The following is a 276,990-nucleotide window of genomic DNA, read 5'->3' as shown; positions in this document are numbered from 1 at the left end:
TACTCCCAGGCCCCCATGATTCAGCTCCCCTTTTGAAAATGCGCCTCAGTAACTAAATCAGGCAGTTTGGGCCGGCAGCTCCCACCACATTCCTCCAGGTGCTGCCGGCACCCCCACCTGCCCCCAGTTTCTCTCTGCTGACAGCCTGGCCTGCTGACAGCAACAGCCGCAGCCTGGACACACACACACACACACACACACACACACACACACACACACACTCCAGGCCAACAACTGTGCCTCTCAGCAAGGGGCCTGAGGCGGTGTCCTCCAGAGGGCAGGGCACAGAGCTGCAGAAGGTGCCCTCAAAGGTCAGCGCCACTATCCCCTCCTCGTCACTCTCCTTGGGCATGCCTGACACACCTCGGCCTGGCTGCCTCTGTCCTGGACACAGCTCCCCAAGTGCATGCACACACATAGACACACACACACACACGCACCAGCTCTCTACCCCCAGTCCAAGGAAACCGTATTGGACCACAGATTCTGTGTGTGTGTGTGTGTGTGTACAGACAGCAAGGTCCTCCCCTGCACACAGCCCTCTGTGCACACACACCCCTCCCCACGTGCATATACCATCCTGCCAGCCAACACGCCCACCTCCTTGCCCCCCTTCTGCCAGTTGCTGGAGCCCAACATGGAAACACACATATACACATACACACACATACACACATGGCCCAGCAGTGGCCCTGGCCTTGCCAGCAGTCTGTCGATTTCTGCTGCTTGCCTGGGCTGCCTCCCTGCTTGCCCCACACCAGCACCACGGAGAAAGGGGCAAAGCCTTTGCAAGGGTCCTCATGCCCAAATCTGGTCCTGCTACCAAACCCACTGCCCTCCTGCAGGCTAGGGGATAAAGCCCCACCCTGGCCCCCTCCACTGAAGCTGTCATCCAGCACCAATCAAACCCCCCTTACCAGCTACGAAGATGAATTCCTTGACCCTGGCAGCACTCCGCAGAAGACGGGGGCTAGGGTCCTCGATTCGCAAAGATGGGCGAAGAAGAGGTGCGGTGTGGCACTGGCTCGCAACCGTCCACCATCAAGCCTCTGCACCACCCCCAAAAAATGATCACCTCGCCGACTGTCCTCCGCGTCCTCCCACCCTGCCTCCGCCCCGCACCACCACCACCACCCCATCCCCGCACAGGGAGGTCCCCCGGGGGTCTCACGGGATCCCCAAGCCCGAAGCCCCTGGGGGTGGCTCTCCCGGTCTCATCCTCCCGGTGCCGTGTCCCCCTCCTAGCCCCACCCCCACTGGAGGAGGCGGGTGTCCTCCGGTTCCAGGCCCCACTCCCACCGTCTCCTGGCCGCGGATGCTCAGATCCGGAGGAATTCACTCACCTCCAGCCCCAGCCGGGAATCCGGGCCGGGCGCCGCTTCCGGCAGCGCTGCTGCGGGACCTGCGCGTGAGTGTGAGTGCGAGTGCGAGCGCGGGGACGAGTGTGCGCGGTGCCCGGCGGGCTCGGCGCGCCCGGCTGTGGCTCGGTGCCTGTCGTGTGTCTGTGGCGTGGCCCGTGCGTGTCTGTGAGCGAGCGTGTGCGCGCGGACACGGCCACCGCGCCTCCCTCCGCCGCGCCTCTGCCTCGGCGGGGCCCGCCACCTGGGAGGGGGCCGGGGCGCAGCGTGCGTCAGGGGCCGCGACCGGGGGGCTGCCGTCCTCCCTCGCCGGCCCGGCGCGCGGCTCCCTCCGCAGGCCTTTCCGCAGCGAGACCCCTCCCGCCCCCTCTCCCGGCTGGATCCTTCCACGGACACACGCACGCTCACGGCGGACACAGCCGCGGGGCGGGCGCCGCCACGGGCTTTGCCGCTGCAGTTGCGGCGCCCGGAGAGGCGGCGGCGGCGGCACCGCGGACCGCCGAGCTCCGGGCACCCGCCGGGCGCGTCCCCGGCCCCGCCCCGCCCCGCAGCCCGGCTCACCTCGCGTGGTAGGGTCCCGCGACGGCGGCCGCGCATTCAACAGCTGGAGGGAAACTTGCCGCGGGGCGGGCCGCCCAAGGGGCGCAGCGCTCCCCAGCGCCCGCCCGAGGACGCCCTCATCCTCCGAATACACCTAGATCGTGGACGCCCTCCTCACCTCATCAGACGTGGAGTCGGCTGCTGTGTTCCCATTCCACAGGCGAAACAACTGAGGCTCGTTGAGAGGGGTGACTCCCCAAGGTCACATAGTGAACTTGATATCAGAGACAGTATTAGACTCCAGGTCTCTACCCTTGTGCCAAAACTCTTGGCCCACCTCTCTGGGAGAATGCCCAGAGGGGATACCGGTTCCGAGGCAGCCTGAGACACTTCCTAAGGCCTAGGAGCCCTAGCCCCTCCCTGGCCAATGTCCCCACACACAATGCCCTACTTGCAGAGGTAGACACTATGGGAAGGAGAGAAGGTAGGAGATGCAAAAAGAATTTCTGGCACCCCGGGTCTGTACCCCTGCACTTGGGCACAAAAGCACCTAATGGGGAGATTCGGCTTGGGTCACATGTAGAATCAGGCACCTTCTCTGTCCCTGGGACCTGCAATCCACAGGCTAAAGCCCTGCCTGGAGCCAGGCCTGCGCATCTCAGTCTCTTTTATAGGGCCGCATGCGCCAGTGCCTGTCCTCAGGTAATGCACGGCAGAACATGATGTCTGGCCGGCAGGAGCTCCCAGCAGGACCGTCTCATCCAGGCCAGAAATGGCAGATACTCCCTAGAAGAAGCCACTGCCTGAGCTGAATCTTGACGGATGAGTAGGAGTTGGTCAGCTGAAGAAGGCGGAGAAGGATGTCTTAGGCTGCAGGAACAGCATGTGCAAAGGCCCGGAGGTATGAAACCACCTGAGGTGTGTAAGCAGGGAACTCCACAGAGTTGGGTATTACTAGAGCAGAAAGAACGTCTGTTCAGAAATTCCTCCTTGTAAATTAAGAAAGTAGGATAGCAGGAAAACAGGTCCAGTATGGGACTGGACGGGCAGACAAGTACTGGGATGCGGGCCACAGTTATCCCAAGGAGGAGACAGACTGCTAGGTGTTCCACCTCTACCTTCCACAACTATACTTCAGGCTCCCTGGCACACTCCTATGCAACCTTCAACACCCCTCACTGCAGACCCCAACAAGTCATTGTGCTCTCTCTGCCCTCTAAGCTGAGCCCTCCTAGAGGTCAGGGGCCGTCCTGAACACATTGCGTGTTCTTCGCGCAGGCCTGGTCATGAAGCCGGGTCCCAGCCGGAAGTCCTTGCTGGTGGAGCCCCCCACCGCCCCGCCCACATCACACCGAGACTCAGCGGCCCCAGCGCCCTCTGGCGGATATCGCGCGAAACTGCAGAGAGCTCCCTCATGCACCCAGGGACTGCGACTCTCACACGCAGACCCTTTTCAGAGGTGGACACTGGCGGAGGTCCCCCGACCCGGTCCGGCCTAAGAAACTGAGCGGTGATCCCAGGCAATATCAGGGAGCGGGCGGCAAGACGGCTTCTTCTGGCTCCATTGGCATGACTTTCCCAGTCATCTGCCAAAGGGCAAGTCACACCGTCTGAATCCGCTTCCTCTTTGGTGAAATGAGAATAGCGAAGGCAGCCCTGTCGCCAGCACAAACAATGCTGGGCTCACCTGCGGGACTCCCGACCCCTCACGACATCCAAACATACCTGGATTAGCTCTGAGGGGGGTTTGAGCTCTAAAATGTTCTAAGAATCTCCTTTTGGAGAATTTGCCCTTACCAGACAGACTAAAATTGGCAAGTTGGGAAAACTTTCAAATCCTTAACTGCCACCAGGTAGAAGATGGAGTTGGCCTGGGTTAACAGAGGGTCATGGTGGACCGTGGTGCCTGAACACCCAGTCGGGCTTTTTCTAGAGACTATCACTGTCCCATAGAACTTTCTGCAATGGTGGGAATGTTATATATCTGGACTGTCCAGTACCAGTCACTATCCACATGTAGCTATGGAGTGCTTGAAATTGTGGCTCGCGTGGCTGACGAACTGAATATTTAATTTTTGTTTTGCTAATTTACATTTAAATAGCCGTATGTGGCTAGTGGCTACCATGTTGGATAGTGAAGGTCCCGAAAGACAGCAACTGCCTCACTAAAATAGAGCCCAGAGAGACCTAACACACACACACACACACACACACACACACACACACACACACACACACACACACACACACACACACACACACGGCACTCTGAACACAGTGGCCAGGCCCCAAGGTGGGGATAAGGAGACTGCTTGGAATCTTGAGGTAGGCAAGTAAGACTGAGACAAATACGAGGACAGTATGTCCATCTCCATTGCCTCTGTCCTCCATTACTTTGCCATCTTTCACCTGGACACCTGCAACCACCTCTCCCATCACCCACCTATTGAAACCCTCCAGTAGCTCCCCAGAGCCAGTGCAGGGACGCAGTATGTTTCATTTCTCATGGCAATGCCAAATGATTGGCAGCAGCTGCCTGGTTACTCCCTCTGCAGAAAGTGTCGTGATCAATTGGTGATGTCTGCCGTAGGTGCAGGCAGAGATGAATGGTATGCCCTCTCTGCTAGGGAATAAAATCCAAGCTCCTTAATTTTCCAAATAAGGCCTTTGTACTCTGGCCCTTATTTACCCTTCCAGCATCATCTTGTATCACCCCACACATACTCTGGGTCCCACTGACACCAACATCTGCCCTTTCCAGAACATGCCATGAATCTCTCACCCCATTACCTTCACACCTTTGTGCTTTTGATCTGCTGTTACCTCAGCGTGGAAGCCTTTCCTCCTCTCATATTCCTTCTCCACCTGTCTACTTAGAGTCAATCATTAGGTACTGTTCAAAGGCTGCCTCCTCAGAGAAGTCTCCCCTGACCACCCCTAAGCAGAGGTGATCAGGCTGCCTCTGCCACTGGCTCCTGGGTCACCGTGTATAGGCCTTAATGACAGCATGCATCCCATATTGATTCATTTACACGTATCCTCCCGTGATTTATTCCTCCCTCCTCTAGCACCTCCATCACAGTAAATACAGTGTAGGAGGGCTCCTCAGGCCAGGCACAGTGCAGACCCTTCCTCATACATTGTTCTCCTTTTTAAGTCACCAAAAGTGGACAGTAAGGGGTTTTGTTCTGGGCACCCTGCATCTAGCTCCTTTCCCACCAACACCCCAGCTTCCTCTTTCCCCATTGCCATGTACAGCCTTGGTGAAATGTGAGTCAAGCAGCATCCCCCTGACCCCCGCTTGGCTAGTTGAGTCATGGGTGGAGTGATGAGAGGACAAGAAAGACAGCCAAAGCAGAACCGTCCCAGAAGCCTCAGCGCCACATGACGGGGGTATTTCCAGCTGCCTGGACCCCTGTCCTAAATCCCAGAACTCTGTCTGCTCTGGGGTCTCCCAGTGGTATGTGGGAGCTGCCTTTAATAGCCCACCAAGGGCCTTTTTCCTTTGAGTTACCCATCAAACTGGCTCCAATCCGAATGACCCCGCAGCCCTGGCCACATCATCACAGAACATTTTTCCAGGAGATCTGCTTTTCTGCAGGGCTCAGAACAGAGCAGTGAGGACGAGAGGGACCACGGATGCTACAAGCCTCCTGCACAGTTCAAGGTGAACAACAATGTCTGCCTTTTCTGCTTAGCTGAATCGTTTTTCACTTGGTCCAAATGGCATTTCAAGCCGATGCTAAGAAAATTAGCCGAAGCAATTCTTTTAGAGAAACACACACACACACACACACACACACACACACACACACACACACACACAGAGTGTGGATAGGGCATCTCATTCATGTTTTAGATCCAGACCAAAAATCAGATTTTCTGCTGTGCCTCCAATCCTAGAACCAAGAGCCACAATACCTGGAGACAGGAACCAATAACGAGACACAGAACCCAGAAGGGGGAAAAAAATGAAGACTTGCCCCCAAAACCTCTGTCCCTTGCCTACCATGGAACCATCCCAAATGGAATATGAAGACATGAGACTGAGCTGCCCTCTCAGGAAACCGGGTCCTCTTATTTTGTTTTACTGAGCACTGTGGCAGGTCAGGACACGCAAGGGCAAAGACAGAGGTTAGGGAACAAATAACTCCTGGGCCTAATAAGGAGGCGAGGACGGGAGCTGGGGGGTTAGGAAAGGTGGGCGGGAGGCAGGAGAGGCTGCAGGTCAGGAGGAAGGTGGGGGGGCCCCCAGGGGAGACCTCGCAAAGGGATTTTGGAGAACACACGTACATTTCTAAAGGGGATTTTACGTTATTTTGCTGTGGAATGTGCAGTGTGAACCCCCACCCCCACCTCAGCTTCCCCTGCCCCCTCCCAGCCCTCACTCCCGTTAGAAAAGCCTACATGTGTTCATGGGAGTCATCGATTGCTGTATAACAAATCACCTCACAACTCAGTGGCTTAAGTCAGGGGAAAAAAAATTATTATTTCACAGTTTCTATGGTCAGGGATTTAGGAAAAGGTGATTCTGGCTTGAGATGTCTCCTAACATTGAGTCGAGCTGTTGGCTGGGGCTGCACTCATCCGAAGGCTGGACTGTGGTGGAGGATCTGCTTCCAAGGTGGTTCGTTCACGTGGCTGGCAGGTTGGCACTGGCTGTTTGAGAAGGCCTCGGTTCCTGTCACATGGATCTCTCAACAGATGGCTTGAGTGTCCTCGCAGCACGGTGACTGCTTTGCCCAGAGCAAGGATACCAAGGAAGCCATGATGTCTTGTACAGCCCATCCTATTTACAATGTCAGTTTTGCAATATCCTATTGGCTACAGAGATCCACCTTGTTCACTGTGAGAGGGGACTACACAGGGTGTGGATTCTAGAGGAAGGTATCATCAGGGGCCATCCTGGGGGCCAGGGGGCTTGAGATCAATCAGTTATGTTGGGGGAAATCGAGGAAGTTCTGTGTTCTGCATCTAGACTTGCAAAGGCAGAAACAGAACTAGAGGTATGGATACCAAACTGGAAGATCTAATTCCATAAAGATTCTATGACTCTAAGAGTCTATAGTCCTCGTAGCCCATGAATCAAGGGCAGCTCAAGGCTAATGGGACATGAAGAATGTACCTAGAGGTCATGCTGAGGCTAGACAAAAGTAAGGGGTGGCTGGTCATGTGGCCCTCATGAGAAGGTGCCTTGAGGGCCAGAGACCAAAGTCACACTCTCTGTGGGATATTTTGAAGTGTCTGGGTGGATACTCTTTGACCCAGAGATACAGTGATGAGAGGGACCCCAGAGAGACTCATTAGGGATGCTGATGGCACCCTGTTTGCCCAGCTTGGAGCTGAGATTCCTGGATGGTGAGGTTGGCCAGCCTGCCTCCCCACCAGTCTCAGTAGAGGAGGCCTGGAGCACACCCTGGGACAGGGACAGAATGAGAGTGCCCTGTGGATACACCCGGTGCTTCCACTAGAATGTCAGCCACGTCTGAACCCCCTGGTCTGTGGCCTGGATGCCCAGCCCCTTGCCAGGTACAGAAGGGGTGCTTGGGGAGGGCCCCGTGAACTGTCCCATCCAATGATGCAAGAGTCAGACTGCGAACGGGTCTGTAGGCATGGACAGCCCAGTGACAGACCACCTCCCCACAGCCTTCTGAGCAGGGAGGGCTGGAGGGGGTGCAGGAGGCTCAGGGCTCTGCGCATCTACCTGACTTATGCTGTCCACTAGCCAGAGGCTGCTGAGCCCTTACTCTCAGGGTGTCAGCCATTTGCATCTAAGTACCTTACAGGGTGCTCCAAAATTCTGCATCCAGGAATTCTTCTGGAGCCTCAGGCGTGGGCCCTGCAGCCACAGTAGTGGGGAGGCATGCATCTCAGCTGGCTCAGCAGCCATGAGGTCAACCAGGCAGCCTGCATTATTAAACCATCTATCTGGCTTGCCCAGAGGGATGCTGGGGGTGGGAGGCAGATTTGCCTCTACTGCCTGAGTCCAGAACTGGGGCAGCCAAAGGCCTCCGGGAGCTGGAGGTCACTGGCCTCACAGCCAGGCCTGTCACAGCTAACCTGCTGCCAGGTCCAGGGCTCCAGATGCTTCAGGGACCGGAGCGGCGCTGACTGGCTGGTCTCCTCATGTTCTTCCCCAGCTCAAAAACTTCCAGGCTCTGACTCCACGGGGTAACACGCCAACTCCTTACACTGGCAGCTGGAGTCTTCTGCAACCTGGCCATATTTTACCTAGAATCACAACAATAGCTCAGAATGGGGGCGTTTACTATCTCTTTCAGGCTTGCTGCCAAGTGTTCCCCATGAATTAAAGCCTCTGAATAATGACAACAATCCTACAAGTACTTATCATCATTATTCCCATTTTACTGATGAGGCTCAGAGATGCTAAGCAATTTGACCAAGACGGCACAGAGAGGAAGAGACTGTGTCGCAATTCACCCAGGTTCTCCGGCTGAGGGTGCCGAGCTGTGGTCGCAGGATTCTTGGGCTATTTTAGGCTGATAGTCCCTTCTTAGCCTTTATACCTAACGTTTTCACAGGCTAGAATCTGGGTGACTGAAGGTCCCTGTCGGAGGGCGAATAGTTGTGTGTCCCCGAGGCTCTGTGGGGAATGGAGAGTGTGTGCGCGTGTGGCTGCTATCGAGTCACTCAGGCCTAGAACCCAGCTGCCTCCTTGACATCACCTGGACTCCCCGCCCATCTGATCCACCAACTTCTGTCAGCTCTGTCTCCAAAATGTACCCTGAACCCAGCCCCTTCTGCCCCCTCCCTGCCACAAAGGCGAGGGCTGAGTCCATTCTGTTCACCTCCAGCTGCTCAGAGTCTGGCATGCAGTGGGCACTCCAAAATACGTATTGAATAAAACAATCAAGCTCATTCCGAGTGAACAAATGAAAACAGGAGGAGTAACCAGATGAGGAAAGAAATACACAGGAGAGCAGAAAGGCAGGTGGATTCTGCCCCAGAGGCAGCAGTGGGGCACCTCGTGCCCACAGAAGGGTGCTCCAGCCACCTGCCCGCCTGGCAGGCAGGGAAGGGCACACAGGCAAGACACCTGGGAGGAACAGGCCAGGGGCGTGAAATGGCCGGGGTGACATGGGGAACTGGGACCCAGGAGAGCAACCCAGGACCCCCGCCTTGTCTCTCCTCAGGTCAGGCAAGGTCCTTCCCAGAACGGGTCCAGGTGCCCCTTCCCCTCCCCTCAGGCAGGGCGGCTGCATGCCCTCAGCATCCACCCAGGATTCCCCTGGTGGTGTCTCTCTCCTCCTGGCCCACAGCCCAGACCTGAGATAAAAAGAGACTTCTGCTCTTTCTCACTCAGATCTTTCTGGTGGTTCTGCCTGTGGCTCCTCCGAAACCACCTGTCCCATCTCCTGCTCCCCCCGACCTCACACTCGGGGCTCCTGGCCTGCTCCCCACAGTCACTTCTTTCTCAGAACGAGTGCTAGACCAACCTGGGCATCCCACACCCCCAGCTACACCTTAACTTGGCTCAGTTGGACCAGGCCAGTGTTAAGCTTCTGAGGAGGGAATTTTCTGCCAGAGGCCGAGTTCCAGTCCCTCCTCCTGAAACCTGTCCCAGAGCAGAGCCCAGTCTCGGCTGCAACACAGCTCAGGCACCAGCAGGAGGAGGCCGGAACAGAGGGCCGGGCGGGGGAGGGAGTGTGAAGTCGGGTAGGCTCAGTTGAGGCAGGATGCCCCCGGGACGTCGTGGGAGCCAGGAGGCGAGCCAGGCAGGCATCAGGGCCATGGCCAAGCAGGCCTGGAGTTCAGGGCAAGCGACAGGCTCCTGGGGGAAGAGAACAATCCCCTCACCGTTTACAGGGGCCTGCCTGTGCCAGGTTACGGACAATACATCCAACTGAAGTTATCAGTCAGGACTTGTCGGTTGCCAGTGACAGAAACCCAACTCGAGCCTAGTATGAACTGGAAGAGGAAATACTGGCTCCCATAACTGGGCAGGGTGGGGAGGCTGTGCCTGAAGAAGACTGGGAAGGAGGAAGAGGCCATCTTGAATGGCATCAACATTCTCTCTCTCTCTCTGGCTTAGTTCTTTTGGGCCACAGTCTCCACTGTGGTGCAGCCAGGAGCGCCCACAGCCTCGCAGATTCATGGCAGCAGGAGAAGAGCTTTTCTTCCAATTCCAAGCTGAACGATTTAGGGAAGGACTCTGATTGGCCCAGCTTGGGTCACTTGCTTACCCGTTGAGCCAATCACTGTGAGCAGGGTGATGAGGGCCGTGGCCCAGCCTGGGTGGGGTACCCCCAGCCTTGTCACCAGGGGAGGGCCTGTCAGCAGAAGAATGGGGGAGGGACACTGGGCAGACAAACACAGTAGCAGTGCTGTGTAGGGTTGTTAGGTTTGGTTTTAATAAATGTCTTATTGTGGAATAGTTTTAGATTTAGAGAAGGAATGCGAGGATAGTACTGGAGTTGCTGGAGTCCCTTCACCCAGCTTCCCTGATGGACATCTCACATAACCAGGGCACGTTTGTCAAAATTAAAATTAGCACTGGTACATTACTATTAACTAAACTACAGACTTTTTTTGGATTCATCTGTTTTTCTACTAATACCTGCTTGCTGTTCCTGGATGCCATCTAGAATCCCACGTTGCAGTGACAGCCTCTCATTCTTCCTGCGCTGCTCATGACATTGGCAGCTCTGAAGGGTACGGGGATTTTGTAGCAAGTCACTTAATTTGGGTTTGAGGTTTTCTCACAATTAGTCTGGGTCACGGGTGGAGTCAAGAGCACAGAAGTGTGACGCCCTTGTCATTGCTGTGTATCGGGGGTACGTGACATCTACTTGGTTAAAGCAGGATCTTCCCTCACTCAACAGATAGGGAAACTGAGGCTTGGAGAGGCTGAGCTCCTTGCTCTAGAGTGCATGGTGGGCCAGAATGTGAACCAGGCCTGTCCAACTCCCATTATCCCACAGTTCCTTGGAGTATTAGACAGGAAAACTGAAGCAGAAGCCCAGCTGCATGGGAAGTGAGAAAGGCTGTGCCAGAGAATTCGCAAGAGCTTTGCGGTGAGAGGACTGAGCCTTAGAATCCTTTGTGGGGGTGGGCGACACCTGATCAGGATTGGCCTGGGGGACCGGAAGCCATGGTAGACTCTACCCAGGAGGGGTGGGGAAAGGAGACGAGCTGGCACAAGGTGGCTCAGGCAGGTAGGAAGGATGAAGGAAGGAGGGAATGGCAAGCATGACTTGGCCAGGAAGCGATCCAGGAAGGCTCTCTGGAAGAGAAGGCTGCAATTGTAGGAAGTGAGGGAGGCAGCTCAGGTGAGAGGTCCATCATAGGAGGCGGGGGAGCAAAGTATTTAAGACAGTGACCCTTGGAGTCCAGCAAGACTAGGTTCCATTCCTTGTGTTACCACTTCCTAACTAGTGGGCAAGGGACTGCTTCCCTAGCTGATTTGGGGCTTTCTAGTCACCAGGCTTTACCAGCCCGGCTCACCCACCTGAAATGCTTGTTCCTGGGCCAGCTCTCAGACTTTCCCAGCCAGGACCAGCTACATCCTCAGCAAGACCCAGTGGAAAATAAGAATGTGGGACCCCTCGTTCAAAAAGTATTAAGAATTTCGAGACAGCAATGCAGCGCATTAAACCAAGTGTGGGGTCCTTCAAGGGCAGGGCACCCCGGGTGACAGCACAGGTTACATGCCCATGAAGCAGACCCAGTCCCCAGCCCTCAGTGACCACCCCGCTCCTGTGACCTAACGGCCACATTTCCTCCACAGTTCCTTGGCCATTAATCACACGCCGCCTACAGACACTGCCCGGGGCTCTGCATCAAGTGGTTGCTTTGCTCTCACGTGGTTTTCTCCTGTCTTGCCCTGGGTGGAAAGGCGGATGAGATGAACTCCAAGGTGATTCCAACAGTTAAATTTTGATGGCCTTTAATTTTATGGTTCTCATATTTTTTGCCAGGAAGCGTCTGAGCTCCCATGCCTAAGACACTAGGAGCCAAAGGTTCACGGCTTCCTGTGTGTGGCCTCAAAACCCTGGTGTCCCTGAGCAATTTGGAGGTTTCAGATGAAAAAAGGGTTGGAAAAAAATCTCACCCCCTTACATCTCATAAACTTGAGATGTGAAATTAATTGTGATTTTTGCAGGAATCACCCATTCTTAAAGGTGGTGTGTACTCCAAAGTCTATCCATCTGCAATGGCGGGTCCAAAGGTACTAACCTTCTCTCCACAGCGTGCTGTTTGCCTGGCTGGCATATTTTACATTTTGTGCATTATCATTTGTTAATTTTTTTTTTCCCCTCGTTGTCAAGAGGCAGACTATTAGAATCAGTCTACCTGCACGCACCTCTTATCTCTGCCCTGAAAACATGTGCAAGTTGCTTAATCTCTCTGGGGCTCAATTTCCTTATCTGAGCAGTCGAGACTAAATGAGTTGTGTGTCTTCTGCTTGCTATTCTGGCTTAAAAATTCTAGTGTTAAGGGAAAAAAAAAACACCCCCAACCATTTTATTCTATGCACAGTTTTGTGGATCAGGAATTCTGGAAGGGCTCAGCTGGGCAGTTCTTGCTTGGCATTCTTTCAAATGCCAGCTGGGGTTGCAATCATCTGGTGGCTCAGCTGGGCTGTGCGGGATGTCCAGGGTGGCTCGGACACACAGCTGGCGTCTGGTGCCCACCCTAGGGTGGCAGCTCTGCTGGAGCTAGTGACGTGCTTACCACCAGCATGGCAGAGCCACTGGGGTGGGGCTTTTTACGTGGCGGCTGGCTTCCCCACAGGTCCCAGGAGAACCACATTGCAGAAACTACACGGTCTTTTTGTACTTGGCCTTAGGAATCACAAAACATCACGTCTGTTGCCTTCCACTGGTGATAAGTGAGTCACTAAGTCCAGCCCGAATTAAAGGTGGAGGGACATAGATGCCACCTCTTAATAGGAATATCAAAAAATTGTGAGCATGTTTGAAAATTGCCACAATATATCTAAAGCACCTAGAACAGTGCCTCGCACTTAGAAAGCCCTCAAATGTGTTTGCTGTTGTGTTATAGCCCCAGATAACAAAATCAGATTGATAATGCAAAATGTTTTGTTGAAACATTAAAGTAGGGATGAAAATATTAACAAAAATTCTATAATTCAGAATACAGCATAACCGTAAATAATGAACAAGATTTTGATATGCCTGTGGAATGTGGAAAGGTATGATTTTGCACAAGCTAAGAAGAAAAGTAAAAATGGAAAGTTCAGCCCTAAATTCCTGCAAGTGGAGTGGCATCATACCCCTGACCAAGGTGGGACCTCTTACATCAAGTTGGCTGCTGATGGCCAGGAGCCTTTGAAGTTTTCACATCATCTTTTCCCCGACAAAACAATAAAGACACCGCTCTGGGAAACCACTGGAGTGTTTCTAGAACAAGCACAAAATAAAGCTTTCCAGTACAAAATTGATGACTTCTGTCACTAAAGGCAGAGAAAGCACCAAAGCACAAAGGCATTGTTCAAAGATGCTGGCCTCATAGAAAAGCCAGGTATAAACCATTTATTGCCAGGACACTTAGAAAGCCAGCCACACAGTGAGGGACAAGTCAGAGGAAACAGGTTACGCTATTGACAAAATTGTTTTATCTTTTATGAAATAACACTATTGGGAGTATGGGGATGGCCCGTGAAAGTAATGGCCAATGATGTGGAAGATGGGCAATTATCACACATGTACTGGCAGATATTTCCCTGCACAGATGCACAAAACTGCTGCTCAGGCTTTGGCACGTGTGTGGGAGGGTGTGGCAAGCAAGCCCTTTCTTGCTCCTAGCTGAACCCTGGCTGAATTTGATGAGGCCATGTGCCCTGCTCTCAGCCAATCTTGAGAATCCTGTTCCTGATTTCCCAGCCTCCCCTGCAGCTAGAGGTAGCCGTGCAACCCCATTCTGACCAATAAGATCTAAGCAAAAGCAACAGATGGGTTTCTAAGCTGGCCTTTCCTTTCCTTTAAAGAAGAAGTCAGGCACAGCTGGTGGAGCCCCACCTTTTTCCCACCCAGAATGCTGCCATAATGCTAGAGCCAACTGCGGCAGCCATCAGTCCACCTCGCGGCTTCCTGCCCTGTAAGGAAAACAACCACATCGGACACAGCTGACCGTTCCCTCTTCCTTGAAACCCTCTCCTCTTGACCTCCTCCCCTGAGTGCAAACTCTCAAAAACAGGCTATTTGTCCACTGCTCCACCCTCACCACCATGGGGGCTCACCACTATCCACTGAATGAATAAAGAGACTTCTGGTTGTCCCCCAATATCTACTCTTTCCATCTTCTACAGAAAAAAGTTTTGTTAAATAGATGGCTGCTCAAAGACTGTATTTTCCAACTTATCATGCAGATATGACAGGATTCTGGCCAATGAAATGAGAACAGAGAGGAATTATGCCATTTCCTATTCATGCCCTCAGAAGGAAAGGTGTTTATCCTTCCCCCCTTTTTTTTTGTCCTTCCCATAGGCTGGAATATGATGAAATGGCAGGAGCTACAGCAGCCATCTTAAACCAGACAGTGTAGCTACCTGTGGCTGAGGAGAGCCAATAATAAAATAAAAAACTGCACCCTAATAGCACTGGTTACATTATGCTCAGACTGTTACACAAGAGACAAGTAAACATCTATCTTACTTAAATCAGTTATTTTGGCTTTTGTTATAACAGACAGACCTATACTCTCAGGAATGCACCTTTACTTTTTAAAGCATTTGTAATTAGATTTTTTCCCATCATCTGCAGCCTGATCTGCACATACATAAGGAAGTGTCCTCCACGGTTACATGGGCACTGTTCATCATTCAACACTGGTGCCACAGGGAAGGACATTTTTTTATTAAGTTGATGATTACTCTGGAAGCCCCAGTGTAGCCTGGAAAGGGACCCTGGGATTAGGGCTGACTCTCAGCCACCATCGGGGCTAAAAGGAAGGTCGCAGCTTCGCTGATGAAAGCGCTTGCTCAGGAATGCCAGAACTCAGCACTCACCGTGAGCAGCTGGCAGCAGCGCTGTGCCTCCCGATCTTCATTTGGGGCTGAAAGAAGCTTAGAAAATTACAAGTGCAATCAAGCCAAGGCCACTGAGTGGATGTCTTTTAAGCCAGCTGTCAGAAGAGATGGGTCAAACAAAAATCTGCTTTTCCAACCTGACCAACGGTTGCTGTGTACATCAAGTTTTTTTTTTAAACGCGAGACAAAGTTAAAGTCTTTCTCTGTGAAACAATAATGCCAGTGAATACCATTCCTTTGATTTTAAGGAACCTGAGTGACTATACAGTCAGCACCTTCAATAATCTGACTCTGTCGCCTTGGGGTTAAGTTACAATGTTCTCATTTCAAAAGGATACCAGGGTTTTGTAAGACCAAACTGTGGGGCAAATTTCTTGATCCCCAAGAGTCTGACTCCATCCTAGCACTTGACAATTTTCTCCACTGCTCAGGGGGAGAAATCAATGACACAGTAATGAGTACATTAAAAGCCAAGAAGGAACCCTCTCCCAGTGTGAAATGCAACCAAAGCTGGGTCCAAACTGGACCTTTCTGGTTCTCAAGTATGCTGTGTGTGGCAATTCTGACGGGCACTAGAAAGAGGCTTCCAAGTGAAACCTAGTCTTTGTCACCTCAGAGCTGTGTCCGATCCTCAAAGCCCAGAAGCACCTGATCACTACCAGGCACTTGGCCCCATCCCTGACAACCTGCGCTGTGGCTGAGTAATGGGTTGTCTGCTCAGGTGAAATCAAGAGTGAAAGGAAAGCAGCTGCCTGGATGGGAACCATGAGCTGCTGGTCAAGCAAGATTGTCATCGGGCCAGAGGGGGAGGCCTGGCTCATTCGTCCACTTAGCGAGTATGACTGAGGGCCTGCTATGTGCCAAGAACACAGGGGCCTAGAGGGTCAATGGTGAACACATAAAAATAAAAAAGACAGAAAGATCACAAACAAAATCATCCCTTGCAATGAAATGAAATGACATTTTTTCATTGTGGTAAACTATACATAACAAAATTTACCATTTTTCAGTGTCCAGTTCAGTGGCACTAAGTATACTCACATTGTTATGAAACCATCACCACCATTCACCTCCAGAACATTTTCATCTTCCCAATCTGAAGCTCTGTCACCATTAAACACTAACTCCCCTGTCTCCCCAAGCTCCTGATAGCCTCTAATTCTACTTTTTCTGTCTCTATGAACTTGACTCTTCCGGGTGCCTCATATAAGTGGAATCATACAGAATTTGCCATTTTATGTCTGTTTCTTAGCATGATGTCTCCAAATTTCATCCATGTAGAAGCATGTATCAGAATTTTATTCCTTTTTTAAAGCTGAATAATATTCCATGGTGTGGATTTGTTTTCTATTTTTTATATGTTTATATGTTTTGTATTTTGTTTATCGATTCCCCTGTTGATGGACATTGGGGTTGTTTCTACCTTTCGGCTGTTGTGAATGATGCTTCTGTGAACATTGGGTACAAGTTGTCTGAGTCTGCTTTCCGAGTACTTTCAAACTCCTTTGGGTACAAACCTAGGAGCGGAATTGCTGGATCATATGGTAATTCTATATTTAACTTTTTGAGGAACTGTCAAACTGTATTCCCCAATGGCTGCACCATCTTACATTCTATCATTAATTTTAATCATATTTTTAGATTTTTTAATTTAAATTATGACAAATCTTTTAATTTACCTAAGATGGGCAGTTCACATGGGTACCCTGTGCCATATATAGCTGAAGATGTCAGAGGTCAAAGCAAGGCTGCTCTGGGGTTCACAGCTCTGGGGTTCTGGGTGAAAGAACTGAGGTTCTAAGGTCTGGTCTTGCTGGGACTAAGAAGTGTGGCGCCGTGGGGCAGGGTCTGTGAGAGCACTTCCAAGCCACAGCGCTGGACGCTGGGTCTGTCAGCTATGTCTTCCCCAAACTGCTTCAGAGGAAGGTGGGCTGAGGGAGGGGGCCGCGGAGGGGCAGGAATTCCCACTGAGCAGTAGGGCAGAGCTGTGGGAATAGAGAGGAAAGGACAGAGATGGGCACGGATGGAGCAGGAGAGAGCAAGGTCTGCGGACTCCCCTAAGAGAAAGCCAGGTGTTCTGGTCTAAACCAGCTGAGGGCAGCTGAGGCTGGCACTGTGTTTGAGAAGAGCCGAGAGAAGAGAAAAATCATTCATTCATTTAACAAACATCCACTGAGCACTGGGATGCCCCACTGGGAGCTGGCCTGAAAAGACAGGAAGACCCAGCCCTCCTGTGTGCAGAGATCCCTGCCCTCCCATAGTCTCTGCTTTTACCCAGTCTAACCAGCCTGCCAAAAGTCCCCCCAAAAGGCCCATCCCTCACAATAGCCACCATTCATTAGGGGGTCACTGAGTGCTGACTGAACACTAAGCATTTACACAGATTAACATTTAATCCTCATAACAGCACCCATGTCACAGGTGAGAGGTAACTGCAGCTCAGAGAGGCTACTAGCTTCCCCAAGACCACACAGCTGAAAAGTAGAATTGCCCAGACTCATCACCCCACACTGCCTCTCCAAATCGAGAAGCTTTTCTGAGGACCCTGAAGGTGACACGGGCAAGGGGTTGACACCACACACTCCACAGAACCCAGTATTTACTGAAGACCCACTGAAGGCGGCCACCAAGGATTTCTCCCTGCAGCCCTGGGGGCAGTGCCCCTGGGTCCTCCTGCCTCCTGCTCTGCTTTCTGCAGTGTCCCCCCGCCCCATGCAGCCCTCTACAGTGACAAATTTCTCCCCCTTCTGTAAAGCAGTGACCTCCCAACCCCCCACGATGGCCTCCATGGAAAGCCGGGTCCCCCTCCTCGAGAGTAGGCAAGATTGCTGAGAGCAAACATTTTGTCCCCTTTGTCACACAAAGTAATAGACTCTTGAAAAATCACATACTCAGAGGATCACAGCTGAATCTTGTAATCTGAGACTCTCCATCAAAGAATTTTAGAACCGTCGGCTAATAGAATCTTAGAGTCAGTGACTCGAGAATCCCAAAACAGTACAATCTCTCCATCACAGAGCCAGCAGGGGCCGATGTCATGGAGCAGCCCGGACCAGTAGGCGGACACAGGGCAGGCCAGGAGAGCGCTGGGGTCAGGGAGGCCAGGAGGCCTTGGAGCACAGAGGACAGGGAGGGGTGAAGGAGGGTGAGGAGGGAGGCTCAGCCTGTTGTCATGCTAGACGAGGCAGTTGGCAGGTGAGGCCTGGCTCTGTTACTGATGGTTTTTAATTATGTAAATCATCCCAGGGCCTGCGCCTGGCACAGGCTTGGCATCCATCAGCTGGCAGCAGAATTAATCAATAAATAACAAGCTGGATGGGGCCTGGGCATGAGCACACAGCCACAACCCCAGCACCACCCCAAAGGGGTCCTCCCAGGCTGGCAGGGGCGGAGGGGCTACATGAAAAGCTGCAGCTCAGATTGTCGGTGCACACATGCCCATGTGCACACACACACACGCCCATGTGCACATGTATGCACACATGCCCTTGTGCACCATGCATGCAGCTGCACCTTCGGACACATCACGTACACACAGGTGGACACACCTGCACACGCGGCCCTGCACACAGTCCCCCACCCAGAGCCCAGCACATGCCCAGGAAGAGCAGCAGGAGGCCAGTTCCTCATTCCAGCCTCATACTTGTCACCTCTCCGGTAAGACAGAGCTGTGCAACTCATGGCCACACCACTTCACCACTACAAATGCCCTGTGAGGCTGGCCCAGCTGGGCTGGGGCCCTAGTTTCACAGATGAGGAAACCGAGGCTTAGAGAGGGGGCTTGTCCAAGCTTTTATCCAGGAGTCCTTCCTCCCTCCCCCTCCACTTGTCTTAAAAAGGCTGTAGATCCAGAAAAATGGCAGAAGGGAAGCTGGGGTGGGGAGGAATGCTAGGGGCCCCAAAGCTACCCAGACGATGCCCCCGCCCCCAGGAGCAGGGCAGGCCAGGCGGCCCAGGCCACTGCGGGTCTGGGTAGTGGAGCTGGGCTCCACGGCTGTCTCTGCGCTCCTAGGGAGCCACGATGAATTGCTCTCTCCTGCCAAGGGAATGCTCACTCCGGCTCCCCAGCGCTGCCCCCATAAATCAGCCTCCCCATCTCGGCCACGGCTGTTACTTGATCACTTTCCAGCATTGGAGGTTGGGGTTTTCATCCATCCCTAGTGGCAGGAGGGGCCTCAAATGGAGAATCATAAAATTAATGGGCACATCTCCCCCTCTCTTCGCCTTCTCTCTGCCTCTGGCTCCTGCCGGCTTCTGCTTCTCTCTGGTTGGGATCACTAAATACTGAATGAGGAAATGATTGGAGACATGAATGAGCTCCTGAGGCATCGAGCGCTGTGGGTTTCTGTCTCTGGGTCTGGCTGCCTGCGCGGCTGGCTCGGCTCTCAACCACAGCTTCCCTCAGTCTCAGCCCAGGGGTTTCCCAGCAGCCACCCCCCTGGCAGGCGGGAAGTGGGAAGGGGCACTGTGTGGTCAGGGCAGACTCAGAGGCCTAGAGGGAGGCCAGAAAAGGACCTCGAGAGCCTAGGACCCCCGGGGCAGTCAGCCTTTTGGAGCTGCCGCTGCTTGGAGCAGCTGGTAAAAGCTGTGGGCATCCGAAAAGGTCCGGGGTGCACAGTACTGGCATTCAAAACAGTATAGAGCAGTGGTTAATAGTTCAGCCTCTGGAGCCAGCCTCCCTGAGTACAAATCCAGGACCAGCCACTTTGTGGCTGTGTGACCCTGGGCAAGCTGCTTTGCCACTCTGTGCCTCAGTTTCCTCATGTGTAAGTGGGGTGAGTAATAGTACCTGCACCAAAAGTGAGAGGGTACACACTCTTTAGAAGAGTCACTGGTGAGCATGGTTAAATGCCCTAAAAATTAACCACTGCTATCATAATTAGAGGCCCTGGTGAGCAGACCCTCGTGTGCATCAAAATCCCCTGGAGGGTTTTTAAAACCCAGATTGCTGCCCCCTCTACCTGCCCCTCAAAGTTTCTGCCTCAACATGTCTCGGGTTTGCATTTCTAACACTACCAGCTGAGCTGACACAGGGATGGATGGTCTGGGGGCCACACTTTGAGAACCCACTAAAGCCCATGTTGGTGCTAACTATCCAGTCCGGCTTGCTCACCCACCCTATAACTTGGGAACTGACCAGAGAGGTGAGCTTGTGCCCAAGGCCACACCCAGCGGGTGACCCAGGCCGTCCTCCGCGGGGGAGGGGCTCTCAGCTGAGAGGGGAGAGCCCTGGGGGCAGAGGTGGTTCCATTACTACCACTAGCCTCTCTTCCCAGCCCTTCCTGAGGCAGAATTTGCCTTCCAGGCCAGAGGTAATCTTTTAATCTCTTTGTCTTTAATCCTGCATTTAGCATAAACCAAATCTGCTTGGGGGCGGGGCCCGGAAACAGGACACAGCTCTCCTGTCCTGAGGAGGCTGGTGATCTAAGCTCTGACCCCACACTTCACCGCAGATCTCTCATCCCACATGTGCCTTCCTCACACAGGGCTCCTGGAAGGCAATTCTAATAGGGGATGAGGAGGCAGAGAGGGCAGCCTGATGGGGTGAGGCCCGGTGGGATCGCGCGTTAAAAAGACTCCATTTTGTGCAGTAAAGCTTTCTTAAACAGGACACACACACACACACACACACACACACACACACACACACAAAAGATAAATAGGACTTCATTACAACTAAGAACTTCTATTCTTCAAAAGATAATACTAAGAAAAAGAAAAGCCAATCCACAGATGCAGAAAACATGTTTTAGTACATATATCTGACAAAGGACTAGTATCCAGCACATATAAAGAAGTCTTACAAATCAATAAGAAAAAAATAAACACACTTTTTAAAATAGGTAAAAGATGAATTGGCACCTCACAAAAGAGATCAAAATGGCCAATATGTACATGAGAAGACACTCAACCTTAGCAACTATTAGAGATATGCAAATTGAAACTATAACAAGCTACCATTCACACCCACAGGAATGGCCAAAATTAAAAATGATTAAAAATAATCAAATACTGGAAGGATGAGGATCAACTCTCTTACACAGCTAGTGGGAGTGGCAGTGGTTCACCCTGTTTGAAGGACTGAGAGTTTCTTACAAAGCTAAGCATACACCCATTCAAGGACCCAGCCATTCCACTCCTAGGTATGAATCCAAGAGAAGTGAAAGCGTATGTCATGAATGCTCACTGCAGCTTTACTCATTAGGGCTCCAAACAGAAAACAACCCAAATGTCCATCAACAGGTGAATGCATAAACAAATGGTGGTCTATCCCCTCGGTGGAATATTACTCAGCAATAAAAAAGAATCAGACACCGATATACATGCCACGACCTGGATGAATCTCACAGGCACTATGCTAAATCCAAGAGGCCAAAAGCAAGAGAACAGACCTGTTGATAGGAAGTGCAAGAACAGGCAGAACAAATCTTGAGTGATAAAGGTCAGGATAGTGGTTTGGGGGAGCAGAGATTAGTGAGTTGGGAGAGACATGAGGGAGCCTTCTGGGGTGCTGGGAATGGTCAGCAAACATGTAAAATTCAGCAAACTGTACATTTAAAATCTGTACACTTCCTTCCCTTCTCTGTATGTAAAGTATACCTCAATTTTTTTAAGTTAAAGTGAAAAAGAAATGAAAAGACACTACATTGGAATATCCCCCTCCCCCTTGGGACTCTAAGGACCTGGGACCCAGCACAGCTCTGCCACAGTGTGACTTTGAACTCATCATGTACCCTTTCTCAGCCTCAGTTTTCTCATCTGTAAAAGGGGGTGTGTGAATCTCTGCCAACTTCACCAGTCTGTGGGGAAGACCAGTGAAAAGATGGAGGTGGATGTGCCTTGAGCATTTAAATGTTCCCTCAGATTGTCTCAGCCCTGTGACCACCTCTTGGGGCTCTGCAGAAATAGGAGTGGAGCACGGAGTGGTCACTGGACCTGGGTGGCATGGGTCTGACCTGCAGGAGATTGTCGAGGGTTCTGCCCAGACATGCTGCCATCTGCTGGCCACCCACATCCTCAAGACTCCAGGCTACCACCACCCTGCTCTCCCTGGTGGACCACCTGGACCTCCTAGCTCAGTGCCAAGCTGTACCATCACTGCAGTCATCACAATTCCTTCTGGAAAATACCTGCAAGGCACAGAACCCCATGCTTCTCCTCTCTACCCCCAGCCCCTCCAGGGTTGTTCAGCAGAACCCCTTTCCCAAGTCCAGAACTGCTACAGGACCCCAAGGGGGAAATAAAAGCCCAATCTAGCAAGGCCCAGGTCCTGGCGCTCACTGCTGGGGCTCCTTCCTCTCATCCTCTCTGGCTGGTGGTCTGAAACAGTCACGTCACCTCAAAAAAGCAAAGCCTTCATCTTGGGATGCACAGGACCCTACTGTACTCTGTGGCAGGGACTGCACAGCACCCTTATAATATCTTGTCTCCCATTTATCTTAGTAGCAAACATTTGCACAGCAATGTGCCCAGCCAAAAGTTTCCATTTCCCAGCCTCCTTTCCAGCTAGGAGAGGCCAAGGAGGGGTGAGTTTAAGTCATTAGGTGGGACAGAGAGGAACATTCAACCAGTCTGTACTTACCACCCAGGAAAGTAGATGTGATGATGGCGATCCAGCAGCCATCCTGGAGTATGAAGTGACTTTGAGGTTGGAAAACACATGCTAAAGTTAGTGGGGCTGAAAAAAAAGCAGATGCCTGGATCCCTGATGACACTGCTGAGCCCCCACCATGCCTGGCTGCCTACCTCCTGGCATCCTCTATGTGAAAGAGATAAGCCTCGATCTGGTTTAAGCCACCGTTATTTCCAGTCTCTGTTAACAGCAACCGGGAGCAATCCCTAACCAATACACAAAAGCCTTGTGAGGGAGCTACCCTATGCAGTCCCCACCTCCTGCACCCCTGTTTTGCAGATGCACTCCCAGCCACACTACCTTCCCTCTCAGATATCCCTGATGCACAAAAGACCAGCATGCAAATCCCAGCTCCCAAACACCGAGAATCAGCCTTGGCCTGATGCGGACTGGGCCCCACAGCCCGTCAGTGGTGCTCCAAGTGGATCAGTGCATCCAGAGCTGTTGACACAAGTGCTGTTGGGGCCTCAAAGGCTGGCCTGGACCACATACCTGTTGTAGAGATAAAGGGGAAGCCAGAGAGTATTTACAAATCACAAAGAGCAAACAAACAAACTAGCTAGGTGGGGGTAGAGTCTCCTTTAAACTACTCCATCTTTGCCAGGTGAAAATGAGTGGTTGGGCTGAAGCTCTCCGCTGAAACTATGGTTTGTGCTTTTCCTGCAAGAAGGCGCACAGATAAGCCCACACTGTGGCCACCCTACAGGACTGTTCTATGACTCACGGCGCAGTGGCCGGTGTAGGTACTTGGCAAGGGCACTTGACAGCCTGAGTTCAAATCCCTGCTCCATGAACTGTGTAATCTCTGGGCAAATTCCTTACTTCTTTGTGTCTTAGTTTTTTTGTCTGTAAACTGGGCACCATGGGGTGGCTGTGAGGATCACACAGGCTGAGCTGGACAGAGCTGGAGCAGCGCCTGGCACACAGGAGGGGCTGTTAGCAGCCACGGCCTCATGTTCATGGTGAGAACTTTACTTCTTTACTGCATGTTTGTTATAGGAAACTGAATTCACTCATTTAAATTTAGTTTTGCAGCATTTCATCCACTGACTCTCCACTCACTGCTCTTATTACAGCTAACCCTCTGTAGAGTCTCCTGGCACCAGGAGGAGCGACCCAAAGCTTTTCTTCCTGCTTAGGTTTATGCAAGTAAAAGTAAGTGGTGATTACAAGCAATTCATTAGTCAAACTCAAGGTCAAAAATCACAATTTGTCCCTGTCGCTAAGGCAGGATTCGGAAGCTCCCGACATCCCAAATTATCTCCCCTCTGACACCGACTGACATTCCACCATTAGATCCACAGAACCCCAGGAGGAGAAGCACTTTAGGAGCCAAGCGCCTGGGAGTAAATGCATGTATCCGCGTCAGCCAAGGGGGAGTGAATCCCAGCATGGAAAGGAAAGGAAACGCCACAAGCAAATGTTTGGACCTGCTGGGGCAGTTGAGAATTCTGTAGCCACTAAAGACCGTGAGATCAGTCTCCCCCACCTACACATGCACACACACACACACACACACACACACACACTGATAATCGCTTTACCCCAGCAGCAGGGGCTTAAGCCGCTATCTAGGCTAGCCCTACCCCCACCCTGGCTGCCCCAGCCTCCTCTGTCCCAAGGCAGGGTTCCCAGGGGCTCAGCACAGAAACCCTCAGGATGGGAAGCCGAATCCAACAGAGCTAGCAGCTACCAACAGCAACTCACAACCGTCTCTCTCTCTCTCTCAAGCACACACACGCACTCACGCACTTGTGAAAAGACTCACAGCAGAGGAAACATGCTAGACAGACACACTGAACTGTCCTCCCAAAGGCATGACAAATCCAGACACTACACGGAGTCCTCGGACTAGGGAAACCACAGCTGTGCACTCCCAGAAGCCAGGGAGACACGCACAGGGAAACACTCACACACAGACCTTCTTCCTCAAGGCCTCTCTGCCCTGTTCCCGCCATTCCTGCCCCTAGCTAGGCATTCTGCCCCCAGAGGCTCTCAGCTCCCTGCCCCATGGGAGCCCCTTTCGGTCAGCATCTCTCGGAGCCAGACCCAGTCAGGGTCCCCTCCCTCCCCACCCCCGTTCCCAGTTCTTGGGCCCCTGGAATCTCTTTACTCTCCCTCCCATCCTCCATTACCGGCCCTCCAGTCCTGGGAACTGTGGGAGTCAGGAGCAAGGGCCGCGGCTGCCCTCTGTGTCCCCACACCCACCCCAGGAGCTGCTCACAGTAGGTGCTGCTGGGCCCCAAGCCTCGCCATCCCCTCCCTGGGGCCCACTCCTCATCTCCCCCGCTCCTTGGAGATGCGGGCTCTTCCCATTTTCTAGCAAGGGCATGAGAACACGGATTAGAGCAATTAGAGAAAAGCCATTGAAGGGCAAGGCAGGCGCCACCGGCACACCTGATTACCATCTCCAGCAATGGTGAAGCGCAGCCTCAGCGCAGATTACAGATTCACACCAATTCCAAAGCAGGGCAGGGCAGAGAGAGCGCAGACAAGTTCGTCTTAGATTCTCCTGCTTGTGTTTAAAGCTGCTCTCTGCTCTTTGCAGCCGGTTTCACGGTCACGCTCCCAGGAGAGGCAGGCAGCGCAGAAATGATTTCAGTCCCATTTTGCAGAAGGGAAACTGATTCCCAGGGGATTGGGGAAGAGCAGTTGCAGAAGTCACAGGCCACTGGTCTTCCTGGCTGGAGGTGGGGGTCAGGGTGGCCCGAGAACCCCACTGGCCTTCGATCCTGCTCTCTGTGCATCAAGGGCTGAGGTAGAGGGTGGATTCAGGACCAGGCCACAGGCACTCTGCTGCTCAGGGTGGGCTCAGGGTGGGCTCAGCATCTGCATGTGGGTGACCTTGCCTTTCACCAAGTGGCAGGATTATTTAATTGATGGCTGCTCTCCCAGCCGGTCATGTTTTGTTAAGCCTGCTAAAGAGGACTCCTTACATGCTGGCCCAGTATTTTTTTCCTCTGGCAATGAGGAGTGGAGGTTTTCTCAGAACCTGAGGCCAGGGAGCCCATTTTCATGCCTCCTTATCCCATAAGGCCTTTCCCAAGCCTGCCTGGTCCCTCTCCAGAAGCCCCCAGGCACCCTAACCTTCCAGCTAGGCCCACCTTGCCCTGGCCCTGTCCTGGGCGAGGAGCCAGCAGTGAGGCGGGAGTGCCCCCTGGTGGTGATAGCCTGCACTGCCCTCCAGGCCTCTAATCAAGGGTCTAGGTAACTGTAAAGGGACGTACACACCTCCAGGAGAGTCTGGCTAGGCAAAGGGAAGGGTAGGCGTCTGTGGAAGGAGCAAAGTCCCGAGAAGGAGCTTCATCAGAGCCTGAAGAAGTTGAGAAGGGCTCCATCCCTGTAACAGTAGTAGGGAGCATGGGGGGATCCCTGGTGGCAGGTAGGCACAGGCATGATCAATCAAGAGGCAGGGAGGATGGGCAGTCAAGCATGGCCCATCAGAGGAGCTCAGGAAATGTGGGACGGATGAATGAAGGAATGAGTGAGTGAATGAATGAATGAATGAGTTCATTGTTTGGTATGAATACCACTAGTGATTCACAAGGTAATTTTTAGATAATGGCAATTAACTTGTTTATTTTAAGAATTATGTACTTATTTTTGATGTGTGCTAGATGTGTCTGGCCCATCAAATCCATGACATAAAGTATCTTTTTAAAATAAATGTCTTTAGGTACAAATGGATCAATGTAAAGAAACACAGTGGGTAAGTAATGTGGGTATCTTAGGACCCAACATAGAAGGTGTTCAATAAATGTTAGTGTGATAAATGAATGAATGAAGAGATGACCAGGTGCATTGTGCATGAACTTTATAAAGCAGTAGGTCCCAACCGTGGTTGTACAATGGAACCACCTGGGGAGCTTTAAAAATATCTAGAGGCAGGTATGTATCTCTGATTGTCAGGGAGCTGAGAAGGGATGTCCTGGACAGCTCCCCGAGGAAGGGAAACCCATAAGCACCCACTCTGGGTGCCATATAAGAGGCAGCCTGTCTTCACTGATAATGGAGATAGTGAAACTGCCATCATTGGAGGAAGCAAGCTGTGCCTGGGTGACCCAGGATTCCTATGCTGAGTGTAAGTTTGGACTGCATGGACTCAAAGGTATCAGGCAAGAGAACCGAGCTGATATTTATGTAAACTAGCTTCATATGGACAAAGTATTAAGTTGATGAGTACTTACTATGGTTTTAACATATTGATTAAGCATTTCTTATTTATTCACCCTGCACATCATGTTTTATTTGGCATATGTCTTTATCATTGGTTAACATAAATATTACATTAGTTGCTGTGCAGAACATATAGAATTTTCCATCCTGGGATTATTTACAAGTTAGTTCATTTATGGGAATTTCCTCCCGTTAAAAAAAATTTCCCTTCTTGAAAACTGTGACTAGTTAATTATGAACATATATTAATATAATGTAGTTAATGTGGTTATAATCGGTTTCTCTGTTTTAATTGGGTGCTGGTTTGCTCATAACAATTTTCAGTTACTTTTTTGATTAGAAGTTGGAGGAATGGTTTGGTGTGGACTTTTTAAAGGGGTGCTGTTTGCTTCTAAATCCACACAGTCTAGCATGTGTAGGTTGAGTTAATATTTGGTGTGTGAGTTGTTCTGTTATCTTGTTACATACTATTTACATACTATTGATAAAAGAATTTCCAGTCATGAGTCTTCATGGCTATATCTCTGGGAAGTAATTGATGAAAATATATTTTGTACTATTTGAAAAAATTGGCATACACCTTGAGATATGAGTCTGATTTTTTTATATCAGTTTAATGGTATTCAAGCAGCAGCTTTTTTAAAACTTTGAGTGGATTTTTAAAACAGGAATAGATTTGTCAAAGCACAGGGTCAAAACTTAGTTCTGTTGATGGCAAGTTATTCGATATTAATTCTGTTTTATGAACAAATGCAATTAAGTTGCAAATCCCTGAACACAGTGCAATGTTCAGCCAATGTTTTAATCAGTATTAGCAAATGTCAGATTAGCATCCCCAAGGAAGAAAAATCTTTGGCATAATACTGGAAACCTACTTGTTAGTTTTAAAGCTGTGCCTTGCTCTCTTACATGGCTACAGGTAATATAAATCAGTACATTCTCTCTCAGTGGAAATTGGACAGTATCTACCTAAACAATAAATGTGCATTCTCTTTAATCCACCAGTCCTACTTCTAGGACTTTATTCTCTAATATACTCACATGTGAGCATAATAACATGTCTATGAGAAAATTCATTGTAGTGTCATTTGAACAACACATGATTGGAAACAACCTGAACATCCTCCAGTAGAGACCTGGCTAATAAAAACTGTATAACTATTCTTTGGAATACTACATGGCTGTAAAAAGAAGAGTAAGGACTCATCAACAACAAAAATCAACCCCCTTAGAAACTGGGCAAAAGATTTGAAAAGACACATAGAAGATATACAGATGGCCAATAAAGACATTTACTACCACTCATCATTAGGGCAAGCAAATCCAACCACAATGAGATACCACTTCACATCCACTAGGATGGCTATCACTTTTGTAAGCAATAGAAAGTAGTAATTGTTGGCAAGGATGCGGAGATACCAGAACATTTGTGCCTGACTGGTGGGAATCAGAAATGGTGTAGCTGCTGTGGAAAACGATATGGCAGTTCTTCAAAAAATAAGTAAACATAGAATTATCATATGACCCAGCCATTCCACTCCTGGGCATATTCCCAAAAGAATTGAAGGCAGAGACTCGAACAGATATTTGTATACCTGTGTTCATGGCAGTATTATTCACAACAGCCAAAATGTGGAAGTGACTCAAGTGTCCATCAAAGGATGAATGGATATACAACCTGTGACATGTACATCCAGTAGAATAGTATGCAGCCATAAAAGGGGAGTTCTGTTCCGTGCTAACTGTGAAAACATTATGCTTAAATATTATTAAAAAGTTTTGGTTATGGTCGCACAACATTTGTATGTAATTAATGTCACTGAATTGTACACTTAAAATGGTTAAAATGGAAAATTTTATGTGACATATATTTCAACACGATTTTTAAAAAATTCATGATGTGATTTTTACAGGGGATGGGAAGCACCCTCTCTTTGATTACGGGCTGGCCTTGTTGCTGGTTCTGGTGAACTGATGCTGCCTGACTCTTCCTAGGCTGGTTCATAAGAAGTGATCCAGCTCTCGACTGGGAGCCCTGGGCCAGCATGTAAGGAGTCCAGCTACCCTACAATGTCATAACAAAGAGATCTCGTGGAGAGAAAGAATGACATCAGCAATTTGAGTCTGCCCCACCCTGGCATCAGAACTTGAAAAAGCCTTCAGATGGTCCCAGAGCCTCGCCAGTTGACACCAAGTGGAGCAGAGACAAGCTGTCCCTCCAAACCCTGCCCAAATTGCAGATTCATGAGCAAAATAAGTGGTGTCACTCTTAAGCCACTAAGCTTCAGGTAGTTTGTTATGCAGCGATGGGTAAATGGAACAGTAAACATATTATTTATGTATTAGAATTTATTTCAATTTAATTTAGAAATAATCAGATATAAATAAAACAGATTTGGACTACATAAATGTCTCTTGCAAACCAACAGGTAAATTGGGTGTTTGCACTCTCATGGTCTGTGTCCTGCCTCTATAAAGTCATTAAAGGTGCAAAGATCCTTTCACCTGAATACCAAACAAAGCTAAGGGGTCAGTGGGCTGGAGAGATGGGAACACAGATCCATCTGGAGGGCTCATGGCCCAGAAGACAAGGATATGGGTGGGAAAGAAAGGTCACAAGAGCTACAGAGCATGAAGGGACAGGTTTCCAACCCAGAGGGGCCAACTTCAATATAAACCTGGTCAGCAGGTCCTTGAAATAAAATCCAGAAGCTGGAGGAGTTACGTGAGTGACTCATATCACTCAAGATGGGTTTCAAGGGGCTTGAGAAGGAAGTTATATTGCCAAAGCAAGAGAATTTCAGACCCGGACCATTGAGAGACTAAACGTTTATTAACTAAGCTCAGAAGAATTTAAAAACAAAGCCATCGTTTTCTGGAATGCCTGCTTGTTTGTTCACCTGTGTGTTGTATCTCCCTGTATTAGTCAGGGTAGGCTAAATGCTGCAACAAACACCCCCAAACCCAGGGGCTCCATCAAGTTCATTTCTGGTTCTTCTAACAGTTCAGTGCCACTGTTTGGGGGGCCGACTTCCATGGCTGGTTTCCGGGACCTGGGCTCCTCCCATCTCCGGGATCTGCCCTCCTCTAACCTGGAGTCCTCTCCATCCAGCCAGTTATGAGGTCACAGAGAGATCATCTCATATGGGAGGGTTTTATGGGCCCCTCCAAATGGGGCACATCCTTCAGCCAGAACTCAGTCACATAGCCACCCTCGCTGCAAGGAAGGCTGGAAATGTAGTCTCGTGGGGAGCCAGGTAAGAGCCACGTCTACACTACTCTCCCATTACAAGGTCCCTGAATGACAGCTCTCACCCATCTTTTCCTGGTGTCAGGCACCATACCTAGCATAAATATAGAGTCTGTAAGTGAAAGAACACTTTGCACATGTTGTGTCCCGGCTGAGTAGGCACTTTCCTCACAAATGCCCAGGGGTGGGGGGATGTCACCACTCCCATTTCTCAGACTGGGAAACTGAGGTTCTGAGACCTAAGCAGCATGCACAAAGCCACAGCCACACAACTGCCAGGTTGCAAACCCAGGAAGCCTCTGCTACCAAATGTCTGCTCTCTCTACTCCCCTGGCTACCTCTCCAGTATATACACTTGCTGATTTGGGGTCTGATTATCCTCAAGGCTGCTCTCCTTTCTAACAATCAATGAACCATGTTTGACAAGCTGTGGGTTCCCCAGGGTGGCAGCTGTATCTCACTCATCCCTATGTGCCCCTTGGCTACCATCACAGCCCTTGAACACAGTAGGTGTTCAAACCATGTTTGGGAGATTAATTTGTTCACACTGGCTCAGGCTTCATGCTTTGCCGCTTGCACAGTATGGGGGTTGCCTACAATTTACAAAAGAAACGGAAAGAATATTTCTTTTATGGCCTCTCCCTGGGCACAGTCAGAGCTGTCTCCCACAGCAGAACCTATGCTACCCCAAAATTCACTCCTGAAGCACAGATGAGGGCCAAGGCCACAGGTGTCACCTGGACCGCATCAGGTCAGACCATGAACCCCGCCCACCCACCCCCGACCTCACCCAAACACACACGTAAAATGCCCCGCCCCAGCTGGTCCAAAGAAGAGTGGATGGAGGGTTCTGTCCGTGGTGCTGAACTCACCTCAACCCCACCTCGTTCTCTAACCCAGCAACAATTTTAGAGCCTCTTGGGGAATCAGGAGAAAATACAGATTCCCGGGCCCCTCCTTTGGAGACTTGGGTTCTGAGGATCTAAGATAGGGCCCTGGAATCTGTTTTTGCCAATCACCTATATTTTAATACAGCCTGCTTGGTACTAGTCTGATCTTGACTCACTCACCTAAGTAGTCATTGGTCTTCATGAAATGCCTACTATGTGACCAGCTAATGTGCCAGACACTGTGAGACCCAGAGATGCCTCATCAGACAAGGTCTCGGCTCTGGGAGGAATTATGAAGTCATTCAGGAGGAGATGTAGGGAGGAAAGCTCTGTTTTATGTGGATACTGTGCCAGGTTCTTATTTCCCCTTCATCCTACAAGATGAGATAGGTAGGCACCTGGAAACAGCAGTACTCATAACCAGAATAACTAGCCTTTGTATCTCTCCTTGGGTCTCCCCAGCCCAATCTGCAAGGCAATATGTGATACATTCTGCTCCTTCTGACCTCATGGCTCAAGACCCAGATCCAACATCACCTCACACATCAAGGTTTCCTGATCCCTGATGCCCACAGAACCCCAAGGTTTCAGTCCTCCCTCTGTGTGCCCCATAGACATGTTTTGTCATCTACTCCGTGATACACCATGTTTTCAATACTGTCCCAACTGGGATTTGAGTTCCCTATTGAGGGTAGGACTTTCACTCGATTCCTTGTAGCCTCTAACACAGCAACATGCCCCACCCCCTACCCCCATCCCAAAGGAGGTGAGCAGTAAATTCTTATTGGATGGATGACCAGGGGCAGTGGTGACAGAGGAACGTGCCCAATGACTATGCACAAGGGAAGTGCTGCTGGGTTACAAAGCAGCAGGAACAAGGGCTCAGAACCAAAAGAAATCAGGGTGGGCCTCAGGGAAACCAGGCAGGGGCCAGCTTCCAGTCAAGGTCTGCCTCTCCTTTCTCTGGGTGTTTGGGGAGAACAGGAAGTGGAGTCAGGACAGCTGTGTCTGATGAGAACAGATGTTCTCTGGGCCTGAATGTGGGACATGAAGGACGGGCAGGGGAGGGAAAAAGGAATGGGGAAGGGCCATACCCAGAAAAATAGAATGTTGGGACCTTCTTTATTTATTTAATTTTACTTTTATTACAGAAATTTTCAAACACCTTCTAAAGTAAAGGGAATAATAATGTGGGGGGGGGGCACAGGGAAGGCAGTATCGCACAGAGAAGACAAGTAATGATTCTGTAACATCTTACTACGCTGATGGACAGTGACTGTAATGGGGTATGTGGTGGGGACTTGATAATGGGGGTTATCTAGTAACCACAATGTTGCTCATGTAATTCTATATTAATGATACAAAAAGAAAATAGTAAAGAGAATAGCATAATGAACCCCCATGTGCCCATCACCCAGCTTCAACAACCACCCCCATGTTCCTGTTCTTTTACCTCAAGTACCTATTTAAAGAAAATTCTGGACATTATATCTGTTCATCCATAAATACCTCAGAATGTATATCTCACATATGAGAACATTTCTCTAAAAAAAAAAAAGGACCTCAATATCATTATCACACGTAATAAAATTAACAATTTCTTAATACCATCTATATAAAGTCCATATTTGAATCTCCTCATTTTTCTCAAAAATGTGTTTTCGGGTCCATTTGTTTGAACTGGATCTAAACAAGGTCATGTGCTGCATTTTGTTGCCGTGTCTCTTAAACCTCTTTTCATCTTTAACAGCCCTTCCTCCCTTCCTTTTTTATATCATTTTACTTGTTGAAGAAGCCAGGTCCTTTGTCCCTCAGAATTGTCCTCATTGTTGATTTAGTGGGTTGAACCCTCATGGTGTCATTTAATGTGTTCCACTGTACCTGTTTCCTAGAATCTGGTATTTAAAGTCAGGAGGTTGATCTGCAAAGGGTCAGTCATTTTGACGAGCAGATCTCCTGGGTGGTACTGCGTTCTTCCTACTGCATCATATCAGGAGCACTTAAGGCCAGAATGTCCCTTTTGGGTGATACTGAAAATGATCAGTGTCACCAGCCAGATCCCCCCATTATAAAGCTCCCCCGTCACCTGGCCCCCACTGCTTTTCGCACCTTCCACAGAAGTTTAAAACTGACAGAGGTGAAGATATCTGAAAAACCCCATTCACTCATTTTTCTACTCATTTCACAGGTATCTGTTGAACATGTACTATGTGAGCTTTGGTGAACAGAACTGATAGGATCCCTGGGATTGTGGAGCTGACAGTCAGATGGAGGCAGACGACAAGTAAATACACGAGAAGCAGATGCACCAACAAGAGCCATGTCCGTGAGGGTTTGGGCCTTGCAGAAGGCCACAGAGTGAGGTGACTGATGGACTGCCATCAGGGGGCTGCTTTGCAGTGGGTCATCAGAAGGGGAGAGGACATTGGAGCTTGACAAGAACGATCCAGACATGCGGAGATGCAGGTGCATTCCAAGGAGTGGGAAGAGTTGGTGCACCACGGAGGCCAGCATGTCCACTGCCAGGGAGCTAGGGGAGGAGGGAGGCCAGCAAGGAGGCTGCTGTGTTAACACAGGGTGAGACTGGTGATGGCCCAGACCTGGATGGTGGGGCGAAGGGACAGCCAGTCCAGCACCTCTTCACCCCCTGTGCAGCCAAGAACACTGAGCTCAGAAAGGACAGGGTGATGCATATTGGGCAATGACCTGCGCCAGGAGCTTTCTGTGCAGCATCTCAAGACCACACAGCGTGCTAGATAAACGGCATTGTGCCGATTGGACGGGTGAGGCTGGTGAATGGTGCCCAGTGGGGCTGTCTGACCCCCCAGAATCATCCCACCCTGAGACAACCTCTGCCGAGCCAGGTTGCCTCAAACCTTGGTTCTGGCACCCATCAGCCCTGTGACCGGGACTAAGGCCCTTCTCCCCCTCTGTGCCTCAGTTTCCTAATCAGTACAATGGAAATAATACTTGCCCAAGGGGCGCAGCAAGGCCGAGACAGGATGGGCCAACCTGGCCCCCCCACTGCCAGCCCCTGCCTATGGAGCCCACATCGGTCCCTTAGCACAGAGTACAGGGAGCTTCATACACTCCCACCAGACACACAAGGGGTTAAACCCACACTCCCTCCTTCTCCCATCCCAATTTTGATCCTTGCTGACTCTGCTCCCCCTCTGTACCACAGCTATTCTGGGACAATGGAGGCAGCAGATGGCCCGAGTCCTGTTCCCTCCACCCGACCCTCAGGATCTGGGAACAACCCGCAAATCTGCTGCCGCTTCTAAAAACAGGCTGGCCGGCAGCCTTCACACACAGCGTGGACAGGACAGCTGCTGTGGAGCATGCCGTCCCAGCCCCCACCAGGGCCACGGGGCCAGAGCCGCCCCCATTCGGCTCACACCCCACCAGTCTGGCATCAGGTCAGCCCAGAAAGAAAGGAGGCTTTGGGAGAGCCTAAGCAGCCGACTCTACACCTGACCTGCTGTGTGACCACAAGAACATGGCAGGGCCTCTCTGGGCCTCAGGCTCCTCCCTGGAAAATAGACTGAGGCTCTGGTGCTTGGGGGCCCAGACGTCCCCAGAAGAGTAGCAGTGGGAACAAGGTGCTTCAAGGGCTGGAGGCCATGCTGCAAAGGGTTCCCAGCCCTGGCTGTCTGGATCACAGCCTCTCCCCCCTCCTCCCCTAGCCCAGAGCCCCACTGTGACCCCAAGCTCCAAGAGCACTGGGCATGATGCAGGTCGGGGGAGAGACCACCTATCCCTAACCCTCCCCCACCTACACACCACCATGCCTGAAATCTCACTTTCATTCATTCATCCAACCTTTTCAGGACCTGAAATTCCATGGGCACTTGCATTTATTCAGCTCCTAATGTGGCTGTCAAGTTGCCCCTTTATCTGACACCAGAGGCTGAATTCCTCAGCTCCGAGTCTCCATTCTGCCTCTCCTGATTCTCTAGCCACCCCCAGTGCAGACCCTGAGGGCAGAGAAGATGGGGAAGAGCTCCCAGCACAGCAGCACCACTGGCACATATTCACACACGTGTGCCTTACACACACACACGCAGGGCATGGGCACAAGCACATACACACACCATACATATGTCTTTATGCACATACATGGGTAGAAGGGTATACGTCACACACAGACACACACACCCGCACGCCTTGGCACACCATCACTCAAGTACACACTAACAGTCCTGTTAACTGAGCCCTTCCTTTCCCGTGCCAGGCTCTATACTGTGTCCTTTAAAACACTATATAATTTCACCCAGATATTAACCTGTGAAGGAGATATTCCTTTTCTCATCTATAAAATGGACAAACAGCCCAAAGACACCAAGTGGACCATCCAAGGTCACGCAGCCAGCAAGGGCAGAACAGAACTGTCTAGATCAGGACTCAAATCAACACCGCCATCACCCTGTGACAGACATGTAAAGACCCTGCCCCAGTCAGGAACACTTGGGCTCCATCTAAAAGAAAATTGGACCATGAGAGGCTTAAAGAAATCAGGGTTTAATTTTCTTACAGAACTAGATGCTGGGTGATTGTCTTCACCTTTCCTTCATGGCAGCAAGGTGGCTGCCCCAGATCCAGACATCACACCCACACTCTTAGCAGGAACATGAGGTATGGGGCTGCAAAACCTCCCCTGGAACCTTCTCCATTGGCTTTGCTTAGTTCATACTAACAGACAGAGCTCTGGCTCCAGACAGAGCTGGGTCACATGGTAGATCTCAACAGCAACGGAGGATGGGAAAGTGAGCAGAAGAATCCTCATGACTGGCTGGGACTCTTTATGGTCCATCATCTGATCTGGGCATGCTAATGCTCCAAACCAAACCAGGTTGGGTCAGCAAGGGGTGGGGAGCAAGGAACTGGAGTCTGGTCAGCAACTACAGTATCTGCCACAGGCCCTGGATCCTGCCATTATCCCATCTGGGGCCCCTTGGGGTTGGGGATCCAGCCAAGGGAGCCAGAGTGGGTGGCCCAATGCTGGACCCCAAGGGGATAACTGAGAGACCAGAGCTGGGGATGGAGGTTAAACTCCCCAGGGGCTCATATAATTCTCTGCAGGGTTAGAACCCCTAAGCCCCAGTCCAGCTCAAGGGCCTCCCACCCATGTTCAGTACAGCCATCCAAGGCCCATAGAAGCCCGGCCCCTGCGCCTCTCTGGATGTCGCCTGGTGCACCTGTCCCTGGGCTGTCCGATCCACCTCCCAGGGGCCTGGCATGACGTCACTGCTCGCCACCATCCAATGCCTGGGCTTGCCCACCACTCCGAGGCCCTGGGTACGACCACAGACCTCAGCCCAACCTTTGTCCCCATAGTTCAGGGGTCATCGGGCCACCAGTTGTGGACACCAGGGAGTATCAGGGTAGAGGAGACAGTGTAGGGAGCGAAACCTGTGGAGAGATCAGAAGTGGACGGTCACCCCCATTCCTATCCTCTCCCCCATGGGCCCCAAGGGCAGTGCATGTCACAGAGCAGAGCTTCTCCGCCTCAGCACATTTGGGGCCAGATAATTCTTTGTTTGGGGGCTGCCCTGTGTGTCCTAGGAGGTATAGCAGCCCCCCTGGAGTCTCCCTACTAGATGCCAGTAGCACACCCCACACACCGAGTTGTAATAATCAAAGATGTCTCTAGACATTGCCCGATGTCTGGTGGGGGTGGGGGGTCACACTTTAAATGGTCCCTGGTTGAGAACCTGTGGTTTAGAGAGACTTCAAAGGTCAAGAAGCCATGAAGAGGCCCCCACTGAGGCCAGACCATCTGACCACACTGACCTGGTTCCCAGTTAGCTCCTTCCCATTTCACACGAATCTAGAATGCTAGAATCTTCAGACTTTGAGAGAATTTAACATCTATTCTTAAACCACTTGGCAGGAGAGCCATAGCTTGCACACTTCTATTGATGGGGAGCTCACCCCATTATAAAGCAGCTCCTTTCATCTTAGAAATTTGATTTTTTTTTTCCTTATATTGAGCCTAACTCTGTCTCCTTGTCATGTCCAACTTGTTCAGTACAGCCCTGCTCCAGGGCCCTCAAATTAGTTGTAAGCCCTCTGTCCCAGGCAGCTCTGCAGAACTTCAGAACCAGGAGCCCTGGTTCCCCTAGGGTTACATACTCCAGATAAATCCAAAGTTCCAAACGAGCCTCCAAGGCCTTAGGTGGGGCCCTGCCACGGCTCCCACTGGATTCGATGCCACTCTCCTCTTCTGCACTTGAGTCACCCTGGTTTCCCATATTCCTTGGACAGGTCTTGTCCCCTCCCGCCACAGCATGTCACAGGCTGCGCTCAAAGCTGCCCTACAGCAATCGGGGGCTACGCCAGATGGCTCCAGTCTCCCCGTGGCCTGTTTGGGGGCAGAACTGGAAAGTGCCTGGGTGGCATTTTAGCCCCCTTTCCAGCCCTCTAACCCCTGAAATGAGCCATTAAAGAGCGCCAAAGAAACAAAGTTGCTACAAAAGACCAAATACAAATTCCCCATCAGTGCCTGAAGCTCCATTAGATCATCAGGCAGTTTGCTCAGCAAAGACATTTCAGTCTTCCAGGAGCTCCTGAAGAATCCCACAGGATCAGGATCCCCAGCCTCCATCTGTTACAAATGGGGAGAGAGAGGCCCAGAGAGGGCGAGGCACTTGCCTAAGATCACACAGCAAGCCCGTGGCAGAACGGGTACTGAAAGCCACTCCCTCAACTCTCAGCTCCGTGCTGTCAGCCACCAGGGCCTCCCTTCTCTCTCAGCTCCCATCTTTGGAGGCCTGGACTCAGCACCCCACTCCTCCCGTCCTACAGTGTCAGCCCCCAGACCCACCTGGAGGGGTCCTCCTCAGGAGAGAAGGGACCCTGCAGCTTAATGACGTTGAGTTTCCCTTCAAAGACACCATAGCTGAGGGTGACCTGGGCAGGGAGAAGTAGAGAAAAGGGTGAAGGTTGGGGGGTGTCCCACTGCAGACCCCACAAGAGGACAGTATTTGGGCACAAGCAAGGACAGCAATAAGATATTATGTGGGGCACAAAAAGCCTACCTCTACCCCTGAAACGCCCCCCTTGGCAATGCGTGCTCTGCTAGGGAGCTCACCGCCTCCCCAGAGTATGTCAGGCCTACAGAGCGCTGTCATGCCAAGCCCCATCGGTACCCCCAGTAGTCCAGCTTACCTGGGAGGCTCTGATAATCCCCTCATCTACAGATTAGGGAACTGAGACTCAAGAGGAGAGGCACCTTTCCAGTAAATTCCAGGCCTGGATGAAGGTTCCCTGACACTCCCGGCAGGACCTCAGCAATTTCTGTCCACCTGGAGCCTTGAGTTACTCCCCACATGCAATGAGGATGTGGGATAATGACCCCAGGCGGCAGGCAGTCAAGCACAGCAGTTAAAGACAGTGGGCTTAGGAGCCAGCCAGCCAAGGTTCAAACCTCCCTCTGCCCTGCACTAGTGCCGTGGCTCAGCTCTCTGGGCCTCAGTTTCCCCATCTGTAGGATGAGAATGTCAGTACCACCCTCATGTGAATGTTGTGAGGAACCAGAGTTAAAAAATAAAGCCCCCAGCTTGGTGCCTGGCACAGTGGGTGCTCTGGAAATCCCAACCATTAGGGTGTCATTTTGGCTACTGCAAATCTCCCCCACTTCCCTGGCTTCAGGCCCGCAGTCCTAATGGGACCAACCCCACACCCCAGTTCCAGGACTTCCCAATCAACGCTAACTAGGCGCTGGTAGGAGACAAGTCATGTGACCCACGTGGGCCATCTGATCAATGAGCCCCGGTGCTGGGATCTGGCGGGAGGAGCTCTCTTCCCATAGCCAGGGTGGAGACCCGGGGCTGCCATCGGGCCAGCAGGAGGGGTCAGCTGGCCTGAGCATGAGGCAATGTCAAGGAGGGCAGGGCAGAGCAGGGACTGAGTCTGAGCACCCAGACTCTGCAGACCCAGCAAGCCGGCCCCCAGGTTCTCAGGCACACCAGCCCATAAATGTCCTTTTTCATTTAACCACTCTATGTTGCTTTTCTGTCACTTGCAGGTGAAAGGGTTCTGCCTCCCTGTTGGGCAGAAGATTTCAGAGGCCTTCCCAGCCAGGACCATCTGCGGGGCTGGAAGCCCATGAGTCAGAGAGCAGTGTCTGCAAGGCAGTGCCCGTTGGACCTGGGCAGAGGCATTACCTGCCAGGAGGCGGGATGGGGCCCGCCCCACCCCCAGCCAGACACCAAGCCTGGGTGCTCCCACTGGAAACCTGGTCTTTCGCAGTAACATCTGGGTTAGAAGCAAAAGCAGGGAGCAGTGGACAGGCAGGTGTTGGTGAAGGAGGGGGCTACCGACAGCCAAAGTTGGAAAGGGCAGACACCGCCCCTTCAGAGGGAGGTGGGGAGGATGGACAACTGAAGAGAGGAGAGAAGGGCAAGAGTTGGCAGGGAGGCAGCAGGGCCGCCTGAACCTGGAGACAAGCTTCATCTTGTCTATTCAGGTCCTTCCCGCTGTCCTGGGGACCAGACCAAAGAATTTCAGCGTCACAAACACTGACCCTGGAGGGCCGGAGATGGAGAGGGCTGAGTCACTGTGCGTCCTTAAGGTGATCCTTCACCGCCAACAAGGGAGAGCCCCCCACCACCACATCCCCCACCACCACATCCCCCACCACCACACCCCACACACAGCCCTGCCCTGAAGCTGGCTCACCTGCTCTGGGAGCCGGGCGGCTCCCAGCAGCTGCAGGGTCTCCAGGTGGGAGTGGAAGAGGGGGCTGGGCTGCAGGTGGCCGCCCAGCTTGCACCCGACAATGTAGCCCACAGTGCAGTCGTCAGGCAGCCGGATGAGGGCAGACGTGTCCACGAATCGGGGTCCACTGTGGGATGGAACCGTGACACCGAGAGCCCTGCCTGCCTCCCGGGAGGGCCCCCCTCTGCCGGGGCTGGCTGGCAAAGCAGAGCCCAGCTCTGGCACCTGCCTCCCACGTACTGCGTGACCTCCTTCAAGTCACAAACCTCAGGGAGCCTCAGTTTCCCCTCCTGTGAAATGAGCATGATACTGGCCCTGCCCTCACAGGGCTGTTGTGAGGACCGAGTGAAGGAATGGTGAGATGAAGCCCTTCATAGATGTACCCTTTCCTTCTCTCCCTTTCTCTTCATTCATTCACTCACTCACTCACTGAACTTGAGCTTCTACCTGGTCCCAGATACCGCGATGGGGCTGTGGACTCGGAGGTGAGAAAGAATGTCTCCTGCCCTCAACAGCAGCCCCCATTCTGCAGGGAGACAGATGAGCAGGCCATTTCAGAGCAGGACTGGCGCTAAGTCAGAGGGAAGCACAAGGCCTGGGGAACAGAGAAGGCAGGCTTCCCAGAAGAGGTGACAGTCTTTTGTTCTCCTTTTCATTTAAGTGTGACAGTGGCAGTCTTTACACAGTCTTACAGGATGAGCTAGAGTCGGCCGGGTGTCCAGGGAGGGAGGAGCAGTGTCCCAGACAAGGACATCACCTGACTCATAATGTCCCCAGAGGCTTCACAGGATGCCTGACCAAGAGGTCAAGTGGGTGCAGAAACCCAGCCTTCACTCCGCTCCCCAGGCTGTGCCCAAGGGCTGCACCTGCTCAGAGCGGGGGTACCTTTTTCTAATTCACAAAAAGGCATCATAGAGCTGGGCAGGAGCCCTAATGGGCACCCCGGGCACAGAGATGATCCGGTCACGTGTAGACACCTGCTGCTGACATGCCCCAGGAAAGCACTCGTGCTCCCACTTGCACATGAATCCCCTCGGGAGGACCCCTCCCATCCAGGGCCAAACAGGCTGGTGAGGTGGCAAAGCACACAGTCCTTGGGGCCAAACCCAGCCACTGAGTGACACTGGACCTGGTGACCTCAGACGAGTCACTTGCTTAACCTGTCGGTGCCTCAGTCTCCTCAGCTGTGGATACAAGGCTAACACCTTTTCTGCCTCAAGTGATATGATAATCTGCATGAGGCACAGAGCTGGCTCTGAGTCAACCATCAATAAAAGGTGGTGACGCTGGTGTTAATGTTAATAACAACCTGTCCAGGCCTTTGCCACTTCCTCTCTAGAATACCAGTACCCCTTCCCCATTCTGAGGGTCCCCCTCAATCTCAGACCCTCTAGGGCCATCCCAGCTCAAACACCACCTCTTCCAGGAAGCCTTCCCTCCTGTCCCCAAGCAGACGGCCCTACTCTCTCCTCTGAGTGCCCCTACACTTGGCCTTCACCTCCCCTGTGACAATGAGCCGTTGGAAGTGGGCTGCAAATGGGACCTAATGTTTGCCTGGCTCTGACCAGGTGCCAGGCCAGACATTTTCTCATTTAACTCTTACAATAACCATTGGCCATTGTATCATCAGGTCCATTTCATAGATGGGGCACTGAGGCTCCCAGAGATTACACAACTTGCTGAGCGCAGCAGAGCGCATCAGGCAGCGTAGCCGAGGGCAGGAGGGCAGGCTGCTCACTCACCACTTAGTGTGTAGCTGTGACGCAGCATAAATGAGAGGCAGTTTCTCCTGAGCTTGCTCTCAAGTCCTTCCTGCTGCAAAGGTCTCACACACACTCCAGCCACCACCCTGGCCCGTGCCCCACCCATGGGTCTCTGCTTACCTGGCCCATGGGGCCATCCTCAAAGCCAGTTTGCGGTTGATGCAGAAGCCAGCACCCCCTGTGGCAAACCAGAACTGCACCAGCCTCTGAGGGGAGAAGAGGGGGCCCAGGGTGCTGGGTGAGCCCGGGAGTGGGGACAGCAGCCAGGCCCCCTCCCCACAGCCAGCGTGGCGCAAAAGCTTTTCATTTCACATCACTGGAGTCTTGCCACAGCCTGACATTATTATGCCCATTTTACAGATAAGGAAACCAAGGCCCAAAGTCACATAGCTAAGAGTGATAGGGTCACTAATTAGACTCCAATCTGGCTGGATTTCAGTGAAAGAGAACATGTGTCATATTGAGGGCATGATGACATGTGTGTCACCCAGCACACCTTATTCCTTTCCCCAGAAAAATGTCTCTACCTCACCCCGTGTGGTTCAGGAAGGGCTGCCAAACACAGCAGCTGCTCCCCTAGGCCACAGAGTGGGCAGGTGCCCCCGGAAGGATGGTCACAGGGCCACACCTCTTGACCCGGTGACTGGCTCAATGACAGGCACATGACTTAGTCCAGCTAATCAGATCCTTCGCTGAGTTACTTATGTTAACTAAGAGGAAGAGATGCTTTCTACAGAGTCACCAGACCAGGCCGTCTATACTGGCCTCACCACGCCCAGCCCCTAGCAGAGAACGCATCTCTGGAAAGCGAGAGAGAATCTGCCCTCTCATGAAGTAAAAAGCAGACAGACAGGCTTGTGAGGCCCTGAGGCCAGCAAACTGCTTGACATCTGTCTCAGGAATCAATTGCATCCCTCTGGACCTTCTGCATCCACCCAACATCACCAGAGCCCAAGACCTATTCTGCCTACTCCATGAGGACCTATGAGTTCACCCATAAATTTCTTTAAGGCTTTTGGGAAACACTGTACCTCTTCTTGGCCTAACAAGTTCCCTAAAGTTACCTTCTCCCAAGTACATGTTGGTGCTTAATTGATGTGTGTTTGGTTGAGTATCTCCCTTTGCAGCAATAAGAAGAGCCCTGGGCAGGGAGGGAGTTGGGAAGCCTGACTCTGGAGCCTCTGCTTCCTCCACTGCACAGCTGTGTAACCCTGAGGAAGTCACTGGGCCTCAGATTTGTCACCTGTGAGTGCAATATTGGCTCCAGTTCTGAAATCCGATGGTCCTCCTGGCCCAGAGGTGTCCTCCTCCTAAAGACCTCTATGAGTTTACTTGTGGAAACACTGCCTTCTTAGATAGAGGCTAGGGCTCAACAAAGCAGAATGAATGGGTTCTTGAGGGCCTCACACATAGGAGGTGCCCAATCAATGCTCGTGTCATGAATTAAGGGTGTACAGCCTCCTCCCAGGTAAGTATAATAATAGCAGTCACAGTACCAGTGCTCAACCCCAAGCACTCACTGGGCCAAGTCCTGCACTAAGGGCCATGCCACAGGTGAGGCGACCAGGGACAAATAAGTGATGTTACTCGCCTGACATCCCAGAGCTGGGACTGACCCCAGCCCAGAGCTCTTGCCCCCTTTGCTGTCCCCCCCCAGGGATCTGAACAGGCTGGGACACTTCACAGTACATTCCAGGGATGCCACTGGTGGGGGGGATGCCAAGGAGGGCATCTGCACACTGTGGGGCCGGGGCCTGGGTGTGCCCGGCAGGGTGCTGAACTGCACAGGAAGAACACGGCCCAACAAGCTGAGTTGGACACCGATAGGTAACACTTACTAGTGTCTGTCACCGGCCAAGTCCCATTCCAAGCACTTGGAAAGATGACCTCATTTAATTATTTTATGTCTCATATCGACCCTATGAGGTAGGGACTGTTATCACCTAGTTCACAGATGAGGAAACTGAGGCACAGAGAAGTAGGGTGACTTCAATCAAGGTCATGAAGCCAGGGGGTGGCAGGGCTGGTGTGTGAACCCAGGGAGTCAGCCTCCAGAGCAGAGTTCTCACTCCCTAAGGCCACGGGTGATGTGGCGTGGGAGGCTGGGGGACTCCGCACCTGGAATCCACACACACACACACCCAGGGCCCAGGAGGGTTTAATTAGGGCTCAGAGCCTGATTAGCTGCTGATAATTAAGGTTTTGTGTTCCCTGCTGTTGGTTTCCCTAATGAAGCAGATGGCGACCTAGGGAGGGAGACAGCCCCAGAGCGTGCCCAGCTCCGGCTCCGGGCACTGCCTCTAGAGAGGGGGTATCCATGCCTTGTCCCGTCCCTGGAACCAAGGGAGCCCTCACGGTCGGGGGGCACCCCAATACCAGAAGCCTGGCGGGCCCTGGGGAGTAGGAGAATACCATGCAACATACTTATATTTTCCAAGTCTTCATTATTTATCTAAAAATCAAACTTTGGATCCTGGTTTCCTGGTTTTTTGTTCATTTTCTAAATCTGGCAATGCTAACCAGTGTCCCTCCAGGTCTGGAGCTGAGGCTGGTGTTGGGAACCCTGTCGCTCCGGACGTCAGCTCCTCAGTTGCTGGCTTGGGAAGTCTGGAGAGCGAAGGGGAGCCTGGGGGAGGGGAGTGTTCAAGGGCTGGGGCTGCGGCAGTCAACACCTCGCCCCGCAGCGCTGTACAACCACAGGGCGGTACCAGGTAGCGAGGAGCCCTGCCTGGGAGTCAGGAGGCTGACTCAGCTCAGTCCCACCGTGCGCTGCTCTTACCCGCATTCTGTCAGATTCCCATCCCACCGAGGAAACTGAGGATCAGAGACCAGGCAACCAGCCCAGACACACAGCAGTGACGCCCAATCCGAAAGTCAGAAAACGCACCCGACTCCTGCCCAGCTGGCCCTGGCCCCGCCCCCCCGGGCCCCGCCCCCGGCAGGCCTCGCCCCCTCCTACCGTGCGGTTGTGGGGCTGCGGCTCAGACGCGTGGATAGGCCGGTTCAGGCTGGGCCGTCCCACGTAGACGTCGCGGGTCCGCGGGAAGGTTTTTAGCAGCTTCAGCAGCGCAGGCGGATTCACATAGTTGTCGTCATCCACGTGGCAGAACCACCTGTGAGGACGGAAGGGGAGAGGATGAGACTAGGAGGACGAGTTCCCAAGGGCTGCCAGTCAGCCAGACTCCCCCTGCACCCCATAATCAGTCAGCAACAGTGATGGGATGGGGTGGCTCACAAGGCAACTGCTCTGTGCCAGGCAGCGTCTCGTGGGAGTTGAGGAAGGTGTGCTCACTTAACAGGTGGCAACCAGGACTCAGCAAGGTTAAGACACTTTGCCAAGGTCACACAGCCAGTGAGTGACATTTGAACACAGTCTGCCCAGAGACAGACGCCAAGAGGCCCTACAAGATTAAATTCACAGGGCCCAGATGACCTCACTTTTTTGACACAACACCCCATTCAGGAACTGGCCTGAGGCAGAAGTCAGGCCTGTCCCTGGAGACCCAAGTGCACTCACCTCAGCCCACTGGCCAGGAAGGCATCGAACTCAGCAGCCATCTTGCAGGACAGGGCAGGGTGGCTGTGCTCTGCAGAGCAGTTGGTGACCACGAGGTGGGACCCTGGAGAAGCAAGGAAAGGTCAGGGGGTGCTGCCCAGCTCATCTCCACAGCCCTGCACACGGAATGCAAAGCAGGGCCTCAGAGAGCCCAGAGCAGTCCACCCACTCCCATTTCACACATGGGGAAACTGAGGCAAGGGAGGGCTGCCCTGCCCAGGAGACAGTAGGCTGGGCTGGGACCTGGGTATACAGGGCCTTGTCCAGCACAGCCCCTCCGCACACCTATACCTATTCCCAGGCAAGAAGCTGTTTCCCTCCTGGGCAAAGGGGAAATCCGCACATGCCAAGGGTGGGCAGCCCTGTTTCCTAGGGACACCCCGGCCAAGGGACAGCCACCCAAGCTTTCCCTGGCCATAGTGGAGGGGCCCCCACCCAACCCAGAGTTACCCAGTCTCTCCTGGAGGCCTTTATCGGGGCTGTCAGTGAAGATGAAGGTCTAGGAAGGAGAAGACGGGTCAGGGCTGGGGTTGGCCAAGAGCAGCCCCTGGGCCAGCCCGCAGGCTCACCACCAAGCCCCCAGCGATGCCCCATCCAGACTTCCGTGCTCCCTCAGCGACCGACACACACCGCTCTCGGCAGCACACACTCCTTTAGGACAACAGGACTTTCTCCGCTACGTCCCCCCTCATGCCACACACACAGCCCAGCTCTTGTGGGCACTTGGCTTCATGGTGCAAACCAGCCCATCAGCCTCCCACTCAGCGCCCCACAGACCAGCTCCCACGGGGCCCTAGCAGTCCCATGCCCTTGGCAGAATCACACCCTCTTCTCTCTCTTACACACACACATATGGCACCTCCACCATCACACGTACACAGTCTTAGACACCCGGTCAGGGGACAGACTCTGGAGGGACCCACACGCCTGGTGGGGAGACAGTCACAGTCTTCACAGTCACACAAACTCCCTGGGCAAGTGCAGGGGCCCTTAGACATCTCGGAAATGTTACGTTGTGACCCAATCCAGCTCTTCCAGACTGGAGAGGCAGCCCACCACCAACTGTCACACTCGTGGTCCCTGACGACCTCACTGAGCCTCAAGACAGGACGCGTTCCTCTCACAGATGGCAAAGGTGAGGCTAAGTGATGGGTAAAGTCGGTGCAGCTAGCAAGTGCTGAGCTGGGATTCAGACCGCTCCTTGCCACCTCCCGGGCAGGAGGAAGCCACACAGCCCCTAAATAAACTGAATGAGGGGCAGAGACAGGCTCTCCAGAGGCAGCAGGTGGACATTCTTCTGAGCCACTGTTATCTCTCAATGGATTATTCCAAGACCTTGCCTCATTCCCAAGTTCTGTTTTCCTGTTGTGACCAGAACTAGATAATACCCATACCCACCACCCCTACTAGCACCTTCTCTGGCTCCCTACTGCCCTCGGGATAAAAACCAGTCCCTTAACTGTGACCAATGAGGGGCCGCCGGCCCCTGTGCCTGAGGCAGCCTATCTCACCACTTCCACAGTTTCCCTTAAACCTGAAGGGCTTTCAGTTCCTCAGACATGCCACACACACACCCTCTGAGCCTTTGCACCTGCTGTGCCCTCTCCTTGGCCCCTAGTTCCCAGCCCATTCATTACCTCCTCCGGGAGGCTTTCCCTCATAACCCTCCATGTGCCCCTCATCCTCCTTTTCTCCCAATGTTAACAGCAGCCCCTCTGATATGGAAATCCATCCCTTCGTATCTCCCACCAGACAGTGACATCCCGGAGGGTCTGATTCATCACCCTGTCCCGGCACCCAGCTTCCCTTCGGGAGGCCTGGACAGTGTCCACCTTCTGAGCCCCTCCCCCTGGGGTCTTTCTCCCACCATCAGGTCCAACTAAGCCTGGGAGTCCCTGAATTTCCCTGGGGAAAGTGTGGGTGGTCCAAGCCCAGGCCCTGCCCCTCTCCCCTATGTCCCCCTCCCTCGGCAATGCCATCCAGCCTCTGGGCTTTAAACGCCATCAGGAAGGCAGGGAGTCTCTCGTTCACACCTCCAGCCCAGGCCTCACCCTAGCTCTCAAATCCCACTGCAGCCATGACCTCTCCCTGGAGTGAGAAGTGCGTGCCTCAGACTCAGCGGTCAAGACTGAGTGCCCAAGTGCCCCCGAGCCCATTCTCCTGTCTTGCTGGGACCCAGCATCTTGGGCTCACTGCCTCCCCTCTCTCACAGCTCACATCCATTCTGTCAGCAAACTGTCCACCAAACCTCTAAGCAGCCAGAATGCGACCTCACCCCATCAGCCTCCGCGACCACTCTGTGGTCCAGCCCGCCTCTGTCACCTCCTGCCTGCTTTGTTGTGGCCACCTTTCCCCTGGTCTCCCTGCTCAGTCCTGCTCCCACCCCATGTCTGTTTTCAACACAGTCCCCAAGGGAGCCAGTAATATAAGCCAGGCCTTTCTTGTCCTGTTCCCTGGCAAACTTTTGCCACCAAACAGCCACCAGATAGTGGAACTCTGGAGTTTGGAGCATGGGCCAAATGGGCCAGGGAATGTTTGTTGATGGATGAGTAGGCCCTAATGAATCAGAGGGGGAAGGGGGCGCAGGGTCCTGCAGCAGGGCCTGGGGGCTAGTGTTTCAGTCCCTGGGAATCCTGAGGTTGGCACAGAGCAGTGGGCAGAGTTCCCTCTGAGCGGAGGGTTGAATTTGATTTGTTTAAGGAGGGAACCCTGACAATGGTTAAAACCTCACAGGAAAACAAAGGGACAGGCAGCCTGCTGGGGTGAAGGGAGGGAGGGGCCAAGGGCCATCTGCCGCAGAGGAGGGAGGTGTGGGCCCTCACTCCTGCCCCCCAAACTCCACCCTCGAGGGGCCTGTGGGGAAGAGAAAGCCCCCCCACCCCGCCCCACCCCAGATCACAAAGTGTGCCTCCCCAAGCCCACCCTCTCAGCCTAGGACAAAGGCAGGCACCCGAGCCCAGCCCCGGAGCCGCCACAAAGGCCCACCTGCCACCCGGCCATCCTTAACCAGCTGGGACCAGCACGCAGCCCCGGAGTTAACCAGCTCAGGCCCACAGCTGAAGGCAGAGCTGAGAGAGGCTCTGAGGCCCTCCCATCTTGTGCAGATGGGGAAACTGAGGGCTGAAAGGGGGAAGGCCTTAGCTAAGGTCACGAAGAGAGGCGAGCCAAAGGGAGAAGACGGAGGAGGCGTAGATGCAGGGGTAGAGAGGGTCTCCCTGTCTCCTCTCGTCCTCTGCTTGGGCATTCTTCTTTCTTTAAACTCTTCAAAGTCAAGATTTCTGGGCTCCGCCCCTTGTTCTGGGAGTGGGGCTAGGGGTGGGAAGGGAGGGCTGACCAATTGAGTGACTTCATCTCTTACCTCTATTTCACGGTGCTCATATGAAGTGGGAATACCAATACCCACCACTCGAGGTTGCTGTGATGGTTAAACAGAGCGGCACATCGGATATGCAGCCCCTTAGCTGCTGAGCAGCTGGCAGGTGCTCCCCCTGGCTGCCTGGTTGGCATTTGAGATTGAGTTTAAGGCACAGTGCATGTGGCTGCTTGTCTCTCCTCTGCCAGGCCCAGCCTCCCAGGCTGGAGGCCCAAGTACCCTCTCCTGTAGCCCAGTGACCAGGCAGCCCTGGGAAGCAGAAAGGGAAGGGCCCCAGCTGGGAAGTGGGGGCTAGGTCTCACTGGGCACTGTCCCCCCAGACCTTCGGGGTGATGCTAGCAAGCATTTCCTCCCCTCTGGCCTCAGTTTCCTCATCTGGGGCAAGGGCACCATGATGGTGCTCAAGACAAGACAGGAAACGGCTTCAGACCACGTGAGGCCATGCTCCCAGGCGCACACAGAACACAGCACTATAAACAGGAAGGTCTGTGGGGAGGGCCAGGCTCAGCGGCTTCCGCAGGCGGCACAGAATCCCCAAGATGAGAAACGGTGCTGGGCCCCAGGGAAAGCCTGCAGTACCGGAGCTGGTAGGACGAGGGGCAATCCAGGGTGCTAGGACCTCAGGGACAGGAAACCAGAGCAACGGTAACCCCCCAGGGGCCCCTGGCCACTTCCAGATACCACCTCCCTTGTCTCCAGGAACCCTCAACCCCCTCCAAAGTCTCAGTCACTTCCTCCCACTGAACCAGCCACCAAAGTGGGGCAGAGTATGTATGTGGGCAAATCTGCCCTGCCCTCCCCAAAGAAGGGCTCCCAACACCCCTAAAGCCCTGACTTTGAGGGGGCACTGCGTGTGTGGAGGGGAAGGGCAGAAAGGACTCAGCTTGTCAGAGATGCCAACCTGGAAAGACACACCGCACACCCCTGTCACCCACACACCTCATCATAGCATGTCTAACACTGACTCCACGAGTGACACGCACACAGTCCCACATGCCGGGTGGGCCGCTGCCCAACCTCTTGCCCACCACTGCCTCAGCCACCGCCATCAGAGCATACAGCACTCCTGCCCCCTCAGAAAGCGCCCACAGGAGGAAGGCCCAGGAGCCCTGGGCAGCAGAGGCACGAGGACAGGGCCACCAAGAATTCTGAAAGGATGTCCCCACCCCAGCCCCTCTCCCCGAGCAGGCCCACCTGGAGGTTCCCCTCCCAAGAGGCTCAGCCCCTGTTCTCCACCCTCAGGGACAGGACTGGGGGCAGCTTGGCCTGGTGTAGGTCAGAGTCAGGACCTCTCAGAGGCCTCTACTCCAGCTGCCCAACGCCCTCCATTCCCCCAGTGCCAGGCTGAGCCAGGATGGGCAGGAACCAACAGCCAGGGAATAGAAGGACCCCCCTGAGGGACCCAGGGGTCTGGGGCAGGGGCCCAGCCTGGCCCCTGAAAGAAATGGAGCAGTGGGCCTGCGGAGCCCCTGGCTCCAGGGCCAGCATGGGCACAGGCAGGGTGGCACGAGCCTTCCATCCTGGAGGAAGGAGGAGCGGAAAGACCAGCCCACACTGGGCAGGTGGGTGGGCAGCATCTCCCTCGAGGTCACCAGGGACCCCAGCCCAACAGCAAGACTTCCTTGAGTCCCTTAGGCCAGGGGACCACTCCTGTCTCCCACTTGTCACCTGTTCCCTGGTCCTGGAGACCCACGTGTCGAGCAGCAGCTCCAGGCGGGAGTGGTGGAAGGCCCGGGTCGTCTTGACTGCAATGAAGACATCGTGCAGCTGCAGTTCAGGGGGCCGAGGGCTTGGTGGGCTCAGCCCGGGGGTCTCCTGCATGCCCTGTGGGGACAGGTTGGAGTGATACCATAGAGAGAGGAGCCCCATGCACAGAAGGGTGACAAGGGCCCCAGCCAGGCCCCGGAGGATCCGGCACTGCATTGGTCCTGGGACCCCAGACAGCTTAGCCCCCAAATCCCGCCCAGACGGAGCAGGGAGGCTGGTCAGGAGGGGGCCCAGGCAAAAGCAAAAGTCTGGCAGGCATTGGGGGCAGGAAAGAAAGGGAGGGCTGGTAGCTGGTGCTCCCAACCCAGAGGCCCAGCCGTGCAAGCCCAGCACCGCCAGGCCTCCACCTGCCCCACTGGGCTCCCGCCGCCAGCTCTGGGGAGCCTGGCCCCGCCCCTGCCGGCAGCACAGCCCAAGGGGCGGGGCTGGCCCAAGGGAGCCCAGAGGTGGCTGAAAAGGAGGCACCCGCTGAAGGGGTGCCAGCTGCCACAGTGGGGGTGGGGGCGACAGCAAGCCGTCCTTGCCCGGACGGAATGAAGGGGCCTGCCAGCCTTCCCCCTCCCCAGAGACTGTCAGCTTAGCTCTTTTAATACCCAGTACTTTATGGTGTCCTGCTATCCAGCCTCCCAGCTTTGGCTCCAACTGTTCCTCCTCCTGGGTACTCTTCCCAACCCCTGCCATCCTTATCCATGTGCCCTCCACCAGGCTTAGTTCTATTTGGACTTGATGGCTCAGTGCAAGGCTACCCTCCTACAGGAAGGCTTCCCTGATGCCCCCTCCCAACTGGGGCACCCTCAGGAGTTTGCTCCGTTCCTTTGGTCTTCATCATAACACTGGGCTTGTTTTTCCCAATTTATAGCTGAACACAGGGGGCACAGAATGATCTGAGGTGACCCAGCAGCTCAGCCACAGAGCCAGGCATAACCAGGTCTGTGACCCTCATCTAGCCCACAGCAAGCCCCCTCCGGTGCCTGTCCTGCTGTGGCTGTGCATGGACCCCATCTCATTCAGTGGTCTACTGCTGCCTCTCTCCCAGCCAGGCCAATGAACAGACAAGAAGGCCTTCTCAGGCCACCACCTCTGTCTTGTTCTGCACAAGGTCTCTCACATCCCATCCCTCCTCTGCTACAGCCGTGTACTGCCTCCCATCTCTCAGAACAAAAGCAAAAGATCACCAGCCCACAGGGCCTGTGTGAATTGGCCCTCCATTACTTCCAACCCTGCCTCCTACTACTCTCCCCTTGCTCCCTGCACTCCATACCCACTGGGCTTCTGGCTAGTCTGGCTAATCCTGACACCCACCTCAGGACTTTTGCACACGCTGTTCCTGCTCAGGCCTCTCCCTAGAGGTCTGCACATCTCACTCCCTCACCCCCTTCAGGTCTTTACACAAATGTCATCTTCTCCAGGAGGCCTTCAGACTGCTTTAAGCTGCAATCCTTACTCCCCCTCCTATGCAGTCCCCAGGCCTGTCCTTCCCAGGCCCCCTTCTCAGCTATGTTCTCTCCATAGCACTTTTCATCTTCCAAAATCCTATATACTTCACTGATCTATTGTCTGTTTTCCTCATGAGAGTATTAGCGCAGGGATTCTTCTCTTTTATTCACTGAATTCCCCAGTGCCTAGAACAGTGCCTGGCACATAGTGGGAGCTCAATAAATATTTGTTAATTAAATACAAGAAAGTACCAGATGGCTGGTGAACTGAACAGGGCCTGCTGTAACTCAAGCCCGCATTAAGACTGTGGAGGGAGAGGAAAGGAAAATGAACTCTTTTGAATCACCCTCCTGTGGACCAGCCCCTGCCAGGCCCCTTCGCAGCCCATCTTCCCAGGACGGGATCACCAAGGCATGATCACAGGCGTCATACCACAGACTGGGGTTCAAATCCTAACTGGGCCACTCACTAGCTGTGTGACTCTGGGCAAGTTTCCTCACTTCTCTGAACTTTACTTTCATCATTTGAAAATGGGGACAAAAGGACACCAAGCTGGGATCAGAGAAAGGCAGCCGAGCTGCTGGGCTCCCACAGCTTTGCCCACTCATATGGCCATGGACCAAGCACTGGGCCAGGCACACAGCAAAGGGGGGCAGTTTGTGCACCCAAATGAGCATGACCCACTCTCCACGCCCAGGGAATCTATAGCCACCCACAGAGACCCACCATCCTGCCACGAGGTGGAGCATAGCATGGCCGAGACGTCCTGAGGGCCAGGAGAATCAAACAGGCTTTGCAGATACGGTGTCTGAGCCAGTCTCAAAGGACAGAGATTTAGATAGCCCCCACGCCTAGACTTGGACTTCCCAGCTTCATTTCCTGCCACTCCCCAAGTAGCTAAACTCATTTTCTACCTCTGAGCCTGTGCTCTTGAGGTTCCCTCTACCTAGTAACCCACTTCCCCAAAATCCTGCACAGGCCTGCCCAAATTCATCACTATGGCCAAGGACAGTCATAGGAGGACCAAGACCAGCACATAGGTACATAGGTCCAATAAATGCTCCTTAAAGAAAGGAATCCCAAACCCCAAGCTCAAGCAGCACCCCCCCCAGTAAGCCTGCCTGGATTTCTGCCACTGGAGGGGAACTTTCCCTCCCTAGTGGAGCTGTCTCAGGGATAAAATTGCACACTGAGGCTTGCTCGTGGTCTCCTGGACTCAGCAGCCAGGCCCCTTAAGCCTAAGACCATGTCCTGCTGGCCTCAGTGTCCCCTCTCGAAGAGACAGTCCTTTAATGATCAGACACAGACAGGGCTGCTGAGCACAGGGGTGGCCTGTCTGTAGGGCCCTCCTCCAGTCATTCAGGGGCAGGTAAGGTGATGCCAGCACAGATGGTGGGCAGCTCTGGGATGAGTCAGGAATGAAATCTGACCTGACAGGTGGTATCAGCCTGAACGGGGGGTGGGGAGGGAGCAGAAGGGGCCCCAGGCCAGGGATGCAAGCAAAGGCCACCAACTTCTATGACAAAGTGTTTAATGTTCCATAATGTGCAGTTTCTAAGTGAAAAAGGCCCGTTAGAAATCCACGAGCTATACATTCTGGTCCCGGAGCAGCAGGCCCCATCCGCACCCATCCCTCTGAGAGGTGAGTGACAGCAGGGAGCAGGCGCTGTGAGAACATGGTCCTGAGTGTGCTCGTCAGGAACACACAAGTGTTAGTGCCCAAGTGTCACGGAGGTGGGGCATGACGTGTACATAGGACAGAACCACAGACACATGGGGCTGAAGACACAAACACAAATGACAATGGACTGGGGAAGCCACGATCCCCACATGCGGCTGTTTACACGAAAATGTGAACTGGACCAGTAGGAGTCACGCAGGACAGGCTTGGGGCTCCAGTGGCAGATCAGGCTGAGGACCCGGGAGACCCCACATGCCCAGGGGAGGAACAGAACGTGGGCCTGCTATGTGAGAACTTGGGCATGTAAACCTGTGCAAAGGAATGAGAACTCAGATGCTCGGGGTGAGCAATGACAGAGAAGACAGACATGTGCATGAGACCCAGGGTGGGAACACAGAGACATGGGCACACGGAAGGCCCAGAGCAGCATGGACGGGGCAAGTGGAAGCTCCGCGCCAAGGGCTCCCACAGGCTCCCTCCGGGACAGGGCCCAGAGCCGAGGCCCCATGTCCCAGAGGCCAGGGGTCCAGGAAGGCTCAGGCTGGGCAGGACCCAGCTCCACAGACACCAGGGTCCCGCTGGCAGCTTCTGAAGTGCATGAGGAAGTCCTGGGCATCGGACGGGCCCCTCAGGCCTCGCTGCTGCCGCTGGCACCACCGCCCCGGACACTGCCACGCTCCACCCACACGAGGCGGGCCTGCTCCTGCAGGATGCGGCTGCGCACCACCTTGGCCAGCTCCTCCGAGTGGCCCCACACGTGGGCGGGCACCTGCACCCAGGAGCAGGGCAGCCCCCAGAGCACCTGCTCGGAGCTGCGGCACTGCCGCAGCAGCTCCGAGTCCCGCCAGCCCGGCCGGCCCAGCAGACCCCTGCCGAGAGAGGGGAGGGACGGCGGTCACGGTGGGGACAAGACACACACAGATACGGAGGCAGAGGAGAGGACTGACAGATGGAGAGAGACAGAGACAGACAGCAAACAAAGGGCTGGAGAAGAGAGACAGACAGACAGAGACAGAGAGACACTGACAGAGAAAGACAAAGACATCCACAGAGAGAAGGGAACACTGGGGTCCTGTCCATCCCCCCACCCGCCTCACCTGACCTCGCGGACATTCTTCTCAGTCACTTCCACGTGGATGACGATGGGGTAGATCTCGTTCTGGACCAGCGCCCGCACACCCCGGGCACCCAGCTCCAGCAGACAGTGTTTCTTCTCAAGAATTAAGGCTACATTTTACTCCTGGCCCAGAGACACTGACCTCCCTGTTCCCACAGCCCCCACCCCGACTGGCCCCATAGCACAGCCCCTACAGCGCCCTGCTTCCCGATCTGGAAGGTCCTCGGGAGTGAGGAAAGAGCCAGAAGGGAAGATGGGGCCTCTGGGGAAATAAGTCACTTTCCCACTCTGGGCCTCACCCTCCCCATCTGTAGGATGGAGCCAACGTCAGCCCCCACCCCCACCCCCCACTGCCAGTTCCCAAGGTCGTGGCGAGTTTGAGGACAAGGGCAAATCGGTGAGATGTATCAGCCAAATACCTCATGTGGGCCACCCCTCAGCCACCCCCCAGTTCACAGGTGAGGAAACAGGCCCAAAAGCAGGGGACTTGCTCAGAGTCACTCTGCAAAGGAGCAGCACAGGCCTGCACCCAGACCCCAGCTCTCAGACCCGGAACGGCAGCCCCACCCCCGTACCCACCTTCCCAACAGACTCCTGGATGGCTCGGATCCTGCTGCCCAGCCCAAGGGTGGCAGGCCGGGCCTTGGGGGCTCCAGGTGCTGAGGATGTGCACTGTTCCTCCCCAGAGAGGCTTTCTTCAGAGCAGGGAGAGGCAGGAACAGGATCGAAGGGCCAGTGGGCCTGGCTGCCCAGGGTGCCACCCAGCCCACCCCTCCCTGGGTACACGGGCTCACCTGCTGGGCAAACTTGGAAGTCCAGCCGGGAGCTGGGCAGGTCTAGCAGGTTGCGGATGAGCCGGGGTGCCAGGCACTCAGGCAAGAGCACCACGGGCCGCAGGGCAGACACCAGCAATGGCCGCACGAGGCTGTAGGGTTTGAGGCTCTGCTCTGGCTCTGTGGCAAGGAGGGGTGCAGAAGAGATGGGGGTGCGAGCAGGGCCCCAGCTCCTCCTTCCTAGGGCAGCCAGTCCCCTCAATACTCAAAACCCATCATGTCCTCTTAAGCCCATCATTTCCCTTCTGAAGTCCTGCTGCTCACCCCACCCCATTCACCCACCCAACACACAACAGCAGACCTGCCCACACCTCGCTGGGACGGCAGCAGTAGACTCCAAACCCCTGCCCCCTACAGGCCATTCTCTACTCAGAAAGAGGCTTTAAAACCAAAGTCAGATCCTGCAACTACCCTGCTTTCAACATGCCAGTGACTTCCCACGACTCTCAGGAAAGAAGCCACATGCTCCACACGGGTGACCCAGCCCTGTCACAGCCTGGGGAGGCAGCGAGCCTTGTGTCCTACCACAGACTCTACTCTGTCTCACAGGCCTCCCGTCAGCTGCCTCCAATCCCAGGTCCTTCTCATGCCCTGGGGAGCTGCTGCCCCACCCCAGCACCTCTTGGCCCAGTTAACCCTCACTATTCCTCTAGAGCCCAGGCCACACCTTCTCTGGTCCCCAGACAAGTGGGCCTCCAGCGTGCTCCGCAGCACCCAGTTCTCCTCCACCTCGTGTCACACTGTAATTATGTGCATGAGTGTGATTACCTGCCTGGCAGGCATCTGCCTCCCTCAACCCCCCAGTTAGGTAGTAAATTCCAAGGTGGCAACTACTGTGTCCCCTGGACCAAGAGCAATGAATGACAGAGCTGGCACTTGATAGCCACTTGCTGTACTCTATGTCCTCCAAAATATCACACACAGCCACACCTCTGCCCATCTGCACAAGCTATGCCTTCTGTCTTGCAGCAAACTCCTCTTCATCCCTGAGGGCCCCAGTTCAATCGCCCCTCAAGAAGTCTTTGCTAACCACCCTCTCCACCTTGCCCCTCAGAATTGCTTCTCCCTCATCAGGATTTCTCAACCCCTTCTCCCTGACCTTGCCCAAGGCCTCACTCTACTGCACCCTACAGGTCCCCTTTCTGGGGTCCTCACAGCACCTGCCACCACACCTATCAAGAACAGACCCAGCTGTGTGTGCCCCAAACTCAAACGGACCCACAATCACCCTGTACACATCTGCCTCCTGCAACCAGTTCCCTCACCCTGGCTGCTGATCTCCCACCAGGGAGACCACCAAGGCCAAAAGACACCCAGATGTGGACATTCCTGGGCACCAGAAGCAGCTCAGATGCACCTTCACCCTGTGCACTCACCTGAGCAGGGCTCTAGCAGTAGCTGCTCCAGGGAGTCCCCTGCAGGGCTCCCCACATGCTTGGGCTTCACCAGCCGAAGTTGGTCCAGGGCTCGCTTCTTCAGCTGGGGTGGGGGTAGGGGAAGAGGGGCACCTGAAAGTCCAGCTCCATCCCACGCTCAGGGAGAGAGAATAAACGGACCCCAGGCACAGGGGCTCTGCTGCCAGGCTCCACGGAAAAGCTTGCATCACAGACAGCCCCGACCTACCGGGCCTTCTCCTGCCCCCACCTGGCCCAGCACAGCCCCCCAGGCAGGTGAGGGCAGCCATCACTACAGGCTCAAGGAAGCAAGCCTGTCAAGACCAGTCAGAGCTAGAGAAGCCTATCCCCCACTTTACAGATGGGGAAACTGAGGCCCAGAGGCCAGAGGAACCTACTGTCTTATAAGAGACAAACTTTGGGATTTCTTCCAGTGTCCTAGCACGGGTCCTTGGGTAGGAAGATCAATAAAACCAGTAAAGACAGCACCAGGAATCAAACGCCTCCATGTGACAGACGTCCACTAGGCTCCGGATGTCATGAGCTCACTGAAGCCTCTAGGCCCACAAGGCAGGCAGAGCAATTCCCCCAGCTTACAGATGAAGAAACAGCCTCAAGGGAGGGCCCAGTGATTGCAGCTGGTAGGCGGCAGGGCTGGGGTTCAAATGCAGGCAGTCTGGCCCCAGAGCCCATGCTCCCAAGCCCCCTCTAGCACCACGGCCTCTTGAGTCATTTCACTTCTCTGAACCTTACTTTGCCCACGTGTACTGTGAGGAGCATCACCAGGTCCGTGTCCGGGGAGTGGAAAAGGGCACGTGACTGCTGCTTGTCAAGTACTTCCCCTGTGCCAGGCCTCCTCCTGAGCACAGGGCACTCTTATCTCACTTAATCCTCTCAACTACCTGGGATAGTGAGCCCTGTGGTTCTTCAGCCAAGTCCCAGTGAAGGAGTACAGTGGGCAACCCCCTCCCCTCCTCCCCCAGGGCTGCCAGAGAATGGAGCCTGGCCTCCCCCTTTGGAACCCCACCCTTGCAGGCCTCTCACCCAGCTCTGCTTACATTACTGCGGGGCCCTCGGTGCCGGCTGGAGGGCAGGCATTTCTCCTGAACTTCCAAGAGCTGCTGGGCTCTGTGCGGGGGTGGGGAGGGGTTGTCATACATTTGTAGGGAAAAGGACAGCCCCTCACCCCTCTCCTCCAGACCCCACCCTGCCCCAGAAGATGGTGAGGGATTATAGGAGGAGAGAAAAAGAGACCCCCAACCCTGTCTCAGCTCCCAGTGGGACCCTGTGCCCAGGCTCCTGGCTCTGTGTCACCTCTGATAATTAGGCACAGTGCCCCGGTCCAGGTCCCGCAGGGTGAGGGGATCGACCCGTGTGCAGAACCACTCCTGCCGCCTCTTGTACGCCGGGTCCACCAGCCGTAGGATCTCTTGGGCCTTCACGCACAGGGCATGGGGGTCTGCCCGCTCAGGCAGGGTGAAGTTGGCTCGAATGTAGAAGGGCTCAGAGCTCAGCCCCTTTGTCCAGGAGTCCAGGGCCTCATGGAAGGACTGACAGGCTGGGCATGGACAGGGCAGGGCACAGCAGGCAGGACAGAGGAGGAGTAAGTCAGACAGGGCCCTCTCGAGGCCTGAGCTGCCAGGACAATACTTTCGCCTTCTTAAAGTGGGAATCTGAGGTCCAGAGAGGGGACAACTTGCCCAAAGCCACCAAGCCCACCAGGGACAAAACCAAGACTCTAACCCAGGTCTTTGAACTCCTGTCCAGTGCTCCTTTCACTGTAAGCTGCTTATTGAAGAGAAGCCAGAGGACGGACACCAGAACAGACAACCGCAAGGAGGCAGCCGCCCCGGGGAAAAGCACTCTCAACGGGAGGCAGCCAAGCATCTCCCTCTTGGCCTCGGCTGGTCCACCTGCACCACGGGCTGGACGAGCCTTCTCTTGTGCTCTCAGCTCTGACCTTCTAGGACTCATGCAGTTCCCAGGCCCTCCCCCAGGCTAGACTTACCCTTGAAGTCCATCAGGAAGTGGAGGGTGGACATGTGGTTCAAGAGCAAGTTTCTCTGCTGGGCCTCGCTTTCCAGGCCTGCCCCATCCAAGCCAGCAGCCTCCACCGTTGACTGGAGAAAACCCAGGCAGGGAGAGGAAGTAAGCTTGGGAAGGCAGGGCAGCCCTGGGGCCGGAGGAAGACCGGGGTGGGAGACCACGTCTCGTAATTCAGATGCCCCCACCTCAGAGGGTGCACGAGCAGTCGGGCTCTGCTCCCATCAGCAGGGCTCCCCACCCAGCTTGGCTCACCCAGGTCTTTCCCAGGTTTAGGGCAGGGATCTGTCCAGGTGTTGTCAGTGGGCCCCCACTGGTGGGGGCAATTAGAGACGAATCACTGAAGCTGCCTCTGCTTTGGCCCATCCCCAGAAACTCCACCCAGTGACCTAGATCCACCAATCAGAGGGTGTCCAGCCCCAGCTGAAGCACTGGCCCGGCCCCCAGCTCAAGGGGCGGGGCCTCACCTCCCTTGGTTCTGCCCTGGCAGACCCGGGCCCGGAGAGCACCCTCCGCACCATGGCCCCAGACCAGCTGTCCCCAAGGAATGACAGGCCATCTGGGCCCTTGTCCTGAGGCTCGGGCCCCCCCGGGGGGCTGCGGCCAGACACTCGGATGGCCAGAGACCTGAGAAGATAGAAGGGAGATGGAAATTAGAATTAGTCGGCATTTGATTCAGATCAACATTCTTGGAGAACCACTGCGATTCCCCAAGTATGCCATGACCCCCACCTCCAGGCCATTGCACCTGCTGTGTCTGCTGCCTGGAATGCCCTTCTGCACTCTTCTCTGCTTGGCAAATTCTGCTCACCTTTCAAAGCTTGGGTCAAAAGTAGCCTCTCACCCCCAGGCCCCTGCACACGATGAGGCAGAGCTCCATGCAGGCAGCAGCGCACCACCTACACCTTGCCATCTTTTCCCTTCCAGGTTTCCCTTCTGGTTTTGCATTTTCCCTCTCTTTCCCTCCATCAGAAAGGAAATCCTCAGGAACAGCCTGCTATCAAGTTCAGCTCTGGACCCCGTGCACCAAACACAGCAGCTGGCACATAGCAGATGACTAATAAAAGCTTGTTATGCTCAGTCAAGAAGGGAGGTCATCATCAGAGCACAACACAGAGATGGTTACCGCCAGTAGTGGGAGCACAAACAGGAGCGGCTTCCCAGGGGAGGAAACAGCTGGGCCACACTGAGGTGAGGAAGAGGAGCACTTCGGAAACAGAAGAGAGGAGACGGTGTTCTGGGCTGGCGGGTGTGAGGGGTGGAGGGCAGAAGGCAGGATGTGTGGAAGAGTTTAATAACAACGATATTACTAGTAGCTGCACTTACTGGGTACTGCCCACGCACCAGACACCATGCCAAGCTCCTTGCGCTCATTAACTAAGCTGACATCCTGGGAAGCAGCTCCCAGAAAAGGCAAGCTGGAGCCAGCCTGTGGAGGGCACAGAATGAAGGCATCTGGGCAGTGTCACCAAGATGGCATCATTAGACAGAGTCACCAAGATGCCATCACGGCAGGGCTCTGCCTGCCGCTGCGTGAGCACTGATGGGGCTGTGGCCAGGCTGAGACAGCCAAACTGTCTTCCATGCCCCATGGTCATGGAATTAGGGAAGGAAGCAGGCCAGACTCAGCAGGTGTGTCCCGGCTGGAGAGGGAGCTCAGGCGGAGCCTGGGGCTCCACTCCCCTCCCCAACCACCCAGGCAGCTGCAGCCCTCACAGCCACGCTGCCCGCTGCTGCCAGCCTGCAGTGGACGAGGCTGCAAGGACCTGAACCCAATTAGCACCCCACACGGAGGGGGGATGGCCCCAGGGAGCTTGTCTCAGCTCCTGTCCCCTCAGTCAAAACAGAGCTGGGCACGAGAGGCTGTGGCTGGACATGCGTGCAGGAGGCATCGGCACCACCTTCACAGGCTCCTTTGGCACCGGGCCTGTCCTGGCTGCACCAGTGTGGCACAGAAAGGCCTGGACAGAGATGCGAGGCCTGAGCCCAGGCCTGGCCATGCTGCCCAATGGCCATGTGGCCAGGGCAACACAGTCCAGCTCTGAACCCCAGTATCAGCTGGGCCCCAGACCCGGGCGAGTGAGCTGGCTGCCTTATTCTCTCACCACACTCATAAAGCCAGGACAATAATGGCACCCACCTCCCACCGTGAGGGTCAGAAAAACGGAAAGCTAATACAGGTAGAGGTGGAAATGAGAGACTTCCAGGGGCCTTCCAACTGCAGGCCAGTCCCAAGTTCGCTGTGAAATTCACTGGATCACAACCAGCACTGTTTTTTAGTGGAATGGAATAGAAAATATGTGCCTCCCTGCAAGTAAATGCAACTATCGTCTTGTGATCCTTTTGTTTCAGGCATGTGTACTGGACTTCTCTCACTGTGGGTGGTGGTGAGAGGAGTCTGAGGAAAGCGGCAGTGGAGGGCGCCAGCAGGAACTCAGGGGACGCGGCCTGGCTGCTTAGCTGCCATCCCCGGCAGCCCTTCACCTTGGGCACCTCAGTGGGTTAAAACATGGGGCTAGCTTAGAACAGTGCCAGGTAAACCTAAGTGCTCGATAAAAATTAGGTATTCACTGTTATCAGGTGTGATTCAGAACAAGTCACCTTTCTGTGGCCCAGATTCCTCACCTTTCAAACCCACAGACTAGTGATCATCATGGCTTCCGTAGTCAAGGACCCAGCAAGCACCCAGGCCCTCCACACCTGCTCACCCCCAACCCTGGCCTCAGCATGCCCCTCCCTGAAATTCCTCGGGCCAACCCAGGTTTATAGGCTCTTCCTGCCAACTCCTGCTGCTCCCTGAAACTCAGCCCAGGCCTCCCCTCCTTCAGGATGCCCTTTGCCTGCCTTCTCAAAGGACCAAGTGACTTCTCTGAACCTCCATGGCCCTGGGCTACCAGCTCTCAATACTCCCCAGAGTCCCCCTGGGAGCTCACTAGGAGCAGGGTCCGGCTCCAGCCCCTCTCCACCCCAGGCCTTGGAGGAGAAGTGGGAGGGGGAAGACAAAGGAACATGGTGGGTGGACCAGGCTGCCTGCTCCGACCTTCCAGGACTCCTGCGTTTCCAGCAACACAATCTGATCGACCCCAACCCTGCCTGAGGCTCCCAGCCCCCTCCCCCAGTGTCAGGTCGGAAGTCAGGTGGCAGGGGGACGGAGGGGAAGAGGGCCAGTCCTTCACTCTGCCAGCTCTGAGCACTCTTGGGCCAGCTGGCCGGGATGAGTGCTTCCCACCCCAGGGCACTATGGGAAGATGGTAACGCAGTGTACGTGGCTGCTGTGTCCCAGGTCAGGGACCAAGGAAGTTGGGCCGAGGAAGCCTGTCACACCGATTACCTCATTTAATGCTCCTGACAACACTATGGAAGCCATCTGTCATTCCCCCTTTGTTAGAGAAAAGGTTAAACTGAGGGAAATCATAACTTGACACGGGGTACACAGCTGGTAGGTGGTGGAGTCAGGCAATGACCTAATAAAGCCCTCTCTGTGAGAGGAGGGGCAGTGCCAGAGATTCTGTGTCTACATGACAAGTACGGGCAGGGGCCCGACCAGGGACACAGCACCCCAACCCTCTCCCGGTGCTCTCCCCACCTGCCCTTCCCCACTCAGCACCACACTTCCAAATTTACTCTTTGCCTCTTCCTCCCTGTCTCCCCACCCATCCATCTGTCCATCCATCCCTTGGCTGGCCCCAGCTTGCCCACAGACCCTCATCCTCTGCCCTGCCCTACAGCCCTAGGAGCCGAGAAAGGCAGGGGAGTCCAAAGGGCTGGAAAGGCCCAGCAGAGTGAGCAGAGTGAGTTTAAGTCACTTAGGATGAAGGTACAACAAATTCCCAGCCCCACCACAAAGTCGCCTCATGACAAATTCCTGACTCTCGACGGGCCTTTTTCCTCAGCTGTGTAAGGGGCTAAAAGCGGCAGCCTTGCAGGGCCAGTCTGAGACTGAAGCCATGACGGCTACGCACGACCACTCACTGTGTGCCAGGCACTGTTCTAAGCGCTCTAACAGGAACCCAGGAGCCGCCACAACAACCCTAGGGGACTGGCACTACCGTCACCTCATTTTACAGAGCAGGAAACTGAGGCAGGAGAAACTGTCTTGCCCAAGGCCCCAAAGAAGGAAGTGCCAGAGCAGAGATTTCAGCTGGTTCCAAGGTCTGCTCTCCCCGCTGTGCTCCGAGCTGTAACACTGCCCCAGGAGTCGTGCAGACCACGCCCCCAGCCCAGCACTGTCAGGCTCTTGCCAACCTCACCTCCCTCTCCACCGCACTGCCCACCTCTTTTTCCTTTTAGTTCACCACCCCTCCCCCACTCAAATCTGTGTTCTTCCCCATCTCTCCCCTCCCCAGAAACAGTGGGCAGCAGAGGTGGCCCCCGTAATCGCGCGGCCCCGGCAGGGGCTGGGTCAGGCCCTCCTACTCCCTCTGCCACATCCCAGTGCCCCCTGGACAGCGGCCAGGACCCCTGCTGCAGGCCAGAGCTGGAGGGAGGAAGGGCCAGGCAGGCAGGAAGGGAGGAGCCTCCACCCCTTCCCCCAGAACACGTCCTGGACAGAGAGAAACAATGTCACACTGGGCCTGCTGCCGGAGGGTGAGAGTGGGGGCAGGGGCCAGACCTGGGCCTGGCCAAGCAGCCTCCAGGAGGCCCCTGCCCTGCCTGCTTGTGTGATCTGTGCCCTGGATGCAGCGTTCCCACATTCCAGCTCTGACATTCAGTGTTTCCTATGCTCTTCCCAAAACCCACATATGATCAGGCCACTGTGGACCTTGGTCTTGGCACCTCCCATATGTGTGACCTCGGGCAAGTCACAGAACCTCCCTGAGCCTCAGTTTCCTCCTCTATTAAATAGCAATAAGCACAATACGGCTGCCTCCCAGGACAAAGAAAATTAAATGTCTCAAGGCAGCCGTCAGCTGGCCTTGAATTTAGTAACACCTGAACCCTCCCAGGGTGCACAAGCCCAAGTCCACACTTCCCCGCCAACTCAGAGCCCACGGGTGGCTCAGCTCGGCCCTCGGCTTTCACCCTTCCCCGCCCCACCTCGTGCTCCAGTTTCACCAAACTCCTGGCCCTTCCTGGACAGCCTCTGCTCTCCTCTTCCCAGTCCCAGCTCCTCCGACCTGCTCTCTCTCCATGGCTGAGTTCAAAGGCCACATGTGCAGCACGGCCTCCTCTCTCACCCACCCTCCTGAGATCCACGGCCAGCTCCACCAAGGAGGCCACTTGCAGGCCACCACCGACAGGGCACATCGCCCTCTGTGCACGCTGAGCCAGTATGCTTCCTGACTCCTGTCATGAGCCTGTGGCCGGCCCAGCTGCAGGGGCCCCCGTGATGCTCTTACCCCACCCACAGCACGAAGCTTTGCTGGGCACTCAGTTCTGCCGTGCGCTCAGAGCCAGGTCGGGCAGGCAGGGTGTCAGTACAAGTAACAGCTATGATTTACTGAGCCCCTGGCAGGGCGGGTGCTCTCCTGGCCCTAGTCCTGAACCTCCACATTGGCATGCAGAACAGATCACCGTCCTCTTTAGCCAATGAGGAAACTGAGGCCCAGAGACGTGAAATACCAGCCAAGCCACCTAGGCAATAAGCAGTGGTGACAGGTTTTGAAGCCAAGGTCAGCCTCTGTCTAAAAACCTTAACATTCTGACTGTTGCACAAAGCAAAGGCTCAACTGCTACCCCCACCGCCTCAGCCCTGCTCACCCTTCTCCAGGCAGCTGAACGCAGCCGCCCTGCCCCACCCAGTCCCGGGCAGCTGGGTACCTGCTGAGGAGATCCAGGCCACAGCCTCGGGCCAGGAAGCCCTCCGGCTTTCCCAAAGGCCACACGCTGTCAGAGGACGAGGATGAGGAGAGGCCAGGGGACCAGGGCTTGAGCGTCACACTCCCTGGAGAGGAAGAGGGAGGTTTAGGGGTGCCAGACTGAGAAACAGGGGCAAAGAAGGGGAGCCAGGGGTCCATGAAAAAGGGTTGAGCCCCTCAAGCAAAGGGATGGCCCAGGGCCCAGAGGTCTGAGGCCGCAGGAACACAAGGGACCCAACTAGGCTCAGAGCTGGGCCAGGGCTGGCCAGGGTGACCTTCAGTCTCCTAGAAGAAGGTGGAGGGCAGGCTGGAACTGAGGGTACAGCCCAGCCAGGAATGGGAGAGGGGACCAGGTCTGGACTCGGGGTCCCAAGTCCCCCCAGCCTCCCTGCCTGGCCAGGGCATAGTGGGGCCTCAGGACAGGGATGCAGGCCAAGGGCAGAGCAGAGCACAAGTCTTGAGTGGGCTGAACAGCCACCCCGGAGACGAGCCCTCCCCAGGAGTCCCCAAGGGCCGTTACCTGTGATGTCCGACATGCTGCTGAAGGACCTGGGCAGAGAGAGTGAAAGGCGCACGAGCTGAGGGGCACAGGCATCCCCCACCCACTCTCCCCTCCAGCCCCCAGGCCACCAAAAGGTCCTGTAGCGCCAAGCATGTGCAGGCTTGACCCGGGGCACCTGGGCCACCCAGCGCTCCAAACTTGCAGGGCAAGAGGCTAACATCCTGATCTCTGCCCACGTCCTTCCACCTAGAATGCCCTGGACTCTTCTTGAATGCCATGGGCTCCTGGGAACCTCTCACTGCCACTCTCTACCTTTGTCACTCGTGGCTTCTGGCTCTGCCTCCCACACTCGACCATGACCTCCTCTGCACACACCGGAACAAGCCCACACTTATCACAGCCTCCCCATGCCCAGCATCTTGCGAGGGAGCAAATCAAGGGCAGTTTACAGGGAAAGCCATGAAGGGGACACACCAGGGAGCAGGACATCCCCTGCCCTTGGCCTTGCCACCAACAGATATGCTTGGCTTTTCTAGACTCCGTGTGTGGCTGATGTCCGAGCCTGGGGCCCGGCTTCTTGCCTGAGGCCTCTGACCCCTTGAGACATTCTCCGTGTTCCCTAGTACTGCAGCTCCAGGCTTCCCCCAGCAACAGGATCTTTAAGGCTCAACCTCTAGGGACTCTCCTATGAGGATGCCTGGCAGGGACTGAGCCCACTCTGCCCTCTGTCTTTATCTTAACCCTTGACCTCAGTCATGTCTATGACTCCTGGGACCTGGGTTCCCAGAGCTCCAGTCATTTAAGGGCAGTAAGGGAGGTGCCAACCCAGCCCCGACTCTGGCATCAGGGATTCTGGTAGATGGCTGTTTCAGGAAATAGTAGCACCACCCGCCGGGCCTCCACGCCCGCTCCCCAGCTGTTTACCTCTTAGGGGGCGCAGGGTCCTCCTCGCGCTGCCGGCGGAGGATGGAGCCCGCGCTGGGGGGGAAGGGCAGGATGGAGAGCCGGTTGATCTCCTTCTCACTGTCTGTGGCCTCCTCCTACAGTGCCACAACAGGGTCCGGGTCACCTCTACTGCACCCTCCCACACTTCAGGACACCCTGTTTGTACCCATTCCACAGAGGAGAACCAGGGCCCAGGGCAGAGGAATGTGCTCTGCAAGGTTACAGCGTGTGAGTGGCTCCCCAGGTGGCCTGGCCTGGGCCCAACACCGAGCTGGCTCGGGATGAGCTTAACCAAGGCACTCAGGCTCTGGGAGCTCAGTTTCCTCACATGTGAAATAGAGCTGTCAGCAAACTGGACAGCACTCTCCATGTTAGTAATTACACAACAACAATCACTATCAGCTGCCCCGCCGTGGTCAGGGTAGGGCAGGTATCTTACCGAAGTGTGGGGCTCAGATCCCCCCAAGGCAGCCACATCCCCAGCTGCCTCCGGGCCTCCCAGCGGGGGGGGGACCTCGCTCAGGCTCCAGGTGCTGCTGAGGTTGGAGCACAGGGAATGGGAGGAGGCACAGGCCTGGGAGAGGAGAGGGAGGGAGGAGGTCAGAGGTGCTGAGCAAGGGCCAGACACAGCCATTTACTGAATCCCAGGCATGTGCCAGAAGCAGGAACACAGCCAAGGATGAGCCAGCTGGACCCCTGCCCTCATGGAGCTCACAGCCTAGAGGAGAGGAAAGACTGTAAACAAGCAGGCAGATGACGGAAATAAACCCAAGCTGCCAGGAGAGCAGAGGAGGAAGGTGCCCGGGCGGGGAAGGCCCTTGAGGGCCCCACCCACCCTGGGGGCATCACAGTGCTTTCCAGAGAAAGTGTGGTTTGAACTGAGAATTCAAGGACAAGTAGGCGTCAAGCACATAAGGTTGGAGAGGACGGTCTAGGCAGATGGAATAGTATGTGCAAAGGCCCTGAGTCAGAGCTATGACACATTCCAGGAAATAAAAGGCTGAGACACAGAAAACCCAGCTAGAATGAGGAAGGGGCCCTCCCTTCAGAACCTCTTGGGCCTGATTACCAGCTTTGCCTTTACCTAAAAGCAGAAAAACCACTGACTTCAAAGTGAGAAGTCACAGATTCATGCTTCCCTTGTCCTATTCCTCCAGGCTCTAACACGTCAAACACCTGGCAAACACTCACTGGGTGTTATCTCCAAACGAACCCAAGACAGGAAAAGGCGGAGCTCCTGGTGGAGGTCCAAGGCCTGGTACCTGGCTTACAAGGAGTCTGGGGGCCCAGCACTAGTGCTGGCTGGCCATGTAACCTGGGCAAGCCCCTGACATTCTCTGGGACCTGTGCAATAGGGGCATTGGACTAGCTGGGCTCTGAGGGGCTTTCAGGGTCCACGTTTTGCATTCCAAGATGCTCGCAGGCCCTCGGGCAGCCAGGCTTCTCCAAGTGTATGCCAAGACAGGCTTCAAGCTCTTCTTAGTGCCCCAGGAGCAACCCCACTTGCTCCCGCCTGTTCCCTGATGCACAACCCAGGCCCCGACCCCAGCTGAAGGCTTCCACCAGACCTGCATATCCTCCATCCTGGCCAAGAGCTCCCTCAGAAACCAGCACATCCCCCACCCAGAGTGAGGGCTCCAGCCCACACACTCCCTCCCAGGACCTGCGTCTTCCCAAGCCCACCTAAGGGTTCCCAAAGGGTCCACGTATCCCACCGCCAGCTAGAGGCTCCCATCCGGTCCTGCGTGTTCCCTCTCCCAGCAGAGAGCTCCTGCCAGATCCCCCACGTTCCCACCCCCAGGCCAGGTGTCCCACCAGGTCCTGCATGTTCCCAACCCCAGTCCAGAGCTCTTCCCAGGACCCTGGCATTCCCACCAGGACGCTGGTACTCTTGACCCTGCTCACCTTGAGACAGGAGCCGCCCTGGACCCGCTGCAGCTGCGCCTCCAGCAGGGCCTTGGAGCCCTCCAGGCTGGTGAGTGTGGTCAGCAGCTCATCCCGCTCGGCCTCCAGGCCCCGCACCTGCTTGCGGTACTGGTCCTTCTCAATGAGGCTCTGCGAGTACTGCAGCTGGATCCTGTCGCGGCTCTGGATGGCCTGGGGAGAGCAGGCAGAGGGCGAAAGAGCCACACTGGCTCAGCTGTCCTGGCCTCCAACCTCTCGGATGCAGGTGGCCACAGGAACAGCAGCTAACATTTACTAAGCACTTCCTGTGTGCTGAGTGCCAAGCCCTGGGCTAAATATCAGCTCATTTAATCTTTACACTAATTTTCCAAATTAGAGATTCTCATGATTCCTACTTTACAAATAGGAAAACCAAGCCAGCAGGGATAGAGCTGGAATGGAAACCCAGGCGGTCCAGTTGCAGAGTCCAGGCTCTTAACATTTCTCAAGAACAACTTAAAACTCTTCTGTGGGACCTACCGTGTGCCACAGGCTCTATTTACCGCAGCCAGGCTGGCAGAGGAGCCTGGATTCAAACCTAGCCCGCTGTACCCACAATGCTTTTCCCCACAATGAAGACCAGGGCCCCAAGGGCTGTGATGGTGGCCAGGCCCTGCTACCCAATGCCTCAGAGAAAGCAGGGCCAAAGGCCCAAGGGCTGGGAGCAGCCAGGTGAAGTGCAGATTCCTGGGCCCACCCCAGACACCTGGACCATCTGCTCTTTCTCCAAGCCCACCAGGGGATCCTGAGGCCCATTCATATGTGTGGGATTTAACTCCTCCAGTGGGATTCAAACTTGGTCCAAGGCCAAAATGTCCTGCCTTCCCCTCTGCGTGGGGAGCCTCACACAAGGAGGGCTGGGGACCTGGAGAAATTGGTCCAGAGTCCTCAGCCCACCCTATGGCCTCAGGAGATTAGAGCAGTGGTACTCAGGGCCTAAGAGCCAGAACTTTTGAGAATTTCATCAGCAGCAAACATTTGCAAGCACTGCCCCTATGTAGGCCTTGTCCGAGATTTGCAGGGAACAAGGGATTCAGATCTGATGCATACCAAGACCAACTTTCATAACTGTCCCAGGAGCTCAGCGTGGGCACGTGTGTTCAGGGCCAAGGCTGGCCTGCCTGGAGCACCCATGGCTCCATGTCTGTGCTCCTCCTGGACTACTTGCTGCCTTCCAAACCCATCAGGGCACTGGTGGTCTCCGCCAGAAGCATGGTCCCATCTGCTCCTCCTTGCCTTCCCTAGCACAAGGACCAGCAGCCAGCCCAAGGCTGCACACACAGCAGGCCAGGCTCACCTGGTCCCGCTCCTTCTCGATCTCTTCCAGCTGCGTCAGGATGGTAGCCATGCGGTGCTTGTACAGGTCGCAGTCCTTCTGTAGCGTGCGGTGCTTCAGCCGCAGGTCCTCCATCTCCTGCAGGTACTGTGGGGACAGGGTGGAGCAGTGTGGGCCGTGCCCAGGGCAGGCCACAGGCCTGGGGACCAGGGGAAGCTAACCAGAAGTACCCAGCAGGCCCAGAGAGAGAGGCCTGAGCCCCAGTGACAAGAACCCACCTCCCTAGCTGGATGGCCTGGGCCACTGACTGACCTCACCCCACTTGTCCTCAGCTGCCTAATCTGTCAAATGGGGATAACCATAACAATGACACCTTCCCAGCCAACCCTGGCCTCCCAGTTTAAATTGCAAGCTGTCCTCTTGCGTCATTCTGCCTCTTCCACAGCACGTACCACTTCTGTTACCTGCAGTAATTGACCTAGGATTACATGTATGGTGTCCTGTTTGCCTCCCCTGCTAGAATTTACTCTCCACAGGAGGAAGGAGGATGTTTTGTTCACTGATAAATCTCAATAAATACTGGAGAACAAATGACTGCAGTTCCTAGCACAGTGCCTGGCACCGCGCAGATGCTCAGGGAAGGTCAGCTAAAGTGAACTAGTGAGGCCCACCCTCCTCTCCCCGGGAGCCAGGCTGTTAGCAAGAAGGAAGGTGGGGGCAGGGCAGGGAGCACAGGGCGCAGGCCGACATTACCTTGTCTCGCAGCTCCTCGGCCCACTGCAGCTCCCCCTGCACAGCATGCAGCTTCTGGCACAGCTCCTGCCTGCTGTCCTGTGCCTCCCGCCAGTCATGCTCCAGGATGTCCAGGAGGATGCGCTCCGAACCTGGGGCCCCCAGCCGGTTTGCCTCCTGGGGGTCAGAGTTCAAGGCTACCTCAACCTCTGGCCCAGGGCCCACCTTGAGTGTGTCATAGCCCTCAGCACTGGGACCCACCCCACTGGCTCTGACCAAGGGCCTTGACCTCTCTGGACTGGACCTCCGTTTCAGTTTGTAGAGTGGGCGTGGCCCCACCAGCCCGGCCCACCCTCCAGGGAGCATCTGGGGTGCAAATGAAGTAAGTGGAAGAGGGCAGATTCAGACACGTTTGGCCAGGATCTGATTCCTAAACAAGAACCAGACCCACTGTTCTTTCTTGCTCTGGCCCCCACCCCCCACCCCCCAGGGCAGCAGACGGGTGCTATTCCCAAGGCCCATGCCTGCCCCTCTGACAAGGGGTCTTCACAGGGGCTGAGCCTGGCCCAGGCACATAGATCTGGGCCCAAAATGCAGCCCTGGGCCCCACACCCCTGCCAGGCACCCCCAACCCTATAAAATACACCAGAGCCTTGGCTCCTGTCCCCCACTCCCTGTAGGAGCAATGGCCAGGTGGCAGGCCCACACTGCCACTGACCTACCACAGCACACGGAACGAGCCCAAGGCTACCCAGACCTCAGGGTAGCTTTTCCAGGGTCACAGGCTCCTCCACAAATCTGAGGAAAGCTGGGGCTCTCTCCCCAGAAAAATGCTCACACACAAAATCAGGTGCACCATTTCAGGGAGTTCAGACACCTCCTCGGGCTGCCCACAGGCCCCAGGGAGAGCCAAGCACTAAGGTTCCTCTGCTCAGAGCTTAAGACAGGAGGCCAGCAAGGATTCCAGCCAGACCTAGAGAGCCGGTTCCAGAATCCTCCTTCTCCAGGCCTCAGGAGGATGAGTGAGTAGCAGGAGGGTCTGACGCCTGCAGTGCCACCCCTCCTACCTGCTGCAGGCCTTCCTGCAGCTCCTGCAGTGATGCCGTCAGCCGCTGGTTCTCGGCGCGCAGCTCGGAGACGAGGTCTGCACTGTCCGGCTCTTTCTCCTTCTCCTCAGCCCCGGGCAGGGGCCCCCTGGCCCTGCGCAGCAGCGTGCACTCCTCCTCCAGCCGGCTCACCTTGAGCTTGAGCTGATCCACCTAGGGCCCAAGAGAAGGGTCAGCCCAGGCGGAACCGCCACCTAGGCCGACGTGGAGGGGTCCTGCTCCTGTACTCCTGAGCAGGAGTCCTCCCTGGACTTGCTACAAAGATGAGACAAACTGGGCAGATATGAGGAGGAAGGGGGCCAGTGAGGCCAGGCCACGCGCCCAGGAGAATCTGCTGCAAGGACTTGTGGGCAGACATGGTGCATGGTGACGTTCTTGTCTGCCCACAATTCCAACACTGAGCACAGGCAATCTAGGCCAGTACCAGCATGACAGAGGACAAGAAGGGCTACACCAAGGATGGGGAGCCAGGGCCCGGGCCCAGCTCCACCTCAAACTCAGTGTGGCCTTAGGCAAGTCATGGCCCCTCTCTGTGCCTCACTGTCTTCATCAGTAAAATGAGCCCATTCAATACCCTTGCTCCATCCCTGCCTCCCAAATTCGTGGCTATAAGACTCAAACAAGACAGCAGGTGGGCAGAGGCTTTAAAATTGTCAGAGGCTGGCTGCAGAGCTACCAGGGGTGCAACAGTGGCTTTATTCATAGCTTTAAATAAAGCCCCAGAACCTGACCTGTCACCACTTCAGTGTGTGCAGCCAGTAGCTGGCCCAGGGCGGTGTGTGGGTGACTGTGTGGTGGGCTCCTGGCTGAGTGCAGAGATTCATGAACGGCTTGCTGGACTATGTGTGCCCTCAGCCAGAACTATTTTCCAAACTAATGTGGGGTCTCAAGTGGCTAGACAGTGGGTGACAAGGGTAGCAGCAGGTGGCAAACCACAGAATGGAATCATTGTTGGGAAAGGGCACAGTGACCTCGGTCTGTACTCAGGCATGCCACTGTCTGGTGCCCTAGGAGTGCCCTCACCTCCCCTTACAGCCCCCCACCCCTCAGAGCCTAGGAAGCACCACCGCCCCCACCACACACACACACACACACACACACGCAGCAGGCAGTTCCACAAATTAACAGTCCACTCCTCCTCCACAAAGGAGTCAGGAAGAAATTCATGACTCACATTCCTTTCCCCTCACAAAACACGCTCTGTGAACCGCCAGAGAAAGACAGCTAGTTACAAGGGCGAGCGCGGTCACACCCTCTCTGGCAAACCACAGCCACACACCATGGCCTCCAGCCTGACTGGCGGCCAGCAGGCCCCCCCGATGAGCTCAGGGGACAGGACACCTGGGAGTCTCCACTGAGCTCCAGGGAATATGGACGCATTTCACCCTGGCACACAAACTCACTTAGCACAAAATTACAGTGTTCCTTCCTTAAGTTTATGTTGCTTAGAAATAACAGCTCATTAAATTTGCACCTTATAAAACACAGTATTAAATCACAGCTACCACACACCTGTTTCTGGGGGGAGGAGACCCAAGCAGCCAAGACAGGCACCACCAGCTGTTTATTCATTTCTATCTGCAACGCCTTTGTTAATTTTGTGGTAGAAAAGCTCCAAAAAGTTAAGACAAATTTATGGTAGCTATATTTAAAGAAAATCTTATCTGTTAATTGAATTTCACCCTTTACCCTCTTCCCCCTAAACTGGGAAAAAGCAGTCACTATCTGCCTGGAGGCAGATTACCTTACTCCCAGCCAAGATACAGACACACAGAGGCCCCTCCAATGCCTCTTTTTCATCCCACTTCCCCACCCAGGAGACTCCCGATGGCCGTGCATGCACACAGGACGTCCCTCCAGTCACAAGCACAGATCTGCCACACTTCAGGGGACCCAACTCACAGTCACACCCAACCCAAAGTGAGACAAGCCATGCAGGTCACAGCCCCTCCCAACAGCCCTGGGCTGGTGGCCATCAGGCTGCCCTCTCTGAGCAGCAGAACCCTCTCAACCAAGAAAACCTCACAGCAAGTCCCGTGTCCACTGCAGAGAAAAGGACATGGGGGAAGAGGAGGCCCCAGTTCTCCCTGCCGCCACCCCCCAACCAGCGGTGCCAAGAGCAAAGTCGGAAAGTCTTCGATCTCAGGGCCTGGGGCAAGCGCTCTAACCAACTTCTCTGTGCCTTAGTTGCCTTGTCCATAAATGGCGATGCTAACAGTGTGCCCCCCACCCCCACCCCATCCCAATGGGGTAGCTGGGAAATCAAAGACACTGGTGCATGGCAAGCACTGAGAATAAGCCTGACACACAGAAGGTGCTACACCATGGCCCCATCATCCTCACCCAGGACCTCCTGCTCCAGGAATGAGGGGGAAACTGAGGCACAGAGAGGGAATCTTTGCCCGTGCTGCCCTTTGCCTCAGATGGCCCTTTCATCAGTGGCCTCAAAGCCCCTATCAGGACTCATTTCCCCAAACATCAATCCACCAGCACACCAGCATCAGGCACACAGATGCTCCCATACCCACAGCCTCTCACATGCCCCCCATCATCCACGGGGACCTGCAACGCCGCAGCTAGGGCGGAGGCTAACAGGGTCGGGGGCCTTTAAATCACATGGCCAGAACCCCCCGTGGAACTGCAGGAGCTACTGTAGGAGATAGCCTACTGCGTGCTGCTGGCACTGTTAAATCCTTGACAAGCATTAGCTCATTAAAACCCTGGGACATCTTCCAGGGCAGCAGAATACCAGTTTTATCACCACACTAAGTCTCAGTGAGAAACCAAGGACATAAGATCAGTTTCTCCGCCTGTAAGAGGCACAGCCTCACTCACTCACTGCCAGAGAGGACTAGGTGGGAATTCACCTGGAGAGCAGGCAGAACAGCACCATAGGACAGAGGCCAGCACTGGTGCAGGCACCCCTGGTTCAAATCCACGCTGTGCTGCTTCCTGGCTCTGTGACCTTGAGCAGGCCCCTTCACAACCTAAGCCTCAGTGTCTAAAAGAGAATCTGGTGCACGTGCCTCAGTGGCATTATATAACATAATGCATGTAACCTGCATGGCACAGTAGCATTTAATAATAATGATATAGGTTTTGAGCCACAACCCTGTGCCAGGCTCTGAACATGGCTTAAACGCTGCATCTTAAGCTCAACGAATCCTCATAACCCAAGGTTTCTACACCTTGGCATTTAATGACATTTTAGGCCAGATCATTCTTTGTTGAGGATGCTGTCCTGTGCCCTGTAGGAAGCTTAGCAGCACCCCTGGCCCCTACCCACGAGATGCCAATAGCATGCTCCTAGCTGTGACAGCCAAAAATGTTTCCAGACATGACCAGATGTTTCCTGGGGCAAAATCACCCCCTGGTTGAGAATCACCATCATAACTCCATGAAATAAGTGCTAGCGACATCCCCATATTACAGATTAGAAAATTGAGGCACGGGATTTGCCTATGGTTCCCAGCCAGCAGATGGTGGCTCTCGGACACAAGCTAACCACCATATCACTGTCATGTTTTGCAAAGGTTGTCCCTTCCCTATGCCACTGCACCCATCTCCTCAGAGCCTACCGCCAGCTGCAAGTCCCGGCTGCGCAGCACGGCCGAGTTCTTCTCCTCGCTAAGCTGGGCCAGGCGCATGGCGATCATGTAGTTCTCATCCTTGAGCCGCAGCAGCTCCAGGCTGCCCGCCTCCCAGTCCTCCCGCAGCCGCTGGCAGCGCTCCTGGGCCTGCTGCTGCTCTCGCAGGCGCTGCTCCAGGCCTGCCCGCTCCTCCTCCAGGACCCGGCCCCGAGCCTGCAGTTGCTGCTCCCGCTGGAGCTGGCTCTTGCGAGCCTCCCGCAGCCGCCGCACCTCTGTCATCAGGAACTGGGTTAGGCCCTCTGGCCCCTCTTCATCTATGGGGCAGAGGAGAGAAAAGTCAGGTCAGGCAAATAAAATCCAGGGGGAGAGTAAACTACATAGAAAAACCCAAGCCGTAAAAACAGTAGAAGGAAATTCTGGAATATAGGTTTTTAATTTGGGGGCAGGGTAGGTCTTCTTAAACAAGACACAGAATCTGGGAGGTATGAGAGAAAAGATGGACAAACCCATAAAAAAATTTTTACACTTTTGGATGATGAAGGATGTAACAAAGTTAAAAGACAAGCCACAGAGTGGGAGAAAAATATAGCAAATAAAAACAAAGGATTCAGAGCCAAAGGGTTCCTACAAGTCAATAAGAGAAGGCAAACAAATAAAAATATAGGCAAAAACTATCAACAGGCAACTCCTAAAATAAAAATGTTTCATAAACAAAGGAAAACATGCTCCAACTCACCAGCAATAATAATAATGATGTTAATAGCCACTAACATTTGACTTCATTTTTTGTGCTAGATACATGTATTGTTTAAGATGACAACACTCTATGGTAGGTACTATTATTGTACCCATTTTAAAGACAAAAATCTCAGGAACAGATAGGGCAAAGTCATTTGCTCAAGGTATATTCACTAGTAAGCTGTGAACAACATCTCTCAATGAAGTACAAACTTAAAATAATAGCATTATTTTTGAAAAATCAGACTGGCAAAAATGTTTTTAAGATGATCCCCAGTATTCATGAGGGTATAACAAAATGGGCACTCATACACTACTGGTGGGATGAACACTGATTTAACATTTAAAGTACAGTCTTCAAGAAATTTTACTTCTTAGAACCTCTCCTCCTGAGACACACATTTGAACAGAGATGCACATAGAAAGTTCCCAATGTGATTTATAATGTTTCAAAACTGGAAACAACTTATGTGTCCATCAATAGGGGACCAGTTAAATGACTTATGGCACAAGAACACTAATGAACACTAAACAGTCATTTAAAATAGGCATAACAGATGTGGAAGAATCACTAAAATTTGTTGTTCTGAGAAAGAGCAAAATACAGAGCAACTTATGTGGGATGAGTCCACATGTGTGTGTGTACGTGTGTGCATGTGTACAAATGCAAAGAAAAAGACTAGCTAAACTGTTAGCAGCAGAGCAGAGCTGAAGGAAGAAGTAAAGATCTTTCCTTTTTATTCTAAAGCCACCTAGAGTATTTGCACATTTTACATAGGAAACTGTAAACCTATGTATGCCTGACACATACATGCCTGAAACAATTTGAGAGGAAAGAGCCATGTTTGTGGCTAAGTGTGTGGGCTCTGAACTTGAACTGACGGGATTAGAATACCAGCCCCACACTCAGCTTACTGTGAAGCCTTGGGTAAATCATCTCAGGTGTCTCTGTGCCTCAGTTTCCCTGTCTGCTCAAGAGGGATAATGGGAGTGCCTCCCTAACAGGGACAGAGTAAGGAACCTCTGCACCAGTGTCTGAGGTACTGACACCCACTGTGGACCCACTCACCAAGGATCATGGAGCAGCGCTGGGCAGGTTCTTGGCCTGTGAGCAGCGTGAAGTGCTCGGGGTAATAGAACTCCAGGGCTTCCAGGAAGGCCTCATAGCCCCTCTTGCCACGGCAGCGTAGGATGTCCATCAGGCGCCCTGGGTTGTGGCAGGGGGTGGGAGTCCAGGGGTCAAGGTGAGGGCTTCCCCCAGGGCCTAGCTGCTTCCTCCCTCTCCCCCTGATACTCCAGGGCCCACATTCCCCAGATTTTTGAGCCGGTGACACACACAGGAGCCTGTCCCAACACATCAGTGGGGAGAGCCCGTCTGCCACAGCCAACAAAGCCAGGATGCCCCCACGGCACCTGTGCTTCCACGGCTCCCCAGCCCCCTGCCTGTCCACCACACACACACAGATGCAGGCCAGCAAAGGCAGCCTGCGTTTTCAAGGCAGAGAAGCCCCCTCAGTCCCCAAACACAAAGTAAAATATTTCTCCCATTGACCAGTGCCTGAAATTCCACAATTAGACCCTCATCAGCTCTGGCTCAAAACCATGCCCTGTGGGAGAGGGCACCCCCATAAAACTGAGATGCGTCTTGAGCACTCAAAAAATGACTCTCCAAGGAGCCTGTGGCACACTGAGCGAGAGGGCACAGGCAGCCAAAGAGATCAAAGGGCAGGGGAGAGACACCAAGTAGCGACCAGCTGTGACCCAGAGGTCCCGCCTCCAGCCTGCCCTGGCAACCACATACAACCCCCTACTCTCATGTGGGCCCTGGAAGTGGGAGGAAATCCCCAGACAGACAAAATCCGGACGCCGGTATGGGCGCCGCGGACCCTCGGGGCCGTAATGGTGGCTCAGGAGGCGACAGGATGGAGGGCACACTGACCACCCCACTCCACCGATGAGGCCCGGAGGACCGGAGCCCTTGGCCTCGCGCTCCAGGGCTCTGTGCGTGGCAGCCGGGGACGCGGTGGGCCCCGGGGAAGGCTGGGGCACCGCCCGCCCAGGCCCGACCCCGCGCCCCTCGACTCACCGGTGCGGTTGACGCGGCACGGGAAGCGGTAGGTGCTCAGCACCTCCTCCTCGTCCTGCTCGTCGATGACCCGGCATTGGCGCAGATACGGCGTGAGCTTGGCCGGGTTGAGGGCGCGCGTCAGCCGGTGCCGGACGCCCTCGATCCGCTCCCACAGCGCGTCCTCCTCGGCCTCAGACCCCGAGCCGGCCCCGGCCTCCTCCTCAGCTTCCCCGGCCTCGGCCCCGCCCGGCATGGCCGCGTCCTCGGGGTCTGCGGGCCGGAGGCGCGCCGGGTCAGCAAGGGCGCCCCGGGGCGGAGGCGCCGGCCGGTCCCCCCTCGGGGCGCCGCCGGAGTCCACTGGCCCCCGCTCCGTCGGCCCGCCGGGTGCCCGGCCCCGCGCCCCCGGGACTCACCCCTCACGCCGCCGCCGCCTCGGGCTCCCGGGTCAGCGCTGGGGCGGCGGCTCCGCCGGCGCAGGGGGGCGGTGTCCGCGGCGCCCCCGGCTCCGCCCCCGTCCGCGCGGCCGCCGGGGCTACCCGGGCCTCCCCACATCGCCGCCCCGGCCGGGGCCAGGCGTCCAGCCGGCCAGCCACCCGCACGCCCGCCCGCACGCCCTGCGTCCCGCCGCCCGGCCGCGCCTCCCCCCGCTTCCTGTTTCCCGCCGGCTCCGGGTCCCGGCCGGCGGGGTCCGCGGCCCGCCCACACCTGCGCGGCCTCCGGGCGGGGCGAGGCGGGACCTGCCCGCTCGCACCCTCCGCACGGCGCCGCCGCTACCCTCCCGGCCCGCGGCGTCGGCTGCCCGGCTCGCAGCCTGCCCGTGGCCACCGGCGCACGCGTCCCCCCAGCAGTGTCCCGCCGGCGCCCGGCGCCCCGACACAAAACTCCCCCTGCACAAGGGTCCCACACAGCCTGCACGGCACGCCAACCCAGTGCATATGTCACACACCCGGTCACGGCCCTATCTGCTCTATTTCCCAGGAAATGACCGAGAAGTGTGGGGCGAGGGCTCCGTGCTTCAGAGAGCTCCCACACGTCTCTCCCCCAGAACGCCCCTGCGCCCAAAGCACTTGTACAGCCCTGCTCAGCTGTGGGCCACTGGGACCCTCAGTGTGGGAGCACTGCCTGGGAGCACCAGGGCCTTGACCTGCTCCTGACCTGGGCAAGTGTGCGCCCTCTCAGCCCTCAGTGTCCTTCCCAGAGCAGACTGCCATCTCTGGCACCTTCCCTTAAGCTTCAGGGCGGCCACCTCGGGGGCAGCAAAGGACAGAGGTCATGGCCACCTTCTCAGAGATGGAAGTCTGAACTCTCAGAGCACCATTGCTAACTCCCCTCCTACATAAAGTGTCACTGAAGAGCCTGGGGACCAGGGACCCCACATTTCCCAAGGGTGTTCCTCCAGATGCTGGGTCCAGAAATGCTTGGGAGTGGCCCTGTGGTCAAAGTCCAGCAAGTCTGAGAAATGCTGTATCCATACTCTATCCCCGCCTCGGGAAACACGTGGTCATTTATCATGATAAAGTCTGTGCCCATATCTGCTGGTACATGGATACCATCTACACATTAGAAACTGCCAGTGGGGCCTGCTGAGAGCCAGGAGCAGGAGCGGTGGGGGCAAATCCCAGCCCTGCTGCTTCAGGGAGGTGGCAACGCTGGGCAGGACTGGAAAGCGGAGGCAGTAGCAGTTGTGTGCCATTAAAAGGACTTTATGTACAGTGCTTAGTACAAACTTGGCACTCAATGACAACAAGAGGAAACAGTTAGAACATGTATTATGTATAAGACATGTTATGTACAAGTGTTTTCCAGAATCAGTTCCTTAAATCTTAACAACCCTGAAGTAGGTCTGTTATCCCCATTTTTCAGATGAGAAAACAGCTGGAACATGGGGAGCCACAGGGCAATACTGTTGGTGTTGTGCTAGCATGCCCTGCCCCGTGTGACCTCCCCCTCTCAAGAGCTGCCAGCACAGTTCCTCGCCCAGAGTCTGGGAGCAGCCCCGTTTGGTGCCCTGGGCCAATCACTTCAGGTTAAGTTGCTTGCAGTGGTAAGAAGAGGGAATCCTCAACTCCATCCAGGGCCACCAAAAGCCAAAGCTGGGGAAGAGGCCAGACAGGGAAGGGCTGTCTGGGCAGAATGACCTGCAAAGAAGGAACAGTGCAAAGGCCCAGGGGTAAGGAAATCTCGTGTTTGGTTCTCAAAGAGCCCCTCATTCCTCTCACTTGCTGTAACATGCACCATTCCAAGCCATAGTCCTGCTCACCCAAGTCCCCATGACTCAGACCCACCCCCCAGGGGAACAGATGAGGTGAATGGGCGGACCTGCCCGGAAGGCTGGTGAATAATCATCCCACTGGCTTCTCTGAGGGCTTTCTGACCTGGTGTGCTGGATATTGAACTCATTCCATCTCACGCAACCCCAGGGGGTGGGCTGTTGCTCTCCTAGGACAAGTAAGGAAGCCAAGGCTTAGGTGAGACCACGGGCAGGTCTACCTGTCCCAACCAGGAACCTGTTGACCTCAACATGCTCTTGGGAGAACGAGCAGCCTTGGTGTGCACTGAAGAAACCAGGTTGAAATCCCTCCTCTGCCCCTCATTTGTTACTGGACTTTGGGGAGCTGGAACCTCCTTTCTTGACCTCATTTTCCCCATTGGCACAATGGGTATGGCATAAGCGAGAAACCTGCAGCATGGCACAGACTCTGGAGCCACAGAGCCTGCATTCAAACCCCCCCTTGGGGTGCCTCAGTCTCTTTATCAGTAAAGTGGGGAGGACAATTGTACCTATCAGATAGGGCAGTTCTGAGGATGAAGTGAGTTAATATACATAGAGCCCTGCACACAGTGGGTGTTCGGTATTGTGTCGGCTATTGCAATCCACAGAAGCCCCTGGACTGGTCCCACCACTCTGTCTGGAATGCTTTTCCCTCCCGTTCTCATGATCAGCTCCTGCATACCCTTCAATTCTCTGCCCACACAGGCCCTCCCCAGAGCAGTTTCCCCAACCACCTCAGGAAAGGATGTCGCCAATTATTTTTTAGTCTCCACCTTTTATTTTTTGCCTTTTGGAGCTCTCAGGAAAATCTGTCAGCTCTTTGATGTATTTGTCCACTTCCATCCCCATAGAAGGTAAGCCCCTGAGGGCAAAGGTGGTCCACCACCTTCATTGTAGCATCCTTAGCTCAGTGCCTGGTGCACAGCTGGTACTCCAGAAATTGAATGAATGAATGAATGATACATACATATTAGGTTTCAGATGAATCTCACACGCTGAGTAAGCTCCTGGAGCTCAGAGAAGATAGGAACACAGGGCCTGGGGCAATAATAATAATTGTCAACATTGGGGAGTGCCAGGGTCATTCTGAGTGCTTTTCATAGATTTAATCCCTTTAATCCTCACATCAGACCTGCAAAGTAGCCACTATTACTATCCCATTTTATGGACAAGGAAACTGAGGTTCCAAGCTAAATAACTTGCCCAAGGGCACCCAGCTAGTAAGTGGAAGGTTTGCAATCTGAACACAGACATAGTCTGATTTTGGAGTCTGCTTACTTTTTTCTTTCATAGACTATTTTGTAGAGCCGTTTTAGGTTCACAACAGAAACAAGCAGAAAATACAGAGATTTTCTGTATGCCTCGGGCCCCTGAAAATGCACAGCCTCCCCTGCTATCACCAGCCCCCACTATCAGCATGCCCAACACTGTGAACTGGAAGGCTTCCTGGAGGAGGCAGGGCAGAAGCTGGGCCTGGCAGAGTGGAGCAGACTCCTACACTACAGTCAAGGGAGCTCATGCCTGCAGTGGGGAACTGCATGCACCCAGTGCAGCTGGCAGGAGTGAAGGAGGGAGGGCCCTGAGGAAGCTGGGAGGTTAACTGGTGTTCTGGTCACCTACTGGTCCATGTCATTCCACCCTGAAGCAGAGTAGCATAAAACAACCGCCACCATGAACTTAGCCCATGAATCTGCTGTTGGGTAGCTTGTCTCTGCTTGGTTGGCATCTGTTAGGCACTTCAAAGGGCGACAAGAGCTGAACAGCTGGGGCCCCTCAGGCACCTTTCTGCCCTTCACTGGTCTCACTACATGGTCTCTACGGCATGGTGACATCAGGACAGCCAGCTTCCTACATGGCGGTTTCAAAGCCGTATGTCAAAAGTGAGCCAGAGGAAGACCTTTATGACCTAGCCTTGGAAGTCACCCAGTGTCACTTCCATCACACTCTATTCATCAAAGCTGGCCCAGGTTGGGGGTGGCGAGGAGGGGACAGAGCAGAGACTTCACCTCTTGGTGGTGGAATGGCAAGGTTCGGGAAGAGCACTTGTGGAATGGAAAACACTGGGCCAGACGTTTTTGGAAACTTTGTTCTATCACAGTGGGTGACTGGGGCTGGGTCCGTCATGTGTCTGTGCATGGCAGATGCAGTCTCCAAGCCCTGGGTGGAGGTGACCTTATACCTGAAACCCTTTTTTCCACTTAGGTATAAAACACAGTTAGGTGTGCAGATTGTAAGTGGGAGTTCAGTGGATTGGTACCTACGTACACACCCAGATGGCCACCACCCAGATCAAGATTCCTAACGTGTCCAGCACCCAATTAAGACCTCCTCCAGAGGCAACCACTTTTCTGTCCTCTATTGCCATGGGGTAGTAGCACCTGTTTTTGTTCTTCACATAAATGGAATCAGACAGCATGTGCTCTTTTGTTTCTGGAATCTTTTATCACAAAAGTCAGTGAGATTCTTCCACATAGGTATGTATGTTTGCAGATTGTCTGTTCTCGTTACTGAAGCGTGTTCAGCTGTGTGAGTATACTGTTTAACAAGCATTTGAGTAGCTTCTGTCTAGAGGCTATCACAAATGCTGCTGCTATGAGCATTCATGTACATGTCTTCTGATAAACTTACATGTGTCTTTCTGTTGGATTCATACTCAGGCGTGGGCTTGCTTGGTCATAGGGTTGGCATATGTTCAGCCTCGGTGGAACTGCCAAGCAGTCTTGTCACATGCCTGTACCATTTTGTACTCCCACCGGGGGTGCATGAGCATTCTGTATCCTCACCCACACGCAAGGTGGTCGGTTTAATTTTAGCCAATCTACTGGAAATAAAGTGGAAACCAGTTGTTTGAATGAAATCTCACTAAGAGCCACCATTTCTAAGACAGATCATAGAAGAGATGAAGTAAAGACAAATGGTATGGACAATGGGGAACCTACAGGAGCCTCCTGCTATTGTTTTATTTGGTTTTGCTTTATTTTATATGTTTATATTTTATGAGGGGATTCTGTGTGGTTAAATTAAAAGTCATAACAGAAAGCATATCTGAGCCCTTCTTGAAAAGCTACTTGATGACGACAAGCAATTGAATAAGACATGACTAAATAACTTGGAAATGGAAAAGCCGTGGGGAACAGACTGAGAGGAGCACTGAATCCCCTTCAATTTAGAATTAAAACTAAACAAGTGAAGAAGTTCTGGTTAAAAAAAAAAACCCACAGAATTCAAGTGTTATAAACTTCAACAAAGCAAAAACTATATAAACAATAATAACTAGGAAGCACGTAGGAGGGGAAGGGGGAGAAAGTGTAAAAGAGCTAAGTCATCTTTTAGTTCAAAGAGTCAGTTCATGCTGATTAAAGTGAACCATGTAGTTTTTTTTTAATTACTGCAAATATTCCAAGTGAAAGTTAAGATTGTCAGACTAGATAAAAATAGCAAACCCAACTATCCACTCTATTTACAAGAGACATTTAAATATAAGAGCACAGAAAGGTGGAAAACGAAAGGCTAGAAAGAGATACAACACATAAACAATAACCAAACAAAACTTGCTGTGGCTGTCCAGATGTTTCAGAGTAGAGGAGAAGCATGACTAGAATGAAAAGGGACATTTCAATCAGGAAGATACATAATCCCGAGTTTGTACACACCCAACAGCAGAGTGTCAAAATACAAGCAAACTTAATGGAACTAACATGAGGTACAGGCAAATCTATAGTCATGGTAACAGACTTTAACACACATCCCTCAGCAGATGTACGTGAATTTAGTAAAGTCTCTAGATATGGGGTCAATATTACAAAATCAACTTTATTTCTATCCACTCGCCACAATATAAAATGACATTTTAAAACTGAAACCATTAAATGTCTAGAAGATAAAAGAGAAAATCTAGATGACCTTTGGTTGGGTGATGACTTTTTAGATACAACACCAAAGGCATAATCTATGGAAGAAATAATTGATAAGCTGGTCTTCTTTAAAATTTAAAACTTGTGCTCTGCAAAAGACACTGTCAAGAGAATGAGAAGACAAGCCCCAGACTAGGAAAAAATACTCCAAAAGACATATCTGATAAAGGTCTATTATCCAAAAAAAATCAACAACAGGAAAATAAACAACCTGACTAAAAAAGGGGCAAAATATCTGAACAGACACCTCACCTCATGGCCAATGAGCACATGAAATATTATGACATGTAATGCTCTACATAATAAGTCATCAGGGAAATTCGAATTAAAGCAACGAGATACCACTATAGACCTATTAGAGGAACCAAAATCCAACATACTGACACCGCCAAATGCTGACAAGGATGTAGAGGAACAGGAATGCTCATTCATGCCTGGTGGGAATGTAAAATGATAGAGCCACTTGGAAAGACAGCTTGGCAGTTTCTTACAAATTAAACACACTCTTACCATCCAGCAATCACACTCCTTGGTATTTACCCAAAGGAGCTGAAAACTTAAGTCCACACAAAAACCTGCACATGGATGTTTATGGCAGCTTTATTTATAATTGCCCAAAACCTGGAAGACACCAAGATGTCCTTCAATAGGTGAACAGGTAAACAAACTGGTTCATCCAGACAAAGGAATATTATTCAGCACTTAAAAGAAATGAGCAATCAAGCCATGAAAAGACAGAGAGGAGCCTCAAATGTACATTACTAAGTGAAAGAAGCTGATATGAAAAGGCTGATTATTGTATGATTCCAACAATAAGACATTCTGGAAGAGGCAAAACTATGGAGACAGTAAAAGAATCAGTGGTTGCCAGAGGCTGAGGAGAAGGAGGGATAAATAGGTGGAGCACACAGGAGTTTTTAGGACAGTGAGACTATTCTGTATGTTACTATAATAGTGGATACATGTCATTAGACATTGTCAAAACCTATAGAATGTACAACATCAGAAGTGAAAATTAATATAAACTATGAACTTTGAGTGATAAAGTGTCAAAGCAATTTCACTGATTGAATCAGCAGGATAGTGTTAATGGGGAGGCTCTGCATGTGTGGGGACAGGGACTATATGGGAACTCCCTTTACATTCTTTTCACTCAATTTTGCTGGTCTAAAATATAAAACCTATTTTAACAATGAAACCATCTATAGGAGCATCAAAAACATTAAATTCCTAGGAACACCATTTGAAAGTTGAGCATTTCTATGGAAATTTTTGTAAGCTGTAACTAGCACAAAGCAAAAAAGCAGTATCATTAATTTATACAGAAAAAATATTTTGAGCATTCCCAGACACAAAAACAAGCACTCTTAGGCTTTTCCAATACTATATAAGACATCTTGCTAACAGATGCACAAAATAAACCAAGCTAAAACACAGATGCTCACAGACACAATTCAAAGCTCTAGTGGCTGGATGCTAAGACACTGGGTGTAGTTCTCCATGAAGGAGCTTAGCGGCACCGTTCTCACACTGTTCGGGTTGTGCCCTGCCTCTATAAAGGCTTGGTGCAAAACAAATGCTGAATGCTATTTTCTTTTATCCTTTTCCCTTGAAACAAAAATCCTCTTCAAATTTCTTTCAGTTAATGAGACAAGGTGCTAATGTAGGTCTTTCATAAAGTGGTGTAATGAAAACTTTCGAAAAGTGGGGGATACCTGAAAATCAAACAAAAGGTGTGCAAGACCTCTACACTGAAAACTACAAATTACTACTTTGTACTAGCAATTAGGACAATGCAAATAAAAAACACAGTGTGATCCATTTCACACCCAGTAGCATGGCTATAGTTGAAATGACAACAATAACTAGTGTTGGACAGAATGTGGAGAAATTAGAACCCTCTCATCTGGCCAGCAGGAATGTAAAGTAGTGCAGCCACTGTGGAAATGAGTTTAGCTGATCCTCAGAAGGTTAAATATAGAGTTACCATATGACCCAGAAATTCTACTCCTAGGTATAAAATACCCAAGAGAATTGAAAATACATATCCACACAAAAACTTACACATGATGCTCATAGCAGCATTATTCATAATATCCCAAAAGGAAAAACAACCCAAATGTCCATCAAGTGATTCATGGATAAACAAATGTGGTAGATCCCTACGATGGAATATTACTCAGCCATGAAAAGGAATAGAGGTCTGACTCACACTAAAACATGGATGAACCTTGAAAACATTATGCTAAGTGAAAGAAGCTAGACACAAAGGCCATATGTTGTATGATTCCATTTATATGAAAAGTTCAGAATAAGCAAATCCATAGAGACAGAAAATAACTAGTGGTTTCCAAGGGCTAGGGGAAGGGACAGTAGGGAATGAATGCTGATGTGTATGGAGTTTCCTTTAGTAGTGATAAAAATATCCTGGAATTAGTGGTAATGGTTGTACAACTTTGTTTATATACTAAAAAAACACTAAATTATACACTTTAAATGAGTCAATTTTATGGTATGTGAATTATATCTCAATTTTTTAAAGTTTTAATCACATTATTGTGTGGAATTAAATGAGATCTAAATAAACTGAGCAATATATCATTGTCACAGACTAGAAGACTCAATGTCATAAACTTATCAGTACTTTTCAAATTGCTCTACAGATTCAATGTAATCCCAGTCAAAATCCCAGTATCTTTTTCCCCAAAATGAACAAGCTAATTCTAAAATGTACATGAAAATGCAAAGGAAAACCCATTTATATAAAATATCAAAATAAAGAACAAAACGAGAGATCTTACTGTGCAGATATCAAGAGCTACTCTAAGTGTAGGAATTTAGACAGTGTGGTGTTGGCACAAGAACAGGCAAACGGACTAGTGGAGCAAAATAGAGCCCAGAGACAAACCCCACCTAATCTAGGACACAGCGACACTGCCTTGCGGTGGGAGGAAGATGAGCTTTTCAGTAAAAAGTGCTGGGCCAACTGGATAGCACGGGAGGAAGGGGGGCAATTGTATGTTGACCCCTATAATAGCTTCCTGTGGCTGCTGTAAAAAATTACCACAACTTGTGGCATAAAACAATAGCACTTTCTACCTGCACAGCTCTGGAAGTCAGAAGTTCAAAATCGGTATCACTAGGCCAAAACCAAAGCATTAGCAGCGTCAGCTCCCTCTGGAGGCTCTAGGTGAGAATCTGTTGCTTGCCTCTTCTGATTTCTGGTCCTGCTGGCATTCCTTGGTTTATGGCTACATCAGTCAATTTAATCACAAGGCCAGAAACTCCAAATCTCTATCTCTCTCTCTACTTCAGTCTCATAGGAGCTTCCATGTGTAAAATCTCCCACTGCCTTATACACACATGTGGTTGTATTTAAGGCCCAGCTAGAGAATCCAGGATTATCTCCCTATCTCAAGACCTTAATTTAATCACATCTGCAAAGAGTTAGCCATATAAAGGTAACAAGCTCCAGGGATTAGGATGTGCACATCTTTGGGAGACTGTTTTTTAGCCTACTACAACCCTTACCTCACACCATAAACAGAAATACATTCCAGGCTTAAATGTGAAAGATTAAAACAATAAAGCCTTAGAAGAAAGCACAAGAGAACATCTTCATGAATTTGGAACAGGCAAACGTTTCTTAAACACAAAAAACAAACACAAAAACAAAAAAGCACTAACCATTAAAAGAGAAAGAGGAAAAAATAGATAAATTGGACAATATTAAAATTAAGAACTATGTTCAACAAAAAAATATATTTAGAAGAGTTAAAAGATAACCCACAAAGTGGGAGAGGATATTTGCAACACATATATACAGCATAAAATTTCTACTCAGAATATATAAAGAACTCCAATAAGTCAATATGAAAAGAGCAAATACACCCATAGGAAAATGAACAACAAACTTGAACAGATAAAAGAGAACACCCAAATGACCAATTAACACCTGAAAAGGGGCTCAACTCCATTAGTGATCAGAGAAATTAAAATTAAAACAGCCTACCAGAATGGCTAAAATGAAAAAGGCAGAAAATGCCAAGTGTGGGTGAGGATGTGGAGTAAACAGAACTGGTGGAAATGTACCTTATTACCATCACTTTGGACAACTTTTTGGCAGCATCTGCTAAAACAGACTATATGCAAACCTTTGACCTGGCGATTCTACTTCTAGGTATACAGCCAGCATGTTCACCAAAAGACACATCCCACACTAGAATATTCACAACAACAACATTTGTAGTAGGCAAAACCTGCAAACTATCCTAATGCCCACCCCTGGTAGACTGGATAAAATGAAGTGCAGCATATTAGCACAGTGGCGTATCACCTAGCAACGTGCAGGACAGGGGACAACATGGAGAATCTCGCAAACACTAAGCCGAAGAAGCTGTAGACAAAAGACAACGCGATTCCATTTACACAGAGAACAGAAACCAATCAAAATCTGAGAGGTCAGGACAGTGGTTCCCTTTGCCAGGAATTGGAAGGGGCACAAAGGGGAACCATGGAAGGCTGGGGGTGTTCCATGTCTTTATCTGCGTGCTGACTACACGTCCTGTTCACTCTGTGTACACGAACGGTTTGTGTACAGGTCCGCCCCAGTCCGCGTACAGTTTGGGTTCTTGCTCATGATAGCGCAGGGCTGCTTTGGCGTCAGACAAGAGTGGAGGGTTTATGACCTTGGCAAATCACAGTCACTCTGGGGCTAGGTGACCCCGTCTGGAAAAGGGGGGTGATAACCCCCACTTAGTACTGAGGCCGGCAGAACCGACGCGCGTGGAGTGGTTGGCCGACGGCAGGGGCTCTGTACAGGGCTGCAGCTCGCAGTCAGCAGGGCAGGGACCCAGAGGAGCCGCGTCCGCACCGCTCCGAAAGGGACACACGGTGGCGCCCGCTCCCCGCGGGTCCGCGAGCCCAGCCTGGAGGGAGGGTGAGGAAGGCGGGCGGCTACTTCTGACGCACATACTTCTGGGCCTGGGGGGGTGGAAGCGCGGAAAGAGCGGGCGCCCTCCGTGCTCTTGGAGGCATGACTGGAGGGGCTGGAGACCCAAAAATGAGGGGAAAGGGGTAACGCGCTCCACCTGGGATGGCGCACCAGAAATAGTTTAGGATCTTGTCCGGTGTGGAACGGTGCCGCTTCCCACCGTACCTCCCCCTGCAAAAGGTAAGGTCCACCTGGAACCTGTGAATGTGACCTAATTTGCAAAAGGAGTCCTTGCAGCAGTGTTTTAAGATCGGGCTCCCGTTATGAGGTCATGCCGGGCTATCTAGGTGCGCCCTAACGCAATGACGAGTGCCCTTAGAAGAGGCACACGGGAGAGAGAGAGAAAAGGCCACGTGGGGAGAGCAGAGATTGCAGTGATGCAGCCACCAGCCGAGGAGCACCTGGAGCCGCGGGGAAGGTGGAAGAAGCCGGGAAAGATCCTCCCGAGAGCCTCCCAGGGAGCCCCGCCCACACACCTTGATTTCAGACTTCCGGCCTCCGGAATGGTGAGAGTAAGTTGCTGGTTTAAGCCACCCGGTTTGTAGAATTTGGTCCAGTAGCCACAGGAAAGTAACACAGATGTTTAATTTCTCTTCTTCTGCTGAGCCTGCTTACCCCCACCCCCAACAGCCTACAGAACGGCCCGCGAGACTCCCAACTCCTCACCCCACCATCTCCTCCCCACACCCGAACTCGCCCACAGCCACTCCTTTCCAAACATGGGCTCTTTCCCACCTCTACACTGTTGCTTTTGGAGGCCCCTTTCTGGGCTGCTCTTCCCTCCTGGGTCCCTGGGCAACGCCTGTACACACTTCGAGGCCCTCCTTAATATCCTCCTGAGTATACTGGTATGTTGTGGATCAATGGCTCCCAGCACACTGGGCTTTACCATTCCCCACAACTCACTGTGTCTACTCACTCATGTCTCATCACTGTTGGTTCAGCTGTGTGCCCCCCACTAGTCCTCATTTCCCGACCTTTCCATCCCCACAGTTCCTGCCCTAGTTCAGGCCTCCCCATCTCTAACCAGGACCCTTGTGCCACCCCCTCACTGGTCTCCCTGATCTGGTCTGGCCCTGCAGTCGGTCACCACTCTGTAGCCTGGTGCTCAGATCTACGACATCACTCCTCTGCTCAAAAGCCTTCCATAGCTCCCCACTGCCCTAAAGAGACTGTGCAAAGGAAATGTCAGTACTCCAAATGCCCCTTCCCACCTCTCACCCTACCCCACCGACGTCAAAAACACCCATGTGCTGCACCTCCAGGCCTTTGCATAGGCAGTGCCCTTTACCTCAACAGCCCTCTCTGTGTCTGTCAGGCATGCTCACTGCCATGTCTCAGGCAGCCCTTGCTTCAGTCCCCACCATTCAATAGTGTCAGCAGGTAAACCATTACAGCCTGGCCATACTCCAGGTGTGTGCTCTAAGTGCTTTACCATGTTAACCCTTTAATTTCTCATAGCAACCCCAGGAGAAAGGCACCATTACTGTGCCCAGTTCACAGGTGGGAAAACTGGGCGCAGATGGGAGAAGAAATGCTCAGAGTGGCCAAAGGTTCTGAACCCAGGCTGCACTGCATTCCTGCTGGTTGGGACCTCGGAATCCTCCCCCTATCCATGCTGCCACCCCTCACCTCAAATTCATCACTCTCTCCTCCATGGATTTTGGATTTTATAAACACACCCCTCATGGCCCTGTGCAGGAATTACCCAATTACACTGTGGTCTCCCCACCAGAAAACTCCTGGAAAACTTCACTTTACTTCTCAAGGTACATGGTAAATGGCGCAGTGTAAGGGGCTCAGTAAACTAGAATGAGTGAGTGAGTGAGTGGTTTCTAGGGCTGTCAGGTCTCCGGAATTTCTCACCCTCCTCAAAGAAAATAATAAATTACGCAAATTCTCTGGAGTCAGAACTTTAACCTTCTCCCTCCCACCCTCCCGCCTCCTGGCCCTCCCCTGCAGGTTTCTGGGAGGGCACTCACTGATCTCTCCAGAACATGCCCCAGGCTCTGTGGTGGCCTGTTTCCTGATTACAGATGAAACTAAGCCTTAAAGCTGGTGAATCACTAGCAGTGGCCAGCCAGGGCCTGTTGGGGTGTCAGGCAGGAAGAGAGAAGCCAAGCTCCCAGTCACCCTTCCCTACTCCCGCCACCCCCAGCCGCGCCATCACAGCGTGACCTCCTCAGCCTTTGGAGTCTGCTTGACACTGGCTGGAAAGGGTTCTAACCCTGGGTGCAAGTGAGTTTGAGCAACTCTTAGAGACTGTGCCCCTACCCTCCTCCCTACCCCCACCCCCGCCACTCCCTGGTCTCAAAGAATCCATCCTATAGTTCAGGTACCCTCCTCCCACCCCTGGGCTGGCAACTCACTGATGACATGCAGGGAGGGACTGCATCGCCATTTTAGAGGCAGGGAAACCAGCTCAGGGGGAAGGAACAGGAGACCCAGAGAAGGTAAGTAGGGTGCAGGAGGCTAAATCCCTGTTTTCTGCCTCCCAGAGGGATTTAAAGCAGGACGGGCCATTTCTTGATCTTAGGTCACCATCTTAGAGGACAAAGGAGTGAAAAGGATGATTTCCCAGCTCCTATCCAAAGACATCTGGAAGCATCTTATCAAGTGTCCCAAGGCTCGAGGCACATGCGCACACTACCACCCGAAGGCCAAGGTCCCATGTCCACAATCAAATCCCAAGTCAACTCCTGAGAAGTCACAGGGCTCTTGGCCAAGTTGCTGCTGTAGGCCTCGGTTTCCCAGTAGGTACCTACACATCATAAGGTTGTTACGAGGGTCATGTGAGTTAACACAGAAAGGGCTTACAACAGGTGGCATGTACTCAGGGAACAGCAGCTTTTTTTCAAACAGTATTTTGAAGGGATGGCTTCCCAAGGAGGAAGCATTTAGAGTGAATCCTTGCTGTCATCAGAGAAGAATGTGCCTCATACCTGCCTGGCAGAAAGCTCAGGCCTGGGGCCTTCTTAAAAATCCCAAGGCCTGTCCCACCCCAGACCTGCCAGGTCAGAGTCTGGGGATGGAAAGCTGGTATTTTTTAATAAAATCCCCAGGGAGTTCCTTGGCTCAAGCAAGTCTGGGAATCCCAGGGGCAAAGTATCAAGTCTTTTTTTGAAGGCTCTTCTGATAACTCACCCTTCCACCCACCTGTCAGCATGTCCTTGGGGGAAAACCAACTTTCTCTTTTTCCCAAGTAATAATAGTACTTGTTAACTGGTATAAGTGCCCACTAGTGCCAGATGCTTACAAAATTAATTCCATCCACCAATAGCCCCTGGGGCAGGTTCTCTCTTTAGCCCCATTTTACAGAGGCGGGACTGAGGCCAGAGAAGTTAATAACTTGCCCAAAGTCGCATAGCCAGAACATGGCGGGGCCAGGACTTCTCCCCCATGGTATGGCCATGCAAGCAGCCCCAGAACCTTGGGGAAGTATCCAGATGCTCCAGCAGGCCTCTCAGGAGCGAGAATGCCAACAGTCTTCTCCAGGAAGCTTTGCAGAGTGAAAGGCTAGGGTCCCAAGCCCAGTCCCCAGGGCCTTCCCCTCACCATGTCTAGTCTGCCTCATCGAATCAAATCACAGTGGTTCCTTTACCTAACTCCCCTCTGCCTCCTGGCCTGAGGCAGAGAAGGGTACTCCAGAGCCCTAGGAAACCCAGGCTCTGAGACCCAGAGAAACGAGCTCCTTCCCCATGCCTACCCCATCCCTCCACTCCCACAAATCTCCCCTCGTTCTATCACCTGCTCCTTTCTCCAGTACTACCATATCACTAACATTTCTCTGGAAATGCCATATTTTTGACCAGGCTGTTTCCTGGCCAGGCACATCCTTTCCTGGTGTTAGTTTTCCATGTTGAGAGGGTAGCCTCCTCCAGGAAGCCTTCCCTGATTGCCCCCTCTGGGTTAGCCGGCTCCTTTGTGCCCCTACGGCCTTCTAGGGAATGACTATGTCAAGCACTGATGATGCTGTGTCCTAAGGGTCTATCTCCCAGTACTCTGAGCTGGAGATGTGGGGCCGGGAGGGGAGAGAGAACACAGGTGTCACTCCGCTCACCTCCTTCTGGGTTAGAGGTAGGGGAAGAGGTAAAGGGCAGTCTCCCTCTGCCTGGCCTCTTCGCGCTGGCCATGACCCTCAGGCCCAGTCAACACCTGTTGGGCAACCATGGGGTGGACTGACCAGGGCTGCCTGGTGGGGGGGGAGGGCAGGGTTACTTGCTTTCCCAGGCACCTTTGGATGGCCAGCCCCACCCCTCCATTTATGCTCCCCTGCTTGCATCTGGGGCTCCGAACTGGGAGGGATTCTTTGAGCTGTGAAATGGCATCTTGGTCTGAGGTCTCTCCTGCTGGACCCAAGCCTCCTGGCGGCCCCGCCCAGTCCTCCAGGACATGGAGGCCGCAGGGAAACGGTGCAGAACGACGCCGACACAGTTGCTGGCCCATTGCCCCAGCCCAGAAATGAGAGACTGAGGCTGCCAGAGCCCGGTCAGTCAGAGCCGAAGCCTGTGGCCCCAGCAGGCAGAATTGGGGTCTGGCCTCCTCCTCCCAGGCTCCCTCAGCCCATCCCCCATCAAAGCAGGAGGGGCAGGAGGAAAGTGGGGCGGGACACCCAGACTTGTGGGGGGCTGGGCCCTGGAGCCGGAGATGCTTCCTGCGGACATTCTGGACGTTCAACTCCCACATTCCTGGCCGTTCCGAAGACTCCCCACTCCTCCTCCTTTCTCGCCCCCCCCAGCAGCGCAGAGGGAGGGAAGTGCCTGGATCCCGTAGCTGCTTGGGACCTGTACAGATATGTGGGGGCCTCCCGAGGGGGGACTGAGGTCCAGGCTAAAGGGGCTGCTCCAGAGGCCTGTCCAAGGCACCGCCCCTGGGGGTCCTGTGGTTCTCATAAACAGGAAGTGCCCCCCCTTCCACAGCCAGGCCCCCGTGTGTGCAGACGCTGGGCTCTGGAGGCCTGGCGGCCCCTGACCTCTCCGGCTGCTTCCTGTTAGCTGGGCCAAAGGAGAGAGAGGGAGACAGAAATGGCCTGAGGTGGGGGAGAGGCCCAAGGGAGCATAAGAGCAGAGGAAAAAGCACAGGGAGGCGATAGGAGGGAGGCCAGAGCAAGCCTGACACATAGTAGGCACTCGAATAACCCAGCCTGGGGTTGGGTAAAGAGAAGGCCCACTCTGGAGAGCGCAGCACAGCTCAGGGGGGAAAAAGAGGCTGGAGAATCCCACCCTGCTCTCACTGAAACCTAGCGCACAGAAGGTGTTCAATAAATATTTGAGACCCATGTTTAGGATAGGCAGGGAGGGAGTGTTCTTGGGGAGCAGCACTATGGGGGATGGGGAGACTGGGGCTCCCCTGGCCTGACTCCTCCCTGTGGGTGGACAGCCCCCAAGACTCAGCATCGCATTGTCCTTGTCTGGCCCCCAACCCTCCCCATAGCTTGCTGGGCCAGGCCACTGGCTCAAGGCCCTTTATTTTTAAAATCCCTGTGGTATTCCCACCCCAAGCCAAAGGAGCAGTGCCAGCCGCAGATCCGCCTGCGGCCTGGGCTCCGGGCCCAGAGGCGCCGGGGGTGGGGCATCCGGCCATCCCACAGCTGCCTCTGCAATTCTGGGAGGGCTACTAGGCCAGCCAGCCTGCCTGAGCAGGATAAGGGGGCCCCTGGGGTGCCCCCACACTGGGCCCAAGGTATTAGTCTGGGGCACTAGGGGAGTAACCAGATTTGTATGTTGAATCCAGGGGCTTCTTCTATAAAGCGAATCTTTGTCTTCGCACGTTCTACCAAACAAATCTGCCCACAGCACCTCCTATGTGTAAGGAAGGAGGCACAGGCTAGACCTTCTGGGGGGTCCTAGGTGGGGCCTGCAGAGGATGCAGAGGTACAGTTGTGGGCTGTTCTGGAAAGAGCCCCCAACTGGCTCCAGTTCTGGGCTGTGTGGCTTTGGCCTCTGAGCCCCAGGCTCCTCCCCTTTAAGATGGGACAATAATAACTACTGTGGAAGGCTGTGGTCCATCTCCAGACGCAGCAACGAAAAGGGCAGCCATGGTCCCTGCCTTCACAGAGCTTACTCTCCTGGGGAAATCGTCCTCTGTATAAACAAGATCATGGTGGTCACAAAAGACAGAGCACGGGGTCAAAGGAAGGGTGCTGGTGGGGCAAGGGTAGGGGGAGAAGTTAATTTAGATGGGTGGTCTGGTAGGTTTCTGAGGAGGTGACATTTGAGCTGAGGAGGCCTTTCACTCATCTGGGGGAAGAGTGTTCTGGGTAGAAGGAACAGCAGTGCAAAGGCCCTGAGGCAATAGGTGGGGGGTGGCCACAGACAATAAGAATGGAAGGACTTGGTAAACTCTCAAAGACTGCATTTGGAAGGAGGTGCTATCATTGCTGTTGACACTATGTCAAGTCTGGGGAGGAGACAGGGATGTTAGGCAGACTCACTGTCAGTCAGCCACCACTGAGACCAGCCCCTGCTTCCCTTCCCCTCGTCTTCCTCCACCTAGAGAATGCCAGGCTCACTGGCCAGCCAATGTGCTGGGCCCCACAAACTATAAAGGGCGTTCACTCCTGCCTGACTTGTTTTCTCCTTTGATCCTCCCAAAAGCTATGAGGTAGGGTGGGCAGGGTTAATTACTGCGCCCATTTGATGGATGGGGAAACTGAGGTGGGGTGGGCACAGGATGGTGGTGGTGGCTTACTGAGATCACCTAGCTCATTAATGGCAAAGGTGAGCCATGTGCCCAAGTAGTCCAGTTCCCAAACTAGTCCATTCACCCTGCAGTGGCCCCTTGGGCCCCCCACCTTGACCCCCAAAAATATTTCCCTGCCTCACCCCAGCATCTGTCCCAGCACCCACAAGCCAGCATACAGACTCCACCAGGAGGTGCCAGCCACCCCCCAAGGCTCCAGTGAGAGAAGAATGTGGCCTCACCCGCCCCGTGGGTGCCCTGGCCAGCAGGCCTTGGCAGAAGACAGGCCGGCTGAGTCAACAAGAGGCTGGCGGGGGCTCAAGCTGCCCACTGAGGTGGAGCCAGGGACCTAGAGGGGACTGTCCCCTCCCCACCCTTCACTCTCTGTGAGACCCTCCCTCCTACTCCAGCAGCAGCCAGCCCAGTTAACCCCTGCAGGCCTGACAGGGAATGGCCTGGTGAGAATCCACTGGTCAACGCCCTGCATCAAGGTGCTGTGGGACCTCAGGTAGGTCGCTTCACCTCTCTGGGATAATTTTCTCATCTGTGAGGTCCTCTACTGACCCGTGAGGATGTTGTCAGAGTCTTTATGAATTAATAAAGACTACTCTGTGCATAAAACTGTGCAAGCCATCGCATCTCCCCTCTGTGAGCTGAAGTGTGAATTCTTGAGTTCAAAGACTCAGCCCTATCGCCCTTCTGCCAGGTGCCAGGTAGGTGCTCTAATGCATGTTTGCTGTGATGTGATGGTAAAGTTCCTGAAACAACTCTGAAAATTGCAAGGAGCCTCATCATCCATCTGCAATAATTATGACACACGCCCCCAACGTGTACTTTTAAAGCTCTTTTCCCAGTCATCTGCTTTGATCACAGGCATTGTTATTATTTCCATTTTGCAGGTGAGAAAACGGAGGTACAGGGATGCTGAGGAACTTAATCAAGATTGACGACTGGGACTACCTGGACCCAGGTCCCCTGACTCCTGGGCAGACGTTTGGAAAGAGGGACCATTTGTGGTGTCTGTGTACAGCCCCAGAAGGTGAGAGGAGCTGTGAGCAGAGGTCCTGGGGAGTTGATTTCTGCTCCATTTCAGGAAGGAATTCTTGACTGGAGTGCTGCCTTCTTGGAGCAAACTCCAGGTCACCAAAGAGGTATAAGGAGAGGTAATAGCCATTCCAAGCAATACCGGCCCCTCAGGATGGTGTGCAGCACGTGAGGTTGCTTTCCACCTTCTGAAACTGAGAACAGGGACCCTCGAGGCCTCACAGCCATTGTCTTCAAGGCGGCAAGGCACTGTGGACACCACAGATCTAGGCTCCAAGCCAGTGGGGCTGCTTCTGAGCTGTGAGAGGCTGAGGAAGTAGCTTTGCCTCCTTGGCCTCAGTGTGCTCATCTGTACAGTGGTGCTGCGAGGGTCAGAGCACATGCAAGTAAAGCCCGGAGCCCAGAGCTCCAGCTTGCATCCGGCACTTAGGAAGTGTTTGATAATGCTCCCTTCATTTCTGATAACCTTCTTCTTAACATCAGCCCAGGACAGCAGGAGGAAACCAGTTGCTGAGAAGCAGCGGCAGGGATGGGGGTCACTGGCCAGGAGCTGGGTTCAGTTCCCAGCTCTGTAATGAACAGCAGGTGCTGCCGTGAGCAAGTGGCCTGCCCTCTTCTGTTTCTGTGTCCACCATAAAGAGGAGATTGTGTATGTGAAAGCCATCAGCCCAAGTGGGCCGGCTCTAGTTAGAAAGCAACAGGCAGACCCATGCATCCAGGAATGAGCCCATGGTTGTAGGGCTGAGGAAGGAGCCCCCAACCCCAGCCAGGCAGGGCCATGCAAAGCCCCGAGGGCTGGGCGAGGCTGGGGGAGGCGACACTGGAGATGCTCAGAGCAAGGCAGGACTGGCCTCCAGCCCACCAGCCTATCTCTCAGGCCAGGCTGGACCTCAGAGAATAAGCCATTGTTCCTGCTCCTCAAATACTTTTCCTGTCCCCCCTGGCCCCTCCTCTCTCCACACCCCCTCCCCTCCTCACATGGAGAACAAAGATCTCCTGGAGGACCCCTCCCAGCTGCTCTTCCATCCAGGCTGCTAGAGACCAGGTCTAGGTCGGAGAACACAGCCCCCTCACCCCTGGGACAACAGGTCACCTGGCCCTGACCTGTCTCCTGTCTCTTCCCATCCCCTGTAGCTACAGGGGCCTCAGACCCCCATGACCCCCTCCATCCATCCATCCGATTGTCCTCCTCATGGGTGGGGCTGGAGGAACTGACCCTACATCCTTCCTCAGCCCCCGTCCAATTCCTTGTCCAGTTCTCCGGGAGAAAGGGGGCCCGGCTGGGTGGGGGTGGTGGGCCCTTCCCCACCCCCATTTCCCTATGGAGCCGTGAACATGGAGCCGGAGCTGAGTTGGCCTAGAAGGCTCCAGCTGAGAAAACTCTTGCACATGGCCAGCGCTTTTCCCAGAGCCTGGAATTCCAGAGGCGTTTCCGGCCCTGACAGCTGCCAGCCTCTGGGAGCCATGCTCTCCCTGTGGGCCTCCAGGCCACGCCCTCTAAAATACTCTTGGGATTAACTCCCATCCTGACCTTACTGCTCCCAAGAACCCACTCACTGCCAGGCATCACCTCGAGAAACAGCCAGGCAGGACAGCCAGGGACTAATCTGCTGTCACCTGGCCCTCAGACCACCCGCTAGCCCAGGCAGGGCCCTGATTCCTACCTCCCCACCTCCCCCACCCCCATCTCAGTCATCACTTCAGCTGACATGCCAGACACACACACTTAGTGTACCCAGCCTGGGTCTCACACCTGCTGGTTTGCACAGCTCCACATCTGTGTAGAGCCTTATCCCACCTCCTCCAGGCAGCCTTCCTGGAAGCCCTGCCAAGCCTGTACTGTGTCTGAACCTTAACTGTCTTAGCCTGCCTGTTTCATCATGTTAGGCTGGGAGCTAGCACACAGTAGGCACTAGCAGATGCTCACCCACACTGAAGGCAGCCATGGGGCATGTGAGCCAAGGACTCCCAGCCCCACTACAGACTCACTGGGCAGTCCTAGCAAGTCCTCCCCCCTCTGGGCCTCAGTGTCCCCAGAAGCCCTCTGAGGCCCTGAAACTCCCCATCAAGTACTGCCTCTTGGGACTCTGGAGTAGAGGAAGGAACTAAAGGGCCGAAGGTGCCTTCCTGGAAGCTCTCCATCCCCCAGCTCTCATTCCTAGGAGCACATTCTTATCCTCAAGGTTAGCCAAGGAAATAACCTATGGGCCAGGTTGCTGTCTGGCCTCTGCTAATGTGGAAATCCCAACAAGGATCCTGAGTCACCCCAGTGTCCATGACCCCTGACGGCAGCCATTGCTGGGGGCAGGGCAGTGGCCCAGCCTAGCCCACGCCACAGACACCCTCCCACGCCCCTCCCTAAAAATGACATTCCAGCCTCTCTCCCACTTTCCACAGTAGACCCTTCCCAGCTCATCTACTCTCCGGAGGCCTGCTCTCTCCCCAGCTCCACCTATTGGCAATCTTACCCCAAGATACAAAGCCCAGCTCAAAAGCCGCCTCCTCCAGGAAGGACTTCCCCAGTCAGTCTTCTGCCTCCCTGGTCCATTTTACCACTGTTTTGGCCCTTCATCCGCACCAGTATCCTGGCTTGTGTTTTCCCCACTAGGCTACTAGTCTCTTGGGAACAGGGACTACGTTCCTTATTCACCCACCACTGCCCCTAACAAAGTGCCCAGCCCAGAATTTAACAGACATTATTGTGCCGTAAATGAAATCATCTCTTGAGAAAAAGAAAATGGTAGCAATAGTAATAATAATAACTACCCTTCCTTGTCCATTAACTACAGGTCAGGCAGTGAACTTTATGGCTCATCACAGACCAGGCAAAGAAACCACTTGTCCAAGGTGACTCTGCTAGTAAGAGGCAAAGCTGGGATTTGAACTCAGGTTTGTCTGACTTGGAAATGCATCCTGAGTCATGGAGGTGAGAACATGGGGGATGGTCTCCTTGGCCCCACTGCCAGTCTCCCCTAGCTGAGAACGAGTCTGCAAGTTCAAACCTCTTTGGAAAACCCAATGCTGCCCCCTTCTCCTGCAATGCCCAGCTGTGCCTGAGTCTAGCCCAGGGAGAGTGTGCCTGGAGTGGTCCCAGGATGAGGGCACCTGCCCGTATGGTGGCTGCAGTCCAGCTGGGAAGACCAGAACCCGCTTCCTAGGCTATCCATGACCATCCATTCCCCAAGTGTGCCTTGAGCACAGACATCACCATCTCATGGGCGACCTCACAGGGCAGCAGACAGTAATACAGAGGATGGACCAGGTGCAGGGGAGAGGCTCACTCTGAAGGAAGACCTCCACGAGGAGGTGGCATTTTAAAGCAGGCTTCAAGGATGTTTTGTCCTGGAGTGACCTGCTAATAAAGGTGAATGAGGTGAGTGAGTGTGAGAAAGATGAGGATATGCTCAGAGACTCATGTTGGTCAGCAGAGGCTGCATGTGGGTCCATGTAATAGCATCATATGATGGACAGGGAAATGAGTGGGTGAACACACAGAGAGATGGTGGGTGGGCAGATGGGTGCAGTGTGGGCAGTAGGTCAAGGGATGCTGGATGGATAGAGTGGGTGGGTAGGTGGGGAGATGGATGGGGATGGAAGGATGCATGGATGGGTGGGGGGTGAGTGGATGAATGGACAGGGGTGTACACAGTGGGTTGACTGAGGGGTGGGTAAGTGGTTAGTGATTTCAAGGGTGTGGTAGTAGGTCAATAGATGGATGGATAAGTAAGTAGCTGAATGGATGGGTGGAGGGGTGGGGAAATGGAGAGATATAGGGGGTGAGTAGATGAATGGGCCAGTGGATATTCGAGATACAGGACTGGAAAGACCAATCAGTGAGTCAGTAAGCAGATGCAGAAACTGACCAAAAGCCCAGCGAGACTTTGGGATGGAAAGGGTGCATGCTCCCTAAGGAGGGGCTGACATAGGGGCTGAGATGTGGCCAAGTCAACTCACTCAGCTCAAGGCTCCCACTCCAAACCTCACTGGAGCCTGGTGGGCAGCCGCTGGCATTCCTTGGTCCCCAAGGCAGAACTACCCCTTGCTAGCTATGCCCTGCCCCCTTCACCCTAGCTCCATAGAGGACTCCCTGCCCAGAACTGCCTCCTTCCCATAAGCTCCATGCCTCCGCCCACCCAGTCTGCAAGGGTGAGTTGAGGGAGCAGCTGAGCTCTGTGATTATGGCCTAGGGGCAATATGGCCATTATGGCCCGTGGTTCCTCCAGGACAGGGGAGGAGACAGGGGCTCCTGAACTCTAGGCAGCCAGTCCCACCAAGCAGCAACCAGTCCCTAGCTGGGAGGCATTTGTTCTGCATTCTGCACGGTGATTACAGCTCCACTAGGGTTAACCCCTGCACTCCTGGGCACAGCTTCTTGTCAGGGGAAGGAAGGGGACCACAGAAAATTGGGGGAGGAGAAAAGAATGGGGAATGGGGACTGCCCATCCCTGCATCCTTCACAGCAATGCCGATTCCTCTCTTTCTCCCATTTTCCACAGGGAAAAACTGAGTTGGATCCTTAAATCAGTAGTGGAGCCAGGAACAGGAATGCAGCCTACATGGAGGGATACTTCTATTCAGAGAGAGGCTTCAAATGAGAGGAGAGAGCTTCTCTCAGCCTCAGTTTACCCATCAGTAAAGTGGGGCAAAGAATTCCTGATTCAGAGGTTGCCTCACCATAAGCTAGCAGAGACAAGTGCCTGGCACTTGGTGGGGAGGTTTCCAGCCACTGACTATTCCCTTCTCCCCAGCTCAGAGCTAAAGAGGATGGAGCAAGTATTAGCAGACTGTAGCCGTTACCATTAAGACTGACTTAATCAGCCGTCTCTCTGGGACTTGAAACAAGTAGTAAACACCCCCAAGTAGCAAATATCCTCACTGGTATTATACCTACTTCACAGACAAGAAATTTGAGGCTCAGAGAGGCCATGTGCCTTACCCACAGTCACGCAATGTCTGGGAAGCTGATGGGCCGAGATCTGAGTTCAGGGTGTTTGGCACACACAGTCTCTGGCTCCATCACTGTCCTTCCAGTCCAGTCCAGGCTCAGAGCAAGAGTTTCCAGATGCACCCTTGATCATAACCCCTGCTGGCTGCTCACCTCTGCCTCTTTAGCTCCCAGCCCTTGACTGTGCCTGCCTCCCATCCCTGCCTCTCAGGGGCAGTCTCCCTTCCCCCTTACCCATGCTCTTCAGCACCTCTGAGATTGTCCCCAAGGCTCCTCAGGACAAAGAACTTGCAAGTCTGACCCCAGGGAAAGAGCTCTGACTGACAGAGTCTCAGTCCTACTGCCCTGCCACCGAGCAAGTGCTGGAATTCTTTGTGCCTCTGTTTCCCCATCTGTCCAGCTGGAGAAATAACCCCACTGCTGGTGGCCAGCACAAGGATCCAGGGCGCCAGTGAGAGAGGCACGGTACTTGGTGGACAGCAAAGACCCTGGCTCCTCCACCTGCGTGTAAATACAACCTCCCCAGCCAGGCCAGCCCGCAAACAACTTCCTCCAGCCACCCCTGCCTCCTCCATGCAGATCCTTAGCTCCCACATTGTCCGTGCTGTCTCCTGCCGGGTGTGTGTGCACTTCTACTGCTCTACCCTCTGTCTACATGTCCTTTGCAATTTAGGTATCACCTCCTCCAGAAACCTTGCAGAGCCTCTCAGCTCTGTAGGCTATGTTAGGGGTCTGTGCAAGGACAGTCCCCAGGACTTCCTGCCTGCTCACAGTCCTGGGAAAGTATCAGAGGAGGGAAAAACAACAGTAGGCAGGGATTAGAGACCCATCTCCCTCCTTGAGAATAGCACAGGGTCCGGTGCCTGGCTATTCCCTTGCCCCTTGTGGTTGTGTTTGGGGGTACTCAATAAAGCTTTTTAAATCCACCCATCTGAGGTCTGATCTCATTTACCTGTTCAGCAAGCCTCCTGGCAGAGAACACTTAACGTCATCTGATGTCTGCTATTATCCTATTTTATATATAGGGAAACTGAAGCACAGAAAGGCTAAGTAGGGGCTCTTATCCTGGGCAGGATAGAAAGCCAGGCTGTTGGGGTCCAGGGCCCCCCCGTCCTTGACCACCACAACACTCAAATGGCCTGCTGTGGCCTGCCGCCCAGTCTGGCCCAAGCCTGTGGCCTGGCACCCGTGGGGCCTGCACTGGGTTGCAAGGAATAGGCTGGGAGAAAGGAAATAGGTATCCCAGTTTGTAGAAGAACTCAAGGTCTAAATGAGCCTTTCCAATCCGACTTCCCGGTTCCCCAAACTCCCCTAGGAGGGGCTGGAGCGCCCAGGAAGGGGAGTTACCGGGTCAGGGCGCCCCGAAGCCACGCGCGAGCCGGTGGGGGACGGAGAGGCTGCAGATGACCCGAGTCGCCTCGCCAAGGCAAACCGCACATTCCCGCTCCCCCCTTCCCGGGGCGACCGGCAAGGGGCTGGCCTGGCGCCCCCGTCGCTCCCCGTCCAGCGTTCGCCGCCGCTCGGGGCGCGAGATCGGTGCCCGGGCCCCGCCCGCGAGCAGGAGGGGCGAGGCGGGAGGAGGCAACGCGCCCACACCCCGCCCCCGCCCCGGGAGCCAGTCCGCGGAGCCCGCGGCCAGGGAGGCGCAGACCGGCCCAGCGACTCGCCCGGGCTGCGCGCAGGGACGCGCTGCCGCCGCCACCGACGACGCGTCGGCCCTTCAACGCCCCGGTCCCCGCGGCTTGCGGAGAGAAGGTAACAGCCAGCTGGCCCGCGAGCCCGGCGAGGGTGTAGACGCCGGCTGGGACCCTGCACCCTCCAAGGCTCCCGCGGGCTGGGACGGTGCCTAGGAAGACCCCGAGCGCTGGCCGCGGGAGCGGCGCGGGGACGCTGCAAGTTTTGGGGTTTTGTCCTGTTCTCCGCGGACGGAGGGGAGCAAAGCGGTAAACCGGTCGCGGGAGGAGGGGGCGAGCAGAGGGACGTCTGCGCCCCTTCCTGCCCTGGGAAAGGAAGGGAAGGAACGGGGAGGGGGCGATGCGTCGAAATGTTGGGCCCCTTGGCGAGGCCAGAGCCGAGGGCGGGAAGTGGGGGTGGGGGGGTCGCCGGGGATATGGAGCAGGCGCCCTGCCCCCTCCCCAACCTCCGCATTCCTGGCCGGAGCAGCGGGTGAGGTCATCCCGTCCGGTTCCCCTCGGGCCGAGACAGCCGGCTGCCCCTTCCTCCGCGGAACGACCCTCCGCATTGTAGCCCCCTGCCTCCCAGAGAGAATGTTTTATGGCTAAAGTCATTCCTGGACTTCCGGTCCCGACTGCCCTCAAAATTGTTTTATCCTTGCCCCAACCATGCAAGATCCACGAAGTTTGAAGCCCATTTTCTAGGCCGGGAAACTGAGGCTTAGGGAGGCCCCACTGCGCCAATCGCCGCGCCGGGGTGAGAACCCAGGACTAAGGGAGACGGCGAGCGGAGGGCTGATTTGACTCTAACTCCGGGTGATGGGGCAAGAAAGGTCTCTCCCCCTTCCTCTTCCTCCCCTGTGGCCTATGGTGCTCCCATCTCCTAACCCCGTGGGAGCCAGGGTCCGGGAACCAGTCCCGCTGAGACTGCAGACAGCTTTGTTACCCCTTTCAGGCCTCTGTTTGCCCATCTTTCCACCTGTGGAGTGGAAAGTTGCCCGACCTTTGAGGAGCATGAGAAGTGAGCCCCCTGGGAGTTAACCCCTCCCTCCTGAGGCCGGAGCAGCCCTAACCCAGCCAGGGTCCCGCTGTCAGTGGTAGGGGTGGTGTTACCCAGCGGGACACCCTCAGGGAGGGTTCTGTGTACAAGTGAGTGGCCTCCAGGATGGCAGGTGGTGTCACTGGAAGACACCGTGGCCTGTAGGTGCCCCCCAGGTGAGCACCAGGATGCAGCCACCCAGCTTTTACTCTCCCCCAATGTCAGACAGCCCCTGGCTTCCCCCCACCCACATGTGCCTGCACAGCGGCCCTGCCTCGGGCCTCAGTCAGACCTGCCCTTGCGGTCATTACCACCACTGAGCAAGCTCCTCCCAAGGGCGCCAGCCTTACTAACCTCTGTAGGGTAAATATGAGGACTGCTGGGACACTGAGGCTGCCCAATGGCCACTCTTGCCCAGGTTTCAGGCACTGAATCCACGGAGCAGTCACCTGCCTCCCAGGCCTGCTCTCTGTGCTCAGCGGCTGGGCATCGCCTGCTCAAACTCCCCCATGCCTCTGTCATCTAACCCCCTCCCCTGGCATTTACTACTAATGTTGGTAGAAGCCTGTGGAGGTTCCCAGCCACACACCACTTTTTTTGCTCTGTGACCTGGGCAAGTCAGTCCTCTTTCTGCGCCTTGTTTTTTTCATCTGCAAAATGGGTGATGTTAACATTAGCAAGTAGTAATCTGGGCTGGTGAGGGGGGAGGTAGGCCTGGCCCCAGGACGCCCAGAGCCCTGCTTACTCAGGGGCCAGGGAGGACACACCTGATCGCCAGCAATACACTGTGGTCAGCATCAGGTGCCAAATAGCTGCCACCAAGGGTGCCCAGAATGAGAGGTAGTAGTGTTAGGATGTTGGACCAGTACCCAGGGCTGCCCTGCTCCAGGATCTGGGAGGCGACCAGCCTTACATGCTGTTCTCATTTTCCACATGGGAAAACAAGTCCCCAATGACAGTGCCCTGCCCTCAGCCCTACAACTCAGCCATGGACACAGGTTGAGGGGTAGGAAGAGACCTTTCAGAGGTGTCCAGAGGCATTTGAGAAGTGGGATCATCACAAGATTGGGATGGAAGCTGGTCTCCCAAGTCAAAGTAGCCATGGCTATTGGGTGAGGGCCTGCACCCCTTTTGCTGACAGAACAGGGGCTGCTTTGAGGTGCAGGCTGGAAGAGAGTGGGTATAACCATATGGCAGACACAGTGACCCCTCCGCATGACATTTCAGAGACTCCAGCTCCCTAGTTCCTTCCCCTAGAGATTCATCCACTGTCATCTCTGCAGAACAGGGAAACCTGGCCAGCACCATGTACCTGCCACATGACCTTGGCCAAGTCCCTTCCTACTGGACCTTGGCTCTCCCAACCCCCCAGCTCTGTGGGGCTGCTGGAGATTCACATGACATCATGTAATGGTTGGCCAACTGCAGAAAGCCTCATAACTTCAGCAAACATTCCACGAGGACTTCTTGGTGCGGGTTGGGGGGGGTTATGGGGTGCCAGGGAGAGGGAGGATTCAGAAACCATACCCCCTAGTGGGGAGGAGTTAGGGCGGGGTGGGGGTGCTGGGGGGAAGATCAGATGGTGGGAAGGGAAGAGAATAGTCAGAAAATAAAGCAAGCTTTGTTTTATTGCTTTCTTTGTATCTTGTTATTTAACCCATTTTGAATTTCAAATAGCATTCAAAGGGCAGTAGTGAGAATTTTATGCTTGGAGATGGCAGCAAAGTTTAAAATACAAAGCTGAGACTCAGATCTAGGTGTTCTTGTTAAGGATCATTATCAATTAATCAGCTGAGGTCTCAGGCCCATGGAGGTAAGTGACTTGCTCAAAGTCACACTGTGAGCCCCTGAATCCCCCACCTGCCCTTACTGGGAAGGTGGCAAGGGGTGATCCTTTGGCATGGACAAAGATCTTTTGGGATTAATCCACTATTGATTTGGCATTTGCCCTGTGCAGAGGCCAAGCTGGGTGCTGGGAGGGAGGGAGGCAGGAAAACCCAGGCTGCTGCTCCGTTCTCAGGGTGTGTGCTGATTTGGGGAGACAAGACTGGGCCCCAGCAGCCAGTCAAAGGCTGTATGAATCAGAGACTCTGAGTTCAAGGCTCAACTAACTTTCTTAATGTGACCTTGAATAAGGTACAGGCCGCAGGAAAACCAGAGATTGGACCATAGGCTCATAGGTGTCCACCAGCTTGTACTTTCTATGATATTGGAAGGGATGGGGTCAGACCAAGAGAAACTTTGAGAAGATTTGGGCTGGGAAGGACGTGGAGAGGTGATCAGGAGGGGAGAAAGTGGGCAAGGAATAGCTTTTGGCACCAGCTAAGCTTTTTCCAAAACTTGTTCCTTAATGACCACTCTCACATCAATTAGAAAAGCTGTGACAAAGTTCTTTCCTGCAGGCCTTCTCAGTGCCTTGAATATGCTCAGGCATGCAGGAGGCAGCTGGAAAAAGCTACTTTTGACCACAGGATTCTTTTTCCAGGAAGCACCTTGAAGGCGGAGGGTTCTGAGGAACCTCTGGGCAGACTGTTTACATAGTAGTTCACAAAGCCTTCCTCAGGGCACCACCTCCCTCCTGGCCTCTCTGAGTGGAGGACAATTTAACCCACAGAGGAAGGCTTGCTCAACTAGCCAGCAGGAGGCAGTGTACCTTGGGGTTCACTGGATTTGGGGGACCAGTTTCACTGTTTGCTACCTTCAGCCTCAGACAAGTCACTCCACCTCTTTGTGCCTTAGTTTCTCCTCTAATATAGTGCATCCCCTGGGGCTCATGTGGGCTAAATGAGTCATTGGCATTTAGGTGCTTCATAAGTGGACACCGTACAATGCCCACTCATACTTTTTCTGATATACATCGTAAGTGGACAGTTCGATGAATTTTTGTGCCCCCTCCCAGTTGATACCTGCTTAGAGGCAACCACAATTCTGACTTCTATCACTACTGTTTAGTTTTGCCCATTCTTAAATCTTCTATGCCTGGAATCACACAGTGTGTCCTTTGTGCACCCGCTCAGCCTTGTTTTATGGTCCAGGCCCCTGCTGTTGGGCGTAACCTTTCTCTTTGACTGTGATTATTTGGCTCCTCCAGGTCTACCATTACTTTTCTTTTGTCTTTCTTTCAGGTCTCCACTCCTGGACAGGAGAGGGGCTATCCACATTTGAGACGCATCTTGTGCCTTCTCTGTTCTTAAACGGAGCATCTCCAGTTGCTTTCACAGGGCCAGGAGCCAGGCCTCAGGAAGACAAGTCATGGACCCCCTACAGCCTCAGCATTTGGGGGCAGCACCTTAGGACAGCAGAGGGGCAGCCTCCATCTGACCCCTTCCACTAGGAATAAGGGAGCTGAGAAGTGGACCCTGAGCCCATCTCACTGCCCTCCCCAGGCCGCAGGTGGGAATGGACCAGCAGCTTTGAAAAAGCAGAGCTAATGCCGGGCCCCCAGGGAGCCGGAGGAGCCCCCACCATGAGCCTGGGCAAGCTGTCACCTGTGGGCTGGCTGTCCAGCTCGCAGGGGAAGAGGCGGCTGACTGCAGATATGATCAGCCCCCCTCTTGGGGACTTCCGCCACACTATGCACGTGGGCCGTGGTGGTGATGTCTTCGGTGACACCTCCTTCCTCAGCAACCACGGTGGCAGCTCCAGGAGCACCCACCGCTCCCCCCGCAGCTTCCTGGCCAAGAAGCTACAGCAGGTGCGGAGGGCGGGGGCACCACCCCGGCGGATGGCTTCCCCGCCGGCACCCTCGCCCGCCCCACCCGCCGTCTCCCCCATCATCAAGAACGCCATCTCTCTGCCCCAGCTCAACCAGGCCACCTATGACAGCCTCGTGGTGGGCAAGCTCAGCTTTGACCGCAGCCCTGCCAGCTCCACGGACGGCCACTCCAGTTACGGTGAGGGCCTGGGCTGTTTGCCCGTTTTTTCAGATGTTGAGGCCCAGAGGGTTCTGTGGTTCAGCCCAGCCTCCAAGTGAGCTCTTTTCCTCCAAAGTAGTTTGGTCTCACCATGGAGGTCAGGCCCAAACCCCAGACTATGAATGGGAAGGGGTCATGGGGTAGGAACCTGCCCATTACCCAAAACACACTGAGGTTGGTAGGTGAAGAAGAGATGGGGTTTGAGTTCTACCTGCCTCTAACTTGCCTCACCCTCTCTGGGCCTTCGCCTTCGCCTGGGCCAACCCGCCCTCTCCTGCCACCTTCAACCAAGGCAGCCCCTTGTGTCAGAATGACATAGTGGAGAGACTAAGAGCCGGGACTCTGGATTCAAATTCTGGTTCTGCATGATTTCCAGCAAGCTAATTAACCTCTGTTAGGTCAAGTCCTGGCCTGTAGAATGAGTCTCTTAGAGTCATAACTCAGATTCAGTGAGGTGATAACATGTATCAGGTGTGGCCCAGTGTCTGGCACACGATAGGTTCTCAGGACATGGAGCTGTTGCTGTGTGGTTCTTTGAACAGAGGTCACTTGACAAATTTGGAAAAAGTGGACAGTTCGATTAATTTTTGTGCCCCTTCCCAGTTGATACCTGCTTAGAGGCAACCACAATTCTGACTTCTATCACTACTGTTTAGTTTTGCCCATTCTTAAATCCCAAAAGGCCCTCCCTTCCTGCCCTGGTGGGGAGTGGCAGGTGCCTCCTTGACTGCTGGACAGCTCACCTAGGAATGAAGGCCCCTGCTGCCACCCGGTGGTCATTCCCTGCCCTGTGGTTTTGCTGTACTGCCGGAGGCTTCTTCCCGTGCTCCAGCTCCAGGGACGCCACTCAGAATGCCCCACCCCCCCACCCCTGAGGGCTGGTCCACTGTAACCTCACTGTGTCTTAGGCCTGGTAGTCCTAGAGCCAAGAGCTCGACCAGAGGACATCTGGGGGGCATCTGCCTGTCCTTTGAATCTGATTTCTATGCAGTCAGAACCTGGCTGCTAGTTCAATCCCTGAGCCCTCAAACCAGCCCCATATGGTGCAGGTTCACCGGCAGCCATCAGCCACTGTCATGGCAGGGAACCAGGGGCTGTGGCCAAGTTCACAGTTGGGACCGAGGGTCAAGAGACTTGAGCTTCAGGTTTGGTTCCACCGCATCAGACTCTGACCCTAGGCAAGCCCTTTCCCTTGTCCCAAACTGAACCTCACTTTCTTCATCTGCAAGATGGGAATGAGGATTATATCAGTTTTCAGCTTCCAGAGTTAACAGGAGGATCCTATGAAAACTACAGGGTTCACTATATTGGAAGGATGGGAGAAACCGAGGCTGGATAGGGAGTGACTTGCTAGAAGCCATATAGCAAGCTGGGGTTGGGCCTGGCTCTCCCCTTCCCAATTCCTGGTTAGAGACCCCAGCTGTGAGACCCTGCTTCCCATTTCTCTTCCAGGCCTGGACTCGGGGTTCTGCACCATTTCCCGCCTGCCTCGCTCAGAAAAACCTCGTGACCAAGACCGTGATAGTACCTTCCCCTCTGAGCCTGAGCTTCGCCGCTCTGACTCCCTCTTGTCCTTCCGCCTGGACCTCGACCTTGGGCCCTCTCTCCTCAGTGAGCTACTTGGAGTCATGAGCCTCTCAGAAGCCCCTGCAGCTGAGACCCCAGCCCCTGCTGCAAATCCCTCAGCCCCTGCCACGAGCCCCCGAGCCCCTGCTGCGAGTCCCCCAGCCCCTGCCATAAGACCCTCAATCCCTGCCTCCAACCCCCCACCCCGTGGACACTGCCCCAATGGGGTAACAGCTGGTTGGGGCCCAGTGACTGAGGTAAGGGCCAGTCCTGTAGGAGAGTGTCCCCGCATACCTGCCGACAGGGCCTCTGGCAGGCACTGGGGAGCAGCCGTGCGTGGCAGCGGGGGCGTCCGCCACTACACTGACATGGATGCTTGGCGAGAGCTAGTGGAGGTGACGCCCCAGGCTGGGGCTTCTTGGGAAAGCCTGGATGGAGAGCAGGGGACAACCCAGACAGGCAGCAGGGCCTCTGTGCCCAGCACGGTGCAAGCAAACACCTTTGGGCTTATTGATGTTGACGAGGACGATGAGGTCAAGGTGTAAATGGCTGGGCATGGGCTCTGGACCCTGCCTAGCCTCTAGCACCACCCATGAACAGCCCCGGTGCAGAGCCAGCACCTCACCTGACAAGAGCTGGGTCCTGCCGATGACATGAGAGAACCTAAGTTGCCCCCAAATCCCTCCCCACCTCTGCAGGACAGATTGGGAGGGAGGCCAGAGGAAACTAGGCTTGGTCTGGCACCTGGGTGTTCCCATGGGCCCTGCTGGGCTGACCTGCCTCCCCCCACTGCCACTCTGGACCCAGGGCCATCCCTGAGGCCCACCCCCTACCCCAACTCCATGCCACCCCCACTGACTGGAGGGCCCAGTCTCACAGTGCAGCTTTTGTGCTGGGAGAGCTGTCCTTGCTGGGTGGGGGGGTGGGGAGCATTTCACACAGGGCCTTTGTTTCCTCTCCTAAAGGCACCGCCTGCTCCAAGCCACAACTTCCCAGAGCTGCCCCCAGCTGGGTTCCCACCACTTCCCTGAGAGCCCCAGCCCTTGCTAAGGCTGCTTTCCCAACATTCCCACTCTATCCCCCATTTGTCCCAGATGCCTCAGAAAGTCAGGTGTGACCTCCAGGGGAGGAATCCCGCCCCCCCCCCCACTCCCTCCACACACCCCTATGCATCCCAGACCTGCCTCTGGGTCCTGAATGAAAAAAGCTTTTTTAATAAAAGGTGTCCTGCAAGATGCTTGGGGACCTGAGAGAACTGCATCGGATCCACCGTCAGCACTGGGTTTAGAAAGCCAAGGACCTCCCTCAGGGCCCCACTGAGGAGAGGGACCCAGGTAGGGGGTAATGAGTAACCAGACTGGAATGAATGGTCCTCTGATAAGAGGCGCAGGTGGGAGCCCTTATCAGCAGTTCCGGGAGCTGCCCCTGGCCAAGGTGCCAGGAACCAGCCACTGCCCGTAATCCCACAGGATGGCTTGGCACTTGCCCTGGTTATAATAGGAGACGGGTAGACAGGAGCAGGTGCTTAAAAGTATTTGGGAGCCTGTTCCAACCCCCTTCCTTGGTAGGCTATGACCTTGTGCCTCAGTTTCCTCTGTCATAAACTGAGGGCATTCAAATGCCTGGAACACAACTGCAGTTTCTGCCACAGAAAGACTAGACGAAAGTGGATTCTTTGGTTTGTTCTTAGCCTTGGGAGAGGAAAATGGGGTCAGAGGGCCGGGAAGAGCAGGTGGGAAGCCAGGACCGAGCGGCTGCTGACCCTATGTGACTAGGTAGCAGTGTAGGACAGGGACTCCATACTGCGGATCCTTCAGGGTCCTCATCCGGCGATGTGCTGCCCACTCAGTCAAACTTGAAGGAGGAGATGTTGAACCCGCCTTCCACACACAGGTAGCTCAGGTGGCTGTAACCCAGTCTGTTGGGAAAGGTCAACTGGTGCCCGTCTGGCAGTGTCATCTTGAACTTGTCACTCTCAAAGGTCACGGTGAACTGCAGAGGGAGGGAGAGTGGGTGTCAGGGATGTAAGAGGCCCTGGAAATGGGCCAAGACAGAGCCCAGTGGCTCACAGTACCAGCACATGTCTAGGCCAGGGTGCCCTACCATCTGGGCTCTCCCCTTGACCACTTCCTTAGGCCTCATTCCCCTTTGACCTCACCTTGACCTCTGACCCTGGACTGAAGCACATGTGATTGTCCCGTTGCTCCTGTCCCCAGTTGCCATCCCGTGAGTTGCAGACAATGACGGATTCACGGATGCGAGGGTTGAAATGCAGAGCCAGTTTATCTGCCTGCTGGCCCAGATTAATCATAAAGCTGCAGGAAAAGGGGTACCAGGTGAAGATTTAGAGGCCAGTTCCAGGTAAAATAGCTGGGGCCACAGGGTTTTGGCTGACCACAAGCTAGAAGAATCATCAAAGAAATGTGTTCCTTGAGGTCTGTGCCTTAAAACACAGGAGCTGGCAACCTGGTCAGAGCCGGCAGTGTAGTATCACATTCCATCGGAGCGTGGCTCTCAACAAAAGGGTAACTGATACTGACACCTTCACGAATTGGGTGTGTCTATTCTCAGGGAGGGAATGGCTGTGCTTAGCTATCTGAAGACTTACTAAGTTTGGCCATAAGCAATTGTCAATCTAGGTGGTGAGCTCCTTGTCACTGAAGGTTTGTGACCAGGGGTTGTGTGATCTCCTGGCAGGATCACTTCAGGAGCCTGGTTTAGACCTTCAGGGTGAAAGTAGGACATTCTGAGTCATGGGGTGCGTTCACTGGGGGTCTGAGACCAGAGAGAGCCCACATTGCTGCAACCTTGGGGGACCCAAGTAAGAGCAAGGGATGATTTCCCTTGGCTCCTACCCTATGAGGGTGCCTGCCCCTCCCCAACCAAGAGCTAATGGAGATGAGTTCCAAGAAATGCTGAAATTATTCTTCACCCAGGAGAGCGTAATGCGGAGCCGGAATGCCTGGGGGGTTAGACTTGTCTTGATCTAATGGAGAGGATGCAAATGAGGCCGCTTGGCACCCCCTGGTGACTGTCCCTGGTTTAACAAGCGTGAAAGGCAGCCTGGGGCCGTTGTGCGGGCTGAAGAGGGTGATGTGCCGGGTTTGGGCCTCAGTAGAGGCACCCGACCCACAGGACTGGGCAGAGATCCAAGGGATTCTCCACTCACTCTTTCAGTGTCTGTGGGGCCAAGAAATAGAGCATGTGGCCTGCGCTGTGAAATTCTGAGGGTCCCCAAACCTAGCCTCAGAGGTGTGGGCCAGCCCTATGGGAGAGGAGCCAGAGGTGTGGGCCAGCCCTACAGGAGACAAGTCCGCAGGGGTGTGGGAGGGGTGTGAGAGTGAGCAGAGACATCCAAACAGCCCCCTTGGCCTGAGGTCACTCTCACCCACGGTCCCACAGGGCTGCCCTGCCTGCCCCCACCTCCCCGGCCTGTACCAGGGCTGCGGCCAGTGCCCTTCCTTCCCACCCTACCCTGCCTCCCACCTGGCTTACCCACTAGCATCACTGGCAATCTTGCCCTTCAACTTCAGGGTTGTCCCCAGCTTCATGTCCATGTTCGTAATCTCAAATTTCCCCTGCACGAACAGAGAAATGGTCCCACACATCAGTCCCACACATACCCAGCACCCTTCTGTGGGTGAGGCCCACATGGCACAGGCCTCACTCTTCCTCTGGGCACCTGAGGGCTCTCAGCTGAGAAGGTGAAGAGCCAGAGTGCTCTGAGCAAAACTTTGCAGAGCCCCACTTGCCCATTTTGCTTCATTCTCATCCACACAGCCTGATTAGAAGAGCTGGATCTGGAGACAGGGCCCAGCTGGGGGAACCTCGGGGTACCCATCTATAAAATGGGTAGAGTAGTCTCTGCTGACCTCACAGCTCCAAAATATGTTCAAGTGATGAAGCACATTACCCTCAGAATCCTCCAAACAAGGATACGTTAAGTTCCTGCCCACAGTTGGAAATTTTACTAACAGAAAATGACTGTCAGAGGCACTCAGGTCTTGGTCCATCCAAAACCAAGAATCTGTAAAACTCCATAAGTCACATGAATTAACATGTCCATCAAAGTCCCTCTCCAAACCTTACTTTCCTCATCTGTAAAATGGGCTGACTGATTCATTCAAAACTTGTTGCTGAGGACCCACTCTCTAAAAGACACCACGGAGAGCCCTGAGGTTAATAGCACCCATCTTGAAGCTGGTTGGGAGAAGCAAGATCACGTTTGCAAAGCCCCTCATATAGGGCCTGGCACAGACTAAATGCAAATCCAGGGGTGGCCATCATTATGATTACTTATTGTTATTATTCGTTTACTCCTTATTTTTCCATAAGACCTCAGCTGCACCTAAATTTCTATAAAGCAAGCATTCCTGCAGCCACACCATGGCTAAAAGGAAGGGTCTCAAAGCTGAGTTTTCAAAGCTCATTATCCAAGACCAAGAAAATGTTCACTTTCACATCCATGATTGGAGGGTGCAGGTTGGGGCCTGACGGGATGCAGCAGGCAGCGAAGATTTAGAATACTTTATGGGAGAACAGTTTGACATTGTGGGATTTCTGCTCACTGATATTTTTGGTTTTTGATTTTTGGTACCTCCTGGGAGCTGCCTGCCTGAAACAGAAGTTCTCAAGCCACCAAGGATGAGGCAGGGGCAGCTCCAGGGCAGGGGCATCAGAGGCCAGGGTAAGGGGTGCGTCTGCATCCGAGTCCGAGGCCTGGAGACAGGAGGCTGGGGTGGGGGTCGGGGGAGCCTGTGGTCAGCGGTCAGGGATCTGGCTCTGGCCCTGACCCTAACTGGCTGAGTGACCTGGGCCAGGTGTGCCCCTTTCTGGACTTCAGTTCCCCCATCTTTAATATAAGGGATTTGGACTAGATGGTCTCTAGAGAAGGAGGAAAGAAAGAGTGGGGGGCTGGGGAGTGCCAGGGGAAGGAGGGAGGAAGAAAGTCCCTGGGCCACAGAGGTCCTCCCCGAGTGTCAGAGGAGGAAGAGCAGCCTCCCCTCCACCCTGCCCCCCTGCTAGTCAGTTCCCATCCTGCCTCCCATCTGTACCCGCTTGAAGAGTGTCTCCCAAAAAGTCATGTCCACCTTGAACCTGTAAATGTGACCTATTTGGAAATAGGGTCTTTGCAGGATATATTCAAGTTAAGGTGAGGTTGTACTGGCTTAGGGCAGGCCCTGAATCCAATATGACTGGTGTCCTTATAAGAAGGAGGAAGATGGGACCCAGAAACACAGACACACAGATGAGAGGCCAGGTGAAGACAGAGACAGAGATTGGACTGGTGCAGCTGCAAGCCAAGGAATGCTATAGATTGCCTGCAGCACCGGAAGCTGGAAGAGATTTGAAAGGACCCTCCCAGGGCCTTTGGAGAGAGTGGGCCCTACTGACACCTTGATTTCAGACCTCCAGCCTCCAAAACTGTGAAAGAATAAATCTGTTAGGGCAGCCACAGGAAATTAATACACCATCTAATCCTCAGGAGACTCCATCAGTGATTCCAGTTCCACAAATGAGGGAAATTGAGGCTCAGAGAGGGGCAGTGACTTATCCAAGGCCACACAGCAAGCTATGGTAGAGCCCAGTTTGGAACCAAAGAATCAGGGACCTCAAAGGGGATCCATTCACACCCCTGCAACTTCCAGACTGTGATCTTGGGCAATTTAATCTCCAAACCTGTTTCTTCATCTTCATAAAGCTCAATAGATGTTAGCAGTTATTATTACTGCTCCTATTACCAGTGATGAGAAAACTGAGTGTAGAGCAGGGAAGAGACAGGCTCAGGCTCCCAGTAATGGAGGAAGCAGAGAGCCTCCATGCTGATGGACATGGAGACGTCTGTCCAACTTCCTAGCTCTACAGGTGGGGAAACCCAGGCCCCAGTGCTTTTCCCTCAGCAACCCCACCCTAGCCCGGCTCAGGCTAAGACCAGATGAATGGAGCAGGTGGCAGTGCGGGCACCACATCCTCACCGACATGGCAGCAGCTCCTCGCAGCAGCACCCGTAGCTTCTGGGGGTGTGAGCTCAGGATCTCACTTCAGGGTCCAGCTTATATCCTGGAATATTACACATTAACTTCCCCAAGGCTGTAAATGGGGACTTTGGACCCTTCTGCTCAGGTGTCTCTTCCCCACCACATCCTGGTACCCAGAACAAAGAGGCGGCAGGCTCCTCACCCGAGCTGCCCAGCCCAGCCCAGCCCAGAGAATCCTCCCAGGTTCCCTCCCACCCAGCCTCCCACCTCCTCCCAGAGCCCCAGGGAGGCGGCCCAGGAGGAGCACAGGACTGGTGTGTGAGCTTGGCAGGCTACCCAACGTCCCTGAGCCTTTTTCCTGGCCCTTAAACAGAGAGACTTGCTTTGTATAAATGTTCTAAGCTTTTTGCTTTCTCTGATATCAAGATTCATTGTGAGAGAATCTTTTGTATGTTTCATCAACCTATGATGTTTGTTCATGTGAGTTTTAAAAGCAATACATGGTGGATTCAAAGAAAACACCTAGAAGTATCTAACAAACTGTTAAAGTGGAGAAGTGAGGGCGCTGAGGTAAAGGATGTACTGGTGATTTAAATGCTTGGCCCTTCACTTAGGTAATTGCTAATTTACCATAGGCAATTTAAGGTACCAAATAAGAAGAAAAACAATCACTCATAATCCCACCACCAGTAGGGAATCGGTTAACTCTACTGGCACCTTTCCTGCCATGCAGATTTCTAGGGATTGTCTATCATACACACCCCTCTGTCTATGCAATTGTTTGTCCCACTTCATTCAGTAAACGTTAAAGCCTACAAATCCATATTTCAAAAGTATATTTTAGTGGCAGTGAAATACATCACCTTTCAGTGACTCAATTTATTCAACCAACTTACAGGAACTCTTTAAGGTTTGCTGTTAAAAGTACTGCTGCATTAAATCTATTTGCCCACAAAGTCTGGCTGCATCATGGCTGCTTATTTAGGGTGGATTCCCAAAGTGGGAGTCTTCTAGAGTCCTGGTTTGGTGAGCCAGCGTGGTTTCCCTCGGAGCTGGCAGTGGCTGCTCTGGGTGGGGTGCTGGGAGGCTAGGCCTGCTGAGTGCCCTCCAGTGCCAGCAGCTGACGGGTGGCTCGCTGCCCATCACTCACATAGGACACCACCTTCAGGCCCCGGCCTGCTGGAGAGGAGAGCAATTTCCTCATTTTAACCCATAAGGAAATCAACCCTTTTGGCCTTTCTCCCAGGGCCATGGTGAAGCCCAAACAAGATAAGAAGTTTTTAAGTGCTTTATAAGCAGGACCTCTCCGAACAACAGAAACTACACCCTGTAAAGGTGGTATTTTTCTGATTATGGTAGTAATTCTAGCTCAGTGTAGGTTTTGGAAAGTGCACAAAGTAAGAACTTAACACGTTCAGTTGCTTTAGAAGAATGTTGAGAGACGGGAACACTACCACACTCTGCATTTGCACTTCTCTGGGCGTATAGTTTACATCCATGACAGATTTGAAGAAAAGAAAAAAACCCAGAATCACCAACTCTCACATCTCCAGCCTTGTTCTCTTAATAACATCTACCTACTGAAGGGTTTTACACTTTACAAAGCACAGTTTCTCCTCATCACCATAAATTCAATAAATTCTCAAGGCGATCTTTATTAGGACCCCACTTTTCAGATAGGGAAGGGGTCGCAGGTCTTATACAACTGGTAAGTAGCAGAGCTTGCCTTGTCAACCAACCCGTTGCTCAGGTGACTACCAAGACATGTAGCATGGCTCTCACTTAGCAAAAAGAGCATTTGACCTCCAGTTGTGTGACCTTGAACCTGTGTGCGGTGGCAGCTGTGAGATGGCCCCCAAAGATCCCCACATCCTAGTATTCACACCCTTGTTTAATTGGCTCCCTTTCAGTGTGGTTGAATTCTACCTAACAGAACGCTGGAATAGGACAAAAATGATGGCTCCCACTTTCAAGATGAAGTCATAAAATGACTGATTACAAAAGAAAGATGAAAGAATTGTAGCCCCCCCCCCCCGTCTCTCTCTGTCTCTCTCTCCCGCACCCTTAAGCCTTGGGATGGCTGGTGGAACCAACACCTTGAGAGAGACAGTCCTGCAGTCTTGGGAGAGACCCCGACCCAGAGGCCCCCAGCTAAGTGCTGCCTGGATTCCTGACCCAGAGAAACTATGAGGAAGGTGTTTCTTGTTTTAAGTCCCTAAGTGTTGGTTGATTTGTTCCCAGCCATAGATAACCAGTGTGCCTTGCTAAACAATTGTTATCAAAACCTTGGTGGGAGAAGTGACATCCATGAAGGCCTCCTGACCAAAGAATCTATAGTCCGTGCATGTCCCTAGACATTCATCTTCTTAAAGAACCAGCTCTTGGTTGTGTTTCCTTCCTTATTTCCTTCCTTTATGCTTATGAATTGTTTCTTTGAGTGTTTTTTCACTTTATTGCTCTTTTTCTAGCTTCTCAAGTTGAATGTTTAGTTCATTAGTTTTCATCTTTTTTTTTACTAGTAAATGCATTTAAGGCTATAAATTGTCCTCATGACCACTTTGGCCACATCTCATAGGTTTTGAGATGTTCTGTTCAATATTCCGAATGTTACCCTTGAATCAAGCCAGATAATCAGGCAGTTATTCTCAGCACTTAGTACATGCTTAATAAATATTTGTTGATGACTTCTTACTGAATAGCAAAATCATCATCATCATCATCATTGGGGAAGAGATGGAAAGTGTGACATCCATAATACAAGACTGGCTAAGCTGATGATGCTACAAAAATATACATGAACTATTGTGCAGCCCTCGAAAATCACATTTCTCGGAGATCAATTATATCTACAATTCCTTGCTCATGGTGCAATATTAAGTGAATAAAACAGTGACAGAAGTGGGTTCCCAGGGCTTTGTATGGGCCCTTAAAGAACTGCCCTCACTGAACTGTGCATGGAGCCACCAGGCTGCACTCAGAGGTCATGGTGAGGAGCAGCCATAACAAAGGAACTTGTGTGTGTACCTCTGGGATTCCAAGAGGGACGTTGCTTAGCTGGCCACACAGGGTCTCCCTAATATAACACAAGCATGTGAGACTTTATCTAAATACATGGGATTGAGAGTATGAAATACAGCCAGGCCTTAAGCAGACCAAGTCTAGGTGGGGAGACTAGCTTGGATACAGGAAACAACCAGAAAACAATTAATTAAGCCCCCCAGTGGAAAGCTTCGGAAGGTTCCAGACTCCTGGGGTAGGAGCGGTCCTGGAATGTAATTTGGAGGACAGTTCAAGATTGGAACCCAGTTCTGCCTCTTGCCAGCTGCGTGACCTCAGGCCCAGGTCCTTAACCTCTCTCAGCTCCATCTCCTCTATAAAAAGAGAACCATGAGTTTTATGAGGATTACAGGAGATAAAGCCTGGCGCTTCTTTAATAGTTAGCAGATATTATTCATCATTATTATTATTACCAGGAGCCCAGTGCCCCACCTGTGTTGGCTGTGAGGGAGGCAGTTCACCCAAACCCATAATGGGGCCGGCTGCATTATAACTTCCATGAGCCTGAGGCACTTGTGCCCTCATGGGCCCCTTCCTCCACTAAAAGATATTTATACATATACTTGTATATATGCACACATACATAAACACGCACACATATAATTATATTTTACAAGTGCATTCAATGAGTATATCAAAGTTATATATAAAAACATTTTTTTCTTGGGGGTTGGCGAAATGGGTGAAGGGGGTCAAAAGGTGCAAACTCCAGTTACAAAATAAGTAAGACCTGGGAATGGAATGCGACCATGGTGACTGTAACACAATAATACTGTGTTGCATACTTGTAGGCTACCAAAAGAGTCGATCTTAGAAGTCCTCATCACAAGAAAACAAAAGTATAATTATGTGTGGTGATGGATGGTAAGTAGATTTAGTATGATGATTATTTTGCAATGTATACAAATATCAGATCATTATGTCATACACTTGCAACTAATATAATGTTCTATGTCAACTGTACCTTAATTTAAAAAAAAGAAAAAACATTTTCTTCCACCCAAAAGTTCATTTTTTTCTGCCAATTTTACAAGAAATTAAAACATGTCAGTACGTCTCTAAGATGTCCTGGGCCCAAGGCACCCTGCCTGCTGCACCCAGTGGAGAAGTCGGCCTGTGGGTCCCAGTAACTTCGCCCACTGGCCTCCTGCCGTTGGGGGACTTTGGTCCTGAGGTCCGTGAGATCCCTGCTTATCTCCTCTCCTGTCCTCCTCCTCCCCGTGGACAAACAGCTCCACACGTCAGTGATACCGCCCCTGCTCACCCCTCCCCAGCATCCTCTGGGGTGACAGAAGGAGCAGGTTGGGGGCATGGAAAGCACCAGGCTTTTGGGATCGAACGGGTCAATGTCAGGCCTGGCTTTGTCACCTACAAGTAGCCACGGTGAGTCACTTCAAGCCTGTCTCTTCATCTGTGAAGGGGAGCTGATAGCACCTTCTTCATGGGGTGATTGTGAGAATTTTTTAATTTTTTAAAATTAATTTTAAATTATGATCCTGTGCCTGTGGTGCACATAATGGTGCTAAAATTAATAAAATAAATAAATAAATGTCTTTCTCTCCTCCATTGGAAAAAAATTCCTGAATGAGTAAAGTCTCACCCAAGACAGTGGGCCAGGTGTCCAGGATGACAGTGGAGAGAGCAGAAGCACAGGTGACTTTGCAATGAGCAGCGTCCAGCAGTCCGGGCTCTGGTTGGCCGGCACCTTCGTTCCCCTGCCCCTCTCCTTGGGAATCCAGTGTCCCCCTTCCCAGAGATGGGGAGGCCTGGGACGGGAGCATGGGGTGGGAAGAAAGATGCTGGTGTCAGCCTCATGTATGTTCCAAGGGGCCAGATGAGCCTATCAGTAAGTTAGGGGCCCCATCTTTCCTGGACAGAGCTGGGGCTCATGGTCCAGGCCTTCCAGCCCCCATGGACTATTCCTATTCCCAGTCTTCCTACAAGGGTGTTAGCCTCAGGCACAGGGAGGCCTTTCTATAGCTGTGTGATCTTGGGCAAGTCACATAATCTCTTTGGGCTTCAGTTTATCCGTCTGTAAAATGGGAATTGTCACACCTCACGGGGTATATAGGAGCCTTAAGGGGGAAGTTATGTGAACTGCTAAGCACAGTGCTGACCCATGTTGTGTTGACTAAATGTTCACTGTTGTTAATTATTATTACGAGGTCTGCTTGGAACTCCAGGCTGCCTGAGAGGATGTCCAGCCCTGCTTCTCCAGCTCTGCCCAGCTGACTGTCCTTCAAGGGCCTCCACAGAGCCCTTGCCATCTCCTGCCCAGGGATCTTCAATATTTAACCCAGTCACCAGGCTCTGTGCCCCCACCCTGAGCCCCAGCTGCTGCTCGCACCTGGCTGCACTCCAGGCTGGCATCCCTGCAGGACTGCCCAGGCCCATGGAGTTCTTGGGTCATTCTCACCCAGCTGGAATTGGGGAGGAACCCTGGGGAAGAAGGAATTTGGAGAAGCAAGAGGAGGGGGTGAATGCGGCCATTTCCCTGTCTCCCCTTTTCCACTCCTTCCCCCATAATCCTTCCCCAACCTATTGGTCTTTGTTAAATATAAATGACAACACCCCTGTCCTGCTCTAAACCCTCCAATGGCTTCTTCTGGCACTTGGAACAAAATCCAGACTCCCCTCTTGGCTGCCAAGGGCACTGGTCTTGGCCCGTCCACCGTGCAGCCTCAGCTCCCCCACGTGCTCCCTGGCCAGGCTGGCCCTTGAATTCACCAAGCTCATTCGAGCCTCCAGCCTTCGTCCTTGCTGTTGCCTCCACCCAGAGCTCTTCCCCAGCTCTTGGCTGGACATTATCACATTGGTCTTAATTCCAAGGTGGGTGGGTGGCTGGGTGGCAGGTGGCTGGGTGCAGGGGAGGATGAGAAAGTGAATGGTGCGTGGACACATGGGTGAAGAGTCGGCTGGGTGGACGGGTGATTGGACGGTGGATCAGGGGCTGGAAGCATTCATCACAGGGCCATGGAAAGGTGGATATTTTCAGAGACTCCAATTTAGTGAGACACCACCTACCACTAGACCTACCAGATCCTCCCCACTTCCTCCAGCACGTTCCCTGGGCCCTTTGGACCAGGGACTCTCCTTCTCAGGGTCACACCTACCTATGCACATACAATGCTGGGCGGATTTACAAAAGAGACCATAACATTCTGTGTTCTGCTGCTTCAATGCTGCAAGAGGAACACTTTCCACAGAGAATCTCTCTCTGGCTATTAAACAAGTAAAGCAAGCTGTTCTGTTTCTTGGGTGGTCCTGGAGTGCTCTTCCTGGAGAAGGGGAGACCCCAGCCCTGAGCCCGGTTCCTCCTCCTGGGCCACCCCATCCTCTTTTGCATGATGGAGTCTGGTATGCCTTGATGGCCTGGCCACAGCTGGTGGAGTGGGTCCGTGGGGGGGCAGAAGCAACATCTGGATTATAATTCTCACCCTGCTCCCAGCTCTTGACAACCCTAAGGGCTGGACGGTATCATCCTCCGTGCAGGCGGGTAATCTGTCTGCAAGCAAGCCAGGGAGGAGAGGGGCATTTATCCGCCCTGCTGTGGTAAATGGCCAGAGGAGGTCCACAGCCACAGGAAGCTCACTGCCTCCTAAGGTCTTTGGTCCACCCTAAGCCCCTAAGGCCCCTGGAAAGACCTCCTTGTTCATCCAACATCTGTCCCTGGAGACAATCTCATCTCCTCCCCCGATTCCTGGCTGGCCTCAGCGCAGTCCCCGGGCCACATGAAGAGGCTGCACAGTTACCCTAACAGTGTCTGCAGCGGGAGGCTCGCCCCAGCCACCCTGACCTTTTTTTCTCCAGAAGGAGCTGCGGTCACTTCAACCATTGTTCTTACTTGAAGGTTTATAAGAAAATATGGCTTCAGATCTCCCTTTTCCAGCTATTCTATTCAAATTAGTAACTCATTCAACAATAGTATTCAGTAAGCTCTTATTGATTATTGTGTGTAAAACCTGGGAGGTACATTGGTTAATAAACTCAATGTGACACACACCCCTGTCCTGCCAATGGGTTTCAGACCCAGGCAAGTTTAGTTCACTATGGATTCAATGAGACCAAAAAATGACAATGGAACATTCTTGGGGTGAAAAGGTTTATACCCAACTTTATTCCCACGGTGGTAGGTCAGTCTCTAGAATCCCATCCACTTGAAGCAAGTCTGCATATAACAAGCCATTCTCTACCTCTGGGCCTCTCTGCCCCCTCAGCCATGTCAGTTTCTGTCCTCTGTGCTGCCACCACTCCAGTCTCTGCTCTCCTGCAGCTGTTCAGCCTTGTGGCCATGCCACTGTGTTGCCCAGAGCACTGGACGGAGCTCTTTTTATGTAGAGTCAATAATAATGTATTGCCCACATGTGTGTAATAAGCAAGCCAACCAGGGCCAGGTGAAAATCCTGGCCATAGGAACCTTCACTTTATCCACATTCTCCTTAAATCATGAAAACCAGAGAGGAAAAGAACAAGGGAACAGCTATTTATTTGGTGTTGGCTAGATGCCAGGTGCTTTGCATACCATTCCATTTGATCTTCACCTACTACCTGAGTATTATTATGCCCACTGAATGGATGAGGAAACTGAGGCTCATGGAGGTAAAGGCACCTGCTGGGTTAATACAGTGGTGGAAGCAGGGCAGAGCCAGCTGTCTCCTAAACCCCAACAGCCCCAGAGGCTGATCACAGGCCTCTAGAAAGAGCATCCTGACCAGTGGGTAATGGAGAGGTGCTATCCCCTTTCCCCAAATCAGGCTTCCAACAATTCTAATGGGCTGGAGAAGGGCAGGCCAGATCCATGTGCTTGGCATTGTGCCCATGCATTAGTCAGCATTTATCAAGACCCTTTGGCATGCAAGGCACTCTGCTGTGCATAGCAGGGGGACCAGATGGGGCTGACAGCTCCCCCTTTAGCTCCAGGCTGTGCCCATCACCACCAAGCAGCCTCCAGGGCCTGCTCCCCGGAAGGAGCCGATGCTGTAGGATTCCAGGGGCTCATAAGGTCATGGGGAATATCCATTTCAGAGGCTAAACCTCCCTTTATAGGGTGGGGACAGCCCCTGAGCCCCATAATACTCCTGCAGATCAACTTCATGACCACAGAAACCCACTAACCAGAGCAGTAAGAGACCTTCCTCCAACTCCCAGGGGCCATAGGCTGTCAGCACAGTGCCGGAGGAGACCAGATAGAATGGTGGCCCCATGTCCAAAACTGCCACCTGTGCTGGGGCCTTGGTGGAATGACATTGTCCTCAAGTCCTGACTGCCTCTTCCTGGCTCTTGGGCAGGCCAGATGTCCTTGATTTCCTCACCTGGAAAATGGATGATTTTAAAGATGTCTACTTCACAGGACTGCCACAGGGTTAAATGAGAGAATGGGCTTGGCATATAGAATCTGGCACATAGGAGGTGCTCTACTACTATTATTCTGTAGTTAATAGCGAATGGCTGGCATTTACTGAATATTTCCCATGCTTTGGGCCACTGCAAGCCCCCACCCCTGCACCATTAGATTTACTGTAAGGTGCTCAGGGGCCTGCACAGGGCTGGCTCTCAGTAGACAGTCGTCCTCTCCTCTGGACACATGAGGTTCCCAACCCTCGGTCTCCCCAGCTATAGCAGGAGGGGTTGGGAATGATTACCTTCCAGCTCAATGCATACAGACCTCTGGGTCTTGGTTTCTCTCTCTGCCATGTCCCCCTGCCCCTACCGCCTACCTCATGGCTGGAGGTTTCACTGCTCCACTCGAAGACTCATGTGCCCTCTCCCTTGCAGAATTCTAGGCCACTCCCTCTCTGGTCTTCCTGCCTTGTGTCTCCTCCCCGCTCACAGGAGTTGATTTTCAAAGAGGGTAAGAGATCTCGCCATCAGTTCCCCAGAGTCTGTCCACTTCCTGGCAAGCAGTGGACACCTGTTTGGTTTTAAAAATCAAAAGATTTATCTCTCATACAATGCTGGGGGGAATGTAAAGGGGTGCAGCCCTTATGGAAAAGAGTTCGACGGTTCCTCAAAAAGCTAAAAGTAGCATTGCCATATGATGCAGCAGTTTCACTCCTAGGTGGAGCTGAAAGGAATTGAAAACAGGGCCTCAAAGAGATACTTGTGCACCGATGTTCATAGCAACAGTATTCACAACAGATTCAAGATGGAAAAAACTGAAGCATCTGTCAACAGGAATGCCTAAAACAAAATGTGGCATAGCCACACAACGGGCTATGACTTGGCCTTAAAAAGGAAGGAGTGCTGACACATGCCATGACATGATGAGCCCTCAAAACACCACGCCCAGTAAAAGAAGGAAGACAAAAGCCACATATGGTATGACTCCACTTTTCTGAATATCTATAATTCATAGGGACAGAAATTATGAATTTATGCGGTTACCAGGGGGCTGGGGGCAGGAGGGGGAGATGGGGAGTCACTGCCTAATGATTGCAGAATTTCTGTTGGGGGAGTGAAAAAGTTTTGGAAATAGATGGTGATGGTTTCACAACATTGTGAATGCAATTAATACCACTAAATTATACACTTGGAAATGGTTAAAATGGAAAACGATGTGATATATATTTTGTTACAATTTTTTAAGATTAATAATGTAAATATACCAAAACATTGACTTGCATACTTTAAATGGGTGAATCATATGGTATGTGAATTATATCTCAATAAATTATCTTAAAAATCAGAGCTTCCCTGGAGTTCATAATGGCAACTTAGTTCACTTATTTTCCTTTTAAGGCTGCATCTGGACTCTGGGTTCCAGCCACAGGGCACAGCCCAGGTGTTTTTCAGGAGGAAGCAGAAGAGGTAACCTCTCTCTTGGAGAGAAAAGGTGTTTGTCTCCTCCTGCTGGCCACTACGAGAACAATCTAAATTAGGAATAATAGCTTGTTAGTTGCTACGCATCTATCTCAAAAAAATGAAAAATTAAGATGTGCATGTGATTTAAAAAACATTTCACAAAGCACATGAAGGTTTTACGGGAAAAAGGTTCCCTTCTACCCCAATCCCCACAGCCACTTAGAGGCAAATACACTTCTCATGCTTCCTTCCGTTCTATGCATCACCCTGGGGAGAGCATGCCATACACATCGTCCCAGATCTTGGTTTTATTCCCTTAACAATATATCTTGGAGATGGTTCCATATCAGTAAAACACCTTTCTCTTTCTAAAGGTTGTGTCCAACTAATTTGAGATCTAACTGACGGAAAGTTGAGTTACACATACATTTAGTTTGAGTTTAGTGGGTTATAGTTTTAAGGTTCACAGTCACTTCTACAAATAGGTGATTGCTTGCATCCTAGAGTAGGGAGTGGTTTGCAGATATACTCCCATAATCCATACCCACTCTGCTGAATCAGCTGGTGTTCTGACATAAAGGTGCAGGAAGAGGTCACATCACCGTTTCACCATGATGTAAGTCCTAGGCACCCAACACGGGAAGAATATGGGCAGCGAAGGAGAACCAAGGTCTGCATTGTATGGAGCCAGGAGCCCATCTGTGGAAAACTTCCAATTCCCATACATAAATTACAAGTGGAAGATTTAGTTGCCATTGACCCCTAGTGACAATAGAACTCTGCGCCACTGGGAAGACAGTCAACACAGCATATATAATTATAAATGTACACCACGCTATTTTCTTTTTTGTTGGGAATGATGTGCAATAGAATTGAGTGGAACATCTCCATGGTAGGATACAAACCTGTAGCAGTACCACAAAGAGCAACTACATCTGTGCGTGGTGTCGAACATATTACGTGTCATGACACACGGGTTGTGTCTCAGCATATAACACATTTTGTTCTGACAAAATCTGCAGCTCCTGATGAAATAACAGTAAATCTGGCTTTCCCAAATTCGACAATATTAAAAGTTTAAGATTTACAGGGCATTTACCAATGACAGATTAAGAAGCTGAAAAAACTTTTCTAAAATGAAAAAATAAAAAACATTTTTGATCAGGTGCTAAGCTGACTTTTCTTTCTCCTTACAGTAAATATAATAAAATCACTGCTATATGAAGAGCATGTGCCCAAAATTGTAGGGGAAAAAAAGTAGAGGGACATGTCAGGTAGTTATGCAGAAATGTCTTAATTGTTCTGATTTTATGATTATGGTGTTTGTAACAGCTTTTTAAAGTTTGTAACTTACAGGAGTTTATTTTCTCACTCTAAATAAATACGTATTTTGCATGCATAATTTAAGATTCTTTGATTTTAACGGGGTCTCCAAATTTGTACAAGGTTGAGGATCTGTAAGACTTGAGTCCAGCTGGTCCTGATGTAAAGTGCACTGAGTACCTGTCCCCAAAAGAGCGAAAAGCTCTGGACTAGAAAGGATCTCAGAGATGTCTTCCCGCTCCAGAATTCTCTAACTATGGGAATCGTGCCCTGTCCCCCACCCCCATCCATCCCCCAGCAGCTGCGACTCCGACCAAAAGACAAGGAAGTCTTTTCTTGGAGCTTATCCAAGTCCTTCCTGCTGTACTTGAAGTCCTTGTCCTGGGAGTTGGGAGGGAGACAAAGTGCCAGTGTGCAGAGTTGGGGGTGCAGGAGAGGGTGAAGACGGCCGCTCTGAAGGTATAAGCTTTGGGGGAAAGGAAAGAGAAAGGGGTAGGGCCAAAGCCCTAAACCTAGGGAACAAAATCGAGGACCTCTCCGAATATAAAAAATAAGAGTCACCATTTGGAACTTTATCATTTGTTGGGCGCCTACTGTATGCTAGGTGCTCTGCATGTTCTCTAATCCTTCACCACCCGGAATTAAGAGGCGAAGTGATTTACCCAAAATCACAAGCTCCACCCTCAAGCCCTGCACACCCTTTTCTCCAGATAGGCCGTACTGCCCACATACTGTCCGCTCGTCTTGGGGAGGAAATTCCTTGTCCTCCTTTAGTTCCCTGCTCAGAGGCGCTTCCTCTCTGCCCCCTCACTTCACCGCCAGGAGAGTTGGTCTCGCCCTCCGCTGCAGCGCTGAGAACACGCCGCTCAGGACTTGATCCTGTGCTGCTGCTTCACAGCGAGCCTCCGGGTGCACTGTCTACGTGGACTCACCCCGACCTGAAATTACATCGTTTACTTATGTGTTTATTAGTTTACCAGAATGTACGTTCCACGAAAGCGGTGCCTTGCTTCTCTCATACACCCCTGGGTTCCCTGACGAGGGCCTGGCACAGGGTGAGCTCATTTGCCCCCACCGGTTACCTCTGCCCGGGAGTTACGCTCCCTGCTCCAAGTCCCACAACACTTGAAAGAGCGCCACGCATCTGTCTATTAGCCAATTAACGAAGGGCATATTTGCATATTACTTTCCTATTGGCGAAACCCCTCCCAGAAGGAATTCCTTTCAACAGGTGGGATGAGGGTCACCTAGCGTCTGTGCCCACACCCCTTGTAAGCCGGATCTTCCCAGCCCCTGGGAAGGGACCCGGAAGGAAAGACGGTCCCCAAATCTGAGATGGCACACAATTCAGCCACCAGAAAGTGTGACCACCTCCCCGTACACCTGAGAACCCGAGATGAGAGAGGCTGATGGTAGAAGAGTTGGGGCAGGGAAGGGCCGGGAAGCAGTGTTCCGCGGCGCGGCAGCGGTCTTCCACGCCGTGCAGTCAGACCTTGGCGGTGGGTCTGCCTATCTGCACGGGCCCATCTCCATCTAAGGCCTTTGGGAACCAGAGCACGCAGGCTCAGGCGGCTGCAGGGGGCAGGGTGTGGACTGAGCCCAGGGTAAGCCTAACCTTGGACTTGTCCCCAGAGGGTACAGCCTGTACTAGTGGTTGTCCAGGAGCCTCTATTCTTAATTATCTCCCCAGGGGATTTTGACTGGTAGTCACCTCTGAGAAAACCAGCAGAGTAAACCCAGTGCAGCCTTATAAATCAAACAGAACTTGGTCCCAGCTTCCCTCTAACTTGTGGCCTCAGTCAAGGTTTTCTTTACCCTCTCTGGACCTCATTTTCCTCTTCTGTAAAATGCTGGGCTAATCCCTACCTCAAAGGTATGATATATATGTAAATGTCACGGCACCCAGCAGGTGAATCAATAACTGTTACCAAATTATCTTAATCATGGAATCAGAGCAAAGGCAGTGAGACAAACGGTCACAGGAGAGATCCCCACCCCCAAACCCCCAGGACATGGAAAACCCCAATGAACAAGCTTCCTTCTCTAGCAGCTTTAATCCTGTCCCTCCACACACATGAAATGACCCAGTCTCCCTTAAACCAAATCTTATTTTTGCTGCCCCATTATTTCAGGCAATCCAGATTTTCTGGGACAGCCTTAATTGCAAACAACCGATTAGATTATCTTCTATAATATAGGCATTAATATGTGCACCAAATTTATATCTTTCCACCTAAAAGTCATTCTTTTCAATTAAGATAATTTATTAAATGTGCAGGGAAATGGAACTGAATTTTAGTACTTTGTGAGCCTTTCGTTTATGTAAATTCATAAGTCAGGGCAATTACCTTCCTTACACCACATGGCCGAGTTCTGATTCAGAAAATAAGAGCCCCCTCCCCTGTTCCTGCACACATACATAAGGGGTTGAATACATATATTCCATGCACCTTACCATCTTTCTGATGCCTGCTTTCTTCTCGGTCAGCAGTGGAACCTGGAATTGTATCTCCTGAGACTAACATGGACTTCAGGTGCAGAGACTCAAGCTTGAGTTCAAATTCTGGCTCTGGTCTTCTTGACTGTGTGACCTCAAAACATTTGCACTTGCTATTATCTTTTCTTAGACATCCTTCCTACAGATAATGCCCTCCCAGCTTAAATGTCAACTTCTCAAAACAGCCTGCCAGCTAGCTACTCCACACACAGCCCCTAGTTCTCACACCAGCCCTTTTGGAGACCTTTATAATGATCTCAGTGTGGTTTGTTTGCTTTTGTGTTTTCTGCCCTTTGAAGGCAGGGACTTGGTCTTATGGGGCTCTTGTGATGGAAGCTGTGTGAGGCACTGGCCAACTACAACTTCATGCAGGGCCTGATCTGTGTTCTCATCTGTAGAATTCTCATCCTGAAAACAGAATAATACCCAACTCTGAGGTCTGTGTGAGGATTACAGGGGCAATAATAGCCATAGTCCTTTGTGTCCCACCCCCAGGGGTCTGCCTAGGAAGGAGATGTGAGCCAAGATGTGGCTGGGGTCACAGGGGCTGGAGTTGAGGTTGTATCTCAGCTTCTTCCCTCAACCTTCTACAGCTCCCCAGGAAAGGACTGGGTGCCCTCCCACTCGCCCTCCAAGTTCTCTCTCTGTCTCCTCTTTCCTCCTTCCCTCCCAGCCTCACCCGCCTTTCCAGTGTTGGAGGTGTTTCCTGGGAAGGGTCTGAGGTCTTACCCTCGGAAGGCAGCGAGGGTTGGTTCATTAGAGCTGCTTCAAGGGTGCTCAGCTTCACTCCTCCTACCCCAAGTCACTCAGAGCAACACACTGGCAGAGGGAAGAGATGGGAACAGCTGCCAAAGGCCAAATTCCCACATTTCCTGATTCCTGTGTCAGTCCTCTGGTCCTCTTTCCTCTCACCATCCTCACCATCCCAGGTTCCTCCTTTCACACCACCTATCCTGAACCCCAGTCTGGGCCATTACCTGAATAAGCCACAGCTCCTGAATCTCCCTCCAAGCCCTGCTCTCCAGGACTCACTGAGGCACAGCCTAGAGCCTTGACTCTCCCCCAGCTCCCTACATACACACTCACTTTGCAATACTGGGCACATTCCTGCACCCTTCCATCCATAAAACTTATAATAGTTTTCATTTATTCAATGCATATTTATGAAACATCTACTGTGTGCCAGTTACTCTTTTAAGCCTTGGAGATACATCAGTGAATCCAAGAAATGAAATCCCTTGTCCTCAGGGACCTTACATTCTGGTGGCAGAAAGAGATAAAAAACATGGCAAAAAAGGGAAACACATGATGGAGTTAAGTGTGAAGGAGAAAAGTTCAGCAGGAAAAATGGGTACGGAGCATGTGTTAAGGGATTCACTTTGCAGACACCCTTTCATTGAATTCTCACAACCATGTTTCAGAAGAGAAGCCTGAGATCTAGAAAGGCCAAGTGACTTGCCCAAGGTCATATTGCTTAGAAAACAATTAAGTCAGAATTTGAACCCAAGTTAAATCTATGTGGTCTTTAAAAAGTAACTCCTGACAGTGTGTAAATGCCCCTAAATCAATTCGGTAAATGTGGATGCCTTTTATTTCTGTAATAATTCATTTCAGTAATAAAAGAAATAAACAAAAAGAGCTCTAAGTACATATTATGTTACAGCTTTTACTGAGGAATGCAATAAACATACATATCACTTTATAGTTTTAATGACCTGTGGGGGAGAATTAGAAAAGCGTCTCAGTCGGCTAAATGGTTGAGTTTAGGGGGAAAACTGACCCAGCACAACCCCCTCATCTCCCAGATGAGGTCACTGCGGTTCTGCATGGTGAATCGAGGTCACTCACCAAGGCGACGGCCCAGCAGAACCGGATTCGCCAGATTGCCTAGTCTCTGTCTCTTTAACCTTCCTGGGTTAAACAGGGAAGACTATAGAAGCGCAACGGGCCGGCTCCCCGGCGGTTCGCCAGGGGGCGACAGGCTGCAACGGACCCAGGAGAGGGGGGGACCTGGCTGCCCTCAGGCGTGATGGCACCCGGAGGTCCCGGGCCGCGGGTGGGAAAGGCAGATAAGGGAGATCTTTGACGGAGGGAGTGACGTCAGGAGAAAAGGCGCCGAGACCAGGAAGTGTGTTCATTCTGCCAGCCCTGATGTCAGTCTGGCCCCCACCAGTGTCTTCCCAGTGTTGTCACCTGGACTGCTGTAAAACAAAAGCCTGACTCACTACCCATAAAACACATAGCTTATATCCAAACACATAGCTACTCATCCAAAATAGCTTACAGAAAAAAAGGTAAACACAGAACCTGCGTGACTAATTCCGGGCCAACATCCTCTGGAGCCTTATTGAAACTTTCAATTCACTGAACTCATCATAGTCTTTCTCCCCTGTGAGCCCTGAAACGTTTGGTTCTCTCCACCGGGAATAACTTTTCACACCAGGTTTACCCCGAGAAATCCGTCTGTTCTTTCAATTAAATGTTATCTCTGTTAACTTTCCCTGACAAGACACCCCATCATCCCTCACCCCACTCCCACCCCATTTGGTGTAAAGGGCCCCTCCTGTGTTGTGACTACCCCCACGGGCTTCCATCACACTGTGTAATAAATTATCTTTGTCTTTTTTCTCCAGCGCCTGTCATGGAGCAAAGCAAATGCAAAGTTCATTAAATGACTGCAGAATGAATGCAGGAGATAGTATAGGGTTCAGGATCTGCCCCTCTGGGATCTCAGACCAACAATCTGGCTCATGTGCTTGTTGTAAGGAGTAAATGGATTAATGTATAAAATGTGCTTAGAACAAGTGCCTAGAACTCTGTAAGCACTCAACAAACTTTGACGTCATTTTCACAGCGGGCAGCGTAAGTCGTTGCCCTTTTAAGGGTCCTCCCACTTTGGCCTCTAAGCGGAAGTACTCCGACGGTTCCGGAAGTGACCTTAGGACCCCTCAGAAACATGGCTGCGGAGTGTTCCTCCGGAAGTAGTCACCTGCATCTCCGTGACGCGGAACGAGTTAGAGTCCAGTGAGGTTTCCATGGTGCCACCCTCAGCCCCCAAGTCCTCCGCTCCCTCTCCAGTCTCAGCGCCGTAAACGGGAAAGCAAGCGGCCGGTCCCGCTCGGAGATAAACTTATCTTGGGGGGGAATTTGGGAGAAGGGTGCCGCTCTGGGCGAGCTTGTTCGCGTCTCTATGGTGCCAAGCGCTCGTGGACGCCGCTCCCGCGCGTCGGGGCGGACGTTGCCCCTTTAATCGGCGGAGGGCGGTGCGGAGGAGGTCCCGCGAGAGCGACGGGGGACGGGGGGCGGTGCCGAGGCTGGGGGCCTGTGGCAGATGGAGCCCGAGATGGAGCCGGAGACTCTGGAGGCGCGAATCAGTGAGTGTCCGGGGGGGCGCGGGCCGGGCCGGAACCGGAACCGGCGGCACGAGGCGGGCCCCTTCCCGGCGGAGGCGGGGTACGGAGCGCCCCCTCCCCACGCCCCGCCCCCGGCCCAGGAGGGGCGGTGCCCCGAGTCCGTCCTCAGACCCGGGGGTGAAGGAAGACCCCACCCGAAGCGCGGACCCGCGGTGGGAGCTGTCGCTGCCCACCCGTGCGTTCCCTGGTCTGTGACCCCTGGGAGCGAGCGAACTGCGCCCTGCTCTGCGCCCAGAACCCCCGGGACGATAGCAGTCTCCAACCCTCAGGCCCAGACCTCTTCATGGAGGAGCAGACCCCAAGTCATTCCTTTGGGCCCCGGGAGGAAGCAAGCGAGCAGCCCCCGGGGCTGCACTTTATACCCGGGCGGGAACCAAGGGCCCTATTCCCCTTAAGCGCCCGATTCCTCCACTCTCAGGCCCTGCATGGCTTGACGTTCTCCTGTCCGTTCCTTGAGCTTGCAACTACTATGACTGGTTCCCCTGCCCAGGAAAGGAGGACCCCTTGGTCTGTCTGATACCCAAGTCCTGGCCACACAGTTAGAAACCCCCAAATACCACGGGCTTGGGAGGGTCTGGTCCTAGACTCCGCAAGTCAATCCACGTTTCCTATTACTACCTTTGCCAGCCTCTCAGATTCTGCACCTCCAGACAAGACTCCTTTTTTAGCGCTTGCTGAACTTCCTCCACAGGCCCCTGCACCCGTTTTGCTGTGTTTCCTTAGACACAGCTTCCTGCTACTCAGGGCTCCAAGCACCTAAACCATTCACCTGACCTCCCTATCCCGGGTTGTTTACTATCCTTGGCTCCCATAATCCCTACTGGACTGTCTCTGAGAGCCATGTCTTGCTTTTCCCTGGGCTAAAGACAGCTGCCTCTCAAGTCTTTCCTCCCATTAGGCTCACTTCTGTGCCAGGGCCACTGGGAGACCTCTGGGTCTACCTGCAGCTCAGCCTCTTGGTTCCAGGCACACCAGAGAGCTGCGCAGGGTGATGATTTCGGGTAATGACCAGCCCTTTTCAAGCCAGTCTTGAGCAGAGTTAAACCCTGAGGTTGAACCCAAAACCACACCATTTCCAGGGATGTTTCAGCGTCAGTCTAGCCAGGGGAGGTGGAGGGCACCGAAAGGAGGCACTCACTGGCCGTCAAGACTGTGCCACAAGTGTCCAGATCTCAGCAGCAATTTGGGGGGATGGGCAGAGCTGACAGTCAGTTGGCAGGACTTGAAATGTGGATGATAAAAAACACTCAGTGAGGATTTTTCCCAGAGGCCAGAGTCTGATCAGAGAAATAGGCGTCAGGACACCTGGGTTTGGCAGTTGGCTGGACTCTGGTGAGTGGGGCCGAGATTGTTTTCTCTTTTACTTCCCATTTGTGTCCTAGCAATATTGTAAGCTTTTCCCTTGCAGTGGTGGGAAGTAAAGAATAGTTTCTGGTGGGTAAATGATGACATTGTCACCACTGTGGAGTGACAGGGTGGAGTCGTGTCCTGTTGTGAAACACCTCCCTCCCTGGGTGTTCTCACCTGCTACCTGTGAGGGATAGTGCTCCCCCAGGTAGAGAAAAGAGGGTTGGGGATTGGGGACCAGGGTCAGAGAGGTCTGACATATCTTGGACCCAGAGGCCTTCACTCTGAGCCAGATAGACGAGAGAAAGCTGATGTCTCACGATGCCCTGCTTCTTCCTCTCTGGCTTCTGAGTCAGGACCTGTCTCTTGGACCAGCTTCTCTGTCCTTACTCAGACTCACATGTCTTTGACACTTTAAAGGACTTCCCATTTTAGTGTCCCCCAGCCAAGTGTAACTGAATGGGCAATATCCAGCCCCATTCTGTCTTCTAACTCCAGACTGGTGTTCCCCAGCCTCTGGCCATGTTGGGTGGCTGGAAGGCAGAGTAGATGGCCTTATTTACCCTAGGTGGTCAGCAGGGGCTTCATTTCTCTTGAGAGACTGGAGGGCTCTGCAGGGCTCCTGGAACAGAGATTAGTACCCAGAGAAAATGCTTCATTCATATCTGCTCAGCTCTGTCTCCTCTGAGAGCCCACCCAGAGCCCAGGCACCCCAACACTTTGCATACCTTCTTCCTGCTTGGTTTTCCTTGATAGCACTTTGCAATAGGATACAGGATTTTTGGTTTATTTGCTCATCTGAGTAGTCAGTGTTTCTCTCACTGGGCTCTGAGAAGGGCAGGGATTCTCATCTTGTTCACTGCTATGGCCTCAACACTCAGAATATTTACTGAACAAATATGAATTGAGTGAATGGCTGCCAGGCACTAGGAGCCCAGAGCTTTAGGCCTTCTGCCACAGCATAGGCCCCAAGTAGGCAGGGTCCCCAGCCTCCTTCCGTCCACGGGTCCTTCTCTGTCCCATTCTGGGCTCTGTTCCCTCCACTCCTCAGGCTTGGGCAGAACTGGCCGGGACAGGGTGAAGCCTGGAGACAGGCTGTGGGGAGGTGGTGAAATCTCTAGCTCTGGCTGCCCCTACCACCTTACCATGGAGAAAGTATTTTGTCATCTGAAATCAGTCCATATTTCACTCCAACTTTACAAGTGGGGAAACAGAGGTCAAGGGAAGTTATGTGACCTATTTGGTTGTCATTTAACCAATGCCGGGGTCAGGGAGGTGACTGTCTGGCCATGTTTTCCACCCCCTCTTGTAGACCTGCTCGCCCTTCCTGGCTATTACCATTCCCGGGTTCAGATTCCCCCAGAACTCATGCCTGCCTGCCTGAAGCAGAGCCCTCATGCATTTGCCAGGGGAGAACTCCATGTGCACAGTGGATGGGATGTGGTACAGTAGCAGGCTTGGGCCCATGGTGAAGGTCAGGGCTGGGGGCACAGAAGAGATAGCTGACCCGGCAGTGCTACCCTGGGCAGGAGCAGGGTTAGGGAAGGCTTTCTGGAAGTGACGCCTGAACCTCACTCCTTACCAAGGCCTTTCATGCTCTGCCCTGTGCTCAGTTACCCTCGCCTGTTTTCCTCACATCTAGCCTTGAGCTGTTCAGAGACATGCCATCCCCAGCCGGTTAACTCCTTCAGAGCAGCCTCCCCTGGCCCCAGGCTCCACTAAGTCCCCTCCTTCTGTTCCTGTGGCTCCTTTGCCTCCCTCTGTCACATTGTATTGAGAACCTTTTTCCCTTGGCCTACTTCCCAACCTCACAATTCCTTGAGGATGGAACTATGTTGTTTTTTTTCTTAGTCTGGATTGTCTCTGAGTGTAAATGCCATGAGAATTGTGGGGACACAGTTTTCAGGGGCAGAATTAGAGGCACTGTGGTCAGGTGGGCAGACAGGTGTACAGATAAAGGGGTGGGAGCAATAGGGAGTGAGGGTACAGTACCTGATCATGATCTCTAAAAAAGTAGGACCTTCTGCAGGGAAGCTGACCAAACTCTGCTGCCAGGGTAGGGCGTAGGAGAGGGAGGGACCCCTCACCAGGCCACACTGGCCCTCTCTCCTGCTGCAGACAGAGCCACAAACCCCCTGAACAAGGAGCTGAATTGGGCCAGCATCAACGGTTTCTGCGAGCAGCTTAATGAGGACTTCGAGGGGTAGGTAGCTTCCCCCTTTTTTGCTTACAAACCGAACAGAATCTGCTGTGTACCTGCAGTGCACACTCCAGATCCTGGCCTCAGGCAGAGACATGAATGGGTTGAGACCCAGTTTTCATTCCTAATGTGCCCACAGGTTAATGATGGTTGTGGGCACTTTGTATTGAGTGCTGCTTGTGTGCTGGACCCATTTTACAGGTGAAGAAACTGAAGCTCAGGGGACTCAGTGGTTGCCCCACAGTCTCAGAAAGAAAAGGGTTGTCCTTGTTTGACCAAGCCTGCCTGAGCCTCCACCAGTGCTTTGGCAGAGAGGGCGTCCTTGGGGAAGAATTGCATTCTCCCCATCTGGGAAGAGCCAAGAGGCCCTCTGCTCAAGGAAGAACCAGAACCACCTGTGTTAGAATCACCCAGCATGCTTGTCCAAAATGCACATTCTTGGGCTGCACCCAGTAGACTGTCTGGCAGGGGGCTGGCTGGAGTAGACCTTGTTAGCAGACTCCCCAGGTGGTGCTGAAGTCGGCACTGCAGCTCAGTGAGCTCTGCCTCCCCCATACTCCACCCGGGCAGCCGGGCAGGTGCGCTGCCTGCAGTGAGGGACGCTCCCGGGTCCACCTGCTTAGGCGCGCGTCCAGCCCTTAGTTAGCTGAATCACCTGGGCAAATACTTGAACACTCGAGAGCTTCAACTTCAGCTGTAAAACCTCAGACGGCTTGTCTAAGGCTAGGCAGGCAGGTGCCCATGAGGCACCTCACAAGTCAAGCGCTCGGTCCATGTTCACTGTTACTCTCCCTAGTAACAGGTCTTTTACGATCTGGTAGGCAGCATCCCCACGTCCACCAAGAAGCTGCTCTGATAGTCTGCAGCAGAATGTCCCGTGCCCCCTCGAGTCCCCAGGGAGCACTGGCTGCCCATCTTTCACACTGTGTTGTCGTGTTCTGCTCCTGGACTGGGCCCTTGAAGGCAGTGGTTTTCTCTCTGAACTTGTCCCTGCAGTGAGCTGAGGACACAGCATGTCATAGTCTTCGGTAAAGCCAGCAGAGGGACTGGGCTCACCCCTTTTGATGGTTCCTGGCTTGCACTCCCTGCCTGGCCCTGCCCTGTCGTGCCACAGTCTCCAGCCCTATCCAGAGAGGGAGCAGGGCCTTTATCTGCCCTGCAGAAGCCACCGCGGGCTGCAGTCCTGGCACAGTGGTATGGTGGCCCTGCCCTGGGCTGCCACAGGCTCTCTGACTATTTTGACTTTGTGCTGTTCCTCTCCTCCAGGCCTCCACTTGCCACCCGGCTGTTGGCCCACAAGATCCAGTCACCACAGGAATGGGAGGCAATCCAGGCCCTGACGGTAAGAAGGGAAGAGGGGGTACCCTCTGTCCCCAACCATGTGCATGGCACAGGGGAGGCAAAGACAGGTTTTGGGGTCCCATAAGGCTCCTCTTTAGAGCCCAAAGGCGATGAACCAAGATGGCCTAGAATGGGAGTCTGGGCCAGCCCCCGAGGGACCCAAGGGAACCAATGGTCTGGCCTCCCACCCCAGACCCTGCATGGTTAGGCCTTGTGGGCAGGTGGCCCCTAGGATTAGCTGCTCCAGGGGTGCATCAGATTTGCAGGAGGCTGGTTAAACCACTGAGTCAGGGCTGCAGCCCAGACCTGCCAATCAGAACTTCTTCAGTTTCTGCATCCAGGAAACTGCATGTTTCTCAAGCTCCCCAGGTGCATCACAGAGCCAGCCAGCCCATCAGTGGTCTGCAGACACAGGGGGACAGGTGCGAGGGATGACGCACCCTGTGGCTCAGACCAGAGGTTTCTCGTAGAAGAGTTGGTGGGTGTAGGTCTGTGGCCTCCAGGCCTGGACGCTAGAGAAACCCACCGAAGAAGCTTTGGATGGTGGTAGATAAACAGTTCTTCCTTTAATGATTGTGTATGTATTTTAACATTAGTTTTGTGGGGCTTTTTGTCCAATACACACTAGTCCTGTTTTCACAGATCCATAGCTTAGGATAAGGCTAAGGTAGGTGTTGCCTATTGAAGTTCACAAAAAGTCAAAGAAGAATAGTAGGAAAATAATTTACAGGTGGTCCTCAAATGTGGCTAAGCCTTGGAGGGGCTGCTGTGGCCTGTTAGGCATTGCTGGACACTTGAAGTCACCCCGCCCTGTCCCCCAGGGGCCTCTGATCTGTCTCAGTGAGCCTCTGAACCTCAGACTCCTCTTGTCTTCACGAGTTAGTCCCTCCCTTCTAATTGCCTGCCCCTGAGCTTCCGGGTCCTGGCAGGTGTGGGAGGGAGGCCGCCTGCTCTAAGCCTCCCTGGGGCCCCCACCCCTGCCCACCCAGGTGCTGGAAACGTGCATGAAGAACTGCGGCAAGAGGTTCCACGATGAGGTGGGCAAGTTCCGCTTCCTCAACGAGCTCATCAAGGTCGTGTCTCCCAAGGTGGGTGCTGCCAGATGGGTTGAGGAGAGGCTCCCCAGGCCTGGTGACTGCCCTCCCTAGGGGGCCTCCCTTAGGGGTTCCCACTTCTGCTGCCCAGCCAACACACAGACCCCTTCTAACATCCGCCGCACACGGCCAAGGCCGGGACAGCTGGGTCTCTCGGAGGAGGGCTTCCGAGCTGGTGGCGGCCGGCTAAAGGAGGACTGGCTGGAGATTGCCTATGGCTGCAGAGTGGCTGTCCAGCGTGGGCTGCTCTGGCTCTGGGGCCTCTTCCTGCAGACCTGACAGCCCACCTGGGTCTCTAGGGGAGGGTCTCTGGTGAGGTGCATTCTATCCCCACCTCACAGGAGTGGCCTCCTTGAGGGCTTGGGTTCTGAGGCCCCAAACCTGGGTGACACAGCCTGCTGATGGGCCACATTCCCAGGCTTGGCCTGGGAATCCTCCCATAGGGAATGTGTGTCTGGTGCCCCTTGAGTGAGAACCCACCCTCTTTGCCCTCCCTCAGACCCCTCCCTTGACCAGAGCACTGAATGGCCCAGCTTGCCCCCATTCTCTGCCCAGGAGGTGACTGGTGTGAGAGCCAGTTCCCTCAGCCTAGTTTGCAGCTGCGAAACGCGGAGTAGGGCCCAGGGCTGAGCGCTTCCACACCTGCCCCTTCCCTCATCAGCCCAGAGCCCTGTGACTCCCCCTTCCTGAGGTCACAGAGTGAGGCCTGACATGAGCCGGCTTGAGCGGGCTCTGGGCTCTGTGTCAACCCTGTATCCCCACCAAAGTGCCACTGCTGTCATCCCCACCTAACAGGTGGGGAAACTGAGACAGGGTGGCACAACTGAGCGGAGAGAGGAGGTGAGCTCCATGTGCACCAGGCTGGTTAGGTGGGATGTGAGGGCCCTGTAGGCCGAGGTTTGTGAGGGAGTGCTGGGGACACAGCGGGTTTGGGCTGGGGTTGGGGCTGTAGCGAGTAGGGCCAGACAATGTCAAAGGCCTCCCCTCCCTTTGGTCCCTGAAGTACCTGGGCTCTCGGACATCGGAGAAGGTGAAGAACAAAATCTTGGAGCTCCTCTACAGTTGGACAGTCGGCCTGCCTGAGGAGGTGAAGATTGCAGAGGCCTACCAGATGCTAAAGAAACAGGGTATGGCACCAGAGGTGGGGTGTGACCAGTGCCCCCTCCCCTCCTCCCTCCGCTGGGGCTCCAGCAGCTTCAGGGGCTTTTGACAGCAAGGTCCCGGGCCCACTCTTTAACTTCTCAAGCACATAGAGCTGCTGGGTTCTTTTTGTGGCTGTGCCTGAGGCTAGCTTGGGTGGCAAGAAGGTGAATTCGGGTCAGGCTTCCCTCCGAGCAGCCCCCATGGAGTGGCCTCCAAATATGGGCGCCTGAACTTCCCATACACAGTTTGACATGGTAGCAGAGGAGCTGGCCCTGGCCCACCAAAGCCCAGAGCCGGCATGCTGGAGAAAGAGTGCCCTCGGCCTTCCATCCTATCCTCACCTGCCCCGTTCCCACCTCACCCCCCACCCCCGGGCCCTCTAACAGCCTTTCCACCACCGTCTACTCCAGGGATTGTGAAGTCAGACCCCAAGCTTCCAGATGACGCCGCCTTTCCCCTTCCTCCTCCACGGCCCAAGAATGTGATCTTTGAAGATGAGGAGAAATCCAAGGTGAGGCTCCAAGGAGGGTGGATGAGGCCTCCAGGGCCCACTTAGGGGCCATGGAATTCCAGCCCCCGGCTGCTCTGCCTGGGAGCGGAGGCTCACACAGAGTATGGCCCCTGTAGTGAGTGACAGGCGTCGGTTATTGGGTACCGACTGCATGCTGAGCACTCCCTGCTCAGTGCCCTGCGTCTCAGACAGAGAGTGTGTCCCTGGGGTTTGTTTGAGGGCATTTCATGGGTCAATCAGGAGTTTATGTATCTTTCAACAATAACTTTATTAGCTTTTTATTAAAGAAGCATGTGCTCATGGGCAAGAAATTAAACAGCACAGAAGGTGGTAAGATAAAAGTAAAAGCTCTCTGCCCAGTCCCAGCCCTAGAGGGTAACCACTGTTAAGTTTCTTATATAGCCCTCCAGAAATGTTCTCTATCAATAGCAATACATTTTGCACATTCCCCAGTAACTTATTTCACTGGCACTGTGGGGAGCAGTTAAGTGGCAGTGCCTCAGTTTCTCTGGGGCCACCCCTCGGGTGTCAGTAGCTTCTCATCATTGCACGGGCAGCTCAAGTAATTCATGTCCCATAGCCAGGAAATGGGGAGTCAGATGTCACCTCAGGCGTCTGAGCCCCAGGTCCAGGTACTGCCACCGCGGTCATGCCTCTGTCTCTGCAGATGCTGGCCCGCCTGCTGAAGAGCTCCCACCCTGAGGACCTCCGAGCAGCCAACAAACTCATCAAGGAGATGGTGCAGGAGGTGATGGCTGAGCCTGGAGCGCTGGCACGAGGCAGGGAGGGGCTGCCGAGGTGGGCCGCGGAGTGGGGTTGTGTGTACACATAGGAGGAGTCCCACAGCGACCCAGCTAAAGGGCTGTCACAGCAAAGGAAGGGCTGGCTGACTTTGGGAGACCCTAGTGGGCAGAGCCAGGACCAGCGTTTGGAGGGAAGAATTTCCCAGCAGCCAAGCTAACCTGCTCTGGATGGTCTTCTGTTAGGCTGACTACTTTTTCCATAAAAAGTAGAAACAAGTTAGGCCTTACTATATTCACAGGTATATACGGGTGTGTGCATATATGTGTATATATACATGTGTGTGTGTGTATATTACATGGGCATACATGTGTGTGCATGTATGTTTATATATAAAGAAAATAGAATTTGTTTAATTCATAATTATATGTAAGTTGTGGGTACATGCCAAAACTTTTTTTATTGGTAAGGATAAGTCATCAAGAAAGTGTGCAGTCCAGAGACCTGGAGGGCAAGAGTTCTGGTTGTCTTCTGAGGGCAAGCTGCACACTCTGACCTCCAAGTTAGGGGTGGACCCTCTGATACAACGGCACCAAGGAGGCTGATCGAATTAAGAGGGCACAGCACAAGCCCACCTCTCATTCTGCAGGGAAGGACCATGTGCAATAAACAGAGTGGGCAAGGAATAGCAGGGTCACTGCCTGCAGCTGCCTTTCAAAGCCATAAGCTACCATTTGCCAGACACTGACAGACACTGGGGTGGGGGGGGTCACTGCATCAGTTTCTAGGTTGGACTTGGTGACCACTAAGGCCCCCTTTCACTCAGGTATGGGAACCTTCTTTCAAGGGACAGACACAGGAGGCATGGGTCGTGTAAAACTACTGTTATCAGTCTGGGACCCTGGTCCGCCAGCATCACCTGACAAGCATGTTGGAAACCCAGATTCCTCAGCCATCCCTGGAGTTCGTGGCTGAGGGCCCAGGAGATTCCAACAGGCTCGTGCAGAGGCCTGGGTCCCAGGGTCATTGGCAGGAGGAGAGGAGTGAGCAGAGGGTTGGCAGAGGGCTTCTGTGACCTGTCCTGGCACAAGGGGCTCATAGCAGGGTCTGATCTCACACCAGCCAGCAGAGACTCTCCAGAATAGTATGGGCAGTGCCTGGCTCAGGGCTGGGCGTAACCTAGGCTCTTGGGGGCATTTGCTGATGCCACCCTAGGACCAGAAGCGGATGGAAAAGATCTCGAAGCGGGTCAGTGCCATTGAAGAGGTGAACAACAATGTGAAGCTGCTGACGGAGATGGTGATGAGCCACAGCCAGGGCGGCGCCACGGCCTGCAGCAGCGAGGACCTCATGAAGGTGCACCACCTTCCACCCAGCCCCACCCACTCTGGGGCCCCTGTTGGCCCTGACCTGCCCACCCTGCTGCCCCCAGGAACTCTACCAGCGCTGCGAACGGATGCGGCCCACACTCTTCCGACTGGCCAGTGACACAGAGGACAATGACGAGGCCTTAGGTGAGCCCGGGCACAGTCGGCCCCATCCCTCCACCTCCTCCCCAGCCTCTCCCAGGCCTCTGAGTAGCCACAGTTGGAAGGAGCCTCCACCAGGGGGCCCCCTTCTCCAGCACTGTCCTTGGGTTTCTCCACGTGGTGGACCAAGGAAACAGAGCAGGGGCTGCATGGTTGAGAGGTCATACGGGCCAAGCACCTTCGCAGGCACCCCATCCGCTGTCCACAGCTGCACAGGAGGGAGAATTGTCCTCATTTCCAGATGGGTCTCAGGGAGGGAAGGGACTTGCCCAGATCACAGATCACAGGGCACAGTGCAGAGCCAGGGCAGACTGGGGGCTCTGTCCCTCCACATACTGCCTCCCCAGTAAAGGCTAGAGACCAAGGGCCAGTCCCACAGGCCTGAGCAATTCCAGAGCTGGGCCCCGTGGCTTCTGCCGGGGCCGCATGTCAGGTTCTCGTCCTTGTTCTCTGCCACCACGTCAGCCAGGGCTTCTTGGGCAGCAGTCTGGATACCATCTCAGCCCCTCACTCAGCGGGAGTTCACTGAGCGCCTCCCATGTGCCAGGTACCTGGGCCCTGCCCAAAGGCTCGCTGCCAGATCCCTCTAAGCCCCGGTCCCCGAGGAGGTATGTCGGTGAGGGTCTAGTTTGTGCCACACGCCATTCTAGGCCCTCAGGGATATGGCAGTGATCAAAACGGACAAAAGCCATATCCTCGTGGAGCTTGTAGCCTAAGGAGAGGAGACAGACAATAAACCAAGGACATGGGCAGTGGCATTTGTCAGGTGGTGGTAAGTGGCATGGAGAAAAGCAGGCAGGGGCCTGGGTAGTGTGGGGTGGGGATTAGGGAAGGCCTCCCCAAGATGACTTTGGGTAAAGACCTTTTGGGTAGAGACAGGAAGAGATGAAGCCATGCAGAGATCTGGGGGACATCTAGACAGCGGCCCCAGTGTGAAGGCCCGGAGGCCACAGCATGCCACTGTGTTTAGGGCCAGCAAAGGGCAGTGTGTGGTGATGTGGGCGAGAGGAGGGAGCGGAGAGCCTGAGTCTGAGTAGGTGAGATGGGGATGCCCCCCGGCCCCGCCCCATCACTCGGGCTGGATGGATGTGGGGTGCTCATCTGCCCCAGAGGACCCCACACTTCTTCAGCCTGGCCTCTCCCTTCCTGCCCATTCCAGCGGAGATCCTGCAGGCTAACGACAACCTCACCCAGGTCATCAACCTGTACAAGCAGCTGGTGAGGGGCGAGGAGGTCAACGGTGATGCCGCATCTGGCTCCATCCCCGGTGAGGAGGTGGCCAGGGAGCCGGGGAGGGCCCGCCAGCCTGGAAGGGCACAGAGTCCAGGCTGGTATTGCCTCCAGAGCTGGTAGCTGTGACTGCCAGGGTTACCCTGGCCCCTTAAGATGGGGAAAGCCCCCAGGGAGAGAGCCGGGGGGGCGTTTGTGCCAAGCCCGCAGCTGTTGGGGAAGGAAGTCTGGATGTGGACCGGAGGTGGGGGGAGCTGAGGGTTCGCCGAGGACAGGCGGCAGAAGGAAAGCCTTTCTTTGACTTGGCAAATCCAGCACCTGTTGTGTGGGGCTACATGACACCCGCAAGGCTTAGTTTAGTTATCAGAAGGCAGCAGGGAGAGCCTGACACATAAACATCACAAGCTCAGCTCCAATAAGAGCAAAGTGACAGATGTGGGGGACCACTGTAGAGGTTAGAATCAGTCCTGTTTGGGGCAGCAGGCATGGAGCACTACACAGAAGAGCAGAATTCAAGCCAGGCCTTGAAGGATGGGAGGCAACTCACCCAGTAGAAGGAGGAAAAATATGTCCCAGATGGAAGGAATCCCATGTGCTAAAGAAAGGGCCTGGTGGGCGATCTCGGGTCAAGGACAGTGTGCAAGTGGGGGAAGCAGGAGGGTTGTGAAGGGTAGACACAGCTTGCTGTTCCCAACCCCTGTGGACTCCCAGGAGCCTGAGTGACCTCCAGCCAGGACTTGCCTGACTCCCCTTTCCAACCCCAGGGAGCACCTCGGCCCTCTTGGACCTCTCAGGCCTGGATCTCCCTCCTACCAGCACCACCTACCCAGCCATGCCCACCCACCCTGGTGACCAGGCCAGCCCTGAGCAGCCCAGCGCCTCGGTTTCCCTGCTTGATGATGAGCTCATGTCTCTGGGTGAGGAAGGGGGCGGGCCTGGAGGAGGGCGGGCTTGGCTACAGGTAGGGGATGACGCTGCAGCACACGAGGCAGCTTGCAGAGCATGGTCTGCTCAGAGTATCAGTCCTCCTGCGAGTCCTGCAGAGGATGAGGGATGGTCACTAGGCCCGTTTCATAGCCGAGGAAGCTGAGGCTCCAAGCAGTAAAGGAGGTCATACAGGTTATACAGTGAAAGGGTGAGGCTAGCCAGCGGCTGAACTGACCTCTGATAAGCTAGCTGCACCCAGGCTCCTGTGGCCTGAGGGAAAAACAGGGATTTACCTGCAGCAGGTAAAAGCCTAGAACTGGGAGCTGCCCGGGCAAAATCAGTGACTTCCCCACCCACCGAAAGGAAGAGGGAGAGCTCCGGGCTTCACAGCACCAGAAGCACCAGGGAAGCTGCTTCAGAGCACAAGGCTCTGTGTCTCAAGCTGGTCCCAGGCCAGGCCTGCCATCCTGCAGGGCGGGGACAGGCTCCAGCCCACAGGGAACCAGGCTCGCCCCTGGCGAAGAAGGCACCCAGGCAGCCAAGCAGCTTTTGGGTTTCTAGCTTTGGGGCACAGCAGCCCCATCTGAGCTTAGAAGCCACAGGGCATATTAACAACCTTCTCATAATAGCCCTGAAGTTTTAAAAACAGGTGATCAGGCTCTGTCAAAGCAATCTTGAAGGTTATGTTGGAAAACTAACTTGGAAGCCAAGAGTCAGACTCTCTGCTCCTGAGCCAGTTCTGAGGTTAAAAACCAAAGCTGGCAGAGCAGCGGGTGTGCGGAGCCCCAGGCCAGCGGCTTCCCCGGCTGTTCCTCCACCCGCCACGTGAGATGCTGTCAACATCCCCACTTTGCAGATGCAGAAGCAAGGCCCAGAAAGGCTGGGTGACTTGCCCAAAGAGGCCACTAGGGTTTGGACAAGGTGATTAGATTCTAAAGCTGAGCCCATCTGCTGCCCTGACTCAGCTCATCAGCCAGGAGAGGGAAATGAGGACTGGAGTGGGGACCAGCCGGCACCCTACCTAGGAGGGTTTGACCCCAGGGTGTCTGTGGGCCTGCTCAAGAGTCCCACCTACCTGCCCCCTTCTCACTCAGAGCCAGGGGTGACTCTGGGAGAGCCACTGACCCTGTTTGACAGAGAGGTATGGGATGGTCCAGTGACAACAGGGTGCCCACAGGCTCATCTTCCCCAGCAGAACCAGGGCCCAATGGCGGCTCTCTGACTCGGCAGCTGGTGTGTATGGCCTGGTCCCCAGCGAGTGACAGTGGCAAAGCCACATCCTCATGCGAAGCAAGGTGTGCTTTGCACTTCCTGTCCCCAAGTCGCCTCAGCAGAGCCCTGAGCCTCCAACTTCCTCTGGTTTCTACTCAAAGGCAAAGAAAATGTGGGAACAGGAACCAGAAGTGACAGGCAGCACCCACCAGCTCGGGGGAATAGAGGAAGCTTTGGGACCACAAAGAGAGCTTGTCCTAAACGGTTCCCTGTGGCAGGAAGGCTGAGGGGTGAGGGTCAGAGTGGGCAGTGTGGACTTCCGGTCTGTTGGAGAGGGGGTTCTGGCACCTCATCGGATGTTCCTGATTTATTACGACAGTTCTGCGACATAGGTGCCGCTCTTGCCTCCATGTCACAGAGGAGGCTTGTGGGGGTTGTCACACAGTTAAGCGCAGGGCTTCATACTCCAGTAATTAGGCCACGCTCTGTCCAAGTCCAATTCTGCCACTTTCCAGCTGTGTGACCTTGGGTAGATTTATTAACCCCTTTAAGCATCCACTTCCTCATCCTTAGAAGAGGATTAAGAACTCCACACCTGCTTTTTAAAGTTGAGGATTAAATGAGACCCACGCCTGAAGTGCCTGACAAATTGGGGTGTAAATGTCAGCCTTCCCTCTGAGTCATCCCTGCTCTCGGGTGTGTCCCAAGGAAGAGACCTAAGAGTCCCCACTTCTGTGCCCTGCCTCTGTCAGGTAGCACTTTGAGCTGGGCCTCACTTGCTCAGCATTTCCTAGGAGCAGAATAATTTGTCTTCTCCGGTAAAGTGAACTGAGCTGAGGCTGTGCTTCAGGGCAGGCAGAGATCAGGCTGGTTGGTGACCTGCTGCCTTCTACCGACCGGTAGGCCTAGTGAGCAGGCCATCCCGAGGGCCCACAGCTCTCCTGACATTAGTCAGCCAGCCCTGGTCCACACCCCGGGGTGGACTGGGCCTCAGAGCCTGCCCCCACCCACCCGTCACTGTGCATATGGAGACACTACAGCCCAGCTAGCACCTTGCTCACAGGTGCTCAGCTTCTGGGGCAGGCCTGGGCCCAGGGCCCTGTTCACTGTCCCGCAGTGCCCTGACCTTGAGGTCAGTCATTGGGCAGGCTCAGAATGCTGACCCCTGGCCGTCTGGGTGTGTGGGGTGAGGAACCTCACTTTCCCACTCCCTGCTCCCTTCTCCTACCCTGAACAAAGACCAAAGTTCTGATGTCCATAGTTGAGTTGGCTTCTGAGTGGCAGGGGAGGAAGTGTGTGTGGGCCTGGGGAATGGGTCATCAGGGTCTTTGGTTTCTATTTCTGCTCTGCTTCTGGTTCCTCTGAAAGTGAGGGTTTTTCCCTTTTGAGCTGAGCATCTCAAAGGGGGGACATTGGGGAGCAGATGGGAGCCAGCGAACCCCAAGCCAGCATGTCGCTCACACCCCCCAGCTCTTGCCTCTGCTCAGGAATGCAGCCCCTTACCTCTGTCTGGCTTCCCCTCAGGCCTAAGTGACCCTGCACCCCCTTCAGGCCCAAGTTTGGACGGTGCTGGATGGAACAGTTTCCAGGTAGGAGGGGCCAGGAACTAGCCTGACCTGTCCCCCAGGGCCAGGACAACTCTGACAGGCAGCCTGAGGGGCTGGAGAAGGGAGAGGAGGTGAGAGGGCCTTGGGGCACCCATCCCAGGGTGGGGGATGCAGGTGGCTGTCTGTCCTCCATGTGCGTCTCCCTGGGGTTGAGATGGGGTTCCCTATTCCTTTACTCTTGAGTGACTTTGAGGTCCCTGGAAAGTGATAGATTCTAGAGTAGAATCCCAAACGGGGCCCAGCCAACCGATGGCCCTGGAATGAGGGGCATGGCTGGGCAGGAATGTTGTCGCCATTGCTGCTGCTTCCCCAGATGTTCCCGCAGGGAGGGGAAGGGCTGCAGGGCAGGGCAGCCCCACCACCTGCATCATTTGTATGCCCAACAGTCCTCCGACAGCACAGAACACCCAGCCTCTGCTCCGGCCCCTAGCGTGGACAGTCAGCCCCCAACGCAGACGTCCCTGCCAGCAAGCAGTGGTCTGGATGACCTGGACCTCCTGGGGAAGACCCTCCTGCAGCAGTCGCTGCCCCCCGAGTCCCAACAAGTGCGGTGGTAAGAACATAACCTGGCTGGCATGGAGTGGGGGCCCTCCCTGTCCCCACAGGCAGCAGGGAGAGGCCCAGAGCAGCTTTGTCCCTGTGAGCCACGCTGCTGGAGTGCCAGGTGCTTCAGGGACGCAGCAGTGACCAAGGCCCGACCCCCAGAGCACAGAGTAAAAATGGGCCTGTACCCCACTGGGCAGGGGTGGGGGAGCTGCCTGGCCAAGTTGAAGAGACCGAGGCCAGAAAGACAGGGAGGCGTCTGAGCCAGCCGTCAGGGACAGCCAGGAAGCCCAGCCTTTCCTGTGCCCCTGATCTCTTGGGCACTGAAGATACACCTCTCAATGAACTGTCCCCCAATAAAGGGAGAAGCAACAGCCAGCTCCCCGGCTTACACTCCGGGACCTGCAGAATAAAAGCAGCTTGTCCAGCTCCAGCGCCACCAGCCTCCTCCACCCCGTGTCCCCTGAGCCTCCGGGACCTCCGCGGCAGCCCACACCACCTGAGCTCTCACTGGCCAACATCACTGTGCCCCTGGAGTCCATCAAACCTAGTGAGCGGGCTGGGGTGCGGGCAGGTGCAGATTGGGCCCGGCCGGCTCACTGTTCTGGTGGGAGCTCTGTCTGGTGGAGCAGGTGGGAGGGTGAGGCTCTGCTCCCAGTCCTGCCATCGCCTGAGTCACAGGGAGCTCTAGGAAAGACCTCCATCCTTCCCAGGACTCAGTTTCCTCGTCCATCCCAGGTGATCACAAAACAGGCAAGAGGGCTTTTATAGACGGCCCCGGGGTCCTCCCCAACCTGGGAAGGCAGGGCCACGATACAGAGGTTTGGGGTCTCCCCAGGATCACGAAACCAAAGCAGAATAAAGACCCAGGTCCCAGCCTGGGCTTCTCCTGCCTCGCAGCAGTGGAGAGAGGCACCTGGAGCACCAGGCCCTGGTAAAGGCTGCCTGGTCTTAGCCTTGTCCGTCTCGTGAACTCACTGTGACCAAGGGCACAACATCTTTGCTGTCCCGGGACATGAGTAGTGGTGTCCCTGTCCTACCAGTAGGGAGGACCCTGAACTCCAAGAAGTGGAGTGACCCCACCTCACCCAGAGCCTTCACTCCAGCAAGCCAGGAAGTAGCCACATGGCGCTGGGGGCGGCCCCAGCTGTAACCAAGTCCTGGGTGACAGCCTTGCTTCAACCATCGCAGTAGTCCTGCCCCACCTGGGTACCAGTCTGTACCCCTGACTGCACTACTGCCCAGGTTCAAGGCAAGGACCTAAGTCTGTGGGTTCGTTTGCTTGTTCCAGCAGAGCGTTGAGCCCCAGAAGGGAGCCAGGGCTGGGGAGCTGGTTGGATGTGCCTGGGTCTGGCACCACCCATCGCCCTCTCCCCTTCTCCCCACCAGGCAGCATCTTGCCGGTGACGGTGTATGACCAGCATGGCTTCCGGGTCCTCTTCCACTTTGCCCGGGACCCGCTGCCCGGGCGCTACGATGTGCTGGTGGTGGTGGTTTCCATGCTGAGCACTGCCCCCCAACCCATTCGCAACATCGTTTTCCAGTCAGCTGTCCCCAAGGTGACATGGGCATGCCTCCCTTCTCTCAAGGCAGGGTGACTTAGCGTTGAATGGGGAGCCAGCTATCTGGGGGCAGGGGGCAGGGCGCAGGGCCTCCGCCTGTCTTCCTGGGGAGTTGGGTTGGGGGCAGGTAGAAGGCAACCAGAGGACAGAGCCCCAGGACCCCCCGAGGCAGAGCTGGCAGGGAGGCTGGGCCTGGCCCCCTAGGGGAAGGGGACAAGCTGCTGGAGTTAGCTGTGCGCCTGGTGTCCTGCCCGCAGGTCATGAAAGTGAAGCTGCAGCCACCCTCGGGCACCGAGCTGCCAGCCTTCAGCCCCATCGTCCACCCCACAGCTATCACCCAGGTCCTGCTCCTTGCCAACCCCCAGAAGGTGAGGGTCCTGGCTGTGACAGGTGCCGCTCTGGGGTGGGGGCAGCCTCTTCTCACCATCTGACCCTTCTCCCTTCACATCTGTGCCCCAGGAGAAGGTTCGCCTCCGCTACAAGCTCCTCTTCACCATGGGCGACCAGACCTACAACGAGATGGGGGATGTGGACCAGTTCCCCCCACCTGAGACCTGGGGGAGCCTCTAGAACAGAGAGGGGCTGGGGAGAGGAGGAGGCTATGGGACTGGCCACTGTCTGGCCTGGGAGGGAGGCTGTGGTGGCCCAGGATACCCGTTGTGCCCATGCCCATGTCCCCTGGGCCTGGTGCTTCTCCCCTCACCCCTGCGGCCCCTCTTTCCTTGCCCGCACCCCTGCTGCGCCAAACCCAAAGAGGCTGGGCCTGGGTCTGCACTGCTGGGACCCTCACCAAGGTGGGAGCCTGGAGCCGGGACGGGTTGCAAGGCCCTGAAAGGACTTGGGGTCATGGGAAAGAAGCATGGTTATCAGGCAAGGGCCAAGATCTCAGGCCCAGCCCTGACCCCAGCCTGGGGTGGGGTCATCCCCACCTGTCTCTTATGCCTTATGGGAAGGCCCAGCCATAACTTGGGGGCCATGCTGGAGCTGGGGACCAGCTCAGGCCTCTGCCATAGGAACTGGGTGACGGAGTGGGGGTGACATCTGCACCCCCAACTGTTTGCACTCTCTGGTGTGTGGTTTGACTCTTCATTTTTATTTCTGAGTGGCCCTGTGGTCACCATCTCACGAGGCCCAGTTGAGGGAGCCCTGCCTGCCTCTACTCCTCCTGGGGGTCTCACTCCACCCTCCTGGCCCCTTCACTGTCAGGCCTCCTGAGGGGCCCTGGGGGCCATGTGGCTGCTGGCTGAGGATCATACCAGAGGCTGGGGACCCCAACTGGGGGCTCCGGGGCCTCTGGCCAAGGGAGGACGTGCACTGGACTCTCAGTGTTTCTCCTTCCTTCATTGGCCTTTGCTGGGGCCTCCTGTGGGTGTCTCACCTGTCTGTCCACCTGTTGTCCATGGGTAGAAGTGGGGTCAGTGTGTGAATGAGAGCAGGAGTATTTATGGAAATAAAACATCCTTTTTCCTGGACCAGCTGCTCGTGTGGCCCTTCAGAGGTGGAGGGGGACGGGAGGCGCCGAGGAGCTGGAGGTCCTGCAGACCTTTCTACCCATCTTTAGGGGTCAGGCCCTAAGTCCCTCTCCCACCACCCCTGGGCCCTGCACTGGTGGAGGCCCAGCTTAGGGGCCTGTGGCCGGTGATGAGTCACCAGAGAGGGTTCAGGGCTGTGTTGGGCCCAGAGCCGTCCAGCTGGAAGTGAGTGACCACTCGGGCCTGCCAGGAACCCCAGCTATTGCCTTTGCTGAGGGGAAGGCCCTGGGCTGCTCACAACTTCCTCCTGCTGTGCTCAGCCCTCAAACAGCTACAAGGCAGCCCCTCCCAAGGTCCATGCCTCAGCCTCCTTCCTCAGAGGCTGCTCCCTGGAAGCAGGGTGTCAGCTGCCACTTGTTTCTGGAGCGGCACAGGGACCCTGCCCTCCCAGCTATAGCAGCAGTGCCTTACCTGGGAGGCTGTGGTCCAGGCTGGGCTGGGGAGTGGCTTAGAAGCCACACAGCAGAGAGCCAACCGGTGCAGCGCCCAGGACGGGGTGTTAGTCCAGGGCCTTGCCCGTGGTGTGGGCCAGTCCTGCAGGCTGCTCTGCAGGAGCAGGTTCCTGTTCAGATGAGTCTGGGGAAGGCTGCCCGCCATTTCTCCTCCCTAGTAAATGACAGGAAGTGCATTTGAGAAACCATTTTCACTTTGCCTAACCTAGAGTTTCCCACTCTGAACTTGGCCACACATCCTCTTTCCATAGATATCATTGAGAGGTGCTGGAGCCCGGCCCAGCCCGCTGGTTTTCCCAGAGCCCAGCACACCTGACTTCCCAGCCTACACCTTTCCAGTCAGCAAGTGAGGGGCGACACTGGAAGCGCAGCGTGAGGCCCCTCAGCCATGCTGCCTGCTGCGTGGAAGGGAGTAGCTGCAGGGCCTCTCTGAGGCAGCACTGCCGGCTCCTCCCCAACTGGAGCCTCCTAGCGGGTGCCTACGGTGCTACCCACCCCTGGTGGCAGCCCTCCTGCAGCGGGGCTTCCAGACACGCTGCCCTCTCAGCCACAGGGCCTGGCTCCTGCTCCTGCCCTGCCAGGCAGGTCTCTGCCTGAACACTGTGATGTGTCCGAGACAGTCTCTAGTTGAAAGGTTCTAAATAAAACCCTATTTCCCATAAGGTCCCTGGGGTCCCAGCAGCACCACCTGGAGCACAGTCTCATGCTGGCCCTTGAAGGGCTGCAGGTTGTAAGGGGGATGCATGAGATTTGGAACTAAGTCTGGGCCTATTCCCATGGGGTCCCTCGCTTGTTGTGTGGCTTTGAGCAAGGTACTTCCTTCTCTGGCCTTTGGGTTCCTTGCTTGAAAAGGTGAGAGGGACCCAGTGAGCTGTAAGGCCCCTCTGAGGCCTTCTGAAGAGACCTTGGGCAAAAGGGTCCCCAGGCTGTTGGCTTGGAGTGATGTAGATGTACAGGAACAAGGAGAGCCCTTCTGTCTTTGGACTGCCCACCTTCCTTTGTTCCTAGTCCATCTAACTGTCTTTCCCACAAGTGCTTCTTGAGCAGCCCCTGTGCCAGGCAGCCCCTGTGCCAGGCAGACAAGGGCATGGAACTTGGGAGCCAGAAGCTCAGCAGGACATGCCAGCAGCTGGGAGTGGGGTGAACATGAGGTGCCACAGAGGTGTCTGAGGGGCTGGGTGTCTGATCAAAGCAGGGGACCCTTGGCCTCCACTACCTGGAGGAGTATTACTCCTGTCAATTGAGACAGAGGTCCGGAACATCGCACAGGAGACCTAGTACCTCCAGAGTCCTTGGGCTGAATGGGGTACACAGAGAAAGAGTGTTCCCTGTCTCTGACCCCCACCCCTACCCTAGGAGCAGTGGGAATTCCCAGAGCTTGAAGCCACACTTGCACTTGTATTCATGTAGCTAGAGGCAGCAGCTCCCTTTTTTCTTTTTAGCAAGCACAGCGCACTGCTCATCAGTTCATGGCAGCCAGGGGAAACAGAGAGGCCTCTGCTCGCCTGGGGAGCCCACCTCTGCTGTTCTCTTCACTCCTCTGCCCCCAGTCTCTGTAGGCCTCCCGGCCAGGGCACAGGCATAGCCAGGCAGAGAACAGAGAAGCCGGCCCTAGGCCTAGCACGGTGCTAGACTCTGTCTTGATCCTCCTACTGCCCTGTGGCAACGGGAAACTGAGTCTGAGGGCTCGTAAAGTGCCTCAGGGCACACATTAGGGCCCAAATCTGACCGGCAACTCTTGAGGTGTCACCATGAAGGCACATTACCCCGCTTCCAGAGCCCTCCCAGCCCTCTATCAGCTGCTGGCCTTGGGGCCGGGGTTATGGATACACGCTCTCCAGGGCTATTGGGGTCATGGTGAGGTCCTCATGCCTCAGCCCCAGGCCCAGTCCCAGCCTGGGGATTTGCAGCAAGTCTTTTGGCCCGAGGAGGAGACAAGGAAGTTTTCAGAGTCCCAGAAGTCACACCGCAGGCCTAGATACTCTGGGCAGGCCTCAGCTTGGAGGGCAGCACTGATATGGCCACAAACAAGCAATTTGTCAAAGTGTCCCAAATGGGATGTTCTTGCTCAGTCCTGTGGCCCCACAGCTGACCCCTTCCACCACCACTTCAGCACCCAGCCACTGGCCTCCCTGCCCACATCCTGTTCAAGCTTCACCAGCAGACACTTCCCAGACTGTTAGAGGTTTTCACAGACAATCTACTTTGAGCCTCTGGGCTCCTCAAAGCAGCCATGTGGGTAAAGTAGGGGAGGGAAGGAGGGACCAGCATTTCTGTAGTCCAGACAGCGCCATATGACACGGCAGGAGAGCACATGGGGGCTTTGGACACCTGTCATACTTGCATTCTAACTTGACCTTAACCACTTAGCCAGCTAGGGACCTTGGGCCAGGAGCCTTAGTCTGCTCACCCATAAGATGGGACTGATACCAACTTCATTGGAGGGTGTGCTGACGTACATGACAGGAAGTGCCATTGTCCCAAGAAGGCAGCAGGACACGTTTAGGGAGCAACTGAGGCAGGACTGGGGGTAAAGAGTCCTCCTATCCCCAATTTCGCAGGCTAAATAATAAAAAGACAAGGCTAAGCACTGTTCTAAACATTTTACGTATTAACTCTAATCCTTACCATGACCTGTCAGGTAGATGGTATTACCATTATTCCTGTTTTACTGAGGATACTGAGACTCTGAGAGATTAACTACCTTGCCCAAGGTCACCCACCTAGTGAGAGAAAGCCTGGCAAGCTGGCTCCCTCAGCACCCTTAAGCTCTGTTCTTGCTGTCTTTTGAGCTGGAAATAGTGTCCATTGATGGAGTGTCTTCACTTGCCATTCAAGTCAGCTGTGTTTATTAAGCTCCTGCAACTGTGGCACATTGCTAGGCCCTGATGATTCAGCATGAGCCAAACAAGACCCAGGCCCCCCTGGGCAGAGACCCAGCCAAGAGAACAAGCCCTCCCAAGGCACTCTGAAAAGTTCTTGTGATTGGAGAAGGGGTTGGCTGGTGACCTCTGAGGTCCCCTTCTGCATCTGCAGTTCTAAAACTATGATCTCAGCATTGACTGATCAGAACTTCTGAGTCCAAAAGTCTCTTGATTACAACATCCTTTGAAGGAACAGCCTTTGATCCAACCGTTGGGGCTTCCAAACTTTCAGAGTACCACATCTAAGCGTGTTCACACCAAAATATACACTAAAATATACTCCTCACTCAGGTAAAAGGCACAGCAGCCCCACCCCAGCTGGACAGAGAAGAGCTCTCTGGTCAGACTCAAGGGGAGCCTGAAGCCCTGGTGCGAGGTCCAGAGCTCCAGGGGCCTGATTATATGACTCAGGTTGTTCCAACAGCAGCTCCTGCCCCAGCCCACATGCACTGACCCCTCCCAGGGCTGAACCTGGCACTCAGGTCTGGGCAAGCCTAGGAAGGACAGAGGCAGAAGCTAGGCCTTGCCTCAGGGACCTCCAGAACGGCTGGGGAAGTGGACAAGCCCAGGCCCAGCATGGTCAGGGCTGGAGGCAGGGCTGGAACAGGGTGGGGATACCATGCAGAGATTTCCCAGATGGCAGGACGGTGGCACCTGGTATCAAGTTGCTGGCTTGGGAGTCTTCAGTTTCCTGACTCTGCACACAGTAGGTTGTGCCTTTTGCAGAGACGGGAAAAACCAAGTCACAAGGAAGTTCTGGGATCTGGCCAGTGAGAGAGGTGGAGAGGCAAGGATGAGAACCAAGGTGCGCAAACCCTAGCCCCACATTTTAAAAAGTCAGGGGGACTCTGGTGTCTCCCTCCAATGAGGCATTCCTCATTGGAGTCAGCTGTGTTTATTAAGCTCCTGCAACTTTGCCCCCTTTCCAGAATTCCCTGCACGGGCCTTCCAGTTGGGAGAAGGGAGGTGGGTGAAGGAACCTTGCTTGGAATCTCATCAAAGCTTGAGCCTTATATCCAGGAGAATGCTAATTTTTGACCAGGATTCTACACTCAGGTGGGATGCCAGCTGGGAGGCTCTGGCTCAAGCAGCAGCGGCTGGGAGGGTCCCCTTCCCAGACCCTTCCCCACCCTGTGGGGGCCTTTCCAGCTACCCCTTTGGGGAGTGAAGGGGCAGCCTGTGTCCCCTGAGTGCCCACTCTGCACCAAGTCCCATGCCGGGCACGGAACACAGATGTCTGAGGCCAAGGTCCTCTAGAAGTGCCCAATCTGCCCACCCACACACAGTAGGTGCTCGGGTAATCCTCAAAGTGCAGTGGGTGTGGTAGGCCTCTACCCCATGCTCCTCCTCCCCAAGCCCCACTCCCTGGGGCTCCCAATGCCCAAGAAGCACAGGGGCAGAGTAAGGAGAGCCTACTATTTCCCGAAGCCTCTCATCTTGTATTAACTAGCAGCTATGGAGTACCTGCTGTATGCCCAACTCCATCTGGGGTAGAGGTCAAAGGGATAACTACTCCTGAGCTTGGGGGATCAGAACAGCACCCCTGTCACTGCCTTCCAAGAAGGAAGAACAGGGACTGAGGAAGTTTGCCAGAAGAGGCTTACAAATGGAGGAATGTTGGTGCTGAGGCTGGGAGAGAGCAGGGTGTCAGGGAACTGCTAAGTGGGGCACCCCCTTATAGGACCACAGGAACAGGATTATGGGTGTTGGGGAGCAGGTAGAGGTATCTTGTCCACTCTGCAACGGGCAAGGCCAAGACAGCTGACCCATCAGGCCATTAGAGACAGCAAGTCCAGAGTTCCAGGGACTTGTCCAAAGGCACGCAGCAGCAGGGTGGCCCCAGGAAGCCAAAGTGCCCAGCCAGTCGTCCAGCAGGGGAGCAGCAATGACCTTTGGTTCATGGTGGCCAGGAGGCCCTTCGGAGAGGGGGTCCAGGGCAGCATGCTTCGGCAGGCCCACGGGCCGGCTCGAGTCAGGGGGGCCTGTCTCGGTCTCTACCTCCTAAGCGTGGAATTCTCGTTCTCCTTTAAGAGGGGTGCAAAGGTTATTTATAGCCAGGGCTTGCAGGAACCGGGAGGCCGGGGTGGCGCGGTGGCAAGGAGGCTTACCTGCTTCCCGCCACCCGGGCTGGGCGGGGCGGAGCCGGGAGGAGGAGCTGGGGGCGCAACCTGTGGACGGCCGGGCGTCCGGCCGCCCGACACACTCTGGGACCGGCCGGGGGCCTTAGGGGGCTTTGTGGGGGGCCCGGAAGGTGCGGGAGAGCGAGAAAACAAACTTGGAGAGACGAGTGACCGGGAGCCCGGGGGCGGAGCCGCGAGCGGAGGAGGAGAGAGCGAGCAGCGAGCGAGAGCGCGGCCGGCCCAGGAAGCGGAGAGCGCCGCCCACCCATCCGGGGCGAGAGCCGCGCTGCGGGCAGAAGCAGGCTGGGCCGGGGGCTGCCGGGCCCTCGACCCCCACCGTGACCCCGCAGCCCCCAGCCCGCCCCCAAGATGATGAGGCAGCTGCATCGCATGCGGCAGCTGGCCCAGACCGGCAGCCTGGGACGGTGAGTGTCGGTCCTCTCCCTCCCGGCCGGACGCTCCCTCCCGCCGGACCCTAGGGGACGCAGAGGGGTGGAGGAGGCTGGGCACAGCCGGAGTCCTGCCTTCCCCCTCTGAAGGCCGCCCCACCTCCCAGCCGGAGCCGGAGGGTCTTCGCGGGGAGGGGAACCCCCGTCCCTGACAGGAGCGGCGCACAGGGCCGATCAAGGATGCTGACTCTTCCCTGCTCCATGAGCTCGCTGGCCTCATCTGTCCCCTCTGTGCAATGGGGACAATTACCCACTTGCGGCTGCCTGCAGCGGGGGTAGGGGCCGTCGGGGCCCCGGACCCTGGGGAGGGGGAGGAGGGGCCCGCCTGTCCGGCCGTGTGCCTCCCCACCCCCACGCCCTGCGGCCTCCAGCTTCTCTATCTTGCTTCTGCTTTTCCTAGCTTCAGGTGGTTAAAAAACATCCCCAGGTCTCCCCGTTCCCACCCCCGCCCCTCGAGCTGGTGGAGTGGAGGCCGGAAGTTTAGGGAGCTCCCAGGCCTGTCTTCTTTCTTCCCCCTGCGTTGGGAGTTTCCTATTCTGGGCCCAGGGGAGGAGACTGGGTGTCCAGGGACCTAGTTCTGGTCTCCCACTGGCACAGAGGCCTGTGTGAGCTTGGGCAGCCAGGCCATCTTGCTCGGGGCCTCAGTGCCCCCATACATTGCTGGGCAGGGACCCAGGGCCTGCCTACTACCGCCGTAGTCCAGGGTCCTGCATGACTGACAGCCCAGGAGTCTGAGCTCGCACACTTCCCGTTCTTGGGGCCAACGCAGGCCTCCTCTCCCCAGGGTCAGCAGAACAGAGGCTGGACCCTGGGGGAGGGTCTCCCTCAGGCGCCCTCCCAATGCAGTTCCGTCTGCGCTCTCTGAGGACACAGCCCTGGGTGAACGAGGAAGAATGTGTTCTATCTCCGCCTCCATGATGGAGGGGTGGATCACTGCAGGGAGCGGCCCTGGGGGCAACTGGGGTCCAGGTGCCCTGTTTGGGGGTGGGGGAGGTAGGGGGTTTCCTAGCCGGGGCTGGCTCAGCAGAAGCGCTCTCCCTCCACAGCACCCCAGAGACTGCCGAGTTCCTGGGTGAGGACCTGCAGCAGGTACATGCCTGGGCTGGCGGCCAGTGGCAAGGCAGGCCTGTTCAGGCTGTCGGCAGAGGGCCGGGTGGGGACGCCAGCTGGGGACCCAGGTTGAGTCATTCCCCAAGCCATTGTCCACAGGGTCCCCAGGAGGAGGGAAGGGAGAGGTGGGTCCTGCTCTGGGAAAGAACAGGTTGGTGGGGGGTAGGGGGACAACCCCCCATGATCTGTAACCCCGCGCCCCTCCAGGTGGAGCAGCGGCTGGAGCCAGCCAAGCGAGCAGCCCACAATATCCACAAACGGCTGCAGGCCTGTCTGCAGGGTCAGAGTGGGGCAGACATGGACAAGCGGGTGGTGAGTGTGGCCCCAGGGAGGAGGAACCGGACAGGATACCTCTGTCCAGTGGCGGAGCAAGGTCAAGGCTAGAGTCTCCCTGCCAGACTGAGCCCCTGGCACCAACAGGGCAGAAAGGGCTCTGTCCTAAGGCCCCTCAGGCACCAGGAGTACAAGGCTCTATCTCTTACTCACCTTCTTCTTGACTCCCCACTCTGCACCAGTCCCCAAAGCCAAGGCCAGGCCTCTGACACACCTGAACTTCTCTGTCCAGTCAGCACCCAGAGCAGAGCAGGCCCTCTCAACTAGGACAATCTGTGAGGACTTCCTGAAGGAAGTGGCATTTGAGCTGAATTTTGAGTAACAACTCACTGGTATTAATCAACAGTCAACATTTATGGACTGATTATTGCTAGTCTGTTGCTAAGATATGTCCAAGCGTTGCCTCACTTACTGCTGACAACAACTCTACGAGGAGGAAGCCTTTATTAACAATGTACAGTGGAGTAAATGGAGACGGAGAGGTAAAGTGACTCACTCAAGGTCACACAACTAGTAAGTGACAAAGCTGAGATTTGAACCCTCGTCCCTCTGACCAAAGTTGGTGTTCATTTTGAGCTCAGCAGGGACTAGGTCAACTACATACACCCTGGGGCAAGGGAAAGACTCCCATTCCCAGCGGAAGTTTCCTAGCTCCTCCATTCTTCCAACTGTGTGACCTTGGACAAGCTCCAGGCTCTCTGTTGCTAATTTTTCAGTCTGTAATAGTACTTGGTCCTTCTGTCCAATCATATGGCTTCTGGGAGGGGTAAATGGAACTCCAGATGGGGTGGAATGGAGGTACATGGTCACGGGGAAATGTCACCCCCACCATGCTGGTCATCATCCTATTTCCACTTGCACCTGTTTTTGTGGCCCTCCTGGGTTCCCTCCTCCCATGTCCACGCCCAATGCCTCGGTGCCCCCAAGGGACTTACCTGGTGCTCAGGCAGGGTGAAACGGGGCCCAGGAGGTGAGCACAGGCCGTCATCGCACTCACAGCTGGTCCCCCCTACTTCCTGCAGAAGAAGCTTCCCCTCATGGCTCTGTCCAGCACAATGGCTGAGAGCTTCAAGGAGTTGGACCCCGATTCCAGCATAGGGTGAGCATCGACAGCGCCTCAGCCCTCACCTGCTGAGGAGGGATTTGGGCAGGAAAGGGCCAGGTCAAAGAGGGCATCCTCCGAGGAAGGATGGCCAGGCTGGGGACAGTGTCCAGGTCAGTGAGGGCAGCCAGGCCTGGAATAGTGTTGGGCTCAGCAAAGATGAAAGAGAGACAGCAGAGGCAGGAGGCAGTGAGGAGGGAGAGGCCCATCAGGTGTTCCCAGATTGGGGGAAGGGCCATGGGTGCCTGGCCACCAGGTGCTTTATCCGCAGGAAGGCCTTGGAGATGAGCTGTGCCATTCAGAACCAGCTGGCCCGCATCCTGGCTGAGTTTGAGATGACCCTGGAGAGGGATGTCCTGCAGCCACTCAGCAAGCTGAGTGAGGTGACCCTCCTTCCCAGCCCACTGCCCCCGGCTTCCCCAGCTTCTAGTTCCCACCTCCCCAGCCCACTGATCCCTCCCTCCCTGTGCCTGCCCCAAGGAGGAGCTGCCAGCCATCCTCAAGCACAAGAAAACCCTGCAGAAGCTGGTGTCCGACTGGAACAACCTCAAAAACAGGTGCCATGCATAGTCAGCTTGTGGAGGTGGTCACAGAACTTTGAGGCCCTTCTCATGCTAGGAAGATACCACAGGGCCCACTGGGTACAGTGTGGGTACTTGTGCACACATTTGGCTCTTAGGGCACACGTGGTAAGGATACATGTGAGCATGCCTCTGTACATGTGTGTGTACACATGCGTGTACCAGCTGGAGGTTACCCCAAAGCCTAGGACAGCCATAAACAATCCTCCCAAGATCCCTAGATTGGTGGGAGGGCCCCCACCCCAACCCTCCACTCTACAGCTGGGTGGCTGTGATCACCAATTCCACCAGCAGGGGGCGCACCCGAGCACTCATGGCCCAACTCAGGCAGAGGCCCACGACCAGGGGAACTCTGAGATTTACATCCATAAATCCCACAGCCCTGTGTGGTCAGACCTGTGGAGGGGACACTTGGCTCTGGACATGCAGTGGGGACAGTGACCTCCCCACCTTGGGATTGTCCCCAGGCTCAGTCAGGCAGCTAAGAACTCAGGCAGCGGTCAGGGCCTGGGCAGTGGCCCAGGCAGTTACAGCCACACCACCACCGCCAACAAGGTGGAGATGCTGAAGGAGGAGGAGGAGGAGCTGAAGAGGAAGGTGGAGCAGTGCAAGGTGAGGGGCACTTGGGGTTCCCTGGATGTGCAGGGGTGGCAGGGGTTGGTACTATCCCCATTTCACAGATGAGGAAACTGAGGCTCAGGTGTGCTATGACTTATCAGAGACCACATGGCTGGGAAGTAGCAGAGCTAGGATTTGAACCCAAGGTCTGTGTACTCAGCCACTACCTTGTAGCCTCTTCTGTCTACACCATACACATAATACCTGGGAGGCAGAGACACGGTCTGTTCACCCAGGCCTTGGTGTGTTTGCTGAGTGAGCGAGTGAATTAAGGGTGAATGCATGGACAGTGAGTAACACAAGGCACGGTGCTAAGGGCATGGGGACACAGAGATGAGGACTAGAAGCTGCAAGAGCCACTCGAGAATTTGAAGGAGTTCCTGTGGGCCATCCCCAAGTGCAAACCTTGGCAGAGAGAGGAGAGCTTGCCGAGACCCTCCATGTACAGCTTGGGCAAGTCACCAACTGTGTAGACTGATGTGCTATTCAAGCCTCTGCTCCTGCTCTGGGTCCCTGCCTCACTGGAGTAAGCCCTCCTCTCTCTGTCCCCAAGGACGGGTACTTGGCCGACCTGTACCACTTTGCCACCAAGGAGGACACATATGCCAACTACTTCATCCACGTGAGTCCAAGACCAGGCTCAGAGGTGGACACCAAACCAGGGACCAGTGGGACACCCTGCAAGATGGTGGGGAGGACAGACCTGTTCTCACAGCCCTGGGGGAGGCCCAGCTTCTCTCACTTGTCCTCACAGCTTATGGAGATTCAGGCTGAGTACCACCGCAAGTCTCTGAGCTCCCTCGACACAGCCCTGGCTGAGCTGAAGGAGAACCACGGCCAAGCAGGTGGGAACACAGGCAGGGCCTGACCCCACACTCCGACCTCCACCCTGCTCGGGGCATGTTAAGAAGCTTACACTCCATCCTGAAAGGCAATAGGGAACCAAGGATGAGTTCTGAGCAGGGGAGGACTCGATTACATTTGTAATAGGTTGCTCTTCTGGTTGCTGCATGGAGGATGGCATGAAGGGGCAGGTCTGGAGCCAGAAGACCTGTTAGGGGGTAAAGAGGTGGGGACGGTGGCCTGGACTCGGGTAGAGGCAGTAGAGGGGGCCGGATTCAAGAGATATGTTGGATGATTTCAGGATGTGTGGCATGGATAGTCAGGTGGGAGGTGGCACTGTTGGCCAAAGCAGTAGGCCCATTGAGAACATCTGAGGGTGCCCCTGGCTGCCCAGGAGTGGGAGGACCCTGGGCCACTGATCTGTCTTGTCCCTGCAGACCCCTCCCCCTCGACGATGGCCGCCCCCTTCCCCAGGGTGTATGGGGTGTCACTGGGAACACACCTGCAAGAACTGGGCCGAGACATCGCCCTGCCCATCGAGGCCTGTGTCATGATGCTGCTCTCTGAGGGCATGAAGGAAGAGGTGGGGCCCACTGGGGCAGGTCGGGAAGGAGCATCGGGTCCCTCAGTCTGTTCCAAACCTCCCCTGCTGGCGCCTCTAATCCCACCATTAGAGCACAGGGCCCTGGGAGAAGGCTCAGCCTCCTGTTGCTGGATTGACAGCACCTCCCACTTAGTGATGCTCCTGTGGACCAGGCACTGCCGTAAGCCCTTTACATTCCCTGTTCCATTTAATTATCCTAGTAACCCTTGGAGGGAACCTCATTGGCTCCTTTGCAAGGGAAAGACAAAGGCCAAGAGGTAAACACGCCCAGCATCTCAGGAGCAGGTGGCAGTGGAACCAGGGACTCCACGTGCAGTCTCTGCTGCACGCCGTCCTCATCTGTCTATTGCACCTTAGCTGTTGCTAGTACATGGGCTCCATTCCTGAGGATAGAGCCTTAGGAAGCAAAGCAGACTTAGGCTGCTCAGTCCTGCTGGGCCTCCTCTTTCCCTTCCACTCCTAACCAGATGCCTCTCTCCCCTCAACTTTTCCCAGCTCCTCCCAGACTTCCCACTTTGCTCAGAATCTTAGGCCTTGAGAATTGGAAGGATCCATGGACATTGTGGTGTCCACTCTGCCCACCAGACCAGTGGGGACACTGAGGCTGAGTGAGTTAGGGCCTCCTGGCCAGGGTTTCCTGCCCCGCCCACACCCCTGTGACCCCAACCTGCTCTCTCCTATGTTCCAGGGCCTCTTCCGTCTGGCCGCTGGGGCCTCAGTGCTGAAGCGCCTCAAGCAGACAATGGCCTCGGACCCCTACAGCCTGCAGGACTTCTGCTCTGACCCCCATGCCGTGGCAGGTGCCTGCTCCGGGGAGCTCTGGGTGGGGGGCCCTTACCCCCAAATCCCTTCCCCAAAACTGCCTGAAATGATAGTTCAGCCTAAGGCCTGATAGTCTGCTGTAGAGACACCTGAGGAGACATGGGGGGGCCTTAAAGTGGGGTCCGTTATTAACCCTCTGGGCTGTATATACGTTCTTCTGGGGACAAGATCACTCGCCTTCCTCATGTTCTCAGCAAGGCCTGTGGCCCAGAGAAATGGTCATACCTAGACACATTAGTGTAAACAAGGGCCAGAGGCTGCTAACAGATGGAGAGTGCTGGCTACTGGTGGAGGTGGGGGCTGCGTCTGAGCCCCCACCGCCACTTCAGGTGCCCTCAAGTCCTATCTGCGGGAGCTGCCGGAGCCCCTGATGACCTTTGACCTCTATGATGATTGGATGAGGGCAGCCAGGTGAGGCGGGGTGGGGGTTGCTGCGGATGAAGAGGCTATAGACGTATGCCCTGGGATGGCTCACCAGGTCTCTCCCCCTCCTCAGCCTGAAGGAGCTGGGGGCCCGGCTGAATGCCCTCCAAGAGGTGTGCAGCCGCCTGCCGCAGGAGAACCTCAACAACCTCAGGTGAGCCCCGAGGCCCCTCCCTGGCCTCCCCAAAACCAGAGTCCAGCTGGGACTCGGGCCTGGGTTTGCGTCCTGCCTCCTTGTCCTAAGCAATATTTCTGAAAACACAGCTTCGGTTTATTCCTCATATTTTTCTATATGAAACATTGAACTAGACATACTTTGAACCTTTGAAGCCACACCACTTGGCTTCAAATCCCACTTCTGCCTGTGTGGCCCTGGGCAGGGGACTTGACCTCCCTGTGCCTCAGAGCCCTCATCTGAAAAGCACAAAGCATGACAGTCCCTACTCTGCAGGGAAGCTGAGATCTCTGCTTAGCTCAGTGCCTGATGCATAGGTGGTGCTCAGTAAGTCAGCTAATGTAACTTTTAAAACATTTTAAACCATCCCATGGGGTATCTTTGCCACACCGTGGAAATCCCAGGCTGTGAAACTTTCAGGCCTCGGGGGCATCAGTGGGTGTTCATGGCCCAAGATGCCCTGCTCTTGGCCGTACCCCGACTCCTGCCTCCCAGATACCTGATGAAGTTCCTGGCACAGCTGGCCGATGAGCAGGAGGTGAACAAGATGACACCCAGCAACATCGCCATCGTCCTGGGACCCAACCTGCTATGGCCCCCTGAGAAAGAAGGGTGAGGGGCTATAGGTTGGGGGAAGGTGGCAGCCCCACCTCAACCATCCACTGCTTATTTTTCCTTGGGCCTCAGTTTCCCCATCCTCAGAGGGAGTGGAGCAGCTCCTATCCTCAAGGCTGCAGGGAGGAGCATCCAGAGAGGTTAGGGACCCCACAGGGCGTTGGTAATAGGTACTCTTATAATGACAGTAATGGGGTACTTGAGGGGCTAGGAGCCCAGAGATCCGATCCTAGCCCCATCCCTCCACCTGCCAGAGGTGGGCCTTAGGAAATCACTCTCTGGACCTCCATTTTCCTCCTCTGTAAATTGGAGAGAAATTATACAAGGTTTGAGGATTTTTGCTTTGGGAATTAAATGAGATAATGAGTGGTGAAATATTTTATAAAGTGTAAAGGGCAGTGCTAGCCGAGGGATTGGCATTAGTCACCTGGTCCCAGATGGCTGAAAGATTTCATTTGCCAAGTGCAAGTACATGGTGGAGGCCACCCAGCTCCAAGAGCAGAGAGGAAGGCGCCCTCGCTGCCTGGTGCTGCCTCTTGTGTGCCAAGGAGGGGACAGCTGGGCGTGCGAGTGATACATCTGCCACCTACTGGTGGTCGGTGAGCTTCTGGAGAACAGGGACTTGACGTGACTGAGCCACACAGCCGGGGTCCCGAAGACTGTGAAATGGATGACTCACAGCTGCTCGCTTCTGTCCCAGGGACCAGGCCCAGCTGGATGCCGCCTCAGTGTCCTCCATCCAGGTGGTGGGTGTGGTCGAGGCCCTGATACAGAACGCAGACGCCCTCTTCCCTGGAGGTGAAGCTCCTGCACTTGGGAATGTGCCCCTCCATGCCCTCCTCTGCCCAGCTCCATGCCCTCCTGACTCAGCTTCAGGCCCTGGCAGCCCCACAAACCCACCGTGAGGCCTGGAGGAAATTGCCTCTCCCCTCTGAGCCTCAGTTTCTCATCTGTAGAATGGGGATGGTCCTGCCTGCTTTGTGGGATTGGTGTGAGGCTGACGTGGGAGTGGGAAGACGAAACACAATCCAGATGGTGTCAGGGCAGAGTAGAGGTGGTCTGGAGACCCCAGGGGTTGGGGGGTGGCTGGTGGAGGCTCTGAAAGTTAAGACCTACTCCCCTCTATCTGCAGACATCAACTTCAGCATGTCAGGCCTGTTCTTGGCCCCTGTCCCCCAGGACAAGGTCAGCAACAGGCCAGCCTCTGAAGAGCTTCCAACGATGGCTCCGGCTCCAGCTGCTACCCCAGCTTTAGTGGCTACCAAGGAAAGGTGAGGACTAATGGCCGTGACTGGAGCCTGTCCGGGCCCAAGTGCCCACCCCGAGGCACCACCTCTCAGGGCTTCCAACAGCATTTTAGGAAATGTACTTACTGTATTGTCATCCCAAATACCAGGCTTCCCAGATTGGAGTGGGTGGGGTGGAGACTCGGAGGCTGTATTCCTCTCAGTCTCTGATGTGTTCTCTCGTTCATCGTATGGCTATTTACTGAGCACCTACTATGTGCCAGGTGCTGTTTTAGGCCCTGGGGATTTAGGATGTAGGGAGCTAATCATTTTGGAATTTGTAAATACCTTCCAGTCTTCTCTTTGATCCTTTAAATCTGGAAGGGCTGCGTGGTAACGGCGTTACCTCCATACCAAGCAGGTATTGTTCAGTTATCAGATGGCTGGGGCCCAAACCATGAGTTTCCTCAGGTGAGCAAGGCTGACAAATGCTGCCCTTAGAGCTGCCAGGGGCTGGGGAGAGAGAGTCAACAATCACACTGCTAAACGGGTAATATGATGTCAGGCAGTGGTGCATGCTATAAAGGAGAATAGGGCAGGCTGGGGGTAGGGCAGGGAGCTGCTTTGGCTCTGGGGTCGGGAAAGGCCTCCTTGAGGAGGAGCCTGGAGTGAGCCTGGCCTCTCCCTCTGCTGCTTGTCCACTCTGGCTTCTAGTGCCTGGAATATCTCATTGGGATCACACAGGGGCCGAGAGCTGAGGCAGAGCGGAGGTCCTGCTTCCTACTCCTCATCTTGGTCCCATGGGGACTGTGGTCATTGTCACAGTGTCACACAGCAGCCAGGGCTTCAGTGTACTCAAACCCTGGCCAATGCCAGAAGCATCTTTCCAGGGGGTGCCCAGCCTGGGGACAGACCCCAGGCACAACCACAGGGGGTGGGCAACAAGTGCTGGGAGGGCCCAAATGGAACCTGTTGTCCAGGAGTCTCCCCAGGATTCCAGGAGACTTCTGCGAGATGGCCAACGTTGACCCTTATCCTCTCCTTCCCTTGCAGAACAGAGGCTGAGGCACCCCGCAGACCAGCCTCCCCCAAGGTCAGTAGGAGTTCCCCAGAGGCAGCCACCCCAGTGGAGGATATGGCTCGGAGGAGTAAGTTGGCCACGGGAGGGAGAAGGTGGACAGAGGGTGGGAAGGGAATCGGGGTGGGCAATCCAGACCAACCCATTTTTTCAGACAGCTGGGGAGGCCAGGAATCCAGGTGGCTAAGAGCCCAGGTTTGCTGCCTGACACTCTGGGTTCAGATTCCAGCTCTGTGACTTTGACCTATCTGCTCCTTCTCTGTGTAACGGAACAATAACCGCTCCTACCTTGTAGAGCTGTTTGGAGAATTAAATGGTGCTGGCTGGCTCATACCCAGCATGCAGTAAATGCTCACTAAAGGTCAGCCATTGTAAGTGGGGGGGCCAGAAGAGTCCAGTCCCTCAAGAAGCCCAGAGGTCACAGAGAGAAGAGGGAGTGTGGAGTCTTCAAAGGGCAGGAGAGAGGAGGTGGAGGTGGTGGTGGAGATGCCTCCTCTAGGCCCTTGGGTGCACTCACCTGCTGACTTGCCCTAAAGCCAGGCAGGTGAGAAGACCAAGGGTTCAGATGGGGAGTCATTGCCCCTGGTTGGCCCCACCCAGCCCGGGACGCACTGGAGTTTTAACATCTGGGCGTGCTTTGTAGAGCCAGGGTAGCTGGAGCAGCTGCAGGAGCCCCTGGACCAGCAGGAGCTGACAGGTCCCCTAGGGACCTTCCTATAGGAGGGGTCATCTCGCCACCTTTCCTGGGTGGGAGCAAGGGGATACTTGCTCACTAGAGCACACCTGAAATGCTCAAAGGACTATCACAGCATCACCTGAACTGGTCCTCGTGTCAAGGGATGCCAAGACTTCCATCCCATCCTACCCACGAGAAAACTGAGGCCCGAGGGACAAGTGATGTGCCCACATCCCCCGGTGGGTGGAGGCAGAGCTAGGACCAGAGTCCAGGCCTCCTGGCCCCCCAGTCCCTTGGCTGCCTCAGGAGGTTGGGAGTGCACTGGGATCTCTGAAGGCTGGGCTGGGGTAGTTCTGCGGGGGCTTGTGAGAGGAAGGAAGCAAGACCCAAGGGTCGGGAACAGGCAGCATTTTCTGTAGTCAACAAATATGTATTCAACGCCTGCTTCATGCCCAGCACTGTGCTAGCCAACCACACATAAGATGGCCTCGCTTAGTTTACATTCTAGCTGGGGAGTCAAACAAAGTAAAAACTGATGAGAGCACCAAGTTTTGTGAAGAAAATGCAACAGTAACCGGCATGGGGTGGGCAAAGGGTATGACAGGAAGCGGTAGGGGACGTGGACAGGGCCCTGGATGATGAGAAGCCAGGCATGGAAACTGTTCCTGGCAGAAGGAATAGCAGATAAACAGGCCCTGAGGTGGCATTGAGCTTGGTGGATTTGCCACAGGTGGTTGGACATCTAACCACCCCTTTCCTTCCTCCACAGCCAAGCGCCCGGCTCCTGCCCGGCCCAACATGCCACGCCCCCAGGCCTCCAGCACCCGCTCCTCCCCTCCAGCCCCATCCCTGCCCCCTGGTTCTGGCAGCCCTGCGACCCCCCAGGCTCTGCCCCGCCGTCTAGTAGGCAGCAGCCTCCGGGCCCCCACAGTGCCACCCCCATTACCCCCCAACCCCCCACAGCCTGTGCGGCGCCCGAGCCGACATTCGCCAGCCTCCCCCCACCTGGCGTCCCCGAGTCCGGCCTCGCCCAGCCCGGTCCCTCTGAGCATGCCTGCACAGGTGGACCTGGGGGCCACCGAGGAGGGAGGGGTACCTGAGGCTGTAGGAAGGGCCTCCAGTCCCCCAGCGATCCCCCCTCAGCCGCAGTCCAGGAGCCTTGACCCAGAGACCAACTGAGCTCCCGTCAGACAGCCCTCAGTGTCCCTCCCCTCCTACCTCATCCTCCCAGGACACACCCTCTCTGTCCCAAGGGGTGGGGGCCTCCAGCCTTTGTCTGTAAGTGCCTCGGCGCCCGCTGGGTTGGCCCCCATGGTAAGGGGGACTCCGGACGGTCCTCCACTTCCAGACCTTTTCCTCGTGGATCTATCCTGGGCTGGGGGACCATCACCTAGCTCCCCACTTTCTGTAGTGTCCCAAAGCAGCCGCCAGAAGGAAGGAGAGAGGCTTGCCTGCTCCTATAGGACTTTTATTTTTCTCTTGCCAACATATTTTTTTTGTAAGGCTGGTAAATAAATTATTTTGGACAAAACTGGAGCAGCTGCCCAAATGAGTTTTATTTTCATCCTTGAAATATAGAAGCCGCATTCGTAAAGGAAAAAAATTACCTATTCTTTGTCTCCTTTCTTCTGTCTGAAATAATAACAGCCAACATTTTTTGCAGTTTTTTACCCTTACTTTGTGCTAAACTGTGTGCTTTTCTACTCATGATTTCCACTTAGCCCTCTCCCAGTGAAGTAAATCCCGTTACCTCTTACAGGTTAGGAAACTGAGGCTCAGAAAGTGACCTGTCAAGACCCCATAGCAGGGAAGTGTTAGGCCAGAGATTAGGACCCAGGTTTGACTGATTCCAGCACCTGGGCCTCTCCCTCACATCCTGAGCAATTTAGTTAACTGCTTGGTGTTTAGGTTACCTTATCTGAGAAGTTGTACAGCAATTTCCACCCCAGAAGTGTTCTGGGGGTTAAATGAGACACTCCTTTAAAGATCAAAGGACACCCTTACAAATGTCTTATAAGAGTTGGTTGCTATTATCACAATTTAGGTAGGTTATGGGGAAGGCAGTACAGCAGAGAGAAGACAATAACTCTATAATCTTACTACGTTGATAGATAGTAACCGCAATGGAGGGGGTGAGGACTTGATAATGTGGGTGAATGTTGAAACCACTGTGGTGTTTATATGAAACCATCATAAGATTGTTTATCAATGATATTTTAAAAAGAAAAAGCGTTGGCTGCTCTTTATGCTGGTTTCCTCATCATGCATACACACTTCTCTGGATTTCGCTCAGGACTGTAGTGTCCACGGTTCAAAGGGCAATGAGATTTCATCCAAAGACCGCAGCTCTCTTAGCATCTGTTTTCCTCCTAGCAACTAGCTCTCCTAACCTTCTGGTTGGCTAGGGAACGCAGGGCGACTATTCGCGCTATTGTGTTCGTAACTCCTTATTGGCCAAGAAGAGCGTCAGTCTCCCGGCCTCACGCCCCTCTACTAGGCTACTCGGGGTTGAAACTCGGCGGCGACCGGCCCAGCAGAGCTAGGGGGCGGGGCGAATGACCAGGTTAGGTCTTCATTGGTCCTCTCCCTCAGTAGCAGCGGTGATTCCGCCCCTTTTCTCCAGACTCCGTTAGCTCCCGGCCTCGCACTTCTCCAAGACTCTCTCTCCCATTGGCCGCTGGCAGACCTCGACCCCGCCCCCTTGCCATTCGGCATGCTGATTGGCACTGGCGGGGGACCGGCCTGCCGCGCGCGATCGCGGGTGCGGGCAGAGTGAGAAAGGCGCGGTGCGGCGTGCAGGCGGCCAGGCGGCTGCATGGCGCGCTGCGAGCGGCTGCGCGGCGTGGCCCTGCGCGACGTGCTGGGCCGGGCCCAGGGGGTTCTGTTCGACTGTGACGGGGTGCTGTGGAACGGTGAGCGTGTGGTGCCGGGCGCCCCGGAGCTGGTGGAGCTGCTGGCGCGGGCCGGCAAGGCGGCGCTGTTCGTGAGCAACAACAGTCGGCGCGCGCGGCCCGACCTGGCTCTCCGCTTCGCGCGCCTCGGCTTCGGGGAGCTGCGCGCTGAGCAGCTCTTCAGCTCCGCACTCTGCGCCGCGCGCTTGCTACGCCATCGCCTGCTGGGGCCGCGGGACGCGCCCGGCGTCGTGTTTGTGCTGGGAGGCGAGGGGCTGCGCGCCGAACTGCGCGCCGCGGGGCTGCGCCTGGCGGGAGACCCTGGAGAGGACCCGGGCGCGGTCCCGCGCGTGCGCGCCGTGCTCGTGGGCTACGACGAGCACTTCTCCTTCGCCAAGCTGAGTGAGGCGTGCGCGCACCTGCGCGACCCCGACTGCCTGCTCGTGGCCACCGACCGGGACCCGTGGCACCCGCTCAGCGACGGCAGCCGGACACCCGGTGAGCACGGGGCTGGCGGGGAAGAGAAACCGAGGTGGGGTAGAGACCTGCGCTTCCACCTCCACACTTTGTGGGAAGGAGTGTCTCCAGGTGACAAGTGAGGAACAGGAGAGATGCGAAAGAGGCTCTTGCCCCACAAGAGCCCAGGGTGCTTTCGTGTCCACGTCTGGTAATTCTTGTAGCTGCCACCCTGTGAGAGGTAGCAGTGGAGTCCCCGTTTGACAGATGGGGAAACTGAGGCCCATTGTGACTCAGAGGGTTGCAGGCGTAACCTAAGCCCCCAACTCCCAGCCTTAGCCTTCCTGAACCAGCCTCAGTGATCCCTATCATTCTGCCCCACTCACCCTGGGGGTGAGGTTGGAGAGTAGGAGACAGAGCCTGGAAGGATTGTCCCTGTGCTGGAGGGCTGGGACACCATTACCAGCGGAGGTTGTAGGCAAGTGTGCAGGGAACACAGAAAAAGGATGGAGTTTGACCTTAGTTCCAATTCCAGCTCCAGGCCTCTGTTATCTTAAGTTATGTAATCTGGGAGCATCTCTGTCCTGGGTGTAAAATGGGAATGCTAACCGTGCCAGTTTCCTCTGAGGGGAGAGTGATCAGGGTGAGTGCTTGGCACATAGTAGGTGCTCAAATGATGTAAGTTGTGTCCGGTGCCCTCTCATGTTACAGAACTTTATGAAACACCTTGGTGTCTGTTCTTATTTAGTCTCCAAACTACTCTGGATATGGGAGTTATTGTCCCATTTCTCAGTTAAAGAAACTGAGGCTGAGAGAGGGGAAGTGAGCTGCTTAAGAGCAAGAGCACCTGAGCTTGGCTCTTGTGGCCACCCCACCCTCAGCCCCTGCTCCCTCCATCTAAGGCAGTCTTCACTGCTGTCATCTGGGTATTCAGACCTGCAGGGGAGACAGGAGCAGGTGGAGGCTGCTACACCAGCAGGTTTCAAGTTAGACAAGAGCAGGTGGTAGCAGAAGATGACAGTATAAATGTGTGTGGACAGGTCAGTACCCCAGCCAGTAAGCTGAGGATAGGGACAGATCTCCATCACTCCCTCTCTGCTGGCCACTGACTCAGATAGTCATTGATACCAAGTCCTGGGGGTGGGGGTGGGGGTCCAGGGTGGTATTGATTGACAAGTAGACAGTGTTCTGATGGTGTAGAAGACAGGGCCTAAAGCTGAGGGATCTGGGAAAGCTTCCTGGAGGTGGCATCTTGCAAGACTGGGCGCCAGGGGATGAAATAGGGAACAGAGCTTGGGCCATGGCAGAACCAGTTCCAGGTTGGGATTCTGTAGTCCTAGGCCTGTCCTAGCTTTGTTGCACACCTACTTGTAGCATGACTGCAGTCTCAGTTTCCCTAGAAATCTAAGGTGAGGGCTCTGCTCAGGGGCTCCCAGTTGCAGCAGCTCCTACCTGCCCTAGGCCATGCGATGAAAAGTGAGTCTCTCCCTGGAGGCCTCAAAGTTCGGGCTAAGGCTGTGGGTTAAGAGCCGCCCAGCCAGAGTTCAGGCAGGGTGGGTGGAGGAGCCAAGGAGAAACCAGGCCCCGCCCACCTGCCTCTTTCCTCTCAGCAACCAGCAGGCTGTGCCCAGCACTCCTGCTGGTCACTCCCACAGCCTAGAGGGGGAGGCAGAGGCTTAACAAACAGCGCTGCTGTCGTGTTTGTACACACGAATGATGCAGCTTTGAAACAGTGGTATAAAAATACTAATAAAGTCCCCCGTTATGCATCAAACCTGAAATAATGCAAATCTCTCTCACCCTATTTCCCTCTGCCCCTGTGGGTCTCCTAAATTGTGCATTTACCTTGTCCCCACATGGCAGCCACTTGAGCTGACAAATAGAAATAAATGCCTGCTGTCTTAGGAATATGTCACCACCAAAACATATGACAGCATTAGATTACAGGATGTTATGAAAAGTGGGCTATTGGTGGTCTGAGGACTCAGTTACGTTCCTAGACTTCCCTGATAGGATGGATGCTCATTCCCCCAGGGTAGGGGCCTTTACTGCCTTCACTGATCTATCCCCGGTGCCTGGCATATATATACTTGGGCCTCAGTAAATGTTAGCTGAGTGGGGGGAAATGGGACATGGGAGTCCAAGGGTGAGCACCTCTGTCCAGGTGGGAAAATTGCTGGCAGCTGAGACCATTCTAAACTGTGAGCTGTGAAAAACACCGGGGCAACAGGCGAGCCATTCCCATCCTGGTAGGCATTTCTGTGTAACAGGCCAAATGGCTTTTCTTCCCTACTCAGTTCCCTAGAAAATAAGCAAGTTCTAGGTCAGATGTGAGGGAGAACCTCCCAGCAGTGTTCCTCTGCACAACTCTGCCCTGATCCTGTGACACTGGAGAAGTTCCTCCTCATATGGGGGCTGCAGGGCTGAGATTCCTTGCCATCTGTGCCCACTTTAATCTTCTGGGCTCTGGCTTATCTACACAAAGTTTTGTCTGAGGAGACAGGAGGCCCAGAGCATTTGGGGTCAGACCAGTGGTGTCCTACTGATGAATGTTTAATATTGGAAGAGCCTTGATTGAGACCACCTGCCTGTTTCTGTGGTGTAAATACTCCCACCATGGCTGACTTCAAGCTACCAACAGGAAGTCACTGAATATGGAGGTGGGAAGATCTGTGCTCATCATATAGCTGACCCTTGAACAACGGGGCAGTTAGGGGCGCTCCCTTATCCTGAACAGTCAAAAATCTGCATGTAACTTTTGACTCCCCCAAAACTTAACTACTAACAGCCTACTGTTGACCAGAAGCCTTACCAATAATATAAACAGTTGATTAACATGATTAACACATACTTTTGTATGTTTTATGTATTATATACTGTATTCTTACAATGAGTAAGCTAGCTGAAAAAGTTTTCTCAAATTGTAAATATCAAAAAATTTGACCAATAAATTAATTGAAAAAAATCCACATCTAAGTGGACCCACACAGTTCAAGCCCATATTGTTCAAGGGTCAACTGTATGATATTTCTATCATTGAAGATGTAAATAATCCCAGGAGTATAGATAATGGTAAAATAAGTAGGAAGTGATAAGTTTTGAGAATATATTACCTTTGATTTAAACATAATGCATTTGATTATAACTTTAAGTTAACTTCTAGTAGTGACTTTGTTTAACACCCAGCTTACACAATTCCTGAAAATGAAACATTCAGCTCTCCCACGCCAGTACAACTGGCCCAGCAAAAGACTGTACCCCAGCCACTTGAACATATATCCTTTACCTGCCACCTATTAAGCTGTACGACTCTGGACAAACTACTTGTCCCTGAGCATCAGCTTTCTAATCTGTAAAATGGGCTTCCGTAAGCACCCAGCACAGTTCCTGGTACTAGAGAATGTGCTTATTAACTTGTGATTATCATCATCATTTGTCCAGAGTCGTTACTGTGAAAGCAGAACATGCTGGCACAAAGATGTGACTGTGGGATGGGCACAGTGGACTCATTGTGTGGGGCAGGATGGTACTGGGCTGGGAGTCAGAACTGTCCTTTTCTAAACAGTCCTTTTACTGTTAAGCACTTGGGTGGGCTCCACAATTTTGCTTATTAATAGTTACTGAGGCCTTGGACATCTTCAAGCATGTAGCTTTTGGTCAACAGTTTAAATTCTCCCCTTGTGAAAACTTTCTCGGCGGAGGCTGGCTGGGTCAGAGGTGTGAACATTTCTGTGCCCTGCTGTGTTCCAAAAGGGCTGCGTCAGTTCCTGATGCCAGGAACACACATTCTTTTAGCAATACTACAACTGCTGTTTGTTAAGTGCTTTTCTGTTTCAAAAGCACTTGATTCTGTGGTGCCCACAACACCTCCTTGAAGGTGAATTTTACTTGGACCTCCCTTCCCCAGAGAGTCCAGGAAAATTCAGAGAAGTTAATTGGCTTGCCAGAAGACACATAGCTGCCAGGGTAAAATAGCGGGCCAGGTGTTACATGCAGTAGCTCATTCAGTCCTTATAATACCCACATGAAAATAAGTGCCATTAAAGTCCCCGTGTTAGAGATGGGAGAGCTGAGGCACAGTGAGGTGAAATTGCCTGCCTAAGAAAGGTGGAGACGCGGTATGCGTGCAGGCATCTGGTTGCAGAGTCTGTACTCTTCATCACTAAGACTTGGAAGCAGGCCTTTTGACTCATTTCAGTGCCTGATTTAACCCCCGTGCCGCATTGCCTCCCTGAAATTCCAGAGTCAGAGCCTGGATGCCTTCCCAGCTGCTGTGCCGCACTGACCTGGTCTCCATCTCACTGCAGGCACCGGGAGCCTGGCCGCTGCAGTGGAGACAGCGTCAGGACGCCAGGCCCTGGTGGTGGGCAAACCCAGCCCTTACATGTTCGAGTGCATCGCAGAGGACTTCAATGTGGACCCCACCCGCATACTCATGGTGGGTGACCGCCTGGAGACCGACATCCTCTTCGGCCACCGCTGTGGCATGACCACCGTGCTCACGCTCACAGGTGTCTCCAGCCTGGAGGAGGCCCAGGCCTACCTGGCGGCTGGCCAGCATGACCTCGTGCCCCACTACTACGTGGAGAGCATTGCAGACTTGATAGAGGGGTTAGAGGACTGAGCCCCCCTGACCTGAAGCCCCACCCCTCCCCCCACCCTGATCCTGTAGATGGAGGCAATGGGCCGAGAGCCAAATTAAGCTCCCTGGCCCTAGTTTCTGTACCCTGATGGGGCTGGGACCCAGGGAAGGATTTAGGGCCCTAGCACCCCCACCCCCAGCAGTGGCTGGGTACCCTTTGTTGTCCCAGAATCTGACCCCCTCCTCCCACCTGTTCACCCTGGCCTGACCCAGCCACATAACCTTATTTCCTGCCCTGTGACCTCTCTTTGAAATCTGGGCCCTGATGCCCACTGAAGGTTTTCCCCAATCCTTAATTCCCTAACCCCTCCCTGAGGCCACCAGCTGCTGGAGTCCTGGCCTTGGGTTCCTGTTGACCAATCTGAGGTCTGGGTAACCACCAACCAGTATTGTCCTGAACCCTGAATGCACCAATCAAAAGGCTAAGTGATAGTGACTCATTGATGCTGAGTAGACAGTTGGGAACCTAAGTGGCCCTGTCCTAGTTCCTGGGAAGACCAATCTGAACACCAGGTAATAACGACTCATTCGTCTTTTAGAAACTGAATAGAACAGTCCAGAAGTCTGAGAGACAGTAGCTTCTTGACAATCTGGGTCTGACAAGACCTGCCAGGAGCCCAGATTTCTATCTATAAATAAGGGTCCAAGTGCTGAAAACACCTCCTCCACAAAGAATACAATTCAGGGGGCCACCCGATGGCTTTGGGGGCTTGTACAGCCTGGAGCCCTGCTCTTGCCTGATCATGGCACTGGTCCAGTATTAATGGTGGTCGCAGCTCAGATGGGGCTTTTGGGTCCCTCCCTGTGCTGCCAGTGTTGGCTCTGCCACCTCTCTCCTGTGCCCACCCACTATTTATTTATTATTGTGTGCCCGTGATGGTGGGGCTTGGGGCTGGGCCTTGCCCGCCACTGCCGCCTCCACCTCTGTTGTAACCAGTCCTCTCATAATAAAATGTGAGGGGGAGTGTCTGTGGCTGTGTGCCTTCCAGTCTGTGTGGGGTGGGTGGGAGGAGGACCCCTGCCTGAGCCTGGTCTCCCCAGAACTGGCCACCTCAACTTCCCCTGCATGAAGTGAGCCATCCCAGTTCCAGAGTATTCTCTGTGTGCAGTAGTACCTTAACTGAATAATACTATGCCTCTCTGAGTCTCTGTACCAGTTTGTTTTGGTCCTTCAGAAAACCCAGGAAGCTTGTATTAGTGATCCCATTTACTACTTGGGAAATGAGGACCAGAAATAGGACATTAACTTACACAGGGGTGCATGCCGGAAAGCATGATCACCTAAGGCAGGATTTGGACCTACGGGGGCTGACTCCAGGGGGCTGCGGTTCCCTCTCTGTAGAGACTGAGGTGGAGATAGGTCTCCACCCTCCTGGAGCTTAGGTGAGATGCCTTCAGGCATCCTGCACACCTGGGACGCTGCTGTGACTGTCCACCCTGCTGGCCCACTCTCCTCGCTGCATCCCCAGTGCCTCCTGAAAAGCAGGCGCTCAGCTACAAGCTGCTGAGGCACAGCCCGGAAAGGCCAACAAAAGCTGTGTGGTGAGATGCTCCCCTGTATGGGGAGACTTCCAGGCCTGAGTGTCACTGGCTTACTTGTCACTTGAGTTTGCACAAGCCCCTTTCTGCTCAGCCTGTTTCCTCATTTGTAAGGTGAGAGGTGGGGTTTTGAGGTCTGGGAGGTTCTCTCCAGTGTGATTCTTCCTGGGGAGAGTGCCTGGCCGAGCCTGGCTGCATCATGAAATCAGACAAGATGTGCGCTGGCTTGTCTGGAGATGTCTGGCTGTGACAGAAACAGCTCAACCTGGCTAAGTCATAAGGAGTTTACTGGCTGCCCCATGAGGCGGTCCAGCACTCTCCAGGTTTCTCCCTCTCAACTCTGCTGCCGCCCAGACAACTGGTGCTTCTCACCAGACCAACATCTCAGGGCTGACTCTCACTGGCCTGGCTGGGCTCACATGCCCATCTCTGAACCTGGTCTCAAGAGGACAGTTGGAGCACAGCTGTTGGCCAGCCTGAGTCACGTGCCTCCCCAGAAGCGGCGAGTGAGTGCTTCCCAGGTCCCACTCGACCTAGCAGCCACTCCTCACCTTTGCTGACAGAATCCTGCTCTTCAGGGCATCATAGGTGTACTTGAATCAGATGGGGGAGGCATCCCAGGCCCAGGTGGTGAGTCTTGATTGGTTTAACGGCCTAAATCTAAAGCAGATACGGTTGTTTCCTTCTAGCCAGTTTTTGGTTTAGCCATGGACTTGTGATGCACTTCTAACTAATAAGACATGAGGGAATGTCTGCTGGAAGATCATGGAAATCTTTAAATTTTTAAAGAAAGTCATGTAGGGGGTCTCATTCTTCTGGGCTTCAGGTGTGGAATCTGGTGCAGCCATTTTTAATAATGAGATGTGACCCAACATATTTTCCCACTCTGACTGCTTCATATGGCAGAGCATCGAGATTGGAAAAACTTGTTGAGGTTGCTTCACCCCAACTTTTAATTTAGAAAAGTTTAGAACTGGCAGAAAAAGTGTAAGAATGGCACAGTGAACACCCATATGCCCTTCACCTGGATTTCCAGTTAATAATATTCCAGAAAGCTGATGACATCAATCCACAAAAATGAAACAACTTCACACTGTACCCCCTGGTTTCAATAATTTCCTGGTTTTGCCTTTCCCCATATTGACTTTTTTCTTAGTACCAGAGGCCTTAGAGGAACATTCTGTTGTCCCTGAATAATTTTTCCCTTTAGGGGCAGCTTTGAGGCTAGTGACTGAACCTCAGACTCACTGAAATTTGAGCTTGGCCTAGCAGTAGGCTCTCACAAAGCATTCTCTTTTGATTTCATTTTAGCTCTTACAGATAACCACCAACAGACTGTATATTTCACTTTTTTCAAAGTACCTTATGCATCCAGTAAACGAATTCCCTTAAAGTTGGAGCCTCCTCCAAATTCAACTGGTAACTTCCTTAGTGACCGTACAGTGCAGCTGCTGCTCCATAGCGTGGGTGACCATGTGGCCACCCAGGAATCAAAGGTTCTTCAACCCTGGCTTTCTTCTTTTCTCTTCCTAAATCACGTTTCCACACGTCAGGGCCATTCTAGCAAATCCCACGTCTCTGCCATCAACTGAAAGGAAAAACTGTTTCCTTTACCCACAGAATACACTTCTAAGGACAAATGTGTGGATTTCCAACACCAAGCAATTCCTAGATTTCTGTGGACGCTTGGTGTCCTACAATTTAGTTGAATTCTGGCACTACCTGGAGTTAATGCAGACCCCGGAGGTTAAGAGCTCAGTCTCCCAAGATGCCAGTTCAGATGCCAGTTACAAATCCCAGGCATCACCTGTGCTGCTAACCAGCTGGCTACAAATTGGAGGCTCCCACAACCCCCTTCTCAGTCAGGCTGGATAATTTGCCATAACAGCGCACAAAACTCAGGGAAACATTTGTTTATCACCTTATATAGTAAATGATACAGATGAACAGCTAGATGAAGAGAGATATAAGAAGAGAGATACAAGGCAAGGTCCAGAAGGGTCCCAAGTGTAGGAACTTATGTCCTTATGGAGTATGTGTGCACCACCCTCCTAGCGTGTAGATGTGTTCACCAACCAGAAGCTCTCCAAACCCTGTAGTTTAGGGATTTCTATAGAGGCTTCATCACCTAGGTATGATCGATAATTAACTCTCTCCAGGCCCTCTCCCCTCACCGGAGGATGGGGGTGGGGCTGAAAGTACCAAGCTTCTAATCATGGCTCGGTCTTCCTGGTGAGCAGCCCCCATCTGGAAGCTATCCAGGAACCTGCCAATAGTCATCTCATTAGAACAAAAGATGCTCGTATCACCCAGGTAATTCCAAGGGATTTTGGAACTCTATATATCAAGAACTGGGGTCAAACACCAAGTATTAGAACAAGAGGTGCTCCTAGCCCCTCTATCACTTAGGAAATGACAAGGGTTTTAGGAGCTCTGTGTCGGGAACTGGGGTCAGACACCAAGTAAACGTTTTTTATTATCTCACACTCCCCAACTTTTAATTCAGAAAAGTTTCAACTCAACAGAAAAGGTACCAGAACAGCACAATGAACACCCATAAGCCCATCCCTGGGTTCCCAGTTGTTGATATTTAACAATTTGCTTACTTGCTCTTTATACTGTTTTACATTTTTTATTTCTCAATGGAATCATTTGAGAGTACATTGTGGATATTTAGACAGTTCACCCCAAATCCTTTGTCTCTCCTCAGAGCAAGGACTAATTGTGGGTTATGGCCCTGGGGAAGAGCAAGGACTGTCTACCAGTCCGTAAGCCATGATCACTCAAGAACCCAGGTCATTGATGATTTCATTGAGCCACTGAATTAACCTGCCATGGAAATCTAGCGCCAGATGTCTGATCTGAAAGTTTTCCTTAATTTAAAGCAATTTTCTTTGAGTTTTCTGTTGCTTGCAACCCAAAACTCTCCTGATACACAGGCCCCAGGCACATCATAGAAAACATTAAAATGCACCCACATCCCACACTATATGTGTATGTATTTGTTATACATTTTTGAAAGTACTTTTATGCTTTTGCTTTACACATTATTTGGCAAAAGAAATCTAACTTAGACCAACCCTGAAGAAGACTTGGACATGCTTTTGAAGTAAGAAAGCTCAACCCCTCCAACTTTTTTCAAGTGTAATGCAATGTTTATGACTACCAAGTTTTTAAGTTTGAGCACAGTAAACATTTATTATTTTCAGCTTTGTAGTTTTAGTATTTTGGAGCCATACATTTTTCAGCTCTCAAATATTTTCTAAGCTTTTAAAGAGCTCTTAGCTTTTTGTGAATCTATAATTATGTTAAAAGAAACATTGAAAAAATAAAAAGATTCATGCCTGAGCCCTGGAGAACTAATGAATGACAGGCTCTGGACCCAGACCCCATGAGAGGAGGGGCAGTTCCCCACAGGCACGTCAGGACCTGTACTCAGAAGGGGGACAGACACCAGGTGGAAAGGCAGAAGTGACAGAAGTCCACTGTGTTTGGGGAGGTGGCTGGCTGGGCAGGTGGAACAACACTAGCAAAGAAAGGGAGGTGAGAACTGTTGAGCAGGGTAAGTTGGGGGCAGGCTCCTGCAACTGAATTTGGGAGACATCCCCCCACTAGTTCTTCCTGTCTTTCATGGAGCAGGATCCAAAAACATCATATTTGATGTCCTGGCATCCCAGGACCAACCACAGTGTTCGTTCCTTGGCTCAGCAGGTGAAAGGGCTTTGGCCCTTAACCTCCTGTGTGATACTGGTCAAGTGGCCACTCTCGCTGGGTGGCTTTGACACCAGGTTTTGCATCCAAATGAAGGGGCAGGGCAGGTGCAGTATCCCTCAGAGCCCTCGCTGCTCTACCTCGAGGACTCTGGACTGGCTCTGGTCACTCATACCCTCTTCGCAGGGCCAGCCAGGTTGTCTGGGGGCTGTGGATGGCATGCCGGTGGGCCCAGAAGCCCTCCCCACCACTGCCAGCTGGAGGAGGTGGGGCCTTGACAGGAGAAAGGCAGGAGTGGGCAGCAGTGCTCAGGCTGGGAGCTGGCAGGCTGGGAAGGGCCAAACTGGCCTGGGTCCCCGTCCAGACAAGCTGAACTCATTTCTCACAGCAGCTGCCAAGGGCCAGGCTGCAGGGCCAGCCTGCAGGATGGACAGATTCCAGAGAGGTCACTACCTCTGCTGCAAGGCGGTGAGCAGGGAGGAGAGCCCTTGGGTGGAGGGTCTTGGCCTCGGGCGGTGCAGGAGCGAGAACTCCTGTTGAGTCCAGCACATTTCACTCTTGCAATCCTCCAATCAACTACCAAATAGGTAAGGTCCTCACCTCCCAGGCCTGGAAACCACTTCCGAGAAGTCAAGGACCTTGGCCACAGTTGTGGACAGGCAGCTGCCACTCAGGACTTGCCTCTTTTCTCCAGATTCTAAGGTCAGCTTCATTTCAAGGACCAGAGCAGCTTCCCTTGCAGACGTTCAACCCAGGTGGCAGACGTGAAGCAGTGGGGAGGTACAGATGGGATGAGATAATGTATGAAAGCAAGGCGCCAGGCACAGGGCCTGGCAGATAAGTGGGCGCCACCCCTCGGAGGCCCTGAGGATGGGGTTTGGAGGGAGGTGCATGGAGCACCTTGTCCCTGCTCTTTTCTCTCCCCCCGCTGACCTAGGAAAACCATAGCCCCTGTTCTAGAGGACAGTGGCACCTGGAGAGACTCCCTGCCCCAGCCTAGGCAGGAGCGGACTGTCGGGGATGAGGTGGGGGTGAGGGAGACCTCCCTGAGGTGTTGACCCCAGGAAGGTAAACTCAGCCTGGGAAAAGAGACAGCCTAATGAGACTATGAAAAATTAATCATCTATTTACTATAATAGACCTGAATTCTACCCTGTAATAACCTTGTTCAAGAGAGCAGGGTTCCACCTCCCCAGATGGTGGGACTGAGGCAAGCAGGGAGGAGCAACCTGCCAGGGTGCTCTGCGGAGGGTATGGCAGGGCTAGGACCAGAATCCAAGCCTCTAGACTCCCAGAGGGGCCTTCTGGGAGCCTATTCACCATGCCACGCTGCCTCTTTACCAGCCCTCGGCTAGCCAGACCCTGCAGGGGAGGCAAGCAGCACCCCCGTCCAGCAGCAAACACTTCTTGGTGCTGGACCTGGCTTCTGGGTTAGGGAAGAATTGACAAGCAGCTCTGGGGCCTGTGTTGGGCCAACTACCGGGCTGGAAGGAATAGTCAGGTCCACCTACTGGCAGTGGGACAAGGACTGTGCCTGAAGGACCTCTGGTCCCTGGTCTAGGACTCCTCCTGAATTTCCCCATTCCTTGATCAGGCAGAGGGTGTCTGTGGCCTTGGAGGGGAAGCACAGAGGAAATCAGTGGAGCTGGGCCCCACCCACCCCTCTCTATGTTGAGGTTTTGGGGAGGCCCTGGAGGAAAAAGTGAAGCAGCTATGCTTGGTTTCTAAGGTAACCAGCTTGGTCTGGGAGGAGGGGTGAGGAGCTCTCAAGGCACACTGCCTGCCTCATGGCCCCCCCATGCATCCGCCACTCCTCCTGTGCCAGGGTGGGCTTCAGTCAGCTGACAAAGGTGGGGTGGGGAGCAGTGGAGGCTCTCCTGGGGAGGCAGCATAGGGCAAGGCAGGTTTGCCGGCCTGCCTCCAGACGTGAGCCATTCCTGGCCACATCTTCCTCCCGCTTCAGTGCCGGCAATTTCAGAAGGGGGATGGTAATGTGGAGGAGCTCCCATCAACAAGCCCCCAACTTTGCCCAATGCTCCTCCTCCTCCTCCAACCTACCACAGCTCTGTTACTACAGTGGTCTTCCCTGCAGCCCAAATTTGGCCCCAATATTCACCCTCCCTATAACCTTCTGTGGCTCCCCAGCACCCCCAAATGAAACAATGCCAAGCTCCTCATTGAAGCCCTTCATGATCCACATACCATTGACCCCCCAGCCTCACCTCCCCCCACATCCTTGCCCAACACACCCTAAACTCGAGCCATGCCAGATACTCACTATCCCCCAGACCTATGCTTTCTCCTGTCTGAGCCTTTGCCCATGCTGCCCTGCCCATCCCTCTCTCTTCACTCATCCTTCAAGACCTCATTCACATCCTGGACAGTCTCCTTCACACCACGGTACTTGCCCATGACTTCCCTTAGAGCCAGGATCATGCTACTTTTAAATTAGGTTCATGGCCAAATCCCACCACAACAGTGGGCTACTTGAGATCAGGGACTGGGAGACATTCATCTTCAAATTCTTTGAGGCCAGTCAGAGCCAGGCACACAGTAGATGCTCAGTAAAATATCTGCAAACCCGATGGGGAAAGCAAAGGCTGTGCCTGGCTTCCAAGGGAGAGATGTGAGGAGAATGGATGGGGATTCACAGAGCAGGGACCCCAAACCCTTGCAGCCTGACACACCTTGGGCCCCTTCCCAGGCCTGACCCTCTCAGGCCAGAGGCTGTCAGGCAGGGCCCTTGGAGGACCCCCAAAGCCTGAGGCCTACTCCTTGGGCCTGGATGGTTGCCTCAGGCCTGGACGGCTGCCTCAGGCCTGGCACCCAGCCCAGTCTTTCTTTAGTGAGGAGCATGAGCCGCAGCCACAATCCCTCTCTCCGAGGAAGGCCCGGGTGGGGCCAGAACCTTGTGGTTAATAGGTCCTGGATCCACTGCAGAGGCCCACAGAGCAGGCCTCGCCCTGGTCCCCATCAGGGTGCAGCCTCATGAACCCTAGCTCTAATACCCCGAACTCTGCACCCTCTCAGCCATCGTCTCTGGGTACCCCCCGAGCTTACCCTGCTGGCGCTAGGCCCCTTCCCGCCAACTCTTGAGCCTAGCTCATTCTCAAACTATTTTCCATTGGCTTCTCCCAATCTCTGCCACAGCACAATTTTGGGGTGGGGTGGGGAGGGATTAAGGAGAATGGGAGGTGGCGCCCGGACCCTGGGGGGAGTGGCTAAGAATGGGAGGGGGTCGCCACCCTGATTGGTCACCTCTGCTCCCGAAGCGGCCCTCGAAGTCCATTGACTCCACCCCCATTGGACCCCATCCCTATCCTGACCTACAATTGGCTGAGCTTCCAGGGGGCGGGACTCACAGGGGTCTGGTCCAGTTAAAAGGATGGGAGCGTCCCAGGGCCCCATCTTTCGGGTGGAGTCTTCAGCTAGCTGGTGCCACCGTCTGCAGTGCCCAGGAACTTCCTCCTGTCCTCGGTCATGGCTTGTGTGAGTGTGGAAACCCTGCTCCAAGGCCCAGGCATGGTGTGGAGGCAGACGGTGGGGGAGATGAGGTGGTGCGTGGTGGGGGCAGATGAGGATCCGGGTTCTAGTCACCGCGGTGCAGCCTTGAACAAGTGTCTTCTCTTTACTGAACCTCAGTGGCCGCGTCTGTAAAATGGGGTGGGGGGCCATGATCCCCCCAAGGCCTTCTGTGACTTAAGAATTTTCTGGATCCCTCCAGGGTCTGACAGCACAGTTATTTCTTCCAAGGTCTGACAATTCTGAAGCAGTCTGATTAAGTGGGAGTGGAAAGGGTATGGCTAATTGGGGAGGGCACTTTGATGAGGCCAGGCCACTGTCCCTTTCCCCTCCTCCACCCCAAAGAGCCTCCTGTCCCCTCCCCCCTGCAGCTGTCCTCAGTCATCGTGTGCTCTAGAGAGCTCTGAAAAGTGTGCCAGGATTTGAGACCGGCTGCCCAGGAGGGGGCCTGGCTGGATTCGTGGGTGGAGCGTGGTTCTGTCCGCGCTGGTCAGGTGGGGGCTGAGGGAGTTCCCCACCGCCCACTCCCCCAAGCTGGGAGGCAGGGGTGCTAAGGGAGAAAGGAGGCCGCAAGACGCTTCTGCAGGCTCCAGCAGTCCGGAGAGAAAGAGTTCAAGTTTCTGGCAGAAGGAACCACTCACGCCAGTTAAGTTGTGTGCGCAATCATGTTAACTCTGAACCGGCCAGGCTGCAGACTCTTGCCCTCGGCCACTCTCCCTTCTGTAGACTGGCCTGGCTGTGATCCTTAGGGGTCCCCTCTGCAGCCCCTGCGCCTCTCTGCACAGAGGGACTTGAAGGGGGTGGTGGGGGGTCCCAGCCCCAGGCCTCTTCCTCTCCAGCAGAGGGGCAGGCTCCTCCGTTCACCCTCTTTTGTCACCAACTCGCAGTGTGACCCACTCCGAGTTTGGTTCTCTTCATCTATTAAATGAGGCGATGGGGGCATAACACCCCATCTTCCAGGCATCTGAATCTAAAATCCCCAAGCTGAACGGCAAAAACTTCCAGATCTTGGCGTCTAGAACCTCAGTCATGTTATAGACAGGAAACTGATCAGGTTGAGTGAGAGAAGCGACCACACGGAGAAAGAGGGCCCAGCTTGCACGGCCTTCCCCGGGCTTCCAGAGGGCGGGTCAGAGGACCAGGGTGGGGAAGACCCCGACCCCACCCACCCCGACGCGGCGTCCTCTAACCCGGCTGGGCGGGGTCTTACTGCGCAGGGTCTGGTCGCCAGCAACCTGAATCTCAAACCTGGGGAGTGCCTCAAAGTGCGGGGCGAGGTGGCCCCCGACGCCAAGAGGTGAGGGGGCGAAGCCGGGGATTGTGAGCATCAGGGGCGGGAGCTCGGAGCCCGGCGTTCCGTCTGGGCGTCTGGCGGGGGCGTGACCTGCCAGCCCCCGCCCCACCTCCGGCGGGGAGAGGGTTAACGCCGGCGACCGTTGCGGCCACGTTCACTGGGTGAGTCACTTCCTTTGCGGGGTCTGCACACCCCCACCGTTGTCGCCCCCTTCCCTCCCTGCTGGAGCCTCTTAAACTAAACCAGCTGCCGCCTCGTCATCTACCTCGGATCGCCGCTGTGGGCGGGAGCCGCAGGGGCCGGGAGGAAGGAATGAGAGGGTGTCACCCCACTGCCCTCCCTCGGAGACCCCTTTCAGCTAGCCGCCCTAGTGCCTCAGCGGCCATGTGACCTTGGGCAAGTCAACCAGGCGCGCTGACTTCAGTTTGTTATCAGTTCACCGAGCCCAGGGTGGAGGCTGGGGATGGAGGAAGTGAGATGCTGGGTCTCAGGGACCCTGATGACCAGCTGTCATTGTAAAGCACCACACACTTCTGTGCACTATTCATTCCATTCTTACCGAACCCACAGCAAATATGTTGTTATTATTATTTGTTCATTTGCCCCTCAGTTATTGAGCAGCTATTGTGTGTCACCCATCATGCTGGGCACTAGGAGTACAGAGATATACAAGATGGACAGGACACTTGTCTTCCCAGAGGTTCCATCTGGAGGGAGTCTCTGACCTTGACCAGAGAGGCTGAGACACAAACTGATGTCTGCGAGTCTTGGCTGTCAGCGCAGCAAGACCCTTAGTGATCCTTCTTGTGCAGCCCCTTGTGCAGATGAGAAAAGACCCAAAGAGGGGCAGGGACTTGCTCGAGGCCACACAGCAAGGAAGTGGCAGGGCCAGAACTGCAACCCAGATTTCTTGCCTCCCCACTCAATGTGCTCCCCCAGCTAGGTGCATTAATGGTGTACTGAGTGGCACAGACCGTCAGCCTGAGGGGCTGCAGCTGGCTGAGAAGGCCTCAACCCCACCTGTTACCCCCTAGCTTCGTGCTGAACCTAGGCAAGGACAACAATAACCTGTGCCTGCACTTCAACCCTCGATTCGATGCGCATGGGGACTTCAACACCATTGTGTGTAACAGCAAGGACGGCGGGGCCTGGGGAGCCGAGCAGCGGGAGACTGCCTTCCCCTTCCAGCTTGGAAGTGTTGTGGAGGTGGGCTGGGGACTGGGGACCAGAGGCAGGGCACTGGGGGTGCTGGGGCAGAGCTGGGTTTAGTGGCCAGAGACCTTGGTCCCCTCCTGTCTTCCCTCCCCTCACCTGCTGTGTGACCACCAGTGAGTGTCGTCCCCTTTCCCAACCTCAGTGGCCTCACCCAGGAAGTGGGGCAGAGCTACAGGACGAAAGGGCTCTGGGAGGGCCTATGACTACAGGCCGTGGCCATGGCTGCAGAGCCAAGGGTCCTGCTGCGGGGTTCATGCCACTCACTGCCCTTCTTTACCTGCCAGGTATGCATCTCCTTTGACCAGACAGACCTGACCATCACCCTGCCAGATGGGTACTCATTCAAGTTCCCCAACCGCCTCAACCTGGAGGCCATTAACTACCTATCAGCTGATGGTGACTTCAAGATCAAGTGTGTGGCTTTTGAGTGAAACCTGCCTGCCCATGGCATGGTCCCCAATAAAGGCAGTTGCCTCTGCTCCCCGTGACCCAGCCTCCTGTGTGTGTGGGGGGGTGTGGAAGAGGAGGGTTGCACCAGTTTCCCCAGTTCTGTCCCTTCCTTTGCTTCCATTCATTCCTCTATGCACACCATCTAAGTGCCAGTGACGTCTTCTCCCCCTGGTTCTCCTGGTCCAAACAGAGAGCTCAGTACACAGCAGGGGGCTTGGTGACCACTGAACGAGACCAGTCACTGCCCTCAAACAGCTCCCAACCCAGTGGGCCCCACACACAGTAGGTGCCCAAAAGATGTCAAAAGGGACGAGGCAGGGGCAGATTGATCCATGCTATGGTCTCCACATGGGGCAACACAGACGGAAGTGGAGGGAAGAATAACGGGGGCCCCTCATTTGTCTTTGTAAGCCAGATAGAGATCTGGTTCAGACCCTGCAGGGCTACTAGCTGTGTGGCCTGTGAGTGTTAACTGACCTCTCTGAGCCTCGGTTTATTGGTTTATATTCAGGGGATAACAGCACAGAGCCTATCATAGGGTTTTTGTGAGGATTGGATGAGATGTGTGAAAGAGGACAAGTTCAGTGCCTGGCACATGGCAAATGCCCAGGAGAGGTTTCCAGTCCCTGCTGCACTACGTCTCAGGATGTTATTACCCCAATTTGAAAGGGAAGAAAGAAGCTGAGTGATGATATGATTCCTCAGCCTGGACCAGGCCCAGCTGAGCCTTGTGGGGATCCCCAGGCATCCCAGCTTTGCGGCCCCAGTCTAAACACCCCAATGCTGGAGTGTATGGGCAACCAGGGTACTAATCTGGACACATCTGGTTCTGTGGTCTTGGGCAGGACCCTCAACCCAACATGGAGAGATGAGCTTGGGTGATAGCCCTGGCACCAGCTGCTGGCTGTTTCTGCACAGGAGGAATTGGGGTGTGGGCGTGAGGGCTGTGGGGGGATATGCCAGCCCCTGCAAAGAACCACGAAGTAGAGTCAGGCAGGCTGACTTGAAGCATGGCTTCCAGGTGTCCAGAGGCAACACCCCCACACCCCACCAGCCGCCTGCATATAGCCTCCTCCCTGCAGAGTGTGAGAGGCTCTCGGCCTGAGATGAGGTCGCCATGAGCCTCTCCTCTCCCAGCTTCTAAAGAGGGTGTCTTCCAAGAGTAGCCAGTCTAGGTACTTTGGAGAGCAATGCTTAACCCACCCCATCACACTCGCTTATCACAAGTGGTGGGACCTGAGCTGATGGCTGCACTGCCCTGCCGACCGACCACTTTCTTGTATGTTTTCCTACTGCTGCCTGCCGCAGCGCCCCTACCTCCTGGGGGGCAGTCCCCAGGAACTGAGCCAGTGTTTAGAACCTCAGTGGGCTCCCCCAGACCCCAAGGCACTGTTTCCTGAGGTATGTGTGGGGTGGGAGCTTGACAAATCGAACTGTCCAGGAAGGACATCAGGCACCAGCTGTAGGGCCCAGGGCAGGTCTCTTCCACCCCCAGTGTTTCTTCATCTATACATCCACCTGGGTGGACGATTCCCACCTCAGTGGGTCCGCTGCAGGGCACACCTAAGAGAACCAAGGAGGATGGAGCACACAGGCTGAGGGCTGTCACGAGCCACACCCAATCTCCAGGCTCTCCTGGGGCACACAAGTGACCGAGGGAGAAACGCCTTTGGAAGTCTGGTTGTGGATGGAGCGCCCTCTGCTGGACACTGGAGAAAGTCCTGTCAACTGCCTTTCTCTGGTCTTCACAGTTCACCCACACTGATTCTTCCTATCCTGGCTGAACACGGGCAATTCGCCAGGACTGGCACTACAATGGCACAGAGCAGATGAGAAGTCACTGGGTGTGGTGAAAGGAAACTGGGTTCAGAGTCAGACAGACCTGTGTCCAAACCCCCCAGCTCCGTTACTGTGTGCCCTAGGGCCAGTTATTCAGCCTCTCTGAACCTCAGTTTCCTCATCTACAAATTGCATTAATATTAGTATCTATGGGCTTTTTGCAAGTATTAGCTGGGATAATGTAGAGAAATGCATGGTGTCTGGCACATAATAGGGTTTCTGTAAATGTTAGTTTCCTTCACCTTTTAAGACTCAGTGGGTCCCAACAGTCTTGAAACCAGGTCCACAGAAATTAAATAGAGCTCTGCGGTTAGCCCACTTGGTCTCCACCCTCAGCACTTGCTCTTCGTGCCTGTGTGACCTCAGGCAAGTGCCTATAGCTCTCTGAGCTTCAGTAAAATGGGGCACATAACTCAAAAGAGAAAATCATGTAAAGAGCAAAATACACGGCAACTGCTTTTGTTATTCTTTTTGTTCATCACCTTCATGTCATTTCTATTAAAAGAATGTGCCATCTCCTTCTGTATCTGACACACAGTAGGTGCTCCATAAACACAAGAATAATTTGAAGGAGAAACCAACCCCAAAAGAATGATGGGTATTTTAGACCATGAATTGCAGTTAAGGGCTTTCAAGCTTTTGGAATCTGGGTGCAGTTGCCAGTTCCTCAGCTCTTTTCCTGGGGCAAAGGGCCATGACACTCCCTGGGAGGCGTTTGGAGCAACAGTGCCTGCCTGAGGAGGAGGGCGGGCAACTTGGGTAGGTGGGCTTTGAGGGCCAACCGCACAGAGCTCCCCACTTGAGTTTCTGCACCAGCTGCTGTCTCCTTACTCAGTCCCTGTCTCATCTTGACTCCAGACTGGGAGCTTCAGGAGAGCAGAACCACTCCACACAGGGGGCAGCAGCTGGGGAATGGCTCTGTTCACCACTCACCAAGTGGGTGACTTCAGTCAAGTCATTTCCCCAGTCTGAGCCTGTTTCCTCACCTGAATAATGGGGTTAAAAGCAGCAGCAACATTGTGTGGAGTTGTGAGGACTGAAAACATTCCTCAGCACAGGACACAAGTGAACTATGCTGAGGGCAGGGTTCCAGGAAGGTTTACAATTTATCAAGTCTGGTGGCACAACCCTCAGTTTTTCTCTACAGGACAAGAGGGCGAGGGGGTTAGAGCTGGGTAAACAGCAGGCGGCAGCCCTGAGACCCAGTGCCTGGGACTCAGACAAGGCAGGCCAGCTGCAGAAGGTGCCTTGCTGGGCATCTTCTGGAGGCATGACTGCAACCAGAACAATGCTTCTATCCAGAGGGAGGGTGCCAAGGGTGGCATTAGGGCATATGCACTAGGAGGTGGAGGGTCAGAAGGGCAGCTGTTCATCACCCTGAAGCCACACCACTCAGGTAGCTCCTTGCTATTCCCTGGGTTTGAGGATAACTCCCTCTTAACACTCAACATGGAAACCCCCAGGCAGAGGACCATTGTGAAATGGGCTCAACATTCATGGAGAGACACACCTGCTGTGTGCCTGCCTCCTTTCAAAACCTATGTCAGGGCCTGCATCTTGCTCTCCAGGGGGGGTATGCTAGCTACTTGGGGGTGATCTTTCAGGCCAGCAGCCCAGGGAGCTTGACCATTAGGAGACCCAAGCTCATGTCCCAGCTTGGCTACAGGGCATCTGTGCAACCCTGGACAATTGCTTCCCTTCTCTGAGATAACAGTTCCCTTCTTTGTGAACTGGCAATACATGTGTGCTTACTTGCTTTCTGGGCTCCAGGAGAGGGCTGGGTCCTAAGAGTTTGTTATTCCTTTGGGATCCCCTGTCCTGGCCAGTTCTAGGGTAACTCCCCTGGGAGACCCTCCATGCTGGAGAGCCAACCCTGGGCTCCTGCAGCCTCCTGTGCTTCTCACTGGAGAGGTATCATCCCCGGGTCTGTAATGATTATTGTCCCTGCCCGACTGGCCCATCCCTAGAGTCAAAGGCAGCAGCTTGTGTGCAGCAGCACAGATGGTTGAGAACGGGGACTCAAGCCACAACCCCAGTTGCTAACTTCCCCTTCGGGGGTGACCCTCATTTCCCATCTGTGCCTTCATATACAGTAGAAGCTGTGTTATTACATCCCCATTCAATACTTAGGGAGACTGAGGTAGAGAGGGGCAATGGCTTGTGTAGCAAACGTGTGGCATGTATTATGTTATCCACACATTCTCACTTACTCCTCACAATCACGGCTCTCCAAGTCTGGTTCGTGGACCAGCAACAGCATCATTGAGAACTTGTTAGAAAAGCAAATTCTGGGGCTCCCTCCAGACCCCACTGAGTCAGAAACTCTGAGGTTGGGCCAGTCCACCTGGCTTCTGCAAGCCCTCCAGGGGATTCTGATGCATGCCAAAGTTTGAAAAAACCTGCTTTACAATAACCTTACCAAGTAACCATCATTATCCCCACTTTACATATAGGGTAACTGAGGCACGGTGAAGGCAATTGGTATAGGACCACACTGCTGTAATCGGGGTACCAAAATTTTAACCCAGGTAGTCTGGCTCCAGAAACGTGCTCTTGGAGACCAACGAGATGACATCAGGATCAAAAGTAGGATCAGCAATCTTTGGCCATTCACTAGTAACTCCGTATTGAGCGCCTTCCATGCGCCAGACACCGTGCTAGGCGTTGGGACCAAGGGGCCTCGCTGTCACCATTGCTAGTCCAGGAGAGGGAGTGGATCTAGGAGAACAGGTATCTGCAGGTTACATCCAGAAGGGAAGGGTAGGAAGACAAGCTGCGCGACCCCTTTAAAAGGCGGGGCCTGGAGAACGGAACTGCGGAACGCCACTGACAGACGCGCCCCGGAGGCCAAAAAACGTGCACCGGAAGCGTCTTAGGCGTGCGGAGCTGCGCCGCAAGAGGCCTCGCCGCTATGGGCCGCAACAAGAAGAAGAAGCGAGATGTCGACGATCGGCGGCCGCGGCTCGTTCTTGGCTTCGATGAGGAGAAGCGGCGGTGAGTGCCAAGCCCAAACCAGACCCCCTTCCGTCTGCCGGCCAAGGCCAGGTCCGGGCCGCGCACGCTAGCGAAGAGGGCCCTTCCGGCCCCGCCCCTTGGCGTGGCCCGGAGCTCCCCCGTTGAACGGAAGCGGCCTCTGTGGTCCCCCAGCCTGAGGAATGGAATCGCCTTGCCTTCCCTTCTCTAGGTCTGGCGCTGCTGGGGTCCCGCGGGCTGCCGCGTGCCGGGCTCTCGGAGCCGTGGCTTCGACCTTCCTAGCCCAGCCGTCCCGCGCGCAGTAGACTCAGCTGTTGTTGGTGAATGAAATGAGAGTGGCATAAGTTCATTTATACACTCACCAGACGTTTACTGAGTATCTTGAGTGTGTGCCAGACCTCGGGGCCATGGAGCTGGACCCTTAGGCCGCTGCGTCCCCCGCTTAGAGTGCCACCCTGACCTATGGTGGTGAGTCAGCGGAAAACCTAGTATTGGGCCCTGGAACAGATGGGACGGGTACAGCCAGCAAGAGAGATGAGAAGGGGCTGAGATCAGGTAAGGGGAGAGAAGGAAATGCTGGGGGGTCATCAGGAAACTCAGGGTGGCATCAGCAGGCCCTATCGGTGGGCACAGGGGCAGGTGTCCTGGGGAAGCAGGGTGTTGGTCCAGTAGAAAGTTCGTCGAGGTCTGGGTGAGTGTGGCCTTGAAAGCCCTGCTAGAAGAGGCTTAATTCACTGGGTGATGGAATTTGCCTGTGTAGAAGGGTCCCCTCCTGCCTTTCTAGATCATATGACATAGAGCTGGGACGTGGGACAAGAATCATGATTAATTTTTCCTAACCATGAAAAATACTGAGGTATAGTAAGACCAGGAGGGTCTCGAACTTGAGGCTGAGATTCCATTTTAAAAACTGGGGAGTTAGGAGGTAAGATTCCTGACATATTTTATGGTGATTAGCCAACAACCCACCCTATGTTAAGGCCGGGTGAGCAGTCCTAAAGGATATGTCCCCGCTGCTTGAGGGTAACCATTATTTTGGAGAGGAACAGGATTGATAAATTCCTTGTGTTAAGTTTATTTTGCAGAATGTCTAGAGGACAGACTGTGGATGGTGACGTAATGTCTGTCACTGTAGACTTCACGAAACCACATATCAAGCCTACTCTTCTTTGGCCCTTTATTCAATTCTTGAAATCCTTAAAAAACATGAATCCTAAGCCTTACGAACGTCCTCTGACGCTACCTGTAGCCCCTTTCTTTTCTTTGAGTGTGTACTTTGCCTTAAATAAAACCTTGCTGCTCAGCTTTCTGTGTTTTGTCTCCACTCTTCCAAGCCTGTACGGCAGTTACTAAGAGACCCCTTTCCCAGTGGTAAGCATCTTTGTTACTTCGCTACCTCATCCAACCTTCTAGACTTAAGCACAAGTCTTCACTCTCTCTGTTCTACTTAAGACAGGTAAGGAAGGCTTATGAGAGTTTTTTGGACTTGCACGTTCCATTGCCTGGGTCGCCTGGACGGAACTGCAGCTGTATGGTCATACTCCTTTTACTTGCCTGCCCCTAAATCTCCTTTCTTTGGGAAGTTCTCAGAACATAATCTCCCTCCACCTAGTGCTCTGTGGCTCCCCCAAATTCCCATGCCATGCAGATCAAGCAGACACTGGATGCCAGGGGACCCTGGCTTCAGGAGTTGGTAAGGGATTTGCCCTGTGCCGAGTAGGAGGTCAATGGACTTCCCTTTCCTCCCTCTGTTCTTCCTTGCTCTCTGCTGCCTGCATAGCTGCCGCCATTCACTACCACTCTCACTTTAATGAATTCCTTCCTTACACCCATCCAACCTGTTCAGGAATCTTTTCTCAGTCAGAGTCAAGAACCGTCCCTTGGGTTGAGGTCTCATAATGCACAGAGAGATGTCCCTAGATTAGATTGCCTGACAACGCATAGACCCACAGCCTGTGCCCGCCATCTGGCCTTGCTTCTTGAAGCTGGGGGCCCTGGAGGGTAGTGGATGGAAAGAGGCAGCATTCCCTCTTTTTCTGAACCTTACATACTCAGTGACCTTGGAAAAGTAACCTACCCTCTCTGTGCCTCAGAGTCTCCACCTATAAAATATGGGGTTGGTACCCACTGCACAGGTTGTTGTGAGAATACATGAGTTAATGTGTGTAAATTCTTGAAACAGTGCTGGGTGCAAAATGAGCACAGTATTAGCTGTTTTGTCTTCCTAGAATAAGCCCTTGTTGTATCTCTTCCTGATTCTGCAGATTCTCCCTTTCCTCTTCCCTTTAGGGAGTACCTGACAGGCTTCCACAAGAGGAAGGTGGAGCGGAAGCAGGCAGCCATTGAGGAGCTCAAGCAGCGGCTCAAGGAGGAACAGAAGAAGCTTCGGGAGGAGGTACCGAAGGGGAAGGGTGGAGGGGGTTGGGGGGGGGAGGAGAGAGAGAGAGAGAGAGAGAGAGAAAGAGTCTCTGACTCCCAGGGGACTTGCAGGCCTAGATGGCCTGCATAGGGGCATCTGCAGGGATGAGGGGAGGGGTGGGCAGGCGGCTTGCATAGACAGAGGTCTGAGGAGGGTTTAGGAGGGAATCTCCTGGTCATTCACTCTGAGCCGTGGTCTCACTCTGGAGTTGAACGATGCTCTGCCTGAGGTTGGGCTGAGAGGTCATATTCACTGTGTTCCCTTCCCTTTTGATTTCAGCGCCACCAGGAATACTTGAAGATGTTAGCAGAGAGAGAGGAGGCTCTGGGTAAGTCCCATTCTTGGCCTGACCTGGAGCATAGCCAGTGGGCATTGGTTTATTTATCCCTTAGTGTGGGAGGGGTGGGGTATGGGGGCTTCACAGAAGCTGACTTCCCTAGCTCCAGGAGTCTTTGTAGTGACTTGGGGGCCAGGGGTGGTCCTCAGGTACGTCTGAATGCAAATGAATCAGAGACAAGAAGAATGAGACCCACACTTCTTGGTAAATTGATCCTGAGCAGAAACCCCAGTTTCTGGGGCCTGGAGGGACTAGGGGTAGGGGAGAAGGGGTGGCGACAGCTCCTGGTGTCACACAGGTTTGCACTCCCCAGAGTATGAAGAGGAGAGTTGGATCATTTACGGCATTTGTCTGCAAGCCAGGCTCCGGAGCTGGTGGCCTCCTGCATACTCTCCCATAGAGGAGAGGCCATTGCACTCCAGGGCTGGAAGTGGGGCTGGAGCCTGGTTACTTGTGCCCTTGGGGGTAAGGCCTGGTTTTGTGCCCACCCCATGCAGAGGAGGCAGATGAACTGGATCGGCTGGTGACAGCAAAGACAGAGTCGGTGCAGTACAGCCACCCCAACCACACAGTCACTGTGACCACCATCAGTGACCTGGACCTCTCAGGGGCCAGGCTGCTCGGGCTACCCGCATCTGAGGTGGGTGTCACTTCGCAGCCCTGGGGAAGAAGGGACACGGGCAGACTGGCTTGTCAGGGTAGCTAAGTTCTGGTCCATGCCATGGGGGATTCCAGTGCAAGGGCTCTTTCCCCTCTGGGCACCCTTTAGGGCACAGACGACGTTCCTGACCCCTGGCGCTTTGAGAGGCCAGCCCCACCACCAGGCTGTGGGAGCTCGGGTCTCTCTGCCCTGCTCGCTTTCCTCTCTCCCTCAGCAAGTGTGGGCTTGCTGATGACAGCCCCGGTCACCTGTGATCGCTGTGAAGATGAAAGTGGTCGATCCAAGAGAAGCAGCTAGGAGAGCTGTTTATTGTGGTGACTCCGTTTGCAGGATAAGCAGCCATAACACGGCACGTCTGTGGGCACCAACAGTGGGCTTTCAACCTATGGGTTGTGACTTACTAGCAGGCTGTGACTGCATTAAAAAAAAAATAGAACAGAATACTGTTAAAAATAACAGAAAGTGCCATAGTAAGTATTCTCATGACATGTTTGTTTCAGTTAAAGTTGTGTCTGCCTGGGTTGTGTGGAAATTTATATGTGTACATATGCTCAGCTATAAGGTAAACCACATTTCTTATCATGAGTTACAGTGTCTTTAGGTCCTGAAGCAACTATTTCATCACATCCTCACTGAGCTCACACTATCTTCTGTTTTGTGCTTATTCTCATTCTTCTGTAAGGTCTGATGCAAGGGTCCCATTTTATGCATTCTTTCATCTGTGAGTGTTGAAGTGTCCACTGTAGGCTCAGGCAGTGGAGGATTTGAAACACAGCTCTCCCCTGTGTGATCCCTGCTTTGGGACACTCACGATTTTTCTGCCTGCAGCCTTCTCTAAGCTGCGATCCAGGCTTGGGAGGTGGCAGGTCATGACCCCGCTTGACAGGGCTGGGATTGCTCAGAGCGCCCACCCAGGCCTCCTGCTCTTCTGTTCTTTGTGACCGTTCTTGTCTTGTGCTTCTTTAGCAAGGGGCTGGACACGGGTCCAAGGAGGAGGCATCCATGGAGAAGCCAACCAGAGCCTTACCCAGGAAGTCCAGAGACCCCCTGCTATCCCAGCGGTGAGCCCCGGCCTGTCCTCCCCTTTGAGCCCGCTCTTCATGACTGGCACTCATGACAGGGCCTGCAGAGCCACCTCCTGTTGGCCTGTGGGGGTTGGCGTGGGGCAGGTGTGGGGTCCAGAGCCGCCGCTCCACCTGTTGAGTGAACCTCAGCCCCTCCTCCCTGCCCACACCTCTGCCCCCTGAGAGTGGCCAACCATGGGGTCCCTTAGTGCCTGGGGTGGGGACCTTTCTCTGTATGAGCTGACGAGCTTTCAGGGCCTCTGGGGTCAAAGCAGGCTGCCTTTGAATGGATTTGGTACTCCCAGCACTCGGGGCCTGTCCTGACTTCCCCTCTGTGAGCTGGGCAGTCAGTCATCCCCTAACCCACCCATCCACCATTGGGTAAACTGAGTCCCCAGCCTCACCAGCCATCCACCCTCCCACAGGATCACCTCTCTCACAGCATCGCTGCATGCTCATAGTCGCAAAAAGGTCAAGAGGAAACATCCCCGACAGGCCCAGGACTCTGCCAAGAAGCCCCCAAGTGCCACTCGTACCAGCAAGACCCAGCGCCGCCGGCTGACGGGCAGAAGTTGGCACAGTGGAGAGTGAGTCCCGACCGCCAGGCCGGGCCCCAGCCTAGGCTAAAGGACCCGCCTGTCTCAGCGTGGCTGGCCCAGTAGCTCATCCTGCCCTGAGGGAATGGCTCCGAAGTTGGGATGCCAGCCCCTCTCTGGCCTGGGACTTACACCCCAGAAGGAGCAGTGGGCTGAGGACTGGCTTCCGCCATCAGAGCCATTTTTGGGGCGTCTTCCTAAATGTATACCCCACTGGGCCTTCACCAGATGTCTGAAGCTGGGTGTACTTGCGGCTGCTTCGTCTCTGGCTTTGATGCCACGCGCCAAGGGCCGGCTTCTGTGTGGGGAAGCTGTCAGGGGAGTGGGGCCTTCCTCACCAGCAGGTTTTCCTGTGGGTATGAAGAGGCAGTGTTAGGTCTTCGCCCCCTACCAGGTTGTGGACCAGGGTAACCACTGGTAGGTCCAGATTCCCCTGCTGCTCTGAAAAGTGGGCTACTGGGGCAGGTGGGTGAGCAGGGCCTGCTCCGCCCTCAGGTGGCTGAGACTCCGGGCCTGTCCCTGCTCCTTGGCCTCGTCAGCCTCCTCCACTGAAAGTAAAGAGGTGGAAATGGGAGCTCTGGACATCCCTCCCCAGACTCGGGCAGCTTCCCCAGGCTTCCAGCAACTCCCAGATGTTGGAGCCCAACAAAGGAAGGATTAGTCCTTTTTAAAGAAAATGCATCTTTACTTGCCATAAAATGTGGCCCTTTCCAAGGAGACCCCTCAAAAGGCCAGGTGTTTGCAAGACTGCCATTTTTCCATGCTCCTGGGTGCAGTTTCAGAGCCGGTGAAAACCAGCCTTGTTCCTTCCCTGTCCCCACTTATGAGTGACCCCCCTCACTTACATACCCCACTATTTCCCTGACCCAGGAGTTGCATCGGCAGAATTCAGGTCCACCTGCGGCAGGTAGACGTGGTGCCAGTGAGTACAACCAGGGCGCCTGGTATGGAGCATTGTCACACGCCCCCTCCCCTTGCCACTTAATGAGTCCTGTGATTCTGGGCCAGAGCACAGGAGTTTGGGTTGTACCTGGTTGGGCAGCCATGTTGGGCCCTAATACTAAGATTGCAAAGGGGAGTCTTGGTGAAGCTCATGGGCTAGTGTCTTGCCAATGGGTTTCAGGCCCAGGCAAGTTCACTATGGATTCAATGTGACCAAAGAAATCGACAACAAAACGTTCTTGGGGTGAAAGGGTTATACCCAACTTTATTTCCAGGTGGCAGGTCAGTCACTAGACTCCCGTTCACTCAGAGCAAGCCTGCATGCAGCAAGCTGGTCTCTGCCTCTGGGCCCCTCTGTCCACACAGCCATCCCCTGGGCCTCTCTGCCTGCACAGCTGTCCCACACAGTCATCCTCTGGGCCTCTGTCCTCGGCACTGCCACCACTCCAGTCTCTGCTCTCCTGCAGCCGTGCCACCATGTCGTGCACAGAGCACTGGGCGGAGCTCTTTATATCAAGTGCATTGCCCACAGGTGTGCAGTGAGCTAGTCAACCAGGGCCAGGTGAGAATCCTGGCCACAGGAACTCTCATTTTATCCACAACTAGTAAGAGAGGTAGTCAAGGTGAAGGACAGTGCTGTGATGGGGTCGCATCTGCACTTTCTCCCTGGCCCTAGGATGTGCACCGTGCCTGCAGGAGAGGGCACAGACATCTGCAGGCAGGCCTTCCCCTCCACGCACCGTGTAGAGGGGCTGCCATTGTGCAGACTCGGACAGTGGCTCTGTTAGGCTGTGCCTGGGGGTGGACAGGTGTGGCATTATTAAAACCCACCCTCAGGTGATACCTGATGATGGCTGGTGTGTGTCTGAAGGCCACACCTGGGAACAAAGCTCAGGGCTTGTGGCAGGGAGGTCCCATGACCTGGCTCCTCAGCTCCTTCGGCTGCTCTTCCTGCTCCCTTTCTGCTGTCCATCCCTGGGTTTGGGCTGGGGTGATTCACTCCCCTGCGCTGCCTCCATCCCGGGCAGAGAGTGGGGCCTGTTGCCAGGCTCCCAGGTGGTTCTGGCACCCAACCCAGGGCAGCAAATGTGAGCCTCTCCCTCACAGGCCCCTATGAGCAGGACCAGAGCAGGGCCCAGGGGGTCAGTGCGTGCAGCAGAATCCTGCCTTTGCTGCTCGGCCACTGTGAGCTCCTTGCCGTGCTGAACTCTCTATTCCCCATGTGTGAGATGACTGAAGACACGTATCTCTTAGGGCTGCCTGAGGCTGAAATGAGACCACGTGCACGACCACTTCCCATCGCACCTGGCGTTCCCCAGGTGCACCGCGGTGCTCACAGCTGCTGCCCTCTGCTGCAACATCTGACCTGGGTCTCTTCTCCTGTCCCCACTAACACGGGTCATTTATGACTTACTTTATAATTTGTAACATTTGTAAGTACTAAATTCTCATCATTCCCTCCTATGAGTGCCATCAGTTTTTCCAGAAGATCAAGGAAATTGAGTCACGGTGATTTTGGCAATTCTAGGATCAGGAGGGGTGGAGTCAGAACCCTCTGGGGAACTTTTCTCCCAGGAGCTGCTCTTGTTCCACACCTGGATTCTTTCCTCATGCTGCTCTGTCTTGTGGACCCAGGGGTTGGAGCCTCTCAGGGCTTTATAATGGATTAGGTTTAGCTGCATATAATACACGATAACATTTTAAAATAACTGGCTTATATGGAGAGGAGTAACAAAAGATGGGAAGTAACTAACCCGGAACAGGGAGGGCTGGGGGCTGAGATGGCAGGCTGTTAGCTTTTTGCGTGATGCCATTTTCAACACATGGCATCCACCTCATGGCCCAAAGTGGCTGCTTGGGCTTCAGCCATCATACCTGCTTTTCAGCCAGAAGGAAGGAGGAAGGGATGGATAATATGCCCCTCCTTTTAAAAGCAGGACACTTCTCATGTGCCATCGGTTGGGAAAAGGGCAGAGGTGTGGGGCAGGAGGAAGAGGGAGCTCCTAGGTGCAGGAAATGCTGGGGACTGTCTTGTTCTGGAGAACTATGTACCCAGATAAGAATTAGGGATTGTGCTACTAAAGGGAGAAGTGGTATTTGGGTATAAGCAGATTCTCCCACAGAAGCCAAATAAGTACAGGGCTGTCAGGAGGGGACCCACCTGTGAAAAAAGCCATATCAGACGCTTACCTTTTCCTCAGTTACTGCCTTAAGCTTCCCTGTGAGTCAGCCTTTGGCTGGTACAAGGAGCAGTGGCCTGGTTCCTGGGAGCCAAGCCTAGCTCTGTGGAGGGAAGACCTCTCCCCGGTAGGAAATGTTTTGGGGTGGCCCAAGTCCTTTCTAGGGGAAGAGGTGAGCAGGCCCGCTGTAGCTGGCTGCCTGAGTCGGAAACTGCAGAGGAGAGCGTTCTGTCATCAGGGAAGCCTCAGTTTCCACCCTCTCCAAGCTCCCCATGACTGCGTAGGGCTTGAAGTCTGCTGCTTTGAGCTGTTTTCCTCCCCTTGCCTGTGCAGTTGAGAGAGCTCCAGTGACTGTGTTCCCTTCTTTTAAACACTGATCGCACTGTGACTTGGTTATGTATCCCAACCAGACCATGAGCCTTCTGAGTAAGAAGCTGGGTCAGGAATTTCTGTTTTTGCCTCTGGCATAGGGCCTGTCTCACCACAGGTTCTTAGCCAATCCTGGCTGAATTACATGGGACCCATCCCCTGCCCTTGGGTGCTCCCAAATAATCCTTGAAATCTGTTCTAGAATGTTCTTGGCCCTACTGCCATGTTTGCCTGTCTGAGTTTCTGAATCAACTTTTTCCTCCTTCCCATCATCATGTCCATCTGTTCTGGGCCTCTGCTGAAACCCTCTTCCCTGCCCAATGTACTTTGCCATCTCCCACCCTAGATGGCATGATTAGCCGATAACCAAAGAAAAGAGGATGGGAAACGTTGTGAGCACACCTCTGATGTGCCAAAGAGGTACACTATTAACACAATAGCATTGTGAAGTGGCTGTTAGCTCCATTTGACAGATGAGAAAACTGAGTCTCGGAGAGGTTAAGTAACATCAAAAGTTACCCTGTCATGGCTAATAAGATGGTCTTTACATGTCATGGAGAAGATAGACATATGGAAGTCTCTGGAGGTCAGTGTTAGAGATTCATACAGTCCCGGGAGGCACAGAGCTGAGAAGAGGCCATTCAAGAAGGCTTCCAACAAGAAGTGCCCCCTTGACATGAATTTTGAAACATGGCTTGGTTTGGCCAGGGAGATAGGGGAGGGGATAGGTAGGCAGACAGAGGTGCCCTGGTGAGGAAAAGTGGGGAGGGTCAGAGGAGGAGAGAAAGCTGCAGTGGCCCACAGGGCCCTGACCGTGACGGGCCCCCACCATTGAGCTAAAGATCTGGACCCTTATCCTGTGAGCAGTGGGAGCCCCCGAGGTGGGGGTGGAGGTACAGCCGGGAAAGTGAGGGTCAGCAGTTGTCACAGAGATCTCCCTGGTGGTGGTGTGGAGGGGTCCTGGGGGCACTGGAGGCGCCAATTACCCAGGGGAGAGGAGGAGGACCTTCCCATCATGCAGGCACCCACTTAACCCTCTTACCAAGCATTAACGGAGCATATACCAAATCCAGGCACTGGAGGTGCATACGTGAGCCAGATGGGGTGGTCCCCACTCTCCAGGGACTTGTATTTCATGAGCCACAGCTGTGGGGAATCCTCACGGTAACCCCACAGGCTAGACAATTCCATCAGCCCATTTTGCAGGTCAGGCACATTGAGGTGTGTCCCCCAGGGAAACAAGCCGCACCCTAGATACATGTATTTTAACACTGCTAGACCAGCAGAACTAGCCCAAGGCCTTACCTTCAGCGGGTTCATTCACATGGTTCAGAATGTGAAAGCACTCCAGGAGCAATGACAGGAGCCCAGCAGAGTGAACCCCTACTTAAGGCTGGGGAAGCCAGGGAGGGCTTCCTGGAGAAGCTGGCGTTTAAGCCATTACTAAGGGGGATGAAAGTCTATCTGATTTACCATTTCAAAGACACTACATAGAACAAAAGACCTGCAGACTAGTTTGGTTTGACTCACAGAGTTTGTAAAAACAATTTGACTTAGCCATATTTTAAAATGTTAAGTTCATATAAAATTTCAGATTTCTGGCTTCTCCAGTAAAAGCAAGCCTGGCTGCCCTGAATCACCAGTTCAGAGGGTAGCCATGAGCTGGAGCCAGCCTTGGTGGCCCCTTCAGAGACTCCCGCCTTCCTGCCCCTGCTCCGTGGGGTCACAGGACCCTGCAACTCTACCTTGCCTGCCCAGAGCCCTGGACTCCCCAGCAGGCCTGTGGACAGGGAGGCGAGGACCATTCCCGCTTGACTGGGGCTACAGCTGTCTGCAATGGTTCTGCTTCCTGCACCTCTGAAGAGTGGTGTCCCAGCCACAGGGAGCAGCATGAGCAAAGGTGCTGACACAGCCTCTCTAAGGAGCAGAAAGGGAGACGGGGTGATAAATGGTGACACTGCCCTGGCCGCCACTGTTTACACCCTTATCCCTGAGACATCTGAGCCACCCCCCAGAACTTGGGGAGTCTGTTTTTTAGCCCAGGCTTGGTTATCAAGTAACAGAGTGGCTTGGGCAGTTTGCTTGAACCTTGACTTTCATGTCTGTAAAATGGGAATAATGGCTGCTCTTCCATCAGAGGGATGGTAGTGGGAGAAACACACTAATGTGCGTGTGAAGAGGTCAGTCTTGCCTTTTTGGGAAAAGGAGGGACTTATTACCTAGATTACCAAGGGTCCCTCTTCAGGCCTTAACCACCCTCACTGCCCCTGTCCCCGCCCAGGAGGGGGCCTCCTCCAACAGTGCCCTTCGCTCCTCCTCATATACCCTTGGCTCCCCAGCCCCCTCCTCCTGCCCCTCCAAACATCTCTTCCTCAGGACCATGACAGCTGCCCAGCCACCCACCACCCTCCCCTGCCCTCAAGGACCCCAGCCAGGCAGCTCCAGAGAGGGTGAGCCCTCAGGACAACCCCCCAGCCAGACCCTGGCCCTCCCCTCCTCCCTCAGTCTTTCCGCTCCAACCCTGCTGCTGTCCCCCTAGCCAGAAACGCTTTTCCCCAAGACCTGCAGGGCTCACTCCCTCTTCTCCAGGTCTTTGCTCAGATATCATTGTCTCAGGCCTTCCCCTGACCACCTTATTTAAAACATAATGCCCTCTGCATAGCAGCCACTTCTAACCCCCTTCCCTGCCCCATTTTTCTCCTTAACACCTTATCACCAGCCAACACACTCCATAGACTGCTTATTTACCTTGTTTGGGGTCTGTTTGTTTCCACTAGAACATAAGCTCCACCAAAGCAGGAGATTCAGTCTTTTGTTGGCTGATGTAGCTTCAGCACACACACCTGAGCAAGTAGGGGCTCTGTTAGTATTTAGTAAACTGAATTCATTAAAAACTGGGAGTGCCACCCTGACTGGCTCCAGGTTTCACTGATTGCCAAGGGCTAGAGCGCTGGGGCCATATTCTGAGTTTCAAACACAAACCAAGTACCCACCCCACCCCAGGCTCAGAGAGCTCGAGAAACTTGCTTAAGGTCACATAGCTGGGAAGTGCTAGAGCCAGATACTGAGCAAGAGTCTCACTATTCCCCATTTTGCCTACAGTAATTGGGACCAAGCAGAAAGCTCATTGTCTGTTATGAAGCTGTGTGTTCGCCCATTCCATCCTGGGCCAGGATGACCTGTTCAGGGACTCTCTCCCACTGGTCAGTGGGCTCCTTATCTCAGAAGGAGCCACCTTTTACTCATGTTACCATCTCCCCAGTGCAGGCCTGGCGTATACCAGGTACATGTGAATGAGAGAATCAGTGAATGAAGATGCTCTGTAGTGGCTGGTGGAGTCAGATACGCCAGGGTTTTAGTCTTGGCTAAAGCCTCTTACTAGCTGCGTGACAGTGGCAACTTAACTTCTCTGATCCTGAGTTGCTATGAAATGAGGATCTTAGTACTTAAACCTTCTGGTTACTATGTCCTCATGAAAGTAAAGGTTTTGGAATGGGAGCTGGCATATAGTACAGAATTAATGCTAGTTTTTAAAAAGGCAGACTTTTTAAAAGGGAAGAGCTGTGCATTTTGTGTGTAAGCTCCACATCAGTGGAAGTGTGTAAATGGAGGTTGAAAACCCCTGGGCATTTCATTTCACCCTCGCAAGTACTATTACCCTCCCCATTTTACAGATAAGAAAACTGAGGCACAGAAAGGTTAATTCTCCGGCCCAGAGTCTGGGCTGAAGCCAGCCTAGGGAACTGTGGCAGGAATGAACCTACGGGAAGGCGGTCACCAGGAGCCAGACCCGCCAGTGCTGCCCCCCTCATGTGACCCCTGGTGACCCAGACCCGCCGCTCAGGTTAAACGTGCAGCGGTCCCGCGCTCAGGGGCATGTGGGCGCCGCCCACCTCCACGCCCCTTGTTCTCGGGTTGTCCAATCCCACAGCCTTCGTGTAAATGAAGCCCCTAGAGAGCCTCCGCGAGAGCGGCAGGGGCGTGGTCCTTCTCCACCTCCCGGGTAACGTTCCGATTCATTGTTAAAATACCGAGGCTGTGACCTGGGCACCCCACCCCGGGACCCCCTGTGCGCGGAAACCCGGGCCGAGGTTAGTTCTGGGCAGCGAGAAGGATGGTGGAGGGAGGAGGCCGCGGGAGCAGGGAGGGGCACATGGAACAGAGCCCCCGCCGCCCCCAAGGAGATGAGTCTGAGGCGACGCTTCTTTTTGTGTCCGGCCAGGAAAGAACCGCCCCGACTGGGCGGGGATGGATGCGCACCCCTGCACCACTGGAAGCAGAGAAAGACGGGGGGAGATGACGCCCCAGGGAGGACCTGGAACCCCGGGGCTACCGAGGGGCCACTGGGTGCTCCCCTACAATGTACCCTGCGGCCTGCATAGGTAGAATGGTAGAGAAGAAGCCAGGAGCCTTCGCCCTGGCCGCCCCAGGGAAGGACGTGAAATTCCCTAGCGCTCAGCCGAACCTGGCAGTTAAGGCTGGCTCCCCTCGGCCGCCTTGAAGGAACCTCACCAGGTGAGACCTGGTTTGAGCCTCTGACCGGAAGTCACCGTAAGGTACATGGCGTCTGGGGATATGGGTTCCTCTCACCCCACTCCCACCCTGGGGCTCTTCAAGTCACTACTGTTTGCACCCCCCCGACCACCTCCAAGAGCACAGTGTTGGAGCCCTCGGTGGTAACCAGAAGGGAAAGCCCTGTGCTCCACGCAGACACCAGTTTCTCTTTGGCTAAGCTCTGCCAAAACCTGCTGTGTGACTTTAGGTCAGTTATTTTTGTCCCTGACTTTGCCCTTGACTCTGGAAATGCCTGGTGCCCCTTTTGCCTCACTCCCAGGGTTTCCTGAGGGCCTGTGTGAGTTGTCAGTGTGGCCCACCGCCCCTCACTTCCACAGACAGCGGGGAGGCACACAGACCTGGATTTGCATTCAGTTTAGCCACTGGCACCTTCAGCAAGTTATGGCACCTCTGTGGGCCTTAGCTGCCTCATCTGAAGTGGGCATTAGTTTTATCTACAATGCAGGATAACAAGGCACTCAAACTTTGGGGTACATTGGAATCACCTAGGGGATTTGTTTAAAATGCACACCCCCAGACTTCACCTCCAGAGATCCTGTCTGGGCAGATCCAGGGGGCAGGGGCGACTGGGAACATCCATTGTATGAGCAGCTTGGCTGAGTCTCCTTCAGGGTCCCCAGAACACACTTTAAGCAACACCTCAGTAACAGCTAGCAATCACCTGTCAAATGCTTGGCAGAATGCCTGGTGCTTTGTGGCTACTTAATGATTGTTTGTTGAGTGAATAAGTGAAGAGATGAATGAATGGCGGGTAACCTTGTTTCCGTGGTCCTTCTCTGTGCAGGGCCAACCTGGGACTGGGATCTGGATGGCCTGCCAGCCAGGAGTCGCCTGGTCCTTGTCTCCCCCCTTCTTCCCAGGCCCCACCATTGGATCACCAGAGCTCCCCCAGCCTGATGCAGCCAATATGGAGGGGGTGTCTGGGCTTGCCCCCTGTGAACACTTTGAGGCCAGTGAGCTTGCCCAGAGCTGCTGTCAAAACTGCTTCCACCCTGAGGAGGCCCACAGAGCACGGCACCAGGTGGGCCAGCTTTCCTGAGTGGTTGTGGTGGTTTGGGATGGGGCGTCTGATGGGCTGGGCCTGGCTGGGCCACTAACTTGCAGTTGAACCCAGACACTGGCCTTCCTCCTGGGCAGAGCCTCAGTTTTCCCATCTCTATGTTGAGGTGGTGGGACCATGTTACGTTTCCCAAATGCCAGCCATTCTCCTCCTGCTTTTATGAGTTTTTTGCTATAGCCTCATGTAATCTCTTACTTAGCTTATTGTTCCTTAAATCAACACCCTTTTTTCACTTATACTAAGACAAAACTTTACATTACCATCACAAATAGAAAACTAGGATCATGACCTTTATATAGAAGGTTAAAAAGGAAAACCAGAAACGTCATTAACTTCTAACTACAGAGTATTGTCAGCTGAAGGCTCTGAGCCTGAGTCCTGCTGTCTTTCTGTTAAAAAGGATATTGGCGGGTGCTAAAGAGGCATTAAAGATAACTCCAGCACCTCCTGGAGGTGTTCTCTTTGAAGGTATTGAAGGAGTGGAAGGGGAGGTGTTTTCTCACACTGTGATTGTGCATTCTTAGGCCAAGCCCTCTACAGGCACTCCCAGCCTCAACCCACTATGGCTCCATCATTCCCAGAGGGTCCTGAGGCTCCACTTGAGCCTGGAAGCCAGCTCCATGCAGGGCATTAGTCTCCAAGAGGTTGACAGTGTAAGGGAACTGCCATTCAACTTTGAGCCAGGCAGGCCAGAATTCCACTCCTCGGTTTGCCATTTACCTGCTGTGTGACCACTCATTTAGGTGTATCTTTAATGCCTCTCTGCTTCACTCTCCTAATCGGGAAGTGGGGCAACAGGCTTCTCATTCAGAGCATCTGGCAGCCAAGTCAGATTCAGACCAAGGCTCACATGCTTAATTCAATACTCGACAGTTTCCTCTTGGATTCAGACAGGTCTGAGTTCTAGGCTCAGTCCCACCTCTTCCTGGCTGAGATCTTGGGCCAGCTCATGTGTTCACACAGATTGAATAGGTGCTTACAATGTGCCGGACCTTATGCTACATGCTGGGCAAACAGTGGTAAGTAAAACAGGCAGTCCTAGGTTTGTGGGGGCTTGTAGTCCAGCAAGAGAAATGGAGACTAAGAAAATAATCATGCAAATAATTATGTAATCATGGTTGTGGTAAATGATGTGAAAGAACAGCGAGTGGACAAGGCAAATGATAGGGCATCAGGGAACGTTTCTCTCAGAATGTGACATTGCAGCTGCTTGGTAAAGGCTGTGGGGGCCTTGGCCAGGGAAGTCCAGGAAAGGAGGAGAGGAAGGGAGCGGTGTGTGCAAAAGCCCTGAGGCAGAAAGGAGGAGGCACCTTGGAGGCCAGTGAGATGGAGGGGCAGAGGAACTCCAGAACAAGGGTGGAGAATGGCTGAGTCTCACCGGGCCTTTGGGGGCCTTGTGACATACTGAGGAGTTGGGACTTTTTCCTGACACTTGGGGAGCCACTGGAGATTTTAAACAGGGGAGTAATGTGATCAGATTAGCATTTTCCAAAGCCACTCTCACTGCAGGGCAAAGAATGGAGTGCAGGGAATGATGAATTGAGGTAACCAGTGAGGAAAAGGTGTAATTACTCATGGCAGAGATGACAGAAACTTTGAAATGGAGACCAATGGACTTATTTCAGAACTGACTGCACAGGAGAATCTAAAGGATTTGGTAACTGAGTGACACAGAGGGGGTGGAACACGGCTGACTTGGAAGGTATTTCCTGAGACAGGGTAGTCGGGATGGGAGCCCTGTGTGGAGCTGTCCCTGGTGATGAGTGAGAGGTGCCTGTGGGGGGCGCCCTGGAGACAGAGGCTTTGCTGAGTATACAAGCTCAGGAGCCAGACCTTGGTGGGTGATAGGGGCTCTCAAGTCATCAGTGTCTGGTGCTGATGAAAGTCTTGCTCACAGACAAGCAGTTTCAAAAACTGGAGTCATAAACTCTGTGTGTTAAAAAAGCATCCCTGCCCTTGATGGAGCTGTGCGGTTCCCAGGTGGGTCCCTCATTACACCTGGGCACCAGCTTATCCCTGTGGGACCTGACGAAAGTATCTCCCGGGACTGGAACAGGTTCTGACATCTGCACCTACCCTGCCATATGCAAAAATGGCCCCAGGTCCCAGGGCAACCCTTCCCTAACGGTTGCTCCAGCTCTCCTAGGATCCTGGGCCATCTGCCTCTCTGCCCTACTCTCAGTTGAGCCCCCCATAGCCTGGGAGATCTGGGGACCAGTTATCCCTGGAAATCATATACCCCTTTTTATGTATTCTCAAGAGTATTTAACATTCTATTGATTTAACACTAATAAAGTTCTATTTGATATTTTTACATAATTATACTGAGGAATGTACAGACCAGGCACTGCTCTAAGCCCTTTACAAATACTAAGTCATTTAATTCTCAGAGCACTCCTGGAGGTGGGTCCTCTTACCATCCCAGTTTTATAGAGAAAACCGGGCTCAGGGAGGGAAGGCTGTCTGAGGTCACTCAGCTGGAAGGTGGAGGTGCCAGGACTGGGCCTGATGTCTGTCTGAGGACAGAGCCTATACTGACTGCCTAGACAGGAAATCAGAGCTGGGGACTGGTTGCTGGGCCGCTCATGTGGGCGGTGGGCAGTAATAGGGGCACAGGGTGAAAGGGATGGGGTGCCAGGTCGGGTGCTGGGTCCTCCTGGGCCCAGCTGGGCTGGGACCCCTTGGTGATGCCCAGTGAACTGCTCCTCATTCACGTGGCAAGGTCCCCAGGGCAGCCAAGGTGCCAGGCTGGGCTGTGGATCTGACACCTCCTGCTGCCAGGCTCTGATCAGAATCTGGCTCTGGGGCAGGGGACGAAACTGAACCCAGACAGACCTCCTCTGGCTTGGAGGGCGCCACAGACACCCAGACCCCACTCCTCGCCACTGCCCGGGTCCTGCTACTGGTAGCCTTCTTGGAACCACTGGAGTCTGTGCCCACCCTGGGACTGTGGCTTTGGCCCTGGGCTTTGCGCTCCAAGGTCCCCAGGGAGCCATGCCTAGGCCCCCGCCCAGCCAGCTCTCAGGTGAGCCACAGGGATCAGGTTCCCCCGGTGTCATGTCCCGCATTGTTCTTGGCTAGGCCCTGGCTTATGAAACTGTAATGAGGGGCCCCTGTTCCTGCAGCCCGCCCCTCTAAGGTTTCCACTGCCTCGGCCGCTGCTGCCACGGCCCAGAGTTGTGGCCTGGGAGGGCGGCAGCGTGGGGGCCTGAGCTGGAGCCCCCCGGGAACGAGGGTGCTGACAGCCGCCAGCCACAGCCGCCAGAGCCCAGGTAACCTGAGACGAGGCAGGGTACAGGGTGCTGTGGCTGCTGTCTCCCACCACCGGGGAGGGCCCTGCCACCCCGGGAGGTGGAGAGGAGTGGGGGGGCCTTCTGGGAGGTGAGCAGCCGTTCCCCCTGGGTAAGCCCAGCACCAGCCTTTCCAGGTGTGGCCTTGCTGAGGGCTGGAGGGAGAAGCAGTGGCTAGGGCCCCGCCCCCACCCCTGGGGCCTTGACCCCCCAGCCCCGGAGCCCCCCACCCCTCCTTTAGTAGGGCAAACCTGTTCTGTCCTCCATGGACTTACTTTCCCATCTCCTCCTCTCTCAGCCTACCTCTTCCTCCCTCAGACCTTTTCCTTCATTCTGCAAGCTGGCTTAGTCCCGCCTCCTCTACCCTCCCTCCTCACCCTTGTCCCCTAGGTACAGAAGACCCCTTTGGGGCCTTTTGTCACGTCACGTCCTCAAACTCACACACACATATGTGCCAACACACACATATACATAAACTTCCATGCACCTGTGCAAACATATGCATTAGTGTACCCACTGGATTTGCATATACATGCATGCGTGTGTGCATACTTGCACACGCAATGGCTTTACACACACACACACACACCTATACACACATGCATGCATGCACACCCCGTGTACCTCTGCCAGCACCCCGGCGTGGGTCCCATGGGGCGCTTCCATCTTGACGGACAGCTCTCCTGGAGAAGTGTGAGATCCCAGGAGATGCTGGGAGGTTCTTCCACACCACCAGGAGAAGATGGGGGGAGGGACTGGGCAGGGGAGGGGAGCCCCCACGTGGGCCATGAGCTGCCTCCTCTCTCCAATTCTGTCCCAGGATCCCAGGAGCCCTCCAAGTGCTGAGGTACCCTACTGTGACCTGCCCCGCCGCCTGCCTGCACCTGAGGACCCACTCGGTGCTCCAACCTCCTGCTGCCAGTCCGTGGTGGGCCTGGGCTTCAGTCCAGGGCCTGAGAGGTAGGTAGAGCCCTGGGGGCTGGGGAGGGTCTCCCTAGGGTAGGATGCCTTTAGCCACCCCATCTGACACCCCTTCACGTTGGCAGCACCTGTCTGATGGCTGTTGGTGTGGGTCACAGGGTCAGTCCACACAGGCAGGCAGTGGGCATTTCCTCAGGCCCCAGCTCAGCTTCACTCCATGGTATGGAGAGCTATGCACCTGCCCTGAAGTGGGCATGGCCCACAGCCTGATCATATTTCCTGGTTCCCTTTGCACAGTTTTAAAAGATCAGTCTCTCAAAGCCCCCTGTTAGTCCCACGCAATTCTATCTCCCTCTCTTACTGAGCTTGAGGACCCCATTCCTAATCCAGTGACAGAGGGTTGGGGCTGGGGCCACAGCCCTGGTTCACAATGCAGCTCTGTCTTGCCTTTGCTCTGTGAACTTGGCCAGTCCCTTGACCTCTCTGAGACTCAGTTTCTTTATCTGTAAAACAGGAATCACTACACTCACTTCAAAAGGAGGTTGTAGCTAGACATGGCAGCCCATGTAAAGAACCATCACAGAGATCCCTCAGTTTGGGCTCTTCCACTCTAATGTGAGGTGTGGGTGTTCCTGGGTGGGGGTGTTACTCCCTCATTCCCATTCCTTTTTGGGGAAAAAGTCATGGGATCTGTGTCCTCTCCCAGGGGCCCGTTGGCAGAGCTTCCTGCCGAGGGCTCCAGAGCCGCCTCCAGGGGCAGGAGCCGGGAACCGGGGGCAGTGCCCTATCTGGAGGGCCTGGCCTCCCCGCCGTGCAGCAGCTTCGACAAGGGCCCTGACTCTGGCCCCGGCTCCAGCCCTGACTGTGACACCCCTGATGATACCAGCAGCGCATCCTCCACGGTGAGCTGGGCGCAGGAGGCCAGGAGCAAGGGCACATCCCCCTCTGTGCCAGCCCTGAGGTCCCACCCAAACGTCCAGACAATGGCTGAGCCTCTCACACCAGGGAACTGGGCCAGGGTCCCCTGGAGACTTGGCTGGAGCCTCAGGCCACCCAGACCAACCACCTGGGAGGGGAAGGGGTCTCTGCAGGGCCAGCACAGGGGGCTGAGAGTCTAGCTCTGCAAAGAGGGAAGAAGGAGTTTCAGTTCACAGGAAGTTCCAGTGAATCAGCAGCGGGCTCAGGCTGCCAAAACCTCTCAAGTCACAGAGGACCAGGGTGTTGGGCGTGGTGTCCAGAGCAAGGATGGGACTGGCCCTAAGCCCTGCCCTGGTCACACCCTGCCAAGCCTGTGACCAGCCCTGGCATAGATATCCAAGGGACAGAGGAAAGGGAGCAGGTCGGGGTGGGGGTGCACCGGCAAGGGCTGGGGGCTATTTGGCTGGGAGAAAAGAGACCCAGGGAAACTTGGGGGGGCAGGGTTTTCACCCCTCAAAGGGCTGTCCTGGAGCAGAAGGGGCAGGTTATCTATGAACTTCCTGGGCAAAAGATGGGAAGGCAGGCAAGGGCTTAAGAAAGCTTACCACCAGCTTTAAGGTTTGGGGGTGGGAAAACTGAGGCCCAGAGAAGGGAAGCCCCACATCTTGGAAGTGAAGGGGCCAGGCTTTGAACCCACTTCTCTGGACCCTGGGAGTGTCTCAGGAGGGGGCTGCCATGCCAATGCCCTCCTACCACATGCTCAGACTGCCTGGGTTCAAATCCCCTCTCACATAAACCATTTCCCAGCTGTGTGACTTTGAGAAAGCTCTTGGCTCCAGTGGACAGGCTGCCTTACAGGGTTGACTTAAGATTATCTGAGTTAACACCTGCAAAGAGCCCAGCAGCGAGCTAGGTATACAGCAGGTGCTTATTCAATGTGTGTTCCTTGCCCTTTTACTCCTCCCCTTCTCTGACAGAACTGGGACACTGACGAGAGGCGGGAGGAGGCCCCCGCCTGGGACGAGCTCACTGTGATGATCCCGAGGAAGCCCCAGGAGGGGCCAAGAGCTGACAGTGCCCAAAGGGCTCCACATCTCCTCACCCAGCCCCCTGTAGGACGAGATACTGCAGGCCAGAAAAAGGAGGGTGAGTCTTTCTACACCAGGCTGGTCCCTGTGATCACAGGTGTGGTGATAGCCTGGGACCTGGGACCCAGAGAGCCATCCCATTGGTCATCTGAGTCCCTGGGCACATTTCACTTTGGTGGCCTAAGTCTTAGCAATAGTAACAGTTCCCCTGTAGTTATGTAGCAGCCATGATGTGCCATGCTACCTGCTTTAAATATATCATCCCATGACCGGTTAGTTAGGATCAGGTTGCAAGAGACAGAAACTGGCTGAACACAAATGGAGTATCTCACATACATAAAAATTTAGAGGGATGTGACTTCAGGCATGGCTGGATCCAGGTGTTCAAACAGTATCAGAAATCTGGTCTCAGCTATGTTTTCTTCTGTATTGGCTTCATTCTCAGCTAGACCTCCCCCAATAGTAGCATGATGAGCAGCAGTGCCAGGCTGTATTCTACCTGCTTATCACCTCCCGAGAAAGGGGGCACAATCTTCCCAATTGGTGTAATTAAAGTTCCAGGAAGGGTTCTCCCTGGGGGACCCACCATGGGTTGTGTGTCCAACCTGGTGATCAGGATGGGGTCAATCCCCTGTACAAACCTCGTGGCCTGAGAGTGGGGGAAAGGAGATTGCCCAAAGGAAGCCAGGGTGATCCTATTCCCAGAGAAAGGGGAAAGAAGGCTGCCGCCGAGCCCACAGATGCCCATGACACTGGTCAGCATCTCCCGAGTGTGTGAGCCCAGTACAGGCAATGGGAGCTTGCAGAGCATGGGAGGTGGGGAGAGGAGGTGGTATGGGGGGGTTACCAGCAACCAGACCCTCCCTTCAAACCTGTTTCTCCTGCAGCCTGTTCTACATCAGCACCATTCTAGTGGCTTAGGCTCCAAGTCTTGTGTTGTCCTGATTTTTCTCTTCCTTTACCCTTTGTGTCCAATCAGCAGCACTTCTGGTCGGTGCTGCCTCCAAAACACACCTGAGATTTCTGCCCTTCTTGCCATCTGTACCAGCACCCTCTGGCCAACTGCCCCTTCAAGCTCTCCTGTTTTTGCCTGGCCCTTTCCAGCCACAGCAGCTGAAGCCATCTTTCAAAAACATTAATCAGATCTTGTCACCACCCCATCCCCATTGCCTTGGCCTCTCAAGCACTGGGGTGAGGGTGTGTGGGAGGAATGATAGCACAAAGGAACCAAATGACACCCTGGGGTGGGAATGGCCTGATGGGCAGGTGGGATTGTGTACTAAATACTTGCTTTTTGCTCCTAAACACAAGGGCGGTGCATGGGGGGGACCTTTACTGTGTGATTTGTTTGATCAAAGGCAGTCACCACTGGCCACCTGGTGGCAGATTCTGAAACTGCAGGCAGGGGGCTAAGGCCAGGAGGACATCTCTAAGATGCCCGGAAATCCTTAACATCTCTCTGGGGGCACCTCCCAATCTGCACAGAATACTTTGTGGGACAGACTGTGCAGAGCCCTGTTGGCAGAGGGACAGGGCACAGCATGCCCTAGGATGTCTGTAGAGCCTGTCCTGTATGCCCACCAGGGGGGCTACAGGAGTGAAGTCGGATCCTGGGTGGGCCAAGCTCAAAGGGATGCTTGAGATGGACAGGGAAGAGAAGAAGCCGGGGCTGGAGGCACTGACCTGGCTGCGAGCCCCTGGGAGTGGTGGCAAATGCCATCTCTGCCAGCACCCATGCTCAGAGAGTGGGAAGACTCCAGGACAAGGCAGAACTCAGAACTGGAAGGTGGCAGCACAGTATCATTGAGCACGTTGGTGTGCTAAGTGCTTTTCTAAGCCCAGGACTTAGAATGGAAAACAAGAAGGCTAGGCCCTTACCAGTGCTTAGTGCAGAGGCTCGTGGGGGCAGGCAGAGTCTTGCCAGTCATGGGAAATCCCTGGATTTTATTCCCAGTGCAGTTTGGAGCCCCACAAGTTTCTTCTAACCTTTTACTTTGAAATAATTTTAGATGTATAGAAGAGTTGCAAAGATAGGAAGTACAGAGAGCCTCTATTGTACCCCTCACCTGGGATCTGTGAATGTTGACATCTCACATTACCACAGCACAGTGATCAAGTTGAGAAGTTAACATTGGCACAGTCCTGCTAACCTACAAACTTTATTCATATTCACCCATTTTCACACTACTCCTGCCCCCTTTCTGGCCCAGGATCCCACACTGCACTTGGTTACCACGTCTCCTTCATTTACTCCAGTCTTGATAGCTTTTCTGTCTCTCATTATAAGCAGGGGTGAGCTCACCAGGTTTGCTTTGGGAAAGGGTCTCCCTGGGTGGAAGTTGACCTTGGACTAGATCCCACATGCTGGGGGACTATTGCTACCATCCAGGAGTGGGGAGGAGGGAGGAGATGGATTTGGAGGGTCACAGGCCCTCAGACAAGAACATTGAGAATTCCAAGTGCTTCTGTGGGCTCTGTGCCAGTTCCCTGCTGGGTGCTGGAAATTCAGACTTCAGTGACGCTAGCTCAGAGGGTCTGGAGAAAGCAGAGCTTTCAAAGTGGGAGGAGGTGGGATCTTCAGCATGGCCTTCAGTGAAGACAGTCATGGCTTGTCAAGATGAGGCCAAGGCACTGTGCTTCTCTCCTGAAGCACCAGCTCAGGGATATGCACACAGCAGGTGCCCACCACGTGCTCAGTGACCAAGGGACTGAGCAGGGTTGAGGGTGACACTGAGATCATGGTGGCCCATTCATGGTGATGGGAGTTGTGCAAGAGTCCCTGTTCAGGGCAGTTACATTAATCCCTTAGACCAGGACTTCTTAAACTGTAATGTGCATGAAGATTGCCTGGGAATCTTATTAAAATGTGGATTCTGGTGCCCTGTGCCCAGGGTGGGCCCTGAGGGTACACATGTTTATCAAGCTCCCAGGTGAGGCTGATGCTGCTAGCCCATCCCATCTGCGGGCAGCTGTACGTGGAGCCTCAGAGCAGGAACCTCTGGGTTTAAGGAATGGGAGCTTTCTAGAGTTCTCACACAAGAAAGAGGCCCATTAAAAGAAATGGTGAAATTTCTTGGAATCCAGTTGTGGGAAGTAGAACAGGGAATGGGAAGTTGTCAGGCACCTGATGCTTGGCCCGCCTCTCCCTTCCTGGGGTCCCTCAGGCTGTTGTCAGACTGCCCTCTCTGCGTATGCTTCTTCTCTGACTTGTCTGTGGACTCCCGGGTTACATGACTTTCCAGCTCTGACACCTCCCCCACCACTGAGTCGGCTTGAGTTTCAGTTTCAAATTTCCAGCCTCAGACACGCTTGAGAGAGACATCAAAGCCCTCCTCCTCTGCTTTGGTCAGAGCGGGGAGCCACTTGGTCTGGACTGTGGGTCTTCCAAGAAGAAAGTGTAGGGTCTTCCCTAACCATCTGTCCCAGGGGACAAAGAAAGGTCAGGTGTGAGAGCTGCCTGGCCTTCTCCCCTTACCTTGAGCTGGCTTCTTCTCTCTCCAGACACTGCCAGTGGGAGCCGAAATACTGGACAGCACTGGGCAAAGCTCCGGGGAGAAAGTGGGTACTTCTCCTTGGAGCGGCACCGGTCAGCGCTAAGCCAGGCTTCCTCCGCGACACCACAGAGTGGACCTCGAAGTGCCACCCACCAAGCCCCCTCTCTCCATCGCTCTGCCCAAAAGGGAGTTAGCCAGACGGCTTCCACACAACCTGACACCCCCAAAGCCTCTTCCCACCGAGCCACCCAATGGGATACTCCCAGGACTTCGTCTGCCCAACAGGACACCCTCAGGACTTCTTCCACGCAGCAGAACACCCCCAGAGCATCCTCCCCTGCAAGAATCGCTCAATGGGATAGCCCCAGAACCTTGTCCACCCAACGAAACAATCCTCAAATTTCCTCTCCCCCCAGAGCCTCCCAACAGAACTCCCCCAGAACCTCTTCTACCCAACAGGACAACCCACATACTTCTTTTCCTACTTGTGCTCCACAGCGGGACACCCCCAGAGCCTCCTGTGCCCAAAAGGAGAGTCCCAGAGCCCCCTCTCCCAACCGAACCTCCCAAAGGGACACCCCCAGAACCTTCTCCCCCAACCGGACCTCCCAATGGGACACCCCCAGAGCCTCCTCTCCCAACCGGACCTCCCAAAGGGACACCCCCAGGACCTTCTCTCCCAACCGGACCTCCCAACAGGACACCCCTAGAACTTCCTCTCCCAACCCCAGAACTTCCTCTCCCAACCGGACCTCCCAACGGGACACCCCCAGAACCTTCTCCCCCAACCGAACCACCCAATGGGACACCCCCAGAGCCTCCTCTCCCAACAGAACCACCCAACGGGACACCCCCAGAGCCTCATCTCCCAACCGGACCTCCCAACGGGACACCCCCAGAGCCTCCTCTCCCAACCGGACCTCCCAACGGGACACCCCCAGAACCTTCTCCCCCAACCAAACCACCCAACGGGACACCCCCAGAGCCTCCTCCCCCAACCGAACCACCCAGCGGGACACCCCCAGGGCCTCATCTCTGAACCGGACCTCCCAACGGGACACCCCCAGAGCCTCCTCCCCCAACCGAACCACCCAACAGGACACCCCCAGAGCCTCATCTCCCAACCGGACCTCCCAATGGGACACCCCCAGAGCCTCATCTCCCAACCGAACCACCCAGCGGGACACCCCCAGGGCCTCATCTCTGAACCGGACCTCCCAATGGGACACCCCCAGAGCCTCCTCTCCCAACCGGACCTCCCAAAGGGACACCCCCAGGACCTTCTCTCCCAACCGGACCTCCCAACAGGACACCCCTAGAACTTCCTCTCCCAACCCCAGAACTTCCTCTCCCAACCGGACCTCCCAACGGGACACCCCCAGAACCTTCTCCCCCAACCGAACCACCCAACGGGACACCCCCAGAGCCTCATCTCCCAACCGGACCTCCCAACGGGACACCCCCAGAGCCTCCTCTCCCAACCGGACCTCCCAACGGGACACCCCCAGAACCTTCTCCCCCAACCAAACCACCCAACGGGACACCCCCAGAGCCTCCTCCCCCAACCGAACCACCCAACAGGACACCCCCAGAGCCTCATCTCCCAACCGGACCTCCCAACAGAACACCTCCAGAGCCTCTTCTACCCAACGGGACAACCCTAAAACCTCTTGTACTCAAAGGGATAATCCCAGAACTTCTCATACCCAAAGGGACAATCTGTTACCCTCTTCCTTTCGGCGAGACAACCTTGGGGCCTCCTCCCCTCAGTGCTGCACCCAGCAGGACAATCCTGGACGATCATCTCCCCGTCGCTCCGCTCGGTGGAACAATCCCCGGAATTCTCCCCATCGTACCAACAAGGATATCCCCTGGGCCTCCTTTCCCCTCCGGCCAACCCAGAGTGAAGGTCCCCGAACCTCTTCCCCACTTCGCTCCAAGCAAAGTGAGATTCCCTGGGCATCGATCGCCCTGCGGCCAACTCAAAGTGACAGGCCCCAGACTCAGAGTAGACCGGCTCAGCGTGACCCGCTGTCCTCTGGCCCGATGCAACACCACCCACCGTCCGGGGCCACTTCCTCCTCCCTTAACCCGGGCCACCACAGTGCCTCCCGTACTTCCTCGCCTCTGAACCCCGCTCCCCGCAGGTCATCCCAGCCCTCTCTCGAGCCCTCCCCACCTCCCTGTGCCCTGTGCATTGGGCACCGGGACGCCCCTAGAGCCTCTTCACCTCCTCGCTATTTGCAACATGACCCTTTCTCCTTCTTCCCAGACTCCCCTGCATCTGAAGGTGAGTTGCCCCACCACGATCCCCCCTACATGCCCCCGGCTGTGTGCATTGGGCACCGGGATGCCCCCCGGGCTTCCTCACCTCCCCGCCACACTCAGTTTGACCCCTTCCCCTTCCTCCCAGGCACATCAGTTACTGAGAACCAGTCCCCCCAGCACGACCCTCCTCAGGTCCCCCCACCTGTGTGTATTGGGTACCGCGATGCACCTCGGGCCTCCTCCCCACCACGCCAGGCCCCAGAGCCCTCCCTCTTGTTCCAGGATCTCCCTAGGGCCAGCACCGAGAGCCTTGTCCCCTCCACAGACTCTCTGCATGAGCCCCCCCACATCCCCACCCCTGTGTGCATTGGGCACCGCGATGCACCATCCTTCTCCTCCCCACCACGCCAGGCCCCTGAGCCCTCCCTCTTCTTCCAGGACCCCCCAGGGACTAGTATGGAGAGCCTGGCCCCTTCCACTGACTCTCTGCATGGCTCCCCAGTGCTGCCCCCGCAAGTCTGCATTGGGCACCGGGATGCACCGCGAGCCTCCTCCCCACCCCGCCATCCCCACAGTGACCTAGCTCTCTTGGCCTCCTCACCTCCACCAGGCAGCACAGGGGGCTCCCGGGGCTCAGCACCCCCTGGGGAGACCAGGCACAACCTGGAGAGGGAGGAGTATACCATGCTGGCTGACCTGCCCCCACCCAGGAGGCTGGCGCAGAGGGAGCCAGGGCCCCAGCGCAGCAACGGGGGCCGCACCCGCAGCCCTGGCCGTGCAGAGGTGGAGCGCCTCTTCGGGCAAGAACGCAGGTGAGCCCAGGGAAGGGTCAGCCAGGTGGGCTGGGGAGGGGGCTCGGGCGAGGGACAGTTGGAAGGTTCACAGGCTTATGTTGGCAGATGGAAAGGGTCCAGACCCCTACCCTGCTACTTGCTGGCTCTGTGACCTTGGGCAAGTCACTTCTCTCTCTGTTTCCACATCTTAGGAGGTTTTGGGGTTTTTTGACAATGAAGTGATACTGTGCACAGCCTAGTGGTTAAGAGTAAAGACCAGGGTCAGGCAGGCTGGTTCAAATCCTGGGATCAAAACCACTCCCCAACCTATGTGACCTGGTAAGGTGACTTGACCTACCTGAGCCTCAGTTTCCTCATCTGTAAAATGATAACATTAGTACATTAATTTAAATGTGGTTAAAGTCTCAAACCCTGTGTTTGATCCAGAGCCAGAGGTTTATTTTGTTTTCCCTCGTTACATAAGAGAGAAGAAGAAAGTACCATGGTTCTTTTGGGGCATGACAGAGATGTCAATTTAAAACATAAGGCCACAGCCACATATTTTTAAGTAAAAGGGCTCACAGGATTAGACCTTTAAGAGGTTAACTCTGACTTTCCTGAGACAGGGCCTGAAGTCCAGGTCTCCTGCGCGTCTCCTTGGTCAGCAGCACTGCCCAGGTGGTTTATGATCACACACAGCATCCTCGTTTCCACAGCTGCAGGGAGGGGAAACATTTCCTCCTGAGCTGGCTGAGATTTCTTTTGCCAGCAGTTCCAGACTTGCAATTTTCAAGGATCAGGGCTGGAATTCCTTTAGTTTGAGTCAAGAGAACAAAAAAGTAGGTCTGGAAGTCTCAAATTTTACAGTGTACAAGTCAGTGAATTATAGTGTATTTATCAAAAGGTTGATAACAACCATCACCACAACCTAATTTTAGAACTTTCCTTTTACCCTAAAGAAATGGGTAGTATTTTGTATCCAGAATTCCCCTCTTTTTTGTCCAGTAGGCAATATTTTTCTCTTAGATTTGCATCTCCATGAGAAACCTCTCTTATTCTTCAAATTTACTTTTCCAACAAGTTTGGTCCATTAATATCAAGGTGACAACTTTGTGGTCTCCAATATTAGTATAATTCTTGGCCTTTTTTTTTTTTTAAAGGAAAAGCACTCATTTTCTTAAGGCAGTTTTAGGTTCACAGCAAAATTGAATGGAAAGTACAGAGAGTTCCCACAGACCCCCTTCTCCACACCTCACACACAGCCTTCCACACTGTCGACATCTGTGCACCACAATGGTTCATTTGCTACAATCCATGACCTATATTGACCTGTCATCAATATCTGAGTCCATAGTTTACATCAGGGTTCACTCTTGGTGTTGAACATTCTGTGGATTTGGACAAATGTTTGCCATATATCCATATTATGGTATCATCAGGGTAGTTTTACTGCCCTAAAAACTCCCTTTGTCTTTGGCCATTTTATGATGGCTATTTTTGGTTTGATGTCAAGTTACATACCTTTATTTGATAATTCAGTAGAGACACCAAGGTCCTTAAACCAAAGTTAAATTTTCTTCTTTTTCTTACAGGGATAACTTTTAGAGAGATAAAGAGTTTATAATAGAAATCGGGAATGTGCTTATGCTTTTATTAACCATTTAATTGTTTTTATACAGATACTGCTATTTTATTTTATTCTCTTTGAAGTTGATTACCTTCTAAAAATTTTTTTTGAAGTATAACTGATATACAAAAAAACTGCATATATTCAATGTATACATTTTGATGGAACAGATTATTTATGGTTAACCGAAGTGTTATAACTCTATGAGTAATTAATTGTCTTCCTCTTGTATGGCATTTTTTCCAAGTAGAAAACTATTTGTCCTCTGAAGCTGAAAATATAAAACCTATTTAAGTATCTGTAGAAGACAGACTGAAATCTATGAGTGGGTGGCTATAGAGCTTACTTTTATTTTCTCCCATTTCCCATTCATTGAACATATATTTATTGAGCATCTACTCTGTCCAAGCATTGTCAAACTAAGTCTGGAATTCTTTTCTTGAAGGGCTATCACATTAAAGCATTAGGAGTTTTGGCTGGATATCTTCATTTTTTTTTCACTAGATGACTTTGGAATCTCTTAGACTAATATAATCATTTCGTAGTTTCTTGACTTCAAAACAGAGCCCTCATGGAATTTACTAGATGTGATGGCTTTTGTCCTTTAATACTCTCTGGGGGTGGAAGAGCCCATCCAAGCTTCCAAAAGAAGATTAAGATAGACCTGTTGAGATAAAGTTAGACCTGTTAACTTCCAAATTCCAAAGTTTCCTTTGTCACCCTTGGCGTAGCCACACCGACAACACTCGGGAACAGAACAGATGGCCCGAGAGGACACTCCTGCTTGGCATCAGAGAGCTGGGTCTCTGTTGGAGTCATAAACTCCTTGAGTCCTTCACTCCTATTTCAGTTTCGAGCTGGGTCTCTGTTGGAGTCATAAACTCCTTGAGTCCTTCACTCCTATTTCAGTTTCATGCAGGGGTGGAGGGACTTCTCACAAGGGATGGTCACTGAGCAAGCTGGGGTTTATATGGAAAATGTGTCCACTCAACAGAGCATACATTTACTTCCCAGCCCTGCACTGACTACTTTCTGCCATTGTCTTCCCTACCTAGCCACATCTGGGGCTTTTGCATCACAGATGCTCCTACCCCCAGTTCTGGGGAAAATTTACTGTAAGGCCTTAGAGCAAAGAACTGCCCTCCTCCGAATTAGATTAAAAGTTGCACCTGATCAGGCAGCCCTCAAACTTAGAAACTCTTCCTCCCAGGGGAGGGAGCTTTGGTTCCCTGGGCGTCAGGTAAGAGTCGCTAAAAACTCAAATTTTACTTCATGGCTCTGATTCTGATGACACCGGCAAAAGCCCTAAGACAGTCACAACAAACCCAAAGCCATTTCCTTCTCTCGGAGGCCTGTGTAGAGTTCCAGCAGAGTTCTCCTGCTGGAGGCAGAGGGCCGAGCATCTGATTCTGCTCAGACCACAGCAGTTTCCTCTTCCCTTTGTGCCGGCTCGGTCGGGGCTCAGCACCAGGTCATCTGTTTCAGGCTTCCCCCAGTTCAGTTCAGTCATTAGAGTCAGAGCTCCATTTGTCACCTGAGATAAAGTCAGACCTGTTGAAATAAACATCCAGTGGAGTGGTTAGGTTTTTTGTTTTGACCCCCTTCCATATGGGAGAGGAGAGATGTGCCCAGATTTTGTTCGGTGTTCCTACCTTTCAACAGAAATGTCATGTGAAATATTAATAACCATGGCTACCAATTATGTAACAAGACAACTAACTGGAAATATGGACTTTTTACAGCTTCTCTTAGAAGTTATCTTCATTGGATTAGCCAACATCTGAAGTCCAGGTGTCTTAGAAATGACATTTGCATGGACAGTTGTGTTGGCCTTTCTAAAATTGTGGAGGAAGAGAAGATATTTCTTCCTTCTGATCTTGGTGAGAGCTCTTTTCCCAACAGCTAGGATGGCCTGGAGTTTTCAAGGCTAAGAGCTGGGATCCTGTTAGAACTGAGTGGAAAAATAGGTGGGCCTGGGAAATCCAAAACTTACCTTATGGACAGGAAGAGGGTATAAAGAATGGAATATGGGGACACATTACATTCTGCATCTCCTGACCTTACCTTATAGATTTATGCGATTTGAGATGAGGTCGTCAAGGGCTTGGCACCCAGAACACAGGAAGTGCCCAATAAATGTTTTCCATTATGATCATCACGGTGCCTGGTACACAGTAGGTGCTCAGTAAATCTTAATTCTAACCAGTCTAATGGACCGGTCCCACCTTTGTCTGGGGGTGAGTGTGGGTTGCTGGTGGGGGGCTGTCAGAAATAGGAAGTACTGAGGGAGACAGCAGGCAGTCAAGGCCAAAGCTGATCCCCACCTTTGCTCACCCCTTTTCTCATTTCATCACCCCATAAGGCAGGGAGAATAGACTGGTGTTGACCATCCTCATTTTTTAGAAGGGGAAACTGAGGCCCTAAGAACATCATTGCTCACTTAGGGCCCCTCAATGAGCCTGTGGTGGGTCCCTGGATCTCCCACGTCCCCTCCCATTGGGGGCAAGAGTATAGGAGCTGGGGTTCTGGGAGGGGGACAGTCCCAAGGGCCCTCAGAGGGGTGGCAACATTTGCTCATAGGAAGTCCGAGGCACCGGGGGCCTTCCAGGCCTGGGATGAGGGGCGGTCACAGCGGCCCGGCCAAGGTCAGAGCCAACTTCTCCGAAGACAGTCCAGCCCTGCCCTCAGCAGGGAGGTGAGCACTGCCAGCCTGCCCTGGGCCCCCAAAGGGTGGGCCACTACTTCTCCCCTCCCCCAGGTGCCAGGCAGGGGGCCCGGGAAGGGGTCCTGTATGAAAGGGTTAGAGTCCCAATCATGGGTGTTCAGCTTTCCCATCTCCTGAAAAGCCAGCAGCTCTTGGCAAAATTGCTAAGGACCCCAGATTAGTCCTTTGAAGATGGCTTTTCCATGCTGCCCCTTCCTTCATTAGGTACTGCTGCCTTGAGAAGTTTTTAGGGAAAGCCTCTGATGCATCAGCCCAGCTCTGAAAGCTGTCTCTTCTAGGTTGGGGGTTTGTATTTTTAAAGAAACTCTTAGAGGGCAAGGCCTGACCTGGTGGAAAGGAATATTGGTGGTGGAAATTCCGGCACCTGATAGCCCAGGCCGGAATTGGTATCCGCGGGGAGGGGAAGCCAGGAAAGTGAGCAGCATTTTGCAGATCTCTTTCTGAAACTGAGGACAGGGGGTGCGAGGGAAGAGCTGACACCCTCAAGGATCCAGTGACCCTAGGTACTTTTGTCCTGCTTTAGTCCAGGTTGCTGTGTAGACACAGCTTGCCTCTCCCTGAGGCCTGGCTCAGACCCCAATTTTCCATCTTCCTAGAGAGAGACAACCTTGTTGGTCCTGGGGCCTCACCCACCTCCTCACCTCATCTTCAGGTAACCAAGCTGCTTACAAAGCAGACAGAACCAGCCCAGCGGAGCAGAGCAGAGCCCTCTCACCCCAGGAGCCCCGAGAGGCAGCCTGAGGGGGACCGGCAGCTTCAGAGGCCCTCATTGCCCTCAAGGACATCACCCAGGACCCCTGAGAGGGAGCAGCAGACAGAGAGACTTCTGGAAAGTGGCCGGGTGGGCCCACGACAGCCTCTGCGGGGGTGGCAGAGTCAGGAGGAAACTCCAGGATCCCGGGGCCCTGCCAGATACCCGGAGAGAGGCTGGAGAAGCCAGGAGAGCCCAAGCCTGGGGGGCTGGCAAGAACTTGGGGAGCCCAGTCAGGGGGCTGCCAGAGCCTGGGAGGAAACCTGGAAGGGCCCTTCCAGGGAGTCTGAAGAGAACTGGGGGCAGCCAGGGGGCCCCACTTGCCTCAGGGGACAGTCAGAGGCCTGGGAAGGGCCCCTCAGTAATGGGCTGCTGGAACCCCAAGACAGGCCAGCTCAGAGGGGCTGGGGCAGCCTGCAAGAGCTGTCCAGTCCTCATCAGCCTATGAGCTCCCCAGAGAATTCCAGGGTGGGCCCTGCAGAGTTCTCACAGTCCTGGAGGTCTGAGACATTCACTGCCATGGGCCGGGGGGCCGAGGGAGAATGCCCACACCTGCCTGGCACTGAGAGGCACCCTGAGCTTGACTGGAAGGACCTCCTGGGCCTTCTTGGAGCCCCCAGAGAGGGGGCTTTGGCTCCCAGGGAGGAGCCAACACTTGACTCCCATCTTCCCAGGCTGGACTGGGAAGGCCTCCTGGAGCTTCTGCAGGCCCAGCTGCCCCGCAAGGACCCAGCTGGACACAGGGGTGGCCTGGGCACGGCTTCAGGGGCAGAACTGGGTTTCCCAGGCACAAAAGATGCCCTGGAGCAGAAGCAACACAGCCAGCCCGAAGGCTGGGAGGAGACCAGCCCCCAGCAGTGGCCCCAGAGCTCAGCCCAGCCATCCAGCCCTGCCTGCATCTCCATCCAGTGGCCAAAGACCAAAGTGACAAGTAGAGCAGAGACCTCCGCTATGGCTGGTATGGAGGACACAGGCCAGCTGGGGAGCAGTAGCCCTGCAGAGGGCCCCGGCTTGCCAGAGTGGGAGGTAAGTCAGTCTCACTTCTGGGGGGCAGCCTGAAAGCCAGCGCCACTGCAGACAAGCATCCTGAGAAAGGCTTCCCCCCAGATGCTGTACACCCTTTAAGGCTCAGCCCAATCCTCCCTCCTGAGGACCTTTCCCAACCACCAAACGGGACAACGGTGATAATGACCAACACTTTTTTGAACATTTACTATGTGTTAATCCCTGGTCTGTATGTTTAATGGATACTTTCCTCACTTAATTTCCATAGCAACCTGATAAGAAAAGCACTGTTTATTTACACATAAAGAAACTAAGACACAGAGAGGTTAAGCCACTTACTCAAGATCGTGCAGCTACGAAGGGCAGGGGCAGAGGTGGACTCCAGGTCCGCTCAGTGCAGATCGCCCTGAGGCCTCAAGCAGGCTGCTCTGGGCAGGGCCTTCTCTCCTCCTGGCCCCACAACACCTGGTCTGTGTTGGCTCTGGTGGCTCCTACCTGACCCTGGCTGGGATTGCAGCCAGTGTGGTCATGTCCCCTCCCACTGCTGTATTCCAAGTTTCCCCAAGTCCACAACAGCCTCAGTTACCCTTCTCCGGCCCCTCCGCCTCTTCTCAGGCGTAGAGAAGAGGTTGCACGAATGCTTATCAGGTTCAGTTGGCTGCCGAGACAGGCTGCTTGAATGAGGGCCCATGAGCAAAGTAGGCGCAGTGACTGGCACGTAGCAGGGGCTCACCAAATCCCTTCCCTGCCTCCTTGGCTCAGAGGCGGGGGAGCAGAGTCAGTGGTACGCAGGTGCTGCCAGAGAGGGAATCGTGAGGGTGGTGAATGGTGAGGGTCCTGGAGGTCAGAGTCGTGCAGCCTGGTCCCAGCTCACCAGGAACACAGCACGTGCTTTTGGGCATGAGCCTCTCTTGGTCCTGGTCTTCTCCTATAAAGTGGGGACCAAGTGCTTCCCTGACAGGAGCCACTGGGGTGACACAGAGGCTTCTGCTCATTCATCCTAACCCTGCTCATCTCCTTGATATGCAATATCATGCCGCCTGCCCCATAGGGGACGGAGAGGCTTCACAGTGTCAGGCCGTGGGTATAGTGTTTTACACGCTTTGCTATTCAGGTCTCAGCTAGATAAGCAGGCTCAGACTCAGGCATTTGCCGGGCATCACACATATATGGTCATGAGAAATGAGATGGAAGTGTCAACTCCAAAGCCCAAGCTTTCAACTACCACATTGTGAAGCCTCTGAGCCTGTGGCAGAACCAGGGGGCCTTTCCCCTGGATTTCCCTGAGGCGTTTATTAATTTCCCTCTACTCAACTCAGTGCATAGAACCAGAGATACAGGGATAAGCCAGTCTGGTCCTGCCCTTAGGACCAAGGGCAGATTTGGGAATATGGGCCCCCCTCCATGACACGTTGCTGTCAGGCTTGCTGGGGAGGCAGGCGGGCCACAGGCAGCTCAGGGAGGGCTAGATGCTGTGTCCCCATGGCGGCTGGCATGTGGCTGGCCTGGCCAAAAGGGAAGAGGGAGGGTGGAGAGATTCTTCGACTAGAGTCACTCCATGGTGAGGCTTGGGGTCCCTGGGAGGTTAGGAGATGGTGACTGGGGAGGAGACAGGAGCACCTTAAGGGCATTTCCCAGATGACACAACAAAGGCACTCACCAGGTCCTGCTGGTCACGCCCCGTGAAAATCCTTGGCATGGCTTCAAGGCCTTTTGGCCTTCCTTCCACCAGATTCGCCCTCTAATTGTACTCAGCTGGTTGAAGAGCTCCACGAGCACATCTTCCTGCCTTTGTGCATACCGTTCCCATTGCCTAGGATGCTCTTCCCTTCCTTCTTCACTCACCAGATGCCTGTTCATTGTTCAAGTCTTAGATCAGGTGCCCTGTTCTGAGACGCCTTCCCCGAATACTCACCTCAACCCCAGGTTGGTAATGCTTCCCTTTGGGGCTTGGTGGTTCTACTACCCTTCATCTGAACTTGTTCACTTGTCATTTCTCCATAAGAAACATGGGCTCCATGAGGGCAGGAGCTGGGCCTACTTTCCCTGTACCTCTGGCCCCTGGTCCAAGGCCTGAGCTCAGTGGATTGTTGATCAGTGAATACATGCATACATGAGTGCATGCAGGAAATGGAGGATGGGTGGGTTAGTGGGTAGATGATGGATGAATGATAGACGACAGATGTGTGAGTGGGTGATGGATAGATATGTGTTGGACAAATGATAAATAGATGTTGGATGGGTGACATATGGGTGGATAGATGGATAGACAGGTGATGAATGGAACAGATGATGGGTGTTGGCTAGATGGATGTTGCTTAGATGATGGATGGGGTGATGAGCGGATAGATAAATGTTGGGTGGAATATGGACGGATGGACATTGCATAGGTGGGTAAATGTGGACTATGGATGATGGATGATGAATGAATGTTAGAAGGACGGGTAGATGGAAGAAAGGACGTTGAATGGATTGAGAGAGGATACATGGATATAGGATGGATAGATAGATGAATAAATAGACAGTGGATGTATAAACGGGATACTGATCTTAGATAGATGAATGGGTAGGGTGGATGCAGGATGGAGGTTGGGCACATGGATCTATTGATGTTGGATGGATGATGAATGGTTAGACAGAAGGTGGACAGATGGATGGAAACTAGGGAACAGCCTGGGCTAAGCTCTGTTCTTTCTTATCTCCAGTTCCAATCAGAGGAGCCTGAGGAGTTGGAACCAAGCAGAGGCCAAGACCCACTGACCGACCAGAAGCAGGCAGACTCGGTAGTTGGGTCATGGGTGTGGGTGTATGGGGGGGGGAAGAGAAGGACAGTCTGGCTGGAGGTGGGCTGAGGTCCTCAGGTGAGCTCTGGGGGCATCCAGACCAAGGTCAGCTCCGCCGTGGGCTCATCTGCCTGCATAGAGGGCCACAGAAGGGCTGTGGAGGGAATGGGCAGCAGAACACCTGGCTTGGGGACATGGGTAGGTAGATGATGCTGGGGTCAGAAGCCAGGACATCACGCAAAGGTCGCTGCCCTTCTGGCAGTTTGGTCCCAATGGTCTCTAAAGGCAAAGTCCTGGTTCTGGAAGGCTGGCCAGGCTAGGAGGAAGGGTACAGCTTTCAGGAGCTGAGCCAGAGAAGTGTTGAGGAGGGCCAGGAGGTGCTTACAGTCAGCTGGTCCCAGAGGGCCTCCAGAGCCCCGGGCCGGAGAGATGTGTGCAGAGGGCGGGAGCCCTGAGGGGGCTGCGAGGCCCTGTCGCAGCTGGCGCGCGTCGCTCTGGCCTGGCCCTCCCTTCGGCCTGCCACACAGACTGTTCTCATCGCCCTCAGCCTCCGGAGAGGTGAGGTCAGAGCAGAGAGCCAGGGCAGCAGGAGCAGCGAGGACACTTGCCGCGTGGGGCTGTGCTGCCCTCCTCCTGGGGCGTCCTGCTGTCCCCTGTCCCATGCTGCCTCCTGAGAAGCAGCTGTGACCGGGGAGTCTGTCTGGCACTGTGGAGCCCCTGAGTCTGGCCCCGTCACTAGTCTGAGCTGGGGGGATTCTGCCCAGCCCCCACTGTGCAGACAAGGAAGCAAGTGGCAGGAGAGTCACCCCAGGTCACACAGTCGATGGCTGGGCTCGGGACCCACTTGATGGTTTCTCTGGGCCCCCAGAGCTGCTTCCGGCTCTGCCCCAGTTCCCTGCATGGCCTTGCACAGATGCAGCAGGGTTTCTAACTGCCTGGTGGGCCAGTCTTCCCATCTGTAAAATGGGATGGGAGAGCCAGGTCTCTCAGGGCCTCTGGAAGCTCTGTTCTTCCTCTTTCTGGGTTATTTCTTCATGCTTCCTGGAGCCAGAGTTCTGTGGACACAGAGGAAATAACAACACAGGGGTGCCCACCCCCCAGTCTCTGAAAAATGGGCCTGTCCCAGCAACACGGACCTCTCAGTCCACCTCTGGGCACCCTGGACTAGACAGAATTGATAACTGTCTCATTCATTCATTCATTCATTCATTCACATACACTTATTGAGCACCTTCTGCATGCCTGGGTGTGGGCCAGAAGTGACTCTGGAGTGCCAGCATGGTCTAGTGGCTGTGATAGGGAACGTGGTGGCAGGGTGGGGGCACCTCCTGGACCTGTGCTTTGATGCTTCATGTTCAACCTCCAGAGAATCTCTTGATTCCAGAGAGTTGGGACACCTGGGCTCTGTCCTAACTCTGCCAGCAACCTGCTGTGTGACTCTGGGTAAATGTCTCTGCTTTGCTGGGGCCCATTTGCCCAACAAGAATGACTCCCGTGGGGACACACCTGGGGGCCTTACTGGGGGTGGCTGTAGAAATCTGTGACTCATTCCCTTCAGAAAGGTGGGGAAAGTAGATGGGGGACTGGGCTTGGGGGCACTTGTGTGACCTCTTAGCTCCAGAGGGTTGTTGTCATGGGGAAGACAGGCCAAATGTCTACATCTTTAGATATTTCAAAAGAAACTGCAGATACATAGTTCTATGATAAACCTCTAATTAGTTAACACTGGAACCTAATGCAAACAGTCTCAAAGCCCTATGTGGGCTGGGCACACATCTGTTGGTCTCCACCCACCTCCTGCTGGACACCGGCAGTGTGATTTTAGGGCCATGAAGTACACGTCCCTGAGGGTACTAAGCCCCGGGAGCCCTGTCAATCAAACACCATGTAGAGTGAACAAGTGAACAGACTCTTTTCTCAGCAGCTCTGGGAGGGGAGAAAGATGGGAGAAAAGACCCCTGGGCATTTGAGGGGGTCGTGGCAGAATGGGCAGGGAACTGCCACCCCACCAAAGGGAGTTGGGGCCAACACTGGACCCTGTTTGACAGGTAGACAAGAGGCCAGCAGCAGGCAAGGCTGGGAGCCCACTCAAGGGCCGACTGGTGACCTCATGGCGGATGCCCGGGGACCGGCCCACGCTGTTCAATCCGTTCCTGCTGTCCCTGGGGGTCCTCAGGTGGCAAAGGGTAGGCTGGCTCCAGCAGGGTCGGGGGGACAAGGGCGAGGGGAAGGAGGAGGCTGGTTTTAGTCAAAGAAGAGAGAGTGGGGGTCAAGGGACAGGGCTTGGGCCCCCACAGGAAAGGAGAGATGGAAGCAGAGCCTGAAGTGCCCCGTGGTTTGTGCGATCACTCCAGGCTGGCCGGGGCTCTTTTCAGCGTTCAGGGCGTGTGGTGACTGAATACTCTGCACAGCTAAAAGCTCCCCTCAGCACCGGGCCACGGGGAGCCAAAGGGAGGGCCTGCGAGGGGCTCTGGGATTGCAAAGTGTGTCTCAGACCTGGGTCTGAGCCACTTTCACAAACATCTGGCATTACGTAACTCATCCCCTGCCTGGAGAGGGCTGTAAACACTCAGGCCTCTTGTTCAGGGCTTCCTCCAGGGCAGGGAGGGGAGGCAGCTGTGTGACTCGCTCTCCTGCCCCTTCATGGCGGGGGAGAAGGAGTTGGCCATCTCTAGGGGCGCCTGGCTGGCTCACGGGCTCTCTTCTCTGGGTAACAGGCTGACTCTTGTGCTCTCGTTGGCTATGGGTCCAGCACTGGGCTGGGCACATTAGGGACAGTATGCTTATTTTACAGATGCCAAGGGACTGAGGCTCAGGGAGGTGAGGTGACTTGCTGGAGATCGCACAGCTAGGGTTTAGAGCAGCCAGCCTCTGCTGATTTTCCTCATTCCTAGATGACAGAACAGCTGCAGCCATTAACCACATTTGTCTAATGGGGAAAAATCTGTGGGAACTCTCGGGGCTGCAGGGAGGGCTTGGAGATCAGGATGCAGAGGTGTGATTGGTGGGGATGGGGAGGGGCCATCCAAGCACTAACTGTCCCATCCACTTCATCATTTCCTCTCCACTGCTCCTGGGGTGTTAAGGCACAAGGGTGATCAGACGAACATGGTATCTGGGCAGCGTGGTATCTTCAAGCCATGGGCAGGAATTACTTTATCAGACTAAAGGTCACCAACATGCAGCAGTTCTGGCAGGAGGGGGCAGGTAAGTCCCTGGCAGAGAAAGGGGGAGAGAATGAGGGCAAGGGTTCTTGGATAATGATGACATGATGATAACCAGCATTTCTTGTGGACCTACTATGTGCTCAGCTCCATGTTTAGTGCATGGCCTGCCTGATTGCATTTAATCCTCACCAACAGGCAGACCAGGTTGGGTTCATATTGTCCATTTTACAGATAAGGAAATGAAGCTCAGGGAAGAAAAATCACTTGTTCTAGATCACTTAGGGGGCAGAGCTGAGATTCAATCCCTGCTCTGGCTGACCTCAGAACCCCTCCACCTCTGTGCATCTTGATCTCCCTGAGCTCACCTTGCAGCCCCGAGTCTCCATAGATTTTTCCCTATTAGACAGATGTGGCAACTGAGGCTGGGTGAGTTTGCAGCCATTCTCCCATCTGGGAATGAAGAAAATCAGGAGCTGAGGGATGGAACTTCCAGCAGAGCCTCCCAGACAGTTACTTAGAGCAGCTTCAAACATCTCTAGGGCTGGAGAGTGAAATTAGTCCAAGGTCAAGAGCCAGGAAGCCTGGGCTTGACTTCTGTTTCTATCCCTAACTTGTGTGGCTTTGGGCTCTTGTTTCCCTTCTCTGAGCCTCACTTTGTTATCCTCATCAGAGTAATGGTCTGAGACTCGATAACCCCAACATTTGGTGGCTCTGTTTAATAATTCACTCTGGGGTCCCTGAGCCTATACCATCTCTGTCCTAGCAGGGCCAGTTGTGGTGAGGGAGTAATTCCTTCATTTGTGCATTCATTCACATGACCAGTGTTTCCTGTGGGCTGAGACCCTGGCTGGCCACTGAGATACAGACACAAACACTGCACTGCATCCCTGCCCACAGGGAGCTCATGGTTTGTGAAGACCCTGACCTGTAACTGTTTAGAACACAGTGTGGTCATCACTTTAGTGGGAAATGTACAGATGCAGGGAGCACTGGGTAAGGAGATTCTAACTCTGTGCTGGGTGTGCTTTGGCTTCCTTGGATAAGACTTGAAGGGTGAGGAGGAATTTTCCAGACAAACATTTGGAGGGAGGGGAGGGAGAGAGAAAATGTGTGTGTGTTGGGGCACAGAGGACAGGAAGGGAAGCGTTCCAGGCACAGCAGAGAACAACATGTGCAGTCCCATGTAGGGTACAAAGGACCTGGCTTACTCTGGGAATTCCCAGTAGGCCAGTGTTGTGTATCCCCAGCATGTAAAAGGTGTGTGTGTGATGGCAGAGGACAGAAAGCAGGGGCCAGACTATGGTGGATGCTGACTGCCTGGGACATCAGTGGAGAGCTGATCTGTTAGCACTGGGGAGGCACTGAAGAACTGCGCAGGGCAGTGATCTGATCACCGAGTGGGTTGAGGGTACTAGAAGGGAAGTCCCAGAGGCCAGGAAACTGGCAAGGAGACTGGTGCTGTCAGGTGCCAGGCCACTGGGTCAGGGCATTGGTGGTAGGTGAGGTCTTCTGTTGGATCACATACTCTCCTAAAGACTGAATCCTGAGTGAGGTGCATGGGCAGATGGGAAAACAGCACAGGGCTGCCAGAAGGCTAGTGTCTGGAGGAAGATGGGCTTACCCTTGGCTTCATTCCTCAGGGTGGAGGCTTTACTCTCCAGTGGGAAATGCTGGGAAAGAATTCCAGCTCCCTGGGCTTCCATTTGTTTATCTGTGAAATGGGCATAGTAATATAACTATGACAGCAATAATTTTTGAACCCCAAACTATGCAGAATAACTGAAATGGCAATATTCCAAGCTCCTCTGCTCCCCAAGCTAAGGGTAGCTAACTAGGGATGAAGGGGTTGTTCTAGGTGCTTTACTTAACACTTACCCCTTACAGCAATCTCATGAGATAATAGCATTATCCCATTTTAAAGAGAGTGAAGGTTCGGCACAGAGAGGTTAAGTACCTTGCTTAAGGTAACACACAGTTTGAATCACAATGCCACACAAGCTGCCACAGGCACTTAACAACAAATCCCACCAATGTCCCTTCTCTGCTGCAGGGCTCAGATGAGCTCCTACTGGCAAAAGGCTTCTTACAAACTGCCAAGTGCTCTGGGAAAGTGAGAAACGGGTATGCGCCCAAGCCAAAGAATCCAAAATGAGTTTCTTAAGCCGGAGACCTGCTTATGTGGAGGGGGCATTTGGCGAATGCCCTACCATCCAGAACGGACTTTGTGTTTAGACTGATTACATACTAGGACTCCGTTTCTTCCTACTGTGTGACCTTGGGCAAGTCAGCTCACCTCTCTGAGCCTCCGTTTCCTCAGTAAAATGGAGACAAGGGCACCTCCTTGTCAGGTCCGTGCTGAGAACGAAAGTCAGTTACACAGGTAACAAGCGGGGCCTCTGAAGGTGGAACTAATTGAATTGTTAGTACTGGGTGCTTCGCCCATGTCTCCATCCAGCCGAGGCGCCGCGCCCTAGCGTGCCCACTGCTCCGTCCGAAGGCTAGTGTCCAGGGCAGGCAGGCGGAGCTGGGCGACGAGGGTGCCGCACCCGGCTGCCCCTACCTCGCACTCCCGCGCGGCGGCCCGACCGAGTCACCTGCGCCCTAGGTCCTTCCTTCCTCCCTGCGGCCGGCGGCCGGAGCCCGGCCCTCTCCTCCCCCCGCCCCCATCCGCCGCGCCCGACCGCCCCAGAGCTCCCGTCCCGTCGCCGCAGGCCCCGCCCCCGGCCCGGCTCGCGCTCCCATTGGACCGTCCGCAGCCCCCGCCGCTGTTTGTCCCTGATTCCCCGCCGCCCATTGGCCCGCCCGGGTCCTCCCAGGAAGTTTGAAAAAAAAAAAAAGTTTTATGGGCGGATGGAAGGGGCCGGGGTAGCGCCGGGAAAGGGAAGGGCCGGAGGAACGGCTGCGGGCGGCCGAGAGGGGCGGCGGCGGCGGCGGCGGGGTTCCCGCGCCGCGGAGCCGGGCCCGAGAGCCCTTTCCACCCTCCTGCCCGCTGCTCCCGCCTCCCCCGGGCGCCGCCATGACGGTGAGTGTCCCCCCTCCGGGGCCAGCCCCTCTGCCCGCGGACCGGGATGGGAGCGACGGCCCAAGCCAGAGCCTGGGCTACCCCCTCCTCACTTCCAGGAGGCGAGAGGCGGTCTCGGCCGGGAGACGGGGCAACCCCGGCGGCACTGGCCAGCCGTCCTGCTTCACCTGCCCTCAGCCTCCTCCCTGCCTTTCTGGACCTGGAGCCCCGGCGACCTCGAGGGAATGGGAATTCCCGGGCCCGTCCCGTCCCCACCCCCACCCCTCTTCACTCGCGGGGCCGTCACGGACAGCTTCGGGATGGCCCTTTCCTACCTGCCCTCCGGCCTCCTTGGTGAAGAGCTGACCTGATTTCCCCAAACTGCCATACCCGTAGGGGGGCTTCTAGGGCTCCGGACCCGGGGAGGAGTGGAGACGGGCCCGGTCTGGTCTGGGGTTTCGCCCTGGGCTGGAGAGAGGCACTCTCTGGCTCGGATGGATCGCGCGCCTCTGTGCTGGGAAGGCTACCCACAGTGTGGGCGCTGGCCGGAGTTTGGGTGGGTGAGAGGGGTTACCCTCTCCTATCCCGAGATTTCTGAAGCGGCAGGATATAATGTTCTAGGCCCGCCGCTTCGCAGCGCTGGAGCCTTGGGTGGAGCAAGCCCGCGAGTGAGGGTGGGGAACACGATGGCATGGATATATTTTTCTCTGGTGGATGAACCCAACCCAGGTTTTGCCCGTACCTGTGCCGTAATTATCATAGTGGCCCTCCTCGCTTTTTTCCCCACTTCACAGTCTGATAAACTGAGGCATGGGGAGGTGCTGTTGGTGAGTTGCCCAGGTGACCCTGAGTGTAAGGGAAGGAGTGGCTGGGTTCCGGCTCAGTCTTGGCCCCTTGACCATGAAGTTCTGGAAGGGAGGGGCAAGGCTGCTTTTGGTTTCTGGCTAGTGCCTTAGGGAGGCTTTGGCAGCCTAAGGGGCGAGGGGATAGGGCTGAGTGGAGTGTGTAGATGTCTGCCAGCGTCCCCTTTCCTCAGGTGACAGGAGACCCTGACTAGGAATGAGCTGGGTTGTGGGGGGGGTTGGCTCAAAGGGTCCCTGCCCCTCTGAGGGTGATGACCTGGCTACCGCCTGGACTTCCTCGGCCTCCGCACATCCTGCCACCTCCCTGCTGGCCCTTCCTGTTGTCAGCAGCCTCCCCTTCCCCGTCAGGGAGCAGAGAGGAACGTAGGGGGAGGAGCTGAGTCAGTGTCCTGGCCACCCCGCTCTGGGTTCTTACACTGGGGGAGGGGGTTACATTGCCCACTGGGTGCCTGCCAGGCCCTGAACTGACTGCTTTCATGTCATCAGTTGATCTTGAAGGCTGATGGTAACTCCCCATCCCAGATGAGAATACTGCGGTGTAGAGAGGTGGAGTAACGTGCTCCAGGTCGCACAGCTGGGCCCTGGCTGAGCCAGAACTTGTATCCAGGTCTGTCCTGGTTATCTCTCTGGGGCAAGATAAGAAATGTACACAGTTGCCTCCTGGGGAAGCACATGGCTGAGCAAGGGTAAGGCTGTAGAAGCAGTGTGTGAGGCACTGGGACGAGGGACAGCACACCCCTCTCGGTGGGAGGGGGCTTCCCAGGGGAAATGCAGTCTCTGATTATAGGACTTTGTCAGGTGGAGATGGGCTAGGGGTAGGGAGCAGTGTGGACAAAGACTGGTAGTCATGTTTGAGGAATGACAAGAACATATAAAAGGGATCTGGGAAGGAGGAGCTCAAAGGCAAAGAAAAGCAACTTGGGCTTTGGTCAGGGGCACTGGGGAGCCATGGAAGGTCTTGGAGCAGAGAGAATGCTCAGGATCACCATGGACAATGTTTCCTGTATTTATCCTGGCCGCCTTCAGACCTGAACCTGCTCTGGCTTGTGGCCCTCCCATATCTTTAGATCTGTTCTCTCTCCTGGCCCCATCTCCCTGAGCTCAGGGGTCTGTACGAGCAGATGACAAAGGTGCTGTGAGTGGGTAAATGCTTAGAGGCTTTAGGAAACGGGCCTGGAGTCAGGATCTCCTTTTGCCATAGCCTGGTGCAGCCTTGACCCTGGAGCTTCATTTGCCCGCCACTGCCTGGCATCAGATTATATACCTATTCACTTGTTTATTGTCTGTCACTCTCCTGAGTTCCACCAGGGCAGGGGCTATATGTCTCATTCACAGCTGATTTCCTGGCCTAGAACAGTCTCTGGTGCTTAAAAAAAAGAAATTTCTACAAACATTCCGTGAGCCCCTGGGTCCTGGAGGGTGAACCGCAGTTGTCCTGATGGTGAGTTGCTTCTAGTCTAGCCTGTGAGGTCTAAGTAAATGTCTTCAAGATCATCACAGATGGAAGAGAGGCCATGCGAGGGCACCTGGCATGCTGTGTGGTATGTGCTGGGAAAGGGGCCTCAGAAATGGCAGTTACTCTGGGTCTTAAGGTATGACCAGGGGTTTGCCTGGTCAGCACTGAGGAAGAAGCCTGGTACACAGGCTGAGGACATAGGCATGTGTGGTGGGCTTGGAATCCTGATGTGTTGAGGATCAGAGAGGATATATGGTAATAAAAAACGGGGCCCCTAAGCAAGGGGGAGGCCAGGCTGGAACTGAGGCTCTTGTGCCATCCCAAGGCAGTTGGGCCTTGTCTTAAAGCCTCTTGGAGGGGATGTAGACTAATGACCAGGCCTTTTTGAGTGGAGCCCCGTGCCAGAGTGTGCTCGGAGGAGGCTGTGGCCATGGTCCCTCCGGGTGGGAGGGCAGGCTCTGAGAGAAGAGGAGAAAGTGAGCATTCTGCAGGTGGGGGAAGGGTGGCGGGGCCTGAGGAGCCCAGCGAGAGGTGCAGAGTGAGAGAGAACTTACCAGACCCTTTGACCCTGATGGGAGGTTCCCAGGCAACCTGCCAGTGGGTTTAAAAACTCACATTGGCAGGCTCCTCTCCCCAAGGTCACTGTGCCGAGTGGTACCTGACATGGCATGCAGCGTATGGTGTTTGTCCGGGCTTCCAGAGAGGGTCTGGGCTTCTCCATATGGCACATTCAGGCTTCTTGCAAAGTCTGGGGGAGGATGGGATTCCCCCACCCGATCCCGCCAATAATTTGTCACATTAGGCAGCTGGGGCTCAGTCTGGGGATGTGGCTTAGGAAGGTCACAATGACCCTACTTCCCCAGCAGCCCTTGGGGTCCCAGCCTATCATTCTGGCTGGAGAGCTCTTGCTCAGCCTCTGGAAGCCATGGCTGTTCTCCTAGGCCTGGCCCAGTCTGATTGGCTGGGTCATCTGCCTGTAGGCAGGGCATTTTTGTCCTTCCCAGGGGCTTTCCTTTGGATCAGCATAGCGGTGCTAGTCCATGGCCATCCCAGAGAACCTGGCTTCTGGGGGCTGGGGATTGCCCCAGAAGGACAGGAATTTAGGCCAGGGAGATAGAGGAGGGTGATATTTATTCGGCAGGTTTCCCTGGGGCCACGGGAGGTCCCATTCTGAATGCAGGTTGGTCCAGGTGACTTGATAGCCCTGAGTATGTCGGCCAGTCTTCAGCCCTTGCTTGGGGCCACCCTGGGCAGCCTCTGCTACATGTGGGGAACAGGGCAGGGAAGAATGCAGATAGTGCAAACTCAGCCCCAGGGTTTTCGAGCTCTGAGCAGAGCCTATGTCCCTTAAACTAGGTATGCAGGGAGGAGCTGCAGCACAGTGGTTGGGCTGCCAGCCTGCTGAGATCCAGGGGCCCTCGTCCCACAGCCTTGACTGTGGACGGCTCTGGACGTCCAGGCTGCTGGCCCAAGCCCCTCTCGGGCCACTTCCTGCACCTGGGAGGAAGGTGGGTGGGTGGGTGGAGTGGCCAGGTCAGGTGGCTCCAGTTTCCAGCTGCTGTTGTTGCCGCCCATCCCACTGAGCATGCCACCGGTTCCCTCCACGCAACCAGACACCTTAGCCTGGTGAGGCTGTGATGCAGGTGCTGATAGGTGGGCCCAGAGCCATGGCAACAGGTGGCCTCCTCCTCCTCTCTGCCCGCCAGCCTGGCCCGCCCTGCTCTCATCCCTGCCAGTGGGCAGAAGCTGAGACTGTGCAGAGGGACAGGGACTTAGATGAGAGAGAGGTCTCCCTAGCAGGCAGAGAGGGTCTGGTGGCTGGAGCCCACTAACTGGCCATGGCCAGAGAAAATGCCTGGATGAGAAGCTGCTTCATCTAGGCCCAGGTGGGGGCACCTCACTCACAGGCCCCTGTGGAACATGCTGCGTCTGGGAGCCCGTGGAGCCCAGGGCTGGGCCTCCTTGGGTAGCACCCGGAAGGTAGGGCTTGCCCTGGTTGAGGGGCCCTCTTTTTGGCCCTTCCAGAGGTCTGGGGGGACGAAAGGATCTCCGAGTCCAGCCTGGGCCTGGCCCCATCTTGCAGGGGCCACGGGAGATGAGGGAAGGGCAGGGCTAGTTGGACCAGAGGAGGGCCAGTGAGCTGAGCATAGGCAGGAGCATTAAGGCATCTTCCTGGTGAGCACCTGGGCCTTGTCAGTGAGAGGAACTGGACGTTATGCTTGACCCTGCTGGTCCGGGCTGTTCTCTGAGCTCTCTGGTGTCTCTTACAGGCAGAGTTCTCCTGGCCCCTCTCTTCCACTCTTGGGTGAGGAAGTAGGCTGGTGGGAGGGGGTTGGTCATCTGTGTGGATGTCCCAGTCACCTGGCACACCGGCTAGGCTCTCACATATTGCTGGAGAAATATCTGAGGGAAAGGGGCCACATCTGCCTCAGTGGCTGGGGGGGACCTGCTTGGATTTGGGGGGTTAACTGGGCCCTCAGTTCTCTCTCCTGACTTCCCAGGATCTCAGTCCTACATACCTGGGGACAGGAAGGGTGCAGCAACCCCTCTTACCCAGTCCCAGTTCTCTGCTGGGCCTGACTCATCTGCCTCCTCATTTCCCCGTAGCCGGATCTGCTCAACTTCAAGAAGGGATGGATGTCGATCTTGGACGAGCCCGGAGAGGTAGGAGGGCTGCAGCGAGATGGGCAGGAGGGAGGCCGTGCTGCTTCAGTGCCCTGTCTGGTCCCTGGGGCAGCCCGGGAGGCGGAGCTGCTTCCCAGGCTTCCAGAAGCCCTGGCCTCTGGATGGAGGGGTCCAGGGTAGGGGCCAGAATGGCAACCCTGAGGGCAGGGCATTTTTCGTTCAGTTGGAAAGAGGGCCTTGGGCTGTGGTTGGTGGGCAGAGGCTGCTAGTCGCCTCTCAGCCTCCTGGAACAGTCGACAGTAGGTAAAAGTCACCAGGGATGGAGGCCTTCTGGCCCTTCATGCCCTGCACCCCTTGGCCCTCCAACCTCTTGATGACCCTCATTGGGTATCCAAGAGTCTGGGGTGGAAGTGTTCTCATAGAGGTCATCTGGCCTGAGACACATGCAGATTCCAGAAGACAGCAGTGCAGCAGCCTTCCTGTTGCGGGTGGGGCTCTGAAGTCTCGCCAACCTGGCGCTCCACTGGCCAAGTCACAGCTTCCTCTGGCCTCGGGCCACGTCTGTGAAATGGACATAATAGATAATGATGATCTCTCCAGGGTGGATAACAGAGTCAGAGAGGTTGAGCATCTAAAGGGTCCTGCACAGCCCCGGTGCCTGATATGGCCTCAGCTAATAACCTTCCCTTTCTCCAGTGTATTCATACTTAGAACCAGAAGGGCCGGTGGCCTTTCACTGGCTCTGCCCTTTCAGCTGCCAGGCTAGAGCCTGTGAGCTGGAGTTGGCTTCCTGCCCACCCAGCCTGGGAGGAGACGGCTCCCTGCCCCTGTCCTGCATGTGCCTGTGGCTTGGGTCTGCATGCAGCCCGCATGCCAGGGTGGGCTTGGAGCCAAAGGGAATCTCATTGTGTTCCCTACCCACATGTTTTAGTCCCTCTAGTCGACAGCCTTCTGTTCCTGTGCCTGCTCTCTGGTCGTCTGGTGGCTGGGCTCCAGGCTCACACAAGGCCTGGCACCCTGCCAGTGAGCCTTCCTGGCCTCCCCACTCAGGGTCTCCAGAGGGCAGAGATTAATTGCCCCGCCCAGAACTGGCCGTTACTCATCCTCTTCCACAGGGTTTTGGAATGTCCGACTTAGACCGGCCCTGGCAGTTCAGCCAGCCCAACCCCTTGTTGCACAGACAGGAGACAAGCCCACAACGGCACTGGGCTCTTCTAGGCCCAGAATTCAGGAAGCCTGAGGCCCTTGGAACTCCAGCGGGCTTCCATCTCAGGTATCAGTCATAGACTAGGCCTGGAAGGGCTAAAGAGATCTTCCAGCATAGAACGCCTGCCCCATTTTCCAGAGGAACAGGTGAGGTCCCAAGCTAGCTTGGGCCACCGTTTGAACAGTCCCCAGCAGCCTACGGCCTGACCCTATGCCAAGTGCCATGAGAGGCATACAGGAAGAGTGGGATGCTTCTCACCTCACAAGAAGGCCTAGGGACTTCTTACAAGCCTACTTTACAAGTTGGAAGAATGCAGCTCAGAGAGGTCAAGACACTTCGCTAAAGACAGTCTGCAAGGGATAAAATAGTTGTAATTAGGTCTCTTGGATGTTAAAGCCATGTTTCTTAGGAGAGGCAGGGTGGAAAGAAGTAGAAAGTGTCATCCTGGCACATCCTTGAAAATGTACCATCTTCATGAGGAAAGGAAACTAAGTCCTGGAAATAACAAACACTGTGGCTTGGGCTTGGTGATGTGGGGAACCCTAGGAGAGCTGAGGACTGGGTGACATGTGCTGACCCAGGCAGTGGGTAATCCTCGACTGGCATTCCAGTAAATGGCCAGAATCCCAGAGGTGGGCTGAGCTTGGCACATTCACTATCAGGCTATTCTGGTGGCCCCACCCCTTTCCCATGTGTCCTGCCAGCCTAACTCAGAAAGCTGCCCAAATTGTACACGTACAGATTAGACACCCTCACAAAGTGAGCATACACCTAACTAGCACCAAAAAGAAACAGAATACAACCAGTGCTGACATCTCCTTGCGTCACCTTCCAGTCCTCCTTGCTGGGAGACCTGTGGCCACCACGGTGATGCAGAGGGGCATATGGAAAAGGACTTGCAGAATTCGGGTCTCTGACTTGCTAGGCAAATGAACTGAACACTGGTAATGACCCTTTCCTGGGCTGCACTGTGGGGACTTGCATGTAGAAGCCTTGGCAAACATGGTGGAAGGGATCAGGAGGGTATGGGAGTATCAGGAAACCAGAGAAGGGCTTCCAGAAGGAAAGGGAGGTTGTAGTCTCTGAGGAGAGGCTGACCCACTTCACAGATGCTGTGCCTGAGGCCCCTAGAAGAAACGGAGAGGCCAGGCTTCACATCCAGATTTTCTGATTCTGTGCTGCCTCCTGCCCCACCCTTGTGCACCCCCCGACTCCCTGCCCAACAGGATGGATAGGGTGCCAGGGCCCTACTGTGAGCAGAATGGTTTGCCTGGCAGCGCCCCAGACACCTGCAGAAAGGTGAACACACATTCCACCAACCCTGCAACCCCCTCCCCTGGCTCATGGCCCCCTCTCCTTCACAGTGGAAGAAGCATTGGTTTGTGCTGACTGATTCAAGTCTCAAGTACTACAGGGACTCCACTGCTGAGGAGGTAAGGCAGTGAGGTGGGAGGGCTCCCTCCGCCATCAGGGGCTGGGGGCGTCTGGGTGGGGTCAGCCCATGTGGACCATCACGGGCCCTCCTGCTGCAGGCAGATGAGCTGGATGGTGAGATCGACCTGCGGTCCTGCACCGACGTCACCGAGTATGCAGTGCAGCGCAACTATGGCTTCCAGATCCACGTGAGGCTGCATGCAGTGGCGGGTGGCATGACCGGAGGGTCCCCCAGAGGAGGTGTTGGTGTGGAGCGTCATCAGAGACTGGCTCCCATCACTCATTTACCCAGAGATCCTGTCCTTAGAGCCAGTCGGAAGCTCTGGGGAGACCCTGGGTATCATTGGCGGGGTGGTTCAAATGTTAGGGAGATTTGGAGCCAGCGGGGCTCTTCTAAGGCTAGTGGAGGGGACCTTCTGCTCACCTCCAGACTCAAGACCTTTGGACCTCTGCTCCCGGGAGGGAAGGGCCACCCTCCCAGGAGTTCCTTCAGATCCCCGAAGTGGGGAGGGAGCAGTGGGGCTGGCCATGTGGGAACCTACCTATGGGTGGACTTGCAGACCAAGGATGCTGTCTACACCTTGTCGGCCATGACCTCGGGCATCCGGCGGAACTGGATCGAGGCTCTGAGGAAAACTGTGCGTCCAACATCTGCCCCAGATGTCACCAAGTACGTTCCATGCTGTACCAGGGCGTTGGGGGAGGCACTTACTTATGCATCTCTGAGTGGGGCTCTGGAACGCCTCTGAGGGCCTGTGGCTTTACCTTCTGGGCTTCAGTTTGTTAATAAGACTGGGAGAGGGCAATGAACATTTTTGGTAGTCACCCAGAAATACACTGAGGATTTGAGGTTTGACTGCCATCCGTTCATGTTCCTCTGCGTCCTGAAAGGGTGGGGAGGGGCCTTGGCTCTTTAGAGAAGTAGCCACAGAGTCAAAGGCCCTTGCCAGGTGGCTCACTGTCTCTGTGTCATGGGGCCTCTGTCTAAGCCTGTGTCAGGGAGAGGGGGTGGTTCGGTGGCCTGGGTGGGGGGTGCACTCCCTCTGGAGGTTGCCGCGGGTGGAGAGGCTGGAGGGCTGAGTCACCTGGAGGCGGAGCCCCCACAGAGTATAAATCCCAGATGCCCATGGCAGGGCTGGGAGTAGCAGCTGTACAATGGAGCATGGTGCCGAAGGGGGCAGAGTGTGACTCCCCTGGACATGGCCATACCCGGGCTGCTCAGCCTCAGGCTAGTGGTTTTCTCTCTTGAGTTTTAGGTCCTCATCTGTGATGCTTAGTGTCACGTCTGCTTCATGAGGACATGTACGGAGGGCCTTTGTAAACTTTGAAATGCGAGCAGCTGACTGTGATTTAGTATGTAGGCTTGGCTGCTATAACAAAGAAACCCCAAACACTGGCTGAAATGTGGGAGAGGTTTATTTCTCCTGAACAGTCCAGAGGTGTGTGGTCAGACCTGGTGGGGGCCCTCGACTCACCTTTGCCTCTGGCTCAAGGAATTTCTTAGGTGCTCTCAGAGCCCTAGCCAGGAGCCAAGCCAGAACATGCTCAGTCCTTTAAAGGGTGCCACCTCTCACATCCACTGGGCCGACTGTAGTCATGTGCCTGCGCAGAGCTGCGAGGGATGCTGGGAAGTGTAGTTTTTGGCTGAGTGGCCATGCTATGATGGTAGAAGAGAACTGCCACAGTTGTTAAAAGTCTCCACAATTTGTGCTCTGTGAACCCAGAGGTCACTGCTCGCCTCATCAGCAGTCACCGTGGGCATCTCCTCTATTCCACTGTGAGCCAGACCCTGTCTCACACCATACTTTTCTTCTATAACAAAGTTTTGGTTGTGACTTGCAAAGGGCTCCCTGGTTGCCGTAACACATTCACTCATCTAGTCTTCACATCCATCCTGTGACAGGCATTGGTGTTCCCATATGACAGCTGAGGTCACTGAAGCTCAGGAAAGCCAGCTTATCCTGGTCCCTCTGCTGCCAAGTGGTGGAGCTGGGATGGTTCCCCGGGTCTGTTAGTGATGAAGCTCTAGTTCTAACCTCTAGGCTGGGCTGCTTCTTTCCCTGGGCTCTGTCTCCGGGCCCTGGCACACAGGTGGCACTCCAGAAGTGCTTGTTGTGGGCAAGATCCTGCCTGATACGGCTCTGCTGGCACCCTAGGCTCTCGGACTGCAATAAGGAGAACACGCTGCACAGCTATGGCACCCAGAGGGGCTCCCTGAAGTCAGGGGAGCCTCGGGTGGGCTCTGAGATCATTGGCCGGGGCGGCCCACGGAAGGTGGATGGGCAGCGGCAGTCCCTGGACTACGTGGAGCTCTCACCGCTGACGCAGGGCTCCCCGCAGCGGGCCCGCACCCCAGCCCGCACTCCTGACCGCCCGGCCAAGCAGGAGGAGCTGGAGCGGGACCTGGCCCAGCGCTCTGAGGAGCGACGGAAGTGGTTCGAGGCCACGGACGGCAGGGCCAAGGAGACACCCGCTGGCGAGGGGCCACGCCGGGGCTTGGGTGCCCCCCTGACCGAGGACCAGCAGAGCCGGCTCAGTGAGGAGATTGAGAAGAAGTGGCGGGAGCTGGAGAAGCTGCCCCTGCGGGAGAACAAGAGGGCACCTCTCACTGCCCTGCTCAACCAAAGCCGCGAGGCACACCGGGGGTCCCCAAGTGACAGCCACGAGGCGCTGGAGAAGGAGGTAGGTGTCACTGCTGGCCTCTGGGACCTCTGCACCCCCAACGCCCTGCCTGTCCCTACAGTCACGCTCTGGCATTTATCTTGCATACCTAAAGTGATGGGGAACTCACCTGGATGGGCTAACTTATGAATTGGCATCTCCTTTCCTGGGCCTTGGTGGGTTTTGGTTTGGGTTGTTGGTTTTATTTTGTTTTGTTTGCTTAGTTCTGTCCTCAGCAATCATGGAGAAGGGAAAGACCACTTACTGAGCATCCTGTGCATATCAAGCCTTGTCCTAGGCCCTCCACCTACACTGGCTCATGCAATCCTCCCAGCAGTCTCGTGTCCCACGGGGTAGACCTCTTCACTGTTTTTACTGCAATGTGAACCTGAGGCTCAAAGACTTTTCCCTGCCACATACATAATAATGTGGTAAATACCTGTGACCATGGTGTCCTACCCCAACCCTGTCTGGTCTTCTCTGGGACATGGCTCTCCGGGATTGCCCAGCCACCCAAGAAACAGCTAGGAAGTCCCCTTTGCCCGTATCTCCACAGCAGGGCTGCTTCCCCTTTTCCAGCCAAAGCTTTTTGCCTCCACCAGCCCCCTTCCTACTTCCAGGCCCCCACTGACCCTGTCTCCTCCCCTTACAGGTCCAGTCTCTTCGAGCCCAGCTGGAGGCATGGCGTCTCCAAGGCGAGGCTCCTCAGGGTGCACCCAGGGCCCAGGAGGACAGCCACATTCCCCCAGGATACATCTCACAGGTGAGGAGCTGTTTTGTAGGGGATGAGGGCAGGCTTCTCACTGCTGTGTTTTCAGAAAACAGCTAATATTCTGGGAGCTCTTCCCATATACTGGAACCCATGTGAGGCTTTTGCCATGCATCATCTAATGTCTCTAGCGGGTAGGCATGATCACTGTGCCCATTTTACAGACAAGGCCACTGAGCTATGAGAGGTTAAGTGACTTGCCCAAGGTCAACTGAGCTGCAGATGTCACAGGTAGGATTGGAGTTCGGGCCCGGCTGACTACAGAGCCCATGTGTGAGTCCCCGTGTGACGTTGTGTACTTGAGCCCCTTCCCCACACCACCCTGGGGAAGTGGGGAGGCCCCTTGGAGTCCTGCCCCTGCCTGCCAGGCCGAGGCCCTGCACAAGGGTGATCAGCGGGACGCAGAAGCCTCCGTTGGCCCCCAGGGGACCCGCGGCCTGCCCAGGATGGAGGTTCTCAACTGGGACTGGCTTTGTTCCCCTGGGGATATTTGGCCGTGTCTGAAAACACTTTTGACAGAAAAATACATGTGTGTGTATATACATACACACTTACATATGTTCATTATAAATACTACTTATATAAGGAATGTTTAGTACAACGTACAAATAAAAAATACACTTTTTATTGTGAATTCCATATATAGCAAATTGATTTTTTTCATTGGTTTTTTCAGAATGCTTGTATCCACAGCTAACTGGTGAACAAGTGTTGTTCTAGTGTGAATATTTCACAGTTTGGTTTATGTTAATGAGTAAGACAAGAAGCCTTTTGTGAAAACTTTACTTGTTCAATGTCGTGAGCAGCTCCTCTGCTGAAATGGGCAATAGTTTTCTACTGAAAATATTTAAAAATATGCTACTAAGAGTATTTCCTCAGGTTTTTGTTCTAGTTACAATGTGATAGTCGTCATAGATGGTGCACTTTCAAGTGTAATCTGCATTATTAACATTTTCTGATCCCTTGCTTAAGTCTGGACAATTAACAAAATAATAAATCAAGCCCTGCTTTGTGACATTTATTCACTTCCCTGGGAACTACTCCCACTCTAACTGATGTCCCTGACCCAGGGTTGGGAAGGTATGTACACACCACCACCTAGGATTTCTGCCATATCGATACAGAAGATGTAAATTACTTCAGGAGTGTGCTAATAATAAAATGTAATGAAATAATTAGAAAGTGGTGAATTTTGAGCATCTATGACCTTTGTTTTTAATGTAAATAATTTAGTTGTAAGTCTATATGATTTAATTGTTAACAACGGCTGTGCTTAACAACCACATCACAGAATGCTAAAAATTTGACAGCTGCCTCCAGTCAGCGCACCATTGCCTGAAGCAGAAAAGAATGCTGGGATCACAGGCTCTGGGCTGGGCAGCCTTTTGGAAGTTCCCAGGGGAGGTCGCTGGCGGGGCTCTCGGGAAGGCTTCTTGCGGGCGGCATGAGCCGGGCACAAGTGGGCACGGGTGGGGGTGGGGGCATGGGTTCCGGCAGGAGGTAGAAGGCGGCGGCCCATGGGGCCTATCGTGGAGACCTCCACCGCCACGCCAAGGACTTGGGATCTCATTCCGCAGACCTGAGGAGGCTTGGGGTCTGACAAAAACTTCAGGAAAGTGGTGTTGGAGTGGAGGGGGGCGCAGGGATCAAGGCCAATGTCTGGAGCCGGACTGGCTGAAGGAGACAGAGGTGTAGGCAGGGGTGTGGGGGGGAGGAGAGTTGGTTCCTGGGTGACTAGGCCTGAGGAATGCGGAGGGGGGGTCCCTGGGGGCCCTGAGGCTGCCTTGCAAGGTCTGGGGCTGAGGGGTTGAGGGGACATTGAGCTGAAGGCAGACCAGGGCCAAGGGCTGTTGGGGCCTGACGTGGAAGGCTAGCTTGGGTGTCTTCTGACATCGGGAGGGGTAGAGGCGAGGGACCCAGACCTGAGGTGTTGTCAGAGGTTCCCTAGAGGCCAGAGAAAAGGGTGGGTGGGGCCCAACACAATGGCCTGAGGCAGCTGTCCCAGAGACCCTCACGCAGAGGAGGAGCCCATGCACATGCCAGGGACTGCCTCTGGGTGAGTCCGTTCACCCACGGTAATCAGTGCAGCTTCGTCTTTGTCCATTTTACTATTAGAACCTGCATTAGACTTCCTTTGGAAGAAGGTTTCTGTTAACTAAATGGAGTTTGAAAAGCAGTCCTCTGACTTCTCAACTGAGGCCCAGAGGCAAGACGTTTGAGCTGGAAGCAGACCTGAGGGTGCAGTCCAGGCTCCCCTGTGCCCTGGTGCCCCCGGGACTGTCAGCATTTCATCCTGTTAAGTTGGGATGGGCATGGGGTGCAAGTGGAATTGACAGGGGAAGAAGGGAGTAACGGGGAAACAGTCAGCTGAAGGTGGGGTGGGCAAAGAGGAGGGGCACCAAAGAAGAGCTGAGCCGTCGGTGATGGGGAGCTGCGTACAGGGGTAGGCAGCTGTGGATTCTGAAGACCCTGGAGAGGTGACAGCCGGGGAGGGAACCCCAGCCTGGTACCTCAGGCCAAGTGGGTACCTCTTTTAGCTTGTGGAGCTTGCCACCACAGGACAGCAGCTGGGGGGTCTGAGGCTTCAGCGCCTCCTCTGGCAAAAGGGACCCTTCCAGCCTATTGCAGTGAGAGCCACAGGCGTTTCTCTACTTTGACCCCCGTCAGAGGTGGCAGCCGGACAGCTTGGGCCCTCAGAGAGATAGGTCAGGGCGAGCAGCGCCTGGCCTTTAGGAGCTAGTTCCCACCTCCTGACATCTTAGCTGCTGGGTCTGTCGACCTGATGTGGCTCTTGAGGAACAGCTGTTCTACCCCCCATGTTGCTCTGATCTCCATAGGTGGCTGCCAGCTCACCTTAGGGATCCTTGTGAGTCGGTCTTATGGGGCCTGTATTACAAATGAGACTGAGGCGCCAAGAAGGGAAGGGGCTTATTCAAGTTCACTGTGTGGTGCAGCCAGGATTAGGACCCCATCTGTGGGGCTCCAAAGCCTTGTTCTATTGTCTTAACTGGGTGACACGGGACAGATGCAGAGGGCCATGGGACAGACAGTCCCTGCCTCCCACTCAGAACACCTGGACCCAGGAGGCCTGGCCCTTTCCCTTCCCCAAAACCGGTCCTCACAGCCCCCAGGTGGCTGCTGGAGACGCAAGGGTCTGAAGCTGCCGTGAGGTGCCATATAGCATGAGGGAGAATACAGTCTCTTCCATGGCCCTCGGCCTCCATTTCTTCCATGGCCCTTCTCCTTCCCTTTTTAATGATCTTAAATATGTTCTAATTATATAGGAAATAGGATTACATTTTCAAAAATAATTCAAAATCAAGAGGTTGGAACCAAACACATGAGCTTGCCTTCCTCGGCCTGCTCCCTGCCTGGCCCCCGTGGTTACCATTTGAGCATACCTGTAGTTTCCGGCTCCCGTTGCTGTTGTAACAAATTACCACAAACCTCAACAGCACAGATTTATCATCTCACAGTTTCGGAGGGTAGAAGTCTAACATGGGTCTTGCTGGGCTAAAATCCAGGCACCCCCAAGACTGCATTCCTTCCCGTAGGTGCTGAGGGGGATTCATTTCCTTGCTTTTTCCAGCATCTGGTGGCCACCGCTTTGCTTGGCTCATGGCCCCTTCCTTCATCTTGAATACCGGCAAAGGAGAGCCAAGTCCCACGCACTTCGCGGCACTCTGACCAACCCTAGTCCCTTCTCCCTGTCCCTCTGCCCTCCTGCTTCCTCTTCCATATCTGAGGACCTTTTGTCGGGCCCAGTGGGGAATCCAGTATAATCACCCTATTTTGAGGTCAGCTGATCAGCAACCTCAACTCCCCTCTGCTGTATAAGGTAATATATTCATTGGTTCTAGGGAGTAGGGCATGGCCGTCTTTGGGGGCCATTACTCTGCCTCCCACAGCTTCCTTCCGTGCCTTTCTCTGTGTCTTTACATACACGTCCTCGGAGGCCTGGCTCTGTGGGTTTTATTTCTGTGAGTAGGGTCATACCATACGTGTTATCAGAGGCTGGCTTTCATCAACTAACTTTCAGGACGCCTTTGCACAGCAGTCCACGTGGGCAGCTTTGTCTTTTAACAGCTGCCTGAGGGCCTGTGGCAGGCTCCATCCCATCATTTATTTAAGGGTTCCCTTGTTAGGCATTTAGATTGTTTCCAGTTTTAGTCTGTTACCAACGTTGCCATAGGGAATGCCCTTGTCCAAGAGTCTTTGGACACATATGGCTTTCTGTGGGGGTCATTTCAAGGGGTGGACCTGCTGGGTCAAGGGATAGGGCCATTAAAAATGCAATGATGCCACCATACTGCCCTCCACACGTCCCATCACAGCAGACTCTCTGAGCAGTGGGTATTATCAGTTTCTTAAATACCTGCCAGTCTTGTCTTCGAGGCTCCATTGTGGAATAAGTCATCACTTGCAGCTCACTCAGCACCTGGCACACATCAGGCCCTGGCCCAGGCCCTGGGGACCCTGAGCTGGATCAGATCAGCAACTTACAGGCTGGCAGAAGCAGTGCTTTTGGAGACAGGGGAGGGGCTACCCAGAGACACAGCAAGGGGGCCATTAAGCTGGGCTTCAGGCCAAGTGAATTACCCAGGAAGAAAAAGTTGCAAAAGAAGACTCCAGGCGGTGGGAGTAACGTGAGCTGAAGCTGAGAGGTGTGCACAGGCAAGGAATTGTTTTTTATAACTCTGGAAGGAAGAGCTGGGGATTAGGCCCCAGGGTCAGACAGGAGAGCAGGGACTTGCCGCTGCGGGATGAGCACAGGAAGGGTTTGAAGCAGGAGAGCGACGGGCAAGGTTTGTGGATCTGGGGATGTGAGGCAGGTGCAGGTGCCCGGGGACCAGGGCAGGCCTGCCCCTGAGGCTCCTGCCCTTGGGTTGGGAGGACCACTACCCCAGGCCCCAGGGGCAGCCCTGTGACCCCGGCCTCCCATCGGCAGGAGGCATGCGAGCGTAGCCTGGCAGAGATGGAGTCCTCGCACCAGCAGGTGATGGAGGAGCTGCAGCGGCACCACGAGCGGGAGCTGCAGCGGCTGCAGCAGGAGAAGGAGTGGCTCTTGGCTGAGGAGACGGCAGCCACAGCCTCAGGTGAGGGCCCTGGGCAGGAGCAGCCCAGCGGGACTGGGCCCCACGAGGCTCCACGCTAAGCTCCTCGCTGAACCGGGCAGGCCTTTAAATAAAAAGCAGGGGTCTCGGTGTCAAACTTGGGGTAAGAGATCAGGAGGGGTTGGAAACCCCCAGAATTGGCCCCTGATCCTGTTTGAAAAGGGAAAACCAGGGGAATAAAAGACCCCTCTCTCTAGTGGGTTGTGACTCCTCCCTCAGGCCTGCAGCCACTGGAAGGTTCACTTAAAGCCACACACACACTCAGCTCCAACTACACGCCCAGGCCCACTGAGTGCTGGGGTAGATACCGCTCAGCCACAGACATGGGTGGACGGGGAAAGCTGTGAGCATTTGCCAAGCCCTGTTACCCACGTGAGTACCCTTAATCCTTGCAGTGTCTGAGGGAGTACCTCATTTCACAGATGAGGAAACTGAGCTCAGAGAGGTTAGTGACTTGTTCCAGATGGCACAGCTTGGAGATAGCAGAATTGGAGCTGGAGCCTAGAGCACTCTGGTTGTAAAGTCTTGCTTTGAACCCTACCTTCTCCTCTCACAAGTCAGAAACAGGAACACCAAGGTGTTGGACATCTCCCTCCCTCTGTGTCCTGCACACACAAATACTTGCATGGGGTTTGCAGTAAAACAGAAATGATGAAAGAGGTCACAGGATGCAGAGCTCACCACCTGCCAGTGCTTCACGTGCTCAGGTCCGAGGCCCCCCATCCCAAGCCCTGGAGGCAGTATATTTTGCATTTTAGGAAGATAACCCAGCAAGTGTGTTAGCGATCCTCACCCAGCAGGGGCTGGTTTTTACCTTGAAACTAGCGCAAGATTTCACAGTGAAATTTCTCTAAGTCATGCTTAACTGGAATAACAATGACCATAAATAGCCTTGTGTCTGTCGTTCAGGTCAGGGATTGTGACTAACAGTTATGAAAAACTTTCAGTGTCCAGAGCTTTTGGAATTTGGAAGTATGGATAAGACTATGGATGAGGGCTTATTTAATCTTTACAGCCACCTGGGTGAGTGTAGAAAGAGACTCAGTCCTTGGAGCTCACAGTCTGAAAAATAAGCCAGTGGATGCTAATCTCTGGGCATCTCCTCTGTGCCATGCATTCCTCTGAGGGCTCTGCACACGTCCTGCAGTAACTCATGAGAAAAGGTGCTCTTGTTATCCCCATTTTCCAGATAAGGGGCCTGAGGCACAGAGGAGTTAATCCCCCCCCACAAAGCTGTGCAGATTTGTACTGACTGCAGAGTTTGTCCTCTTGACCACGAGACTGGCTTCCTGTTAAAGAGACTCCAGGCTCTGCAGGGCTGGTGGGCTGTGCGGTATCTTACCCAGACATCACAAACGGCAAGAGGCACCAGTGGTCAGGCACCCCTGCCGGGTCCTTCAGACAGAGCTTGTTACCCTCTCTTGACAGGCTCGGAGAGGTCAGGCAGCCTCCCTGAGGCTGCCTGCTTTGTGACAGCCTGGTCAGTCGCCCTTCTCCCTCTCCCTGCTCCGGGCTGCGTGGTACATGTGGTGTCCCGAAGGAGGGGTAGCTTGGTGCCACTGACCGCTCCCCAAGTTCCCCTCCACCTCTCTGCCCTGCTTCCAGCCATCGAAGCCATGAAGAAGGCCTACCAGGAGGAGCTGAGCCGAGAGCTGAGCAAGACTCGGAGTCTCCAGCAGGGCCCAGACGGCCTCCGGAGGCAGCACCAGTAAGAGGGCCCCTGGGCTCTGGGGGGTCTTTGGTCTAGCCTTGCTCTGAGTCAGGGGCCTGTGTTAAGGGCCCCTAGCAGAGGACATGTCAGTTCGCCCCCAGCTAAGATTGCCGGTGCAGTCACTTGACACGGGGAAGAGAAGCCACGGAGCCCCAGACAGACCCCCATGCCAGGGCACGTAGGCAGTTCTTCAGGCCCCTTCCCGGCCAGCTGGTCTCTGCCTCCTCCCTCCTCTTCCCCTCCTAGTGTCCCCTAGAGCTGGGCTTCAGGCTCACCCTCAGCCACTAGGTGTCCCTTCCTGCCACACAGCACAGTTCTGGGATGCTGGGGCTATGGAGGTTTAGAGATAGGCTCCTCCAACCCACCGCCTTGTACAGGAGGCACCAGAAACCAGAGAGGCTGTCACCAGGTCACAGCCCCACAGGGGGCTGCAGACAAAACAAGGGCAGGACCCCCGCAGTCCCGAGCTGCCTTGCGTCTGCCATGACCTAACTCTGCCCTGGCCTGTTGAAAGGCAGAGCGCCCACGCTGTCCTTTCCCTCCTGCACCCTGGGCAGGTCAGACGTGGAGGCGCTGAAGCGGGAGCTGCAGGTGCTGTCAGAGCAGTACTCGCAGAAGTGCCTGGAGATCGGGGCCCTGACACGGCAGGCCGAGGAGCGTGAGCACACACTGCGGCGCTGCCAGCAGGAGGGCCAGGAGCTGCTGCGCCACAACCAGGTGGGCCTGGCTCGGGTGGGGTGGGGCAGGGCTTGGCCCTGCGCACCCCCCTGTGCACTGACCATCCCCCTACGCCAGGAGCTGCATGCCCGCCTGTCAGAGGAGATTGACCGGCTGCGTGGCTTCATTGCCTCACAGGGCACAGGCGATGGCTGTGGGCGCAGCAACGAGCGGAGCTCCTGTGAGCTGGAGGTGAGCAGCCACCCCTGGTGCCAGGCACCAGGTGGTTCTCGGGCCTGCGGCTGGGGAGAGCACCCTGACAGGCTGGGTGTCGGTGCACTGGAGAGCACCGTGGCTCTGAGGGGTCGGGCCCAGCGAGGAAAGGCCCACGCAGCTTGGAAGGATACCTGCTATGTGCCCAGCACTGCTGGGCTGGTTGGGCAAAAGCCCTGCAGCCAGAGTGCAGCCCTCCCATCCAGGTCCAGCTACTGCCTGCTGTGTGACTGTGCAAGTCACCCCACCTCTCTGAGCTCCAGGAGCTCACTGTAGAGTGGGGCTCACTCCTCCCTTTCTGGGAGAAGCAGGAGTGAGAAAATGTGTGTGTGAGATCCCAGGATCACCCTAATAATTTATTTTACAGAAATTTATATACAGCTTTCCTCTGTGTATGGAACTTCTGAAAGTCCTATACCTGTCAACTCATTGGATCTTCCTAATAGTCCTCTGAAGTAGATTCTGTTATATCCCCATTTCACAGAGGAGGAAGCTAAGGCACAGGGGGGTCAAGTACCTTGCCCAAGGTCACACAGCTGGTCAGTGCAGAAGTTGGGATTTGAACCAGACAGAGTGTCCCCAGAGTTGAAGCTTTTAAGCCTCCCCAGTCCTGGCTCCTGGCTGAACCTGTTTCCCCCTCGGTCAAGTCAGGATAGCAGCACCTGCCCCTCAGGGTCTGGGGAAGGGTTAATGAGGTAGTCCACAGGGAGGCCCAGCTCTCTCTGGTTTAGTAGGGCCATACCATGGCCCCCTTTTGTTCTCTTTGGCCTCAAGTTAAGGGCCTCAATGTTAGGGCCATAGCAGAAGTGACCATGAGATTCCTACTCACATGGAATGGACAAAGGTAAGAGAGCAAGGAGAAACCAGAGAGGGCTTCCTGGAGGAGTCTGCCACTTGAGTGTGATGGGTCTTGGTGCCAGTGGGAGCTGCATTTTAGGGGCCTGAAGCAGGGAAAGGCCAGGCCGTTGGGCGCTGTGGGTCAGGGTAGCTCTGGCCTCTGGCCCTGGATCAGCCCGGCACTCATGACCCCAGGTGCTGCTGCGCGTGAAGGAGAACGAACTCCAGTACCTGAAGAAGGAGGTACAGTGCCTCCGGGATGAGCTCCAGAAGCTGCAGAAGGTAGGGCCCGCTGGCTGGGGCAGGCTGTCGGGGGCCTTCTGGGTCCACTTGTGTGCCTCTCCTGTGAGCCCCTGCTCTGTGCTGGGCACTCCCTTTCTCCATCATTTTATCAAACTCCTCATGCCTCTGCCACGTAGGTGTCACTATCCCCATTCACAGACCAAGAAATAGGCCAAGAAAGAATGAGTAACTTGTCCAAGGCCATATTTGCTTTAATTTATTCAGCAAATATTATTGAGCACCCACTATATGCCAGGCACTGTGCTAGGTTTTTGGGAGACAGCTGTGAACACAAAGGACCAAAACTCCTGTTCAGGTGGAGTGTGCATTCCACTGCGGAATCAGCTATGTTTTGGGAGGGCTGGGATTGGGGTCCAGGTCTGAGTTTGTGGCATTTGACACCATGTGTGTTGGTGGCCCCATGAGTATGTGAGCTGGACTTGTGAAAAGGGCCTCCGCCCTGGGCCAGGTTGACCTGTTCTCCTCCTACCCACTGCCTGTAGCCTTGAGCAAAGCTTCGCCTCCTGCTGCCTCAGCTCCCGTCTCAAGCGGGACAAGGCCACGGGCAGCAGAGGGGCCTGACTGCTTTGTGCTGGTCAGCAGGGAGCATGGGGGCATGTGCCAAGTGGGCAGGGCCCGGGAGAAAGGGCTTTGGGCCCTCACTTCCCCGCCCTGTGTCCCAGGACAAGCGCTTCACCTCGGGGAAGTACCAGGATGTGTATGTGGAGCTGAACCACATCAAGACGCGGTCTGAGCGGGAGATCGAGCAGCTGAAGGAGCACCTGCGCCTCGCCATGGCTGCCCTGCAGGAGAGGGAGGCAGTTCACAGCAGCCTGGCCGAGTAGAGGTGGGTGCATTGGGAGGGGGGTGGGCACGCGGTGGGGGGCAGGGGACCCCAGGGGGGCACCAGCCCAAGGCTCATCCGCACCTGACTCACTGTGCCACCTGACCCAGGGCACTTCCTTCTGCTGGCCTCTGTTTCTCTTTCTATAAATGGGGACAGTGACACCAACAACTCAGGGCTATTGGGGACAGTCAGACTCGGGCAGAGGCTGCTTTATAAACTTGAGCCTGTTTCTTCAGAGGTAGGGAAGTGCGGTTCAGCATCTGATTATTGTCCCATCCCCTGATATGACAGCAGGCAGTTCTTGACACTGTGTCACACCCACAGCCTGATTGGGCCACACCCCTTCTCAGGGTTGACACAACCCCTGGCTGACCTGGCTAGGCTTGGGTGGCAAATCCAGCACACCTGTCCCACCTGCAGACCTGGCCACTGGCACACATCACCAGCCAGTCACCCAGCTCCTTCACCAAGCTTGGCACCACAGACACCACTCTGGGACTTAGTCTTAAGGTCATCCTGATTTAGTTCAAGGTCATCCTCGAATATTTTATGATGGCTTTCCTAACACTGTATCTACCTGGAACTTCCTCCACCTGACAAGTCCTTGTTGACTTCCTAAGGTGCTCAGGAGGCCACCCCATGGGCAGGCCGTTTGGGAACAGGGCTGGCCCAGGCTTAGTGGGGGACTGAGAGGCGTCGGAAGGACCTGCCGCGGCCCTGGCCTGACCTCAGCCAGCCTGGGGTGCAGCCGACCGTCAGCTCCTCCACTCTTGTCTTCCAGGTTCTCGTGGTCCAGTCCCACTGCAGACCCCCAGCCAAGGGACCAGTTGCCCTCCTTCCCTGCTGGATGGACGTCAGGCACCAAGCTTTCTCCCCACCCTCTGTGCGCACGAGTGCGTGCACACACGCGCACACACACACACACACACACACACACACACTCTGCGTACCTGAGCGTGCCCCTCGCACTGGGTCTTACCTTGCACCTTCTTCAGGATTTTATATGTGAAGAGATTTTTATATAGATTTTTTTCCTTTTTTTTCCCTCAAAACACTTTATACTTTTTAAAAAGCAGTTCCTGGTGGCCATGTGCCTCCAGCACTCACTCCCCCCTGTGTCTGGCTGGCCGCCTGCTTGGGCTTCTGGGCTGGTGGCCCTGCCCCAGGAGTCTGACCGAAGCCCAGAAGCACCCATGGCAGGGCTGACTCCCGGGGGAGAGGCAGAGAGCCAGTCACCCTCTTCCTACCCTACCTCTCACTAACTACTTCCTGCCCTGGAGGGACCCACATCCTGGGACTCTGGACAGAGGGACAGATGGACAGAGGGAGCCAGCAGCTGTCCCCAGGACCCGGCCTCCTCTGCGGGGGTGCTGGGCATGGCACTGCTGGAGCCGTCGTCCCATGAAGGCCTTTCTGTCCTGCTCCATGAGCCTTCTTAACTTAATAAAATGTCCCAGCAGCTGTGTGTCTGGACGCTGGAGCCGGGCGGGCTATGGAGGCTGAGGTTTCTTGTGGCCTCATCCCCCCACAGCACTGCACCCTTCCTGAAGGGCTGGCACATGGGCTTCTAAGGGTGGAGGTGAGAACCTAGTTCCTCTAGGGATGGCTTTGCCGCCCCACCTGGGGTTTGCAGACCAGCGGCAGGCATCACCAGGGAGCGTGTTAGAAACACCAACTCCAGGCCCCACCCCAACCTGCTGAATCAGAATCTACACCCTAACACAGCCCCCCGTGGTTCATGTGCACCTCAGAGTCTGAGAAGGCCTGGCATGGCTGCTTCCCAGACCTTGGGAGGAGGACTAGGGGCTCTTTGCCCATGACTGACCCTGGACAAGTCACAACCTCTCTCCAAACCTTAATTTGGACTGGAGGGATCCTCTAGGAAGGCCCTCCTTGCTCTTAAGAAGGGCACAAGGAAGGGAGGCTTTCCTCCTGGCCTTTGGACAGTGGGGTGAAGTCCCTGTGTTGCCACCATCTTGCCTTATCGATGCTAAAGGTGGCTGAACCAAAAAGAGGAAGAACGGGGACCCCCGAGCCATCAAATCACCCACCCACAGCGCTGCCCCGACTCAGGACTGCTCCTGAGGCCAACGCTGAGGAGCCTCCCTGAGCTGCTCAGAAGTGGCATGTCTGCCTCTGCAGCCCCAGGGTGCAGACAGTCGAGCCCCGAGCCTGGCCCATCCCCATGCTCAGTTGTCTCCCACCAGCCCTCCTGATACCCCTTGATTCCTCCTCTGCCTCCATGACTGCCTCAGCCCAACTCCAGGCTCCCCTCCTAGCCCCTGGGCTGTGGCAGCCTCCTCACCGCTCCCTCCCACCCACCCCTCTTCAAAGGCACCTGAGAAGCTAAGAAATGACAGCTAATGAAAAGTTGCTCCACCTCAGTCACTTAAAAACAGTGAGATCATGCCTGCCCCTCCCCCCCCCACTAGAATAACTCAGACTAGAAAGGGTTGCCAAGTGTATTTGTTGTCACTCATGGTCCTGTGGATGGATGGGGCTCAGGCGGGCAGTTCTCTTGGTGTCTTTTGTGCAGTTGCTGTCAGATGGCGGCTGGGCCGGAGTCATCTGAAGGCTCAGCTGGGGTGGACGTCCCAGACGCTTTCTTGACTCATGTCTGGTTCCTCAGCTGGAATGCCTGCGACAGCTGGGGGCCATGGATACCTCCTTCCCTTTCTCCACGTGGCCACTTCCGTGGCTAGCCTGGGCTTCCTCACAGCTCGGCAGTCTCGGGGTAGCGTGTACTCTGGTTTCTTCTGTGGTGGTTGACTTCCCTGAGAGAGTTTCAAGAGACCCAGGTGGAACCTACAAGCTTCTTACAACAGGCTTGGGAGTGTGGTGGCATCACTTGCATGACATTAGTCAAAACCAGGTCAGCCCAGGTCAAGGGGCGGGTACACCACCAGGGAACAAATGCTGGGGTGTCCACTGGGAGCCACCTTTCTCCTCTGCATTCCTGCATCTCTGCGACTCCAGCTCCTCCTCCTCAGTCCCCCTTTGGATTCACCTCTGCCCAGCCCTCTACTGTTGGAGTTCCCTCAGCTCTCCTGTCTTTTCTTCTACATGTTCTCCCTTAATGGCCTTGATCTCTTGTCCTTGGCTTTTGTGCCTCTAGCGCAGACCTGTCTCGGGAACTTTAGGCCTGGGCAGCCTGTCTCCCGGTCCTTCTCAAGGGCCTGCCTTCTCTCCGACCTGCTCTTCAGTTAACTAGGAGAAGCCACAGTCAGCAGGGAGGGAGCATCAGAGCCAGCCTGGGAAGTGAGGGGAGGCTTCTGGAGGAGGAGGATGCTGGGAATTGAGCAGGAACTAGCTAGGCTAGGAATATGGAGAGAGTATTCCAGGTCAAGTGAACATCACATTCAAAGGCACTGAGATGGGAAGGTAAAGCCCAGTCAGAGACAGCAACTGGGTTTGGCCAGAGTGTAGAGTGCGTAAAGTGATCTGAAATGAGGCCAGAGGGACAGGCTAGAGGTAAGATCCAATCAGCAAGGGTGGTGGGGAACCACTGGTTCAAGCTCTAGCTTCATTTGTCACATTAGGGAGTTTTAGACTGTACTCTGGTCCAGGACAGAGGTCTGGGTGAAGACAAGGTGTGGGTGTCATCAGCATGTGGGGGTTAGTGAGGCCCCGAGTTGGCCTTTGGGGTGACGTGGGGTTGGGGCACTGGCAGATCCGAGGGTAGAACTCCATGAAGAGCAGAAGGCAGGTTTGGGGCAGGCAGAGCGAGTGAATGCTTCCAGAAGGCATTGGCCAAGAGGAGCTGGAACAACAGGCCCACAAAGAGTCCATTGAATTTCCTCAGGCCACAGGGTAAGGAGCTGTGTGGGCATGGGGACAGGGTATGGGAACAGACAAATTTAAGTTTTGTCACTTCCTTGTCACCAATGGGTCAGACTTTACTGCCACCTCACTTCTAAGTCCTAGAACCCCAGTCACACCAGTCCCTCCCCATCTAGGGGCTCCAGACCACCCACCCACTCTCAGCTCCAGGGACCTGTAGCTCCTCTGGGGGTGGGGGGCAATGTCACCCTATAGTGGCTCCCCCTCAGAAGGCGTGCAGACAGACCCCCACCTCCCAACCCTCCTCTAATTGCCACCTTTATGTCTCTGGATGTCCCCTCTGTCATGCAGCACAGAGCTGAAGGAGGCAGGGTGAGGAAGGAATAAGAGCTCAGGGCTGGTGTCTGTCCTTCCATACCCTTGGTCCTAGCTCTGTACCTTGGGCAAGCTACAAACTTCTGTGCCTCAGTTTCCTCATCTGTAAAATGGACACAATAGTGCATACTTCACAGAAGTGTAGCAAATATTACAAATAAGTCGATACGTGTAAGATGCTGAGAAAAGTGCCTGGGATCTTGTAAGTGCAATACAAATGCTAGCTATTATGATTACTGTGGTAGTTATTGTTCTGGGGCAGTTACAAGGATTACGCAAATGTATCAATAAGTAAATGATGGAAGTAAAATGCATGGCGCTGGCCTGTATACAGCACACATTTCAAAACCAGGAGCTACTGGCTTATTACGACCAGTCAGAAGTCAGCTGGGTGCCCCTCCCTCCCGTCCCCAGGAGAGCTGGTTAAACTTGGTCTAACCCCAATTCCATGGCCTGCGAGAATCCAGACCTCTTCCTTTCATTTTGGCAGGTTCCCACTGCCACTTTTCAGGGCCTCCTGAGACTTCCTTTCTCTTGGGGTGGGATGTGTTACTAGGTACAAAGCCAGACTCTTCAGTGGTTCCACAATAAACCCTCTTGAAAAAAATGTCCTCTTAGGAAGCTTGAAACATCTTGTTCCCTGTGCCCTCTTTCCCCCTGGCAGTCTGGGAGGAGTCCAGCCTAGCCACTCAGTACTGCCCAGACCCCCTCTCACTAAGCCCTGGCCAGCCACTGCTTTTACTGCTCTTGGGTGTAGCTGCTTATCTTTGTCCCTAAGATCTCATCCAGCCTCTTCCCTGGTCCCCAACCTCTGTTTTTTGCCCTCCTGTCCAGTCTGCACACACCAGTGTGGGTTCTCTAAAACAGAGAGCTGTTTAGTTTTCCTTTGTGAAGCCCTACTCTGGTCCTCTCAAGTCTAGGCACATGAGCCCCTCAGCCTGCCCAGCCCCCAGCCCTGTCCCTTTGGGTTCCCTGGGCTCCAGGCTCCCACATGAAGCCACCTGCAGCTCCCAAGGGTGCCCAGCTGTGCACGCGTCTGTCCTCCCTGCTGTCCTCCACACACAACTGCCCACACCCTGCCCATCCCCTGGTAGAGTCAGGACTCAGATCAGTCATCATGTGCCACCTCCAGGAAGCCCTCCCAGATCCCCCAGGTGGAGCTAGATGACTGCTCTGGCTTCTACAGGCTCTCCATTTGCCATGTTCTTTATGTGGATCTCCCAGACTCTGAACCTTCTGAAGCTGGGGACCAGCTCTGATTCACTTCTATCTCTCCAGGGCCCAGCACAGAGTACATGGAGTCTCAGCTAGATGAGTGTGGGTTGACTGACTGACCTACTGACTGGAAGTGAATAACTGCCCAGCCAGGCACCCTCTAGTCAGGGCACAGCCACAGCCTCAGCTCCACCCATACGCCAAATGGCAAAGGGCTGGGTCTCATAAACCAGCTGGGAAGCCCAGCAGCCAGCCTGAGGGACTGGGACCTAATGGCAGTTTCCAGAACACAGAAGGGCCAGGCTGGAACTGGGAGTCATCCCAGCATCCCATCTGGCCTTTACGAGGGCCCTGAAGCTCTGAGGCTCAGGGAGGGGAGGGCTCGCTGTGATGGAGCTTCTGCTGTGAGCAAACTTAATAGACTGCACCCCTATTAAGGGTCACGGCAGCCCTTTGAAGTACCTCTTGCTGTCCCCATTTTGCAGCAGGAGAAACAGGCTCAGAAGGGGCCATGACTCACAAAGGTCAACAATTTGTGACACATCTTGGCAGGTCTGGCTCCAGCACCCAAATCTTCCTCAGGCGGCCTCCCTTAACAGTAGTGACATCTACCTTTTGTTGAGCACTTACTGTGTGTCAGGCCTGCAGCAAACATTTCACATTCATTATCTCCTTTGATCCCCAGAACAGCCTGATACAGGAGGTAATATTCCTGTTTTATAGGCAAGGGGACCAGGTCTCAGAGCAGCGCAGTGAGTAACCTGGTCACAGGGCTGGAGTCTAGGTCTGTGAGTCTCACTGTGCAGGTGCCTTCCTGAGCTGACCAAGGTCCTTTTGTAGGAGACCACCTGGACACCAGGGGCCTTGGGCCCCCTGCTTGGGTGTAGGTATGGGGAGAGTTCTGGCTACCCCTCTGCTGGGCTCACCTGGATGAGCCACCTCCACACTCCTGCCTCAGTGTCCCTAGTAAAGCAGAGCAAGAGCTTCCTCCCAAGGGGGCCAGGAAGGCTGGAGGCCCCTAGAAAGGGCAGGAAGGTATTCCAGGAGTGCCTGTTGTTGGCTGGCCCTGGCCCTGGCCCCTTCACCGTGGTGCAGCCCCAGACCCACCCCACACCAGACAACTCCCTAGCTCTGGCCACCCTAGACCAGTCAGTTACACTCTCCGGGTAACCCCTCAGCTCTTTGAGGCTGTGGCTCACTGAAGCCAGCGGCCATCTCTGTGTCTCCATCTCCCCTACCAGTGCAGGGGGAGGAGCCCGCGTCCCACAGATGATCAGTCACCCAGGGCCTGAGCCCTGTGACCTCGGCTTCTCCAGAGCGAGGCGCCAGCCTCAGGAGGGGGGCAGCTGGCTGCACTGGCCGAGGGAGTCTGAAACGTGACTAATTGTTGACACACTTCACCGGCAGTGTGACGTTGCTGCACGGAAGAGGAGGAGCCGGGGTGCTGCCCTGAGACCTTCAGGTGGGGCCCGATGCCTGTGACCTTCTAGACTCCAGCAGATTCTCACCTTCTCCTGTGTCCTTAGGAAGACAGTTTTGTAGGGGTCCCTGGCCCTATACCCAGAGCCCCACCTCATGCATTCCCTTACCTCTTCACTCATTCATTCATTGATCCATTCATTCAATGAAAGCCTAGGTCTATATAAGAACATTCACTGCAGCATGAGAAGCAGGAAGTGTTGAAATAAATTCACCACCACGTGTGCCAAATAGTTATTAAAAGCAATGAGGAAGTTCTCTATATGCTGATGCAGAGATCTCCAAGATGAATCATGAAATAAACAAGGTAAGGTGCAGAATCCGGTGTGGGATGCGGTACTATTTGTGTAAAAGAAGAAAATATGGCAGGTACAGATTGGCATATGTGTTTATGTATGCTTAAAACCTCTCCAGAAGGATTCGCACACAGGCACACACACACACTCGGGCATGTCACACGGAGGAAACCCTATGTGAAGGGGGCCTCGGACATGCAGGAACCTGGAACAGTGCTTCCCTAAGAGAGGGGGCAGGAAGGTGGGGGGCAGGGGTGGAGGGATTCTTCAACATTGTACACTTCATAGGATCTGAATTGTTTCTCAGGTGTGTGGGATAGCTACACCTTTTTTCCTTTTTTTAAAGAAAAATTTGAAAAATAATGAAATAACCCCAAAGGAAGCATGGTATGGCTGTGACAGCTGGAACCAAGTTCAAGGTTCAATTTCTGGTTCTGCTCTGTACCTGCTCCAATCAACTGCCCTCGGAGACATTTCCTCCTCAGCTGAGATGGGATAAATAAATGGATTAAGAGAGGTCCTGGGCCCCACTCTTACACATGCCTGCCACACAGGCGTGCCCACCAAGTGGCAGCTCTTATTATTACTGTTAATGTCCTGGTCAGGCTTGTTCCAGGCACCTGGGTGACTCAGACATAAAGGGACATGTCCTCACCCCACTCGAGGACAACAGCAGGGACGGCTGATGACGCCACGGACCCAGCTGGAGGAGGCAGGTAGGCTGCAGGCAGAGGTGGCCACTGACGCAGAGTCTCCAAAGATAAGTAGGTGTAATCAGTAGATGGAGGGGAGGAAGGTGTTCCAGGCTGGGAAAGCGGGCTGGCTGTCCCTGTAGCCACGCTACATAAACAGAGTTGCAAACACGCGTGGTCATGAACACCTGAGCACATGCCCAACCCATCCTCCACGGGCTCCACCACACGTTTCTCTGCTCACAGAACCTACTCCAGGTGCTTGCAGGCTGGGCTGAGCATGGAGGGCAGGGCAGCTTGGGGTCAGGGGTGCAAGCCTGGGACAGACTGCTGACTACCTGTGTGACCGCAGGCAAGTCACTTAACCTCTCTGTGCCTCAGTTTCCTCCCCTGTAACCTGGACTTAATAATGGTACTGACCTCATAGGGATGTGGCAAGGATCGCATGAGGTAGTTCCTATAGAGAACTGAGAATGCTGTTCAACAGATGTTCACCGTTATGATTTCTAATAGGCATATTAACATGTATAATAGTATATGATATATTAACATATTACTTTATGTATTGGTATTTCATAGTATATGTTAATGTTTTATTAAACGCTTGCTTAGTGTGTATATATATATATATTACTCACAAAAGCCTATAGGCACCCACTCACAGAACTTGGGCACACCTAAATGCATGTGTGTATGTATGTATATGTGCACACTCCAGCATACACACGTTTCAGGTACGTGCATATGCAGACACATACACTTGCATGCATGCATGCATGCTGTCTACATGCTCACTCCACCCCTGCTCTCTCCTCTCAAGATGAATGTCCACACAGGACAATGAGGCAGGTGGTCCGACATGTTGCCCTAATCTGAGCCAGGCCAGTTCCCCAGGTTCCAGACAGCCTTCTCGGACCTGCTGAGAAGAGTGGACCCAGATTGCTGGGGGTGGCCAGGAACCACACTCTAGAGCCACTAGGTCAGAGGCCAGCTGCTCTGCATGGAGAGAAAGTGTCAGGATCATGGTGTGTGTTCTTGGCCTGAGAGCCCCTTGAGGGCCAGTCATGTTGGTGTCCCTGTACCCAGCATAGTGCCTGGTGTAGAGCAGGAGGTCCAGTTTGTGGCGATAGTTGACTGTGTGCACAAGTGGCTCCTTATTGTATCAGTTTGAAAATACAGTTGTCGTGGGATTGTTTCATCTCCACCTGCCCTCTGGGCTTTTGAGTTTCATGAAGATAATAGGGCTCATATCTGCTTTGTCTTTGTTCCCAGCATCAGATGCTGGCAAAGAGTGGTCATCAGTGAATGAATTAGTAAAGATAGATATGGCTGTGAGTGACAATAACAATAGCTTAAACAAGAAAGAGATGTGTTTATCTTACCTGGTCTAAAGGGAGGGGTCTAGGCTGAGCCACAGTGTCTGGGATCCAGACTCATTTTATCTTTATATCTAGGATCTAGACTTCCATCATGCAAAGCTTCCATTCACAAATGCACCTCATGGTCCAAGATGGCTGCTCTAGTTCCAGCATCCTAGCCAACAGGATGAAGTAAAATAGGAGAAGTAAAGTGAAGAAGGGGCAAAGGGCCTATGCCAGCTTTCTCTTAAGAAAGCTCGAGCACAACACTTCCACATACATTCTTTTAGACAGAAGTTGGTCACTGACCATTACTTGCTGCAAAAGAGGCTGGGAAAGGCAGCCTCCATTTTGGGTGACCATGTGCCCAAGCCAAACGTCATAGGCTGTATCACTGTGCTCCACAGGGGACATTCATATGGCTCCGCCATTTTCAGTTTTTGCTAATTCGGCTTTCAAGATTCAGAGAGCATCTTGGGAATCTTTTGTCAGGCTAGGAATACACAGTACTCAAAGCAAGAAGGACTCTAGCTGCATCCCATCCTGGGGCTGCCTGTATGGAGAGGGGCTGGCAGGAACTTCTGGTAGCCAGAGCTAAGAGAAAGAGTGAGACAGGATCGCGTGATGGTTAAGGCATGTGATTTAGAGTTCAATGGGTTATGTTTTGGCACCTTCCACCTGTGTGACCTGGGCACATCCCTTAACTTCTCTGAGCCTCCACTTCCTTTTCTGTACCATGAGAACAACCATGCCCACCTCAAGGAAAGTGGCAAAGATGCAATGATGTCATGAACACAAAGCCCTGGGCACAGTGCTAGGCCCAGAGGGGGCCCTTAGAAGGCCACCTGTCAGAAGGGGATGGCATGTCTTGGGGAACAGGGGAAGGGCTCGGGCTCAGCCACCAAAGGACCTGGGGTTCTCCAAGTTCAGCAGGAACCAGCTTTTTTGCCACTTGTATTATACCCCCTATAAGTCGAAACAATTGTTATTTACTATCCAAGCAAGCGTGTTAATTTGTGAAACTGAGAATCTGCAAATAGTGACAGTTTAACTTCTTCTTTACCAATCTGGATTCCTTGTATTTCTTTGTTTTGTCTAATTGCAATGGCTGCAATTTTGCTGCCTTTGTTTTCTGTCTTGTGTTCTCTATGGACATCTAAGTCTATATATACACAAATTTATCAGCCTATATCTGTGTCAAAATAACATGTATTTTGCTGAATCAACTGAATTGCTGACATCATGACACTCTGAACCCTGGGACCTATGTCTTTCAAGGAAAGTGACATTTCCCTACATTACCATAACCAACAAGCACATTCAGGCAGTGGAACAGAGGTGCAACATTACCTGATACAGTACCCGACTTCAAATGTCCTCAATTGTTTCAATAACGTCTTTTAGAATTGGTTCTTTTTTAAATCCAAGGTCCAGTCAAGGATCACAGATTGCATTTAGCCGGCAGATTTCTTAGTCTCATTTAATCGGAAACTTGTCTCCTGCCTTTTGTAGTCAATCTCTTCTACCGGGTTTGGAGGGTCTGGGCCAATCATCTTGCAAAATGTCCCTTGGTTTGGGTTTATCCAGTTCCTTTCTCGTGCTCAGATCCAGGTTGAGTTTGAACAATTTAAGGTTCTTGATTCCTAGTGAGAAATTATTATCCAAATATGTTCATCTAATGTCCATTCCTGTGAGCTGGGTAAGAGTGTGCCTGGCCCACTCCTAGCACTATTACCATTGCTAAAAATCTTAGTTAATCTGAAAGGCAACAAGTATGACATTGCTGTTGGTTAAAACTTCACATCTTTGCTTACTTAAGAGATCAGAGCACCTGCTGGTATTTACTTGTCTATAAATTATTTGTTCGTGTACTTTCTCCCAACGGGGTGTCACCATTTTTCTCTTAAGGATTTGTAATGCTCTTCTACATGCTATGGGTATCTACTGTTCACGGTATTTACTCTGAACGGTTTTCTCTATCTCATTCTTTGCCTTTTCATCATATTTATGTTTTTTGACATTATGAAGTTTCTTTCTTTATTGCAAAAGTAATACATGCTTATTATTTATCAAAATAAAACAATATAGAAGTATATGAAGTAAAGAATAAAAACCCACCGTGACCCAATTCCACTTCTCGGAGGAAACTGTCGGTAATAGGGTAAGCAGGCACTCATTCATGACCCAGTAGCCCAGCTTGGAGAACCGCCCTGGTCTCTGGGGTGTGTTTTGAATCAATCTCATTCATCCTCATGCATTTATTGGTAAGAAGCCCAGCATCTCCCTCTTGAGGTCTCTCCCAGAATAGTCGGAGAATCCCAGGAGCTGACTCCATCCAAAAGACACCAGTCCCACTTCCAAGGCCCGCGCCTGCCTGCCAGGGGCTCCATGGTGACAGCTCTTTGGTTCATGCCAGGAGCTCATTCCTGCTTCCTGAAGTGGGAATGATGCCTGAATGGGTGGGTCCACCATGGCTTCCAGCCCAAGCCAAACACGGCTTCTGTCCCTCACCCTGCCTATCTCTGGCTCTGGGCTTGGGTCACCTGTCCACACCCCTTTTCCCACAGTGAGTTCCCTCTTTTGAGGCATAGGTGTCCTCTTTGCCAGCTGGCCTTTGTCTGGACAATCCCGAAGCGTCAGGTGGAGCTAATTCCTCTGACCTGCACAAGGGGGGCTTGGGACCTGAGCTCATTCCTCCAGGGGCTCCCAGGCTGGCCACAAATTTGCCCACCTAGCCTTCTGATTAAGGGAGGAGCAGCTCTGGGAGTCAGCCAAGAGCATGGAGTCAGACCTCTGGAGGCGAGCTCCTTCCCCATCTGTCAGAGGCAGTGACAACGAAAAGCAAAAGGTCCAGTACATTCACTGCCTATTGATAGAGTCCTTGGCAGAGCGCTAGGCACATAGTAACTGCTCAGTAAATGTGAACTATTATTATACACCCATCTGGAGCTCTGTCATTTTCTTATCTTATAAAAATGAGATCCCCTACATGTATTTTTCTTAGCGTGCTTTTCTCAATTAGCATGCCATAAACATTTCCCTCGTCTGCACACGCAGCCTCCTCTCCTGATAAAGGATGGTCTCTGTGCAGATTAAACTCTCCGTAAGGTCAAAATCCTCAGTCTTTGCCTTGCCGGTGTCTTCCATTGCTCTAAATCTTAGGAAATTAGTTAAAGTTTAGTTCAGTTAAATCAGTTAAAGTTTAACTGTGAATCTGTTACCTGCATTTTCATTCCTTTGTCCTGGGAGTGTGTTTGTCTTTCTTTCCATCATCTGATTCCCAATCCGTGGGGGACTGGGATTGTTTTCCTAACTTCAAAAGAGAAGTGGGTGAGAGGTCAGCTTCCACAGCATGAGGCTGTAAAGGATGAGGAGGGACAAGGAAAGCCTCTGCTTAAGGCAGGAAAGGGAAAGGCCTGCTGAGCAAGGGTCCTGGTGGCGGACTCCCTGGCCTCCCGATCGCTGGACCCACTGCCACCATTGCTTCTGCTCCAGGAACTGGGAGTCTTTCTAGTCCCTTCCTCACCCCCACCGATGAGCCTTTCAGCAAGTCTTACAGATTTGTTCTAAATATTTTTCACATTTGTCCCTTCTTTCTACCTTCACTGCCACCTCTTTCGTTCTATACCTGCAGAGCTGAAATAGCTGTAACGGCCGCACCACCTGCATTCTGCCCTTCCCGAATCCGCTATCCGTACTGCAGCCTGTGACAAGCAGTTTGCACGACCTGGTAAAGCTGAAGCTGTGTGTACTGCAGCTCCTTCCTGATTGCATCAGGACGTTGCAATAGAAAAGTCACAGCAACATTGTCTGGAAAGCAAAACACTGGAAACAACCCAATTATCCAACTGATACAGTCGTGTATTTGTTTCCTAAGGCTGCTGTAACAAATTGTCCCAAACTTGGTGGCTTAAAACCTTATAGTTCTGGGAGTCAGATGTCCAAAACAGGTCTCACTGGGCTAAAATCAAGGGATCAGCAGGTGTGTATTCCTTCTGGAGGCTCCAGGGAGAGGCTCTGATTTTTGCCTTTTCCAACTTCCAGAGGCCACCTGCATTCCTTGACTTGTGGGCACTTCCCATCTTAAAAGCCAACGACAGTGGGTCAAATCTCTTCCATGCTGCCATCTCTCTGATTCTTCTGGCTCCCTCTTCCCCCATTTAAGAACCTGTGTGATTATATCAGGCCACCTGGATAATCCAGGATTATCTCCCATCTCAAGATCAGTAACCTTAATTCCATCAGCAACCTTAATTCCTCCTTGCCATGTAACAGAACATATGCACAGGTTCCAGGGATCAGGACCTGAGCATCTTTGGGAGCCCTTCTATCCCAAGGAGAATGGAGACACACTGTGGCCTCTTCCACTTTCTGGGATGGATTCCCTTTGAAGTTGACCTCATTGGAGCTTTTGGGTCCCCCCTGTGCCCAAACCCCTTCAAGGACCTGAGAGGAGTTCCCAGGCTCTTTCAAGGCTCCGAGAGGGATCCTTGCAATGTGGGTCACACAGTTAATTAGTAAAAATAATCTGTTCTGGGGTTTGTGATGCTTATATTATTTATCAGCTTAAAAAAAATCTGTAATTTGTTGTGAGTTGTCATTCTAAATATGGATTCACCATTTACCTAATGTTTTATTACAGTCTTACATATTTTTTGAAAGGACCCTGCCAAACTATAAATTTCAGGCCCTACAAAACCAGTGTGTGCTCTGACCATAGCAGAAGAAACTAATGACGAACAGCTACTCGCACTGACGTGGACGGCTCAAAACTAGGCAGAGTGAAAGAAGCAAGTTGCAGAGAAAAATTCACTAAGACTCCATCTGTACATGGTCCAAAACCAGGCAGAACCAAACTATAGGGTAAGTACATACACGGAAAAACAAAAAAGAAAAACAAGAGAATTGTTTACATAATTTCAGGAGAGAGGTCATGGAGATGTGACCAGGAAGGGGTCCAAAGGGGGCAGTTCTGAGGGAGACTGCTGATGTTTATTATGTGAATTTAAGCGATAGAAACACACAACTGTGTTTGTGTTTCCATGTTACTTGTATGTTTCTGTATTACCTTTAGAACTGTATATATGTCACATACTCTCTTGCATGAATATTTGTCATGATTAAAATTTTTATTTTAAAATAATAAATTTTTTTTGACTTAAAATTTTAAGCTTAAGATTCTGCAGTGACCTCTCAGTACACTTAGAACAAAATCCATACCCCTTGCCATGGCTTAGAGCCACACGTGTTCCAGCCAGCTCACCTCTCTGATGGCATCTCACACCACACAGCCTGCCCTGGCCCCTGACGTACATATGGCGGCCTGTCAGCCTCCTCACAGCTTCCTGTTATTTTCCTTCTTGGAGCCTGACACAATCACAGTTTGCAGTGGTATCAATGCTGTCTTCCCACCAGACTCGGGGCCCCTGAGGCTGAGCGCCAGGTCTGCTCTGGCCCCTGCCTGGGCCTCCTCCACTTCCGAAGAGCTTAACTTGAGGCTCACTCTGAGGTGGTTGAGGCAGGTGGGAGGACAGGATCTCTAGAAGGAAAGGGAACAAGACCTGGGGATGGTGGGATACGGGATCGGGGAGAAGGAGGGGTCAGCAGACGGTGGTCCCCTCACTCAGGAAGACTGACCTCTACGCCCTAGAGGGCTGGGTGCCCTCCCGTCAGTAACGTTCTGTGGTTACTCTTTGTCCGGTGACCAGCCAGAAATCTAATAGAGTCCAAACCCCCCACCAGGCTAGGTGTCACTTAGACACCAAAGTGAAAATCAGCTGACATTTGGGGACACCAGAAATCTAACAGAGTCCAGCCAATCGGTTTACAAATGTCGCCTTCTTCCCTACCAGTCGCATTGCTGTGAGGTGACTGGACTGTGCCCACCCTGCCTCTAGCTCTGTGCCCAATGTGCAGTTTTTCAGAACGCAGAAGCAGCTCTAGGTGGGATCTGGGCCACCCTTGGTGCCGCAGTGTGTGTGGAGGGGTGCTGCACACACTCCCCAGTCCCCACCGAGTTATGCACATGGGTAACCGTTTGCAAGGCAGGTAACAGCTGCCCAGAAATGTCTGCGTCCTGGTCTCCACACCCATGAATACGTTCTGCCAGTGGGGAATTGAACTGATCTTGAGATGGGAGATTATCCTGGACTGTCCGAGTAGCCCAGTGTCATCACAAGGAAGAAGAGTCAGAACGAGAGAGATGGCATCATGACAGGGACTTGACCCGCCATCGTGGGCTTTTAAGACAGAAAGGGCCCACAGGCCCAGGAAGGCTGGTGGCCTCTGGAAGCTGGTAACGGCCAAAACCACATTCTTCCCTAACGCCTCTCGAAGGGACCGCACCTGTGGACTCCTGAGGGTTGTTTTAAGCCATCAAGTTACAGCAGCACAGGAGACTATAACCCTGGGTAACCTATTCTTTCCCTAACTCTCCTCAGGGTACAGGTGAGAGCCCCGAGGACAGCCAGGCGTAACTCTCTGACCTCACTTGGGGCACTGCCCCTGGATTTTCTCTCTTAAAAGAAGCTTGGATATGCTCACATTCATAGCAGCGCTATTTGCAATAGTTAAAAGGTGGAAGCAATGTAAGTGTTCATCAGTGGATGAATGAATAAACAAAAGGTGGCACATCTATACCACGGAATATTACTCAGCCTTAAAAAGGAAGGGGATTCTGTCACATCCTACAACATGCGTGAACCTTGAGGACATTATGCTAAGTGAACTAAGCCAGTGCCAAAAAGACAAATGCAGCATGACTCTACCCACATGCGGTACCTGGAGGAGTAAAATTCATAGAGACAGAAAGTAGAACGTGGGCTGCGCGGGGTGGGGCGGGGGTGGGGGAGTTAGTGTTTAATGGGGACGGAGTTTCAGTTTTGCCGGTGAAAGGGGTTCTGGAGGTGGGTGGCGTGACAGCATGTATACAGTCAACGCTACGGAACTGTACGCTTAAAAGTGGGTAAGATGGTAAATTCTATATTATGTATATTTTACCACGATTTTACAAATAAAAATAAAAGAAGCTTGGAAAGCAGTGAGCATCATCTTAAATGAAGGACTTCTCACCAGGAAGGAAAATAGCAGACATTTTTGTCCTCTTGTGGTGATGTGTATAATCTGTTTGCAAGGAAGGGACACACACATTCATTCATTTATTCGATGGACTTGTGTAAGGGACCCCTTCCCTAAGGACAGTGGTGGCCATCTATTAACTGGATGGATTTCTGAGAGAAGGAAAGGTGGTCACAGGGGATGTTAAAGGCTCCTGTCCCCTAAGCCATCCACCTGAGGACCTCATCCATTGTTGGTTTCCTTCTGTATTTGCTCTTTAAAAAGCAGCAGCAGAGCAAGGGGGTAAGTACTTTGTTGTCAGACACACGGTGGCATGAAACGCAGCCCTGCCACTTAGTAGTTGTGACTTCAGGCAGGTGACTTCACCTCCCTGCTTTAGTGTTCCCAGGTGTAAACTGGAGATAATTAAAGGATCCACCCCGAGGCACCGGTAGGAAAATCTGATGAGTCTAAGTGAGGCCAGGCCTTGGCATGCACTAGCATGTGCCGGCCCCTCCAGCAGGAGGATTCGTTCAAGGTCATGCACCTTCTGTCAGGAATCATCCTTGGAGCATCTTTGATGAGAAAACTCCTGTGCTCAGCATGGGGACCAACAGGAAAAGTGAGGCAGGTCCCCCACCCTCAGGGAACTCCTGACCTCACAGATTTTCTTTAATTACACCAGTTTCTCCACCTCTGCATGATGGACATTTGGGGCTGGGTATTCTCAGGGCAGGGGTAGGGGTGCATGCTGTGCACTGCAGGGTGTTAAAGCGGCATTCTTGGCCTCTACCCACTAGATGCCAGTAGCAGCCCCGTAACTGTGACAGTTTCTAGGCATTGCCTAATGTCCTCGGGGCACAAAATCACCTCCGTTTGAGAACTGTACTACACCGCAAGGCAGGAAGCTCTTCATAAAGTACTAGAAGTTGGCAGGGCCTGATAGAGGAGGCGGCCCCAGGCCTGGGCCTTCCAGTTGGCTAGGATTTCTAGAAGGACGGGGGGATCACTACACAGCCTTGGCTCAAGTCCCACCTCCCCATATTTTTGGCTGGCTCCTGTTCCTCTGCCTGATCCTGAAGTGCTCCGATCCCAGGGGCTATGTCCACGACCCCTTTTCACACTTCCCTTGAGAATGGCTGACAATTCCCTGCAAACCCTTCCAATTCCTCATCTCTGGTCCAGACACGCTCCTGAGCCCCCGACTCTTCGTCCACCTGCCTCTAGACACCTCTACCTGGAGCCCTCCAGGCTCCGTACACCCAGTGTGGCCAGAGTTGCTCCTTCTCCTCCCACCACAGTCTGCGTCCTGACACCCTGTTGACACCTTCAGCTCTCTCTTCTTCATCCCTGTCTTCAAGATGGTCAGTTTGACCTCTGAATGCCCCTGAAATCCAGCACCTCCTCTCCACCCCCAAAGCTGGCTTCACTGCCTCCACACGGGTCTCTTAATTCAGTTTTGTCCTCTGCACCCACTAAACACCCTGCAGCCAGAGGTGCCCCTCAAATGTCAGTGTCATCATGTCACACACACTCCTTCCCTTGGACACAAACCTTCCACACTCCCTCTGCCTGGCTGCAAGGCCTGGATCCCTCTCCTGCTGGATCTCCTGCTTGAGCCACTGAGTCACCAAACTGCTGCCTGTACAGTCACCTACCCTCCCCCTACCATGCCTTCACTCCCGCTGTCCATTCTAAGGGCAAGGCCAGCCCCCCATTACCTGTGGAATTTCTAGCCATCCTCCAAAACCCAGCTCCTGTCTCCTCTTCTGGAAAGTCTTCTCTCGTCTTTGGCCCACTGCCAGAGTTCTTATTTCCACTTGTCCCTGAAGGAAAGATGTTTTCAAAGCTGGGGGCTGGACCTGTGCCCCCCAGAGCTGCTTTGAGTCCCACAGAGTTGGAAGAGCGCTTGGAGACCCTCTGGTCAAACACCTCCATTCTCCAGATGAGGGCAACCCCTGGTCCACGAGGACAGCTGGCGGCTCTCGGTGCCCCGGCCAGGCACCTTTGGTAGGTCGGCCTCTCTCCCCTACCTTGAGAGACTCTCCTTCCTCACCGGCCTCGGGGACAGTTCCCGCCTCCTCTCTGGCCTCTGCTTCTTGGTCTCCTTTGCTGGTGCCTCCTCTTCATGCCCACCTTCTCATGTCAGTGTCCCCAGGCCCAATCTTTGTCCTCTTCCTGCCTGCTCTCACTCCCTCTGTTCATGTCCAGGTCAGGGCTTTAAATACTAGCTATGTGCTGATAGCACCCAGATGTGCACCTAAAGCCCAGCGCTCCTGAAATCCACTCAGGATACTTCTATTTCCCTGCTGCCCAGGCATGTGGTCCCACGTGTCTGGGAGACATCTCAAACCTAACCCAGCTGGCACTCTCACACCTGCTCCACCCTCAGTCTTCCCTGCCTCAGTGACAGCTCCACCTTTCATAGTTCAAGCCGAAATCCTTGGGGTTATCTTGGAAACTGACCATTTCTCATCCCCTCCACTGCTGTTACCTGGGTCAAACTACCATTATCTCTCACCTGGATTACTGCAGCAGCCTCCTACCCTTGCCTGTCTCTGCTTTCTGCAGCCTCCCAACTGTGGTTGACTATCGACCATCACATCCCTCCTCTGCTCATAACTCTCCAGTGGCTCCCATCTCACTCAGAGCAGAAGCCAAGGTCCCTACAATGGTCCACAAACACTTACATGACCTGTGTCTCCTTTACTTCCCTGTCACTACCTTTTAAAAATTCATCTCCTCCTGTCCTCCTTAATTCAGCCATGCTGTACACTCCTGCCACAGGGCCTTTGCACTGGCTGTTCTCTTTGCTTGGAAGATTCTTCCTCCAAGAATAAGAATGGCTCCCCCTCTCACCTTTGAATCTTTGCTCACATGTCAGCATCTTGTCACATGTCAGGTCCCATGTGAGACCTTTTCTGATCACCCTATTTAAAATTGCACTATTACTTCCCCCTTAACCTGCTCTAATTTTCTTTGCAATTATGACTTTCTAACATACTATATCATTGACTTCTATATTTACGCTATAGCTTATCTATCTTATCTACTCTGCTAAAACGTCAGCTCCACAAGGGCAGGGATCTCTTGTCTCTTGCTCACAGCTGTATCCCAGTGTCTATCCCAGTGCCTGGCACATGGGACATATGCCAATAAGGGCATTAGGGCTCCAAAGACCAGAGTGAGTACTTATCTTGAAAGGACAAGACCACACATGGTGGAGTGGGGAAGTCATTGGCTTTTGAATCCGTCACCCTCCTTCAGGCTGACCAACCTTGAACAAGTCATTTAGCCATTCTAGACTTCCTCTCTGAAAAATAGAGATGTATCGAGGGCTCAAAAATGCTGGCACATACACATGCGCACACACACACAGGCACATTAGTAAGAACATTACCCCTAGCACTCTAACACAATGTTACAACTTTTCATAAGGGGTTTCATTCAACCCTAGCACTAACAGCAGTGGTAGGTAGAGCCCCTTTTTGATAGATGAAAACTAGACTTTTTTGACAGGTGAAAAAACAGCGGGGAGGCTTGGGCCCCTCCCTGCAGGATTGGACGCAGCATGTCTGACCCGCCCCCCTTCCCATGCCTTGGGCAGCAGGCCAGTGAGGGCCCCAGGCTAAGGGTGCAGTGCGGGGCTCGGTGCCCAGGGACTACATTTCCCAAGAGGAGTTGCCGGCAGCTCCGCGGCTCCCGGGTTTTTTTAAAGGGCTCGCGTGGAGCGGGTGCTGAGGGTTGGGGCGGTGGAGTCGTCTGCCGGCCTGAACACCGCTCTGTGCTGGGTGGGGACCTGGCCTGCTGCGATGCCCGGCCGGAGTCAAGAAGCACCTACGCCCCGCAGTGTCAGCGAGGCGAGCTGAGGCCAAGCCAGTCTGGAGGCAGCCTTTCCTGGTCTTGTGCCCCTCGGCCTCGGACTCTGCGCCCAACTCCCGGCCCCCTCCCTTTCCCTCCAGCTCTCCGGAACAGGGGGAGGGGCAGCGACTCCCGCAGCTGGGCGGGAGAAGCCGGCGGGAAGCCCATGCGACACCGAGAGACCCCTCCTTCCATTTCTGGCTTCAGTTCCGGGAGAGAGTTTACTGGTCGCTGGGGTGGGCGGGGACATGGGATGTAAGAGCTGCAAAATGAAGTGAAGGCCTGGGGGCACCGGGAGGTGAACCTCACAGTGAGCCCCATATCCCTCTTTCCGAGTCCCGCGGCCTCCAGGGTAAAATGGGGGTTATGGGGGGAGTGAATACTTGCCTTCCTCTCCAGGCTGGAGGCTCAAAGGACCAAGAAACCGGTGGAGAGCACTGTGCAAACTAATGCGTTTCGTAAATAAAATTATTTCATCATCACGCCACTGGATTCATCCAGTCCTTATTCTGAGACATAACACTGACCTGAGGTGGGGGGGAATGACACGTCCCTGGAAGTGAGGATGGGAGGTGGAACATCATCTCGGGCCTGAGGGTGGCTATTTGGATGCCCGTTTCCCCATCCGGATCTTAGTGGGAACCAGGAGAATTGTCTTTGAAATAAGTGCATCAGAATGTTGTGTTTTCACATCAGGAAACTGGGTAAGTGACATCCAAATAAGAACCTTGACCTCTTGAACTAACCTGGCCCTTTACGGCTTCCCTTCCCAGCCTGGGCCACCAAGATAAGCCAGTGCAGAAGGCATCAGACACCAAGTCTCAAGGCTCCCCCTTCCTCCTCCCCATCATTTGGATTAATCCATCCTCTGGTGGGGGGAGACCCATAGATTTCTCTGACCTCAGAGACTCCCAAATCCCCCTCCGGCAGCCTCCCCCCAGCTACATCTTCCGTGGCTGTCCCCACCTTCCGGGTCTAAACCCTCCAAACCCTTCCCCACTCCCTTTCCCCAACAGCCAGTGTCTGCGAACAGCTCCCGGACCATCCCAGAGACACCTTCATCTTTTTGACCAGCGATAACCCCCCCACTTACAGGGTATTGTTTAGATGAAGAATGCACGCCTCTGCTTAGGGAATAACGAGGGTTTGTTGTGGAAGGGGGATCAGGGAGCGAGCATCCCAGAATTTCAACCCAGGGCCCCTGCCAAGCAGAACCCTGCACATAAGATGTCTCACGGACAAGAGGTACCAGGGTCTCTGGGGTCACTTCCGTTGGTCTCTGCACCTCTAATGGCCCCTCGGAGCCCCCACTCCCTACAGATGGTGGCGCCCCTTGTCTGCCTCATCTGTACCTGCCAAGCAGCACGGGAAAAGATGTATACATTTTAACAAAGACACTGCATCCTCCGAGCAAAATGGCGGTGGTCCCGGCCACGGCTCCCTGAACTGCACACTTTCTAAGTATTAGTCAGGATACAAGGAACACGACCCCCGCCCCTCGACCGCTCCCCCAGAAACCCGGCTTTCCCAGGCTCCCAAAGCACTCAGGGCCTCTCCTCATCCCAGGGCCCCCCACAAGTCTTTTTAGAGCGTCTAGGACAGCTTCTCTATGTGGACCCCTCCCCTCGGCCCCAACTACCTTTAAGGGGCCTTTGGACGGGGACTGGACCCCCAGGCTGGGCCTCAGGGCTGGGGACAGCAAACTCTCCCTCTGAATCCCAAAACTCCTAGACTGAAGGAGGCATATAAATGAATTTCCTATTAGGAGTTACGGGCGATGCGGGGGTCTTTGAAGAGAGAATGCGACTCAGAGACCCTTCCTCATTCCCTCAGGGGACGCAGGCAGCATTGGGGGTTCAGTCTCAGGAGAGAGCCTCGATGCAGAGGTCAGGGGGTTTGCTGGGGGCGAGACGGTAGAGGAGGGGGAAGGGACAAAGTTTGAAAGTGCCTTTCCAACTATCCCAAGCAAAGTTTGCTTAAGGGCCCCAAGGTCAGAGAGGGGGCAGAGGTGCAGAGAGCACGGTGGTGGGATGACCCCCGAGAGGTGACCGGACCCCGGGGGAGCGACCCCTCCCCCCTGTCCCGGCTTGGCCCGGCTGGGAGTCGCCCGGCTTGGGGCCGCGTGTGTTAGTTGGGGTCGCTTTCCAGCAGCTCCGCCCGGCTCCGGGGCCCCGCTGCGGGCCGGGAGCGGGGTCCCCGGTAGCCTTAGGCGGGAGCTTTGCTATGGGGGGTTCCCCGCCCTGGGGCTCCCCGACCCCGCAGAGCCAGCCCCCCGCAAAGGGGAAATGAGCCGGCGCGCCGGCGGTCCTCGGCGCCGTTTGGGGAGCGTGGCGGACGCGGGGGGCGGCGGCCAGGCCGGCAGGCCGCCCGGCGGGGGAGCCCAGGGAGCCAGGCAGCGTTCCTGGGCGGCGGCGGGGAGCGGGAAGGCCCGGGCCGAGGGGAAAGGTCGGATTTGCTCGGCGGAAGAAACACAGATGGCGGCGGCGCAGCGCCATTCCGGGCCGGGAGCAGGCAGCCAGCAGCCCTGTCCTCACCGCGGTCCGCCCGCCGCCGCTAAATACCCGGATGCGGCG

The 276,990-nt window shown here is 54.0% G+C and overlaps 11 protein-coding genes and 4 long non-coding RNA genes across 29 annotated transcripts in view; 7 read left to right on the top strand and 8 right to left on the bottom strand.

Moving 5' to 3' along the window:
* ELFN2 (extracellular leucine rich repeat and fibronectin type III domain containing 2) overlaps positions 1–1,855 on the bottom strand; it is a 53,465-nt gene extending 51,610 nt beyond the window's left edge. For both annotated transcript variants that reach the window (XM_036891419.2, XM_036891421.2), the window contains exon 1: positions 1,344–1,855. The gene's annotated coding sequence lies outside the window, so the exon portion shown is untranslated. The remainder of the gene's footprint in view (positions 1–1,343) is intronic.
* A 4,517-nt stretch (positions 1,856–6,372) lies between these two features.
* MFNG (MFNG O-fucosylpeptide 3-beta-N-acetylglucosaminyltransferase) lies at positions 6,373–52,872 on the bottom strand. 6 transcript variants are annotated; one of them, XR_008991901.1, is made up of 9 exons: positions 49,941–52,872; positions 45,350–45,398; positions 44,861–44,963; positions 44,303–44,456; positions 41,464–41,549; positions 39,542–39,707; positions 37,686–37,771; positions 7,959–8,129; positions 6,373–6,687 (listed from the first exon to the last, which is right to left on the bottom strand). XR_008991901.1 is itself a non-coding variant. In XM_057486387.1 (8 exons), the coding sequence occupies exons 1-8, from the start codon at positions 50,718–50,720 to the stop codon at positions 8,126–8,128; spliced, it is 1,428 nt and encodes a 475-aa protein (XP_057342370.1). In that variant the 5' UTR covers positions 50,721–52,872; the 3' UTR covers positions 6,373–8,125. The 6 variants fall into 6 exon arrangements, 4 of the variants coding, with proteins under 4 accessions (XP_057342370.1, XP_036747012.1, XP_036747013.1 ...); XR_008991902.1 differs by having other exon boundaries at positions 6,373–6,631; XM_057486387.1 differs by having other exon boundaries at positions 6,373–8,129.
* A 118-nt stretch (positions 52,873–52,990) lies between these two features.
* Positions 52,991–77,861, bottom strand: CARD10 (caspase recruitment domain family member 10). Of its 2 annotated transcripts, none has more exons than XM_036891108.2 (21): positions 77,657–77,861; positions 77,262–77,513; positions 76,245–76,382; positions 74,426–74,751; positions 70,809–71,000; positions 69,763–69,918; positions 69,031–69,156; positions 67,695–67,886; positions 66,229–66,363; positions 65,769–65,884; positions 64,863–64,891; positions 64,305–64,428; positions 59,012–59,171; positions 58,510–58,621; positions 57,816–58,059; positions 57,560–57,629; positions 56,484–56,586; positions 55,069–55,227; positions 54,854–54,969; positions 54,255–54,370; positions 52,991–54,026 (listed from the first exon to the last, which is right to left on the bottom strand). In XM_036891108.2, the coding sequence occupies exons 1-21, from the start codon at positions 77,793–77,795 to the stop codon at positions 53,786–53,788; spliced, it is 3,246 nt and encodes a 1,081-aa protein (XP_036747003.2). In that variant the 5' UTR covers positions 77,796–77,861; the 3' UTR covers positions 52,991–53,785. The 2 variants fall into 2 exon arrangements, with proteins under 2 accessions (XP_036747003.2, XP_036747004.2); XM_036891109.2 differs by having other exon boundaries at positions 54,255–54,367; positions 77,657–77,860.
* A 2,425-nt stretch (positions 77,862–80,286) lies between these two features.
* On the bottom strand, positions 80,287–89,803 carry LOC130678940 (uncharacterized). The gene is made up of 3 exons (XR_008991906.1): positions 89,714–89,803; positions 88,899–89,585; positions 80,287–82,333 (listed from the first exon to the last, which is right to left on the bottom strand). It is a non-coding gene; the product is annotated as an uncharacterized LOC130678940 (long non-coding RNA).
* Positions 89,804–102,701: 12,898 nt separating this feature from the next.
* Positions 102,702–110,520, top strand: CDC42EP1 (CDC42 effector protein 1). Its single transcript, XM_036891311.2, has 3 exons — positions 102,702–102,847; positions 106,930–107,697; positions 109,171–110,520. The coding sequence occupies exons 2-3, from the start codon at positions 107,235–107,237 to the stop codon at positions 109,827–109,829; spliced, it is 1,122 nt and encodes a 373-aa protein (XP_036747206.2). The 5' UTR covers positions 102,702–102,847; positions 106,930–107,234; the 3' UTR covers positions 109,830–110,520.
* Positions 110,521–110,951: 431 nt separating this feature from the next.
* Positions 110,952–115,405, bottom strand: LGALS2 (galectin 2). The gene is made up of 4 exons (XM_036891312.2): positions 115,260–115,405; positions 112,780–112,862; positions 111,443–111,599; positions 110,952–111,276 (listed from the first exon to the last, which is right to left on the bottom strand). The coding sequence occupies exons 1-4, from the start codon at positions 115,263–115,265 to the stop codon at positions 111,130–111,132; spliced, it is 393 nt and encodes a 130-aa protein (XP_036747207.1). The 5' UTR covers positions 115,266–115,405; the 3' UTR covers positions 110,952–111,129.
* A 16,610-nt stretch (positions 115,406–132,015) lies between these two features.
* On the top strand, positions 132,016–150,812 carry GGA1 (golgi associated, gamma adaptin ear containing, ARF binding protein 1). Its single transcript, XM_036891107.2, has 17 exons — positions 132,016–132,314; positions 135,819–135,903; positions 137,167–137,242; positions 138,231–138,329; positions 139,339–139,462; positions 139,889–139,989; positions 140,657–140,737; positions 141,946–142,086; positions 142,163–142,244; positions 143,419–143,526; positions 144,254–144,406; positions 147,153–147,217; positions 147,622–147,788; positions 148,141–148,328; positions 149,168–149,337; positions 149,598–149,708; positions 149,800–150,812. The coding sequence occupies exons 1-17, from the start codon at positions 132,272–132,274 to the stop codon at positions 149,908–149,910; spliced, it is 1,905 nt and encodes a 634-aa protein (XP_036747002.2). The 5' UTR covers positions 132,016–132,271; the 3' UTR covers positions 149,911–150,812.
* LOC118915365 (uncharacterized) lies at positions 147,181–156,488 on the bottom strand. The gene is made up of 3 exons (XR_005026048.2): positions 156,357–156,488; positions 151,284–151,478; positions 147,181–147,280 (listed from the first exon to the last, which is right to left on the bottom strand). It is a non-coding gene; the product is annotated as an uncharacterized LOC118915365 (long non-coding RNA).
* On the top strand, positions 156,477–168,602 carry SH3BP1 (SH3 domain binding protein 1). Of its 3 annotated transcripts, XM_036891101.2 has the most exons (18): positions 156,478–156,793; positions 157,864–157,906; positions 158,135–158,239; positions 159,283–159,359; positions 159,634–159,745; positions 159,843–159,919; positions 160,411–160,555; positions 161,115–161,183; positions 161,316–161,406; positions 161,842–161,987; positions 162,697–162,808; positions 163,160–163,241; positions 163,327–163,407; positions 163,924–164,040; positions 164,744–164,841; positions 165,176–165,314; positions 166,323–166,417; positions 167,793–168,602. In XM_036891101.2, exons 1-18 carry the CDS (start codon positions 156,738–156,740, stop codon positions 168,200–168,202), a joined length of 2,055 nt encoding a protein of 684 aa, XP_036746996.2. In that variant the 5' UTR covers positions 156,478–156,737; the 3' UTR covers positions 168,203–168,602. The 3 variants fall into 3 exon arrangements, with proteins under 3 accessions (XP_036746998.2, XP_036746996.2, XP_036747001.2); XM_036891103.2 differs by lacking the exon at positions 158,135–158,239 and having other exon boundaries at positions 156,477–156,793; XM_036891106.2 differs by lacking the exons at positions 156,478–156,793; positions 157,864–157,906; positions 158,135–158,239 and adding an exon at positions 158,252–158,773 and having other exon boundaries at positions 167,793–168,601.
* Positions 168,603–169,751: 1,149 nt separating this feature from the next.
* Positions 169,752–175,981, top strand: PDXP (pyridoxal phosphatase). The gene is made up of 2 exons (XM_036891452.2): positions 169,752–170,412; positions 174,678–175,981. The coding sequence occupies exons 1-2, from the start codon at positions 169,839–169,841 to the stop codon at positions 174,992–174,994; spliced, it is 891 nt and encodes a 296-aa protein (XP_036747347.1). The 5' UTR covers positions 169,752–169,838; the 3' UTR covers positions 174,995–175,981.
* Positions 175,982–183,596: 7,615 nt separating this feature from the next.
* Positions 183,597–186,772, top strand: LGALS1 (galectin 1). Its single transcript, XM_036891423.2, has 4 exons — positions 183,597–183,751; positions 185,002–185,081; positions 186,113–186,284; positions 186,578–186,772. The coding sequence occupies exons 1-4, from the start codon at positions 183,743–183,745 to the stop codon at positions 186,722–186,724; spliced, it is 408 nt and encodes a 135-aa protein (XP_036747318.1). The 5' UTR covers positions 183,597–183,742; the 3' UTR covers positions 186,725–186,772.
* A 4,504-nt stretch (positions 186,773–191,276) lies between these two features.
* On the top strand, positions 191,277–199,038 carry NOL12 (nucleolar protein 12). 3 transcript variants are annotated; one of them, XM_036891539.2, is made up of 7 exons: positions 191,283–191,576; positions 193,845–193,950; positions 194,254–194,302; positions 194,809–194,951; positions 195,939–196,033; positions 196,462–196,623; positions 198,829–199,038. In XM_036891539.2, exons 1-7 carry the CDS (start codon positions 191,494–191,496, stop codon positions 198,836–198,838), a joined length of 648 nt encoding a protein of 215 aa, XP_036747434.2. In that variant the 5' UTR covers positions 191,283–191,493; the 3' UTR covers positions 198,839–199,038. The 3 variants fall into 3 exon arrangements, with proteins under 3 accessions (XP_057342373.1, XP_036747434.2, XP_036747435.2); XM_057486390.1 differs by lacking the exon at positions 198,829–199,038 and having other exon boundaries at positions 191,277–191,576; positions 193,820–193,950; positions 196,462–196,861; XM_036891540.2 differs by lacking the exon at positions 198,829–199,038 and having other exon boundaries at positions 191,293–191,576; positions 196,462–196,861.
* Positions 199,039–205,605: 6,567 nt separating this feature from the next.
* Positions 205,606–255,766, top strand: TRIOBP (TRIO and F-actin binding protein). 2 transcript variants are annotated; one of them, XM_057486385.1, is made up of 22 exons: positions 205,606–205,719; positions 209,869–210,008; positions 210,676–210,871; positions 211,865–212,033; positions 215,477–218,549; positions 222,718–222,832; positions 223,515–224,639; positions 227,324–227,401; positions 229,450–229,587; positions 238,496–238,553; positions 241,047–241,153; positions 241,253–241,342; positions 241,715–241,824; positions 243,311–243,836; positions 244,468–244,578; positions 249,533–249,680; positions 251,304–251,406; positions 251,967–252,126; positions 252,205–252,318; positions 253,372–253,458; positions 254,142–254,305; positions 255,087–255,766. In XM_057486385.1, the coding sequence occupies exons 1-21, from the start codon at positions 205,606–205,608 to the stop codon at positions 254,301–254,303; spliced, it is 6,924 nt and encodes a 2,307-aa protein (XP_057342368.1). In that variant the 3' UTR covers positions 254,304–254,305; positions 255,087–255,766. The 2 variants fall into 2 exon arrangements, with proteins under 2 accessions (XP_057342368.1, XP_036747430.2); XM_036891535.2 differs by lacking the exons at positions 205,606–205,719; positions 209,869–210,008; positions 210,676–210,871; ... (4 more) ...; positions 227,324–227,401; positions 229,450–229,587 and adding an exon at positions 233,410–233,590 and having other exon boundaries at positions 238,496–238,552; positions 241,085–241,153.
* On the bottom strand, positions 224,675–233,334 carry LOC118915571 (uncharacterized). Of its 3 annotated transcripts, none has more exons than XR_008991905.1 (4): positions 232,862–233,334; positions 232,190–232,279; positions 227,583–228,456; positions 224,675–225,546 (listed from the first exon to the last, which is right to left on the bottom strand). It is a non-coding gene; the product is annotated as an uncharacterized LOC118915571 (long non-coding RNA). The 3 variants fall into 3 exon arrangements; XR_005026122.2 differs by having other exon boundaries at positions 224,675–227,717; positions 228,246–228,456; XR_005026121.2 differs by having other exon boundaries at positions 224,675–228,456.
* An 8,925-nt stretch (positions 255,767–264,691) lies between the features above and the next one.
* On the bottom strand, positions 264,692–274,876 carry LOC118915580 (uncharacterized). The gene is made up of 4 exons (XR_008991900.1): positions 273,834–274,876; positions 272,278–272,382; positions 266,722–266,813; positions 264,692–265,143 (listed from the first exon to the last, which is right to left on the bottom strand). It is a non-coding gene; the product is annotated as an uncharacterized LOC118915580 (long non-coding RNA).
* Between the last annotated feature and the right edge of the window lie 2,114 nt (positions 274,877–276,990).

The sequence above is a fragment of the Manis pentadactyla genome, chromosome 10 (genome assembly GCF_030020395.1).
Source record: "Manis pentadactyla isolate mManPen7 chromosome 10, mManPen7.hap1, whole genome shotgun sequence".
NCBI classification, from domain to species: Eukaryota; Metazoa; Chordata; class Mammalia; order Pholidota; family Manidae; genus Manis; species Manis pentadactyla.
The sequence above is the reverse complement of the archived record's forward strand: the minus strand, read 5'-3'. Positions and strand labels throughout refer to the sequence as shown.

What these genes read in the sequence shown, in the direction of transcription:
- TRIOBP (XM_057486385.1), top strand. Translation starts at nt 205,606, where the DNA reads ATGGAGGGGGTGTCTGGGCTTGCCCCCTGTGAACACTTTGAGGCCAGT. An exon ending in CCCCAGGATACATCTCACAG is followed by an intron (nt 244,579 to 249,532) that starts GTGAGGAGCTGT and finishes TCCCATCGGCAG; the next exon opens with GAGGCATGCGAGCGTAGCCT. An exon ending in AGCTGCTGCGCCACAACCAG is followed by an intron (nt 252,127 to 252,204) that starts GTGGGCCTGGCT and finishes CCCCTACGCCAG; the next exon opens with GAGCTGCATGCCCGCCTGTC.
- PDXP (XM_036891452.2), top strand. Translation starts at nt 169,839, where the DNA reads ATGGCGCGCTGCGAGCGGCTGCGCGGCGTGGCCCTGCGCGACGTGCTG. An exon ending in CGACGGCAGCCGGACACCCG is followed by an intron (nt 170,413 to 174,677) that starts GTGAGCACGGGG and finishes ATCTCACTGCAG; the next exon opens with GCACCGGGAGCCTGGCCGCT.
- NOL12 (XM_036891539.2), top strand. Translation starts at nt 191,494, where the DNA reads ATGGGCCGCAACAAGAAGAAGAAGCGAGATGTCGACGATCGGCGGCCG. An exon ending in TTCGATGAGGAGAAGCGGCG is followed by an intron (nt 191,577 to 193,844) that starts GTGAGTGCCAAG and finishes TCTTCCCTTTAG; the next exon opens with GGAGTACCTGACAGGCTTCC. An exon ending in AGAGAGAGAGGAGGCTCTGG is followed by an intron (nt 194,303 to 194,808) that starts GTAAGTCCCATT and finishes CACCCCATGCAG; the next exon opens with AGGAGGCAGATGAACTGGAT.
- GGA1 (XM_036891107.2), top strand. Translation starts at nt 132,272, where the DNA reads ATGGAGCCCGAGATGGAGCCGGAGACTCTGGAGGCGCGAATCA. An exon ending in GGACAATGACGAGGCCTTAG is followed by an intron (nt 142,245 to 143,418) that starts GTGAGCCCGGGC and finishes TGCCCATTCCAG; the next exon opens with CGGAGATCCTGCAGGCTAAC. An exon ending in TCCTTGCCAACCCCCAGAAG is followed by an intron (nt 149,709 to 149,799) that starts GTGAGGGTCCTG and finishes TCTGTGCCCCAG; the next exon opens with GAGAAGGTTCGCCTCCGCTA.
- MFNG (XM_036891116.2), bottom strand. Translation starts at nt 50,720, where the DNA reads ATGGCAGGGGTTGGGAAGAGTACCCAGGAGGAGGAACAGTTGGAGCCA. An exon ending in AGGCCTCCAGGAGAGACTGG is followed by an intron (nt 44,964 to 45,349) that starts GTAACTCTGGGT and finishes TTGCTTCTCCAG; the next exon opens with GGTCCCACCTCGTGGTCACC. An exon ending in AGGATGGCCCCATGGGCCAG is followed by an intron (nt 39,708 to 41,463) that starts GTAAGCAGAGAC and finishes TCCATCCCACAG; the next exon opens with TGGACCCCGATTCGTGGACA.
- CARD10 (XM_036891108.2), bottom strand. Translation starts at nt 77,795, where the DNA reads ATGTGGGGAGGCCCGGGTAGCCCCGGCGGCCGCGCGGACGGGGGCGGA. An exon ending in GCGCTGCTCCATGATCCTTG is followed by an intron (nt 74,752 to 76,244) that starts GTGAGTGGGTCC and finishes TCTGCCCCATAG; the next exon opens with ATGAAGAGGGGCCAGAGGGC. An exon ending in GGCCTGGATCTCCTCAGCAG is followed by an intron (nt 59,172 to 64,304) that starts GTACCCAGCTGC and finishes CTATCTTCTCAG; the next exon opens with GTCTCTGGCCATCCGAGTGT.
- CDC42EP1 (XM_036891311.2), top strand. Translation starts at nt 107,235, where the DNA reads ATGCCGGGCCCCCAGGGAGCCGGAGGAGCCCCCACCATGAGCCTGGGC. An exon ending in GGACGGCCACTCCAGTTACG is followed by an intron (nt 107,698 to 109,170) that starts GTGAGGGCCTGG and finishes TTTCTCTTCCAG; the next exon opens with GCCTGGACTCGGGGTTCTGC.
- LGALS2 (XM_036891312.2), bottom strand. An exon ending in ATTGCCAGTGATGCTAGTGG is followed by an intron (nt 111,600 to 112,779) that starts GTAAGCCAGGTG and finishes CTTTTCCTGCAG; the next exon opens with CTTTATGATTAATCTGGGCC. An exon ending in GTCCAGGGTCAGAGGTCAAG is followed by an intron (nt 111,277 to 111,442) that starts GTGAGGTCAAAG and finishes CTCCCTCTGCAG; the next exon opens with TTCACCGTGACCTTTGAGAG.
- LGALS1 (XM_036891423.2), top strand. An exon ending in GTGGCCCCCGACGCCAAGAG is followed by an intron (nt 185,082 to 186,112) that starts GTGAGGGGGCGA and finishes GTTACCCCCTAG; the next exon opens with CTTCGTGCTGAACCTAGGCA. An exon ending in AGCTTGGAAGTGTTGTGGAG is followed by an intron (nt 186,285 to 186,577) that starts GTGGGCTGGGGA and finishes TTTACCTGCCAG; the next exon opens with GTATGCATCTCCTTTGACCA.
- SH3BP1 (XM_036891101.2), top strand. Translation starts at nt 156,738, where the DNA reads ATGATGAGGCAGCTGCATCGCATGCGGCAGCTGGCCCAGACCGGCAGC. An exon ending in GGAAGGTGGAGCAGTGCAAG is followed by an intron (nt 160,556 to 161,114) that starts GTGAGGGGCACT and finishes TCTGTCCCCAAG; the next exon opens with GACGGGTACTTGGCCGACCT. An exon ending in GGAGAACCACGGCCAAGCAG is followed by an intron (nt 161,407 to 161,841) that starts GTGGGAACACAG and finishes TTGTCCCTGCAG; the next exon opens with ACCCCTCCCCCTCGACGATG.